At 39.3% G+C, this 288,358-nt stretch overlaps 4 protein-coding genes across 15 annotated transcripts in view; 3 read left to right on the top strand and 1 right to left on the bottom strand.

Annotated features, from left to right (window-relative positions):
- CCDC6 (coiled-coil domain containing 6) overlaps positions 1 to 42,125 on the top strand; it is a 53,022-nt gene extending 10,897 nt beyond the window's left edge. Inside the window, exons 2-10 of one of the 2 annotated variants that reach the window (XR_012836392.1) lie at positions 13,274 to 13,423; positions 21,877 to 22,005; positions 27,066 to 27,169; positions 28,100 to 28,260; positions 30,305 to 30,461; positions 33,755 to 33,855; positions 36,956 to 37,080; positions 37,432 to 37,526; positions 39,418 to 39,554. Coding sequence is in view for 1 of the 2 variants with exons in the window: in XM_075758803.1 (XP_075614918.1) it covers positions 13,274 to 13,423; positions 21,877 to 22,005; positions 27,066 to 27,169; positions 28,100 to 28,260; positions 30,305 to 30,461; positions 33,755 to 33,855; positions 36,956 to 37,080; positions 39,418 to 39,609 (1,119 nt within the window). In the remaining variant the exon portion in view is untranslated. Of the gene's footprint in view, positions 1 to 13,273; positions 13,424 to 21,876; positions 22,006 to 27,065; positions 27,170 to 28,099; positions 28,261 to 30,304; positions 30,462 to 33,754; positions 33,856 to 36,955; positions 37,081 to 37,431; positions 37,527 to 39,417 lie in introns of both variants that reach the window. The other variant, XM_075758803.1, reaches the window with a different exon arrangement.
- Positions 42,126 to 60,151: 18,026 nt separating this feature from the next.
- Positions 60,152 to 82,533, top strand: SLC16A9 (solute carrier family 16 member 9). Of its 6 annotated transcripts, none has more exons than XM_075758801.1 (7): positions 60,152 to 60,260; positions 67,476 to 67,535; positions 69,157 to 69,385; positions 77,579 to 77,722; positions 78,656 to 78,751; positions 80,395 to 81,303; positions 81,620 to 82,533. In XM_075758801.1, exons 3-7 carry the CDS (start codon positions 69,190 to 69,192, stop codon positions 81,796 to 81,798), a joined length of 1,524 nt encoding a protein of 507 aa, XP_075614916.1. In that variant the 5' UTR covers positions 60,152 to 60,260; positions 67,476 to 67,535; positions 69,157 to 69,189; the 3' UTR covers positions 81,799 to 82,533. The 6 variants fall into 6 exon arrangements, with proteins under 6 accessions (XP_075614916.1, XP_075614915.1, XP_075614913.1 ...); XM_075758800.1 differs by lacking the exon at positions 60,152 to 60,260 and adding an exon at positions 63,242 to 63,303; XM_075758798.1 differs by lacking the exon at positions 60,152 to 60,260 and adding an exon at positions 63,781 to 64,112.
- Positions 82,534 to 95,285: 12,752 nt separating this feature from the next.
- On the top strand, positions 95,286 to 222,161 carry FAM13C (family with sequence similarity 13 member C). 4 transcript variants are annotated; one of them, XM_075758789.1, is made up of 21 exons: positions 95,286 to 95,431; positions 97,049 to 97,223; positions 97,399 to 97,608; positions 99,394 to 99,577; positions 104,806 to 104,941; positions 128,459 to 128,505; positions 174,350 to 174,406; positions 176,158 to 176,356; positions 182,504 to 182,625; positions 190,531 to 190,594; positions 197,523 to 197,673; positions 198,052 to 198,117; positions 202,824 to 203,034; positions 203,905 to 204,043; positions 205,417 to 205,498; positions 207,933 to 208,144; positions 213,924 to 214,007; positions 216,186 to 216,281; positions 217,638 to 217,837; positions 219,332 to 219,433; positions 220,205 to 222,161. In XM_075758789.1, exons 1-21 carry the CDS (start codon positions 95,402 to 95,404, stop codon positions 220,326 to 220,328), a joined length of 2,691 nt encoding a protein of 896 aa, XP_075614904.1. In that variant the 5' UTR covers positions 95,286 to 95,401; the 3' UTR covers positions 220,329 to 222,161. The 4 variants fall into 4 exon arrangements, with proteins under 4 accessions (XP_075614904.1, XP_075614906.1, XP_075614908.1 ...); XM_075758791.1 differs by lacking the exons at positions 95,286 to 95,431; positions 97,049 to 97,223; positions 97,399 to 97,608; ... (1 more) ...; positions 104,806 to 104,941; positions 128,459 to 128,505 and adding an exon at positions 169,373 to 169,499; XM_075758793.1 differs by lacking the exons at positions 95,286 to 95,431; positions 97,049 to 97,223; positions 97,399 to 97,608; ... (2 more) ...; positions 128,459 to 128,505; positions 198,052 to 198,117 and adding an exon at positions 169,373 to 169,499 and having other exon boundaries at positions 217,641 to 217,837.
- Positions 222,162 to 222,176: 15 nt separating this feature from the next.
- Positions 222,177 to 283,837, bottom strand: PHYHIPL (phytanoyl-CoA 2-hydroxylase interacting protein like). 3 transcript variants are annotated; one of them, XM_075758796.1, is made up of 6 exons: positions 283,726 to 283,837; positions 283,132 to 283,170; positions 233,017 to 233,213; positions 227,848 to 228,022; positions 226,744 to 226,861; positions 222,177 to 223,239 (listed from the first exon to the last, which is right to left on the bottom strand). In XM_075758796.1, the coding sequence occupies exons 1-6, from the start codon at positions 283,835 to 283,837 to the stop codon at positions 222,705 to 222,707; spliced, it is 1,176 nt and encodes a 391-aa protein (XP_075614911.1). In that variant the 3' UTR covers positions 222,177 to 222,704. The 3 variants fall into 3 exon arrangements, with proteins under 3 accessions (XP_075614911.1, XP_075614910.1, XP_075614909.1); XM_075758795.1 differs by lacking the exon at positions 283,132 to 283,170 and having other exon boundaries at positions 283,686 to 283,808; XM_075758794.1 differs by lacking the exons at positions 283,132 to 283,170; positions 283,726 to 283,837 and adding an exon at positions 261,559 to 261,948.
- Between the last annotated feature and the right edge of the window lie 4,521 nt (positions 283,838 to 288,358).

The raw sequence follows: 288,358 nt of genomic DNA, 5'->3' as shown, positions 1-288,358 counted from the left end.
CTTCATTTTAGTTGTGGTTTCGACTGTAATGGAGTTTGAATGTTATTGCTGATTTCAAAGGCTGAAGTGATTTTTTTTTAAATTATTTTTTTATTTTCTTCCCAGAGTAGGTGCATGCTCTGGTTTTCTTGCACTTGTTAATTCCATTTACTTGGCCTCCTTGCTTGTTTTCTCCTACTGCTGATACTGACTTCGCTTAATATTGAAGTTGTTGTTTTCAAAGTCTGTAGTTTTAAGTGTTATACACGGGCTGTATCTTCATGTAATAGACTGTCAGTCCTAAAGCTCCTTGTAGTAAATGAGGAAATAATACTGGCCTGTGGCACTCAGCTGTGTTGAGCAAGCTTGCACATCTGCTAGAGACTTCAACAAAAGTGTTTATTTTCATGCTGCACCTCATAACATGTGCTTGGGTGGGATTGCAGGTGGGGGCTGGAAGAGCAGAAAGCGCTTGGCACAGTGACTCCATGGTGACTGCAGACCGAGTCTGGTCAGGCAGCTGGATCTATGGGGTGCTGCAGAAAGATGGAGTGCTAGTTTCTGACAAATAGATCTTTAAATGTGAATGGAACAAAGAAACAAGACAGTGCTCCGCCAAAGGAGTGAAAATTGTCAGCAGTAGACATCTGATGTATTTCAGTATAGCCTGGTAAAAGCAGTGAGAAAAACAGTTGCTTTGCTGCTCTTTTTTGGACAGGGCGGGGGGGTATGTAGGAAGAAGTTGCTGAATTTAGCAAACAGAGCAAGAGGTGAATCCTTTCTGCCTTTCTTGTAAAGGAAAAAAAAAAAGCTGAAGGAGGACAATAATAGGGACAAAATCTACTAATTGAATTATGCACAGGGTTTGGGATCTAAACAGAATGAAGGCAAAAGAGACAAAGACATATTCTAGAAGAGAGGCAAAAAACCCAATATAAAGCAAATTCCCATGGATCTGTAACAGAAAACATTCCTGTGACGCCTTGCTGCCAGCGCAGCAGCCTGGGGACATCCAGAAGGGAACATCTCAAGTAACACTTCTTCAGTCAAGTCTTTCTGTCTGACTGAAGAGGTGTCTTAGTTTTAATTAGGTGGACCGTTATCATCCCACTTCAATGTATGGGATGAGAGAATGAAGTAAAAATGAAGGCAAGACATTTGAGGTGAACTATTCCACAGTAAAAAGGAAAGTGTCCAAGTAGGAAACTCCAAAGCACAAATTACAGATGTGCAGGTTTTACATCTCTCTCTCTGTGGGGTGCAAGGACTCCTCGATGAAAGCTAAAGCCAATTGTGTACAGAAACATTGAAGCAATTTTTAATCCTGACACTTGAGTGTGTAATTTTTCAAACTTTTCAGTTAAAATACAGACATTGTAGGCTAATTGTTGTTTATAGGAACAGTCGTTTCAGCTTCTGAGTCCTCTACCCCTTCATTTCTTCCGTTGCAGCAGTTTTGTTCCTGGACAAGAAGTTATTCCCTCAGCTCATCGACTGGTACTCTAATTGATGGAGAAACTTTTAGGATAAGGCCTTTTCTTGCCATCTCAGCTCTGAATTGGACTTTGTTGGAAAATTCATCTTCTGTGCATTAATATTACACACAATCTGTTTTTCAGTTTGGGCTAGACTTAGTGAGGTAGATGAGTATCTCTTCAGCTGTGCTGTAAATTGACACAGCCTAGCAGTGTCTCAGCTATCTGTAAACTTCTTCTTCAGATGTTTTAATTATTTAAACTGCCTAAAAATGTTTCTGCTTACTACTGTAAAGCTAAGCTCTTTTTAGTTCCTTTATTGGTGTTGATGCTAGTCATAATTAAAACTCCTACCACATATATAAATAGTTCCCACGATGATACACTTCAGTCCTGAATAAAAGTATAGATGTTTCTTAACGAGTCAGACATGATAAACTCAACCATATTAATGGGCTGTAGTATGAAGTTATGCCTTACAGTTTAATTTCTACTTTCAAGAGAGGATGTTGGAAGGTTTTTGTTGTTTTTGTTGTTTTTTTCTAGTGGTGGGATTTCCACTTTGTTTCCCTTCACTTTCAAATAAACAGCAAACGCAGTTACTATGAATTTTGCAAAATGTAGCATTTTTTAATCACCATTTTTCCAAGAGCTTTAAACAGTATGGGTTTTTTACATCTATTAAAAATGAAGAGTAGAAATTTTGTCCTGGCTAGTGTTGCCAGGAATTCATTCATTAGGCAAAAGCTCTGTCCTCACAGACCTTGGAATCCTGGTTGGGTCATGAGGAGGGACACCTCCAGAGTCCTTTTGTGAGAGTAAATTTCACCTGAGGTGTAGATCTGCAAAACCCTCCCTTTTCTCTGAAAACTGAGCTGTGTAACTGGAAGTCCTTGCTCCGTGGGTGGAAAGATGAGTAGGCATTTCCTAAAAATCTCTCTGTGTTAGACCTACTTCTCCATTTCTGTATGGGGTAAATATTCAGTGATGATTTTATTCCCTCCACATCCTGCAAACCTCTGTAGAGATCAGAGACAGCAGGTACAGAGCAAGTGAAGTGTTTTTTCATATTCCTTGTCATATTTTCAGACATTAAATTGATAGACTTGTCTCTTGTCTTGAAAGTCTGAAAAGAGATTGTTCTTCAGAGTACTGTGGTATGTACTGTAAGATGACCAAATGGTGGAGAAGGAAGAAACAAAATATTACTTCACTCACTGAGTCCTAGGAAGGATAACTAGAAACACTTGTTTGCTGTGATGGAGTTAGAGCTAATGTGTCTTGGCGGTGCGCTTCACACCCACCCACACGCACCCCATCAGCCATAACCAACAGTGGAGGTTATGATGGCTGCATCCGGCTTCCGCTGGACTTTGGGGGATGGATGGCAACATGGTAGCCAAGGGCTGCTTGGAACAGTGACCTAGGCATCTTGCTGGTATGCAAATATGACTGTAAGTTCAATCATTTTACTCTATAAATAGTGCACAGCCCAGCGCCCTCTGAGCTCCCCTGCGCGGCAGTGGGCTGCAGTCCAGGATCTCCCCTTGAGTAGGGATGCCTCTCAAGGTTACTGCTTGAGGTTGAGAGATTCCTTGCTGCAACAGATTCTTGGCAAGTGACTAATGGCATGCTAAACTTTGAAGTCTTAGCTAAATGATATAAAGGGTTGATTGTGCAAATGTAATCCTTTAGACGTAAACTGTTGATCAAGTCTGGGAGTAAGATTGGATCCAGCTGCACCTAGACTCGTCTCTGAGAAGGAGTTTTAGAAAGCAAGGGCGTCCTTTCTGAACCTCATGACTCAATGGGAGGGTCTCCCTGGCAGTTTTGTCTGATGCTGTCCTCTGTGCAGTAAATAATCAAGTGTACCTTACCATCTAATCTTGTTAAACCACTGTTGCATTTACTATCAAACTTTGTCAAATAGCTGTTTTATAGCAATAAACATATTGTTACTTTTTTCTTGCGAGTGAAGCGTGTGACTCCATCCATGACAGCAGTGCTGTGTCTACTTTGTGAATGTGTTGGTTTGGAACAAGGTATGATTATAATCAATAATAAGCTTTGTCTGCAGCACTTGTGGATCACTGAGAAAGTGTTTCTCTAGAAAGCCAATGTATGTAAGAGGAAATTAGGGGAGATTTTCAAAGGAGTGCTCTTAAAAGGATAGTTACATTGTGTGACTCAGGGCACCTTGCTAGTGTGGCGAAAAACACTGCCATCCCTAATGATTATTTAAGGTGTATTTAAACTAGTCATTTAAAACAAACAAACAAAACCCAACAACAACAAAAAGATTTTTAAGAAAGTGAATCAACAAATTACATGGTGAGCATCTCGTGCTATAGTCTGGAAACCCCAGAACTGGATTTTTATATAGTGGTCCGACCTAGTTTTAATAAATTTAAAGGCAGGCTGGTTGATCGATGTAGACATACCACAGGTTATGCACACCTGAAAGGAGAATCTACAAGTCCTGAAGGCCACTTGGATCTAGAAGAGAAGGATGATGATTACACAGGGTATTTGAGCTCAGGACGCAGTGTAGAAGTGAGGAAACTTGGAGTCTTCTGCCAGGGAACAGGGAGGGTTGCTGATACCTGTGGCATGCCAGTGGCACCGTGTGCAGGATGCCATGCAGCAGTGGTCTGACCTTCTACCTGGAAAAGCTGGGTGTAACAGAGTTATACTTTGACTCTTATTATATATTCTGATGAAGGAAAAAACAAGTGTTTTGTATTTGCATACTTGCAATGATTTACCTGAGCTACATAAAGCCAAGCAGGATTTTCATGAAGATTATTTGAGGGGGTGACTATTAAATCTCTGCTCCCTGCTTTTGTTTGTGCTCTTTTGCCTTTGAATAGGGAAACAATTGTGACAGCAAAGCTGCTTTTAACAATACTTTGCTGTGGTTGCGTTTTTAGCAGAAGTTTGTTATTTTAAAACACAGCTCAGTGCCTGTTAGCACCAACAAATGTACCACTGGGAACAGAAGCTGTGTAGTAAATTAGTCACCTAATAGCCTATTCTTCTACTGAATCCTTTGCTTTTCCTGCTCTGAAACTTTGGAAGTGTGCAATATTGAGTTTGCTAATTGGTCAGTCCAGCAAAGTGTATTTTATAGTTAATGAAACAGGCTAAAAAGTGTTTAAAATATGTTAGTTTAAGAAGCGTATATGCATTAGAATATGATATTACGGAATAATTTGAACTGATTTGCTGCAGTACTACATTTCTTGTAAGCTCTAGTATTGAGTGGTGGTGTTGCTGAGATTTAAGCTGTTGTTGATTACTGGTTTCTAAATAGCACGACACAACCAGATTACATTAAACTTGAGTATTTTAGATGCAATTCAAACAAAACCACAGCATTTTAAAGGGATGGTAATTCTAATGATCATGCAGGGCGTGGAAAATAAATTTAAAACAAAACAGTATATGCCACAATAGTAGCTATAAGCAATTTGATATCTTTTTTCTATCTTTATGTTCAGAAACATGCACATTCAAAAATTCAGGCAAACTAAACATAAAACTACAAACTTGGTTATGTGTATATGTGCATCCTTTTTATGTTTTTCAGTAACTTTTATGCTGAGGTTGAACAAAAGCAAAACCTGTTCCATGTGCTTCTGTATTCTATTTGTTTTACACTTATTGATTAACTAGCAAACTATTTACAGTACAAAAATTCACCAGTAAACTAGCAGTGTCACTGGCAGTCTGAGCGTAAAGCAGCACCCTCTTTCAAGTAGTCATTGGTGAACCATTAATGCAGGGATGTATTGCAAACTTCAGTTCAGTGTTTGATGTGACAATGTGATTTTATTTTCCATTTTCGCTGTCTTTGTCAAAGTAAAGCTTCAGTTAGTCGGGTACAAACTCACAAAAATGGGGAAGACCCTAGCAAAAAGCAGACGTACCTTCTGCTGGAGCGGTGTTGCCTGACCTTTGTGCTGGGAACGGTCACTTGTCTCTGCTGGGCTGAGAGGGGAGCTGTGTAATATGGCCCCATCCTTACTGCCTTCCTGGCCGTGTTTGCACATGCGGTCATCGTGGTCCTTCTGAGGAACATTCAACATAAGTGTATTTTTAAGAAGTATTTTGTTTGTACGCAGTTAACTTGAGGACGTAGGTGAGTTGGGCTTGTTGCTTGTATATGCTGTACTCATTTTACACAAGCATTGGAAATCTATTGCTACTGAAAACACAAGAAGTGCAGGAAATGTACGCTTCGTGTGCAGTGATGAAATGGAGAAACAGCTTCATGAAATAGAGCGGTTTGGAAAGGTCTGTGAGCTAGATTTAATTTTCCTGCTAGGTCATTCCTGCCTTGGCCTGTAACTTCTGTTGGCTCAGGTTACAGCTCTTGTGCGCTGGAAGCAGAAACTCCAGCCCTGATAACCGTCTGGGAGCTTGTTCTACATGATGATGTTTAAGTGACTGAAAAATAAGCGCTATAAAACATGTGTCTACTGAATAGTCAGTTTGTTAAGGTTCTAACGTTGAGCGCTCAGAATAGGAAATGTTTAAATGTAAGTTTGCCTCTACGTCCTTGCTGTCTTTCCTTTGTGGTGCTTTATTACCGTATACTCTTTAATTACATTGACTTGCATAACAGTGTATGGTCATTGGTTAAACTGCTAAGTAGAAGTTATTTGAGGGTTGATACATTTGTGGGGTTTTTTTTAGACCTGGTCTCAACATTTTCTTTGTCACAGTAGCTTTTTTTTAACGTGCTGCATTTTTGTTAACTATTTAAAGCTAGTGTTTTGATATAATAAAAACTCTTGAAGAGAGCATACTCTAATTTTTCATCTGTTTTGAAGAAAGACATTTAAATCATTTTTAATTATTTTAAATTAATTCAGGAATTGACTGTTAATTATGAATTTCATATAGCTGCTTATACCTTGTTTGTAATGAACCAAATGCATTAATTTTTATAAATATTTATGGTTTTGAAATGAGCGTGTTCTCATAACTTGCTTATTTCGTTTTCACCACTTGTGTGTTGTGCAAGACTCTTGCAGGTCAACATCAAAATGCAGAGAGAGCAGCTATTTTAAGTGTTTACACTTCTGAAGTGGAATGGAATTGCATACCATCAAACAATTTACTGCACTGCTGATGCTAAGAGATTATTTAGCGTGTACGAATACTACTGAACTTTTGTGTTTAGAAAGCTGGTCAATTCTGAGGGTTCTTTTAAAGTGCTATTCTTTGTGTGGCTTTCCAAACCACAAGATGTAGGCACCCATGTCTTGAACATAGCTGAATTTTTGAGAGAAGGTCTCGTAAGGCTGCATGAATGATGTCAAGCTGAAAACATCTGATCATGGTTAAAACTGACTTGGGAGAAAAATGTATGTCTTATGGCATTTGACTCAGGTTATTTCTGTAGTCAGTCTGTGGCCATTGCAGATTCATATGGCAATGTGCTGGATCACTTGGTAGCGTTGAGTGAAAAACTTGCTGTGACTGGAGTTAGAGTACGAATGTTGTGACAGAAGCATTTTGACATGTCCAGCCAAAACCTAATTGACCTTTTAAAAGGGAGGGTATTGGCGGGATGAAAGGGAGAGAATTTCCAACTCTAAATGGACATTAAAAGGAACTCTATTTTAACACATGAAATAATTGCTTATCATACAGATACTCCTTTATTATTGTAAGAAAAACCAGTTATCTTTTTTTTCCTCTTACAGCAGAACTCATCTACTGATTAGCTGAAATGTATAGGAATTGTGTTTTGAGACAGTTCTGCATGTGGTTTTAATGTTAAATGATAGTTAATATTTAGAGTAGTTGAAGTTATCAGGCTGAGGTTCAATACTGATTTTTATTTTTTTTTCTTCTGAGTGTGTTTTGGAAATAACATCTGGTAAGACTGTAAGGTGTGGGTTTTTTTGTTGTTTTGGGCTTGTTTGTTTGTTTTAAACAAACAAAAACCTTTCCTCCTTATCTACCAAGTTTATGTTAAAAAAAAAAAAAAAAGCCCAACAGCTTGAGGTTCTGAAGGAAACATACCAAGGTATTACTGCTTGTTGTTTGCAAACGTATGGGGCTTCTAGGAGATACTGTATATCCAAAGATAAAAATGCACGGTTTTGTTACTTGTGTAACTCTTACTCCTGAAAATGTGTCTTAAAGGAAAATGAAAAAAAAAATTAAAAAGAAAAAAAGTAAAAAAGTACTTTCATGTCAGGACTGAGGAAGTGACCCTGGGGGTTGCTGTAGATTAAACAGGAAATCACACTACAAATTGAACCCAAGACTTGAATTCCAGCTCACCACTTTAACCACAAGTGCATTCACTCTCTTTGCAGATGGGCCACTCACCTGGAAAAAGTATCTTTACTTGGTGGGAAAGCTGTGCCCACGTCATACTGGGACTTCAGTGGAACTTCCTTGTCCTTCAGCCCTTCCAGATAGAAGTGTGCTGCTGGGCAGTCACGATAGTTGGCAGTAGTGTGAGCCTTTAATCTCTGAGTTACTGTTGACTTCTGCTTTTGAGAATTGGTTTTTCCTAGCAAGTTGTTTGTGGTGGTTCATGTTTCTCCTTGTCTGAAACACACATTGCGCGCAGTGTGGCTGTTTCAGGTGCAGCTGGAAGGTTTGTAGGAAAAAATAGCTCCAGCCTGGGAGAGCTGCAGTGTAAAAGTTCCTGCTGTAAGGGAACAGTATCAGCTCAATGGAATATTTATTGAGTTTGTAGACCAGTAATTTTCTGTACCGTTTTAAACTGGTGCCAGAAAGTATGGCCAGAGCAGTAACTTGCGTTAGTACTGCTAGAGGGGGAGTGTGTACTTCAGGAGAATTGGGAAACTTAGATTTTATTTTATGCAAGAACTGCATATGCTAAAATCATGCCATTGTGACTTTCTGCACTTCATGCCCTTTTTACCTCGTCATATTTTCTAGTAGGACTTTGGGAAAGGCTGCTTTCTGAAGTGACAGCTTTAGTTCAGAGTAACATGTGCAGCAACTGAGATCATCTGTTCCTGAAGCTGCCCCAACCTTTCAGTCTATATTCAGTAGCAAAGATTGAGTTTCTTGTGTACAGCAACGAGATTAAACTGCTCTTCAGCTCCATCTACAGGTTTATATTGTCCATAGGGTCCTGTCAACAGAAATTACACCGTGAAAAGATGGATGAATGGTAAAGAGGCCATGGTTGCCTTAAAGATGAAGGACCATCAAGAGTGGATTAGATCAAAACAGTGTGTGGTGGGCTGTTTCCAACAAGATCCCCTGAAGTCTAGCATCACCTCTCTTCTGGATGCTACAGGTGATGCTTTGTCAGCATGCAAGGCAGGCATGCTTGGCATTTGGCTTTCAGGTGTTTGAGTGTAGGTGACTGGACCAGTTTGTGAAACACTTGTTACTGAAACTGTGTCTGAAGTGAGAGCAGAAACTAAAATGCAAGAACTTGGTAATGTACTGGTATTGACTAAGGAGTAGTAGGTATTAATTGTGATTGTCGAACCTGCTTGCTTATTGTGCAGTCTCAGAAAAGGTTTGTGAAGCTTTTAGAAGAACTAACCGTGAGGGGCGGGGAGGGTGGGAGCGTAGAGAGCTGTGACTTTTAAATGTTTTTTATTTTATTTTTTTTTAATTTGACTCTGTTCAAGCCAATGCCTTATCGGAAATACTAGATTTTGCTGCTTCTTAAAATAGTGCCACTAGAGAGGTGTGGTTGAGGTATGGTCCTCAACCCACTGTAAGCAGAAGCTGCTGCATGTACTAGAAGCAAGAGGGCAGAGGGAAATCTAGCAGTGTGAACTTGGTCTGTGAAAGGTATATTTACAAGAAGAACTGAGAGCAGAAAAAGATTTTTAACACTAAACTTTTCACAGTTTATGCTAGTATATGCAGCATGTGGAAAAATAACTTTTAATGAGATTCACTTCCTAATATGATACTCAGTTACTATATAAAGTTTAGGAGAAATATGTTTCTTAATTCTTTTAAAACTGGCCCACTAGATTGTAAGCTCACAAGGACAGGTTTTTACAACACTTCACGCATCAGCTCTACTAGTGATGAGAATTTCATGTGCTACTGCAACAGAAGTGATGGAATTTTTCTTCCTAGAAAACATAAGAAGTTTTATGTGCGCAAGGTGCTTTCCCTCCCCCCTTCATTCTTGATTTCTTGCACAGTAACATGATAGACTTTGCCATTTATGGTCTTGACCACAATAATTACAGATTTTCCATAGTGGATGCGTCCATGAAATGCTCTGAGTTAGCTATACATGGAATTTTGAGACGCAGGAGACAGGGGGACATGACTGTGGTTATGTAGAAAATCTGTGGTGGAAGCAGATTACTTGTTTCAGGTTTCCAGAGATTGACTGATCAGGTGTTATCATTTTATACCCCTCGGTGCCTTAGCAATTTATTTTGTAATATGGTACACAGAACAGAGTGAATTGCTGTTACTGGTTTTGGGTGTTGAATGTGATATGAGTAATAGAGAAAAACCAAGGACTCTGTACCCTCATAGTAGATCTACTGTCTCTGATTTACATGCTCTGTTTCTCTTCTTTTTTTTTTTTTTCCCCCTGATGACATCAGAGCCTCTTTTCAAATGCAGATACTTAATAAAAAGGCAAATTATCCATATGGACACAGAATATATATGTGTCCAGAAAAATATTGCAGTAATAGAGTCTCTGTAGGAAATAGTATTAAAACCTGATTTTTTTAACGACTGTTTTACAACATCAGATTGATTATGGGCTAAATGAGTAACACATTTCAAGCTCTGAGGCATTATTAAGGTAAACACAAATGTTTTTTTTACTTAAGATAATTTAACTATCTCCAAGTAATGAGTAACAAGATGAAAGAAAAGTTTCAGAATGAAATTATGTGGACTTAGAAGAAATATTTTAAAGCATAATGTGCTTTTGTACCCAGTCTTAATAACTGTATGATCTTTTTTGACTAAAAAGTTTGTGTTGAAATTGTTGACTCTTGGGTAATTGAAGTGGACATTCGTTGTAATAAGATGTGTGGATATCTGGAACTTAGAGTTCATACTTAGATTTATAGGGTTCCTGTTGTTTGTTCTGTTGAGAAATACATTCTTTGTATCATGGAGGCAGATGTAATCATACTCAGCTTTTCCCTTTGAGCCAGTTGAATGCAGGCCGGTGTCCTGCATGGTGTAGACAGAGGGGGTTGTTGCAGAGCAGTTTAAACAGGTTTAAATTGTGGCTGTTCATTCTTAGTTTCCGCATGCCAGCACTCTGCCTGTGTGGTAAGCCAGTTTAGGAAACAGATCCAGGAAAGAAAAATGGGAGGAGGAAGGGAAAGGATTAGTTTTTTTGGGTGTCTCCTTCTGCCTGTGCTGGCCTGCCGCCTGGCTGCATGAGCACCCGTGCAAGCACAAAGGAGGGGCATTGATGTTTGGCTAGGAGTGGGCCGGGATCTTGGCAGCCTGTGTTCACGTTGGCCTAAGCATCCATCATTAATGTAACACCAGGATCTGGCTATGAAGTGTTGTGCAGCCTTGGTACTGTAATAGTGTGATTTTAGAGCTTTTGATTGGTGCAAAGCCTGAGCAAAACAAAGCTGTGGAAGTTAGAGATGAACAGAAATCAAAGTGGAAATACCCTGATTCTTTTCTTTTTTAGAACCAAGTGCTTTCTAATTTAATTTTAGGTAAGCTTGGTCTGTGTTACTGTCTTTACTGTCTGAACTGTTGAAAAGCATACACCAGTAGAAATCCTGTGTAGTGAAGGCAACGGAGGAGTTGGTTTTGGAACAGCATGCATGAATTTTAACAATTTGAGGACAATGAACCCTTGCAATTAGACTTGTTTACTCTGTTCCAAAATGTCTCTGAAGATGTAAGATTGTTACTAGCTGTAAGTAAAGCCACCTTTAGAATGTGATAGATGGTGTTATTGAGATCAGTTAGATTCCTTGAGGTTTTAAGCCTCTGAGATGTGAGCTGACAATTTAGCATTTCTTCAGAACTCTTGGACAAGTCTACATTGTCTTGATGTGACAAGTCATAATGCCAATGTTGAACGTGCTGGAGTAGCGGTTCTCTGCCATTGAGATGCACAAACATTAGAGAGGAGGTGCTGTGCAAGACCTAAGGTTTGTTTGGGTTTTTTTTCCAGATTGGGTTTGTGCCAGCTTTGCTGGTGACAGGGAGAAGGGGGCTGGTGGCAGATAGATAGTAGGAAGGGGCCAAGAAAAGAAAGCGATAGAGATGGGAGAAGACACAAGAAGGCAGAGATGAAGATGTGAAGAGAAGGACTTGATGGAAGGAGGACTCAACTGAGAAGTTTCCAAACCATCGATTTAGATTTTACGATACTGGTGATGTCACGAGGAAAATTTACAAGTGTCCTATTGTTTCACCAAATATAAATACGTTTATGTTTTTTACCTTCCACGCCTACAAGAAAAGTTACTTCATTTTTTATTGGACTACTAGGGAACATTATCATTCCAGTTAAAAGATCACTGAACGCAATGAAATCTTTTGAGCATTTTCCAGTGTACAGTATGTATAAAGATGCAGTTATTTTGCTGCATTTTGGGGCAGAAGATTATGGAAGCTAAACTTTCAGTAAAACTTTAGTTGTGCTTCTGTTTCAATTCTTAAATTTTCTACTGTCAAATTTTACTGAAATAAAACTTTACATATTGTAAGCTATAAGCTGGTATCATTTTGTTAGAATCGGGACAAATCACAAATCTACAGTTCAAGTGATGTGGATTTTATTACAGGGGATGAAAACACTCCACAGCACTACATTGTCTCATTTGGTAAAGTGGATGGCTTGGAAATTCTGTATTTCTGTCATTCTGTTGTTCTGGGCTCTGTTTGGACTGTGGAGTTAAGAGTTGGCTCTACCAATTTGTGGGTATGACCTTTCACTTGCTCATACGAAATACCCTGTGTGGCTTTTTAGAGCAGACTTCCAAAATGTAACTTCTGTGCTCCATGTATCAAGTTTCTAATACGTACATTAAAATAACATGCAAACATCTGAACTGTTGGGAATGTGAGGACGCAAGGTCTCTGTGGAGCAGTGCCTAGATGCTAGAGGAGATCTGAAACTGAGATTGTCTTCTCTAGTGACTCTTCATGGGGAAGATTTCCAGAGTAGCTCTACTCTTGTGAAATTTGGAAATCCTCAGGGTAAAGCTACCACATGGCATTTTTCAAAGTTGATGCTGTAGGTAGTGAAGTAACAGTTCTGAGAAGTAATGTAAGTATGTTTCCTGGGGTGGTGGTTGGGTAGAAATCCTCATGAGATGAGCCGTGCTGCCCATGGCTCAGAAGCAAAGGCATATCTGGGTGAAAGAATAAACGCATTTTTTGGCTCCTAGAAAGCAGTGCTGCAGTCTAAGGGATCTGGAAAGAAGGCACGGTGCTGAACGCAACAGTCTCAGAGCTGTCCTTCAGCTCGTAATGGACAACGATTAGAGAGGTGTTTGTATTTAGGAATAAAGTAGGTAAAAGGAGGTATCTGTGAATCAGTAATGCTTTTATAGAGTGTAAAAAGTTGGGGAGTTTGTGGGTTTGGCTTGGGGAGGCTACTTTAAAGCACCGATGTAGTTTCCCAAGTTGAAAGATGGGGAACAAAAAAGGAAGAAAGGTGCTATAATGTTAGAAAAGGGGATGGTAACAGGACTTAGATCCAACCTACTAGTCTCCAGGATGATGAACGAGGTTAAAAAAAAAGACATGGGGGACATTCAAAGGGGAATGGAATAATTGCCGCTTTTAACGTGGAAACTTACTCCCTTTTTTCTTAAAACTATGTTTTTACTTCACAGCAAGCAAGGGCAGAGCAGGAAGAGGAATTCATCAGTAATACTCTATTTAAGAAGATTCAAGCTCTGCAGAAAGAGAAAGAAACGCTTGCAGTAAACTATGAAAAGGAAGAGGAATTTCTCACTAATGAGCTCTCAAGAAAACTGATGCAGGTAATTGGTGCCTTTACTGATGTTTTCCCAGGAGCCTCAGGACTATCTGGTGGCTGAATTTTTTTGTTAGAGTGACTACAGTCATAGGGTTGTGGTCAGGTTGTAGCTGTTGTAAAGCTGACACTTGATAAAAGCAAAGTAGAAGTGATGTAGCCAGTTAAGTGTTTTTTTAATATGTTGCTTTAAAGGTTGCATCTGCAAACTCGTGGTGTTGACGACCTGAAAGTTTGCAAAGAAATGGATGTAGCTTAAAGTAAATATTAACTGTCTTACAAAAGAGAGATACTGATTAATTTAAAATGTTACTGAAACAGACACTTTTTTTCTGGAGTATTTGATATTTAACATGAGTCCTGAAATACTAAACTTTGTGTATGAGAATGTGCAGCAATGCTTGAAGGTGACTTCATTTGCGAGCTCATCCATACTTTTAACAAAACAGTTGCTTCTTTTGAATTAAAACATTCATCAGTTGGGTGCTAAAAGTAAAAAGTTGAAGATGCTCGGACAATTTATGGCAGAGAAACTTCTTTTCATTACCTAAGTTGCTAATTTTTTGAAAGTGGGTAAGTATTTGTTGAAGGTGTTGTACATGCTTGCCCTGTTCTGATAGATTTGCCTGAATACCTGCTTTTGGCCTCTGTAGGAGACAGGGTACTAAGTCAAGCGCATGTTTGGTGTGATCCACTATGGCTTTTATCGTGCCATTACTTATAAGTTTCGTCATGAAATACTAGTTGCTTTTAAAGAACCTAATTTGTATGTTGTAAGCATTTCCTATGTTCTGCAGCTGGAGACTTAAGGCGCGTTTAGCCTTGCAGTTAGGAAATGCACAGTTTGGAAACAACACTAGAGCTAACCCTGTCTGATGCTTTTGTTATTGAAAACTGGGACTTATATAACTTTGATGCCTATTACACGTAGTAAAGTATCAAGATAAAATATCCTCGACTTCGTATTACTATTTCCCCTTGCTGTTCTTGAGGACTGACAAGAATGTTTCTGAATAAGATATACATTTGCTTTCAAAGTAATACATTTTTATGAAAAGCAGAGAAGCAGATGGCAGTAAAATAGAGCTATTGAGTGTTCTTTTCTAATTGAAGAAAGATCTAGATATCACTATAGACAAAGCTTTCCACTAAAGTCCGTTCTAATAAAGGGAGAAATGGCATGTTGAGCAATGTTGTTTAATTGAAAAGGGGTATGTAGAAATTGGTTACAGAACCAGGTTACCTGGGACTGTAATACACATTGTGTAGAGCAAAGTAAAACTTACTTTAAAATCAAAAGCATGAATTGCACTTGATTTGGCTGAAGGGTTTTGAACTCATAATGACCTTGCACCCAAATTTGTACTGCAAAGTTCTGCAGCAACTAAATTGCTGTATCTAGTAATAGCTTAAAATATGCTTAGCCTTTTTCCTAGAATTCAGCTGAGATTGCTTTGAAGCTGTATCTTTAACAATTCTGTTAGTAACTGTTATTTGCATAATATTAGTAATATTATGCAAAATAGGTTCACACATTCTCACACAGAGAAATATAAGCTTCTTCTCAACCTAAAGCTACAATTAATTTATTCTTTTCTGCAATGGACTTTCAGAAAGTATCCTTTGACTGTTGCCCCAAATTAAGGAAAAAGGTAGCAATCTACTGTTCTCAAAATGGCCAAGGGGCTGCCGTGTTGTAATGTATGAAATAATGCAAGGGCATTATGCTGTTTATCCTTTGAAAACCCTTAAAGAGTGTAGCTTCATTCTCACTTGTGAAAGATTCAGAGAAGCACGCATATCTGAAACAGAATGCAGGCATAAAACTGGTGAACTTACTCTTGCCTTTTGTACAGCAACTAGAGAAAATCCTCAGTTTTGGATTCGATATCATCCTGTAAATATTATGCAGCTTTCAGTAGGCAAGCTGCAGATTGGTGCTGAAAGAAAGTAATTACATAGCCATAACTACAATAATATGGAGGTAAAATTCTGACCACCACCTGCTTTTATTAAACAATATCTCAGTCTACAGCCTTACACTTCATGTGGCCTTCCTGTAAGCCTCATTTAGCGTTTGATAAACATGGTCATGTCAACCAGAAGATTTTAAAACGTGACAATTATTAAATGCACCTGTGTTCCAAATTGTTAGTCCTAAAACTGTGTGTTTTCTCTCAGCATCATTAGGTAGCCATTTTTGGAAGTAAATTGTGAGTTTCTCCTCTATCTAAATGTTTAAACCCAGTTTACCTGAAAAAGAGAACAGCTGTCAACATCCTGTTGATGTTGGTAGCGGTTGTGCCTGTGAAGGGTGAGTTCTATGGAATGTCTTGCTTACAGGTTCACCTGTTAACTGCAGTGCACAAAGGAGATGGTGATAAGGGATACATCAAAGCTCTAGTGCAAAGCATATTTTAAGGTGTGTCAGAGGAATCTGCCTGGTCAGCAGGTTTTGTACTCCATACATCTGGGTGACTTTTCATACCTCTACAGTGGCTCAAGATTTGCAGTACAGGTGGAGGACTTGTTTGTTTGTTTTAAAGCAAACAGTTCAATATTAAAACTATTACTCTGTGTGTATGCTGAATGCAGATCTCATTTCATGGCTTGATTATGTCTTTGATGTGATAAACTTGCTGTGAAATGCAAAAAATGCATATTAATATATTCTCTTAAACACTAGTAGCATGCTCAGCAGCTTATAAATTATGCAAAGGAAATGGTCCCTTCCCCTAAAGAGCTTACCTGTAGAATTAGGAAACATTTGAATATTACAGTATGTTTCCACAAAAATAATTTTCTATCTCTGTAGTGATGATGGATTTAGTAAGTTGATATTAGAATATTGGTGAGTTGCAGGCAATTTTCTTAAGTAGCAAAGAACTGAAGATAATATTGACATTGATTTTTGTTTTCTGAAAGCTTATCTGCTGTTTGGAAGTTCTGATTCTTCAATCATGAATCCTGGAAATTATACTCATGTAGACTGCTAGATAAAAAATCTGAGAAGAGAAGCTTCTGATATTACAAATAAACTCATTTTGTAGAATAGAAGACATTATTAGCACACATCATGCGGTCAACTTAGTATTTATTACACTGTCTTTCCCAGTTCGGGATACTCTTTCTGTTACACAGGTGTAGTGTTAAATTCCCAACTAATATTTTTCAGACACAGAAAGTTGAGATAATTGCAACTTACTTTTTTGAAATTCCTGAGATGTGTGAATGCCAATACTTTCCATTGCCTACGAGAATGTAGCAATTCTGTCTTTATTAGAGTATGCAAGACTGATGAGGCAGTTATAAGACTAATAATGAACTGATAAATGCCCACTTCCATTTTCGGTATCTTTGCTCTGGAGAGGATTCTGCCTAAGTTAGATGCAGACTTTGGATGATGGTTTAATCAGAAATACAGTAGTTTCCAGTGGAAGTGTGAGCAGTAATTGGTTGCTCTACTGTCCTTTGCTATTTGGGGTTAAAATCTTAATCTCTGTGTTTATCAGGCACCATAGGTCTGACCTGGAACTAGACTTTCAAAATTCATGCTGTCAGACATTGTGCATCAAATGGCTTCCTGCTTTTTGTATGACTAAGTGGAAAAAAAATACATATGAATCTGTTTTGTCTCAGCCTTTGCCTTTTGTAACAGAGGGAGGGGTGTACTTCTGGTAAACTGCATATGATTTGTAGTCTCTTAATTTTTCAACTATTTACTAGTCTGTAGCTGTGTCAAAATTACTGCCATATTATTCAGTTGAAAGCTGCCTAGCAGAGAGACCTTTTTCCGTTGTGCCTGTGTGTTTTTTGCTTTGTCAAACCTTTGTTTGTCACAATTGTAGAGGCTTATGCATCGCATTCAGAGTTGCATCTGGAATGAGCTACCACAATGTTAAAACATTTTAAATGTGAAAGCTGTCTGCCAGAGCACGAGCTGCAGCACTCCTCGCTAACAGCCTAACGAGAATTTCCCAGTTCAGCATGACGTGCATTACTATTGTAAACCACAGAGTTACATCAGGCTTTCAATATTGTAAGAAATTAATTTTGAAACATCTCACTATATGCCAGACTGATTCTAAATATACACAGTAGCGCATAAAAGAAGGTGTTTTCACTGGAATGATCCTGTCTTCTTGATACCAGGCTTTCTGGTGCCATGCCATTGCTTGACAATACCTGTTTATAACTGTGTGGCATTAGCTTTTACTGCCTCTACAAGCCCAATAAATAAGTGTATGCTTTTACTAGATAAATTTCCTTTGTTTAGCATAATTTTTAGTTTTTTAGGCTGAATGTTGCAGGGATGAAGGAGTATATGCATCTCAACAGAGGTTTTGGAGTAAACAAAAGCTTTTCATCACATACGTTCCTGATAAAGTTCTTATAAGCCTTATATACATTCACTGTATTTTTCCATGTACTTACTCTAATTATATTTCTGTCTACCTGACTAAGTCTCTGGAAAGTTTGGAAGAATATTTTTATTGAGTGTTTGATCCCTAGTCATTATAGAATGGTAGTAATATTTTGCAGAGTATCACTAAAAGTGTTTTGATGCAGGATCTGTTCTTGCAGCTGTGGACATGTGAGTTACTGTTTTGAAATTTAAAATAGTAATTTAATAGAAATTTAAAATAGTAATCTTGAAAATTTATCTTTTGTGAAACGAGACTGCTCAAAAGAATAAATAATTTTTAATATCGTTTGAACTTACAAAGTCAATTATTCTTTAAATTGTGCAACAGTCCTTTTCAAAATCAAATACAGATTTTTTTCAATACCCTTATATTTTTGGAAGTGCAAATTGGTCCAAGTATCTGTCCTTGAAAGTAAAATGTTACAACATACCAAGATAATAGCATAACGTATAGTCAGGCGCATTAAGTAATTGGGAGGCTATACAGAACTGTTTCTTATGCAAGTCTGATTCTTGACAATTCTTTCAAAAATTATAAGTCTGTAAACATAAGCTATTACCCTTCCTGCTCTCCAAAATGTGATGTGTCAGCTCAAGGATGCAAATGTGATTCTGCGGAATAAACAGAGTCAGCTCATCTATCATTTATTTGATGAACATCTGGACATAAAGAGGAGGCAAACTGCTGATACAAATTTGTTAGTAAATAGGACTTTCAGGATGCAGCAAAGGAGGAATTGGACAACTTTTGAGGGCTGGAGTACTAAAAAGAGACTGTTCAGTACAATGTACAAGGTCATAGTCTGGGGAATAAATGAAGCTTATTTTTTTTAAGGGGGAACTTCATCCATTAGCTCCATTATTTCTTAAAAACACGTTTCACTGTCCCAGAATAAGCCAGTACAGTAAGGAAGTAAGGTAAATGTAGTTCTACATTGTTTCAGGAAACTTATTTCTGTAGAGAGGGAAGGATATTACTGTAGTTGTACAGGACTTACCTGAACTAATGCATGCGCTCCTGCCGTGAAGCTTTGTATTTGATAACCCAGTTCTCACTTTAGAGTATTAGCTGTCTCTCTTGCACCAAACCCATCTCTGATTTTATGTAGCTGAGAATTCCCCCGGTATCTCTCCTACAGTTTTCATACGCAATTCAAGGTCAATAAGACATTGTCATCAAGGTGACACGTTCTAACACAATTTTTCCTTCTCTTTAGCTGGCAGCCGTAGGTGTATCTGTAAACAGTTGTGACTGTAGTTTTGTATAATTAAAAACAGTTTGAAAATACTGTCTTACTTTACTAAGCAGAATAAACACTATCCACCGGTGTTTTACCAGTGAATATTTTCTCACTGTTAGCAGTTCTGTTTTCAGCGTTAGGGTTTCAGCATTAACTGGTTTTTGTTTGTTTTGGTTTGGTTTTGTGATTAAAGCCAATAAAAGGGAAAAATTATTTTACCCAATTATAAGTGACCGACACCATTAATATGTATTTTGGGGTGTGTTATTAGTATTTTTCCTCTCACTTTGAATAATGAAGCCGAAAGGGTGAAGGGGAGTAGCACAATGAAGTAGATTCATCAGAATGTCCGAGAGGGCTTTCGTGTTATAACCCCTTCTAGCACTCAAGAGGAAAGTGTGGGTTTCTTTTTATTCCCAGTCACTTTGCTTTCTGGTGTGTTTATGTTAAAATCAGAATAGAGGATATTCCTGTAATAGATCTCTCCTGGCTTCACTTAATAGCTTTCTGATCAGCTGGAATGGTCCGTTGGCTGCAGTATGTTCACACTCCCAAGGTAGGGTTTAGTAGATCCTACACACAGCAGCTACAGATCTGATCAGGAAGCCTCATCAGTGCCTGTGTGATGGAAATTCCAGCAAGCTTTAAAAGGAATGGTTTGACAAGCAAGCTTGTGCTGTTGCAGCTCAATTTGTCTTAAATAATACGGTAGCTGCATTTGCGTGAAGCACACAAGAGCGAGAAACAGTATTTGTTGTTAAGTTGGTTTGAGGTGCCTTCATACGACAGTATGATCTGCCTGACTCACTGGCCTGTCTGCAAACGCCAGTGGTCCCCAACCACACGCTTTCTGCTAGCAGCATCTGGCTTCAGGCTGAGTAAGAGATTCTGGCTATGTGCCTTTTTGCACAGTTTAATTTGCTAACTAAATATAAGCTGATTACAGCAACTGGCTTTGGTCTCAATTTTTAGTTAGGTGAAGAAAAAGCATCTAGCCTTTTTAACGAAGCACAATGAAGATTGATGAAAGTGCAGCAAGTACTTTGAGTTAGGTGGTAATCTGCGAGCTGTCTGCTCCTTGGGCTCTTTGGCTGTCTTCAGTTTTAAACTGTAGCTGCTGCGTAGGGGTAGGGAAGGAAAGGAGAGAGGCTTACAGAATTCTAAGACTAAATAATGTCCTTTTCATATTAAACCTGGTTTTTTTCCAACCAAGCTTAACTCCAATACTGAAGTAAGAAACTTCAAATTTTTGATTATCGTACAACACAAGCAGTGTGAATATAAATTTTTCTTCTAACGAAAATCTCACATAGCAGCCCTGTGTACTTCTCACACAAGAAATTAAATGGCTTTATTTCCAACTAGACAGTTTAACAAAATTTCCTAACCATTTGATCAAGAGCTGCCATGATAGTCTCAGTGATTATCATGTTGGAGTCTAAGTGGCTTCCTCAATATTTTTTTAGTTACTATTCTGGTGTTTATTTTAATTTGTGAAAAATAAAGTCTCAAAATTGATAAGCCCTGAAAACACAGTTAAACGGCAAACTTCTCCCGTATTGCTATTGCCAAGTAGTTACTGTCTACCTAGTGTTCTCTCCGCTCGAGCCTTTCTGCTCTGAACTCTGCCAGGCTGCACTTCACAGACCATGTTGTCTCTAAATAGCAGCAAAAGGAACTGAATTAATGAACTAGCAATTCTAGCTTGTTTTAAAATCAAAGTGTATTTCTTCACTGTGGATATCTGGCAACCTCAGCTTGTGTCCACGACTGTGAGGTATGTCTCCATTTCCTCAGATTTTCCTCACACATTTAAACACTATGATCTTATGTATTTTTATGTGATAGTCAGAAGAACTGGCGTAGAAAATAAGCAGGTGGGAAAAGGTGCCTGCAATTTTCCGTGGATGGCCAGAGCATGGTGTAATTACACCATTGTCTATTGGTGACATTTGCGTTTCCCTAAATCAAGTTCATGTGTTCGTACCATGATGCCAGTCACACTGTTTTATCCACAGGAAAACTTGGATCCCTATCTCAGAGGGATTCCATTGTGATTTTGACTTTAATGTTAAAAGTGACTCTACTCCAAGCCATAATTTATGTTAAAATGTGGGTTGGGTTTTTTTTGTTTCAACCTGCTTGAGAGCTTTAAGAGTAAAGTTTTTTTTTCATTGGAAATACTAACTGAAAAAAAAAAATTTCCCCTTGAGTGTTAAGAAAATCTATAACATTGATTTGAAATAACTACTGGTTTTGTGTCATCAAAATCTTTTCATTCTTGATAGCATAGGAATAGAAATTAGATTTATTTTTTTTTACTATCTTGTTGCACAGCAATTTCAGTAGTATGACTTCAGTCATGATTTTAAGCTTTCAGCTGCCTGGAAGAAGTGCTAAGACCTGCATTTTATGCTTTGGGTGCTCTTGAGATGATGCATTTAGATTAAAATTAATGCTTTTGTGAATATTATGATAGATTTTTGACTTTTGAAATGTCTATAATTATTTTATATGCTATATATAATGTATCTATTTTGATTTGACTTTATTAAATATTTGGAAATGTAGTTTACTTCCATCTGCTTTGTAAATGCAACACAGTTTAAAATGTTGCTTTTTGAAGGGCTGTTGGGTGGTTTGTGCATTTTGAAGTCTTTTGAGAAGAATTATCAGAGAATTTAATAATAAATAAAGTAAGAATAAACATGTAAATAAACATATAAAAGGTGCATAATGTTTCATACTTATGTTTGTATGTTTAAAATACTTCCATGTCTCCTAAATTTTTAGCTGCAGCATGAGAAAGCTGAACTGGAGCAGCATTTAGAGCAGGAACAGGAATTTCAAGTGAACAAACTGATGAAGAAGATTAAAAAACTGGAAAATGATACAATTTCGAAGCAGCTCACCCTGGAGCAGGTAACTTCTTACTTTCAGAATTATATGACTGTAAACCAAGGGATTCTGAAAAAAAGATATTGTTTTGTATTAGATTTGACTTAAAAAAAATTAAGTATGTAAGAAACTGGGCAATAGCAAGAATATAGAAAAGTTCATTTGACTTTCAAAGCAATAAAACGTTAATGTGTTGTGAGAAATGATTTTTTTTTCATGGCTGTTTTAACTTACTGCAGGCCTTCATGTCTGCTGGACAGCTGTGAGTTATGCAAACACAATTTTTTTGTAAGTAATGCTTCTTGCTGTTCATCAGCTTCCACTCTCATGCTGCTAGTGAGAAAGACTGTCACTTCTGATAGTGGTTAAGCATGACAGTAAATGATAGGTATGTGGTCTAGTTGTGCTCTAGGTCACCTTTTTGTGGAGCTTGGATAGCATGGGACTCGAACTGAGAGATCTCAGCTGTGTGTATACTTAAAAAGATTTGAGATTCGACTATATCCAACTCCTTTTCTCCCTAAACAGTTACAAAGATTGCAGAGATAAAACATTGCTTGTTTTGGTCATGTTTCCACTGGAAGTTTAGACATTGGAACTGCTCTTATGTCTAATTTTAGGCATGTGCATCAAAGCATCTCAGTGGTGTTAGTAGGAGTCCTTTTGACTTAAAAGGCAAACTGATGAAATATGTGGGCTTGTTAAAGAACTTCAGTTTTTCAGTCTTGTGGAAGTCCATTAATTTGGGTGGTGTAAATGTAGTACATTATTTCTGTGAACGCTTTTGCTGTTCTCATCAGATGCGGAATTTTTTTGTTGCTGGTAGTCTGAATTTCTACCAGTTTTGTATGACTCTCCTATTTCTGTTGACATTGTGGATAAATTAATTAATGGCTATCTTAATGATGAAATAGGTTTTCTTGATATTTATGCTCTATATGGAGAGATCTATGGAACAAATTGAAAAATAGAAAGGTAGGAAGATGTAGTTGCCAGCAAATCCTTAACCAGCATGGAAATTAACATGAGCTTGAAATAACTCTCTTAGCCACAAGGTGGTGGTGGCAGCCACTTAATCAGAATGCAAAGTAAGTTTACATATTAAGCTGTTCTAGTCTTTGAAATGTTAGCATGAACCACAGCTGAAATCATGGCATTTATTTTTGTATCATTGTTCTGGGCAGACAGACTTGTGAAATCATAACATTTGAAACTTGTTTCTACATTTGAATATCAATAATAGATTGTTCAAAAAGTGTGGGTGCTCAAAGGTCTTTCTCTCAAATATCTGACCTTGAAAACTTACTTTGTTTATGAAGATGTTAAATTTGGCTGTCAGTCTTACTTAGAAATTCCATGTATATTTATATGTAATGCAATGTATACCTCTGTTTTCTTTTCCAGTAAGGTATGGTAAATCTCAAGTTGCTTTGAACTTCAGCATGCTTTCTTCTCTTACACAAGTTTTTTTTTTTTTTTTTAAAAAGTTTATTGTGCTAATTAACTAGCTGAAGCAACAGCCTTTGGGGCATGTGCCGTACCTAGCAAGAAGCAACCAAAAGTTGTGAGCAGAGCAGCGTTGCCTTTATTGTACACATAGGGAATTGCGGAAGAGAGATTACTGTAATGCTTCAACATAACCTTTGGGAGACCTATTAAACAGGGCTTGGAAAGAGTACTTCAGCAATACTTTGAACGTAATCTAGGGCTGCATTCCTAGATCTATCACTGTAATCAGTGAGCAGATAGTTACAACATATGGTCTCTAAACTCTTATTTTTGAAATACGGAACATGAATTATCTGTGGTTGTGTTCTTCCGCCTTTGCTTTCTCTCATCTGAGCTGCCGATGCCACAAGTGATCGGTAGGTAGCCTGTTTGTAGCAGTGATGGTTCCGTACAATGTTACCCCTAAATAAAAAAAAGAAGTTGGATCTTAGGGTTCAAATGTGACCTGACCTTATTTTCTTAAGTCACCTTGAAGTGGCAGAACAGTCTTCTCTGAATGCTAATGGTGAAGAAATTTGCAACGTGTGACTATTTTATTAACTGAATGTCTCAGTTAAAATGAGTAATAATGTTCTGTGTTATAGTTCAGTGGTTTGATACGAAATAAATAGCTGTCAGTTTTGTCTTACAGAGGCCAAGTTTGTGTAGTCTTGCTGCTACTCTTTTTAATTCCACATAGTACAGTGAGAAATTAGAATTGATGCAGTTAGGAGATGAGAAATAGGAACTAAACTGCTAATAATAATCTCCTATGTCTGCTTCTTTGAAAGGAGAAGAGCGTGCAATGTATAAAATCTTCTGGAAAGATCAGCAAAGAACTAAAGCTACATTGGGAGGGGCAGATGAGAAGCAGAGGAGTGAAATTTGGGATAGTGGGCTTAGGCAGAGATCATAGTCAACTTTCATTGACTTGAAAGATCTCTGTTTCAGGAGGGAACAGTTGTGCTTGTTAGTAAGTTGGCAAGAAGACTGAAGAAGAGGTAAGCCAGGAATACACAGATAATGGATATTTTAGCTGCATATGAAGTAAAGTATATGTGTGAGAGACAGATGAGAAGAAGCACAATTGGATGGTGAGGAAGTTTAAAAGGCATTTTTCCCTTCCTCTGCAGGGAAGATTAAGGTCCAAAAAAGCAAGCAATATTTGCTCGTTTCCTTGTTGTGATGGTAAAAATTAAATTATGTTTGATTGGAATGTAACTTTGAACCCGTATAGAATGACACTAGTATTGACAGAGCTGCTAGTTTGGTCTTGAGATATAATCCCATCCTGCTTATTTTAGTTGAGAATATTATCACATTCCTAACAAATTAATTGACTAGAGACGGACTACATTTCAAAGTACACCTGAAACTGCCTAGTATAAAACAAATATACCTATTCTCTGAATTCACAGCTTCGGTCAGGATGCTACAGTCACTTCTCCTGTAGGTTCAATTCAAGGTGTTCATCCTCAAAGCTTTAATATCCCGACACTGGGAGGAACTGGGATAACACTCAAGATCAGAAAAGGAAGATAGTTCTTTCCAGTGTGTTTTCATATTGCTGGACATGTGGAGTTTTAGATCTGTTTCACAACCCAGTTTCTTTGGTGTTTCATCAGAGCATGACTGTCAGCCTTCAGGCACAACACAAGGCTCATTTGTATATTGTTGCCTATGATTTGACTTTGTAATTGTGCAGATTTCTAATTAATGGACTCCGCTGCCTTGGTGATGGTTGCTACAATACTAAACGTAATCTTAGGTTTTTCAAATCCAAGGTTATAAATAATTTACTCTGTCTTCAAATTCCAGTGTGCTCTTCTTCCTACTATTAAATGAAATAGATTTATTTTCATCAGTATGTTTTTATGGGTTGGTTTGGTGCTGTATCAATAACATAGTTGTAAAAAGACTATGTCAGCGCAGGTGAGTCTAAACCATGCTGCATTGAAATGATGCAAAAACCATTGCCACAGAAGTAGCGATCTGCAGTCAAACCTCTTTCATCATGTGTTTATATCGATAGCTATGCAGTGTAGTGAAGATCTGCATGTTGGTAACGTAGAAGCACGGTGTGTAGATTCTCAGAATGTTTTGTGTACTTTCTTCCCTCTGAACGCTGTCAGCCCCAAGCATTGGCCAAACTGGCTAATGAGCAGTGCCCTAAGACAAAGTGCCCTGTATCTCCCGGGGCTGAGCCCTTTGCCTTTGCACCACTCCAGCTGATGTGGGGAACCAAGTGTCGGTTGGGATCCAAATTCTCATCCCTCGTGTGAGGGTGAAGCATGTTGCTTCTGACTTGTCTTTTATTGAAATGTAAGTTCCCTCAACTGTTAATGTACATCTGGAAACTCAGACATGGAAAGATTTACTAAACTTTTTCTAATTGTGTTCCCTATTGCTCGTCAATATATGTCTGTTTTTACTTACAGTAACTAATTCCTCTCAGTTTTAAAGAATAAAATTGTACGTTCATTGAACTTGCACTATTACCTGAAGTACATAAGTTTAAATTTTGTTTGGGCACCTCAATGTGGTTAGCACAGAGCCTGTACAGATGTAGATGCTGTAATAGCACTTTTCCCAGTGATGCAGTAAATGTGCAAGGAAATCACTTAACTTGTTTTCAATCTTTCCATTTTGTAATGTAGGATTACTTGCCCATCAGGAAAGTGGTGAGTGTTAACTAAGGCTTGGCTGAAAGAAACACCTCCATGATATTTTCCACACAGAAAGCTGTTGATCTATTCCCATATGTTTCATTATCGCCAATTTCTGGAGTTCAGCCACCAGTGTGACTGAATAAGATCAGCTATGCCTCTTATTCTTCTAGTGTATTCTTATTAATATTTGCATTGTATTTGTACTAAAATACTAATAATAGATTTCATCATGTGTGGTTCTACACTTATATCTGCTTTTATTAGCTTATAGTCAAATTGAGAATGTTTGTTCACACAGTGAGTGAATGGGAATAATGTCAAGTTTAAATGCTTACTTTTATGAAGCCTTTGCTAAGACAGAAATACATTTGTTTCTGCTAGTAAAGGTTGGTACAGTAACAGTTAAGGCAGTGCACATAATTTTTTCTTTACTATTTTTGTTATGTCCCTCCTTTATCTAACACAAGGCAAACATGCCTTCTCTTTAATTTCTGGCTTACTTCACTGTGATTCTTCCACTAAAAAAGCCTAAAATTTTTCAAAAGAATAAATGTTGGTGTAGTGGACAGTAAATTCAGTTTGAACTTGAGACACATGGAATAGGAGATGTCTTTGAATAGGCTTGTCATATCATCAGTGACTGCATGTCCAGGTTTCAAGCTCCTTCTTGGTGGCCAGTGACAATGAGTTCTGTGAGAACTCCGAGTTCTGTGGTTAAGGAGATGACAACTGTGCAACTCCTGAATCTCTTGATTTTTCGCTGGCTCTGTGACTGTTGTGTTGTGCCTGATTTTTGTCTCTTTGCCTTCTCCTTGCTGTCGTAGAGCATCACGTAAAATGGTGGTATTACAGCAATGATCTTTCCTAATGACAGTTCCTTGCAAAAAATATATTTCCATTGTTTTCATTGGTTGTTTTTGTCTCCAGTTAAGACGTGAGAAGATTGACCTTGAAAATACTTTGGAACAAGAACAAGAAGCACTAGTGAACCGCCTCTGGAAGAGGATGGATAAGCTCGAAGCAGAAAAACGGTTTGTCTTGTTGCAGTGCGTTTGTTTCTGTGAGAAAGATATCATTTAAAAGATAATGTTCTGGATTTAATATGTTCATCTCTGTCCCATAAAAGTTGTTTAATCTATGAAAACCTGGAAGTTAAAGTAGTCGTAAAGCTCCTTGTTTATGTGATGTCACATCCTTGATTGCTTAAAGTAGATGAAACTTAATAGCGTAAGAAATGACCTGGGAAAGCTTGAAAGAATTTACTGGATTTTTTTTCAACTGCTGATAGACTCTTTAAAGCTTCTGGTCAGGGGTCAACTTTATATTCATGGCCCAGAGAAAATAACGTTGTATTTTATTATATTTGTTACATGAGAAGCTATTGGGTTTTCACTGTCTGCTCAAATAAGACTTCAGCTTTTTCTCAGTGGTGTGCATTCATGTCATTGAGACTTCCTGCTGCTTCTTCAATAGAATTTAAAGCCTTCTTTAAGCCAAACCATTTCTGGTTTAATTTATCTCTGACTGTGTGCCGCCTTACGAGGAGCTATGGTGGAGTCAGACCATGCTTTAGTACCACTTTGTATGGTACGTGTAAATATGAGGCATGAGTTTGCTTGAAAATGATTTTGTTGAATAAGTAGCGTTTGAGTTTAAAACTGAGGTAACTATATATTGTCCAGAATTAGTTTTTCCTGAACTGTATGCAGAAATATTTGGAAGTGTCAATGTCTTGAGTATTTTACAAAATCTATCTGTGCTTGGACAGCAAATTTTACCTTTTTTTGTTTTGAGTTAAAAAAGAAAGCATTGTAAATCCTCCCAGAATTCTCTCCTCAGAAACAATAGTTGAAATGAATCTTATATACCTGTCAGGATCCCTTGCAGTAGCTTTCTGGGGGATTTAAGGCGGTTTCTTTTCATTAGAATTGAAGTTAAACTTTGAACTATTTTTCATACAGAATTTTGCAGGAGAAATTAGACCAGCCAGTATCTGCTCCACCATCACCCAGAGACATATCAATGGAGATAGATTCTCCAGAAAATATGATGAGACATATCAGATTTTTAAAGAATGAAGTGGAGAGGTTAAAGAAACAACTGAGGGCTGCACAGTTACAGCGTGAGTAAACAACTTGTTTTAAATCTTTTTAAGTTTCTGTAATGTAAGAAGTTTATATATACTTTCATGAGTTTGAATTTAAGGTAGAAGTGGGAAAAAAATAGGGTGGGTTTGGATTAAAAAACTTTCATAATTGCAGTATTATTGCTCATTGATGTATTTTACTGCAGTTTGGGTTTTTTTAGCTTTATTAGAAGGGTGTCTGGAAGATCAACAAATACAAGAATAAATAGTCTTGTAGAAGTCCTTGTGTTTCTGTTGTGAGAAGTGTCACAGACCCTTGCAGGAAGTGGAAAGCCTGCTTTTTGCCCTGCCTTTCAAGACAAGAGGCTACAGCTCTGAGCACATGGTATCAGCTGGCAGGAAGCTGCGCCTTCCTGTGATCTTTGCAATGCCAATCCTTCACTCCTTCATGCTAAATTTAAAATTTCTATCTGAGTTTCATCAGTTCTGCCTAGTTCCTAGTCATCACATTATATTTCAATTGATAGGTAAGTAGCTACCTAACCATAAAGACAGAAAAACTTGGGTGAGTGAGAAACAGGCAATATTCTCCCCCTCTAGTGTCCTGGTCTTGACAGGCTAACTGGAATATTTCAACCCCTATTCCCCTATTTTAGGCAAATAGCTTGCCAGAGGCAATGGCCTTCCTCAGAGGCAGAGATGATGGGAGAATGTTCTTTTGCAGAGGCCTTGTGTGCAAGTTCGTGGTATTAATAATTGGTGTCAGTTAAAAGAAGATAAGGACTGCTAGTCTTTGTACTTGCCAATTCAGCACTGCAGCCTTCACTTACTGAACTTCAGAACGAGAGCAAGGCCTTAGATTTAAAGTACTCTTTGTACAAATCTAGCCTAATTAATTTCATTTCAAGTATTTAGAATTTTTAAGTGGTTTCTTTTTGAATTACTGTGATTTAGAGTAAAAATTTAGAAGCATTTAAAGTCAAATTCTCATTGAAAATGAGATCTAAGTACTTTTTCTTTGTAAACAGAGTTGGAATATGAAATAGCAATATTGATAGAAATGATGGATGTGCTGGCCTGCAGATGACACTGAAATACAGTTTTCAGTTTGATCTTTGCAATATATGGTCATTTGAGAACCTCTAGTATTATTCATAAATACTTAATAAAACCTGCTTACTAAATTCTGATATTGGTATTACATTTTGTATTCCTGAAACACTTACTTCTAGTCTAGGAACTGTTTTGGCATAATAATAGTTTTAAATAAGTGATACTGTTATATTTAGAAGTGATATTTCCACAGAAGAGAGATAAATCACATGTTGTTAATAGTTTGGAAATAGTCTTCTAAAACAAGAATATTCTTTTGATTGAAGGGTGCTGCATAGAGAAGTGATCACAAAGCATCATGAATCATATTTTTTTTTAATGTCAAGGAATTAACTATAAACTTGATCAAACACTAGAAAACCTTGCAAAATACATTATGTGTGTCATAAGTCTTCGTCATGTCTTTCATTTTATTTAAATAATCTGTCAAAATGCTTTGTAGCTTTCCGTAATTTGATTTTATCACTTTAAATAGCCTGTGATCATTTAAGTTATGTTTGCTGAGCTTGTTTAGATTTGCAAGCTCAAATTGCCCTTTGATGTAATGAGTAAACTGCTTGTTGGCTTTTAATAATAGTACGTGTTCTGCTGGTCAAACTCTATGAAAAAAATATGTCATTGAAAGAATGCTATAGAATACGTATAAAGTAGCAATTTTATACAAGTTTTGCTTCATCAATTTTTTCTTTTTTTTAAAAAATTCATTTAAGTAAATACGTAAAAGTTTTTTTGCTTTTTACCTTTTATTTCCAGAATTGCTATCAACCAGTAATTTATTTTAGCAGCTACTGTTCTGAATTAGGCTTTGAACTAATGACTTAGAGATGAAAATTTTGAGTTATCAATCCTGAGCATTTTCTACACCCTCATTCTTGAAGTACTTGAGTAAAATTAGGCACAACCTATTTGCCTGTCTGTGAAATTGAATTGAATTTTAATGAAATTTTAACAAAATTCTGAATTTCAGATTCAGAGAAGATGGCACAATACTTAGAAGAGGAGCGACATATGAGGGAAGAAAACTTGAGACTTCAAAGAAAATTGCAGAGGGAAATGGAACGTAGGGAAGCACTCTGCAGGCAACTGTCAGAAAGTGAATCTAGCTTAGAAATGGACGATGAAAGGTTTGTATTTTCTAGCCATCCAGATATGTTGGCATTGAGCTTATTAATCAATACTCATACTTCTTTTTTAATATTACAGAATAAGTAGTTATAGAAATAACCTGTGTATGCTTTTAATATACATATCAAATTTCAGCATGGTCCAGGAATGTCTTCAGTAGAATTGTATCAAACTTGTGTAGAAATGCATTAGTTTTAATAGTGAGAAAGAAAATATTTGTATCTGAATTTTGCTTAGGGTGTTGATAATGTATACTGAAATAAATACAGCTGCGGAGCTGAGATTCAGGATAATTTGATCATAGTACCTTGGGTTTGCCCCTAACTTGGTAACCGCAAGGAGTTCTGTGAGATAGGAACAATGCCCTTACTTGGGACTGATTTGTCCTTTGCAGAAAGTAAAATGTGTTTGGCCAAATACAAAGGGATACTGTGTAAAGCCTTAGAGAGAGGAAGCATTTCCATAACTGTTGGATTGTTCTTGATGTCCAAAGCATAACATCCTTGGTTTTTTTCTCTCTCCACTGCAAGCTGCATGGCTTGCACTGACCTTACAGATAGTCTTGAGTTTTCCATGGTTTTATATGATGCCTTTTAGTGTTTTCTCACGTCATAGTCATATGACAGTGTTATATCTTCAAAAAGTTAAGTACACTTTGAATAAAACATTCTTATTTCTTATCAAATGCTCATTATTTTGTTGTACCGGTTTACGTTTTTTTGGATTTAAAAAAAATAAATAAAATTACACTGTACTGTGTATTCTTCTGATATCGAGATATTTCTTCTTGGGTCATAAGTATATTTGTTATAAGCCATAATCTACCAGAAACAAAGTACCAGATATTTTGTTTCAAGGAGCACCATTAAAGGTCAAGATGGTGTTTTCATTTTAATGAAATACTAGGCAACTGACATATATTGCGGTAGTATCTGGTATTAAGATGTAGTGAATGCTCTATAAATTATACTATTAGAAACACAGGATTCTCGTGTTTCAATCTGGTTTTATTAGCCTAATCTTTTCTGCCAATATTTACATTGTAATGGAAATACAGTCAAAATCTAAATTTATGTGAATTACCAGTATTAATCAAAAAATGTAGAGTATCCTAATGATTTTTTTTGTCAAGCAGTTGTAGGTAGTGGTAATCAATAAAATGCAGGAAAATGTGATTCACTATTCTGTACTTCTAAGAAATTTCTTTGTAATGTTGATTTTTCTTGGTACTACAAAGCGTGACAGAATTGCTCCAAAACAGATATTTGCTGTGTAAGTAATACAAAGTAAAGGGAAGGAGGAAGCAGGTATTACAGTGGTTAGTCTTAGGAGAACTATGTTGACAAAATAATTGTGGAACTACATGCAGTGATGATTTTATAATGTAAATTTTTGTCAGTTTACATTGTCTTCCAAAATGATGGTGGTGATGGATCAAATATCCATTTTTTTCAGTTGCATTCTGTTGGCTGATGATACTTATTTTTCGTAGATGGGGGTAGATGAAGATGCTTCACTGAATACAAAATACACCGCTCTCCCAAAACTTCTTCCTCCTGACTAGCAATAGCTTTGTCTTCTCAATCCTCCATTCTATTCTCTGGAGTAGTAGGGAAATATCTGAAATCAGGAAGCATACTAACAGTGTGCTGCTATTTTATATCACCTGATCTAGGTCCTAGGATGACTTACAGAAAATTGTCTTTATGTAGAATAAAATACCATTAAATCAAAGACCACCGCCTTGCTGTAATACACGTACTGTCTGCATTGCAAGTTACTGTGTGTTGCAGAGGTAGCCTAGTGAGTTCAATTCACTAACCTTGGCACTGGTAGCTCTTTAGAAAACTTTTATTTAATTAAACTTTAATTTGCCAATTTGTTAATTTTCTGTTGTAAAAGTAGCTGCAATAGAGAACAATCTGATCTACCCATATTTAAACCAATTTTGGTATCACTACAGTGTAGTGTCTGTTTAGGTGTTGTGGCTTAGTAACTGAATATCCTGGTTAAAAATCAATAAGATGCAGTATTAAAACATGTTTCAAATAGTTTATGAGCTGGCTCACAGATCTCAAAGCAGTCATCATTGTGAGTTCCATCAAATAGGAATATTTTTAATGCTGTTCCATGTTGGGTTTTTTTCTGTGACTTGGAAATAAATGTAGCTACTAAGAATTTGAGAACACAGTGATAGAAGGGGAGACAAATAAGAGTCAAAGGGCTGTTTGGTAGCTAATTTTGCCTGCTGCTTTGCTGTGTCCTGTAAAGAAACACAGCTAAATGTAATAGTATAAACCCAGGTGCACTGATTTGCAACCATATGTGCAGGAGAACCTCTAATCTAGACAATGACTAAGAAAATCTAGGTGGAGAGCATATAAGTAAGTCAACCTGAAAGCTGCCAGCCTAGTGCTGTGGAAGAAAGAACATAAAGTTATTTTTGAGATATAAACAGTAAATGGCAAATCGGAGCAATTGGTATGATTTTTATCTCCTTTTATATAGCACTTGATGGCTGTGAAGAAGCTTCACTGTATTCAATGCATGAAGTACAAATAAATATTGCTAAAATTATTACAGGTGGGGAAAAATGCCTTGCTGAGGTTCTAATCTGTTCAGTTTATTGCTGTGAAGTGTGGGAGGTGTCTTGCAACACAACGTAGAAGTATCTTTAGCAGGAGAAAGTCCTGGGTTCAAAATGTCTCTCTGTTCCAGTGGCAAAAGACGCCATGAGCAAATAGCCTACACATTGAGACCAGAGGGATTCAAGTAGGAAACATGGCATGTTTTTTCACTGGGAGGCCCATCAGCTGTTGGAACAAAATATCAATACTTTAATGTGGTGGGGTTCCCCCCCGCTCTTTTTATGATTTCAGATGAGTGCTGAATGCCTTTTTGAAAGATACACTCCAGCCAGATAAGCTATTGAGTTCAATGTAGAAATGCTGTCTAAAGTGCGGGAATGTAGTATAGATTAGATTGGATGACATGATTTATACCTCTGGCCTTAATACGTACTGTTCTAATCATATGCAACTTGTACAGTTTTAACTGCTAATGACTAAGATAAGTCCAGCTATTTCCATTGAAAGTTAAACCAGTATCTGAGACTTCAGCAGTGACAAGAGTTCCTGTCATGACTTCCTAAAGGTAACTGGTCCTTCATTAATCTAATATGATTCTTATGGGAATTGAAAAAAAAAAAAAAACAAACCCCACAGTGAAACATGTAAAACATGGCACATTTTAAAAGCTTTGATCTAATTATTCTTTACCTTTTTTTTGTTAGATATTTTAATGAGATGTCTGCACAAGGATTAAGACCTCGCACTGTGTCCAGTCCTATCCCTTATACACCCTCACCAAGTTCTAGCAGACCTATATCACCTGGTAAATATTTAACCCAGTTTCTAAAATTGTTGTATGCATCACATAGTAATGTGTACTATTAATATATTTAGGTCAGTAGCCTTTCTGGAGAAAAAGCCCTGCATCCTAAATGTAAGAATACTTTTGCCTTAGATGTCTTCTAGTGCAGCATGTTTTTGAATGGTTCTGTTATACACTGTGAACAGATATTAAAGGTCAGATAAGTAGCTATCACTTGAACTTCTATTTCTTTTTTGCTCTCTTTTTCTCTCTTACTGTCTCTTCTTTCTTTTTTTTTTTTCTCTCTCTCTGTAGAAGTTGCCCAACAGGATGCATAGTTGGAACAGATTTCTAGAGTTCAGTGATGAACTAGTAATGAGAATGTATTGTGTTCTGAATCAGAACCTCTTATAGCAGTCAAATCTTGAATGTGTTGAAAAAAGTCAATTTCCATTTCTCCTTAGTGGAGAAATGGCTTTTCTACTTCTGCTATTTTCTATTGTAAAACAATAACTATAAAATTAAGAATTCCTGTCTCTGCTACTTTGTATAACAAAGGCAAACTAACTTTTCTGAGTTTTTAATTACTGAGTATATTTTTTTTAAGTCAAAGGAAAAGTATTTGTGTTACTAATGCATTTATTGACTGAAATTTAAAATCCCTTAAAATTCCACTTGGACATTCATTAAAAGTTGTTGGCCATGGATGTTACATAGCAATCACAAACTCACTTGTACATAATGAAGCGAATCCTGCATGCCCTGCTTTTCCAAGTTCACCTTTAGCAGCTGTCAGACAGAGTCCTACACTAAGGGCAAATGAGATGTGCTTTATATCAACACATTCTGCAAGATGGGATTGAGACATTTTATTACACACGTCTGCTAGAATGTATAAAATGTCTTTAAACTCTTTAATTTTCAAGATTGACTTCCGTTTTTTGGAAGGACTCAAAATGGTTTTCATCTAGGTATTGCAAAAGGAGTAAGCATGTGTGAAAACTAGCTATGGCCGTAAGCCATGTTACAGTGTTAGAGACGAGCATTAGGATAGTTTTTCAAGAGGCTTTTGGGCTTCGGAAATGAGCCAAGTTACCTGATTTTCAATGTTTTGCAAGGTGTGTTACCAAGAAAAGGATACATGTTTTCTTATCCTTTTCCTGTAACTAGGTGTACAGAAATATAGTCAACGCTAACAACTGTTCTGGAGTAACTACTGTGCACATTCATGGTTATACACATGCAGCCTTCATACTAATACAATATTCAACTGCACATTGTATCTGCCGTCCACACAGTGGTTGTAATTAAAAGTATCTGTAGGAAAAATTATCTGGTAACTTACAGGCTTGTGTCCTAGATTACCTGGAAATGCACCCAATTTAGATGCTGATGGGTCAATACAGGAGTACTCTGTGGGTTCCTACGTGGGGACTGAAGCACATTCCTTGTTCCGTTTGGGCTTTACTTCCCAATGGATAGTTGATACAAGAGTGCTGCGTTCTAGTGGGAATTATATCCCACAGCAGGCAGGGGATGTTGACACACAGTCTGAAGCAGAGTTACAAATAGCACAGCTGACACAATTGTTTCTAATAGAGTTCACAATTTTGGTGATGATCGTGCAGTAAATGTTCCAGGCTAGCACTTCTGCACAGGCAGCTACATTACTCTCCTTCACATCTGATAAATTAATATCCACAGTTGGGAAGTTTCAGACTTGAGAAAAATAGAAGCAGCAGTTTGTTAGAGAACTAATGAGATCAATAGGGAATTTTGTACAGCTGTCTGGGATATACAAATGCAGTAATGGATGAAAACAAATAGTTTTTGAGAGCACTTTATATCTAAAATAGTACAGTAAGTGTCAAAACTATCAGTACAGAGTAATACAACAGTTACATTTTGCAATGTTGCAAAGGTGACTTAAAGCGTATTTTTTGCCTTTTATTGTTCTGGGCTCTTGTCTCTGACTTGCAACACATTGTCACCTACCTGAACGTTGACATGTTTCTGTCCTTGTGCTTACAAAAGCACTTAGCTGTAAAACATGCTATACAGACAATTAGATTGTGTAGTCACTCTGGTCTAAAGTAACAGTGATGCCATTGGAGTCACTTGTCATTTGCACCAGACATACATTTGGGATGTAGCAAACTTAGAATTAAAGAAGGCAAGAGGAGTATGTTTTCTTATATTACTTCATTAGTGATCTGAGGATTGAGTTTTGGGGGTTTTGTTTGTTTGTGGGGTTTTTTTTTTTCTTCCACAAGATCTTGTTTCATCAGTTGTAGGCACAAACACAGATGTCTACAGTTAAAGACAAAGCTGGGTATTGGTGCATACTGTAGCTGCAGTGGCACTGTTTTGCACTGATTTAGTGGGGAAGAAGTGTGAAAACTGTTTTGAGAAATACTCAAAATGTTCAGAACACTTTAAGGTCTGAACTTCAAGCACTTAGCAGTTGCTGTTTCTGTTTACCTTGGTTAGTTATACAGGTACTCTGTTATATAGTCCTTACAGAAAGGATATGTTTATATGGAAGAATTAGATATTTGCACTTCTGAATATTAGGCTTTCCTTAATGTGGATAAAACAAGTTGTAATTTTAAATGTTATTGGTAGCCTAGTCCAGCTAGCAGCTAATCCCAGAATGTTTTAACTTCACAACCCCAATGATCTTTGGGTCCCTGCCTATAAATGCTGAAGTCAAACAGGAAGAAGCCTGGATGCGAATCTGGTGTGCCTTGGAGTAGCCACCCACATCCAGTTTCTTTGTGGAAACTCATAGTCGCCCAGTGCTAGATGGCTTCTCCAGGCACAACCTCTCTGCTTCCTCAGACCGGATTTTGTTCAGAGAGTCATTTCCTCCGAGGAGAAAGGGAAGGCTGGGTGGAAATACTTGTGGACTAAAACTAAGCTGCCAGGGGAGCCTTACACCGTTTATGTTAAGTGAAAAGTTATTTTTAACATTGTGTAATGTGTGTTTTGAAACATGGTGACAGTTACCATTTCTTAACCTATCACTGATTCAGAACTAAAAAAAAAAATTTAAACCCTTACACTTTAGTTTGTAATATAAACGAGAATGTTGATGTTACCTTGTTTTAACAATTTTTAGGTCTGTCATATGCAAGTCACACAGTTGGTTTCACACCACCAACTTCACTGACTAGAGCTGGAATGTCTTACTACAATTCCCCAGGCCTTCATGTGCAACATATGGGAGCATCCCATGGTATTACAGTAAGTATTTAATTTAGTAAATACTTGCTACCAAAGTCAGTTTGGTTTTTAAAAGTTATGATTGCTTGTCCTTAAGCTTTTTTACAAAACATTTTTGTAAATGTTTGTTTTTGTCTCCTTACTCCAAGATATCTATTGCTGCTTTCTTCAACCCTGATTTTCCTGTTCACCCCTCAGAAACTGATTCTTTTTGGAGAACCTTATTTTCTGCAAAAGAATAGGATGTATTATCGTCTTAAGGACAGTAATAGGTATCATCTTATGGATCAGCAGGCAGGGTGTGAGAAGTGATGTTCTAAGCTACTAAGCCTATCCTGGGAAGTAAAAACATTGCTTTCATTTTTCTCCTAGTCTCCACCATCTGACGGATGAGTCATCTGAGGTTGCTCCAAGCTCAGGTTTTCTTCAGGATGACACACAATGCTACCATCATGTCACTGTAACAGGCAGTTAACTCTTATTTTCTATTCTCATTGGCAAAGAAGAAGTTAATATAAACATTTGTTAGGGCAATTTCTCATATCTTTCAGCTGGATTTATTTCCTTTTTACCTGCCATGTTTGACGCATTTCTACTTAATTGTGTTTCTTCTAAATATTTGTGGAGTTTAATGAGCAAACAGAGCCTAAATATTGACCATTTGGCAAAATACCCTATAGTCGTTGTATCAAGACCATTTTGCTTTTTCTCAACAGGTGTGGTAGTATGTAAATATCCTGCAAGGTTTTGCATATACTTGTCATTCTCAGATGTGAAAACATGTTTCCATAGAATTCTTAGTAGAATGCTAAAATATGGCTGCTTCTAAAATCGTTTAGGTGAGCGTGCAAAGGTTACTGTTAATTTCACTGAGGGAAGATAGATGGGAACACTACAATAATGGGTAGAACAGGAGGGAAGCTGGAGCTCAGCAGGAAGGTAGAATCCTGGCCCAGGTTCAGCCCACTGCTGTGTCACATGAGTTAGTCACAGGAAGATCTTTATGCTTCTGGAAAACCTGGAACCTAATTTTACAAACAAGTTTTTTCAAGCAACTTCAGTCTCTGTGAAATACTGCTGTTTCTGAAACTGTAAATTAATTGGTGTCACGCTTAGTCACTATGAAAAAGATCATCTTCAGGACAAAATTCTAATTGTGTTGAGAAAGGTGTTGATAAGAAGCTCTTGGCTTTGTCTTGATACTGAAACCAGGTCCCTTCATATTGTTAGATGTACTCAAATGCGATAAATGATTTTAAGTGTTTCAGAGATATCGGTCAGTTGTCAAGAATCCCTTGGCTTTTCACATAGACCATAAGTCTATTGTACATAGTTGTGCAGAAAAATAGATACAATATACATTATTTGACTAAACTGCAGTTTGATTCTTGGCTCTTCATTTTTGATATCCATTACAGAATAAAGTGACTTTACTTGTAGTATGCTTGGTATAGCACTGTAATCATGCTTCTCTCCAGAGATGATCACCTGTGGTTGATTATTAATTGTGGGTGGGTGGTTTGTCATGCCGTGAGGTTATTGATTAATGCTAACTGGATTGGTAAGTACTGAGCATTTTGGTTTCAAAAGTGCAGAAGTTAGTGTTGTGCAGTGTGATTTATGTTTCTAGATTGCTAACATTAGATTCCACCTCCTTACTGGTTTGTAAAGATAAAGTGGGTTTTAAATCTTTGTGTTTACACATGCAGGTTGTTGAAAATATGTGGTTTCTGTTGAGGGGAGGTCTCTAACAACTGTCTCACCCCTGCAGCTCAAAGGATTGTAATCTTTATTTTTGTTCTTCAAAGAATAACTTGTATTATGCTTTGGTCTTGCTCCAGTGTGCAGGCTAAGAGTCTTTCAGAAAGCTAGAGATTCTGGGCAGACTCTCTGGCATTCGAAACATTTCCACCCCCGCTCAGGTGCCACGTAATTGGACTTCAGACACCAGCAGCATAAAGTTAAAGGTTCATCAGTGCAACTGGGAGGTGCTGTCTCTGCTGCATCTCTCATTTCTTTTTAGGTTGCTGGTCATTGTAGGTAAACATATCTTCAGGACGTATGTCTTGTGTTCATTTCCTGCGAGCTGACAGGAAGGAATGCGTGTTCTGTTTGATCTCAAAAGTACTTCCCCTTTCCTTTGCTACTTCATTCAAAGTAACGTTTATTTTATGTAAAAGTTGTATTGTGATTCTTGCAATGTTTTGAAATGGATTCTTCCCACGTAATTGTTCAGATTTTTTTGGTGGTTTTTTTTTTCTTCTTTTTCCTTTGCCAAGCTCAATAAATTGATTAGAGGACTTGCACCTAACATTGTTCAGGAGTGTGTTAAACATAATTTCAATATTTGTTCTGCAGAGGCCTTCACCACGAAGAAGTAACAGCCCCGACAAATTTAAACGTCCCACTCCTCCTCCTTCTCCAAACACGCAGACCCCAGTGCAGCCACCTCCGCCACCACCTCCACCACCAGTGCAACCTACGGTCCAATCCGCAGCATCGCAGTCAGCCACTTTTCAACATTCAGTGCATCCCTCCTCTCAGCCTTAGTGCATGTGCTCAGCAGTCTGTATGTCAGAAGTGGACTCATAACATGGAGCAGTTTACTAAAAGCCAAAGGCTTACTTGGCATATTTGAATTTGACTTATTTGCACTGAGGTTATATAGGCTTCACTGTTAATTGTGTTGTAAACGTTTGTATAAAATGCAGCCAGTGTTGTGGGTCTACAACACTAACTTAACAAAGTTTTCCATCAGTGTTTACTTGAACTACATGTATGTCCATTCTCTGGCTGGAACATTTGCTACTCTGTTTGGTAATACGGCATTATGTCGTTTTGCTTGGCTCCAAAGCTTCATTTTCCTGGCTTTTCGGTTTGTAAAATGAAAGGGATACCTTTTTATATTTTTTCATGACAATTTGCAGAAAATTAAAGGCATGATGGGCTATATGATAAAATCTGAAATATTACAGTGTTTACCAAGCTTAATGGAAAATCAGCACTACGTTTCAGTCATTTGAAATAACAGCTTCTAGTGCAAAAGTGAGTCAGACACCCTAATCAGTGCCCAAGACACATACTCTATTGTATTACGTAGTAAATAAGCTTAATTCAGCACACAGGACACATCCATACTTCTGTTTAAAAGCACCTCAAACGTATGGTACAGTTTGAATTTTACAGTGAGGGAACTGGCTTGTCGGAGACGGTGGAATGTACAATTCACGGACCTTAAGATTTGATGATTTCGCTTGACATTTACGTTAACCTGTAAGCTGCCCATACTGTGTGATCTGTCACAAGTAACTTCGGTAAGTGTGGTCCTGCCCACAGGTTACTGATAGCTGATTAAAGTGTGCTCTTTGGTTTTTTGCTGCAGAAGGCAATGTGATTGTAGAGAACAGCTGATGATAATTTTTTTTCTTGTTAAAATATATTAATTGTTATTCCCCTGAAGCAAAGTTTGAACAGGTATTCTAAATGTTCAAAAGTCTGTTAGAAAATAAGATATAAGATGAGCATATAGGAATATATGGGCGTAACAGCCTCAATGTTGTATTGCTTGGTAGAAACAGAGTACAAGAAAGTAGCACAACGTGGCACTAATGAATGCTTATTTAGCAGCCTAAGCCGGTACAATGTATAAAGAAATGTATTCTGAATACATTCTTTCCATTCATTTAGCACAAATAAATCGGTTTCACTTTGCAGTGGAACAAAGTGTCACTTCTTGATATTGACATCTTAGTTACATTTTTCCTGAGGTTCCTGTTGAGTACTGAGGTTTATATATTATTGATGATTTTAAGTGGTTTACCTCATATATATATGGATATGTGGGCCATGGAAAATGACAAGAGAATGTTTATTTTATGAGAATATGTATCTGGCTATAATCAGAGCAGAACATGAGTAATTTATCTTTTGTTTACAAAAGTTTGTTTGACATGCCTAATGCTTTATTAAGGACATTTTTTAAGAAGGAAGTACAGCATTCTGGTAGTATACTAACACTTGTACATATGGTTTCATGTTTGCCGCTCACCTATTCAGTAAGAATTGCAAACTGAAAATCTTTATAAAATTAGTGCTCTAAATCAAAATAGTAAGTTAAAATAATGTTGTAAAAGGTTCCGCTTAAGACAGAACTAGAATTTCTTCACTGTAGCTATGTAGTGTCAGCTCTGAGAGAATTTAGAGAAAATGCATATATAGTCTATTACACTTCTTAAACCAATACGGGATCAAGTGCATTATCAAATTACATTGGTTATGGTCATGACTCTCCAGTTAAGTGATTCTCAAGATTGTGGCAAACCTAAAATTTGACCAGTGCTTCCATCTGAAAATAATTGACTGTAGCAGATGCTCACCTTGCCGTAGGGGAGACTGAGTTGTGAGCATTGTAATTAAACAGAGCTGCTGAATCAGTGGTAGGATTGCATGTGAGAAAATTACAGGCAGTCAGAGGTGGGACTAAGGTCAAGATAGGATCGGTTTAGTTTGGTGCTTGTCCTTTTGTAAACATAAGACGAAGAAAAAAAAGATATTCTTTTATAAGTAGGATTCCAACTCAAGTATCCCACTATTTGAAAGGGTGCCCTCCTTTCTGAAGTGCTTTGAGTTTCTTGGCCATACAGCTCCACAGAGTGCGAGCTCATAGTGGTGGGTAGTATAAATGCAACGGGGAGAGGGGAGAGCCTTTGACAGTGGTGTGTTAAGATCTTAAAATGGAAAATTGCCTAGAATAATTTACGTTTGAAACATATTCCAAAACTGAATTTGTGTAACCCAAGTTCAGCTGCTATTATGAAGTGTCTTAGTGAACTCTCCTTACTATTCCAGTGGGACTGTTACCAGAGGAAAGTAAAGAACTGACAAATGTATACTAAATCTTGAAAGTGTAACAAGGCACTCAATTGGCCTTACCTAAGAACGTTGAACAAACATTTGCTTGCAATCAGAAGTGTTAAACTCTATTTGTAGACTTTTTGAATAAGATGAGAAATTGTGCACAACCATCTCCTAATAAATGTAAATGGATTTTCAGTTTTCCTTGTGAATTATAGTCATGAATTATGATTCCGCAGCTGTGGTTTTTATCAGATCTCCTATAGACTGGAGAAACTCGCTTGACAGTGAGGTCCACTTACTATGATGGCTTAAGTGCTTGGTTTCTTTATTTCAGAAGCACCTGGGTGGGTTTCTTTTGTCCTTTTCATTACTAATGCCTGTCAGTCGCACACTGCATCATCACTAGTTGCGTAAGGCTGCAGAAGCAATTTTTAGCAGTGATGAACATTTTGTGAGTGTACCCCTTTACAGCTAAAGGTTTAAAAAAACCTAAGAGAATATATCTTTTAGCTGTTTCAGCAGTGCTTTCCTCTCTGACAATCAAGCAGCTTTCTTTTTACTTTTTTTCTCAAGGGATCTGGCTTGGACACTGGAATGCAGCTGATACTCTGTAGAGTGTTAAGAGTTTATTTTATCCACGATTTGTTCCAGAGAAGTTCTTTGGAAGAAGAGGTGGGACTGTTTGGAAATAGTCTTCCAGCTAACAGCCAGATAAGATTGTTTTAATTACATGTACTCCTCTGAGAGCATATTCCCAAAGGCAGAAAGGACTATCAGAGTTTTTCAAGAAAATGCCACTGCTTTTCTATTGGTAGTCGCTGTAGTGGACCTGAACAGAACAGGATTCCTTTCCTGTTAAAATGTTTGCATTCAGGAATTCATCTGCCTGGGCGGAATCCCTGTGCACTGAACGAAAAATGCAGTCTTGGAAGCAAGAAAGCTTTCTGGGATCTGTGCAAGTTGCACTGCAGTCAGGACACAATAGGGTCCATATATTTTGTTAAATAAATGGAAGCTGATCACGGAGACAAATAAAAGAGCCTTGAATACTTTGTCAATCAAAGAATGCAGTCTCTCATCCTCAGTATTGATTATTGCTTGCTAAGAGGATGCATACAGGGACCTTGTTTAAGTCTTGTAGTGCTTTTTCTAATCCTAATGCTTAGTTTTACAAGCAGTACGAGTTCTAATACTCTTCAACTCTATTGATGTTTCCTTTTTGTTTCAGTCATGGCAGTTTATTTCTTTTTGATCCTTGGGAGTCTACAGAGCGTGGACTATGCAGAGCATATTTCTCCAGTTCAAGCCATCTCATAAGAAACCAGAAGGTTTATGAGTGTAAGCTATAAAATTATAATACATGCATATGTTACAACAACCTCGTTGAGGAAGGTCTGTCCTCTTGAAGAGAAAGAAAACAGAGCCCCTAATTACCAAATGGACTGTGTGCATAGAGACAATCTGGTTTCCTCAGATCCCTGAGGAGCTGAATTCCTCTCCCAGCCCTGTTTGGATTCAAAGTAGAGTTCTTAATCTTTTAAATTTTTATAATTTTTATTTTTTTTTTAATTCCACATCTCACTGTAATAAGTACTCACGATATCCTTCATGTTCCTTTTGGGTAATAACCACTAGTCCCAGTACAAACAGAGGTTAAGAGTCATTGCTACTTTGAGGACTGGAGGAAGTCATTGAATATGCCAGACTGTGGCCTTTACAATGCAGTTGTAGTTCAAGTAGGAGTGTGTGCTCATATCATGATTTTTTTTTTAAGCAGCTGCTGCTGTTTTTGCATTAGTAGTGTGTCCTGAAGAGGAGATAAAACTATGGAGTTTGGCACTGCATTAACAGACAGCTGCTACATTAGGGAGAATAATGCTTGTTCCTATTCAACTAGTTAGGCTCCAAAGAAAAGTACTACCTCATCTTTAGGTTGGGATGATGTGGCTGCAGGGTCAGGAGAAATGTCATAGCTGTGCTAGGTTTTGTTCTGCATGTATTACCTGGATAGGAGTCATTCCTCACTGGAACTGGGCTCTGGAGGTTATAAAGCTTTTGTAGAGGAGGAGTGGGGAGTTAGGACAGATGTTTGAAGGTTGAGTTTGAGAAAACTCTGTGTCCCTGTAGTAAATTGCTGCTCAGAGCACTCTTTGGCTAGGCCTGGGAATTGCCTCTACTAAAACTACAGGTTTTTTTCTGTGTGGTTTCCTTTCAAAAAGTGCTGTGTTGCAGTTCTTTAAGTTCCTGACATTGGTATCTAATGAAAAAAAAAAGGCAATTCCCGTTTCCACAGAAATACTGGAAGTAGTCTTCTACGTGCAAAGGCGGGTTTTCTCACCATATGAATTAATACTGTGTCTATAAACGAAGGTGTTTTATTCTAGTGGTAAAACCTAAGCTGTCCAAGGCACTTTAGTTTGTGATTGCTGACTTTTGTTTTGGCAGGTGTTTCAGATGAAATCTAAGCCTCCTGTGGAGGAAGAAAAAAAAATCACCTGACAGATGTAGACTGTTCCTTTCCTGCAGAAATACAGCAATCTCCTCAAATGCAAGTAAAAAATGGAACAAGCATCCTCGAGCTTTTCTGAAGCTTATATTTAATTTCAGTAGTTTGGTGATTGCTCTTGTGTATTTAGAGTATCTATGAAGCCTCATTATAGGTTGGTTGGGTGTCTAGCTGGTTATTCCTATATGTTTTCCTGATCCTACTGAAGGAAGCCTGTTCAAATTCAGATCAGATTTGTAAATCCACTGGTTAACAACAATGGTCGAAGTGCAGATTTGTTGAGCATGAATCCAAGTGATGACTTCAGAAGCATTACATTGTGTTGGTGTGAGTCGGAGCTTATCGTTGAAAGAACCTCAGATACAAAGAAGGTTTTTTTTTTTTTAGCAGGTTTCATTTTATTCCTGTATTAGCTGTATTATTGCTTTGTTGTATATCTCAAGGTGTTTACATATATTTGTAATTGTTACGATGTGTCTGTAATCAAGCTCATCTGTGCCTTCATGCAGACTTCAAATAAACACTTGATTTTTTTTGTATTTACTTGTATGGAAGACTATGAGGTGGATGTATATTTCCTTCTATCTGTCAGCCTGTCATCACTGGGAAAAAGAGGAGGAAAATGACAACTAGGAATCGGAGAAAGATATGCGTTTGTCTTTATTTTTGCTGTCTTTGATTCTAGTTGGGCCTTTTCTGGCATTTTCACTTAAATGGCTGAGTGGGGAATCTGGTGTTATTCAATTTGCATAATAAAGTTTGCATAGGAGATGGTCCTCACTTTGGATTTGGTGAATATTCAAAGTATAATCATGCATGCTTGACTCCATCAGTTTTACTTCTGTGTTGGAAGAATGTAGCTATATTTCTTGAGCTATTATTGTGGGAAAATTCGAGAGTATCTTTCTCCCCCTGAATTAAACATGTATGTTTAACCTTTTACGGATGCCTTCCAGTGAGAGTTTGGGCTTTTTTTTGCCACAGCAAGAATTGCAGTATCTTTTGGTCTTAGGCCTGCTTACCTTGAGGGTACTTTTGGATGACTGAGGGGTAGGAGAAGAAGAGTTTCATCTTTTTTCCAGTTTTTCTAAGCTCATAGGGACAGAGGTGTGTATTTGTACAAAGTTACAGGAAAACTCATCTTACGTGTTTTGAGTCAAAAGCAGTATACAGCAGTACAAGTGCTTTTCTAATCTGACACTAAGTATGAGAGGAAGAAAAGGGAAATAGAATGTTTCCTTGTCTGTATTAAGGGATGTGCTGCATATTTTGTAGTTCAGAAAAGTGTGCTTTTGCTATTTGTAGTAGTAAAGGTTATGATACCTGGTGGTCTGCTTCAGCTTTTCTTGATTTTTCTTGTGGACAAACCCAATTGCAGTTTAGTAGTTCTACTATTGGTGGCTTCAGTCATTTTCTAATGGAGATTTGTCTTAAGAATCCTCCATGACTTCTACTATTTTGTCATCTTATTAAAACAATCCATTATTATATTTAATAATCAGTATTAAAGCACTAACTAATTTGAATTTATTGATATCTTTGTTAGTAGTAGTGAGTGCTTTCTTGGTACTGGGACATCACATTAACTATCTTTGGAGAGAAACAGAGAGGAGAAAAGCATGCATGGTGTACTATAACTGCAGTGTTATAGTTGAATTTGTAAACTTTTTATTTACAATTGAATTGTAAAGTTTGGATGCCTTAAGACAATGGTATGCATTTCTAAAAATTCCAGGTGTACATTTTTGTGTCGTCCCTTGTGAAATCTCTGGTTTTGTCACCTTTTTATTGTATGTATTCATTAGCACAGAACTCACCTGTATGTCATATTCAATAGCTTTTGTAAGTGGTATTTGCTGTACCTGGCTGTATTGCCAAGTTTCTGGCCTTAGATCTTAAAGTCTCAGTAGCTCATACCTATGCTTATCCTGTATTCAGTGTCTGAGTCTTCCTAAACTCACTGGTTGAATCTGCTTGTCTCTGCCTTGTCATTCACCTGCCACTCAGGCATATTTCTGTGACCACGTGCTCTGCTCTAGTCAGCACAGCCCTCTGCATGCAATATAAAGCATGCTGTTCCATTTTGACCAGTAAAATCCCTGTATTACGATGGCTGTGAGTTCTTGGGCACCAGGCCATGGAAGTACTGAAGTGAATGGTAATCTAGCTGATCCATGTTACTCTCTGTTCCTAGAACATGTGCAGTATTTCTTAAAATGCCTTTATTCTCCCCTCTCAACTGCTGCAAATGCTGAGCAATCAGTAGTTCTGCCTGTGTCCTCGTGAGTACCCTGCCTGACACTGACACAGCTGGTGGCTCTGTGAACTGGATGGATGAGCTGTGTTGGTGCTGTCTTCACGCATGTTGTTTGTTTTCTCTCTGGCATTTGTCTGAACAGAAGTGAGTTGCTTGAATACTTTCAGAAGACCAGATGAAAAGAGAAAGATGCACATGACTGGTTTCATTTCAGGTTGCCTTGTCCAGGTGATCTCCCCTTTAGATGGTTCTTCTGTATTTATTCTGGTGCTTGTACCCCTTTGTAAAGGAAAGCAAGTTCCTAGCATTGCAGGAGTTAACTTAGAAATTCTAGTAAACTGCTGAGAGCAGGAGAAAGAATGATGCATTGCAAAGCAAGCAATTTTAATGAGCCTAATCCTTCCTGTATGTAAAGATGCTGGCTTGGATATCAGTCTGTTTCATATGCTTTTGAGGCCATTCCATACCTTTCAAGGTATATGGTATGTCCTTTGGCCCAGAAGCCAGAAGAGGTTGAAGCCTGTCCTGCATTTCCCAGATGGAGACTGAAGGTACATATAAAGACCATTAGTTTGCTTGAATGCAGAAAACAGTAAATACAAGTATTGGGGAATCTGAGATGGGAACCTTGCTTCTGAGCCTCAGAGCTCTTCATGAAAATCAGCTATGGCTTTTCTCTACTCCTGTATGGGGAAAAGTCTCTTCATGCTAACCAATGAACTGGTGGTGATGCCTGCTGTGACAAACTTTTTTTTTCGGGGGTGATATGGAGTAAGAGTTGAAGTACTACAATGAAGAATAAAAAGTGGAAGCTAGATATGACTTGTGTTTGCAGAATAGAACAAGATTAGTTCCAAATTCTTTATATTAGTGAAAATGCTCTATAGTATGCCCTGTATTTTTTCTTCTCTAAGGCTTGAACAAAATTTGGCATGTGAATTTAATGAAACCAGAACAGTGATCTGTGGGAGTTTCAAGTATCTTGTGTGACCATCTCCATCCTTAGTACCAAGGAGGGAAATACTGATATCTAGTGGGACTGATTTAAACTTCACAGCATGAATGCTTTTCTTTGTCATACTAGAGATGAGTTGGAGAAATTACAGGAACCTCATAGAACATCTGGGTGTAGCCAACTGTTCAGTGATTGCAGTATGGTAGAGAGCACTTTCTAAGCTTGAGATCCCCTTTGTAATACGTTATATGGAGGTGTTTTTCACCCAGTCACAGTGTGGAATGTATTTGTGGGGCTGAGCTTCAGAAGTATGCCATTCCTACCTCCTTTCTTCCTCACTCCCTATAGTCACACTCTGGCTTTTCTCCTGTAACTGAAGACCCCTCCGATCCAGTGTGAAAAAGCAGTAGATGTTGCTAACTGGGCTCTTGCCATTCTGGATCTGAGTGCATTTTGACAGTTACTGCAGAATGAAACAGGTTGTAACTCTGTTAAGTGAATGTTAAGTGAATCTTAACACTGTCTTGGCTGTCAACAGCAAAAAATAAATGGGGAAGAGGCCAATAATGAGTCTTTATCTTTCTGCCTGGAGATGGGAACTGAAACTCTGCTGTGACCTGTCTTTTTTTTCATGCTTCCTAAAATTAATCCTGATTTTTCTCTGTCTCTTCAACACGTGCTATCCACTTTTGCTTATTTTCTAGTGAGGGAAAGAAGGAAGGATAATAATGTGAAGTAATTTTGCAGTTCAGCTGAGATTGGTGCCTGACTTTCTTTGGAGTATGCACATTTGCTAATCTGCATCACCAAATAAGGCAAATTGTTTTGGATCACTTGCATGTGAATTTTCACAATCGTGATATGAAAAGTGTGGGATGGTTACTTTTTTATTAAACAACTGCCCTTTAGGTGTTGGTATTCCCCTTTCTGTATACCTGCTTGCACTGGGATAGTTGCACCATGCTTAGCTACCCCAAGGGAGACTGATGTCCTCAGGACCTTCTGAGCTTTCAGGTGTCTTGTGCCCCACGGGGTGGATCCAAAGCTGCAGAGGCTGTTGGGAGAGTGGTGTACGGAGCCTTACTCCCCCCTTGTAGCTAAGTGTGGTGTAAGATGGAAACGAGTGTGCAGGAAGCACAGGCTAAGGTCACATTGCAGCTCTTTGCTCTGCAAACAAGCGTGCTGTTAGCCCACCAGGTTGGGCACTGTGTAAGGGTTGGAGCCCTCCACCCCCCCCGGCTATCAGCAGCTTTCTGTCTCTGCAGAACCTGAAACAGCAGGAATTTGCAGATAAAAGGCCAGCTCAGCAGCCCTTTCCCATGGGTGTGCTTTGCAGCTCTCTGCCACAGCACAGACTTGCCTGATTATCCTAAAATCTCAGAACAAACCAAAATGCTATAAAGGCCAAAGAAAGCTCCTATTGATTTGGAAATGGCACTGGACCCAATTCTAGATCTAAAAGTGTGACTAATACAGATGTGTGACACTGATAAGCGACTGCAGGAGGATGTTAGAATGTGGTGCTGCCACGATGTGCAGAAGGATAAATAGACCTGGTTGAAAGAGAAGAGTGGTATTTGAGGTTAATAAGGGGGCAGAGAAAAAATAGGACAGGTATTCAAATATCTTTTGACTAGCCTTTTCTTCTCTGCCTAGCTAGGACTACAAAAACAACTCTCTGCTGGCGTGAACAGCCCTAAGCTGAATAGCATTAATAGAGTTTGTTTCTCTTAGGCAGCAGTGCTGGCACCAGAAAATATCAAAGCAAACTCCAGTTAGATCTGAGAGCCAAGAGCCGGATGAATTTCGGAGAGATTTGCTTGCTGGAAAGCTAGGAGCAGACAGGAGAGGAGAGGGCAGTGCCAGACGCAGAAGTGTAGAAATACTTACTAGTAGCGAAAGGGAGGGAGGGAGCCCCGTGGGAATTGCTGGGATGGTCGATTACCCCAAAGGACTCAAAGCTCCTGAAAGTGACGGTACGGGAGCCAGGACATCTTTTCTGAGCTGTGAAAGGCTGCATATGACCCTTGGCAATGAAGCACCCTTCTTTATCTGAAATAGGTTATAATTTATGTATCAGCATATACTTGAGCAAACAGGGGAAGGAAAGATTGGCAATGAGTTTTGGCTGTTGTGTGTTTTGTAGGTCTGTATCTACTTCTTGAAGTAATCTGTCAATTATCTAGGCCCCAGTGTAAGTAAAAAATATAGCACAGCCTTGGCAGTAGAGAAATTGAAATTCCTAAATATGATCAAATCCACAGCTGTAGTGTTACATATTGGCAAAATCTTAATTTTCACAGGAACCGTAGTTAGAAATGAGTTTCTGTGGATGGGTGATTGAAATCATGAAGGCTTTTAAACTTAATACACTCTTGTGTTGGTTTTGCTTGTCAGGACATATTTCTGTATAATTTTAAAATCATCTATTCAGTTTTCCTGCACAGAGATTTTTGCAGCAGACTTAGTGAACTGTAACTGTCATAAGTTTTATTTACATTTATTTTCCTGGGTTTTCTTTCCAAAACAAGTGTTAGCCATGACAACATACTAAGGAATTAAACCTGTTAAAGCTTACTGCGTTCCTCATGCTATTAAGGAACTCCAGGATTAGTCTGGCTGTTGTCTTGAGTGTTTAATTAAGGATGATTTTAATACTGTTAGTTCCTGAAGATAATTGAGAGTTTTCAAGTTAACCGTTTCATGTTGTGGAAGGTCATTAAGTTTCTTTAAAAACCTTCTATGTAGACTAAAGCATGTCCTACTCTTAAATGTATATATGTTGTGTCAGTGTAACTGAAATTATTATCTCAATTAAGAAGGGAACCTATCCTTTTAGCTGAAACACCTCAAGAGGTTCCCAGAGATACTCTGGCAATGCCATGCTCTTGTTCCAGCAGTCTCCCTGATTTAAGGGATGATGTATTGCAAGAACAACTTGTGTGAGTCAAGATTGCATGATAAAGCTTTGACTTATATTTTATTATATGTTTTAGGAATCTCCCTAACTGAAATGATCGCACTTTGCACTAAAATTCATGTTAACTGTAATTTCAGCCCAAATCTTACCTAGATTCTTGGGAAAGTACAGTCTCTTGACATCAATAACCCTGCTAAACTTGTCTGGAGCATAATGACTTTTTTTTTTTTTTCTACAGAGAAATGTTACTAGGGAAATCTCCGTGCATGTGCAAACATCGTTAGAAATATCATTAATGTCCTGCCTGTTTTACCACCTATCTTAGCTCTACCCATCTGTGTGATCTGTAAGAGAAAGGCAAAACCAAACCCATTTTGGACTCAATAGTATAGCACATTTTTAGCACTGCCAGTGTGTAAGCTGGAGACTAGTGTGGAGAGACTGCTCACGCTAGGTTCTCGTCTCAGAGTTAAACTGGTTCAGGCTTGTTCCTATCTTTTGTGTGCAAAGGGTCTGAAGGGAGAGGCGTACGGAAGGAAAACAGAAAGAAAAACAGGAAGGAAATAATCAGCTTCTGTAAACGCTTATCTTCCACGTCTCCTGAGAGCAAGAACCCCCAAAGGGTTTTTACACTTTGAACTTTTAACATTCAACATGGACCACTGTTTCTAAGGCAGAACTGTCAGGCAAGGAATGAAAGACTGTTTCTGTTCTGGTGTTTAACAGCTTAACTTAACCACCCTCGATTTTACAGAATGTTGATTTTAATAACGAAAACAAATCATTATGAGCAATACATGAAAACAGTTTGGATGCGCCAGGGGAATAACAAGGGCGAAGAGGGCACGATGTGAACAGAATACTTGCCTTTGCATTGCCTAATAACTGAGGGAGGAGAAAAATCCAGCTTGTTTTCTAACTGGAAATGGACCAGATTTCAGTACTTTTGCTAGAGTTAAATACCTCGGGTTTTCCAAATACTTTCACTTTACTCAGTCTTTACAGAACTCTGTTCTTTGGAAATATTTGGCATATTCTGATTCTGAAACTTTTTCTCTGTTTCAGGGTTTCTGTTAAATGTAAGAAGGTATCTCCGTTTTCCCAGGTTACCTCTTTGAAGAAAACTATAAAAGTAAGCTAGCTTATTTCCCAAAGAGTCCTAATGTTTAATTGATCAAAGTCAGGATGCCTTATGATAGTAACAAAATTTGCTCAAGATTTGCTAAAGATTTACTAGTCAAGCCATTAAATATTGAATAAACTATACACTGTTAGAACTGATAATGACTGAGATAGTCTTTCAGGCTGCAAAATTCACATCTTGAATAGTTTATACTGGCACAAGCAGCCAAAGCTGTAGCCTGGTATTTTTTGTGTGTGTGGTGTAATGAAAATATATTTAAACCTCTTGCCTTCATTGGTCGTTTTGACTGCTTTAGGTTTGGTTTTTTGTTGGGGTTTTTTTCTTGTTGTTTGGTTTGGGTTGTTTTTTGTTAACATGCTGCCAGGTTTATTTGCCTGCTACTTGCTTCTCTTGCAAATCTTGCTCTTTGTTCCATACTGCATTTTAGCAATCTCCTATAATTGCTGGGGCAGCTTTCCTTTACCACTGCAGAACTATATTTTAGAGTTTTTTCTTTAATGATACAAATATCCTGTAATTTATAGATGCTAATGAACCTGCCAAACTTAGCTGTCATGCTATAGTAGTCTCTTCTGCTGACAGTACAACTTCCATATTCTCACATGGTTTTCAGTTATTGTTTGTCTTCCAAATTCCTGTTTTTAAAACTGTTCTGGAAAGAAGAGTTTGTAATGGTTTGCTTTTTTACAGCACTGCCACTTGCATTTATGAATTGCCACCTGATCTTACTTAAAATGTATTCATGCAAGGAAACTTTTAAGATGCAATTCAGCAAACATCAATGAACCTTTGATCAGTTCCCCAGAATACTTGGATTTGTTGAGGGCTGAAGCTAGCACTTACCTAGATATTGTGGGTCAGCTCCTGTTCGTGTTCACACTGATAAAATTACTAAAGTGAGGTTATTTTGGACTTAGACAAGCAGAAATGAGAACTGAGTTTGGCTGCAAATTCCAAAAGGATGAGTGGGCTTTGAAATTAGCTTTGACGTCTTCTGTACCTTCCTGAAAATTTTACGGTGGTTTCTAAACTTGAACACTTCCTCCAAGCCTCAGATCTCAGAGTTCATTGAAAGGCACGGCAAAAGGACCTAGGGCACTTGTTCTCTCAGCATTTATGTCCTGATATTAAAGTTGCCAACATGATGCTCAGGCTTCACTTTCTTCCTCCACAACAAATCCCCCCAAAATGGAGCTGACAATAAAAGCCTGACACTTGCTACAGCTTTCCCATCCAAGTTGGCCTTAGGCTGAGGTGGGGGGGGGAGTCTCAGCAAAGAGCAAGGATTCAGCAAAGACTTTTTTGTTTGCTTTCCCCTCCCAAGTGCTCTGCTCAGAGGCAGGGTTCCTGGCTGTGCCTCTTCTGTTTCCAGAGCAGTTACGTAATTACTGCAGGACTTCAAAGACAGGTTAACGGAAGACATTAAGGATGTTTTCCATCTCTGGACTGGAGAAACTTAAGGTGGTTTGTCCGCCTACCCTAAAGCAGAACACTTCCCTTTAAGGAAAAGAATTATTTTCTGCAAATGCAGCTTTAATTCACTGTTGACCTATTCAAATTTAAAATTCATCTCTTTCTACCTTTTTTGCTTCAACTCTTTTAACTAAGGTAAATCTACTCTAAGAGTATTCTCCTTGGTGATGGATATCTAAAATAATATTTAAAAAAATAATTCTGCAACTTGAAGCCATGTCATATTTTATGAAGACCCTGGCCCTGTATTTAAGATGCTGTCTATTGTATATGAAATCTGTGGCAATTGGCCTCTTAGGCAAATCATAGAGACTTCTTTTAATGACTGTATGGAGGGGCGGAAAAAACAGCGATGAGAAAGAAAATGGAAGAGGAAATTCATGTGTCAGTTCATACACCTATTAACTGTATAGGAATGCTTTGTGTGTTAAAAATAAATTCCAAGCCTGTGTAGAGATATTTAAAATAAACTTTCTCCAGTGTCTCAACTATTTCCAAAATACAAAAATTAGTATAGCCAAATAAGGATAGCTTTTTTTCATGCCAAATTAACTTTTTTTTGGTGTGACTCTGAAATCCTTTTAATATCCTTGCAGATATTATGCCTCTTCTGAGGGACTTCTCATTACCTAAAAGTAAGCTGCATGAATCAAGGGAGAAATAACCTTTCTCTGAGGCAAGACTCATCCCTAACAGTAGTTAAGAATCTGAAGAGCTCACTACAAGCCCAGCCTACGCCTACCTAAATTGCACTTCACTGCAGAACCTTGACTTGGCCCTGCTCAGACTCATGTCGTAATCATGGGTCTCACTTGTGCAGTCCCACAGTTCAAGGTAGGACTGCTTCCTTCTTTCAGGGACCGTTATATATTCCTGCTGAAAGTGATCATTCTTTGTCTTAAATACACATGAATTTGCTTTGGGGGGAAAAAAAAATTTCTCTAAAGCCTTATGAATGCAAGGTAGAGGCTTCACTCTGTATCTTACATGTGAGATGTGGTCTAATTGCTAACTGTTCAGGCAAAAGCTTTTCAGGTTTTTATAGCTATTGTAAGGGGCAAGAGGATCAGAGCAATCTCTAGCCAGAAACTCTCTAAATCAATGTAGACTGGATGTGATCATGTTAGATTTCCAACGTAGACCTGTTTATGCCTACTAGAGTGTACTTCACTTCTGTGTTCTCCAGTGACATTGTCTGACTGCCGTCTAAATCAATCACTTGGAGCTCTATTTATGTATGTAGTAGCATTGGGTTTTCTAAGATTGACAAGGTCAGTGAGCTGGTGGTCTAGTCTCTCTCCTCTATCTCACTGTCAAGGTGGGAAGCTTCTGCTTTGGCACTGCCTAGTCTGAAACACGCTGGTAGGCAATTTGCCATTTGATGCCTTGCTTGTATGCATGGTGCACAGACTGTTTCATCCACTGTTTCTGAGCCCAGAAATTCTGTAGGTTAAAGGAAAACGATTCACAATAGATGCACTTGGCGCTTTATATCCTTAGAGTGGTGTATTCTTGTGCCTCGTTCATATGTATTTTTCTGGCCTTACGAGTGTCCCTGGTGAAATAAGGATAACGCTAACTGTCCAAAACTCAAGTACTATAAAGAAACTTTTTCTGCCTTGTTCGAAAATGAATGAATGTTTCTAAACATTGACAGCAGTTATGGAGAGCTGATCATCTGGATGGTTATGGCACTCCCACATGATTCTAGGTGCTGCTAGCAGCAAGCATCTGATGCCTGATTTGCAGTGGGCAGCAGGTGCTCCATAAGACTGTTGAGATGCCCCAGCCTGGCCATGTGTAAGGAGTGTTACTTGTGACAGGTGTCTGGAGTCTTCCTCAAGTGTGAAAAAGCCACAGACAATGGCAATGGAAAGTAAACAAAATCCCAGTGCTCACAAAATGAAAAAAGTGTACTGTGTGGCTGTGGACAGGACTTGCTCATGTGGATATGTTGCATTGGAAGTGTCATTTTCAGTGCTGAGAAGAAATAACCTTCCTTGGCCTGTTTTCAGGACAGGGATGAATATGTAACATGCATCTATTCTACTGACCATTTGGTCTTCTAATTTTTTTAGTTGTTCCACTACTCGCTGTAATGATTACTGGACAAGTTGGAATACTCCACCTTGACGTAGATTACAAAGGTTTCAAAGACAGATCTCGTTACATAATTTAGTTGGTAGATGATGTACCTCAGAGATAAAAGCCCCTCTAGGTTCAGCTGTTACACTGAGGTTTGGAACCATCCCAAATGCTGACCCTGCACAACTCTGGGTCAGCACAAGAACACAGCACTGGCAGATCTTGGGCTGCTAACCTACTGAAATACAGCATCCCGATCTTTTCATCTGGCAATGTTTGCCATATACTCTTTAAGTAGCAAAGCCCAAAAGCCAAATAATATTTAACACAGGTACAGTTATACATTTATGTCTGCTTTACAGAGGAGTCCCTGAGTTGTTTCAGTGAGGGCATACTTTTTTGTATTTGTACTTTTTTGGTAAGGAAGCTCAAACGATCAGTAAACATACAATGGTTTCCAATTCTCCTCACAGTCACTGGGGGGGATGATTCACATAAACTTGAAGAGAGTATCACATTGCAGTGGTAGAACACACCGGATATGTTTACATTGTAGTTGTCAGAGCAAGTACATTTTAAACTAATTTATTGATGGTAAATTGTCCAAGCTCTTTGCAGATGTGGTGAGATTACCAATACTTGAGATAAATACTGTGCTATACTGAAACAGTCTATGCTGCAGAATACAAGGATTGATGATGCAGAGGCAGAGCAAGCATTAACAAGTGGAGGACAGGAGTTAGCAGGAAACCTTGGTATGGATGTCACGATTTCTGAGTGGCAGAACAATGACCCACACCTGCCCCACGCAGGCTGTTTCCTGCCTTGTCGCTTGTGAGCCGCTACAGAAGCTGAAGGAACATGTCTGTGCAGTCCCTGCTTGCCTGTCCTTTGCAAACCATGGTGAGTTGAAGAGCTGGGCCTGAAAGCTACAGCCCCCTGGTGAGCTTGCATCTCATCTTGAGAGCATTTACAGAGCTTCCGAAAGCTTAGATGACAAAGGCATGATGCCAACATGAGGAGGTAAGGTTTTCTTGGTTAATGTTTCTCTTTGGATGCAAAAACCCCCTTACAAATTATTTTTTCAGCAATCAGTTATGACTGAGAATTATCATGGGCCTGGGTGTGAATGTAAAACCTGCTTGCCATTGCTGAGTAACTCTGCGTGTGGCTGCACTAAATGCAGACTAAAGGTGTTTACAGTGGACAAATCTATATTTAGATGAGCCCTGGCAGCAGCTTAACATAGGCTTAAAATAAACCTCTTCCATTGTGGAATCTTACTTTCTCTTTTGTCCCTCCACTAACTGAGTTTGTCTTGGCAGTACAAAATTAAAATACATAGGCTTTTGGTGGCGCTTTATGGACATTTGGAGATAAATTGTGAACTGCTTTAGCATGTGCGGTATCGCCAACAGATCGATGCATATGCATAACTACAAAAATGCAGTGTAATTTGGAATCGTCTTAGCCTGTGAAGACCCAAGACTAGGCTAAGGGCAGTACTGGAAATAAGGCTACATCTGAACTGACAGAACTGCATTATACAGAAAAAAATGGACAACATTTGCATTGAAATGAGATTGCACTGAGATGAATTTAGGTTGCTGGCTGTTTCATACTGCTACTATTAGCCTCTCCATTTCACTGATAGAAAATAAATGCCTTCCTCAGTATTTTAATGTGGTTAACTAAGTGAGGGAAAAGCTAACTCAACTCTATTAAATGGACTTAAGCAAGATGAAAAGTGTGTGCCTGTACTCTGCAGAGTCTCACAGGAATGCATTATGCTGCTTCCTGCCCTGATAAATGTGTGTCAGTAAACTTCAGTATTCTCTGCTTGTAAGAAGTACATGAATTGTCAGTGGGGAATAAGCAAACACCACTTCTGAGAAGCCATCTCCAGTGGTCATGGTCTACCTGGTGACTACCTCAAGAAAATCACTTGCCTTTGATATGTTGAGATTGTCATCTTTTTGCTCTGAAGCTGAGGTCATCTACTTGGCCCCTGTTTGCAGAGGCTATTTTACGTTGTCTTTACGTATCCGCTGGAGGGTAGCTGAGGATTTCTAGAGCATCCAACTGACAGAGTATTGTACAATCTGAGTCCCACTGGGAAATCAGCAGGCGTGTGATGTGGTTGGTAACAGCCCTCTCTATGTCGTGTGCTCAACAGGCAGAAGCTGGAGATAGTTCTGTGTAACAAATGAGTCATTATTTTCTTAAAGTACGTTCTTTAATGCATTTGTGCCACCTCATCATGCCCTGTGCCACAGCTCTGATTACTGCAGCAGTCATCCGGGAGTTTGTAGCATGGGACTAGAGGGGACATTCTGGTACTTGCTTTGTTCTAGTTCGTGCTGCTTTTCAGCGATATTAAGGATCCAGTTCTTCTCTATTTCTTTCCATCCACTGTTAAAAGAAAAAAGTGTTTAACCAATTTGCATCATATTCTTTAATAAATATAGTTATGCTAGCCTTCTAAGGCATGAAGCTAATACAAAATAAAACTTAGAAAAGAGATCTGATACTCCTGATTAAAAACAAAAAAGCAGAGGTAGCATAAACCAGTCTGCCTCCCTATGGTTAATCAAGCACTTTCTGAGCTATTGTATACAGACCACATAAAGAGGTGTGACATCTAGAAATAGGAAAGATATTTTATGAGGTTATTAAGTCTCTTCTGTAAAAGTGATTTGCTTATTTATATATTGTGATTTTTTTACTATGTTGATATTTTCACTGGCATCTGGTTCTCTAATGTAACCATACATACTCATGTACACAAGATTTGCTCCTATATGGTGTAGCTCTTACCCTTGCCTTTCTTCTCTAAGGAATCTTGTTCCAATCTGTAAAGAAATTTGAATCCTTTCCCTAAAACAATAAGTGCATTCTGAGCTACCCTAGTACAATATGCACCATCCTGACTGGGTTTTAGCATTACTGCGAGGGACGCTTAACGAGATCTGTGCCACATGGGAAGGTGGGGTTGAACAACAGCAAATTTGTATCTCAGTAAAAGTAGCAATTGTGGTCTGTGCTGGCATTGATCTTGGTGAAATTAATGGTAAACCTAGAGGTCATGAGAAATCTATGCCATACTAAAAATGTACTTCATTCACTGAAAGTGGATGCACTAGAAAAGTTAAACTGATGTATTTCTTTGCTTGGAGATGCAGCACTAATTTTATTTCCATTTTACACTCTTAGCAAATGTGCTCCATGCTGCCAGCACTTATTTGTTGTTTCATGTGCACTATTGTATTTTAGTTGAGGTATATGTGATTTTTAAAATAGCCTTAAATTAGTGTCATTCTCCTTAATGTTCTAATACATAAACCATCATTATTTAATGAACCCAAGTATTTCCTTTATCAGTTTAGAGAACGCAAATATATGTGGCAGAATCAGAAGATTACATTATGTAAAAATTGTTGTAATTTGTTACAACAAGCTTTTACTAAGCAAGTTTACTTCTGAAATCTTAAAAAAAACATTCCTTGCAACTACATTAGTTGATGTGTTGCATAGCAAGAGTATTTAAGTGAGCAGCAAGATAAACTTACTTCTTTTAGATAACTTTTTCCTGTAATCTTTCCATGTCTTCATTACCTATCTGGGTAGTGTAAGGAAAAACAAAACAAAAGCAAGAAACAAAAAACCTCCCCACAAAACAACCGTCTTTCAGTCATGTTAAAGTAAAAAAAGAGATCATAGATTACTGCTACATTTCTTCTGCAAAACTTGTAACAAGTTTTGCATGTAATATTTATTGTGCACATATATATAGATTTGAAGACTAACATAGAAAACTGATTTACAAATTGGCATTTGGAAGTACGCACTGAACAGTTTGTCAGACGGTGGTTAGACTGGTGATACAGTTCACGTGAAAACCTACTTCAGGTCTGGCCCATGGTATGGGACCCCTTCAGAAGACGGTGGTGTGGATGCATTGCACTGCCTGTTGGCACTGACAGTCTGGGGGGGAGGCGGTTCTGCCACCAGATCTGCATCTCCCCAAACAACCAATGTAGGCTGTTCCCTGCCAGCATAGCCCTGACGACACCGGAGGGGGGATGTAGCACTTCATTGGCATCTTCGGGGACATCTGCATTCTTTGCAGCTTAAGCAATCTTATTCTCTTTCACACAAATCTGAGAGAAGGTATAATGACCCTGCACGGTGTGGTCAAACAGCACTTGACGAGCCTCACTCTTTCTGCCTCTCACATGAAGGGTTAAATTATAACTACTGAAGTATTGCCTTTTAAGGCTGCTGGAAACAAATGAGTGTCCTTTAGCCCTCTGTAAATGCACAGATTTAATACATCTGCTTAAATTAAACTCTAGTCAGACTACTGATTGCTTTCCTCACCTTTTTTCCCCTTCAATCATTAATGGACATTTTTCACAAGCAAGTTAACAAAACACCTAAGACGACAACGAACTTTAGACATATTAGCTTGGCCCTTTCGTTCCGGAGTCTCTCCTGCTACGCAGATTGTGTAAAGCCTGCAAATGTACAAAAGGATGCTTCTTAATCTGGACCACAGGTTACAGGACAGTAGTTGATCAAATATTTAGAATTGGTTTATATTTTGAGATTTTCCTCCATTGCAGATTATGTACCTTCTGTTTGAAAAAAAAAAAAACAACCTCAAACACCAAAAAACCTCAACCCCCCAACAAAACCAAAACCAAAAAAAACCCCCAACCAAAACCCAAAAAACTCCCAAACATCCCCCTGCCCCCCCTCTTTTACCCAGATAATTCTTTATTGGTCAGTTTTGGGGTGTTCAGCACACCAGCTGTGTTGCGTGCTGGAAAGGACCCCTTCCAGGATGGCCGTTTGAATACCCTCTAAATTTTCTCTCTGTACCCTTAGGAGCTGCTGCTGCTGCACCGTCTGTAGAGAACGTTTCTAGATCATCTGTGCGCCAATATAGCTGCTAGTGACCTAGAATTGCGCATCCTGCAACCATGGCTCACCAAAAATAAGGTAACTTTTTAACTAGGTGCTGCTCTCATCCCTGGCCATGCTACTTCAGTACCTTTATCTTTTGGATTCTTAAATGCCAGAGGCTGGGAGAGGAAGGGGTTTGTAGGCATTATTGAATGTTTCCCTTCATTTTCTATTTTAAAGTGAAGGTTCAAGAAGTCTGGTGATGTGTAGGACAAAAGCGTGGTTATGAAAGGTGTGACTGTGGCACCGTTATTATTCGCTTGCCTTTGAAAGCCCTGTAGGAAGGGTTTCTGAAGTCAAGAAATGAGAAGATTAATCAGTGATTTGAAATCTAAGCCAAAGGGAGGTTGCTAGAATACTGTAGGCTGAGTGAGCAGAAACCCAGAGTTGGAGGGAACTGCGTTGCTTGTTACGAAATCAAGGACAAAGGAGACAGGAAGGAGGGATGCTTTCCCTAGCCTTTTGTTTCTGTGGCTTGTTTTCACATGTCTGTCTCTTGCCAGCGAGGTTGCCCTCTCAAAATTATGGTATGCACTTGATTGGCATGTTCATATGAAAAGCAGAGTTAATTAAAAGCGGAGGACTTGTCATTGGGAGGGCATCCAGAGAAGTTAAAGCAAAGCAATTAGGATCAATATGTATTCATTTAAAGTGCATTTTAATTCTCAAGTGGGGTTTCTCATTCAGGTCCAAAGCTGCCTGTGATCTAAAGTCGGTTTGCATCTGACTAGGACTGCTTCCTCTGCATAAAGATCCAGTGTATTTCAGTGGACGCTGTAATTGATATGCCTTAACTCCTCTGAATGTTCCTGTATAGATAAACTATTATGAACTCCAACATTCTTGTGTGCAGTAGTCTAATGACTCCTTGTGAGTACACGAATATTATTCTTCACCATTTTTTCAGATGCTCATAACCAATTTCGTAGTGAAATGTCCTGTGCTTAATTTTAGCCCACAACATTGGTTTTTAAGCTTCTGTAGAATTCAAAAAGCAAAATGCTTACACCAAGCACCATAATGGGACCGGGAGCTTTATACACACGTGTATGCAAAAAGGTTTTATCATATTTATTGGTTTTGTATTGAAGTGTAGGAAACAGCACGTCTTGAGTGGTTGTTTCAGAATTAGCATTCTCCAGCCATCTCTTGTGTGGCTATGGAAAGCTTTCACTTAGCCTTTCGATTTCAGCCTGTGTCCTGGAGCCCAAGAAATGATCAAAGTAAACAGAGGCTGTTTACTATCGGGGCAGCTGTCTTCAGTCATTTCTTGTTTAAGCAACTCAGTGCACGTGTGTTCCTGAAATGCTATGCTCTCCCAAAGAAATCTCTGCCAGTATCAAGCTAGCCTTGCTTTTCCTAATATCTAAAGCAAAATCTCTTGATGGAGTTTAAGCCCACTCCCCTCTTGTAGTTGTCCACTATGCTGCATGCGGAACAATTCATTCATTTCTCTTTGCAGTACTTCTTATAGTTCTTGAAGGATGTTATGTTTCCTCTCTATCTTCTCTCTAGGTTAAATGCCATTAATTCATTTCTCACTGGACCACTTTTCTAGGGCTCTTGATAGTTCCCGTTCTTTTTCATTTTTTCTTTTTTGTTGGCTGTCCTTTCTGACATGAGATACCCAAAATTGAACCATATGCCAGCAGAGGCCTTCTTACTTCAGGGGTATCTTCGAAGTGAGTCTTGAGTTTCTAGCATTCTTCTGTCAGTCTTCCACTAGCAAGTATTAATTTTAATATTTGCCTGAACACTTTGTGAGGTAGATATAGGCACTTTAAAAGATACTTGAAGTTCATGAACCTTTGTAAATATTGCACAGAGGAGTAAATCTGGACTGCAGGTCTCAAAAGGGAGTTATGTCATACCTGTAGGGACTGCACAGGCTGAAAACATCTGATATTGCTTCAGAATTTCAGCTCTGGGGGAACATTTTGGGTCTCAGAATTTCACTCAACTCTGGGAATGTTTGCATTTCCACCTGCAGGTTTTGTGGGTAGAGATGGCAGCAGAGCAGTCATGCTGAACCACAGAGCCAAGGGTAGAGCCTGTACTTGCTAAGTATTCAACCAGCTTCTGCAACAGATTTTGCAGTCTGGAGGGTGAAAGTTGCAGGCAGCTGAACTTGAGTTGACAGCTACCTGGTCATATGTCTAAGAGCGCTGTACGTGCCGTACACACTGATCTGGGTTACGGCTCTCTCGAGACTGCCTCTAAAGGCAGCGGCTATGCTGATCCAAAAGTGAGTTGTCTCTTACCTGAGGTAGCAGTGCTGTATGTACGCTCTTTGCAGTGCAAGTTTGCGGCCTTCGGGAAACGATGCTGGCGGGGAGCCAGCGCCCAGCCCCGTCCTGCAGCGGTTACGCTGCCTTTGGTACCCGAGCAGGTTCAAAGCCGCTGAGGTATGCCTGGAGGAGCTGCGGTCCTGCTCCTGCCTCCCGGCCTTCAGCGTGGGCGTGCGAATAAAAGGATCAGGGGCTGGTGGTCGGGGGCTTTTATCGTGCCTCGGAGCCAGGCCCTCACCGAGGGCGGTGGGGCTGGCGCTGGGGGACGGGCAGGGGCACCCGGCGGGCGGGGAGGCGGGACGCCACGGTGAGCGCCGCGGCCCCGCCGCTGCGCGGGGAACGAGGGCGGCTCCTGCCCCGGCTCCGCTGCCGCCGCCCGGCTGCAGGCTGGGAGCGACCCTCGGCCGGGTCCGGTGCCCGCCTCTCCCCGGCGAGAGCGGGGCGGAGGGAGGCGGCGAGGCAGGGGTCTCTGCCCGCGGAGCAGGAGGCGGAGCGGCAGGGGCTTCGCGACGGAGGTGAGGCCGAGGGGTGAGCGGCCGCCCAACGCCAGCCCGGAGAGGCGGGGGCAGGGCCGGCGGCCGGGACAGCCCCCTCGCCCCCCCCCCCCGGGGGGGCTGCGGGCGGAGGCGGTGGCGGCCCCCGGCGGCTCCTCCCCCCCGCCCGAGTTACAACCGGTTCGTGCCGGCACCGGCCGCGCCCCGCCCCGCCGCGCCGGGGATGCGGGGCTGCCCCGGCGGCGGCCCCTGCCCCCCGCCCCACGGGCCGCCCGCCGCTGCTGGCGCGGGGCGCAGGTAACGGGGTCGGCGCCGCCTCGGGGGGCTCCGGGCTTCGGCCGGGCCGTGGGGGACCTGGGCTGCCCGCGTGGGGCGCCGCCGGGCTGCGGGTGAGGGGAGCGAGCGAGCGGGCCGGGCCGGGCCGGCGGGGGCCGCCGCCACTCGGGTCGGCCCGGCCCGGCTCTCCGGCGGGAGGCCTCGCGGGGCTGTCCCGGCCCCGGGTGTCGGTGCGGGGGGCGAGCGGGCCAGGCGCCCAGTGGGGGCTCTGCAGGGGCTTTTGTGGGAAAGGAGCTGGCTCAGGACCTGCCGTCACCCCTGGGTGCCCGCCGGAGAGGCCAGGTCCCTTGCAGTGCCCATCGACGTCCATCCCTCGGTGCTCGCTGTGAGGATCCCTTGGTATCGGCTGCAGGTGCCTCCTGGTGTCCCTCGTGGGTGCCTGTGGGCACCCAGCGGCGGCTGTCAGCATCGGTGCGTGCCCGTTGCAGGTGCCCATCAGTGTCCTGGCGGCTGTGGCTGCCTGGGAGCAGGGCAGCGTGATGCGACCCTGTTTCACCGTGTGCTTGGCATCGGGCCGGCGAGGGCGACCTTCAGTCGCCTCTTGTCGCGTGTCGCTGCACGGATGAGCGATTCCTGTCGAAACAGGTCTGGGGGTGGAAGGCATCAATGTGTAACGCAGCCCTCTGGAGCAGGGATGTGGGCTGGCCCCCGAGGGCGTGGGGAGAGGCGAGGCGAACCGGGGGCTATAAGAGCCCATCCATCCCCACAGAGGACCTGGCCAAGGGGTGCGGACTGGTTGAGAGAGCGGACGACAAGGGGAGCCCTCGCAGGTTGTGATGCGTAAGGCGGCGTGCTTCGCGCTCTCGTTTTGCAGACTGGTAAATCAAGTTGACTGGTGGCTTGTAGAAGCGCTGGCTTGCATCTGTATGGATGCGTGCTAGTGTCTGACAGGCAGTTGTACTTGTGTGTGTGGGGGGGGGGGGGGTGTTCCGTCCCCTCTGGGGCAGTGAGGCTCTGGAAACAGGTAGGACTGGTTCTGCTGAGCTGACAGATTTGTACAGAGCTGGGTGGTTTATGTGCTGCCCTAGTTGATGCTTCTTTATGTGAACTTATTTTGCACAATGGAAAAGCATTATGTTGTGGGTAAGTTTTGTACTGGTATTTTGTTTTTAAACTCCATGCTTCTTTCCTCGTCAGGCAGAAATGGAAGGAACTATTTATGTTGATGATCCTCTTGCATAACTTACAAAAGGGAAAGAGAAATCTGTAGGCCTGAATGCTGAGAACTGAGAGGGAAATATATATATTCAGTATGAAAGTGCTTAAGTATTTAAACATAAGGAGCTAGTGTAGTTAGAACATCAGTTAAAGTCTTATGTCATCAAAGTACAGATGCATATTATTAGCGCATTTAGTACAACGCTTATACCCTCATGTTAGTATGTATGCAGGTGTTCGGATATAATGCGTATGTTAGAAATAACTGTAATGTATTGCTGCTGCTCTAATACTCTAGGTGATACTTGAAAGTTAAGTGTAGCACAAACTTCAGATGACGATTGCAAGAACGTTGGTTGAAAAGTAAATAGAAATTTACGTGAATTCAACTTAAAATGAGGGATGTTACCATTCCAGCTGGTACTGTCTTAATTTGTACCAGTGTCTTGTAAAACTGGAATAGCTGAGCGTTAATCACACAGCGATTCTGCTGACATTGGCTTTCTTTGCAGCCATATGCTGCTCACAGAAAGCAGCATACTTAACCAGACTCCAGTTGCACAAATAACAAACTGGAAACAATTATATTGCTACTGTCTTTCTCAAGACTCCCTTTGCCACAGATTAATACAAGTTTCTGTGCTGAGGGCTAACGTGTCGGTCATATTCATGTTCTTTAGACCAATTCTTTTTTTGTGCTCCTATGTCATCTTTAAGCCAAAATTTAAGATTCATAGAAAAAGAGCTCAATATTATGATAAAGCTACATAAAGAAAAAATAAAAGATAAAATAGTTGCAGCCAGACACTTCTCTCTCTCCGCATTAAAACTGTTGTTGTTCAGTTCATTCTCTAGGATTTCTTCTTGTTTTTGGTAAAGGCTTTCATCAAGCAGCTCTCTTCCTGATTCTTATTCACAGTGGGTACAACTCACTGAAAAGCTTTTTCTGACCAAACTTCAAGTTACTGTTTAATTCTTTATGCTTCATTTCTCCATTTCAGTATTTTTGATGTAACTAGGTTTCCTGGGGCCTGAAACAACGTCCTTAGGTTTTGTGAATAGTAAGGTTTGTGAAATTGTTCCCACCTGAATCTTAAGCCCATGGTTGTTCATCTCTTTCCAGGATTACATGTGGGTTCCAGGATTACACGTGGGTTTCAAGAGAAAATAAAACTATTAAGTGCTCTCTTCTGTGTGAGCTTCTGCTTCTTTATTTTTGATGATTGTGTGTATCTGTACAGTCTGTGTCCTTCTTCCACGTAGAAATAATAAAAGGCACTTTGGATCCCTCCCAAGTCGATGCACAGACTTGATGCCCATGCAGGCAGTGTTAGGAGCTGTGAAGGTTTAGTTCCTACTGTCAGCTCTTGTCTGTGCTACTAAGTTTTTGTACTACAACTTGCCGTTTTCAGAGAAGCATTAAATAATGTACCAATAAAAGGTTTATTATATCCATGGTCCCAGCAGCAGCTTGGTTGACTGGGACATCTTTAAGCATGTACTGTAGCAGAGGACTCCGGGGAACAGGCTCTCAGCTTGCGTACTCTCTTCAGGAGGACTTCATGCCTTCATGGAAGTTAGAAAATACTCCTTATTCTAGGTAATAGGGACACAGCGGTGTGAGGTGAAGGAGCAACCTGCAAGAAAGGGAAGGAACAGCCAGGTCATGTTGGCTTTTATAAACAAACTCTGGGACTTCGTAGATCTGTTTTCCCTTTGAGGATGATTTCTGAGGGGGAGAAATGGCAGTGATTTTCACTTTTTGCTTGACAATTACAGACTGTAAGTGGCTTGAAGTGTTTAGAAAATAGAGATGTTTTTGCTACCTAAAATCCTGTTATTTAGCTAAAAAGATGCAAAAGAGATCTGTGGGGCAAAATAGGAGGCGTCAGGATGAAGAAGGTCAGCTCTTTTGCTGCCATAGCTTGAGAGCAGTTGGTTAGCCAATAAAACTGTGCAGACTTGCAGCAGATGAGGAACTGATCCAGAGGGGTTTTTTTAGCCTTTATTAGAAAAGGCTACATGACCTAAGACTATGAAAACTTCTTTCCTCTCTTGCGCTGCCTTCCCTTCCTCCCCATCAAATGTTTAAGAATAGCAGAACTGAACTCAGAGTTGTTTCTGTGCCAAATTTTAGGGCATCAGTATAGTGGAAATCAATATAACAGCTAAAATGTGTTAGTTGTCTAAAGATTGCTTTTTAAACAAATATGAGTTGGGATTATTCACTGTCTATTTCTATTATCATAGTGGTTTTCAAAAAAACTTCCTTGCTTTGTCTCAGTGGAAGTGTCTTTTCTTGAAGCTGTTAACTTATTTCCACCACTTTTACTTGTCAGGGACAAAACCAGCCAAGTGATACTTACTTAATGCACAGAGAGGTGCATATGTAAGCTCTTTTGGTGACTGCATACATATAGTTTAAATATTTTGTGTAGAAATGCAGGGATCCCCTTTTGTATAAAGGTTATCATTGTAGCAGAGTACCTATCAGCAGCTTTTTAATCCTTTGATACCTTACAGTATGATATGATTTCTGTCTATCCCAGCTGTCCCCCTTGCATCTGACGTAAGCAAGGGACACTTACTAGGCATTTGAGGAAATAAATCAGAGCTTACATTTATAACTGAAACACATAACTTTGTAACGTTTGTAACTGGAAACACTGTGTCTTGAAGGACTGTCAGTATGTTAAAACTGTAAATCACTCCTCAAGGACCTAGAACATGAAAGTTTATTTTGCATTAGCCGACAATGTTTCTGTTATTTTGGAGCTCAAGGCTGCCGTCAGCTGTTAATTAATTGAGGGGAGATCAGTGTTTCTCCGCTGAGATAACTTGATTACTTCTGAAATTCCTCTGAAAAGATATTAAAAAGAAGAAATATAATGTGAAGACACCAGTATTTTGGAGTTGCGTTCACTGTTGCAGTGATACTTTGGCTGACAACTTGCTTTGCTGCTCTTTTTCTTCAGGTAGAGTCACCACGTGAAGGTACATTTGTAGGAAGCTGAAGGACATTTTTGTCATCATCTGTAAGTATCTACCCTTAAAGTAAAATTTAAGTGCGTCTGTGAACTGGAACTGGCCTTTTTCATGTCTCTATAGTAATTATTCCTCAAAATTTTATACTGTAGCTTTTTTGTAAGTTTTCCATGCAGATTCTTAAAAACTGCCCGAGCAAAGAATATGGGGGAGCTTGAATGGAAGTTCTGTTATTGTCTACTTGTTTACACCATTGCTTTCATACAGCAGTAATTTTTTTTCCATTTCCTCTGAGTTGTAAGTCAAAAAGGCAGTGTGACATGTTTATTTTTCTGCTTTGCCTCGTGGGGGTCTCCCAGAGCAGAACTGTTACTGCAGCAGTCTTAATGTGCAAGCTGCAGTGTGAAGACAGTCCTTGAGAGTATTGCACAAAGAAAACAGGGTAAGATGATCTCTGTTTCTATCTTACAAGGTAAAGGAAATAAAATTGTTGAGAATTACAGGGCTGGTTAGTGACAGAGCCAGGAGTAGAACATGGGTTTCGTCATCATCGCTTCAGCAGATTTCTCCCTGTAGAGAGGGAGGGCAGGTTAGTCGTGTGCACAGGGGCTCACAGTATCACTGGAGTCATCCAAACTCCAAAGCACTTTAGCCTGGAAACTTCTAAATTCTTTGCTAGATGTTAGAGGCATAAGTTACTACATTCACAGACTAGTCTTGAGAAGGTGTGAGGACAGTCGGTTATTTAAAGCCATAGATGCATAGGTGATGGATCTTGCCATGCAAAGGAGCAAGATGGTACTTATGGAGTCCAGGAAGCGAGTGCCAGTTTGGTGAAGGGTGATGTGTACAAACTGCTCAGAGAGTGGACACTGTAACAGGCTATAGGAGATTTTTGTGTGTGTGGTTAATACTGTCATGACTCAGCATACAAGCCAACACCTGTATACAGTTCTAGAACTCACTTCACTTACTGATATGTACAAAGTGATTTTTGGATGCGTCACTCCTCTACACATCACCTTGTTGACAGAGCAGAGTACTTAGCTGTTACTATTTCCAGAATGTCAGTCTTCCTCTTGGCCAGCCCCTCCCAGAGTACACTATCTGGTGGCAAACACCTTGCTAAAATGCACTCTGCTGACATTACTACTAAGTAGAGATTTTTTATTTTTGGGTTTTTTGGACCTTCAACTAATATTTTATACTTGTGAATTTTTAAATCCTAAATTATTTATTGGGATTGTTTTAATCTTGCAGTTTTTCTTGTCCTTCAAGCCTATACACTTCACTTAGGATATCTGAGAGCTTAACAGCTGGCGGCCATGTGGTTCTCTCGTTGAACTGTGTCAGATATTAATCCCTGAGGTCTTCACAAAACATATTTAACACTCAGAAAATGAAATGTTCCCCCTTTCTGTAATAGAGTGCTGATGTATGTATGACTTACTAATGCTTTGTGTACTGTTCCTGTGTTATGCAGAAGAGGTGGAAGTACCAAATGGTAACTAATTTTCATTGCCTGTATGCTGTGGTACATATATTTTTTGAAGGATGGTTGAAAGAAGCCTCTGTTTGAATGTGTACTTCTCCCTTCAGCTCACTTGTATTAGCAAACCTGGATCAGTCACATTTCTAATGCTCTGTTCTGTTTGTGTTTTGTTTACACAGGTTCTGCCCGTAAATCTGCCCTCATCTGACAAGATGGTATTTCGGAAACCACCAGATGGTGGCTGGGGTTGGGTGATTGTTGTCGTTTCCTTCTTTACTCAGTTCTTGTGTTACGGATCACCACTGGCGGTGGGAGTCTTGTATGTAGAATGGCTGGATGCTTTTGGAGAAGGGAAAGGCAAGACTGCTTGGGTTGGATCACTAGCAAATGGAATCGGATTGCTTGCCAGTAAGTGTAAATGCAGTATCTGTCTTAAATCGAAAGGTTTCTTTCTAATAGATGCTTTCATCTGTGTGTGATTTTTTGAATTATATTAAAGACAGCTGCAAATGATAGAATGAGGGTGTTGCATTTTTGGTTTAGGTTAAGACGGGTAAGAAGATTACTTTTGTAGTTCCACTATACGTAAACCAAAACAATATAATGGTAAAAAAGCAATAAAAATATTACCCGTAGAAAATTCAAAATTTTTGTATTTGAATAAAGTAGAAAAACCAAACTCTGTCTGGGAGACTGAATGGTGATTTTGTTGACGGGATTTAATTTTTTTTTTTTTAATGAGGCTTTAGGACTAACATTTGCATTAGTATTGTTAAAATCAGAGCAAACTGTTAGTCTGAAATGGTTTGAGTGCTTTAAGAAAAAAAAAGGTCAATTAATAAACCGGTTACTCATTTTTCAGCTGTAGAAGTAAACCCACCAGTTAGGGTGGGTGAGGGTTCTTTTCCACTGTTTGTTTGAGAAAAAACTTTCTTTGAAGCCTGGAAAGTTATGCCTAACAGTAGCATTAAATAAAACAAATTTACTGGAAGCTTTTCTTTAGTAAGACATTGTCACTTGGAGAGTAACAGCAGGGGTTTAGGGAAACAAAACACCACTTTGAAAGTCCATAGATCCATTTTGTTGTTGTTGTTTTAATACTGAGCGTGGGTATTGTACTGGGTAATATCACTAACTTCTGCTTTTCAAAGATTCACCATGGGAACTATTACCTTTTTTTGCTGAATCTGGAAAAAATTGCCTGTCAGCAGAGAAATTGCTATGGGCAAAAGCAATTATGTAGCTTAATGGACAAAACGCAGCTCAGGATTCTCAGGAAATCTCTCCTTAAAAGAAAGTTGACGTTCAAATAGTGATACAGACCTGAATAAAGACCGCTGCTTTGTATGACGCTGTAACTGGCCTAATACTGGCGTCACACTTCTGTTAGGGTTTTATGTCACTAGGCAGAACAGAAATGGGCAAAGGCAGGTCTGTCATTAACCACAAGGAGACTATTCAGTCCCAGGGTGTAAGTGGGCAAAGGGCCATAGACTGCTCTTCCATCACACTTTTTTATTTTCCTGTCTTAATAGGCATTAACTCATATTATTCACAGATCAAGATCTAAATAAACTTGAGAGAGAATGAAGTGAGGGGAGAATGCTAAACAAGATAGTTACTGAAGAAAAACCAGGCAGAAGGGGATTGCAAGAAAAGGGGCAAAGAAAAACTCTCTCCCTGGAGACCGGAATTCTCTGGCTCACTCCTCTGACAAGAGCCCTGTTTCTTGAATGTCAGCACCATGCTAGTTTACAGATTTCTTAGTGCCCTCTGTCTTGCCACTGTGAGCAATTGTCAGTAATGTGCTTTATAGCAAATAGAAACTTCTGTGACTGAATAATACAAATAAAAGGTACTGTTGCAATTGATTTTGGTATGGAATGATTAAATTACTTGAAATTTTGACAGATTAGGAGGAACGTTGTCTGACAGTGTACTTTTATTCTTTCAGTTTGGGATTTGGAAGCTTAATAATCATTCCTATTTTGAATGCCTTCAAAGAAAAGTACAGCAAGGGCCTTTTAATTGCATTGATGTTATCAGAGTTGACCGAAAACAAAATATATATTCCCTGCTTTACCTGAAATGGAAGATCCCACTGTCTTATCAAGCTGGGATCTCACCTTAATGGTAACTTGACTTAAAGTAATCTTGCTGGAGGGACACTGTAAGTATCATAACCTCTACCTAAAACTAGAATGCTTTTGACAAGTTACAATTTTTCATGTACTTTTCATAGCAGGCCTTCTTCAGACCTAGTCACTAGTGTAAAGAACATTTGTGTTTTCAGTGCAAAACTGTGTCAAGGTACAAGCTTAAACGAAAATTTCAGGCCCTTTTCATGAATATAGGGAAAGAGAGCTTACTTCTGTTCTTATTTCTGCTATTGCAGGTTCCAGTATTAAAGGCCAGGTGGGACCATTGTGTGTTGTAGCCTATGTTAAGTAGATGATTGGGCTAATTGAATTTTTCCAAATTAGCATATTTTCATGTATGTGAAAAGATATTATCTGTAACTTAATAATTTAATGATCTCTCCAAGCAAGCTGATTTCAGCAGCAATGTTGCATGTGTGAACGCTAGTAACAGGACAGCTTCACCCCAAAGCCTTTCGGTAGTCCCCTTTTACTGTTTCTAACTTGACTCTTCTGGTATTTGTTGTTCTTTCCCTTATCCTTTATTTTCATTTCCATTCTCTTATCTAGTTATCCAAAGATATTTTCAAGTATTGGTACTCTCAAAGCAAGCCATGTTGCATGTAGAAAATACTGTAATTCTCATTTGATTTAGAACATGTTTGTTTAGTGCCTTCTCTGTCTCTTACAACTTTTCTCAGTAGTTAATTTCCTCCTTAAGACTACGTAATCTTATGATACAAGTTGCTTAGTTTTAGTTTTCATCTGATGAATAATGTTATCTTTAAGTGGTATATTTTGAAATGTCTCTGAATAAGTGTGGTTTATGCCTAGAGACTGCAATCAAATTACTTCTAAATTTTCTTTTAAGGCTATACCTTGGTACAGTCTTTTTGCCATTGATACAAGAGACTTCCTCTCTTTTGATTAAGGCTCTTCTTAAGAGCCACTAAGACTCTTCTGTGAACCCTCTCTGACTTAACATCACGTTTCTGAAGCTGTAGATGCCAGACAGGAAAAAGAATGGCAGTTATGGTAGATTTGCAGCCACATACAGGAAATAAGTTCATGTCCATTTTCTTAAGGAAGACTTTTCTCATTGATAGCACTGTAAATTGCATTAGCTAGCTTCTGTACTGCGGAAGGTAGGTCCAGTGACTTTGCTATATTAGTACTGTAATTTCACCAAAAAGAAGAAAATGTCCTTATATGTATGCCAGCTGGCACAGAAGAAGGTTCTGCGTGTCTTCTCCCCTTCCCTCTGTACATGTAGTCTTAAACATTTTTTGAAGTAGCTGATGCTGGTGAGTCCTTTCACATTTGCTGCATTGGTGTCTTTTCTACAATGTTTACTTTTGACTCGTGTGAGAGCTAAACTTAGACTCGAGACATAGAAACCCAGTACAGCACCTTGTTTATTGAGATGAATTTCCTAGCAGCCTGGTGTTCGATTTCTGTGCTCTTGCTCGCAGCGCGGACAGCGTTGCTAAGGCCAGTGTTCAGCCCTGAGCTGGACTGTTCAGCTCATCAGCTGGAAAAGGGAATGGGACAGGGACCTGGGTGATCTCTTCCTCGAAGGATAACTTGAGTTATAACTTTCTGTGATGTGACCTTACAGTGTATTGGAAGAAATGTTCCTAAAACAGTGAAAGAAAAGCATCGGTGTTACTGTACAGGGCAGTGGTGAGACCTCCTCTACAATATTAGGTCTCGTAACGCCAATCAGACTATAGATGATGCAGCACAAAGCTCCATGGATGATGTAGGGCTTGTTGCAAAGGAAGAAATGGAAAGAGCTTAGCATGTTTCCCCTACTACAAAAGACCAGAGAAGGATATTTATTAGGTTGTTGAAGATTGCGTGTTTCTCCTGCACCAAGTGTTCTTAATTTTACATCTCTTTGGAGCCTGAAATTAAATTTGATCCATATTATACTTGCTAAAAGCTAAACAAAGACCTTGGTGCCTGTAATTGGCACCACAGCTGTTTATAGTAAGAGTTGACTTCACGGTATTTGGCATAGCAGGAGACACCAGCAATACATCTCCCATTCACACTCCCTTTATTAATGGAGAAAGAACAAAGGGAAGATTGTCCCTTGAAAGGCATGTCTTGATAAATGAATGGGGCGTTTCTCCTGGTCTGAGGCATTCAGTGTTAAATGTTTAAAAATCTTCATTTTGTGTTTTCAAGCAATATTTTTACAACTCTAAAAAAACCTTTACAACATCTACATATTTTTGGACAAAACCTTGCACATAGATAGCCTCCACTGTAAACTATGGAACATAGTTTGTGAGGAGGGGAGAAGATGTCCCAAAGATTCCTTCAGAGAGGAGCCCAGTTCATTTAATAACTTTATCAGAAATGAGCAGTCTTTTCAATCAGTTGGGAGTGGGTTACTATCCAGTATAAAAAGGCTTTTTCTGATCTATATTCTTATCCAAAGTACAAACACTTGAAGAATATTATATTTATTATGATCAGGTTTTAGCAATGCATTTAATATGCAAAAGTATTCATGTGTTCTGTCCAGTGGATTTTATGTACAGTCCATGAGCATTGCTTCTCCTCTGCAGTTTCAACAGGCTCAGACAGATACCAACAAGTAGGGTGGATCAGATTAATGCAGGCGATAAGAAAAAGAACTCAGTTGTCCAGTATTGTTTGTTTAGCAAAGGTCTTGTGTGTATGAAGTGAAGGAGGGAGGACCCTTGAGGTGGGCGAGTGGAGAAAAGGAGTGTTAGTTTGCAGAATTTTTCTCATCATGTGAGAAGATTGAGGAAGAGAGCGCTAGTTCTTGATGTCTGTTAAACAAAACAACTTTGTACTTGTCAGGAGGTCAGAAGATCACGGTAGTTAGACAGTTCCTGTGTGAGCAGCAGATGGCTTGTTTTCACATCTCAGGAAGGACTCACTGTCACATCCAGTCTCACTGAGGGTGAAGCCTTTTATTTGAAAAAAAAAAAATCTTAATAAAAACATCAATGTACAAATGATTCCTCCTAGGAGTTCTTCCCCTTTGGTCTCTTTGCATGAAGATCTACTGAGAGAGCCCATCTTCTTTCAGCTATTTCTTCCCATTTTGTCTAGGGATCTTCTTGACTCCTCCCCTGCAGAGCCTGATAATTGTATTGCTGGCTGCTGAGCCTTGACAGGTTGCATACGGAAGAGCAGCGGCTGTGCCTGTGCTGGCTTCTAAGTCTTTCAGAACAATACAGTTTTCTTCCTAGAGGTAGCTGTCATTCTTATAAACTGGGCTGGTATCTTTTGTTGATAAAGTTTGGTCTAGTTTTAAGATACATCATTTGGAAGAAAAAAAGCGCCAGGGATTTTATTTGTAAAAGAGGTAAATATTTATCAATATCTTCAAGTATTATTCTAATACCAGTGATAAGTCCTGGAGTTGCTCAGCAAACTGAAGAAAATACTGGCTTAAAAGCCATCTTCCATGTTTCCTATTGAGGATTGTCACTGGGATTTTGTTGTTTACGTTACAGTGAGAAATACATTATCAGTGGAAGGATCTTTCTGAAAGACAGTCAACTAAATGAAAACCCTTATGTTGTCTGAAGAGCTGTTTCTTATGCAGCTCTACATAGACTCTTACATTCCTCAGAATGTCCACTTTAAACAAAATCCACAGGGCGGGAGTTCCAAGAGCAAGTCTCAGTCCCACTCTGGGAAAGTTGGCTGTTTGACCAGAATTAACTGCCTTGAACCCATTGTGCTTGAATTACTTGTAGAGAATAACATGGTTTTGTACAGTGAACTCCTGTGCAAATACCATGGTAATAACCAAAGGTACTGTGCCTGGTGGAAAAAAAAAAAAAAAGCGCCAGCTCTTTGGGAAACACAGAAAGAGAAGGAATGCAGGGAGGCAGGGAAAAGAACAAAGATGCTGGCTGTCATGGAGGTTTTCTTTTGTGACTTTCATTTTCTAGCAGTATGATGAGGGAAGTGTGAAAGTAGGGGACAGTGTGTAGGGGAAGACGGAGCTGTTTTTCTTCTCATCCTGGAGACCTATAATAACTATTTTAATACTTACACTGGCGTTCCTTCTTATAACCAGGGTCATTGCTGAGCTGCCAGATCTCTTGCTGTGCGAGATGACACATTAATACTGAGCTTATTGGAGCAGGTTCTTCAGTTTTGTGCAGGTTGTTTTCCATGTCGGAGCAAAAAGATCTCTTTGTACTTTCCATTCTCCTTCGGGATTTTTTTGTATTGTTTGTTTTGTAGCTGGAAGAGCATCTCCTTGGACTCTGTCAGAGATGCTTTTGATAATGTTCCAGAGGAGAGTGTCCTTGTTAGATTACGAAGACGTGTTTTTCAGCTGTGTCTCTCCCTTGTTCTGGCTTGGGGTCACAGGGTCCAGCTTCACCCTAGATCCTCTAGTGCAGTCTGGTCCAGTACTGCCACCCCGGGCTGGACAGAGACCTTCTGAAAGTAGCTGTGTCCAAATACAGAGAGCAGGTGGAAGGTAAATACTGTTTGTTTTAGCAAAGCAGTGGGTGAGAAATAAAGAATAAAAAGAGTGCAGATTCCTCTGCTTAATTGAATTATGTTATCACTACCTAATGTTCTTTTAGTGTAGAAGAATTTTTTTATGTAATACAGATTAAATCCTTTGTTTATTTTTAAATCCCATGGGTTTAGGAAACATACCAATCTTAATTTGCCAGTTCTAGTAATTAATTCTAAGAATCAGCAACAATCTAACACTCTCAGCTTTTGTTCTCGGCAAGTTGCTCTGCCCAAGTTATTCTGGCTGGCTTTCATTCCCACAGCGTGCTGACTCTTGAGAAGCAGCGAGCGCTTACATCTTCCTTTTTCATCATTTCCAAAATCCAAATAAACCCCATTTGCCCAGAAGTTTTGTCTCAATCCTTCTTTAACTCTGGCTTTTTGCCTGGATAAGCCCCAATTCAGACTCCGCTTTATGTTCCCTAGGCAGATAGGTCTTACGTAGGGAAAAGTTCTGACCTGCCTTGCCTTTGAGGATTGTTTCACCTGCTAACGAATATGTGCTCCTGCCTGCCAGAACTGCTTGTCCCATGGCCGGTAACTACACGAAAACCTTGCCTACATTCCCAGCTGCTAGCTCCTGTCTGCAAACCTAGGCAAGCACCGTCCTCAGCTCCAACTGTTGTTCACCTCATATCGCCTCTCTGGGCTCACCTCCCATCTGCTGGGAATCTCAGTTATGGGTGAGTCAGGGAGGACCGACCTTAACAAACAACAGACTCCAAAGTTACTGGTTTTGCAGATTGTATCAACCATGGAGTGTCTTTGTATCGCTGCGAATGAGATACAAAGGTGGTGAGAGTTTGTGTTATTTGTTGGTTTTTAAATAATGTCATTCATCTGTGTATCCAAGTTCTAATCTCAGAAATGCCAACTTGAGGATCTTGGGGCCAATATATGAATGTTTGGAACTGCGGGGTTTCAGATGAGAGACTGCCTTTTGCAAGCCAAGTCCCTTGCTGGTTGCTTATTTATGCAGGGCACCAAGCTTGCATGCTACTTCAGACTACAAAATGTATTTCAGGTCAGACAACTGAAAATAAAGTGCTGCTTCTACAACTTCTGTGAGAGGAGAACGGGCTGAGTGGAGGCAGAGTACGATGCTGCCTGCACTTTGTTCTTGTTTTGAAAAGCTAGCCAACCAAGAAATATTGTGGAGGGGATAAAGAGAGGGAGAAACCTCTTCCAAACTTCATGAACATTGCTCTGGACCTTCACAATAAATGCCTTTGAGTTTCTATAGTTTTACAGTGGAAAACAAGATAGACAGTAAAAACAGTTATTTGGTAGAATACTAACTAGCAGGTATTTAATTCCCTAGAAAATCAGGGAAGAATACTGTTTGTCTTTATCTGGTATATCCACAGATATTTCCTCTATCTAAGCACCAGGTGGCATTCTTACCATGATTATGGTTACTATTTTCCATTTTAGTTTTATAAATCTCATCTTATATTAAGATGAATACAGATACTGTCTTTTCTGAAACACAGTTTTTGTGCTCTGTCAAAAAATACCCACTTACTTAAAGCCTGGCTGATGGCCTAACTTTTTTTGGTACCTAAAGAGGAAGATTCTTTTTAGAACCTTTGTACAAGTCCTCAGGTGTGCAGTGACAGTGTTACAGTCTAATATATATGTATTATCTTGTGTTTAAAGGATCTTTTGCTTGCTGTCTCCCTCCCAGCCTTGGTACTATTTCATGATCCTGATGTCAGTTTATCCTTGAGCAAAAAGCTTACAAGCCTGATCTTGTACGTTTTTATAGCTGACTGTTTTAAAGAATCCTGTAAAAATGAGTATTCTGAATTGTTGTTTAATATAATTATATATTTAAATAATTATCACAATAACCATTTCCACAGACTGAGATTTTTTAGAAGTCCTTACTGGTTGCTGGTATTTACTAGGAATGTTTTTTCTGTTTTTCCTCTAGGTCCTGTCTGCAGTATATGTGTATCATCTTTTGGAGCAAGACCAGTAGCAATTTTCAGTGGCTTTATGGTGGCCGGAGGCCTCATGATGAGCAGTTTCGCACCTAACATATACTTTCTATATATTTCATACGGGATTGTTGTTGGTAAGAAAAACGTCCCTTTCATATAGAGACTTAATCTTTCTTATTTTGGGTCTTGGTTTATGAATCTGAAATGGGAAACTGATTCACAGAGGCAGCGGTAGTCTGAGACTTGATTTATCATGGAATACTTTACTTTGGGGTAGAGGGGTGTCACGCAGGCAGACTGTTACAATGTAGTGAAAGATAAAGGCAATGTGTATGTTCATCAGGGTTTGAAAAGAGTTTGTCCTCTGCTGATGTGATTGTTAGAGATGGAAAAGCTGAGGTTTTTACCTAAGGGGTGGAACCAAGCAGGTTTCCTGCAGGCATGAAGTGCCAGTCTTAAAGGAATGACATCTCTTCAGGAATTTTGTCGTGTACTCATTCTAATTTGATAAATTAGGGATCATTAGGGAGCATTCTTGTTCTCCACATAACTGGATTGCACCTAAACCGCTGTGCTAAAGGCATGAAAGTCCTGTTCTGCTGGCAGGTGGTGACCTGCCCCTCTGTGCCACAGAGGGCTGCTGTGGGTGGCTTATCAAATCCCCTGTGTCAGGGACCCGGGCACCTTGCTGGCCAGCAGGGACCCAGCAGCGTGCTGGCTCGCTCACAGTGCCACGTGGATGCAGCTCTGCTGTTTTCTGGGGCCAGCCCCTGGACTGAAAGCCACATAACCCATCCACGTAGCACGTAGCCTGAGCTGGTGAACTCCTGAAACCCAGCCTGCTCCACACAAGGTCCTGCAGCCAGGGATGGTCAGGGAAGAGGGAGGTGGGACAGTGCAGGCAGCCTAAAGGCCCTGCCAGTATGACGCTGGTGCGGCTGGTGCTGAGCCAGAGTTGAAAGGTACCTCTGTGCCCAGGGTATGCTGCTGTATTATCTGGGGAATAAATAGGGACATTTGTTTCCCAGAGTGCGTTGCATGCTTTATTTCTAACTCCTTTTCTCAAGGGCTTGGATGTGGCCTTTTGTATACTGCAACAGTTACCATCACTTGCCACTATTTTGACAAACGCAGAGGCCTTGCGCTTGGTCTGATTTCGACAGGTATGACTTTTAATTGTCATTCTCTCTAAATTCTTGACTCTGATATGGCTATCAGTACCCTGGTAATAAAAACCAGGAGATCATATTTTTCTCAGTTACTTCCTGAAGTATTTCTTAAGTCAAAACATCAGTAGTAATGAACAGATAAAATCAGGTTTCAGATAAAATAGTAACTGCACTTGCAGGTGTATGGTATAGGTTATCCATATAGATAAGAAAAGGCTATTCACTAAAATGAAAGCAGACTCATGAGTAGCTTGGGCTGTATGCCATGGGTAATAAAAGTGGAAACTTTCCATAGAGCTCTCTTCTCCTGCCTTTTTCTTACACAAGATCAGAGGTGAGAAAAAGGTTGGATGTGCAGGATATAAATGCTGGATCACCATAACATCCAGTTAGCTCTATCTTTAAAGGAGTAGTTGAAGTTTGGGCTTACATTTTTAATATTTTTTCATTTCTAATCTAAAAGGAGACTAAATTCTGAAATCTTCCAAAAACTGATCCCAAATTTTGTCCATGAATGTTAAAGGGATTCTAGAAAAACGAACCTCTGATAATAAAAGGAAAATTCTCAAGTAGCTTTTATTGAAGAGAGGCCTGGTTAGTACATTCAGTGTTGTGAGATACTGACGCCAGATCCACACTAGTGGATTAAAAGGGAACTTCTGCAGAAACGTTCCTTGGAATCATTTTGAGTGGCGTTTGTTGGGATTCCAGGTAGTTTGCCTTAAGGCCTGATCTTATTGAGCCCTGGTTAATTTTAGTACCTGGAAGACAAAACAAGTCTGAATTTTATAATTATTTTTTCCTGTGTTTAGCACTGAAATATATAAATGACTTTAATAGGACCTAGAGACAGTCTTCAGCAAATCATTATAATTTGAAGTTGATCTTTAAATTGACTTGAAAAAAACAATGCTCTGTATTTGTGAGTGGACATCCATTGATTACAATGGATCTATGCTCACTTCAACAGAAAAGTTTTTCTTTAAATCGGGGTGATTGCATAAAATGCTTGTGATCACAGTAATCGTTTAGTCTTCAGTGTTTTCTTCTGAATAGCCAAATTTCTCAAAGGCGTGTTTGGCCCTGCAGAGCTTCAGAAATGCCTTTGGAGTAAACTCACACCATGTAAGCCCCCCTCCTTAAACACCAAGCAGTCAAGGGCTGTTTCTAGGAGGGCTCTTGGTGAACCCCTGTTCTGTTCCTGCCTTAGAGGAGGAAGGTGGCAGCAAGGAGGAGAAAGGGGAAAACGCTGGGGTGTGAAATTCTAACTGTGCTAACTCTAAATGCTACCTGAAGGGATACATGTATGTGGGTGCATGGCTGAAGGATGATGTAATATCATATGTCATCAGATACAGTATTGATCCTACTTGTTTCTAAAGTGTCTGCTAGCATTAATCATCATAAATTGTTTGGATATTTTTGAAAGCCTTTTTATTTTGTGCATACTCAGTAAAGGAACTGTAACTTCAAGAGGGCTGATAACTTACCAGTTCATTAGACTGGGGAGAGAGGAGCACAAATGACTTACCATTCCTGTGACAGTATATTTGTAGCTGCTGAAATTTAGAAGTTTGTTAGTGTTGAAGAATGTTCTCAGTTCTTCAGTTTAAACTGATCTTGTTTTCCTTTTATAGGCTCAAGTGTTGGACTCTTTATATATGCAGCATTGCAAAGAGAGCTTATTGATCTATATGGACTGGATGGTTGTCTGCTAATAGTTGGCGCACTGTCTCTAAATATATTAGCTTGTGGCAGCCTGATGAGGCCATTGGAGTCACCTGATTCCCCTCCACCAGAAAAAACATGTGTAGACAAAGTCCCGGATCAATATTTTGTTTACCATGAAAAAGAAAAGACTGTTGAAGAAAATATAAGCATCCTTGAAAAGGGCTACATTGACGAAAAATGTGCGAACAATATGCCTGATTACAAACAGGATAGCATTTTAAATAAGAATGTATTAAGCTCAATAAATGTAAATGAGAAAGACAGTTATAAAAAGAAAGTTGTAGAACAGACAAACTTCTGCAAGCAACTCGCCAAAAGGAAGTGGCAGCTCTATTTGAACTACTGGGAGGAAACCATGGTTCTTTTTAAGAACAAAGTATTTTCAGCTCTCTTTGTTGCCATCTTGCTCTTTGATATTGGTGGATTTCCTCCTTCTCTGCTCATGGAAGATGTAGCAAGAAGTGCAAACATTAATGAAGACGACTATCATGTGCCCCTTATTTCCATTATAGGCATTATGACTGCTGTTGGCAAACTTACTTTAGGAATACTGGCAGATTTTAAGTGGGTTAACACTTTATATCTATACGTAACTACCTTACTAATGACAGGAGTGGCCTTGTTTGCAATTCCGTTTGCCAAAAGTTACCTTACATTAGCGATGCTTTCTGGGATTTTGGGTTTTCTCACCGGGAACTGGTCGATATTTCCGTATGTAACAACAAAGACTGTGGGAATTGAGAAACTGACTCACGCGTATGGGATATTGATGTTCTTTGCTGGACTTGGAAATAGCCTCGGACCACCAATTGTTGGTAAGGTCAAGGTGGATATTATAAAATGAACATGAGCTTGTCAGGACCAGACAGAATTAATTTGCATGCAAGTACTTCTAGTTGGTCCTAGTCACAGTGGAAAGATGAAATCAGAATCTTCAACAAAAATGCAAGCCTGTTTTGCTTAAGCTAGCTTTTTTAGCTGTGATGAACAGCTCATTGCATGTCGAAGTGGTCAAGCTGCATTTTAGATCTGGCATTTTTTGGTTTGGTTTGGTTTTTCCCATGATGCTTTACAGTGCTCCATTACATTTAACTCCTCACTGACATGCTTCTCTCTTATTTTCACCCTCAGGTTGGTTTTATGACTGGACGCAGGAGTACGACACTGCATTCTATTTCAGTGGCTTTTGTGTCTTACTGGGAGGATTTCTTCTGCTGTTGGCAGCGTTACCCTGCTGGAATGCCTGTGCCAATCAGAGCTCAAAGCTGCCTCCAAATACTTACTCCTACAAAGTTGCATCTAGCGCTTAGGTGACAACTGGAAAACACTTTGCGCGTTTTTTTATTATATAGCAAAGTATTTTAGTAATTTTCCACTTATTTATGAAGCCCAAAAATCCTCTTCCACTAGAAAAATTCCATTGTTCCTTGTTGTTCAGTTCCTTTTTTCTTTTATTTCTTTTTTATTTTATTTTTAAGAACAGTCTTATTTTGTCTACTATACACTGTGTTTTCAGCCTTTGTCTACTGTAATTTCCTTTTACCCTGTAAGGGGTATATTCTGCTGTATTATCAGCTGTATTTTTTTTTTTTTTTTTTTTAAGGGGGATGTTGTGGAGGGGTGAAAACTTTTAAGCAAAAATGAAGGCCTGTTCCTTATCGGAGAAGGCTGGCATTTCTGTCACCTTTTATAGGTCTCCAAGTTGCACAATCAGACTTTACAAAACAAAAATTTGCCTTATTATAATGTAATACTGTGGCAAGGTGCTTATAACATCATGCTTAGATTAACTTTTTGTCTTTTTAAAGTTTCTCCAATTTACAATGAAGTGCCAATCGTGGGAGGGAGAAGAGGGGGAACAAAACCAACCTTATGTTGCATAACTGAAGTGAACTTTATGATGAAAGTAAAGATTCTTACTACCACTGCGACTAAGAACTATGTTTATAAATATTGCACATTTTGTGAAGTCTGTTTATAAAACTGTTGAACCAAAACTTTTTAAACCAAGGAATAAATATGATTGTTGAAACCATGAAAAGAAATGCTGAATTGGTTATGCAAGTTCATAATCTTTAGATCGGAGTTGGAGATGTGCTCACAGGAACCCACAGGTGAGTGTTTCCGAGCAAGTCATCCGCAGTCTGGCAGTACTGGGGGCATCTCTTGTTGCACAACCGCAGTTTAGTAGGTTGAACCTGCTGTGGCGATCTTAGTAGCAGAGCTTTCAACAAGGGAGACCTGATGAAAAAAGGAAAAATGTGACAGCAATGTCATCTTTGCTCTGTCATTTTTGGCATGGACATAGCAAGGAGAAAGGTTAGTAACAGGGAGTGAGAAAAAGCATGGGGGAGGGATAACAGAAGAGGTACAGGGGAAGCTGAAGTGGAAAGAGTTGCAACACTTGAACACCAAACAGGCCAATGAAGAGAGAGCCGCTGAAACCCACTGCCCGGATACTCTAGCTGCAGGCTAGCTCTGTGTGTGTGCTGGCCTTTTGCTGTCGTTTAACCCCAGGCATGACGGGGGGAACGCTGTGTGAGGTTGAAGTCTTTCCTGAGCCAGACAGGTGCTAGAGTGAGGGCAGGATGACTCAGCTAGCTCTGCACTGCCCTGCCTGCCCTGTGCAATAGCTTCTGCTTCTGTAGTGGCTCCCACGCCAAAGATGTGCCTGGTTGCTCTTGCGTAGTAGTCACAGAAATCTGTTCACTGTGGCATGTGCTGCGAGCTTTGGCTTCTTGCTGTAGGTTTAAAGTTTAGTGGAGCACGTTGGGAAGCCTTGGGTGAAATAGAAGCTCTTAGTCCTGAGTTACATCCTGTGAGGTTGCCTGCAAATGCCCAAGTAGTTCTCAGCAGTACTGTGTGCCTCAAATGTCTGTCTCATAAATAATTCTCAAGATAAAAAACAGGCATGTAATGAGCAACCTTTATTGTCAAAGTGCTATGCACAGAGTTACTGTGTTTGCACACCTCATTAAGCAAGAGCGATGTAACCTCTAAGAGGGACAGACGTAAGTGCAAGTAATGTTCCCTCCTCTGGTCTAAGGTAGGAAAATCCAGCTTGGCAGTTTTTGCTGACTTTCTGAGATTCACTTATGTTTGTATTCAAACCTGACAAAAATAAGGATGTACTTCGTTTGTCTTTTTTCCTCCATTTGTCAGCTGGGTGTAACTACTGTGTGAGTTTTTTTCCTGGATTGCTTATTCAATGCATGTGGAAAAAGTATCAACTATTCGATACAGGCATAAATGCAACACCAGTTCCAAACTGGAGCCGTGGTTATCTGATATCGATTTGCACCCGTTTTATGTGTTGTATGGCAGCTATAGTCAGATTTCACCTCATGCATATAAAAGTAGTAACATGTTTTACACATCTTAAAGAAACTGCGGTGATATAATCAGGGTATGTGTGCCTTCAGATTAAAATCTTTTAAAGACTTCCTGCCAACAATACATTGTGACTACTTTAAATATGAAACTGATGTTAAATTAGTTGTCAGTCGGTTTGAAAAAATTTGGCTGGAATTAATGTTACTGATTGGGCAATATGTAGCACACTTTTGCAATGGAAATATCAGGCTGCCTAATAACAGACTCTATGTTTGGAAATAATGACTAGTGATCTGTGATAGTTTCCTGATGTAACTCTACTGCTCGGTGAGGAAAGAACCCTGGCTGTTGAAGAATTTTATATTGCCACTGCAGGCAATATGTGTTAGGACTCCTAGCCTGAGCCAGTTAGTTGAGCACTGTGACCATATTAATTTTGACTTTAATTGATAAACAAGATCTAAGATATAATGCTTCATTTTTTTTGCTTTTTACTTCTCTAGTTTTGCAGGGTTGCTTTCCAAGAAGAGATTTCCAGAGATGCTGTAACTTGAGTGTTATCTAAGAGCCTTTGCTTCTTCTGCCTGGCATGCTTCGTTCAAATTGGCCCATAGGTTCAAATGTTTTTTGGAAGGTGGCAGGAGAGGTACAATGTGATTATCTGTGCCTCATTTGCTTGAAAAGTGGGTCATCAGCATTAACAGGGTAGTAGAGGTAGGTAGGTACACAGTTCTGCCATGTAGAATTAAATTCTGCATCCTCTTGAGTTTTATAGTCCTTGACAAACAGATCTGGAACAGAAGGAATGAGATGCTTAAATAATTACTCTTTATTGTAGAAAAAAGTTATTGTATAAATTAATTGGTTACTGTGGAGTCAGTCATGAATAGAACATTTATCTTCTTATTTGCAGATCTTAAGAAAATTTATTGTAGTTACCAAAACACAACACAAATGAAACTGCTAAATTTAAATTTAAACTTTAAATTTAAAGTCTATTCTTTGCCTTGCTCAATTGATGGTCTTTATGGTTAGCTGCAAAAGTGGATTACATTCCTTTCGTAGCGGTTAATTTGTCTACATCATGCTGATACTGGATTCCTGCATCATGTACTGACATTGAACAATGTGCTGAGTAAGGGCTACAGATCATATGCAATAAAAATTGAGATGTTTGCATAGCATTAAACTGACACTGAGGTATTTTTTTATTGGAAAGATATTTAACTTAAGGCTTTTCAGGAGGGTCTTTCACATATATATATATATATATGGCAAATATGTTGGGCTGACCATGATACTAGTCAGATTAAAAATAACAAAATGATAAACGATACAGAAATTGGACAGTTATGTCAAAGGAAGTGGCAAAAGCTGCTTTCTCCTATGAAATAGAATTCCTCAGATTCAAAGGACTTATTTCAGTGGTGTTTTGCTGTAGACTCAATTATGCTGAAAAGCCAAGTTAAAGACTTGTCAGTTGTCTTGTGAGAAACAGTCTTTAGAGATGTGTCAGTATGCTGTCTCTTTACCAAAATCCATTTTGCTTTTTAAATTTTTTTTGGAAGAAAGATATTTGCGCTTTTAAATGATGGCTTTTAAACAATTGAAACAGTTCTCAGAAGCCAATACACACATGCTTATCTTGTACTGTGTTATACCATGCAATGGCTTTGTTGCAAGAACTAAATCATAGAAGCACAGAATGATTTGAGTTGGAAGGGACCTTTGAAGATCATCTAGTTTAACCCTGCTGTCATGACATAGTGATTTCAAGTTTCTCTAAATAGCTGGTCTGTTCTTCGTTTGTTGTCACTTTCAGGGCTCTGTGGGGAAGGCTTGACTCCCTTCTTTTATGTCCTCATTTTAAGGCCTCATTTTCTGCAATAGCATCTTATGTTATTTTCTTTAGCATGTCCATAGTTTTTTGCAATGACACTGTCAGTCAGCTTCAGCTATCTTTGCTTGATGTGTGGAGTATTTGCTTGCTTAGGTTTTTCTCATTAGTATTAAATGATCGCAGCAGTCCAAATTGATTTTATTAGCCCTAAAATCATTTCACATTGCCAGAACCTAAAGGCCAAGATGTCTGAAATGAGCAACTTGCTGAAATTCTTGGCCAAAGCTATAGAAAGAGAATAAAATATGACTGATATGAATGCAGATCTCTCAACTTCTCTGCCTGCACATGCTCAAGACTTCATCTAATGAGGAATGGCAGTCTTGTGCACATGTGATAAGGAAGAATGAAGACCAGACAAATCTTTGCCTCTGGGGTCTCACTGCTGTGCTTTCTTCTCTTTGGATCTCCTGTGTCAGGTGCAGCTTTTGTGCTGTGTGTGTTGTGGCTTTGTGAGCTAGCGTTAGGTAAGAGGTAGGAGCATCGCATGCATGGAGCGTGAGATTTAACACTGGCATACCTCCAGTCTCCTCACTTAGCATGCAACAAGGAGTATTGTGTGATGTTCAGTGATCGAATATGTACCATGGTACTCTTCAAGGGAGCATCCCTGCACCCGCTCCTTGCTGAGCCCCAGTGCTGCTGCAGAGGGATTCGGTACAGTGAGTTTTCCAGGCCATAGTTTAAAGTTGTGTTTTCTGCCAGTGGAATTGCTTGCTTAAGGCATCCAACAGTGCATCATTGCGGGTGCTGTGTTGTAAACCCACTCAGGGAACCTCTGGAAATGCTTCGTTTTGTAACTGAGATCAGCTCGTTTTTACAGCGTGGGCTTACACGTAACTGCTAGCACAACACGCTGTAGTGCACTGCAGCGCGCAGGTGAGAAGGAGCTTGAAGCAGTTCCTCTGTAAGCTGCCCTGGCAGTCATCCCCCTGTGCGGCAAGACTGCAGCAAATGTTGTTCCCAGCTGCCTTTGGCTCCAAGCTTCATCTTACTTGGTCATAGTTAAACTTGCAAAAACATTTTCTTTCAGTTCAAATTAATGTTGTTTCCCCCACACCCCCCCCCCATTTCTCTCACTGCAGGCTGAAAGTCATCCAACTAAACTCTTTCCTCCTTTCCGGGTGTCACAGCTCATGTTGAAAAGTAAACGTTTTCAGTGATTAACAGCAAATGACTAGGAGATGTTGCTGTGTAACGAGATTAATGCCTACCTTCTGTTTTGTAAATGGCCAGTGCTCTGATCAACTCTATATTCACAAATCATACCGAATTGGGTGGGGTTTTTGTGGTTATAACTTTAAAAGTTGATATATGGCATGCATATCAAGTTATGTTAGGTCACACCATCTTCTGTTAGAATCAAATTACTTTGCTGTTTAATTAAAATGTCCCTGGGTTACAGTGGCTGTCTCCCTGCTTTGCGTTACTTAGGGGACCATCTTTGCAAATCAGGATAACTGAAATCATCTGGCATGTCTTGAATTACAATAAATATTGTGTATGAGGTTATGCAAGGGTTCATAAAAATGCTTCAATTAATTAATATTTGCTTCAAATAAAACAGGGTTATGTGGAGGTACGATCAGGGAGTAAGAGAGTAAGGGACAAAAAATTGCATTTACAAGGCTGGGCTTGACAATCTGGTATCTCCCCAGGTATCAATTATAGGTAACAATTAAGTAGTCACTGTTATGAGTGTGCGGATGACCATTTTGACTACCAGAAAGATTCCTGGGGGAGAGAGATGCAGAAGAGGGAATTCCCACTGAGCACGCCATTTACCTTGTTGCTTCAGAAACAGGAGACTTGAATTTGCACATGACAGACTGAATTACTGAAAACAAGGTTTCATCATCTCGCCTGGAACTGGAAAGCTTGATGGAGCTGCTGCTGCCGCCATCTCAGTTTCTCTGGAGGGAAGATCTCCCTTTTGCAGGTCTTTCACCTTTTTTGAGTTTTCTCTAATTTTGCTCAAGAAGTAGTATCACAAGACCACAGAAGGCAAAGTTAATTGAATGGAATAGAGAGGAGCAACTCATCTAAAACAAGATTGAATCAGTAAGGACCAAAGATATTGAAATTCTACACCATTGGAGAAATACAAATAAAAACCTGCCTCTGCCTCAATTTTACATGCGTTAGGGCAGTGTCCATGGTGGAAGAGGACGCTGAAGCCTCCATTTAGCATTTTCCTCCTTTTTCTTTTTTTTTTTAACCCCACCTCAGGTGCTGTGCAAGCTAAAGGCAGGACTAATCATATTTTATTTCTTTACAGCTCTTCAAAGATTTCTTCAGAGAGGTAATACTGTGTTGGAACTGTATTATTTGTGCAAAATGGCAGTGTGTGGTGCCAGAGATAATTGTTTCAGCTAGAGATTCACAGGCCATGAGCTGTCTGGAGCTGAAGCTGGAAGCTAAGTTTCCCATCAGTCATGGGAAGCTGTCAGAAACCAGTGACTAGCTCGTGGATGGAGCCTTATGGGAGATCTGTCTTCCTGGGAGGATGACTGGGGCTGCAGAGACTGGCCTGGTACTTGTAGCTTCTGCTAAAACTAGTCTGACAGTTCAAATTCCCTATGAAAATGAGCAAATAGGGAACGAACCATGATTACAAAAATTTTGTGTTGCTTTGTGTTTTTATTTTCAACTTCCTGTTTCTTGGAGAAATAAACCTGGGATCAGACAAACTGAAAGAAAATTCTCCTTAGTAGTTATTTCCTGATTACATTTAAATGCATGTTCAGTAATTGCCAGTCAATCAACTGAGTGGTGTTACTTAACTGTTGTTGTAGTTCCTCAGCAGAAAATCCAGGTGCCTTTAACCGTGTATGAAAGCAAAGGCTGAAGATTTTTTGAGTCCGTCTGCACTCCAGTGCAATTGCAATGTTAGAAATACCAAGTTCTAATGACGTAACCCACTTGGGAGAAAATGCTGCTTAAGAGATGTGACCAGAAGATTTTTCTGATCTTTCTCCTTCAGACAGAAGAAAGTGAGATGAAGCAACCAGCAGCAAATGGCAAGGAAATCTGCATGGAAAGAAGAATAAATTCTCTTCTGTTATAAATACAAGTTTTCAGCCCAAACTGCTATTCCTGTGACTTCCTTTTTTTTGTGCAAACTGCACCAAGAAGCAGGCTGAATATTTGCCTTTCTGGCAGGGATGATAAGACTCGGGGGGGGGGGGGGGGGGGGGGGATAGTTTTTCTTCCCATGATGTATTTCTGTGTTTTTTCCAGTGAGTAATATACACTGTATACACTGGCATATAAACTCAAATAAGTTCTAATGTCTAGTTGCATAATAACCCTTGTGCTTAGTTTTTACCAGACAGGGCCTTTACTGGGTACAACTATAACTCCAGCAACTCTGGATATATTTGTGCTCTCAAATTTACCCTGTGTGTCAAAGTTTGGGATTTGCTTTCACTCAATTCCCTGAATAGAGAGTTCAGTTACCAGCCTTATTCACGTGTGGTTTGAACTTCATGATACAGACTGAAATGGGTTTTAAATAATTTGTAAGGCCTGAGAAAGAGCTTTACTTACTTCATTACAATAGTTTGCAGCCCACAGCTATTTTTGCTGATGTTCTGTTCTTTAGCAGCACCAGCAAGATAGTGCCTTTAGATAACGAAGCAATACTGAATTTTGAATGCCGACTTGTTTTCCTTGGAACAGCATCAAGAAAATTAAAAGGTTTTAGGTGCCACATGGAGATTAGAGAAAGAAAATGAAATTCAACACAGGAAGCAGAGAGAAGCAGGCTCCAATTCAACCTTCATGCCACTTCATTCCAAGAGAAGAGCATCGACAGTTATTGACCTGTCACTTACCAGTTACTTTCAGTTCTGCAAAACTGCCAAGGAAGTATGCAGGTTTCTGCATGCTTTTCTAAAGTCTTTAAAAGAAAAATTATGCTACAGAGTTTAATAGGCTGGAGAGAAAGAAGGAAAAAAAAAAAAAAAGGCAAGGAAGCAGTCTGAACATGTGCCTCCTACTGTTTCATTGGGCAGTTCTCCACATGCCTGTAATTCAGCTGCCTGGAAATAGGCTCTGCTGAGCCACCACAGGGCACCAACACATCCCTTGCCAGAGATGGGTGCAGATAGAGGGAAGCAACTCCAAGCTTGCCAGGTGGGTTAATGTAGTGCTGTGTCTACAGTAACAAAGAGCCTTGCTGTGACTCAGGAGATATTTGCTCAGGCACAGCACCGGACTAAAGTGCGTCTGGCTGATGGAAAAGGAGGCAGTTCCCTTGTGCCTGCCTGGCCATGGAGACATACCTGTCTTTGCTCCTGGGCATCCACATCTCGAGGAGACCACTTGATCAGCTGTGAGCAGAAATAAAGCAAAGTTAGAGGGGACACTGCTGGCAGCCAACAAGAGCTTGCCTGGCAGGAGGGGTTGTGGCCTGTGTACTCTCTCCATAAGCACAGTAAAAAAGCCATGCATGTAGTAAGAGGGGAGGGCTGCTTTCTTGTCAGGACAGCAACTCTTCCTTTCTGATAATTTAACTTGGTCAGGAGAAAGAGTTGGCAGTCACAATATTGTGATGAGGGATATGTGGCAACCATCCTACAAATCTGTACTATGGCTTTTAGCAGCTAAGATGTAGGAAAATGTATATAGATACAGTAGCAATTAATATAGAAATACCATTTTTCATGCTTTATTTCTTGCCAATGAGTACCTAATACTAGATGCATTTTTTTCCCCATCTGTACTTCTGTCTTGGTGGTAGCTCATATTTCCATTTTTTCCTTTTGTTTGAGACTCACTATAGTTTCTCTACTGGCTCCATATAATTTAAAATGTACAATTTTTCAGAACTTACTCATTTTTCAGTTTAAAGTGACTCATGATGAATTGGAATAGAATATACAAATGCTACGTGTCTAGCGTGGCAATGAAAACCTGCTCTGAAAGCCAGTAAGACAGGTTTGGCTGATGGAAACTCATCCATGTATATTGACCTTGACTGTTTTTTGTGATAATTCAGGGATGCTTTTATGGGGTAAGAGCACAAGGATTGTCAAGGCTGACATGGTGCAACCATTGCATCATAGTGTATTTAGAAAATTATCATGCTGTTCCCAAAAGATTACGTAGAGAAAGGAAAAAATATATTCCTGAATGGGGTAGTTCTGAGCATTTAGAGCCAAGGAATAGACAATATAATTTATCTGTTTTCCTTCTGTTCAGACAAATTGCTAGGGCTTTTTGGTGTCAGCTCTGCCGTGTAAGAGCTCAGCACACACTCACTTGGCATGGATTCACGTGGTGAACACATTCTCATGGTGTTTTATCCTATTTTTTAAAAGTCAGATAAATTGCAGTCAGAGCAATAGTGTTCCTACTTATGCCAGTGACTTTTCTCTGAGCTCCCCACCCAAAACAAACCGTGCTTTTCTAAACAGTTCCGAACAGTGCGTTGGTGCCCTATATCCCCTACTACAATATCAGCTGCTTAGGCTCTTATGTCTCACAGTGCCTTCTCCGCCTCCCTCAGCTCCCACAGGGTCTATCTGACCCTTTTTACCCCAGTGCTGGGGGTCTTGCAGCTGGGGGGAAGCTGTTGGCAAGCTGCAAAAAGCAACACCATTAGCTGTGAGGACCTGTGGGATGCTACCCCATGGCCTTCTCCTTTACCAGGCTGGCATTTATTTTGATATATGGGAAGAAAAGGTTTTTAAAGCAGCTGAAATGACCTAGAGATTGATTACATGAACTTGTAATGTCCAGTCTTCTGGATACAACATGATCAGTTCATAATCTTCCTGTATCAACAGCATAATTTAGCAACTCCAGCAGAGCAATCGCAGAGGATCTGGAGTGTTTCCTACAGATGAGACAAATTTAGTGATGTTTTCATGAGCTGATTAATTTGTATTTATGGTGTTCTCTGACCTTCTAACACACTGGAAAGGTTTTTCTTCTCTGCATTTATCTGCTTGAAAAAACAAGAAAAAGAAGGCCTAAACACTCTAAATACATCAAGGCATCAACACAATTAAAATCACGGCATCACAAATTCTGTTTTAGGATAACACTAGGTACCAGAAGACAAGCAGTGTGACTGAAACATAGCATTTATGGGTGGACAATGCTTTAAATAAAAACCATAAAGCATTGATTTTTTAAATTCATGTTGGATGGCCGCATATCCTTGAAAAGTTGCTTTTGAAGTTGTAACTCGATAATGAGGAGGATAATCATGGAGGGCCTGGCTAGCAGTTGCTATTGGATTGAATTTCTTTGCTTCAGGTCAAGCTTTATGTGTTTATTTATGAAACCCATGGTTCTACTCTGATCCTGAGCATCCAATGCTCCAAGCCTGCAGTTCGCAAGCTGCCCTTCAGCTGGGATAAGCGGGGCTGCTTTTCCCCAGTGTTTACTTCTAATCCAGAGCCACCGCAGCCTCTCCAGCTGGATCCAGGCCACGGCAGGGAAAGCAGCACAGCAGGACTGCCCACCCCGCATCCCCGCCATGGCCTCCCTGCGGGGCACGTACTCCGGCTGCTCAGCTCTTGCCCACCAAGAAGGGCTTTCTTTCCTCTTTGGCTGGATGCTTGGAGACTCCTGAAGCCGAGAGACAGATCACTAGGTTAGCAGAACAGCCAGCCTGCAGTTTTGAAGGAAAGCTCTGAAATGAACCGTAAAACCTTGGTTAATTATTTTTCTTGCTGCTATTGTTTTTTACTGCTGCTGGCAGTAGATTTACCTCTGCCCTCTCTCACAGAGATCCTGTTGTTCCTAGTGCTTCTGTAAAAAAACTTGTTTTCTAAGGAAGAAAATGAAACTTTTCTGTTTTCCTTTCATGTTTATTCTTTATCTTTCTGAGACATCAGCAAGCCTCAAAAGCCGCTCTGTCAGTAGCTGGAGGCCATGCCCAGTGAAGGGAGTACAACAGCAACCCCTGAAGCTCCCGCAGCCCCTCACACCGCCCAGACCAGGACTACCTTTCCTCACAACTCTTCCCCTGGGTGGCAGGGTGTTGGGAGACCAAGAGTTTTTGTTTTCATTCAGACGTGGCCCTTGAAGTCGGAGTGGCTGCTCAAAGTACCACACATCCTATTCATATAGCTGAAGTCCTGCAGGGACTGACTTTGATCCAGCGGTTGTGGAGGAAGGACTTGAATCGCAGCTACACAGTACGAGCAGTTATATGTTTAATTTGTGCTGCCTGCGGCCTTCTGCTCTTTGTACAACAGCAACATGAGGAGAAATCATCCCTTTGAACTGCGTTACTTTGTACAAAAGGAAAATCCTGTCCAGGGCTTGGGTCTCCTTGCTATGTCTGAAGTGAGGCACGCAGGACCACCTCTCCGGCAAGCCTCGTGTGCCCTCTAGCTGTTGCAGGCTTTCTGAAATGTCTTCATTTTCTGTGAGCCTTGCTCACTGTCGCTTTTGGACTCAACAGGCAATCTTGAAAACAAATTCTTCAATAATTGCAGTTAGAGGAGCAGTAGTGACCAAGTAGCTGTTTGCAGTCGCTGCTGCCTTGTTCGCTCTGTGATGATTCAATAGAAGAAAATTGTGCTTGCTACTCAGGCTGGGAATTTGTTGCTTTAAAAGGTATTTGCCTAGAGATTACATGTTCAGCTGAAGCAGGGGAGAGTGACATGTCAGCAGGATGATTCCTATGACATCTAGTAAGATGGAGTATGGAAATGTGCTGTGGTGTGGGGAGCAAAGAACTAGAATGTTGATGATTTTTTAAATATTTTTTTTTGCACAGGCCTTTTGTGAGATGTTTCTCCACAGAGAAGACATTGCTGCCAGCCCACAGGCATGGTTAGCTGGGGCACTGGTGGCTCCAAGTGCCTTGTACTTTTGTCTGTCCCAAAGGGACCCAGCAAAGATGGTGGAGACGCTCCTGATCCAGCTGCCTTGCAAACACAGCGATAAAGTATGTGAGGGCATGGAGAGTGGGAAAGCACTGGTTATGGTGGCTGGAGGGCAGCAGTGGGGCAGGAGATTTGAATGCAGCAGGGAGGGGATGTCGCACACCAAAATGCCTCCAGTATCCTCTCATATACAAGCACTGGACACCATACTGCTGTGACAGAGGGTGCTCACACTGTGCGGTATGGGAGGACCAACACATTTTCTTCTCTTCTTTTTTAGTAGTCACTTTTATATGGAGCAGTGTTGGGGCGACAGCACCATTGGCCTTGACACTGCCTGTGGGCCCAACAGCTTTGAACAGGCTTAGCTGCAAGTGGCTAACGTAGAGTGGCAGTGCTGGAGGGGTCAGGGCAGGGACAGGACCCCTCAAGCAGCCACGGCTGTGCTGATGGGTCCAGGTGGAACAGATCTGCAGTGATGAGGCCAGGCTGCCCTGCCCGGGGTGGGGAGGGCTGCTGGGCAGGTACCAGCAGGTAGCCATGGTGGGGGTGTCCCCTCTCTTGCTGGAATGTCCCATGTGCCATGGAGAAAGGGATTAAATGCCCATTGGGTCAGGTGAGTCAGCCAGCTTCTTCTGGTGCACAGCAAGGTAAATGCATAATTTCCTGAGGGCTGGGAAGCCAAGGTATGGAGCAAGCAGAGGTGGTGGTGAGGAATTTTTGTCCAGACATGAACCCTACTCTCTAGGGATTTAGCCATGTCCTGGCTGCACCTGGGTAGTGGGCATGTGTAATGAGAAGGAAATGCCGTCACCTCTGTGAGGTCTCCTCTCATGCTGGGTGAGCAGGAAAGCCTCAAATTGTAGGGCAAGAAAGCCTTAAACTATAGCATTTCCAGACCTCGTTGCAGGGTCTTCTAGAGAGGTAAGTGGGCTAAAAACCTGCACTATTTTTTAAGCAGTGTTCCCTCTACTAAGGAAGAGGGAATCACCTCTCCCATCTGTGCTGAACCAGCAGGCCAATGTGTTGACAGAGTAACTCACTTTTCTAGTACTCTACCAAGGGGGTTTGACTCAGTGCCTGTATTTTTTTGTTGCCTTGTGTATTTTGTTTTTGTTTTGCATGTACTTACCAAATTTGTATAAAGAATCTCCCCCAATTAGATTTAACTGCAATGCTATTTGCTTCGTTGTGGCTTATTTCCTAGGAGAGGCTTTGTATCTGAAAGAATTATAATAGAAGATGTTTGGCTTAACTGCATCTACATAATCTATATTTCAAAGGCTGCATGGATCCTTGCTCGGATGTTTACCAAAATGGTTGTGCAGGTGTTACATAAATGTGTATCTTTAATATGTATACACTGCAGCCCATCTCAAAATATTTTACTTACTGCTGCTAGCAGGCAGAAGGGACAGCAGGAACTATGAATATCTGCAAACCCGCATTGAAAAAACCTCCTCCAAAGTACATATCAAGCACACAATCAGCGTGCTTCAGGAAGCTGTGCCATTGTGTGCATTAGGTGCCATGGAAACATCTCCTGATGGTAACACATCGTCAGCTTGTGCAACGTGACTCCGGAGGCAAGCATTGGCTACAAGGAATCCACTTCTGCTAGCAGTTAATTTCTGCCTTCAACAAAATCTGGAGTGAAACTACTGATTAAGATGATGCCTAGCAATTACGCTACGATAAGTTAATTACAGAGGAACAGCCCAATGGCTGCAGTTAGCTTTGGCCAGGCTGCATGAATTTGTGAGGGGAAGAAAGGTGATGGTGTCTTCTGAGCAGCACAGCTGAAATACTGACGCTCTCCTGCAGTCTAATATGGGAGCAGGTGCCTCCCTTTCAATTTGTGTAAGTGAACTTAAATCTGGCTTCTTGAGTCCTTTCTTAAATCCTTTCTTCTTTTTGAGGTGTTGCTTCTTCCCCCAACCCAGCTGCGGCATTGGAAGAGGGAAAGAGATGGTATTTAGCGTAACAGAGATGGAGACCTTTTCTTTTTTTTTTTTTTTTTTTTTTAACACCTCATAGCTTGCATATAAAAATGCTGTAAAACATGTTTGGTACATGCTGATATTGGTTCCTTTTAGGTAATTATTAATGCTTTAGCATTACCACCCTGTTCTAAGCTTGCTTATGTACCAAAAGAGCGAAATGGGGTCTAGGTGTTTCAGCGTGTTTGTGTGCATTTGCCATGGTAGCGCAGCTGGACGCGGCCTCCTCGAGCTCCGTCTTGCGGCTTTACTGAAGGTGTGTGCTTTATGAGCTGAAAAACAGCTTTTCTATAGTGGGTCTGCTACAAATCTATAGGAAAGTCTTTCCTTTTTCCCTCTGAAAACACAGTAATAAAAACATTTAAGAGGAGGCTGGTTTTAGAAGGTGTCGGGATGCTGCTACAAAAAGTTAAAATCCTCCTTTAAAAAGAAATGCAGATACTGTTTAACTATTCCTGATGCAGAACTGGTAAATCCAAGTGTACCCTTTTTGGACTTTTCTTCCCCTTGCATGGTGTAAAATGTGCAGCTTGGTAGAAATGTGTCCTCTCTTTTGTGACTGTGAGCATAGCCCACCTGATAGGAAAATGTGGACAAGATGCAGCCCAGTGGGTGATGTTGCCTGCTTGTAAGGCAAAGCAGGGGGTGGAAGAGGAGGAAAGGAGGGTAAGGGAGCAGGGACTCCTCGTGGCTGGGTGGCAGTTCCCGCTTTCTTAAAGAGGTCCCCCTGAGGTGCCATTTGTGGGGCTGAGGAGCTGCAGAATGTTCTGGAACCAGCTGGAACAGGCTGACTCTGTGACCCACCCAGGGCAGCCCCGCCCTCTCCTCACAGAGACCCCTCAGCCCTGCTGCCACACCATGCTGTGGGCACCCGATGCAATATCCCACGTACTTTTCAGCGCACATACTGGGCAGCCTCTCCATCCTGACAAGATGAAAAAGCAGCTCCCGAGGGCTGGTTGTTTGTGATTTCTTATGTATGTTTTTGCATCGGTTAATGGGGTAAGAAATTTGGAATAACCGGGCGAGCAGATGTGAACCCTTTAGCAGACTCGTGCCCTGGCTGCTGTTTAAATTCCTCTTATGGCTCCTCCGTGAATCTTGCATTTTTTTATCTTTGTGAATTGGGTAGAAATTCACATATTTCACAGGGCTGGAAGGTTGTGCACCAGCACTCAGTCAGCCTTTTTCCTGACTGTTGGGGCTCTTCTTGAGGAAGGGGTTTAGCTATCCCTCCCTGCCCTAAACAGGGCATCTGCCTTGACCTAGAGCCCCATTTTCTCTGAATGTAGAAGTGAATGGGTTTTATTAGGATTTACTCCCTTGCAGGTCCTGTCCAGCTGTACAGAAGAATACTGATACTAGTATTTTTAAGAAGTAAAAGAAGAACTAAGTAGACCTTAAAGGTCCTTTTACTTGGACCTTAAAATAATAAAACCCAGTTTCTGCTTATCACTTGCCTATTTTTATTCCCCAGAAATCATTATCTTCTATTCAAGTCAGACACACAACAAATAAAGTCTTGCCAGATCTACAAATCAGCAGAGAAAGAAGCACATTTGGTGTTCCTCTGGAAAACCTCATGCAGGATGCGACACAATGTGGTGTTCCCTTTCTTGTGGCACAAATGGTAGAGTACCTAGAAGTGTTTGGTAAGTTTGTGCTTTCTCTGTTTAAGCTGTACTTTTCAGCTGTAACTGCTGAAAAGTCTATTTTTACAATTATTATGCTTTCCTAGAGGGGCTCTTGCTTTCTGAGATCCAGTTCTCATCACACAGGTAGGGTAATGCAACCATTGCTTACTGTTTCATATTTCTTCTTAAACAGGTCTGGAGCGTGTCGGTATATTTCGAATCAGTGGCTCAGTAAATAAAATCAAGGAATTGAAGCAGAAATACAATGAAGGAGAAAAAGTAGACCTTATTAATGATGGAGATGTTGATTCTGTGGCCAGTCTCCTGAAACTCTTTCTGAAAGAACTGCCGGTGGCTGTTTTTCCAGACAACATGTGTTCTGCCTTGCTAAAAACTTTCCAAGGTACAGAATGGGTACCTTCCAAGCTTCTGTCCTTTCTCATAGTGACAACAATGTGTTCCTTGCACCTTCCTATAAGCAAAGATTTAAGTTTCCTTAATCTGAGAGTGATGTTTAATTGCTTTTGATGGACCAGTTTTCCATGAACTTGTGTATAGTCTCTTTTTTTAATTCATTAAGGCTTTTGGACTCCCTAACATCTTATGGCAAGGCATTCAGCAATTCAATCCTGTATTCTCTGAGAAAGTACCTTTTCTGCATGCTTTCTTTTAAATTGGATACCTTACTCGTTACTGAGATAACATTTTTATTTTTAATCTAGTCACCATCATAATGCTGCTTGTGCCATTATGTAACCACTGCCTCACTACTTCTTTTCCAAACTGGAGCCTCTTTTTCTATTTAACCTTCCCTCATAAAAGAAACTTTTTGTACATCCCAGTTCCTATTTAATACTTTCACTAGTTTTCTTATAGTCTTCTTGGACTGCAGTGTGTGGAGCACCATGAAGCATTCAAAATGCAAAGCCGAGTTGAGTACCTACAGCAACACACTGTCTAGTTCCCTGTTCATGTCTATAATGGCTGAGCTAATGCATTCAGATGATTCTGCCCAGTGATTTTGAGTGATAACTAATTCAGGTGTTTACATACAAATAAGTGGGTTTTGTGGGTTAGATTGCAGGTTGCTTTTGTTCAAACTTCATCTGCTAAGTGCCAAGTTAGGTGTTTAGCCCCCCCCCCCCCCCCCCCCCCAAAAAAAAAAAAAGGGAAATAAAAGAGAAAAGGGTCACTTTCATCAACTATGAAAGTCTCTGCTGAAGGATCTACAGTTTTTTGCAAGCACCTTGTTTTGATGAACCTGAACAGTCTTGCTGGTTTTTTGTTGTTGGGTTGTTGTTTTTTTTTTTTTTAATTTTTTCCCCTCTCCATCCCCCTTTCCATATCTTTCATTAATAGGTTGAGCACCATGGGTCTTGGCCTTGCTGAAATGTATTTTTTAGAGCTAAAATTGCCCTTTAGAGTATGATTTGCTGTTCACGATGTCGAAGCTACTCAGATGTGTCCTGGTGATCTAGGGCAAATTTAAGCATCAGCTGCCAATTATTGAGCAGTACTGTCATCTCAGTTCTAATAAACCAGGAGACTTTATCATACTAATTCTGAACTGTTGATCTAATGGAGTTGTTTGGGAACCCATTTTCTGCCTTGTAACTCTTCTTTGAAGAATGAGAACCAAGGAAATGCTAAGTATCCCCAATTTAGATTTTTAAGCATCTCTTGTGTAACTACAGTTGCGTATTTATAGAGCAAAAATGTTTTGAGACTGAGAGCTACCAATTAGTCAGGAAATGATGTGGGGCTGAAAGGGTACAATTTTTTATTCCTCTTAATGAGAATCATACAGCATGTGTAAAATCTCTGGGGACAGTCAAGGCTGACAAACTTATATCATCTTTAAAAGCAGCTTTAAGGATTCAGGTACATGATCACTGTCTGCAATTCCATTAAAAAACCAGCAAGTGTTAGATGATTCTGTCAGAACAGGAAGAATAGCAGAAACAGTGTATATAAAGCTCAATACCTGGAAAATCCATGGTAGTTAAATATTAATGTGTGAAAATTGTCAAAATTTAGTGTACAAATTCTTTATTTAGGACATATTTATTCTTTACTTTGCTCTAATGTATTTTAAAACCTTTGTTCTTTCTCAGATTTGTAATAATGACTATGAAGAAATTGTGTTATCATTAGGATTATTTATGTAATAACTTCCCCCCCTTCCCAGAGCACAAAATCCACACAACAGAATGTATAGAGAACTTGAGACGGTTGCTCAGCTGCCTGCCCAAAGCCCACCAAAACCTTCTTCAGTTCCTGTCTGCTTTCCTGTTAAAGGTAGCAACATACAGTGCTGTGAATTTCATGACTCTGGAAAACCTGGCCGTTGTGTTCGGACCTGCTCTGTTCAAGTGAGTACTCTCTAATTAGCTATCTTAAATACTACTACTAGATCACACTTTACAATGAGGCTTTCTGTCGTAACTGTACGTTCAATAGTAAGTGCAGCATTTTGAAAGTTAAATGTTTACGTAGTATCTTCTGGGCAGATGTGACAGATTCTGAGCTGGCTGACCACCGTCATCCTGTTAGGCACTGACTGTACAGGGCCAGGCTCAAGTAAGAAACAATCTGAAGAGAAGAGGCATGTGGAATGGAGAGCTGTTTAATGAGAACTACTCCTCCTTTCTTAGCCCAACTAAGTGCTGGCTGTGGAGGCTACTTAGTTGTTAGGCTTGATTCTGAAAAGCTAAGGCTGACTTTGACCTTGTAATATCATCTGATATCAGAGAAAGGAATCTCCTGTATTGAGAAAGACAAGTAACTCATTCTGCCCTTGCCACTAAAATGCAAGTTGGCATTCGAGCAGAGGCCAGCTGAGCTTGCAAGCAGTAAGGGCTTGGCTGAAGCTAGGGAAGGTATGTTTGGGATGATGGTGAGCAGACGCATAACTGGATGCTAAAAAAGAAAGGTGGGAGGGTGTATGTCACGCAAGTCAAGGTGGTGAGAAGGAACAGCCTGGAGTCATCTGACAATGGAGGATTTTCCAGTGAAGCTGGAACAATTTATTTTTTTATCATATTCTTCATGTTGACAGTAGAGGATGTTAAAATGTTTATACTTGTCTTACAATTTGTAAACCCTTGTTTGTTTTAGTGGATTGTAGCCATTCCAGCTTAATGTGAAGTATAAGCCAATGCCACTTTGCAAAATGTGTATGTTAACAATTAGTATTTTCTATGCAGTAAAAAAAGCCTTGTTATTTTTCACTTTTTTTTTGTATGGCAAGCCAAATAAGTTATTAAAAAAAGATATATTCAGCAAAATTGGTACCAAGTATATTAGAAATCAATTATAACCTTCATTTGGGGAAGTGTGCTCTTAAACCTTGCTGCTGTTTCCATAGGTCTCTATGTTTGTGTCTGCTTACCTGCTCTGTGGGCTTATCACCAGATGTACCAGCTTATAACCTTTGCAGGTGATATAAGTGAAAGGACCCGTACTTTAGAAAAAGTACAGCTAGGGAGAAGAATCTAACAACATGTAGTGTGGTAAGAGTTATGCCATTCTGTCCTGTGAGAACAGGCTTCACCATGGAGGATATTCAGCGATGGGACAAAGCAATTCTACAACCAAACCCCAAGTTTCTTAATATCTGCATGCTAAAATTAGTAAATGAGTGTAGGCAGATGAGGTTTACTTCCCAGTGTCTGGATTAGTTGTGTGGTGATACTTATACACAGGTAAAAGGCTGATGCCAAAAGGCCTTAACCAAAAATCTATCCCTTGACCCCCACACTCAACAAGGACTGCACTGACTGTCACTTTTCTGCCATCAGGCCCCCTTTGCCATCACATGTGGCTTCTGTGCAGTGCACACACAGCAAGAATACTTTATTTTATTCCTTTATCTCTGTTCCCAAATTCTCTGAACTGATTTCTGTATTTACATATAAGAATCCAGTAGGCTCCCTTATTGATTGATGAGCTGTTTCAGTTTTTAAGCATTCCACTCTGTTTTGGGACATGGTCCAGCTACTTCTGAACATGCCCCTCTGTCTGTTTTTTAAAGTACACTTAGTGCTAAACTAAATGCTTGTGGCAATGACCTGTCAAAGAAGCCTTGAAAACCATCAGCATCAAGTTTCCCTGCCAGAATGACTTGTCAAGACAACACAGCTACCATAAATAGAAGTATATCTGCCCTATGAACATTAACTCTAGCTTTTTACAGTCATTCTGATCTCGCCAGCTCTGGGAGAGAAACCAGTAAGCCTGGAGTTCATTTTTTTGTAAAGTGTATGACTAGTGCTGTCCTTGGAGAGTTACCTCCTAGGCTTATGAAAAAATCACCTTTTTGGTAGTTGGGCAGAGAGGAGAGGCTTGCAATTGGCATTTTCTCTCAGTGAGATTGCTGTACCACTTCCTGCTGAGTGACCTGAGACCTTGAACGATTCAGAATAAACCATTTGTATTGTCCTGTACAGCAGCAATATTCAAGACAGTCTAATGTGGCAAACCATATCTGCTGATACAGGGAAGAAAATCATAAATAATTCTTTCAGAGCAAGAATTAGTGCAATTAGCTGCCACGTTCTGAAACATTTGGCAACCAGGGTGTAGATTCACTGGAAAGTGAGACAGGTTGGGTAGTATTGTTTTCAGTCAGAACGTGAAGGTTATGGAAAAAACAACTCTAGATCTAATCTGCAGAAATGGTGGAAATAACCTTCTGCATGTAATGTCATCTCCACTTATGGCACTAATTCAGTGCAGGTGTTAAAACTGTTCTGCATGTATTCTTGTCAGTCTGTGTTTTTGTGCAATTACTTCTTCCTTCTTTGGCATTAAACAAGTAAACTAGGTTGTTCATAAGTCTTTTTACTTTAAATTTTTGATCTATTTCTATTCAAGTATAAATTCTGTCTATGATTATCACTTGTCTCAATCTGTTGATACTTTTATTGGTGGGGATCTATCATGCTTATAGTTTCACTGAAGTCACTGAGTTGGACTATTCAGTAGTTGGAACACGGAATGCATATGGGCCTTGGGGACACAAAATTAGAATATAAAACTTGCTGCTTATTATACCTTGGAAGCCTAAACTGCATATACTTCGCAATTAGTAACTATGGTAATTGCAACACAAAAAATATAAGCCTTGGCACAGGTATTATATTGGAAGTCTAGTTACAGGGTCACAGAAAACTCCTATTATCATGAACTTTAAATGCTAGGAAAATAGTATCACTGTCTCCATTCTTCTATCTTCTACTGTTGATTTCTTTCTGCTCATGCTCTGAACTATTTATTTCTGTTGCCATTCATCCTTCTTGTGAGCTGTTTCATGTCCTGCTAGTCTCTGTAAAAAATGAGGAGAATGTGTTGCTTTGCTTTTATCAGAGATTCAACTGATGTTACTTAAATTTCTGTGGGTATTTTGTTATGCCTCATCTTGGTAAAGAGATTTCTGCTACTAACCTCAGTAAGTAAATCTTGCATGAGTGCACAAGGATGCTAGCCAACCAGCTGTTTGCTTCTACTCACTTTGACTCATTCTTTCTGTAAATTCGCAGCAAACCTCTGCCAGCAGGGAACCTTGGCAGATCTCCTGAACAAAGCCAAGGCAAGGGACTGTATGGATTTTCTAGCTTGCACTTTGTGGCAAAGCAACTTTGAAAGGCTTAGACTCAAGGAAACCAGTAGTTGATTCCTGATGTTCAAGTTCTAATTGTTTCTTATTTGTAGTAAGTGTTCTCCTGTGTTTGATTTGCACAACTGATTACGAGGCTTTCGTGGTGAAGTATAGAATATACTTCAGGAGCTGTGCTCTTCCTAGAAACTTTTTCCTGGATTTAGCAGTGTGTGAACATGGTTCCCCTATTGTCAGTCTGATAATGTAGTTTCTGCTAGCACCAGAAGTATCTGAAGAGGCAGGAAGTGATTATTTTAAAAAATTAATTGAAAGTAATTGTGGAAGGTGGCTGCAGAGAAAACTAAAAATGTATTTTCTATATTTGGAATAAAAATCTGTTGCCACCCGTGAATATCTGTGGATAAGCAGACATTGATATTTGGAGTCAGCTGTAGGTTGCATCCTATGTAGCTTAGATTTGTCTTAAAATGAAACGAGGACTGGGCACCCAAAATGTAAACTGCTAGTAAGTGAAAGTGGGACCTAATAAGTTGGGCGAGAGTTGTTCATCTTCATGAACAACTTGTGCAGTACTCCTTGCTAGTAAGGAGTTAGCAGCTGGTAGAGATGGATACAACAACATATGTCTCGGTTAAAGAAAGAAGCTGAAGAAGAAGGCAAGAGACTAAAAAGACTGCTTGTATGGCCTGTGAGTTGAGGGTGTTAAAGTTTGGGTAAGCGAAGAATAATCTCTTAGGATTGTTGTATGCAGGAAAGGCTGTTGCTCAGTCAACCAGGTTTTACATGCAGGTTGGCTTTTTGTGGGGAAACTGAGTCTGTCCTAAGAAGAATAGGAATCCAAGAAGGAGAAATGTTAGCCAACCCTAAGGAAAGAAGAAATGACACAGTGGTTTATCCTGTAAAACTGTCTGTGTTGGTCCTGCTATAACTCTGCTTAAACCATCTTCTTTAAAAAGGAGCCCAAACTCAAGTTCTTACAGAAACAACAGTAAGTTTACAAAAGAAGAACACGAATAAAAGCAATTGGATTGGGCCCAGTGTGTGTATTTGTACTGTAAAATCACAAATGAATATTGAATGTACTGATTTGGTAAACAGAAGACTGGTGTGTGTATGTCTCCACATTAGTCTCCAGAGTTTATGAATTTCTTCTTTAAATATTAATATTGTGCTGGGTGGAACTGACTTGGTGCAACATGGCTGGAGAAGCTGGATTAAGGTGACAGCATTGATGTAAATGTCCTCCAAACTTCCAAATAGTTCATGGGGGAATATGCAGTTCCTTCAAGGAATGAGATTAGAATCCCATATGAAGAATCTCTTGACTTTAATGAAATGATTCCAACTTAGCGTACTTGTGTGGATAGTACAAGTTCAACTACTATTTATTAAAAAAAAAAAGAATGAGAAAGAACGCGAAAAAAACAACCAAACAACTTGGTAATGGGACCATCTGGAAGTTCTGCTGCATGATGTACCTGATGTGAATTTATAACAGTTTCTTACCTATGATTTTTCCAGGTATTTCTGGTAATGAGACCTTCTGCCCATCAAAGCTCACTTTTGTAAACTAACCTAGAATAAAATAACTCTCTTCCAGCCCCAATGCCAGTGAGTGGTGGCAGATTTCTGAGGTTTTTTTTGTCCTCTTCATCCTTGATTTTACGAACCTCATGTCTGAGTTACGGTCAGGTTCTAGCTATTTTGCTGTGGTGCCTCAAGGATTCATTGAGTTGTGAACCATTGCAGCAAACTGGGGCTCCATCACTGTGAGGCTCACGGTGTTGTGAACACATCAGAGTAAGTCCGTCCCTGTCCGAACGATTGCTTGTTGGAAATGAAGCTGGGACACTGTTTTATCAAGTTGCCCAACTGGCTGCTTTGTGGAATTATCTTGGGTACTGGAGGACTCCCTGTCTGACTTATCATTAGCCCCTGATCTGAGAGCTCCTAAACTTCATCCATCTCCTCTTCCCTTAGGATCCCCGTCAGTCCCTTGGCTTGTGAAGAACAAAGGCTTTACAATGGCCTCCTGCTGTATTTGCTTCAACACCATGAGATGCTTTTTGTTGACCTGAACCCTTGTTTCTCACAGAGACAAGCAGATGGCCTTCAGGTAAGAAAGTTACATTAATGGATTCAGCAAGCAGTCAAAAGTACTTCTTTAGGTTGGAACCTACTAATGTAAATATTCATCATATGCCTAAGCTAGAGAGGAAACATGAGTGTTTAAAATTCTGATTTTGAAAAAAAATGCAAAAGTAAAAGATCAAGAATAAAATTCCAAGCTGTTCAACTTTAAAAATCTTAATGCTGAGCTTTGTTAGATCAAAGCCACTGGATTTTTCCTTGAGTGAAGCACTTCTTTTGTGTGTGTGTTTGACTATACATTGGTGGTGCAGGAAAGCAAAACCAGAAGAGTGAAACCCCTCTTACCTTGCCAGAACTCACTGTGTATGTTTCAGTCTCTCCTTGGGCATATTCTTTTCTAAACATTTTTAGTACTTTGATTCATTTGTTGCTTTTTTTGTCAAAAATCTCCTGGTGGAAGAAACATGATAGACAAATGCTGATTTAGGGAGAGGGTCAATATAAGTCTTGTTTTCAGTTTGTGATGTGGTATATCATTGCTGCTTAATGTGAAATTGATTTTTAGAAAAAGACATGAAGGAAATGTTATAGCAAAACCTACAGTTTAATACTGCACCACACATCCTTGCAGTTCATGACTAGATTGATATCAGTGTGCCAGATGAGGTGAAGGATTATGAAAGAGATTTGCATTGCATGTAATTGTAGATCATGCTGCTCATGTTTGTGACTCCTTAATTTCCTGGCTTGTTTCTCCAAGTATATCTCTGTTAAGGAAAACCAACAGACTTCTAATACAAAGTCAAATACAGTATTTAGAGCATATTATATATCCCAAACTGAATATTGAGATTGTAATGCTCCTTGGAATCTCTCTTTAAAATAAATCCTGTACAGCCGTAGGTACAGAGAACAGAATACACTGATACAAGGATGTTTCTGAAATATTCCTGCTATGTTAACAAGACATGGCCTCAAATGTAAAACTGGGATTGTTTCACACAAAGATGATGTTGTAGCTCATGTCTCCAGCTCCCCTTACTCTCTGAAGATGTCCCATGTCACTACCATCTTTGAGACTTCCTGCAACCTGTACTCCAATGAGCAGACAAGATCAAAACATTAGCTATCCTATTATATCTGCTTCTGCTTGCAAAACTAGAAGAAGCGTCAGCAACTAAAGGAAATTGGAAAGGTATTAGAGAAGCCAGGAAACCTGGCTTTCTATTGCAGTGCTTTTGTTTTAGATCAACTTCACTCCCTGTAATTCTGCAAAATATCATAGTCTGTCTGGGATTGTGGTGATGTGGGCAAGAATTCTGCTGAAAAGATCCTTTCAAGTTCTTTAATAAAACCTCAGACAAGGCATAGCCATGAGGCACTCTCCTGCTCTGAGGTGAGCTTATGAAAGAAATCCCATCTGTGGGTGAGAAGGGAATTCAGTATTCTGTGGTTGATCTTGGTTTTGTAATTTCTGGCAGGAAACCCAGCATATTGGATAGGTACCCTTCATCTTTCATAATATAACAATTGCTCAAAGTCCACTAAACTGGAAACATCAAAGTTAGGTTTACAAACTAAACATATTAAAAGTGCATGTTCTAGTTCCAGCAAAGCAAGCAAAAAGTGAAATGGCAAACCTGGCTCAGATCCTTTGTTGCTTCCTGGAAATGAAATTTGCTTTTATTGGCTCTTTCTCATCAAGTAACTTAAAGCAGTTACGCAGATACTTGCATTTGGACTACTTAATTCTTGCGAATTTTTTTGTTGTTTGGGAGCCTTTTTTTTTTTTTTTTTTTTTCCATTTCAACAATATGTTACCCTAATTAATTGAGCTTTAACAAATTAAAGCCATATTAACCTGGCAGGCATGCCATACAGCTGACATAGGCTTAACCTTCAGTTGTGTTCTTTGTAGGCTGAGATGGGCAAGATCGATTGCTCCTGAGCAGAGCTCTTGGTGTCTTGAAGTGCCAGGAGTCATCCCATTTACTCTACATTTGCAGGCTGATTCAGACTGGGAGAAGAATTTGCAAGTTTTTAAAAGGCACCAGTCTAATAGTTCAGAACTATTACCCTGGACTGGGTAGTAGTCATTCACAGCCACCAATTCCATCTAAAGATAGTGGTGTAAAAGCTACTATGTATTTTTAGCTTGCCCTTTTTCATGACCATTGTACTTTTTTTCTTAAAATAGAGTTGGAATGCTGTAAAATCCTGCCTGTTTTACTTATTTATTTATTTATTTTTATTTCCCCCCCCTGAGAGTCCATTAGCATTTGAAGCTGTCCTATAAACTTCTGTCCTGGCTCACAAACTGCACTGGTACTAAACCAATTTTCCTGTTTGGCTTAAATCATTCGTTAAAATGAGGTTAGACGTTTTGGTGTTTGTTTTGACCTGAGGCCTCTCTAGATAACTATGTTTAACCTGGAGCATGTCACTAGCTGTGTTGGAGGCATACAAGATTAGTTTAACTTCTGTAGTGTAATTAAATTATGAACCAAACCTTACTAACAGCAATTTGTCATGCTGTTTGCCCTCATCATTTCTGAATCTTACATTCTAGATAAAAGTTGACTGGATTTTTTTTTTGCATTTAGTCCAAGAGTGGTTTTTTTCCATATCTCCTTTTTGTACAGAAGTCATAGAAAAATCCTTCCTGAACTATGCACACTACCTTTGTCTTACAAACAGAAGCATGACTTTGTGGGTGCATACAAGCCATTGCATGTATCTTCATCAAAGCATGGGATTCATTAGAAGAAAAGCCTACACCCTGAGGAAACGAGTCTCATTTCTCATTTTCTTTTCTTCCCTTGTCCTTTTATGCATTCTTCACTATATATATCAGTAAAGCTGCGGGGACTGCCCACTGATTGGGCTACACTGCCCGTGTAGTTACTCCCTACAATTGTGGAACCCCATTATAAAAGGATTGCAGACATACAAGGTGGCTGGGGAAGTGGAGCTGGACAGTGTCCTGGACGTGCAGGTTGACCGCAGACACCTCAGACTGCATTTCTGAAACTGCAGTGTGGTTTGGAGTTGGTCGGAACAGTGCAACTAAATATTTCATGGAGACTTAATCTACTCAAATTATGGTTTTGTTGGGAAGGCTTTTGTGGTCTGGAGAGTTTTGCAATCTCAGGTTTTTAGCATTTTTCAAAGAGGAGATGGACGTTTTGGCATTAACCCTGTTTTGTGAAAAAAATGTGTTGCCTCGCTGTCATCTGAAGTTGCTGTAAAAAAGAATTGCAGTCTCCCAAATGGACTGTCCTCAATTTGGAAGACAGTAATAATTTAACTGATGTTTTCCTTAATACCATGACAATGCTTGTGGAATTAGTTGAAACCATTCAGAATGAACAAACCAATAGACATCATCTCATGATCTAGTAAACTGAAATTTCCAGGTTAGTCTAAATTGTCTTGTCAATTTTTCTTGGGTAGGGGAACATAGTTCAATTCCTATTTGTGGCTCTTAAGACTTTTTCCTACGTTTAAACTGGTACAGGTCGGGATTATTTTCTTTCATTTAAGTTCTTTGCTTAGCAATGATAAATTTTAGTTGGGTTTAGATGTAAACATACCAAATCCTGTGTATACCATGTGGACTGCCAGGTGATTTATCAATGTTTCTGTAGGGATTGTTGTTACATTATAGAAATACTTCTTCACATTATTTCCCATTCCAGAGAAAAAGTATTTTCCCTAACCTTTGTAAATTTAGCAAAAGCATGGACTCATTAAAGATTAAGTTTTAATATTGTATTTGAGTACTGCCCAAACCAGAAGACTGGATAAAAAATGCAGTACATTGAGGATCAAAGTAGGACCTGGATCTCCACAAAAATTGTGGCCAATAGATTGTAAAGATGTATTTTTTTTTTCTTCTCAAAAAACAACGCAGAATATTTTACTGATTGTAGGCATAAGGATTTGATAAAAACCACTGTAGCCTAGACAAGTGTGACTTAAAACAACCAAAGTGGATGTGGCTGGAGTACTCATTACTCCTTCTAGGTCCTCAGTGCCAGAGCCTTTCTGCCATCGGTGGAGCGAATAGGGCATGGAGAGAGTGAGGTGCTATTTCTGTGCTGTGCCTGTGATCTGCAACAGAGTGTCCTTTGTACCGGAGATCTGTAACTTGGAAAAGACAAGCGTGCCTGGTCTCCATTTTTAGCGAACCGCGGGGTGTGAAGGGAATGTCACTGATTTAATGTTTGCTCCAGCATTGCTGGGGTTTCTCTTGATTTGCTGTACAAGTGCTCTGGGACATTGCTGTCACATTTCAACCCCTTTCTGTGACTCAATGGATTTTGCCACTACCCATTTTTCTCTCTCCTCCCTCCAGTATATAGATTTTCATAGTTTAATTTTTTGTCTGGGGAAGGCTGCACTAGGAGAGAATATTGACAGGAGGTGTGTTGTGTATGACATGAAGCACACCATCAGCTGTGCTTTACTCTAACAAGCAGCTTGAGCATAGAAGAGGGAAGCTGGTCAAACTGAAATCCTGTGATTCTTTAATGCAGTCAATAATACAAGAACAGAGCTCAGGCAATCACACTAGCTGATTACACCGATCACTGTCCGTCATTCAATAATGATATAAAGTGTGTGAGAGGGGTAGGCCTTTCCAAAACAGGTCACTGATAGAGGCCTTTCCTGACTTGGAAAATATGTTTTGAAGGCGGTATGCTGTACAGAAAACCACTAAATGGAGACTCATCTTTGTTACTTCTCAGTCTGTGAATGCCTGTTTTCGATTTTGCTCTGAATGGAGCATCTCAAAAGCCTCTCCCATAGTCAGGCTCACAACTTATGTTGACTGGAGATTAAGGAGTTTTATCTGCAATTTGTGAAGAACAGTAATGTATGCAGAGTGGCAGTTTTGCTTACTAAGATCAGCTACAGTACAAGGAAGAGGATTATAATTAATCAGCTAGTGTACACATTAGGATAACATAAATTTCTGCTTTCAGAGGATCTATGTGGTCTTTCTCTGAGGTTTTTAAAGTTTACCACAACACCTAAACCTAAGACTTGTGGCCCTGAGATTTTCAGATGTCTCAAGGTTGCAACAGAGAATGAAGCTGGCAGCATTTTCTTCCACTTGGTGTCAGCATTGTTCTCTCTCACCCCAGAGCTGTTATGTGCTTTGAACATAACCCTTTAATATGATCTGAGTACCTATCTTAAAATTAGGTATTACATTTCTATTTTTGCAACGTATCAGAACATCAGCCTGTTCTTTCCTCTGATAATTACTGATATCAGAGAGGCATGAAGGAAGGGTATGAATGCACCTCCAAACCATTATGAAATGCAAACCTTTTTTATTTTATGCTCATGTCACCTGCCTTACCTCAGCAGGACTACCAATGAAATCTCTTACCAATTTTGTATTCATTTTCTTTGGTGTACACAAGGAATTTGATTTGTTTACTGATGACCAGGGCTTTTTTGGAAAAAACACCATCAGAAGTGAAGTCTTTGATAGGAAAAGCATTCCTTAGGAAATTAAAAGTATTTTTACTGAAAAGCTTGTGATATATAAGCATCAAAATATTTCACCTTTTTACTTGTCATTGGCTGTAATATTAGGGAGAAAAAAAGACATTATTATAAACCTTTAGTGGCTTTTCATTTCATGCCAGGTTAGGGATGTCAGTGGGAAATCTTTTCAGAAAAGCAGGCAATAAATGTAGAATAAAATGCAAACCTGAAAAAAAAATTCTGCTGTCAGAAAAAAATCAAACTGTTTATTCATTTAATTGTAGTTAATTGTAGTTCATATAATTGTAGTTAGTTACAGAGCTGTGCCATAGTGAATTTAAGAGGCATATTCTGAATGCACAGATTCCCCTCCAGCTGTCTACCTGTCCCCCCCAGCAATTCCTAGATTGCTTTGTTCCTCTTTAATTGGTTTATTTCACCTATTCTAGCAAAGATGCAAACATGCTGGAGTACTTAAACAACACCAATTGAGGGAAGAATAAGGCTAGCACTTATTGTAGTTGCACGGAGAAAGGCTTGACTGAATCTTGAAGGCATATTATCATGTTACAGCATAAAGCAGTTTCACCCTCTCCCAGTTTGTTTGGGGTTTTGCTGTAGGACAGAGTCTGCAGTATTTAATTTCTTTGCTTCAAGTAAAAAAAGAAATGCATGTTCATGAGTCAGCATTTCTGCTAAATAGTTTCCAGAACTATGAAACTAAATACTGGGTACCTTTTTATTTTGCTGTGAAAAAGAAAAGGGCTGAAATATGTCTGTAATAAAAATACAAATGCAATTGAGCCAAAAAAAAATGAGAAACAAAAGGAAATGTATGGTGAAGTTGCGTGCTGCACCTGTTCCCCAGTTTGTGGTTAGAAAAGTTTAGTCCAATTTGTCCTGATTTACTGATACATTTTTTTGTTGTTTTTTCAAAAAAAGAAAAAAAAAAAGAAAGAGAGATTTGTGGAAAAATTGGGGAGGAATAAGTGGAAAAAGCCTGTAAGAATATTATGGAAAAAACCATGATACTTCAGAAAGTTTTAATAAGAGCAAATAAACACAATACCTCTGTATGTACTTTTTTTTCCAAATGCATTTCTAGTCAATTCAAAGACCATTTTTAATTTAAACAAACATTTCTGCAGTTTGACTTTGCACGCATGGGTTGGCTTGTGTGGCTGGTAATTTAGATGAAGACTTGAAGCTGAGGTTCTGTCAACAACCTTAATTCTGACCTTTGGATTTTCACTGATCATCTGCTTTAATTAGATGTTGCCCTATCCCCAGAGGACTGTAGATGAGCATATAAGGATTCTGGCTAGTAAAGAAATAATAGCGTGGGCCTTAGGCTATTCTGCCAAATGGTGAGGGAATCAGCTGTGCCTGGAGATGATCATGTTAAGAATGCTGATTTTTTTTCTGTAAGCTGTTAGGAGGACAAGGAAATACTTGAGGGGCTGCTGCTGTTTGATCCAACGTTGCTTCCAGTATGCGACTGGAGCTTTGCCTGGGAGTTGCTGGTATCACTGAGCTGCATGTGAGAGTAGCTGCAAGAACTCAGCTTTCAGTTACTTTGGGAGATTCATCATGTCAGCGTCCATGCATGGGGAGCCATTTGCCAAATCCACAACCTCAGCTCCATCTTGCCCATGGGGTGGCCGAAAGAAGCAGAGGGCTGCTGGGATCTCTGCCTGGCACGGGCAGGAGAGGGACCTGGATCCTGGGGCAGAGAAGGGCTGATCCCTGTGTAAACCCTGCCGGCAGGGGAGTGATAAACTGCACAAGATAAGTATGTAGGGTTAAGTAGAGAAGGACAGGAGTTGACAAGGAGTTCTTTATAGATCCTAAACTCTGTAGCTTTAAGATTTTTGTTTTCTTTATATTCTCCCCCCGCCCCCAACATTAAGCTGAATGGGACTACACTGGAAGAAAAAAATCCCACCAACATTAAAAAAAAAAAGAAAAGAATCTTTTTGGTCTACCAGGATTGTCCACATGATGACTTTAGTATTTCATAGAGTTGTGGTGGCAGATCAAGTGAAGAAATTATGATTTAGAACTCTTTATCTGATATTATTTCAGTTCTTTACTTTCTAATTTTATTTTCATACTCTCTGGGAATTACGTGGATAGCTTTGAGCTTCATAATCTTTTTCCTCAGTCAATACAAGAGGACCATGAAGCAATAATAAACAGTGAGCTGAATTTGGATATATGCAGCACGCTGTAACTCAAAACCATATCGTACTTCTAAAAATCTGTTTGTCTTTTGCATATTTTCACTAGGAAAGTATAGCAAGCAATCTACTGCTTAATTGCAAGGAATGATGGATGAACGGAATATTTCCTTGATTAAATATCTGATCTGCTGCTTTACTTTTCTTCTAACTCTTGCTTTCATGTCCTTAATGTTTAGTCTAACCAAATTCCTATTTTGCTAACCATTTATATTCCATAATGCTTTCCATACTTAACCACAGTGCGGTTGGGGTGGGGGGTGGGAGAAGAGGAAGATAAGCTGTGTTCATAATTAATATTAAATGGGCGGTAGAACAGTACAGAAGAGCTGTATCTGTTTAATTACCCTTTGCAACCACTAAGCACGGTTTATGTAAGAAACTTAAGCAACTTGTGAAAACTGCTGTTGACAGACCAGCAAGCTGCTGTATTCTAGATAAACAATGACCTGTGCATGCGTTTCTTGTCACCTGCCCTCAGTAATTTGTGTGTTCCAAAGAAAATAGTCTTTTCTTCTCGCAAGTTGTAGAATAAGGATGCTTCTAGCAACTTCTAGTTGCAGGCAAACTTGTCAACTCAACCAAAATCTCCTTCTGGACCTGCCTGCAGCCTAAGTTATTTATTAGCAGCAGCAGTGTGTTGACTTCTTTTCCAGTGTTCCTTATCCCCTGTATTCACATGGTAACAACGTCTTTGCGCTTCCTGACCAGAGAGACCATAAGTAGATGAAATTTAAATCCAGATCCATGTAACTGTCATTCCTTATAAAGTCTATTTGTTTCTAATGTCTATAGCAAATCCAGATCCATGTAATTGTCATTCTTTATGAAGTCTGTTTGTTTCTAAAGTCTATAGCAATACAGGCAGGAGATTAATTAATTGTATGCTTAAATTTACAGATATGCTGTTTCTGAAAAGTGTCCTCAGGATCCCCTAAACCATGATTTAAAAACCAAACAACAAATTCGCAAAGCTTTGCTCTGATTTCTGTTTTTAAACCCTTTGCTAATACCTGAGATACATATTTCTAAATGTGGTTGCTGCATTTCTCCAGTGAAGCCTGCTTTAGTTCTTTAAAGGACAGAAGTTCATATTGAGTCAAAATCAAAGAAAAAAAATAAAAGCCTTTATGTGTAGAAGAAGAGGACAGTGGTTTTTATATTCTTATTAAACTGTCTCTCTTGAGAAGCTTGGCACTGCCACAACCACTCTGGAAAAGGAAAAGAAACTCTTCAAAGTGGGATATGGTAACTTAAATTAAAGGACAGGTCAGCTCCTAAGAATACTGAGGGAAGTGATGGATCTCTTCAACTTCTTCCCACTTAATAGATTCCACAATATGTAATGTTCCCTTCTTTGAATTTTTTGTATAGCATGGGATTTCTTTTTTTTATTCAAAATTAACTTCAGAGTTGAGGGCCTGCTGCTGTCCCTGTATGGTCTTCAATTGTGGCTTTTTAATTAGTTGAAAGGGAGAAAAAATTAGTCGTGGATAATAGAAGAATAAATTAATGATTTGATATCAACTTCAGTGAAGTTGTTGAGAGTGATGTCCTTATCTCACCCTGTTGCAGCTCTTCCAATCAGAACAAAGTATTAATTCTGGAAACTGCTGCAAGGTCTTTAGGTATACTCTTTTTCTTTTTTTATCTTTTTCCTTTTTTCACTCTTTTTCACTTTTTCCTCTCTATCAACTTTTTTTCTTGAAAGTGAAAAAATGTTATATACTTCTTTGAAACTGTTGCTGTTACAAAGTAGAACAAACATCTGGCATTAGAGACCATCTATTTTTATTTCTTGTTCTTTATTAAATTAAAACCAATAGGAGGAAATTTTCACTACTCTAACCCACTTCACACCTGTTAAACTATTGGCTCTTTGTCTAATATGATGCTAAAGCAAGGAGAAGTCACCTATCTATAAATTAGTTATACTGATGGTGATGTAAATTACTGCTCATAGAGAGGGATGGCAAGGTTTTTTCCCTACCTCAATGCATCTCAACCTGGTTCTGTAGCTCTTGTCGGAGATGGTTTTTTTCCTAGGAAGGGAAAATGTTGGGGAAAATCCTAGTGTATTTCATGTGCTTCATTGACTGTCAGTTGCTTTGGGTAGAGATTGAAGGCAGTAGTCCGAATGTTAGACTCAATGGATCTGTACCCAGCTATGCCACTTAAATAGGTTATTCCTGTATCACTTCTCTGATTTGTGTAGCTGATGTGGTAGAGCTCCCTGGGTAAAGCCACTTTTGACTCTGGAATGATCTTGTGGAGAACAGAGTACTATTCCTGAACCAGAGTACTTTCAAGGCATTTTACAAGATGAAATATTTTACTTATGGCAGAGATCATAGTACACGCTTGGAAAAAAAAAGAAAAAATCAGCTTCTTGTTTTCTTCTGCTCTGCACACACAGCAGGCCACCTCTCGCTATAACAGAAGCATAGAACGTGTACCATTGTGAGTAATGCTATGCCAGTCTCATTACTCTAGGTGGTGCTTAGATATTATCATGGACAGGTTGGAATATCTTCAGTGAAGTGGAACAAACACTTTGAGTTACATAACAGCAACTTCTTGACATTTTCACAGAGTATCTGCATTTTTTCCTCAAATAGGCAACAAGTGAACAAATTGCAACTAAAAAACTCACTGTGCAAGTAAAACCATATGAGGATTTGAAGGTACAGTTGGGTCAGCCCAAGAGGTTCGTGTTATGAGGCAGGTATTCCACGGTAATCCTTGGAACCCATTGTGAATAACCGTGAACTTGGTTAATTCACCAATTAGTAGTGAAGTAGGGGTAGTGCTATTTTTCTTTCATTAGTCTGATTCTAACAGACACTGTGCAGGACAATCCAGTGCTGTGCAGAGGTGCTAGTGCTAACTCTCTATTACTCGGCAGGCTGGATAGGGTAAATTGGTTTGGACTAGCTATTTAGCTAATGTAACTGCTTTCAGTACCTGTGGTAGTGTTCACAACATGTTTGTTTCCTGGATACATACATAGAATCATAGAATGGTTTGGGTTGGAAGGGACCTTAAAGATCATGTAGTTCCAATCCCCCTGCCAAGGGGCAGGGACACCGTGTTCTTGAATGTCTTATGCATGTATCAATTGTTTCCCTTCATCAGTTAAAAACAAGTTCAGACCAACTGGCTGCACTAGGGATGTGGCAAGGGAATCTCTTTCATGTACATTTTTTTTTATTTGTAAGGAGTTCAAAAGGGTGACTGCAGTCTCAACTGAACCTTTGAATAAAAGCTCTAAAATGCCAGGAAAAATATTGGATGAGGTTTCTTCAATATTGTCTTTCTAATGAAGAGGGTATTACAAAAAAAAAAAAAAAAAAAAAAAAGGAAAGAAAAGAAAAAAGGTCTGTAGTGCTTACAAAAATTCTTCTTTATCTTGCCCTCACTGTTTTGAAGACTTAAAACCTGATCTGAAGCGTAATCCAGAAAAATACGTCAAGAGGATTTGTTCATAAGCATACAGTGCGTTGACATCAGCAAACTCTTATTATGACTGTCATGTTTCCTATCTTGAAGCCTCATTCTAATCTTCTGCCAGCATTCAAGTTCGGTGCTTTCCATTTTGATTGAATTAATTAATGAAGTTTGGCTGATTCTCCAATTCTGAAATTGTCAGAATTTTTTTAACAGGATTTTTTTAAAACGTTATTTTTGCCCTAGTTAATAACAAGTAGGACATCTGACTGCATTTCTGTATTGTTTAAATTGAAAATACATTGCCCATTTGGAAGTAGAGAAAATGGTAAATGAGAGCTATATTTACGTACTTATCTTGTCTTTAAGTTAATCTCCTGTTACTAGTCCTGAGCCTTTCAGGTTGCTATAGAAACTGCCATAGCCTCCAACTGTGCTTCCTCCAAGACTTAATTGCATTGTGAGTTTCATATGCTCTCTATTAACCGCAGCACTGGCATACACAAGCACATTGCAGAATTAGTTGAATTAATGGTTCAGTATGATATATGCATTTTTTTTTAATATTTCCATATCCCTTTTCAAATTTTCCTTTACTAGCTGGTTATTTCTGTAACATGTAGTGATACCACAGGGATGGATTCTCTCTTGTTTGCTGCCACTATATTTGATGTTTTCCAGTCTTTGATGCCATCAGAGTAGCTGCAAGAGTCGTTAGACTTAGGGAAGGGTTTTTTTTTTTTTTTTCCTTAGAGAAGTCAAATTATTTGTGAACTACCTTAGCTCTTGCTGAAGTTTTTCTGAGACTTCTCCTTCACCTCTGTGAAGGCAGACATGGAAGTGCATACCTCCTATCTCAATAGCTCTGCTAAGCTTGGCGGACTCAGTGCTCTTTACCACATTTTTTTGCTTGATCAATGTGGGTCAAAAATTGGCAGTTTTTCAGCCAGGCTTGTTTTTAGGTGGGAAATATCACTTCATCAAAGTAGAAACTGAGTGTGGCTGAATGCAAGGTTCTATAAGGCTTTTCTGGGAAGTATTTATTATATCCCTGATGGAATTTCTCCTCAAAACTGGAGTGAGAACATGTCTCATTCAACTAGTACAACCAAATCTGCTTTCCCATTTGGTTCTCAGCATGATGATGCTCTAAGTGCAAATACACTGTTCTTACTGATGATGTTCTGCTTTCAGTGGGGATGAACATCGGGAACCAACGAGGAATATCACTTTCCTCTGTGTTCAATGGATGTAAGTTCAGAACTTCATAATAAAAAAACACAATCCCCCCTGTTATGTTTTTGAGCAAAAAGGGAGGAGAAAATATATCACAACAGAAGGAAGAGAGCGAGCAGTGTATGTATTTCCATGTCCTGTTAAGCCCTCTGTCTCAGCGCTGCTTTGCTTGTGCTTAGTGGGTAAAAGGTGGGGAATAGGACAGATACCCTCTGTGCACTGTTGCCCTCAGACCTGGGATGTTTCTGTACTTGTGTTAATGCTGGCCCAAAGATGTATTTCTATCCTCATTCGAAGCATTAGAGACACCCCACAACTCGTGGATGGATAAAGTCGGACTGATGCTGAGAAACATGGCAAAGTGAGAATTTCACCAACACGTCACTTTAAAATGTTCATGCACATTATTTCATGCTTTTAGATACTGAATATCTGAAGACAAATATACTCATTACAACTTTAAACTTTTCAAATATCCTTTAAAATGTGGCCCTTTGTGCTAATGTTTTCATATGGTTTACAATTTTTTTCCCTTTTTGTCATTCTCTGTATATGCTTGTTGTTTGAATTATGTGTTGATGGTCCACTATAAAAATCTTTGTAATTAAGTCAACTAAGCCAACATAGCTTTTCTGGCCTCAGTCTTACTGCTAGTATCTCTGTGAATTTGTCAGGAAATTATTTTTTAGCTCTTTCCACACAAAAGATCAATTAGGTAAGGAGGAAATTATGACAATGTTGTTAGGAATAATCTGAAAGAGTGCAGACAGTTTGCAGCATTCATTTTCACTCTCTTTTTTGCTCATATTTTTTTCATTAGCTACCTGTTTTACGCTTCGTGCCACAATGCAGTGCGCTTCCTGTCTCTGAACTTAAATCTCTCCCACAACATCTCAGCTTTCCTTTTTAGCTGCTCTGTAAACTTGCATGTTAGCTGGATTTCCCTGCCAGCTCTGGCTCAAGTTACATTTCCTGGATTGCCCTACAGAATGTCAACGTATATTCTAAAAATCTGTGGAGACCTTCCTCAAACATTCTAAAACCACTTTCTTTGGGATGGGATTAATTTGAATTTGAATATAAAATAAGTATTGTTTGTTGTTTCCTTGTCATTCTTGAGTAGCCAAATAGTTGCCATGTCTCCAAGTTGTCTGTCTGCATGAGGTATTTTCCAGGCAGTGACAGCACTTCATTTACAGAAAGTACTGCTTCCCATGTCTCCATAGGCATTCAGAACAAAGACCTTGCCTATCAACTGGACAGTCCAATGTGTGAGCATGTGGAGGGCTTGACACCAGTTACATACAGTTGCTAGCAATCTTAGTAAAGAGAAATCTTAGCAATCTTAGTAAAGAGAAAAGTCTGAGAAGTGCCAATAGCAGGTTGTTTTACTCTACTGTTGAATGTATTGCAAAAACTGTTTTTCACAATTTCTTATGATTTCTGTAGTTTACAGTATTTTTAGACTGTTCATATAGTTGGTGGTATGTTGACGGTAGGCTGTTCCTATAGGCACATGGCATCTTTAGAGTGTAGGTGGCTGGATGTTTAGGGTGTATCTGGGGCCACGTTAGCTCATGCAGTTGTGGTTAGGGAATGCAGAACTTTGTTGCAGAGAGGCACTTACCACTGTACTTTGCTTGCCATGCCTTGCCAACACCTGTCTTCAGGTACCTGTTGTTCATCCTTCCTTCCCCATCCTGTGGGAGAAAACTGACTCACAGCCAGCTCTTGTACACTACCCAGAGGTGTGTGAAAAGTAGAGCTGTTTCTACTTTATAGCCTTTGCACTCTCCCTCTTGTCGGACCAAATGGAATGCTATTCTGGGATGTTTGTGAGGGAAGCCTTGCTGTTTCTGGGGGCAGGGAAGATAAACCATGCAAGCTGCTGGCAAGTCAGGGAGAGAGATTTGAGCCAGGTTGCTTAGTGGAGAGTGGAAAGATTAAACCTTGTAACTGACTTTAAGCTTTGATTTCTTCTCCCTCTCTTGTTTCTTATTATAAGCAGAGAAATGGAGGTGTGAAACTTGACCATAAAGAGAGTTTTGGATAAGCAGGGGTACAGCTGAAATGGTTCATACATATCTCGGACAAACATCCTCACTGAAATAAGGAGAAGCACTGAGAATGGGGTGCACAGGTAGGAACAGGCCATTCAGCAGATCTGCTCTTGAGTTCTGTATCACTTTTTTGTTTGTTTTGTTTGGTGCACTAAATACAGCTTTCCTATAGCACACACTGAGCAAGATGGAAGATAACACTAATAAAATGTGGGTGGAATGTAGGCTTTTTATGGCAAACCTTTCAAAATTCTTGAAATACAGACCTAAGAATTACTTTCAATGTCATTTCCATCTCTTTACCCCCTACTTGTGCTTCCACAATCAATCCCCAGTGAAATTTCTATTTTCTGCCTTAACCCTGCTCACCTTAGTGACCACTTAGCAGAAGGGTTTCACCCATGTGTTAACTAAAGCGATCATTTTGTATGTCCTTGCATGGTATGCAACACAAGTGAGCATGGACTATATTAATATCTGTTCTTACGTAAACAGAATCCATTTTATTGAGTTCTTCAGCTAACAAAGCACTGTGGGAACAAGACAGTAAGAAGCTTGGGAATTACTCTACAAGGAAGAATCTCTGTGTTTCTTGGCAAAAGCTGCTTTATGCTCTAGGCTTGCTTGGTAAGAGCCAACAGTAACAAGGTCTTATTCTGGACAGGAATTTAAATAAATAGACACTGAATGTTTCTGCCTGTCTTTGAAAGCTGACACACATATATCCCAAAGTTTATTTTAAAGAAGGCTTAATTTTTATTTAGTTGCAGCCAGATACTCAATTTTGGGGAGGGGTTCTAACGAAAGAAAACAGGAGTTGGAGTCCCAAATGGGGACTTATGGAAAATTATCTTTTCTTTGTTTACTTCAAATACTGGAAATATTTTTTTCCTCAATACTTTGTCTGTCAATGTCCTTAAAATAAAAAGACAAAACTGAAAGGCATGAAGTGACTGAAGCAATTTACTCAGCAATAATTGGATATCTAGCATCCATTGCTATCAAATTTTTACAAAAGTAGCCATAGGAGCAGCTGAATTGTCATACATGGTCATATATTGGGGGGGGGGGGGTGTTGTTGAAGGCTGTAATGGAGGCAATAGATGGTTTTAGATTTACATCGGCATAACTTTTACAATGCCCTTTAAAAATTTTCTTGCACACTTATATTGAATGAGTGTATTAAATGAGAACTTGTGTCTGGAAGGTCGGTATCTTCTATGCTCTGTCACGTGCAGGTGAGCCCACACCCTCCTGCATCCATCTATCTAGTACTTCCCTGATATACAGCGATGGAGAAAAGTGGGGAGCTCTCTTCCCAAATGGCTTCTTAGCTGGACTGTGAACACTGATAGCTCTGTGAACGTGATGTTAGCATCTTAGTGTCCATTTGTTAAACTGAAGCCAGCACATTTGATGCCGTTTCTTTGTCTCAGGAAGTGCTTTTCAAAGGTCTCTTTAGTTTCTTAAGGCTGCCTCTGGCTGAATAATATTTCAGTATGAAGATAACATCATCAGAGATAAACATAAGGAAAAGATGAATGATCCTGTGTATTCTTAGGTTATTGTTGTTTGTTTTCCCTAGAGTGGAAGACATAGTTCAGAACAATTTCAGAACCCAATCTTGCATACTAAAAACTGCTGCAGATCTGGCAGGAACTAATGCAAGAGAAGGCAGAACTCTGCTTTAAAGCATTCTCCTTTGTACATTATTATTCTCCTTCCTTCATGAAATCCTATCTTCAGCCCTCTCTATCTTTCCATTTCAATAAAGTGATGAACTATGAATTTCAGACTCACAGGAAAACTGTGACCCAATGTGTCTTTGCAGTGCAGATGAAGCAGGAACCTGTTTTTCTTGGCCTATGTTTCGAATTGACATTTCACGATATGTTTTTATAGTATCAGTGGAAATGTTAATAGGAAACCAAGAAATCACTATTTAGTGCATTGACCTGCACAATTAGTCTTCAAATAAATCAGGATAGCTACTCAATCTTTCGTATTCAGCACACATTGCAACAGTTGATGTTCAGCAGCGTCATCTGCGAAGACCTGTATACAAATGCAACAGTAAAGGAGATACGAATTCTCCAGAACAAATAGAAGGAAATTAGTACCACACACATAGCACTGGTGACAAAAATGAGCCATTTATTGCCAAGTCCAAAAGTAAATTTATAACTCTCTGTAGGAACTGTTTTTTCTTGATCCAAACATAATAAAATGCAACCCATATTTTGTTAACTGCTCAGAATCACACCTGACCACCTGAAAGACATTTCTGAGGTCTTGGAAAAGCCTATAGGAATCTGAAAAGGGCCAAAAAAGCACAGAGAAATTCTCAATAAGACAAACATTAAAAAGCACTAGATTTTGAAATAATTGAGAAAGTATTTAAATTAAGAAATAGTCTCGATTCCCATTTCCTGGGAATGTGCACTGCGCAAGGAAATAGAAGGTAATTATTCTAAGAACACCTGTGGTAAAATCTTTAATTATAATAATTCAGATAGAAGTTAATTAAAAGCATGTCTTCAGTGTAGGAGTATGGTTTTCCCTGTGTGCCACCATCTGGGAGTGACTCTCTTCTGCCCTCTCTGTTATTTAACTTAAACAGTAACAAATAGCTGTGAACATAGTTCTAATGTTCTCTTATCTGCTGAACAATGATATGTATTCTAAGAGGGTGTTGTGCAGGATGTAGTCTTTCATGAAGGATGTAGTCTTTCATATTTGCAGGTAAAGAAATAGTGTCTCTCACTATTGCTGTGGAAAGAAGTTACAAGAGTAACTGCAAAATTTGAATTTATATGCTTCTTGGGAGCTGACTTTAGTCATGCTCCCTTTTTGCTCCTGTTTTCCACCACCAAGCAGGTCAAGTGTGCTGGCAAGTATCAGTATCCCTGTTGACTGTCAACCTGTTGAATCAATTTGCTCTATAAGCTGCTGGTCTGGCACTGCACTCGCAGCGTGAGCTCTGTGGGATGTGATATTTGACCATGGAAATAATGTAAGGAAATAGAAGGTGAGGAGGAAGATGTAAAGGCAACTATGCAATTGAAGTTGTGTGATGAAGGTGGTGTTTAAAATGCCTATCAAGTTAAAACTGCTTTCTTTAAGCAAGGAACTTTGGTAGCATTGCCTACCTGCATGGAGAGCTCTGGCAGGCTCCCATGGCATTTTGGTAATTAACTGTGGCATATGAAGGACAGCAGATGAGGACTTTTCTTGATTTTTTTTCTTTTTTCTAGAAGTAGTTTAATAGTTTCTCAAAGGTGGAAAAGTTGACAGACATTGCAATGCCTTGCAAAATCTGTGGGCTTGAAGCATGCTCCTATCCCTGACACTCTTCTGTATGTGATGTCCACTCCCAAATACTGTGTGATTTTCTTTTTATTTTTTTTTTTAAGCAATTAAATTTGTTTCCAAAGCATTTCTATGTCTCTTTCCCAAACTAGGCTGCACTTGATTATTGCTAACAGGCTTAATGTTTCATTTAGTTACAGGTTTCCCAAATTAGAGTTTTGTTTATGGTGTTCAAAAACATCAGTTGCCCATGGGCAGTTGCCCGTGTTTCTGATTCACAAAAACCAGACTAGTAAGGAAATGCATGCTCTTTCTGCTCCTTGCCCCCCAAAAGTCAGTTACATTGTGTTAATGAGCACAATAAGACAAATCAATTCTGAAGCTGAGATATTAGCAAGAAGTTTTATAATGAGACTAAAAGGAAAGTGTTAGAATTCCTATGCCTTCAAAATACTTGTCTATCTTGTGTGCAGTGTGCCAAGACAATTGTGCCCTGTGAGGCAATGTGTCAGTTGAAATTTGAGGTAGGTAGTAAGGTGATTTCCAGGCCAGCTTGAACAGTAACTGAACAGGACAAACACTTCCTCCCTGTACGGGTTTTATTATAAAGCTATCGTGCAGCAGGCATTTGAAAGCTTCTCATTACAAATCTATGAAGAGCTAGTGGTGCTAGGATGACACAGTCAATGAATCTTATCGGGGAAAATAAACCCTCAAAAGATACTTTCTGCGCACTAAAATGAAGTGGCATTGCAGTGTTTCATATTGCAGGTCTGAGTTTGGATAGAGAGAAAGAAACCAGGCCAAGAGTCGTAAGGTAACATGTATAAACTGAGGTTTTACTATACCTCAAACAGAACAAGAGAAAATGGAAAAAAAGACATTTAATCAGGGTATTTATAAAGCCTTTTTTAGGTGTTTAGTGTATATCACCCTGCTTGCATGCATCAGTGTAGAGAAAAGCTGAAATAAGATCACTTTCAAGAGTTACTTGATAATGGAGTGGATGCTGCCTCATTTTTACCAACTCTGAGTGAGGTTTTTAAAGTTGAAAATGGCTGTTTCTGTTAAAAGAATAAACATTTTAAAATTTTGGCATGTGTGTGTTTTCACAAACCTTCCACCTAATTAAAAATAACAACATGCCGTTAAATTTTTATCAACTGAGATAAACTCAGGCTGCAGCAAATTAGTATTCTATTATGATTCCAGCAAAAAATAGACTTGTTATGGCCTTAGAATGAGGGAGAAAATACAGTAAAAACCCTAAAATCTCTGCTCCTATTAGTTTCTAGTATTCTGTACAGAAGATCCACTAATAAATTTTGAGATTAGAATTCAAGACTTAACTGATTGTGATAGTGAATACTTAAATATCTTCCATGTCAGGAGATATTTGTACTAATTTGTTTCTTTCATAGTTTTATTTTTGTAAAATTCTATTTTTCAAGATTAAGTATATTCTTTAGGATTAAAATCATGGATATCTCTGCTCAAAATCTCCTAGGTTCTGTTAAAAAGATGAATTCTCAATAGGAAATGACACACTAATATTGCATCCTGATTAAAATGCAGATAGAATATGGCAATTGAGTAGTAAAGTACGTAAGCTGTAAGATATACCTCACTTTCTTTCATACTAAAATAATTCTGTTAAAAAAATCTTGTTGGTGAAGCAAGTCTTATTACAATGGCTGATTTTTTTAGTACATTCTTGAGGGTATATGACCTCAGATTATTAAATGGTTATGAAGCATAATAATGAAATAGCTTTGAAAGAGAGTACTAAAACTAAACATCTATAACAGTGTTACTGGGCATTACAGTATAATTTCAAGAAAAGAAAAAGAAAACTGAAGTTTATAGTGATTCTTGTATATTACATACTTGGAGAAGATGCATATATTTAAAAATATGTAAATGAATACATATATTTTTGAGCTCTGTTTACATCTTTAATGCAAATTCTAGCTCTTCTGGAAGTGTCAAGATAGCTGGAGAGTAGCTGAACCAAGCAATGCCAGATACCGATTCGGGTTTACTGTACCTATAAGAAACCTATTTTGTTTTCTCCTTGTAGCAGATGATCTCTTGAAAGTTGTTTTAATAAATTATGACATGGGTTTCCTCACAGCAGCTCATTCTGCTCTGAATTTTGAGATACTGTATTCAGTGGTGTGTGCAACCTTTCTTTGAGACTTTGCCTTATATCTTTTCTCTCAATAGTGCTCTTATGATTACTTTCTTTTAATAGGAAGCCAGAAAAATGTTTGTCTTAGCAAAGTTTAGCAGAACAAATTCAAGGCATTATGTCCAAAACACCGTGGGGAAGATGATGGGTTATAAGGGTGTGTATTTTTGAAAAGTACTTTCTTATCTTTAAATATTCCTGCCACTGGAGAGGATGAGTTTGGGGCTACTTTGGGGGGGGGGGGGTTGTATTAGCAGATTCTGGAGAAATGTGTCCTCAATGGTAACATTCGTAGGAGTGTCATGTTCTCTGCGGGCCTTCTACTGCATTGTCAGAAAAGGGAGATGCTTCTTGGGGAAAGGTGCATGGATGAAGAACATTTTTACATAGGGTCAATGGTGGGAAACATGCAGAACTGCTGAAGACAGACCTTTTAATTTACAGTAGACTCCCCTGAATCTCTCAAAAATTAAAACTCCTAACACCTTTTAATAGCTCGTTCTTTGTGATTGGACAGGGGTAGGTAAAGTCATTAGTATACAACCTTCAGATCAAAAATTACCCTGTGGCGCTTATTCAGTGACTTGCATTTTCAAAGAAGCTTGAAAATTTCACTCTTATTAGAAAATTTGTGGTTATAGAAAGTGTGAAATTTTTATTATGGACTGCCTCAGTGTACTGATTGAAATTAACCTTTTGCATTGCAATTTTTTACTTAAAATAGGCTAAGGTACTGTCAAACAAATGGCTTCTCTTTGGCATATTCTACCCTCCACTCAAATACCAACTTGGTCAAATGCAATATACAATAGCTTTGTGAAACATCCCACAGTGGTTTAGCTATTAGTGGAAGAAGTCCAAAAATCTAGAGCAAAAACCTAGCTTTAAAATGGAAAAAAACCAACCCACCAACAAAACCCCCCCAACAATTTCAATGTTTTTGTGTGCCTTTGTCAGATACTTAACATTATTTATTTTGCAGACCTGTTTTCCTTTTCTGTGGCTCCAGACTCCTTGGCTGCAAGGGATGCATTTTTAAATTGTTGGAAGAGTTGTTAATTACAGTAATTTCTTACATTAACTAACTGCAAATATCCCTGGAGAAATCCTTGTTCTTATGCAGAAATCCATGTGCAATTAAAAAACAGTTATGTATATTTAAGGTATAGTGAAGTAAACAATGAAGCTGTGTGTGCTATCTGTTGTTCATAGCTGCACCACTTCTAAAGAGTTTATTTTCTTTGCTCATATTGTAAAGCTCAGGAAGAAGACACTTAATACCCCTTGTTGAAAAGGTTCCAGTGAAGACCATGCAATAATTAAAAACTGATCATCCTGGAGGGAGTTTGAACAAAAATTATGGTGACTCTTTAACCTAGGGGAACTGTAGTCACTGCAGAGGAAAAGGGAGGCCTAGGTTCAGTCCACAAAAGTTTAACAAAATATTGGAACAAGGCCAGAATAAAATAAGGCAGCTGTTTCAGGTGGGATGAAATGCACTCACCCACTGGAGTTTGCAGTGGTTAGGGTACAGTTCTGGGGAGATGAGGGAATTGAACCTAGCTTTCCCATCCAGGGTGAGTACTGCAGCCATAGAGCTGTGGGAACCAACTTGTTCAGGATTGTAGAATAACTCAGGACAGAAGAGACCTCAGGAGGTCCTAACCATCTGCCCAGCAGTAGTTTCCTTGGCCTAGGGTGTCTGCAATGTTCAGGCAGATATACTGGTTGGTAAATCCGGCACACTGTGCTGCTGAGAAGTGAGAACCAGTACATTTGGGGATTAAGATTAAAAAACTGCATATCCTTATTTATAGTCAGGGAAATTTATAGTGAAACTGGAAACTTATATGCATTTATTAGGGGAGGAAAGCAAATAAAGAAAATGAAAAGTCTTGGGGTTCCAGGTTGGCATTCTCACATACTAGAGAGCTATATCTAAGAGCTGTTGAGCTCATCATCTTCCTTTTCACCTGAGCATTATTAGTATTAGTAATGTAAATGGATGGAAATTGTGTAGTTCAGTGCTATACATGAAATTCCTCTTGGCAGGCACTGACTGCTCTGTGTGTGTGTGTGTAAGATTTAGGTCTTGCTTTATTTAACAAGGCAGTTCAGTGCTTGCCAACCTACTTAGCAAGTGCTTAGCATATTTAAGTTCTTAAAGTTAAGCACATGCGTGTTTGCCTGACTTGGGGCCTAAATCAGGAGTTTTCCATTTTTATGATAATTATTGTAAGGTTGCTTGAGGCTTGAGTTAATAGAAGGTTACCTGATCACTTTTTATGCAAGACAAGTTCTTCCTGAGTAGCTCTGATTAGGTATGTAGTGGCTGTTTTGTTACTACATGATAACTAGATGACAGATACAATTACAATAACACTTTTCTGTCTGTGCTACAAAATGGTGAATATTTGACATGTCCTAATTTTCTAGATTAGGATATAGCACTGAGAGAGGAAAAATTACAAGGGATGAAAGGATAAAAAGTGAAAAGGGTAGCAAAACTAGAATAGTTTTTCCAGCTTCCAATTACATTGCTGACTGTTTGGGGTCCAGATAACACAGGATCTGATTCAAAACTTTATTATCTCTTAAAATAAATTAAAATAGTACCACTGAGGTCTTTCAAAGCTGAAACTTAGTTCAGTCTTAAATGGCAAATGTTCCAGCTGGTTTGGGGAGTTCTAAAAATCCTTCCCACTTGGCTACTTTGGTGTTTCTTACAGATGCCTCCCATATTCAACTAACGGCTCTTATTGTTTTAAATTTATATCTTCCATTTGCTACAATGTTTATCAATTATAGGGTTATCATAGCTCTTAAATTGTGTAAAATTGCAGGTACCCTGAGCAGAAGGGAATTTAACGTATGGAATGCATAACATCAATGTGAAAATCTTGCAGAGCCAGGTTTTCTTGGGGAGGAGAGATGACTGCACTCAGGCAACAGCAATGTCAGAAAGTTTGGGTTTGGAAAAGTATTCTTCTGAATCCAAGCTGAGGTATCCCTGTTATTTTGGATTTATTACCATTGTATAATAGTAAACAGAACATAAAACCCAACACCTTTTATTGCCAAACAGGCTTTCCCTCCACCTTGGTTTTTTTTCCTTTTTATTTTTCCCCTCTTTAATTTTTTTTTTTGTCCCTTCAAAAGAGGTGCCCCGTACAGGTATGCTTTATGGTCTGGGTGTTTTTTTAAATACAGTTTTCCTTTATTTATGTTTCTACTGAGTTATGGCTTTATCACATGTAGAAAGGTACAACTAATTTAGTGGTCATTAAAAATCATATTTTAACATTCTAAAAATGATGTTTTTTCCAGCTGTTTCTATTATGATTGTGTTAATGAGTTTCCTGCTCCCTCACAAGGCTGCGAGCTAGGAAAATGATAGGGTGTGATCTTGACTATGACAAGAAAATTAGAAACACCTAAACGAACAAGAAGTGTTTATCCTCCTGAAAATAGACAAGAACAGCACAACTGAACAGTGGACCAAGCTGGGCTTGAATGGAAATCCAGCCTTGTACATTTTGTTTCTTTTCTCTACACAGGAAAACAACACAGAAGATAAAGAAAGAGACAGACTCATGGCATTAAGGTAGGATGAAAGCACCTGTTATTACTGCTTTATGGAAACTTTTGATATCTCGCTACCAATCCGTATAATATACTTCTATAGTGCAATGATAGTTGGTTTGTTGGAGGAATAACCTAAAAAGTGAAACATCTCAAAGCCTTAATGCTGATGCATATCAGCTGTAGACAGATAAATGGAGGCCTAGAAGGCCAGTGTCACCAGCTGACCCTCAAACAAATGTATTCTTCATTCTTGGGTGGGTTTATTTTTTCAGTATTCCTTTAATTTTTCATTCTGCTTAAACATACCTATTTCATGGGTCTCATGTTGGTATTTCCTAAGCTGCGAGGATGAACTGCCTAGTTTCAGGAAGTGTTTTGTGGGTTTGTACTGGTGTGGTATTGCACCAGTAGACTGAGATACAATCTGAGTAAATATGTCAATAACTGTGTGTGCTTACTCTGGGGAAGGGGGTTGGTAGTGAAGTCAGCATCTTGGAAGCTTCTTTTTGGAGAGGGTTGGGGTGTGCAATGACTGTGCTTTATGCAGGTGGCTAAATTTTCTGGAGAGAGAAAAAGTGATGTGTAAACAAAGCTGAAATCCTTTGCTGTGTTTCTGTCAGAAAGATTTGGCTTTTATGAGACTTGTGCTTATGTAAACAAACAGTGTTATGTTATGCCCCAAGACTAGATTTCTTTGCATCATTTCTCCAACATGTGACTTTTCTGACCACAGGACCATAGCTTAGCCAAAAAAAATTCTTAAGGGAATATTTTTACCCATAAGGCTTAAAAATACAGTAATGCATTCCCACCCCCATTTGCATTTTGGAGTCGAAATACATGGACTAAGCTAATAGCCACTGTAAAATCATAGTACACATTCCAGTCTTTTAGATTTTGTGGGTTTTGTTCTGAGATTCCACTGAAACACCATAATGGAGGCCAAGTTTATTGTGCTCCGAAGTGAAAAAGACAAGGAAAAGATGTTATGGTTCAGAGCAACTTCAAATATTTCCCAGATATTTTGTAATGCCAGATGCTGCTGAAGTATCCTACTTAATATTCTGCTTGCTTTGCCAGAAATGCAGCAGATTAATAAACCACATTAGTTAGGAAATAGCTTTCTGAGAGAACTAGGAAAGATTATTCAAGGTTTTAGACAAAGCTATTGAAACAGAGACAAGCTGGCATTTCCCAAAAGCTAATCAAATACTAGTAGAGCAATAAGGGAGTATAATACATCATTTGGGAGACAGAAGTCAAGGGAGAAGATTTCAAAAGATAGTATCTCTATTTGCCAGTGGATAGTACCTCCCAGTGTTGAACCTTTATCACCATAGAAATTATCAAGCACTGTTGAAATAATTGTCTGTTCTGTGAGAGCGTATCTTCTAAATCATACTGACTGTTTACGTCTGGTGAAGGACTTGCATATAGTCCTAACTCATTTCTGGATCTGAGATACAGTACTGGGTTCAGCAGATAATAGGAATTCTCGGCATTTTTGCTACATTTTTTATTATAATGAACAACTGGCAATTGTTTGGGGTTTTTTTTTTTTTCTGATCACACTGAATTTAAGTCCTTCCTGTCTTACACAATAGGTAAGTAATGGTTTGGATGTTCATCTGGGTTATCAAACAGCTGAATTTCAGTATCTGCAATGAAAAAAAAAAAAAAGAAAGAAGTGTATGTGAACGTATTTTATAAACACTGGAGCATATCAACAGCGAGACTGGAAACGCTCAGCTTCAACTCTACTGGAATTAGGGCATTCTTCTTAGGGATTTAAGTTCAAATCTCTTTGGGCACAGAGTGGAATTAAAGCCAAGTTTTTTATCTTGAGTTTGTGCCGTACATTTTGGATTAAAAAAAAAAAAATTGTCTCATGCCCAAATTTTTTTTTGTGAATCCATCTGCCATAATTTTGTCCTCTTAACTGAAATTTCTGCAGAAAATGGAAACCTAATTTATGTATCCTTGGGACAGCCAGATTCGCATTTGTCAGAGAACTTAGCGTTCACTGGTGTTCATTCTTTTACAACCAAGGTCTGGTGAAGATCAGCAAAAGGCAATTTTTTCAGGAAATGAATTTGAACATGCTTGTCTTGGAAGCACTGCTTTATTCTTTGTTTAATAAGTATTAGCACGTGGGCTGATTGCTGATATGAACTGTCTCAACTGTTTGTTTTCATTTAAATGAAACGAAGCAAATGCTGTTGGTAAATAACCACTTTGCAAACCCTCAGGCCAGTCAAAGGTACCAGTTACAAAGCTGTAACCCCAGCTCTTTGTTAGTGCCACTCTGTTGCAGTGAAAATGCATGCTATTTTGTTTCTGGCAAAATAGGATGAATTAACCATTTGACCATTTAGTTTGAGTTAGCATGGCACATTCTCATCTGGGCAGAGAATGGAGCATCTGAATGAAGTATCCTGACCTCCAGCAAGCAGGGACACTACTTGCATTCAGCGATATTGTTGGTAAAAATTATCCAATGCTACAAGAAGTTTGCTTCTGAAACCAGCTCTTAGATGTGACAGTCTGCCACCAAAAAGATGTGTACTGCACAAATACTAATGAAATAAATACGTAGAACAGAGAGCCATAGCCTCAGTCTGCTGTGATGGGAATAGGTATTGTAATTGAGAAACCTGCTGAAGGTACTGTGAAGCTTACTGATGGAGAACCAAAGTGTTGGTATTCGGTTACCATAAAATCACCTTTATGTTAAGTCTAAGCACAATTAAGTGCTGCCCAGTTTCCCAGTAAATACATCAGTAAAGAAGGGCATTATTAAGAGTACATGACTGGGAAAGAACAGTAAATCTACTTTAGCTTTCCAAAATTCATGGCTAGCTCTGAACTGAGAGCAAGACATTACCATGCACCTGCCTTCACATCACTGATGTAAAATATGTTATTTGTGGTTTAGTGTTGCTAGTTTCTTTTATAATATAAACATTCTCAGATAAAACAGGATGATGGTTCCCTTTTTCAGTTACTTACTGCCTTTTTTCTATCTTGTACTCTTATATTCTGGAACTAAAACCTGTCCCGATAATTTAATTTCTATGAAATTCCTTTTACCATGGAAAAGTGAGGTTGACTCATGATTTTGATTAACAAGTTACAGACTTCTGTTACTTTAATTTTGTGTAACAGGAGTTGTCTTTCATTTAGCTTGTTTAGTGTTACGCCCTTTTAAAGTAAATCAGTACGCTACCACAAGATACCTATTAACTGATTTTCTGTTTTGTTTCATAGAAGCTTAACTTGATTGCATATACAAATCTGTTAGCTTGGGAATCTGATACACAGAAATGTGTTTGATAGACATCTATCAGTATGCTTAGCCAGGCAATTTTAATCCCTTTAAGTTTGCTATTAAGGGCAAATAAAATTGTCTGTCTTGGGACAGACTACTAGCATGTATAGAATTCTAGAAATGCTGCAGGATATTTTTCTTTTGGGAACAATTAATTACGGCAGATTCATCCTGTTGGGCTTTGTTTGTTGTTGCTTCTTTTCATTTAAAAGCTAATTGTTAAATATAATTAGATTTACCAACTCTGCTGGCTAAATTCAAGGATAACTGCAGCTATCCTTGAACCTCATGGCACCACACTATAACCAGGACAGTGTCACTAGTCTCAATGTACATGATGCTAAATATTGTTGAATCTAGTAGGCACAAACAGAACTATTATTGTTATGGGGAATTGGTCTTTTGTCCTGCCTAGCTCCATTTTATACCTCCCAGTGCCACTATAAGAAATGGATGAAGTGTGCTTTGAAGGAAGGGATCACAAGGCTGATGTTTCACTTCCCTCTTTCACTGTCCTAATATGCTTTTCATAAAAAATGCAAATACAATGGCAATTTGTAGTGAAGATCAAAGATGGCAAAATTTGCAACGAAAGGAAAGTGTGTAATAAAACTTTCCAGAGTATTTTTTCTCTGATCAGATTTTTTTCTGATCATACTTTATATTTTAAACTGAATGATTCAGAAAAGTTGACCAGGGTTTGGAAATCTGTAGCTATGCAGTAGGCTTGAGATACCGATGCCTCTTGCAGTACAATGGAATTACTTTTTGGTGGGTTTTTTTGTTGTGTGTTTTTTGTTTTTTTTTTTTTCCTGATCTACAAAATATAGGAAATGAAAAATTTGATTCTGATATTTTCTTGGTAGTGAGGTCAATGATGAAGACATATTAATCAGCAAATGCTCTTGGCTTTGCTTTAGTCTTCCCAAATACCCTTTTTACATCCTGTAGGTGAGAGTTTTAAAGAAATCCACGGTTTTGTGTATCTGTCCACATGCATACTCATGTACACAGGCTTACTTTGGTGTTAGCTAAAGTAATGTAAAATTCTGCACGATGCTTTTTTCCTTTGGTTTTGAGAGTAGGTCTATTTTTTCTTAGACTTTTTTCTGCTTGATATGAATTAAACCAAAATAAACCTCGTTAAGGGGCAATGCATCCACACAGCCTTGTGTACTAGTTCAACTAAATCAGCTTAATATTACTTCCCCATCATATGCATGTGCACCCTTACTCCAGAGTAATGTGTAATGTGGTACGCTACTACTGCTTCAGCTCCCTCACCCACATTTAAAGACCTATTTTCATTGCTGTTACTGCTACTCCACTGTTTACGCTAATTGGTTTTACTTTTTTTTTTTTTTTTTTTTTACAGTAATATTGTTAACACTAATTTTTTCTGTTTACACAGTCAAGCTGGTCAAGAGAAAGCAAGTCCTGTCATTTTGGGCATTGCCTGTAAGCACCTAGGGATAACTCTGGACTAAGCAGATACAGGCACATCTTCTCTAATAGATCATCAATGATTATAGCTAATGTGATCCACAATCCAGTGTCAGCTCAGTTCTGCGATATCTATCCATCCATGTGCACTTTTGAGTCCTGTATATTGATGTAGGGTATGCAGCAAGGAATATTTCAAGTGGTTTTGATGAGAATGTAGACATAAATTATGGAAATACTCTAAGTAGATATTGTGCCAAATGTCAAGCTTTCATTTTTAACTTATACTGTTGAAAAAAAGGAAGGAATTTTTGAGTATTTTCCAAATGAAAGAGAATAGTTCTCATCCAGTCTCTAGTAAAATCAAATCCAATAACAACTGACATGTGTGCAAAATCCTTGGGAAGTGTTGTTGGCAATCATGATAAATTGTAGTTCAGTGGGTTCATTTTCAGCATTGGGGCTTTGACAGTAGAACTGTACAGAAGTTTTAAGTTACCACATTTTAATCTGCAAGTATAATTCTCTGTATTTCCCTCATTTCCCCTTAAAAGCAGTCATTAAAATTTGCTAACATTTCACCCTTTCTTCAGGGAGCATGGCAGACTGAGGAAATAGCAGCTTTCCAGAATTTATGCCAAAGCAAAGTTTTACCTTAATTGCTGTCAAGTAGCTTATTTTTCTCACAGCTGTAAAGCAGGTGTCTGTATCTCAGTATAACTAGTGCTACAGTAAATTGAATGAGGCAAGTCCTAATATCCCTGAAAGCTGAAACAACTTTGAGGATCATGAGTCATATCAGCTGCGTGGGTGGAGCTGAAGAAATAGAATTACATGAATTGTTTCCCTATTGATTTCTTATGAAAATAGAATTTATTTAACTTAAGAGGTTTGGGTAGTCTATGTCAAAAGAGAAGTCAGTCCAGTTTACACTAGGGACAGTATTGAGCTACGAAATTCAGAATTCCTCCCAAGTCTGAGTTTGGGCTTGCTTTACTTCTGACTTACACCATCCATCTCTCACATCAAAAAGCAACATTTCAATGCTGGCATACCTGGGCACCTTTCTAAACTGCGCTGAATAACAGGGCTGCATTTCTGATCCAGCTGGTGATGTGTCTTAACTGGGAACTGAATAGGATCACCTTGGGCAGTAGATACTTTAAGAGTAAAAGGTGCATAAACCACTACAGGAAACCATTTTGTATTATAAAAACAGGGGGTTTTCCTAACTTGAGGTAATTGTAAACTGTCTCTTGTTTGAGTGTTACCTATACTAGTATAACTGCTGGTTGTATTTCTATTCAGAAATGTTTTGTGAGGGTATGTAACTTGCTAAGCTAAAGTTGCATTTGCTCTTAGCTCTTGATAGTTGTTCTTATGGGATAAAATTCTTTTCCAGAGAAATTAGCCAGTTATGTCAATGAGAGAAAAATGCTGGAGAACTGAGTCAAGAAGCAAGTCAGAGCCCTCGTTGAGAAGAACAGATTTCAAACATATGTTAAATATACTTTAAATTACAGACTTAGATTCTTCTGTCTGTAACTTCAAATACCTTTAAGCCTTTTTTTCCTTCTAATTTTTCCTCTCTTCAACTGTTGCTCAATCAAACAAAATCTGCCCGTGGTGTGAGAATTGCTAATTGGGCTTTCTAATTACCATAAAATTTGTCAGTCCTTTATAAAGCATGTTGCTGTTGTGTGCTGTAGTGATAGTATAATTAAAGCATATGCAAAATATATAAATAGCCAACTCTTTTCGCATATACTATTCCTATCTGTGGACCAGCTCTTGGCTTCAGGGGTATGGTCATTCTAGTGTTAATGGGGAGTACAAAGGCATGAGGAGTAGTGGGGAGGGAAGGCTGAATGCCTAGTTTCTTACGCATCTTTCCTGCCAGCGTAAGTAGCTATGATAATACAGCTTGGTACTGGGCTCTGCTTTTGGAGCAGTTCCTTAGCTTTAGAGGGAGTTAATGAGTAAATCTTTCTTCACAGAAGAAGAGTATGAAAGAAAGTGTCTTAAAGCTGATTTTATTTGCTGTTGAAACAAAGTTAAAGAGCAGAACTCTGCAACTAATTAAATTTTACTTAGCTTCCTGCCCTAGCTTCAACATCTTATATTTTTCATGACTCAAACTGCATGGGAAAAGTGGTATGAAAAGATTTTTTCATAAAATGAACAGTATCAATATGGAATATTTTAGGTCTTACTTTTATTTTTGTGGTCAAATATGTTTTACACGTTATATGGTCTGTTATTTTGAGAAATATTGAAGAACTGTATTGTCCATTGAATTTGTTACTGTTCTGTGGATATATCTTTGACAATGGCTGAGCCTGGAAAATAACAGACTATGAATTTTGTGAAGTCCTTTCTCAGAAATGGCACTTAAGATCTGTGGTTTTCTTCTAGTGTGACATTAATGCTGTTTGTGGCACAGCGGGATTGTCAAGAGAATTTGAAAATTAGAGGATGTGAATCATCATAAAAACAGTGGTAATATTATTTTCCATGACTACTGATCCATGATGTAACTATGGATCAGATCTTGCTTTATTACTGAGAACAGAAATTCAGTGGGTTGGGAAAGAAGTTCCCTGATACTCCTTGATGCTTTCTTTGATACCACAAGCCATTTAGCTGTTTAATTCTATTTAATTATTTTGGAGTAATTTAGTAATTGAGAGTAATGGCACAAAACCATGAAAAACCCTCTTTGCACGGGAGAGCAGGAATGGTAGTTCTTTATTGCAACATATTGCAAAACATTTCCAAAGAGGAGGGACATGGCCAGAAAAGATGTTCCTGTTCATTTCTCAGATTGCCAGAGAGGGAGTCATTAGGCCCACTAATTAATTGGCAGGTTTAATGAAGTATTCTGAACCTAGGCACTTCTAAACCACTAGCAATATACAAAGCCTCTGATTTTGCCTTATATTTCATTAAACAATTATTAATTTGCTCTAATATTTAAACTTGCCTGCTTCCCTAGCATATTAGGTTGAAATGCTATCTGTTTTGCTTTGAATTTCTTGGGATCTGAAGATTTAATTATGACTAACTTCAATGAAGTAACTAAAGTCTTTTGGCTCTTTATGAAGTAATGAAATAATTTTCGTGGCTAACAAAAATATTATTTAGTGTTGCTTTTCACTACACAATCCTGAATATGTGATAACATATTTCTGGGGGTAATTAAAAGGATGAAGTCTATAATGTTTTGATATGACCAATGGGAAATGCTGTGGAGGTTTTTTCTTTTACTACTTAGATGGTTTGAAGGCAATGTTTTTATTCGGCTGAGAAGGGGCTGAGAACCTTTGTGACTAAGTGTCCCAGTACCCTCTTGTCACATGCTTTTTGCCTGGAAGGAATAAGGGAAAGCATTAGTAGAAGTTCAGACTCCTGGTGCAAGGAAAAGGGACCTCTTTCAATATGAGTTGTATGCAATGGATGATCCGTACTGTAAGACATCTGTGCAGATGGCACAGCTGTGGGCAATAGAAGAGGGCTTGGGCTGAGATGTGCATTTAAATCTTCTTTTGCTGTTGAGTAGAGAATTAATGCCCCTTGCACTCTTACGTGTAGCACCCATGCTTGACCCGTGGGTCTCCTTGCCCCCTGCCAGGTCCTTGTGTGTGCAGGGGCTTCCAGTTTTGGTCTCTTTGGGTTGTCTGTAATTCATCTGGACTTCCAATGCTCCTCCTTGGTACCCCGGCGGCATTGCTCCTCTGCACTTGTGGTCAGTGCTGCACTTCCAACCTTTCCAGGAGCCCTAGGGGAACTCTGATGTGTGTTCTTTGCTCAGGAATGTGTGGTTCTGAAGGAAACAGCTGAAGAAAGTTGCAAAGCTTTTTTAGGGAATAGTTTTTTCTTTTCGGCAGCTCTAGTGGTAATAAACTTCCTCTATGTCCTATCCCAGTTCTCTGATCATAGAACCATAGAATAACTCATATTGGAAGGGACCCATAAGAATCATCAATTCCAACTCCCTGTTCCTCACAGGACCACCTAAACTAAATCATATGACTAAGAGTGTCATCCGGATGCTTCTTGAACTCTGATAGGCAAAAGGAGCCTAAGACTGTTCCTCTCATCCTGTTTCTCAAAGACACAGCCTCTTATCTGGACCAGAGACTCTTCCATCTGACTTTTGCAGGCCGGTTCCTTCAGCACAACTAGCAGGCCTAGCAGGCGGCAGTCCTCAGCAGATGATGCTTCTTCCTCTTCCCCTCTCCCATTCTGTTCTCCGATTTGAGCTCTGTTTCTGTGCTTATGCTTTAGATTTAAAAAATATAACTATTTATTCCCCTGTTTCAATATTCCTTCTCAAGACAGAAATTCTTTCACTGCCTTGTAGTCAGTTCTTAGTTCTCCCAGAGCTTGACTTATTCATCAGACACTTGTTTTGTACTCTGTCTCATGGCAGAATTTTTTATTTTCAGATCACTCTGGGTCATTCTCTTGCCACATTATACCAGACTTCTTAATTCAAAAAAATTCTTGACAAAAATTTTCTTAAGACCCATATCTCTCTGCAAAGTGTTCCCTTTCCAACGGTATGGGATGTTTTGGTGACACTTCATTGAGTTTAGAATGAAAAAGCTTTTGTCTCTTTACTAGAGGACAAGTGTTTTGCAAGTACTACAACTAATGTTTTAGGTGGTTGAGAATCTTTTCTTGTGTATGGCCAATGTCAAAAATTCATTGGTAACTGTACAGTTAGATACCATCTAACATCTGAGTCATGCCAGTGTTACTCCAATTAGAGTTTGTTATAGAGAGTTATACCAGCATAGACCTTCAGTGATAGACTAATATACGCTTAAATATCCTTTCCATATGAGGCTATTGGCAAATTAAAAAATTTTAGAAGTGCAATTTTGTGCACTGCCTGGATTCTGAAAATGTTTGTACTCATTGGTCTTTTCTTAAGCCATATTTCTACTGAGAAAGGAAAGCCTGACCCTGGTTTGTATGAAGTCTTTTAGAGGAAACTTCCACTGCTGGGGAAAGAAATGAAAATAAAATGTGTTTTCTCTGTTTTTTGGTGCAGTGTTTGTTACTGTTTTATGGAAGGAATGGAAATTCTGGATGTTTCGGTTTTCTTCTTTCATGGACTGCAGACCTCAAAAATGGCACATGTACTGAGCTTTGTCAGTAAGGTCTGACAAATCTCATGCAAACTGTCTGTGGCTAATGAAGATACTGGACATGTGGGTGGTGTGTTCAGGCTTTGTCAGTGCAGGAGATGCACCGAGCTCACGGCTGTGCTCTGACTTATGCTGGAAGCGTGCTCTGTTCTGTAGCACTGTGACGGTCAGCACCAAAAGCCAGCAGTACTCAAGAATACTGCTTTGGGATTTCAAAAACTTTCCCTAATGTCTGAGCTGGGGTTTGGTTTAACACCTAGCAGTGTTTTGGGGCCCTTATTTGGTCTCCGAAGCTTCCAGCTGATTTCTGCCCTGGATGCCCCTGTGCCCATGGGCAGCAGTGCTGCACAGGCAAGGCAACTGTGGGAGTACCATGTAAGTTTTATTAAAGCCCTTTGCAAACTGAAGTAGAGTTTTGACTTTACACCAATGCATATATTGGCTATTGTGTTCTCATCCTTTTAAAGGTAACTGTGTTTTGTTTCTTTCTCAGACCGCGTGTAATGTGTCAATAGTGAATGAAAGTGCCACTTTCATAATTTTTTCCAGATGATATACTGACTTAGTAGAGGATTGCTCACTTTGTGTTAATATTGCGATCTGATGCAGTGGGCAGTAGAACTCATCCAGTTGCTACACCTGGCTCAGACAGGTTTGTGCGTGAATGTGTGGGTAATATATCTTGGTCGATCTCCAATTTAATAGTTAATTTAATAGTTGTTACTTTTTTCAGTGACTGCTTATTATTTTCTCTGATATTGATGATTTTTGTATGAAACACACTCATTTGCCACCTAGTTTTCCAAAGTATTTTCCATTTTCATCAGGGCTTGGCAAAGCTTTGGTATTTTTTGCATCATGTATGTTACATATAAAATGTTTCCAAGTAATACAGGGATATAATGAACCTAGAGTATCTCTTATAAACAATGATTATTTGTTTTCCCTGTCCTATAACCATTGCTTCAAAAGGAATACCATCTTCTTTTAAAAAAAAAAAAAAACAACCCAGTATTCTTCCTACTACTTCACACTATAACCTTCATAAAAGCAAACTCTTTGAATTTCTGTTTTGGTTTCGTTGTAATATGTTGAAACAGATATGTCAGCAGCAGCACTTTTCTTCCTAGATTTGAAGTTTAGTAGTTTTCCATACAAGTAGCATATTCCTGAGTTAATGGAAAATTCATGCTGAGCTACTTCATATTGGCCAGCTTTGCTTGTCACCTCTGATGTTTCTGTTGGCTGGCAAAAATAACCAGTATTTTCTATTTATCAGTTCTTCTGACTCTTTCTTGACAAAGCACTAAAGCTAATAGCCTGCAGGTGGAAGACTTCAAATATTAAAAGGAAAAGAAGCTGATCACATTGAAAGCAGGCAAGCCTCCAATCACACTACTGAAATGTTTTTTTTAAATCAGTTGTGATATCTAATTTATTTGACTTGTTTGATGATTTTGAGAAATATTTTTATAACTTTGAGAAGGCTGATATGTGGTTCAATTACTTTTTTCATGTAAGCACAAATGAACAAATGTGTTAGATATTTTTCATCTTGCCACTTCTATGAAGCAAAAAATACGTGATACAATCCTGTTGGGTTTTAGATTCAGCATGAAAAAAGCTAGCTGTCTTTCAGAGAAAGCTCTGAGAAATTTGCTGCTTACATGTCCAACTTGGTGGGTCTGGAGACTATACAAAACTGGTAACAGGGAAGACAATATCCTGACTGAATTTCAGACCATAGGTTTATATTTGCTGTCTTATGAGTATGTATTCTTCCTTCACCAAAAAAATCTAAGAAAAAGTTTTAGCTAAGCCCTTACAATTGTCAGCTGTGATTCTTTACCATCTGCAGATTAAAAATGTAATTTAATGTCACAGATACAGAATCTCATTAAAACTGCATGCTGCAGATGTTTTCTCATGGACATATATCCTTCCAGTAAAATCCTCAATGTGCCAAAATACTGCATTTTTTCCATGCTCCCTGTCTGCCCCCCCCCCCAAAAAAAAAAAACCAAACCCAAAACCTAAAAAAAATCACTGACTGCTTTGCAATCTGCCCTGAAGAGAAACAAATTGGTAGAGGTTTTCAGGGCAGTAGCTAGAATGCCCTTCTCCCCGGCCCCCCAAGCTGTGTTTTGAATTCTGTATATTGTATTTCTTCTTAATTCTTTGATGCAGAAAGCTTAGTATCTTTTTTTCAAAATCACAATTTTGTGTAAAAAGTACTTCCATTTTCTTACCTGTTCAAACAACTGTATCCCTTCATAGTCCATAGCATCCTGTGGGAATGGTTTACGTCATGGTTTCTTGTTTTTTCTTGTTTGTTTTATTTTTAAGAGATTTGTTCAGAAGAGCAAGGACTGCCCTGAAAGGTGGTAACAGGGTTTTAAATAAACTGTATATAATTAAAATGGTAAATTGGAAAATTTTCTGGAATGTTGTTTTTGGAGAATATTTTAAGCCCTCAGTCTCGTCACATCTGAGCACCTAGAAAGACCATAGAAGATTTTATGAGACTTGTAAAAGTGTAATATGGCCATGCTGGGAAAGCAGATGGTGCGAGTACAGTGTAGGTGGACTCCTGGATAATAACCATCTAAAGCATACATTCTCAGGTGTCATGAAACCCTAGAGAAAATACAGCGTAGTTTTGCAGTGATGCTGATACATATCTTGGGCTGCCAGGTAGGAGGTAAATTGACACCTTACTCCTGCCAAAACTGTGATGTAGTCAAGGAAGGGTTGCATGAGCCAGAGGTGTGGCAAGCATACGGACTGTCTGAGCATACGAGCTTCAGGATGGGAGGAGGCACACTTATCCTGCAATTTAATATGTGATGGACAGCTTGTTTAGTCTCCCTTCAGCAAAGCTGAAAGGTGTGAGGGGGGTTAATGAAAATATATGAAGTGGTCACCAAGAAAATATGGTTTTCTTACAAATGTTACATCAACATCTCACTTCATTCTCTCTCTTTGAAATAACTTCGTCTGTCCATTTCAGTCTTTTTTGAATGCATTTGGTCAGATTGATGCCAAAAAAAGCTTCATTTCCCAATACACTTTAAAAGCAGAAGAACATGTATTTTATTATATATTTATGGAGTGCATCAGTGGCTTGATTTACATGGGATTTTTTTTCTAAAGATTTCCTTTCTATATGTCTACTTCTCTACTGCAGTTCCCAGCGACTGAGCTCCATTTGGTGTGTGAGGAACATAAAGGACAAAAGGAAAAAATTCTGAATATGCCTATTTTTAGGCAACTTATTATCCAGATTGATGTAATATTTTGTCTAGTTTTCTCAAGAACTAAAAATAATCTCACTATGACAGCAAAGAATCTTTCTTTCTGAACTGTTCCAAGCTCAAGGAGTTTATAACCTGCTGAAAGTTTCTAATGTGTTATCTAAAAGGAAGGCAATAAAACAGGTTCTCATTAAAAAAATAGACATGTAATATCACAGTTGGGCAAGAATGTCTGATATAGGTGTCTCCAGACATGCTGCTGTCAATTGTAGACTGTTAAATCACACTTGATACTAAAAGATGTCACATATATCTCCCCAAAGTCACTAAATTAATGAGAATCATCTCAGTATCTGACCACACACTCAGAAAATAAGTGCCCCTCGCTGAGGCAGGCTTATGAGTGGTGATGATTTACCCCTGCTCAGTATTCTCTGAATTTCTGCCAATGCAATTTCAACAAATGTTTAGTATTTGCTATCAATTATTGTTTTCTGTCTTGCTTAGAAAGGAGATATAGATGCAATTTTAATTAGGCCTATGGATTGCCCACAACAAGCAATGAAAATTATATCCTAGCTTGCAAATAAAAAAAAAATAGTGGGAGGCTGATGTCACTGAGGGTGTCAACACTTTCAGATGAGCCTCCATAAAGGGATCGATAAACCCATGGTTAGTCATGGGCTGCTTTGCAGAAGTGTTGAGATGTCACAGCTACACTGTTTGGGTAAGAGCTGCCAGTGCACCGCCACTCCGAACATCTGCCCAGCTGGGTTAAGTGCCTGCATGTACATGTCCTTCTCTGAGTCAGGACCCCTGAAACAGTGATTTTACTTGCAGTCTGCCTGTCTTAAAAGCTTACTTCTTGGTGAATTCAACACAATGAATCTTTTCCAAAATGGAAAGAGAGTTAGAGGGGGAAAAAAAGTTACTTTAGAAGAGCAGTCACAAAAAAAAAAATTAAATCTTAGAGAGTATGCTCATCTAATGCTCTTTTATAAAGAATGCCAGGTGCTTTAGTGAGTTTTGGACTGTTGTTCAAGGGAGGATAACATAGGCTAACACTTGCAATTCTCCAATGGTAAGGCATGACAGAAGAACTTCACCCAATTCCAAAAGGTAGTGTTAAACAGTTGGCAGAAATTTGGTTAGTTCAAAACCATTATGTTCCTAAGATTAATGAATTAAAGGAGAGAAGAAGATTGCAGCCTCAGAAATCTGATCTCTGGGCAAAATGAAATGGCAGTTTGCACAGATTTTTTTTTTTAATATCATTTTTCCTTTTTTCTTTTTTCTTTCATTGTGATATTCTAGATTACTTGCCCTTTCACTTGGAAACTGAATTTTGTTGGACATTATACCTTTATGTATGTGAAAGGCATAATGTTCTTAAATACTTGCAGCCCTTAGCTCCTTTGAACAAATTATGAGAAATAGTTTGATAATAGACAATTGAAAATTTTAAGTTTTTCACAGAAATACAAAATGCAGCATACTTATCATTACATATTCCACAAAAATAGCATGATAAATTTGTGGGATTCCTTTCTTTAAAGATTACTGGGTTAAACATTACCATATGAAGGTATTTGTTTATTTATTTTTCCATAATATTAAATACAGTAATAACTAAAAAGATTCTCAAAAGAAACAAGCATGAGAAGATGCCTTTGTAAACTTTTCAAAAAGCAAAAATCAGAATGCATTAACATATTGTAGTATATTTCAGTATTTTGCGTGGAATGTAATAAGCAGATCAGTAACAAAGCATTTTGCTAAAATAAATTAATGCCTCTAGGTAAAATAAATAAATAAAAAGCCCCCAAACTTACAGACTTGAATTCTGTTGTACCTAGAATTGGCAAAAAATCTGCTACTGTATTTTTGCCTGATCCAGCTTCAGGTGTGCATCAACTGAAAAACTGCTGCTAAGCAAGGACACTAGCCACCTGCTGTTGTTGACAATGATGTGCTTCATCCTGGAAAGAATTCCATAATTCATTAGTTAATTTTCCAACTTTGAGTAACAAACTGGACACCAGCTGAAACCGTAAAGAATTTTTTTTCTCAAGTTTTCTGTGGAAAACGTTTGTTTTTGAAACAACTTGCCTTTCAGGACCAGTCCAATAGTTACTGTTGGCAAGCCCTTTACACAGAGATTCTTATAGTAAGCAAGGTCAGACTTGACTTTTTCATAGAAAGTCCAGATAAAAGTGTTTGCCAAATCATTGAGATGGGAAAAAAAATCCTTGAGATAGTATTGTCTAGTAACTTTAGGGTACAGAACATTGTGTTTGTGCATTAATTTTCTTAGTGGTTGCTCCTCTGATTATTTTCTTCATCTGAAAATGAGGCAAATAGAATTACAGGCTCATGGCATACATTGTTTCTATTCTTTCCTCGACCTGTTTCTTAGTACTACCTTGGGTTATTGGGGTTTTTTTTATATGCTAAGTTTACTGTAAATCTCACTCTTGAGCTGAGACAGATATAAGTTGGCTGAATCACAATTTAATGAGCCATAAAATTAATGAGCTATAAATTGCTTCTTTAATATTTGAGATGTAATAAAGAAAATTATCTGAGGACTTAAAATATATATCTAATAAATATAAGATAAGGAAAAATGTATACCTGTACACATGTTGTTCTGGCTTGTCCTTAGACCATACATGATTTCTATTTTTGGTAAAATTTGTTTCTGAAATAACATCAAGGCATGAGTGGATAATACTGAGAAACACAAGTGCTGGAACTGAACAATAAGCCTTTTGTTCCTTTTCTACTGCTTTTTGAACACTTCAGTGTCTTGCTAGCTGTATTTCTCACGTAAATATAGTAGTCTGTGCAGGGGACTAATGGAAAAATCAAGAGTGGCAGTGATGGGATGGGACAGTCTTTTCCATGGAGACAGTAGGACCTAATCCTTGTCCTGTTTTTGGCTCAGATAGAGGTAATTTTCTTTCTAGTAGCTGGTATAGTGCTGTGTTTTGGATTTAGTATGAGAATAATGTTGATAATACACTGATGTTTTCAGTTGTTGCTAGGTAGCTGTAGTACTTACAGTAAGTCCAGGACTTTTCAGTTTCTCACACCCTGCCAGGTACACCAGAAGCTGGGAGAGCACGGCCAGGACAGCTGACCCAGGCTGGCCAAAGGGATATGCCCTGCCATAGAACATCATGCTCCAGATAGAACTGGGGAAGCTAGCTGGGAGATGGAATCACTGCTAGGAAACAAACTGGGCATTGGGATTTTTTTCCTGCATGTGGTGAGCAATTGCATTTGTTCATCACTTGATTTATTATTGTTGTTGTTGTTGTTTATTATTATTAATAATCTATTATTATTTATTATTGTTAATATCTTCCTTTGTTATCCTGTTGAACTCTCTTTATCTCAAACCATGAGGGTTTTTTTTTTCCATTCTCCTCCCTGTCCCTTTGGAGAAGAGGGGTGAGTGAGCAGCTGTGTGATGTTTAGTTACCGGCTGGGGTTAAACCATGACACTGCTGTAGGAAGTTATATCCGTAGCTGGTACTTTTGCACAAAGAACACGTGGAATACAAACTGTTTACCAAAAGATGCTTCTATAATTGGTATAAACATATTGCATGTGTTCTCCAACATGTCTGTGTTTACATAAAAATGAAATCTATTAAGGCCCAGAATGTGAATATGTATAGGTCAAATTCAGAAAATGTCAGTTTCCAGAAATTGCAAGGAAGACGTTTCTCAAGTAGTTTATTTAGCAAGGTTAGATTTGCTTAGCAGAGAGATTTGGTTTAAAGTGTGTTTATTGTTTTGCCTCTTGTTAGGATTTCAGTGAGTCTGTAATTGTATAACAGTCACCATTCTGGCTTCCACTTAAAACATGAAAAATTCACTTTCTTCAGGTTACTGGTAATGGAGAATGATATACTTTTTGAAATGTTTTCACATTTTAAATACAGTACTGAATTTTCTTCTCTATAAAAGAAAGTGATTTATTTATAGTATTACTTTTCATGGTCTCTGGTACAAATATGCCCATGAACAAGCTCTTGCGTCAGGGGGATGTGCAAGACTATCATCCGATATCAGTGAAAAACAAGTAAAGGCTGATTGTATTAGGACAGACAGAGAGATTAATGACTCCAGGGCGACTGTAAAGGTCTCAAGATGTCAATACTCGTTCTTTTTTAAACAATGAGAATAGGAGAAAGCCCCAACAAATACAACACCATATCATAAAAAACAGTACTGCTGCAGTTCAAATGCTTTTGTTTATCTAAGGAAAGGCATTGTGATAATACATGAAAATGTGGAAAACAACCATTTGCTTAATTCTGGATGTACATTTAGACATTTGTGATACTCTGGGAGTTCCAGTATTAGTTTTGCTTTGTTATTAAGGTTGGCATAAACTTTGGCATCTGAACTGTGTGACAACAGGATGTCCTTCATCCCTTGGTATGTGTGTCTCTTGTTTAGAAAGTCTGAGATTTGTCTGCCACTCATCATCAGTGATGGCATATTATAGAGATGACCCTGCTGTTCCCTCTATATGGTTTATCTATCTCTGCTGATCAGCAGCACAATGTTTTTGCGGGTGTTATTAAGTACAATTAAGTAGAAGAACATTGCCTTGTGCCTGAAGAGCTTTCTAAGCTATGATGTACCAAAAAGGCATTGGTGATCTCTTGAGATTTTTTCTTCAATGTGCACAAAATCCATTAAAATGATCCTTTTTTATTGAGAACATGATGGTCTGCCAGATGCTGTCAATTGTGAGGTATGTTTCCTTTGTGTTGTTATATTTTTGTTTCTGTTTGTCAGAGCTGATTAGTCCCAAATGCTGAAAGGAGAACAGCACATGCTGTGTTAAAGAAAGTTTTGCCATGCTTGAAAGTGGGCACTGAAATGCTTTGAACACTTCCAGAGGCGAGCTGAGCAGTAAGCTGGGCTGGGCAGCGAGACCACGGATACACCAAGCCCTTGACCTTTCCAGTGGGGAATACTGGTGGTACTGCTGATTAATCTGCAACATAGGGTTTTGGTGCTGGTGATGTGTTTGTCTGCTCTCAGGATGAATTAGGGCTCTGGTGTGCACGGTGGCAGATTCTAGTAGGTGATTTGGTGATTTTTTCCCAATGTTTTCCAAAGAACTACTGTAAAAAGTGACATAGGTATTTAGGAGCCAAAATCTCAATAGATCAATATGTATGAACATCTTGCTCACCAGTTACTAAAATTTTATACCAGGCTGCTGTGAAGCTCTTTGATCCTAAAGGTACTCATCACTTGCATCACTTTCTATCCTGAAGTCACTCATTTGCTCCAGAGATGCAAAACTCAACAAGAAATGTGTTTTATTCCAACTGCAATGTTGTAGCACAGGTCCTACTGGTGACCATGATAGCTTTTAATGAAAAGTTAGGAAATAACTAAGCAGAGCAGAACTCTGAACTTCTGCTACATCAGTGGAGTTAAAAATAGAAACATCAAAAAGCAGGGAAAATTATATATAAGAAACATGTAAATGTATCTGTGTATGTGTGTTCGCACATATATAAAGGAATCTTTTTTTTTTTCTTCTTTTTTTTTTTCTCCATTCAATAGGGTGCCAAAGATGCTGTGATGAAGTTCCAGAATAGTAAAGTAATTTTGGTCATTTTCTTGCAGATTCTTAGGAACTTACATTCTGTTCTTCATTTGACATTCTCTTTTAGCTATTTTATTTCATGTTATTGAAAGATTTCCTTATTATAGTGTTTGTTTGAATGTCATCTTTGTCCCTTTTCAAAAGTGTATATTCTACTTTGTACATATTTCTTCAAATGTCAGGTATCTTAAATGTTGCTGAAAACCAACCTATGCACTGTCAACAAAAATATTCCTGAGAGTTTACCGGATTTTGGAATAATAGTAGTTTGACCTCATTCATAAATTATTTGCTACATAATCAAAGATTTTAGTTTTAATTAGTGTCTTTAAAAAACAAGTAGAGGAATTTGATCAGAGTACTTTATAGTAATAAAGTTTTGACTGTAAAAAAGGCAAAAAATACCCCAAAACCATTTTTGCCTTTTATTACATTTATAGTATAGTGCCTGTCCAGATGTGGTACTGATCACAGATCAATCTTGCAACCAAATTTACTGCAAAATGTTTTTTTTTTTTTCCAAGAAGCTTTAGAAAGCTTTGACGTTCTTGGGAATCAATTGACCTGAGTATTGACTGTGTGTAAACTAATGAAACATTTCTAATATTCATGTTAATGAAACACAAATTTCACAATGGACTCTGCATCTGTTACTTTGACAAAGCAGCTGCTGCTTTAACCTCCATTGCCCACTCTGAAGCATGGCAAAACTTTCCTTAATGCATCATGTGCTGTTCTCCTCTTCTTTCAACATTTGGGACTAATCAGCTCTTACAAACAGAAATAAAAACCTAATAATGCAGAGGAAATATATGCTGCTGTTCTATTATGACAGTTAATGTTTCAGGCAGGTGGTCACTTTAAACCCAAAAAGAATAAAATGCAAGTACAATCTTGTTTTCTTCTCTCCGAATTGCTCCCTGTTTACTTCTCTCAATATGTCAGGCTAATTTTCTGTTATATCAGCTGTCATTTACTTTGAGGTATATAGTGAAAAAAAGAAAAACTGAGCTCTGGATATGCTTTCTCCTGCAGTTTGCCTATTAGTTTCAAGCCATAGTTTAGGTAGTTTCAGGGTAAGAAATAATTAGTAAAAAAATTTCTCTTTTTTTTTTTTTCTTTTCCAAAATGCACAAGAGTTACAGTATCAGTTTCTGTCTGCTTGCCCCACTGCCTGTATCTCTGGATTTCTTGCTTGCACAGAACTGTGTGTTCCTGAAACATGTCTGCTGTGGATGCCAACAAAGAAATTGAAAACCTGGCCTGGAGATGTTGGGCAGTGAGGAGGTGATAAAAACGGATGCCTGATTTTCATGCTGTTATTACCATCCTTTAGCTCCTACTAAGGAAATTTTAAAATGGAAAGCATGATTTTAGTTTGTAGTAGCTGTTTTGAATGGTGACAGGCTTTTGAGAAGAAGTGCACCAAAGCAGAACGGAACAGAAAAAACGTTTAATACATTGAATGGATAACGCTCTCCTTCCCACACGTTTTTGCACAGATGGCCTTGAGGCAGTGCCAGGAGCCCACAGGTGCAAAAGGCCTTCCCTTCTTAGTCCTCATTCCCTTCAAGCAGCTCTCAAACTCTTGTCTCCTTGAACCCTGGAACTACATAGCTTTTTGCTTCTTGCTAGATGATTTATAAAGGTTTTGCCAGCCAACTAGAAAGCCTGTTGCTTGAAATCCTTTAAAACGCTTTGTCTTATCTGGTAAGATATAGTCAGCTGAAGAAAAAAATGCACATGTTATAGCAAGTCTCAGAACTATTACTGATTGTCCTTTTCCCCTGTAGAAGAAGGTGAAGTAGCTCTGTGATGTTGCTATAGTAGCTGCAGTTCTTGAATGTCATCCTGAGAATTAAAAGGGCCATGAAGGCTACTCCAAAGACAGACAGCAATTAATGCTGCTATATTCATAGACACACAGATCTGAAAGAAACCTCAGGAGGTCATCTAATCCATACTTCTGCCCAAAGGCAATGTAAACTCCACTTAAAACACTCCTTACAGACATTTGTCTAACCTGATCTCTCCACCAGAGATGGAGATTGAGCAACATCCCTGGACAATTTACTTCAGCACTTAACTAATTTGTCTCTCTTCTTTATCTTCAACTACACAGTGCTTTTTGTCAGCTGTCATAGTTCCTTAGCTTTTGTGATGTGCTTATTTGTGAGGCTTGAACCGAAGGTAAAATAGGGTGAGTCAGACCTCTTAGATTAGTTTAAAATATGAAAGTGAAGTCCAAAAGAAAAGATATATTTCTTTTGCTTAAAGTTAACCAAATGAGCCCTGCTTTACTGGGGAAAGGGTTAAATAGAACCACTTGGTTTCCAACTACATTTCACCTAAAGAAATATGAGCAAATTCTGCTTCTGAAGTACACCATGCTGAATAATTTAGGGACTCTGGGACTGTTTATGGTACATAAAGGTATCACAGGGGATAATATATCATCAGTTTGCACAGAGGCTTTATGTAATTTGGAACAGAATATATACTGTATCCCAGCAGAAAATAATGCATGCTTGATGAAAATTATCTGTCTGAGCATTAGTGGTTTTGTCAAAAGAACAGATCAAAAATCTAATGTGAAATTTGTGTTTTAATAAAATTAATGCAACCCATCACTAGGACTTGAGAAAGTAGTTTATGATGCTCTGATGGTCTAGTGGCCATAAATTAGCTGGATCAGTTTCCCAGAGAACATGTAGACAGGCAAAACAAGTCTGCATTGCAGCATCTGGTAGCCTGGAGTATGCTGGGCACGTTAGAGCTGAGGGGCATAACAGCCATTCTGCTCTAGCTATATGGGATGTAACTGTTGTATGCAAAGACCTGTATAGCTTTGGGTACCTGAACACAGTGTCAGTTGACCTGCAGGTGATTCGAAGCCATGCAGGACTCAGCGATAGATCATATCACCCTTGTCACGTCCCACCAAGGTGGTGTGTTGAGCACAGCTTGCTGTAACATTAAGTGGCTTCAGAGCATGTTGCTTCTGGTTTCACCTTTTTAAACAGATATTCAGTTAAAAATACTTATAACTGTTGATAAGCAAATACTTTTTTATAAGTTTCTCTGTGCTTGTTGCTTATCAGAGTGTTATGCTAAGGTTTTTAGTAGTGACTGGGAAGATGAGTCAAGGTTTTCCATGCAGAAAGATCAAGACACATGTGATTCATCCATCTGATGTGAAATATTAAGTGAAAATGTCTACAGTACACCAGGCAGGAAGAACATCTCATTTATTTACTTCACTGGGAATAATTCATTAACCCACACTTCTGATTTGTGTCAGTCAAAATTAAACTTCCATCTTGAATTGGTTCTCTCTTTATAGCCCTTCTGTTTCATTCGTGACTGTGTGCTGGATTTGACCTTAAAACAGCTTTATGCACACTATTTCTTTGATGAAACTGAGCGCCATTAGTATTCTAATGAATACCATTACTTGTAAAATGATGTTGGTCCTGAAAGTTGTTGCAAGTGGTAAGAACATTAAACTCAGTGCCCCTGAAATATCTGAGTTATGGTGCCAATTTTAAATCTCTGATGCCTTTAGTGGTGAAAATTAGAAACTAGAACTGGATGTATCTATATACATACTTACTTTTGTGACAATTCTTTCTTTGCCCATGCAATGAACTGGCTGGAAGCAATGCAATTGCAGGTTTAAGCTGCACTTATTACTTCTTACTATGTCATACTACTCTAAATAAAAGTCTTTTAGTTAGCTCAGATGACAGAGTATAATCTAGGATTTGTCTGCAAAATAAATGTCTAAATGTCTGTTTAGTAGCCTGCTGAGGGAGGGCATTGACTGCTTTGTAGTATCTCTGTTGAAAGGCACTGGGCTTTTAATTTTATCTGACAAAGTTGCTGTGGATAAAGATTGACACATCTTTGCCTCATACACCAGAAGAGTATCTATTTGTTTTTCACTGGTGTGGTAACACTAGCACAGGAGCTCAGGGTATGACATCCCTCCCCACAAGTGATGAACAGATTTATTGAACGTGGTCGTATGTGAGGATGCATTCAGAAAGCAGGAATGGCACAGGAGCGCCTGAACTACTCTTTCCTGTTGGCTGGCATTATGTCTCAAGTGAGACATACTTAGTGCTAGGATGTTTGAATCAATTTCAGGTCATCTCCAGCCAGAGGCTGACTTGGCTGTGTTTCTGTTCAGCAATGTATATTTTAGTCAGAGCTTTACTTTGCCTTGTAAATAGAATAATATACTGACTAAATGTACAGTGTTATGAAGATCACATTTGATGAAAAGTTTAGTCCCTAACCTCCCAAGTAATTTTTCTTTTCTAAGTTCATTGAAACATTTCCGTAATGTTTAAGTTTGGGGAATGGGATTCATGTGGGCAAGTGGGTGTCACTAAACTAAGAGATGCATCCAGAGTCCTAATCCTCCCTTGTATTGAGGTTATGGTACAATCTAGAACAGTTTAAAAGGAGAGGTCAGGAGCGATTAATTCTCTGTAGCCCACAGTTTGGGGCAAACTGTCTGGAGATGAACAGGCAAAGTTTGTATTCACACTCCGGGACAGACACATTGAGCAGTGATTCCTGGTACCATTTGTGCATGAATTATGGGAACAGTAGGAGGTTGAGAGACTGAGAAAAGAAGGATAGGGAGAGGGTAAGCATCACTTTTCTTACTTTTCCTTTGTAAGTCACTCTATGAAACTATTTCTTTTTTTTTTTTTTCCCTTTAAAATATCTCCAAATGGAAATGTTTTATTTAGGATAAAAATAGTTACTGTCTTGGTACTTTTCACTTCTTTTTTTCATCGGTTTCTCACTGATGACTAACTGATGGAGTTCTGAACAAGTGTGGTTTTAGTTTAGTTCTAGAAATCCATACAAGGGTTGCTCTTAGGCACTGTGTAAATTAGCTGGGCACATTCGCATTTCATGCATTAGCATTTCACAAAAATCAAACATTTTTAAAGAAAAAAACCCAAGCCATTATGAGTATTACTGAAATATTTCAATCCAGCTGGACAGAAGTATTTTAACTAGAGAAAATGACTCCTTTATGCTGCACTGTTGAAAGCATACTAGCTTCCAAATAAATTGGTACTCAGGTAACATCAAGCCCTAATTTACTTCTGTCCCCCAGTCTTATCTGCCCATCTGTCCTATCTGTTTAACCTCTATCCTTGCAGATATGAATGTCTTCCAAGCATGGAACATGCCAGAGTTTCTGCTTCTGTTTTAGAGTGAAAACCTGTGTGCACAACATCTGCAAATCAGAGCTGGCAACAGAAGAGAATGAATTAAAATGTAAATCTGGCTGTGGCTGATATAAATATAAATCAAAGTATAAATCGTATACTCATCTGAGGTAGTTGTATAAGAAAAAAAAGATTCATACAACTCTGTTAATAAACGAAAACTTTTTTTTTTTAAGTCAAACTAGCTTTTATCACATCCAGAAAGGAAAATGGTTACAAAAATATGTCTTTTTAATTTTATGGTAATTCTAATTTTAATTTTCATCCAAGTTCTTATCAGTCAGTTCTGTAATTATTTCTAATTGTTCCAAATTCACAGAGGTTAAGTTATAAACTGTACTCCATAGAATATTCTAAAACCCAGAGTATTAGCAATCTGCCAGAAGATCAAAATAGGGAATATGAAAAAATGTCTGGTTCCCCTATAATTTGCATTTGTTTTATCATGATTTAATGCAAATAAGTATTGCACACATACTTAGGCAACCAACTGATCATTTGCACATGCAGAAATCCAGTTTAATGAATATACAAACAAAGGAGAAATGCAGATTGTGTTTTCCTGTTTGCATATGTTACTGTCTGTGTATCTATTTCATAAATGTTGAATCCTAACTATCTAGGGTGCTAAGGTTAAAGAGCAGTCACTGGGCCTGATTCCCTGGCTAGAATTACCAGATGGCTTTTTATGGTCATGCATATTTCCAAGCATTAATTCAATGAAAAAGATAGTGCAACATCTACAATTTTTTTGGAATGAAATGCAAAATAAACCAAGCATAGTTAGCAACCCAAATGTCTGCCCTGGATTAATCAGATTTGCAAATTTTCAGAGATCCTACAGCCTGTTTTTGGATACAGCTGGAAACGATGTCAGGCATGACAGTGTCTTTACAATGGACAGTAAGAATAGGTCACTCATAAGATAGCTCATCTAAAGAATTTGGTTTGCAGGGTCTTTATTACAGGTTTTTGGGGAAAAAAAAAAGGGATTTATGTCTGTCTATAAATACAGGAATGATAAATTACCTTGCCTCTTATCAGTGCTTTCTCTTCTAGTCTAATATTTCAGTTATAATTAATTCTTTTTGTGCTTATGGAAAACTTATCAAGATTCGGTCCTTTCAATTCTCTGTCTTTTTCAAGTTCAACATGAGATTGATTCCCCCCTCCTCTGTTTCTTTCAGCGCATCTTCCCAACCCACTTGAACAATTCAGGTTTTGTCAGCCTTCTTGACAATCATGAACTGAGATACTTCTACCCTTTTTAATCTTTTAACAGGTGTTATTTGTCCTCACCCCTAACAATTCATTATCTTTTAATTTTTTTCAGGTGTAAGAGCAGTGCCATTTCTCCCTTTTTTTACCCTCCCTGAATCTGGTTTTGGTCCCACAGTCAAAAGGCTTTTTTGCATACTTGGTGGGTGGAACAAGGGGCTGGGTGTACTGACAGTGTCAGTAAACTAAAGAGCATCAGCACAGCCCTGCCAGACGCTAAATTTTTTTTGTCCCTTTCAATTCTCTTAGACTGATTTTTAAGGAAGCAGCAACACTTTTTTCATGTCTTTGTTTATGGCTCCAGACCTTTTCAATTTTGATCTTACTTTGAATAGCAATTGGAAGAGAATATTCAAGCTCATATTCAATATCTAGGGATTTAACAAAGTCATGTTAAAAACAGTTCAAAGTAAGTAATACGAAGCTCCATTCAAATAGAGCTGATATATTTCTAATTGGTATTTGTGTGAGTGGTAGCAGAAAGGTACTTTGTTATGTAGATGTTGCCTGTGTCTATATCTGAAATGGATTTACAGGAATGTTTTGCTAGATTAATGACAGGTTTTCAGATTCTCAAAATTGTGTGGTTGTTTTTAATCTTAGAATTGGGTGACTTCTTCCTGCTAAGGAATATGTCTTGTTGACCTAAGCAATAGCAAAAATTATATTCTGAAAACTGCGCACTGTGGAAACATATATAGAAACACAGATGGCTGGTTGATGGGTTGAGATACGGGAACTATGTGATTCTTAAGATTCTTAGGATGTTTCATGCCTTAGATGACTGCTGTGCACCAAGAAATGGTGCTGTCTACATTGATGGTATAATAACACTTTAAAATGATGGCAATGGTCCTAAGTTGGAAGGAGACATGCTACTTGCCTCCTTCTGACTTGTGGAAGAACCAGGCGGTCTGCTTATATATAAAGAAGTTTTGAGGTTATTTCCTTAAAATCTTTAATTGCCAAAGAGACACCTTAAGTAACAACTTCTAAATTTTGTCCCCCTGAGAGCCTGAGGAGACCAGCAGCTTTGCAAGTGGGAGATGAAGCAGGTGAAGAGAATACAACAAAAATGTAGGAGATAGCAAGGTAATTTTAGGGTATCTGTACAGCAAAACAGAACTTTCTGTTGCATGAGGCTAATCTAGCTACTAATCTCCTAGGAGCTCCACAGTGAGGAATCTCCCATCTAACATACTAACAACTTGGTAGCTTTCCAGGAAACTACATATATGAGGTTGGAGAAGAGGGCCGCTGCATGCTTTGGCTATTGTGTGCATATCTCAGGGCTGTGCTTCTGGAGCAGGGGAACTGCCTGTTACTGATGAAGTCCTATGTAACTCACTATATGAGATGATTGAGAATCAAGCTCAAGGGTAGCTGTTGTGACTTTTCATTTGCAGGTTTTGCAGACTGTTACAATACAGCCAGGTAAAAAAAGCCTGTCCAAATAGCTGACTGAGATCTGCAGGGATTCCTCACTCTCTGAAATTCTTACTAATTCTTTTGTGTGTATGTTAGGTTTTGTATGTAGTTTCACTGCTGTGGGAGGGAGTATGTCCCGCTGTTATTCTAGTTGTGTACTTTGTATTGCTGTGTAAACAGATTGCTACTGATAATAAATATTTCATTTTGCTAAGACTACTATTAAACAATATGGGAAAATGTCACTGTTTTTCGAGACTAAATCGGAGACGTCTTTCCAGTTTTACTGTTTCTCAAAGTTTTCCTGTTAAAGTGGAAAGTTATTTTTTGCACAGATCAGATGACATTGTGAAAAAAGTTGATGATTATTCGTTTCAAGTGGCAGCAGTGTTATGACTCATCCTTTTCATGGGCATCATTCCCTACATCCATAATGGATTTTGAAAATGGGAACAGGCTTTTGCCAACAAACAAAATATTAATGAAATGAAGGGTTGCATAATATAGTTTTTGCATAATGTAATTTTTCCCAGAAAATTAAACGACCACCTCCTAAAAATAAACTGAGGAAATAGTTGTATTTTGCTGTGAGCCAAAAGGTATTTGGGTGAGAGCTTGAATATGTGTGCATTGGCATATTTGTTATTTACAGAGCCTCTGCAGATTTGATGCATCAGATGAAACTCCTGAAGCCCTATTATGTGGTTTATCACAATGACTGCTGCATTAATTGTAATCAGTTTATCATACTTTTGAGTATGAAACAGTTTCAGATTTGTTGAAAAGCGTACAGTGCACAAGCAAGGAAGTGAGGATGCTGAGGATCATGGAAACTCAGGAGTTCATCAGCATACATAAGTAAACATTTTCTGACAAATTACCTGGAAATTTTCTCCCAGATAGTAGAGACAGATGCTTGACTAGTCTACAGCAGTTGTTAATCAATCAAATGCTCCCTACAGTATGTCCATGGTTACTGCATGATCCCTCAAGTGACAGCACAAACCTTTCCCTTTCTTGTGCTTCTCCCACCTAAAGCTGTGAGTAGGGATTCGGATCAAGGCCTTTACCAACTACTTGGGGAAATAAACTGGGTTTTCTACAGTCAAGGGGAGGGTAATAAATAATAACAAAGCCCATTAATCCTCTTTCCCATTAGTGGCAATGTCAGATAAACCTGCTTAGAGACTCTTGACAAATGTTACATGGATGATTTATTGTATGTGTCGTTTTAGATGTAAGTAAGTGTAATTTTGAAACATGGTACCTTTATAGATTCACCAAATGATAGAGTAGAATAGCAGATGAATTACAGCACCATATAATGGGCAATTTCAGTATGTCTCTTCAGGTGATTTCACAGCCTTTTCAGTTAGTGCTGGCTGCCTTGGGTGGATACGAACACCATTTGCTGCAAAGGGTGACAGGACACTTTGTGGAAGCATTGAAATTAAAAAGCTTTCTTTGGTGATGCACTTGAAGAATACGTTTGATTTAGTTCCTTGTCTCCTGCCTACTTGCTGTTTGACTTTGGCATATGACTATTTGTAAAAATGGACCAGTAATAAGTTAATTTGCCTACTCTACATCACAGGTGCAATCAGTATTTATGTGTTTATAAAAGTTTTTAAATAGTGGGATTAATTTTAATGGCATATGCAGAGGAATGTTTACCCTGTATTGAAGAGTGGGCTGACAATGAATGAACTCTAAACTTTCCTCTCTTTTATAGATTTAATATCCCTGTTGATTTAAAAACGCAACATTATTTTTGCCAGAAGATAACTGTTCCTCAAGCTCTCCTTAAAAGCATTGTTATTCCTGACCTTATCTGCATTTGCTTCTGAGAGAGGACTCAGGTACTTTTTTATTCTGCTTGAAATTCACTGTGCAAAACTATAATGCGATTGAGCAATGAGTTGTAGAGCACCTGCAGGCGGGGAGCAGGCACCTGATAGCAGGATGACTCAACCCTTTATCCCTCCAGTCTGGTGTTCAGTTGTATTTGCCTTATGTTTGACTAAGAAATAATGTGCTAGATTCTAGACAAATATGCTTTCCTAACACTTACTTATGTGTTTTATTTAAAGCTTTAAGATACATTTATATATCATTGTGATTTGCTTAGATCTACACTGTGATTGTGCTTTGGTAATCTTTTTAAAATTATGGCAAGGCAATTGGGAAAGAATAGGCAGAAATGATTTAAAGGCTGACTTTTTAAAAGAGAGCTATTAAACAGGTTAGTCACAACCATGAGTCATTCGAATTGAGTCATGCTTACTTTTTGGTAGCTATAGATTATCTGGTTTTCCTGTTTCTCCACGCAGCTATGAGTAATGCTGTATTAAGAACTATTACTGCTTTGGAGAATGGCTTTTCCCTTCTCTGTGTGATGCCCTGTCTGAATGTATTTTTGTACTGGGCAGTTTACAATGTCATTATCTGGCCTGTTCTTTCAAAACTCTTGAGTAGCTGGTTGCACGAAACAAGCAATGAAATATGTGCCAAGTGTTGAGTCAAGGAGATAGACAAGCAAGTAAGGGACCTTACTGTCAATCCATGATTTGCATCATTTCTGGGGGGGTTAGTAGGAGATACTAATAGTCATCAAGGTTTATATTAGCCCTTTTGCCACCAGTAGTGGCTAAGACAGAAGCTTTGGGGTAGTTATAAAGAACGGAGATGATCTGTGAGGAACAGAAAAAAACAAGGGACGATGGGGGCACAAATACATCCTGAGATAGTAACTAAGTTGATGGCTTAATAACTGTTGAAGGTGGGTTTTGTTGTGCTGGGTTTTTCCTTCCATATTTGCAGTGAACGTGTATCAATAGAGCTGTTGTGTTAGGCATAATCCCAGAGCTTTACAACCACCATTCTAGACACAAAATTAGCATAATATGTGTTGGCCAAATATTTTCAGCTTCGTGGCTACCTAAAATTAGTCTGAAACTGTGTAGGTGCTTAAATGTGGGTTTGGAAGCCTAGATTTGGCTTGGAAAATATAGGCTGTAGTTCTTCAAGCATCAGCAAAGAGAGGGAAGTTACTGTAGCTCTGAATATTCCTGAATATGCCTACATTTAGACCACAATATTCATTGCTACTTTTTAATAAGTACTGTCAGCATTTTTATTAATATAAAGGCAAGGCATCATTTCCTTGTAATCTTTATAGAAAAAAAAAGATATTACAGTCACGGTTTCAAGGATTATTTGTTATTTTTCACTGGCTCTGCTTCTGAGAATTTTTCTAGACTCTTATTCTTTCAAAAAATGGATAGCTCACCTAGAAATAAAGCTTTCTTCCATCGCTGGTATCTTGCTGATTGGTGCTGTATGACTGCTAGATGAAAAATATTATTAAAATTAGAATGAAAATGTCTTTCTCATTTTTACTTCTCTGCCAAATAATGTAAAACCCAAAACATTTTTCTCTAGTTTACCAAAGAGGTCAGGGGACAGACAATTTCAGTTAGAAAATGTGATGATGTCATGAAGAGCACTCAATGTGCTTTACAACAAAGGATTTAAATGCCTCAAAAGGGAAAAGTAGTTTTCACTGTCCTTTTGGAACAGAACTATTGCAATAGATAGCGAAGTGGTAAAGCTGCTTCCTGCATAAATGGCTTTCCCATGTGCTTTTGCTTCCTTTCAGCACATCTATGCAGGAAATACTTGAGTCACAAATAGTTTTCGTTGGGACCAAATTTATGTAAGAAGGGGTCATTTGTTCAGTGTCATCAGTTGTTGTAAAGCTGCACAAGGTCATCCCAGAGAAAATTCTTGCTTTCAAATTCTTTTTGAGCCCTAAAAGCTGTTGCTAACCTGGGATGAGAACATATTAAAATGAATAACCGACTTAAAAAGAGAACATGGAATGCATTTTATAACTGAAGGACTGACTGCTGTCCTCTGTGTGTGCTACAGCAGTTTACTGAACTAATTCTGGAGACCTCCGTAAGACATTCTAAGTCAGAGTGAAAAGACAGGTCTTTTGCAAAGTCTCATTAAGTGAGATCTGTCTTGGTCCTTGGAAGGGAACCTCCCCTTAGGAGTTGGAAATTGCTGCAAAGCTTGGCCCCGTGAAAATCATGGGCTGTTGTATTTCTGTGGTGCCATGGATGGTAGATCACCTGTGGTCTGGCTATGTCAGAACTCAGATCTTGGTATTTAGGGGAAGAAACTCCATTACCTAAGCAATGGAGATGCCCCAGTGGCCCTGGTACAGGGCATGTCTGCAAACGTGCTTGAGCTCAGTGCTATCTCAGGGTATTTCTTGTACAGCAAGGGAACCAAGCCACCTCACAATATAAAAGCACACACACTCCTGCAGTGCGGCAGGAGAATAAAAAGCCAAGAGTACAGATGGTGTGTGGTTTTGTGGATATTTCCTCAGCTTTGTAAAGAAATTAGCTCCTGTGTTCCCTATGTTTCAGTGCCTGCCACAGGTTTATCTCTTCCCCAAACAACCATTATACAAAAGAAAATGCTTTTAAGTAATAAGAAGGTAAATTCAAATGTGTATAAGACATCTCTGTGCCATTTACTTATATTTTCTGTAGGGTTCTGGTTTTATGCCACAAAGATGAATATTATGTAACAGGATTGTATTATTTAATTTCTGTGAGTGCTGTGTCCTGTTCTGGCTGTTTTATTGTGTTGAAAGACATAATCTGCTGAGAACGTATGTTTGGGTGAAATAGAATTTCCTCTGTCTTTCCCTCAATCTAAAAGAAAAAAGAAAAATATTTTGCTCACTAGGAAAAACAAAACAAACTAAAATGTGTTGAGAGTTAAACATTTTCTCAAACTTTGGAAGAAAAAACTTATCTGTACTAAGGAGCGCTGCATTGTCCCTCTGGTAAGTTAAAATAGTAGGTGGTAGGACACTAGCACAGATCATAAGCCTGGATAGAAATAAAAGCCAAATAGAGGAGGACTACTTGCTATGAGAAGAAATTAAAACAGCGAGGTACAATCTGAGGAGGAGTTGACCATTGACCGTGACTGCTAATATTGAGTGGCTTATTCATGGAATTTCAGTGAAATACAAGTGCAGGGGAATATGCCATAACTGATGAGATTTTCTGATGTCAAAGATCATGATATTGGAAAAGTTAATGGTCTGAATCAGTGGTTTTCAAGTATCATTGACTATACATTATAGTGAATAGAAATTCAGAAAAAACATTTAAAAAAAAAAAAAAAGGAAGAAAAAGGTGGGATTCATTACCATGCATTTTTCATGGTGGAAATGAGAATAAGCAACTAGAGCTTCATATACCCTCACAAACACACATAAGTTAATGCCCAGAAGTGGAGACACCTCCCCCAGCTGCCCTTTACTGTGTGGTTGTTTGCTTATGTTGTTGGTTGTATTTATTCTGGATTTTGTTCATGCCTTCCTATTATGTCCTCCAATATCAGTTTCATTCCTTTTGCCCACCACATTTTCTGTCTTTTCCCCCCTGTCCAAAATTGTTTGCCATGTGGACAGCTTTTCCTCTCTATGAGATGTAAGATGGTTGGGAAGAAATATTATGCTGAATTGACAGCCAGAGATAAGTTAACTAAATGCAGTTCTTGATAGGCTTTTACCATGGCTCAGAGGGGGCTCCACAGGGGTCTGTGAAAAGTTGAATCTGTCTTGGTCTTATATTCATGTGACTCATGCGGCAAGTTCAGAAAGGACATGTAAATAAACACATTACATCAATTTTGACTTAATGACATCAACTTCTCTTCTGACCCTACTAGCCCCTGAAATTAATAAACACTCAACAAAGGAGTAACAAGATTCATATGTATAAAGATACTGACTGCAGTGAATGGGGTAAAAGCTCTTTGTGGGATCATGTGTCTCGTACAATTGTATCTGGTGTGTGTAAATGGAAATTCCTTGTTTTTTCAGATGTAAGAAGCAATGTTATTTTTAGTTTTTCAGAGATTTCAAATGTGCAGAGTAGTGCAGTGTAAAGCTAAATTCACTCCTAAACATCCATGTGTTACTGCATGTATTTTCTTTCATTTCCAAATGAGAAGCATATTTATTATGCTACAAGAGTCTTAATTTGCAGTTTATACTTTTGTAACTGCATTTATTACTATTCTCTTTCTGTATTTTAGTAATCACTCTTGGTGTCACACAAACAGTAGTGGTTATTCAGAATTCTCTGAGTATGATCTAAATTCATAAATAGAACGTAGTTTGTGTTGAAGCTAAGTGTCACGCAATGGTGTAGTTTTACACTTCCTATCTCTGATTAGCTTATATGTTAATACTTTATAATCTGTCTGTACCAGTTAGATTTTCCTGCAGTGTAACAAGATTAGAAAGTAGGGAGCAAACTATGAAAAAGAAATATTCAAGAACTTGAAGGGTCTGTGTGGCTTTATACCCGAAAAGTATTCAGGCACATCAGATCAAAGGGATCAGCCCTGCTGGGCTATAAATATTGTGGGCAACATACCTGGGTGGTATAAACTAGCATGGCTTTGCACAGACCCCCAGTACAGCTGCCCAGCTCTCTGACAGCAGCCTGTTGGTGTTTTCCGTAGTCAGAGCGTGGAAATACACACACACATGTATTTTATAAACTAGGAAGAGTCTTAGAGGGAGTTCAGTGTGACTTTTTAATGTTACCTGCACTGTCCCTCAGACATCAATAGGACTAATCAGTGGTTGTCATGTGATGCACAGTGCATGCTTGGGGAGAAGGCCAGATGCCCTTTGAAAATACATAGTTGCTGATAATGGAGCTCTTTGATAATGCTAATTAAAGAGGTGTTGCCTATATGTCACTAAGAATAAGCTCTGATATTAGGCAGCAATTGCTGTAAGTTGGTTTTGTTATGTGACTTCTACATTGGTATAGATTTTGTTTTATATCATTCTGGCTTCTGTGCTGCTGGGAAGATAAAGCTATGGGTGAACCAAGGTAGTATGTACTACGCTACTAGTTACCTGGAGGATAGTGAGAAAAATTTGCAAAGTACCTCACAAGTAAGTGCACTATTACAGACAGATGTGGAAAAAGGCAAATACTGAAGTCTTTTAGCTTTATGGTTCTGTGAATAGATGTTTAGAAGAAACATAAACATGTTTATACATGCATGCTTATGTGTGTGTATGTGCACACAGGTTACACAACTGGATTCCCAGGTGGTGAGGAAGACCTCTGCAAAGGGAAATCTGAGGAAAAAAGCATGTGCTTTCTTGTTTATTTTTTACTTTCAGAAAACAAATAGATTACCCAACATAATCAGCATTGCTGTAGATGGCAATGGTCATCTCCCCAAGAAACAAACAAGAATCATGAGGGCACCTTCTTACATAAGTTGCATATGTCTTTCTCGTATCTGGGCTTAACAAGAACCAAATTGTGTGGCTTCACTCATCTACAGACCCAACAGAAAAAGGCATTAATGTTTTTGGAATGTATGAGCAATTATTTGTTTGGTTTTCCCTTTACCTTAAAATATTCAACTTTTTGAGAATGTGGTTTAGCTCAAGTTTACCTTTCCATTTAATTTTGTATTGGAAAATGCTGGGAAACCTATGCATTTAAACCTTAATTTGGCATTCTTGCTCATAAATTACAGTCTGGCCTCTACCTATATGATCACATTCAAATTGTTCAGCAAGGTCTGCACACTTAGAAAGAAAAGGAAATTCTTGAACATGTGAGATTTGAAATCTCTTCGTGGCTAAGCTGTCTAGTTCTCTGCGGTTCTCTTCAGATGAAGGAACACAAAGTATAGAATTTCCTAATTCTGGCTTTCCTTAAATTTGACATTCACAAGATGCTAATTCCTTTTAATAACTTTACTATATATAATATTAATTAATACTGGTAATGTTTTCTGTTGGGTTTTAGTAGGCCTTTAAAATAATCAGACCGTGAGTGTAAAGGAGGAACATGACCCGGCAGCATTCCTGCACTACGAGATAGCTCGAACAAAACAGAGGGAACAGTGTTTTAAAAAGCCAACACCACCACCAAAACCTCACCAAAACAAACCAAAACCCCACCATTGCTGCCGTTATCTAAACACATTCCCCATGCATGCTCTGCTCCAGGGAAGAAGTTTTATTTTGTACCATGTCTTTGCCTTTATTTGCCTCTCTTCTCTTCCTACAATCACAAGCAAAGGGAACATGGTGAGCTTGCAGACACACTAGATTAATTCAGAGAGGTCATTCTTGCAACTCTGATATTTTCTTAAGTAGTGGTAACGATCAAGGCTTCTTAAATAAGAATGTTTACTTTTAGGTGTGGTGATCTTTTGAAGCATTCTGGGCACCTCAGTAGATTTGGGAGGGGGTGTGTGTGTGTGTATTTTTCCCCATCTTGCAATGCTCAGAGGAAAAACTGAATTTGAATTAGTGCTGTATTGAGTCTAGCCTGACTTTGGTGTAAACCTGCTGGAAATAGTTTTGTCATCTGTGGACAGTATTACATTATCTGCCGTGGATGACTGCACTCAAGCAAGTTTTAGTGCCTGTAGTGGCTCAGTCACTAGCACCAGTTTTACTGGTACAGTCGGATTTATCATGCAGCCTAGTGCATGCTGGATAATGATTCTTGGGCATCTCTACAGAGATTTTCAAGAGAGGTGATGGGATTTCATAAAGCAGCTTGTTCTTTAATAACAAAATTAGAGGCACAGTTCTATACTTCCAGCTCAGCACACTTACTCAAGTCAGCAGACCTATATGAAGTAGGCTTATGCTAATTAACCAGGGCACCAGTAGTAGTGTAGCCTTCCGGCAGGGAGCTTAGTGTTCTTGGGAGGTTTCCCCGTTGGCAGGGTTAGTGCTTGCTCAGGTGTGTGCACCTGAGCTGCAGAAATGTAACCCAAGTGATGGGACTGAAGTGGTTCACAAATCAGAATTTCCAATCTGCACAAAATTGTGCATTTCCATGATATTTTTTCCTTTAAAAGAGCAGGGATCTGACTGATATATGGCTGTATCTTTTGAACTACAGGGTAGATGTACCTCTCCCAGTGCAAGCTTGGGTGTACTATGGGAATGTGGATGGGTTTCATGGGCCCACAGCTTAGAAGGCCTGCATAGCGAAGTATGTGCAGTTTGATTGCTCACTAAAATATCTTCAGAAAAGCTAACCCTGAAGGTCTCTGAAGTTGCACAAAGCTTTATACAACTCAATATATAGATACGCTTTATGGAATTGCCCTTGATTGGATTATGACAACTGTGTCTGCACCTATGCTCAGCTCGAGTCTCTTCCTGCACGAGCTTGTCTGTGCATTTTAAGACATACAGCAAGATCAGCTGAATGCTTCCCCCCCCCACCCCACCCCCCAGGTCCATTCACTCAGATGATGTGCTAATTAGGTCACTGAGAAAATGAAAGATACAGAAACCGGACTGAGTGCTCACCAACTGGCTCCTATATGTAATTGCTGTATTTTAGTTTAATTTGTCTGAAGATGTTTTCTGATGTCTCTGAGAATTACCCATAAAAAGGCAGACTGCACATCAAGAAAGCGAGTCAGTGAACACATGAATATTTTGAGCTACAGAGTGTAGCATTCAGCATTTATCACTACAGGAAAGAGGCATGTGACTTCTGTCTCACATGGCAGCTCCTTGGTTTATGCCTTACTCATTGGAAAATAGCAAAAGTATGCTGCAGAGTCACTTTTGAAGAAAGGGCAAGGCACTGAAATGATCCACAGTGCTAACGTTTTGCTGCAGAATGACCCCTGCTTTTATCCCATAAGAAAGTCCTATTTGTTGGAAGAGAATGGACTTGCTGAAGGCAGAGATTAGTTACTAGGAGTCCCTCAGTTTGTTTTCTGTTCTGTCTTAAGCGTGACCTCAGAAGTAGCAGTATGACCTGGCAAGCAAACATATTTAATCTGTTCCTTGGCAGAGTTGAATATATTTTGTCCATGAAAGCACATGCTGTGTATACATACAGGTAGGAGTGAATGTGTCTCCTTGTTGGTACAATTTGAGAGGGAGATGAAGGACTGTTGGAGCACTTCAGGGTATTGCTACTTGGCAGGAGCACACATACTCCAAGGCAAACAAATTTGCTCAATATTTTTATGAGTCTCTGAGCTCAGCTGGTTCTGGCAGGGATGACTTGACTTCGTACAGAGAGACAGTAGGGGGGAGATCATTCCAACTTCCCCCTTATCTGGGTAGTGGAACATGAGTAACTTCTCTCCAGAGCTGGAGGGAGTCGCCTTGGGCTCCTTGTCACACACAGCGTGCCATACTGTCTCCCATGTTCCTCCAGAGCGTCTAGTGCAGGTGCCTTGTATGGCCTAACCATAGTGCAAAATGTAATTGCCTCTGATGCAGCAATTTCAGCACAAGCACTTTGGACTCTGTGGAATAACAAATAATAATAAAGAAAATAGTTTTGCAATAAATGCTAATCATACCCTATAGGTTTGCACTGAATTTGTCATTGGATAGTAGATATTAACAGCAGAAATACTAACTTTTCCAGAACCTTGGAGAGTTTAGAGTTCTTTGAAAACATGTAATTCTTCCTCTAAACATACAGTTTATTTCCCAATACAAATTCTTCATCATTCTGTAGTTGAGGCTGAAAGGCCTCATCATTTACATGAGTCAGAAATGCCCTTAAGAGAACACAGTCATTTACCGAGATGAGCAAATTCTGGAAATTGAGGCAAAGATTCTGTTCTGCAGGTGAAACCAAGCTGCCACAAAGTCTGCAGCGGGGTGTGTGTGTGTTTGTGGCCATCTAGACAAGTGTAGTTTGGCAAGCTTCACCATCCCTCCTTTTCTTTTGGCCTTTTGATCTTGATTGTTGCACTCTCTTCTGTTCTTCTGAAGCCAGAACTAGTACTGCCCACTTTTGTATCACTACCTCTCTCTTTTGCAGTCTTCTGCACCTAGACCATTCTGTCTTTGTAAAGCATTCACTGCCTGATACATGTTTATAGTGCCAACTAATGCTGTTCTGAGCTTATGAATCTATCATTTATATTGAGCATGTGTCTACTACATGCAAAACTGAGCTGGAGGCTAAGTGATTCCTGTTTCAATCCTGACCTAGCAGTAATTGTCTTGGTGTTACAAACCAAATAAAGAATGGAATTCCTATGCCAATCTGTTTGTCAGCCATAAATAGGCAGTATGTTAGTCAAATTTTCAGAAGTGAAGAGCCTCGTATTTCTGAATCCTGGTATCTCCAAAATATATGTAGGTGTTTGCTTTGGAGGTCTCTGACATTTTTGTTGTCAGCTGAGAGCTGACGTGATACTTGATCAATATTTAGCAAAAGAGGGTAAGAACAAATCTGGGTATAAAATGGGAAGTTTTTTAACAGAGAAAGTGCCTCTCCGTAGATAGGATATTGCAAAAATATGAATCACTTCAGCATAAATGAGAAAAAAACTGGTTTTTGATTTAAAGCTTTTATTTTCAGAATTTCAGAAAGATGTTTTAATGACTTCAAAATACAAAGTCCTTAAAAGTATATCTGCTACTCAGTGGTGAACTCCAAAGCTTACTTCACATACAGGTGTAGCATTATTTTCATCAGGACTTCAGGATGATGGGAGACCTGACACGCCATCTGGCTGTGGTGATGAAATATATCTGGCAGTGAGAATTGCAATATGTTGAAGAGTGGTGTTTTACAGCATTACAGACCTAATTGGCTTTAATGTCATTATTGAAAATGGGAGGTAACAGCAGTATTGTGTTTCCCCTGTGCCTGGAACTTGGAAACAGGGATGCAGGTTCAAGCATCTTTGGCTGTTCCTTGTAAGGTGGGGTAAGGCCAGGGGCTCTTTGCCTGCTCTAGTCTCACCCAGACCACATTGACAGGAAACAAGTAAAAGGAAGTGGGGTCAGCCAATAGGCTCAAGCCAGTGTTGTTGGTGAAATGATCTTTTGCTGCTAAAAAGAAATTACTTCCTTCTGTGAGGAAAAGAAGTTATTGTGTGTCTATGGTAGTTGGTCCCTCAGGTTCTCCCAGGAGCAGGATGGCTTCATCTGTATGACTGGGAGATGAGCTCTGAAACAGGATTCTGGGTTTAACTGGCCTTTACTTTCATGTATTTATTAATACTATTCTGTTTTACATGAAGTTTGTTTTGTGTTGAATGATTTCACAACCTTACAAGAAGAGACTATCCACTAACGCTGGTCAAGCATCATCTTTAAAACAAATGGAAGTTTGTGAGTGACCTGCAATAAATGTGAAGTGTTTGCCTAGAAAAGATTTAGCAACAGCTGTATATCACTGAAGTTCAGACTAAACAATGGAAAAGTGATGACATTTTAAACTTGGTCTCAGTCCAAAGCATCCCCGTTTTCCAAACTGATCTTCAATCATATTCTATTACTAGTAATAACAACAAAGCCCTGCATTAAGTTTGCACAGCATGTGAATTAGCAGAGAACTTGACCTTAACTTTTGCATGTAGAAATGGAGAAGTTATATTTACAAGAGCATTCTGTGTTCACTCCCCTTCTTGTGTGGGTGTATGCAGGGAGTGGGGTTAAATACCCAGTCTCTCTTTAAGCTTTACTCTAACCAGGCTGTGATGCTTATCAATGTGATTTTCTGAAAAAAAGTTGTGATTCTTCCATTACACACTTGAAATGCTAGTTGTAAACCTAGCCTAACCATTAAAAAATCAAGAGTCAAGCAGTTAAGCATTTTGAAATCTGTTTATTAAAAGTAATATCAGATTTTTTTAATGACCCTCTACTTCTTGAGCATGTAAATTGAGTTTTTGATTGTCACAACAGCTAGAAGTGTACCTTTTGTTCAGGTGCTCTCCTGCAAATAGAAAAACAATAAAGAAATTCATATTTGTATGGTCAGACCTAAGAAACTGGAAACAAGAAGAGAAAAATTTTGAAATTTTAGGTCTAAGGCAAGACTCTAAATGCTACCCTTTAAATTTAGCTTTTCTGTTCAGCCTTCTCTCATAAAACCTTCTACTCTGTAGGGCGGAATTCCCTATAGACTGGCTGTGATATTCTGATCCCCAGGTAATCTGTGCCATTATATAAATTGACATATGTATACAAATATGGGAAAGAAAAGAGCAAAACTATGTACAAGCAGGTGAGGAAGGCTGGGAAGAGGTGAAGATACATTTTTAGCGCTGCTGGTGAGAGAAGGGAAGTTGTCATGGCTGTGGCTGCTGCTACTGCTGCCTGGGAAATGTGTGTCAACACCACGCAGTGGCACAAGCTGCTGCGGGGAGGCAGACACGGCGCCTCTCTGTATCCCTGCTCTGCTTGGTGCTGTTGTCTACGAGGTGCCATTGTCACAAACAGGAGTGCTCATAAGATGCTGTTGTCTGCATTGCCTTCTCCTCCCCCACCCAAACAAACAAAAAAATCCTAGCTCTGTTATGTTGCAGTGAGATTTTTTTTTTTTTTTTTCTGCTGCTGTAAGATTTCAGTATGATCCAACAGTGTATTTACTGGATTTGAGAGGTGGTGTTTGAGGGGGAATTCCACCACTGCCTCAAAACTGGCAGTGTACCGTATCCTGAGCTGACCCTTACTGAATGTATTACATCAGGTCTGAAACATTTTGTTGCAGGAGCACAGCAGCCTCTTCCTTTCATAGGAATGGTTTCATCTATTGCTTGCTGTTAGCTTAATAACCTTTTGCTACTTGAACTGTCCTTTCTGCTAGATTATTTTTTCATAGCTTCCCCTGGGGTTTGACTGTGAGCTGAGTGTGTAAGAGACCACTAAACAAGAAGAAAAAACCTCCAGAGATCTTAGCAGAGCAACCCTATTTAAGTAATAAAAACAACTGTGTTTGATGAGCCAGTTACATAGAGCAAATGTTTAAAGGACAGAATGCCAAATACTTGTTTGTAAACCGCAGCCTTTATTAGCAGCACTACTGCAGTTATAAAAGAATATGATCCCTTTCTGAGACTCACAGACTACCTGCATCCCTGTCTTAATTCAAAGCGCTGCTGGATGGGCTTTGGGAGTGTTGTAGGACTAATCCCTATGGTTCCTTGATTATGAGCATGTGCAGAGCAGCTGAAGGTACGGTCGTGCATGTAGAGCTAACACACAGAGACTTGCCTTGCAATGCCATGTTTGTGCATGTGTTCCTACAACTGAGAAGGATACAGGGAGCCTGCCTGCCTTGCTGAATTAGCTGATGTTTTCTTGTTTTTGTTTCAGCATTCAGGATAATTCCTTCAACACAACAGCTTTAGCAGAGTAAGTGAACACTTTAAAGATGTCCTTATTTGAGTTTAGTTACTGTAGAGAATAATTGTAAGTAGATGTGAGAAGTCCCAAGTTATCTGTCATGTATTTTGATTCAGTTTTCTGTAATCTATTATTGACTGTTTGAGAAGGACTGGATGCAAAAACTGCCTTTACATGTATGCTCTGTGACCATTTACAGTGAGATACCTTTCTGAGAGAATATATGTTTGATGCATATCACACATGTTTAAATGCATGATTTTCATGTTTGCATGATAAATCTCTTGTGAAAATATTGCTCATTTCTGGTACTGATGATCTTGACAGACACAAGTATGTCAGTTTTCTAAGAACACATGGTCTGTACTTCCTGCAAGCATTATTAGAAAAAAGAATTATTTGCAAATATTTTGAAAAAAATAACTGTACATTATTTAGACAGGCCAAGTACCAAATACATCATTTCTTTGTAATCAATTCCATAAACTCTTTAGAAAACCTTTCATATATATCACAATCATAGGGATATATATGTTGATTTTTTTTGTTGTTGTTTTACAGAGACAACAGACAAGGGTGAACATGAGAAAGTTAGAAGGCAAAGACTTTAGGAACTATTACAAAAGCAATGATCTTTGTTTTATTTCAGTCTAAACCACTTCAATTTTGGTGTTCTCTACATTTTTATTTTACATGCTTTTGATTGTTTCCAAAGCTTTTAGGGAAGATTCTTCAGCAGTAATGTGCCAAGCAGTTTCTCAGGAAGGAAATGATTTATAGATTTGTTTGTGTGTTAGGTGAGCTTTACACTGCTAAAATGCTCATAATTTAAAAAACTCTAGCTGGACAGTGAGCTGTTTGCCTAAGTGTTGTGGGGACAGGATATATTCTGAAAGAAGGCCAGGTTGCAATCATCTGAACCATCCCTAAGTATTGTCAAAATCACTACAGGAAAAGTAACATTTCATAGGAATCCAAATAATTTCCCTCTCATACACTGCTTCACTTTATTTGTTTACACTGTCCTGCTTTATTTAATATTTTAACATAGTCACTCTTTTTGTGTGATTTTGGCAGATATAGAAAGATGTAACAGGAGCTAATAAATCATTAAATCATTTTTTATGGTTTTCCTGTGTCCCTGTTAGTTAAGCAGTGAATTGTGGTCTGTAAAATTTGGGGATGCTCCCCCTTCACAGAAGAATAACCAGATTACAGGTAGTATATTTTTCGTATTTTTTCCCTCCTTCCCTTTTCTCTGCCCCTGACTACATCCATTGTTTCCCATAGAGATTGCCCTGGAGCAGCCCCTGTGTCTGCCTCACCCTTGAGGTTTCTGGGACTTGAAGGTGATGGCCTTTCTCTGTGGTGCTTCATGAGACCATTAAGACAAGGGGCAGGATGGCATAAAAGCTGACTGCGTCGTGCCAGCACTGTCCCTGGGGAAAGGGAGAGGAGTGCAGACGGTGCTGTGCTGTGCTGAGCCAAGAGGTAGCAGCATGGCAGAGCTGGGGCTGGGCCAGGCATTGCCTGGCAGGTGACTCCCCCTCATTTAAGCTGTTGTTGGTTGTGTTTCAGGGGCTTTAAATTTTAATCTTATCTTCCCAAACATAGAAGTAGAAAAATGCTTTCAAAAAACAAAGCAAGGGAACAATGATATCTGAAAATCATTGTCCGAATGAACAAATTTGGTTTCCAGAGTTGATTTCCCTAAATCCTGTTTAGATCCTCCCCCCAAAGCCTGTTTTTGAGAACTGCTGAGGATACATAATTTTTCCTGATTTCAGCACTAGTTGTTTGTGCTGGCCATATCTGAAAATAGGTTACTTTTATTTAGCAGAATAAAGAGAGAGCTTGCCATGCAACTTTAGACATCCCCATTTGACAATTTCTGTCTTTCCTTGTGGCAAAGGCAAAATCAGGGCTTCCTGAATAATATAAAATCAGTGATACAATACTTTCAGGAACATTTCTCCAGACAAGGCAAGTGGTTGGGGCTGCTAAGCTTCCAGCAAGCCATGCGTGCAGCCTGGTTTTGAAGTTGTTCATGTGAACATCTTAAAGGTCAAGTCAGCAAAAGGGAGCAGTTTTCAAGTTGTACTGAAATGGCTCCTATGGAAAGGTGAAAATGGAAGAAAGTTAAAAAAGCTTATCCCATTAAACCAGAATGCTATAAAGAGTCAGAGCAGCAGTCCATCTAGACTGGGATCCCATCTCTGCCCTGTCTCTGGCCAGTGCCATAAGATCAGTAATGGATGTACTTACTTTTAAGAGATAAATCCATCAGTCAGTGGTTAGATTGGGCACTGAAGGAAAAGGATTCACATCACTGGTTTTGTCAAAAGACATACTTCCTGCCCAGTGCAAGCTTCACCCCATATGGATTTATGACTTGAAGCTGCCTTGGCGTATTCTCTGATGTTTTAGGAATAAGTGAGATGCTGCTCACTTTGGGTTGGTGGGAACACTACTATGTGGCCACAAGCTTTCACAAAACTTACCAAAGTCTTGAATATTCCTCTATCTGTTAAATATAGCTAAAGTTGGACAACAAAATTTACAAGTTACTGGTGAGAGGAGAGAGGAGTGTATGCATGTCTGTGTTGATATGTGGAGACAAGTGACATGAACACATAAGCTACATTTCTTAAAGAAGCCAAGGTAAAAACACTCTCTGCTTTAATGATGGATATTTACATTGTATCATGGATTCATATTTTTAAAGGTCCTGCTATGGTCTTAGCCTTAAGCACTGTCTTGTGTGAGTGAACTTTCTTGGTTAATATTTGTTCTTACAAAGAGAAAAATTTCTATTAACAATGTCAGAGTGTGTTGCTTCTGAACTTCCTCATAATTTTTTTTTATTACATGATGGACATGGTCTTCTCTGACTCATTATTGCTTATCTTTCCTATCTACTGCTCTCCAGTTATTCAAATACATGTTGCCATCCTCACTTATGTTGTTTATAAGTTCTGTCTTGTTTTATGACTTTTATCAGTTGCTGGATGCTAAGTAAGGATCTCTACCTCTCAGGGTCACCTTATTACAGCCAACTCAGGGAAAGCAACCCCCAGGGCACTTCCCCAAGTTAAGGAGTATACACACAAGTATGCATACATACATTTGGCTGATGGACCTGTGCTCAGTCATCTGTCTTCCCAGTCACCAAAATGGTCTTTCAGGACTGAAGACTGCCAAGTGTGACAACTGGTGAGAGGAGGGGGTGAGTGAAGCTGGTAGCAGAGCTACTTCCTCCCACCTTCTCTTCCTGTGGCACGTGCAGGAGGGGGAGATTTGTCCCTTTAGAGGGTCCCCATACATTGGTGACTGTGGCTTGGCCTATGGTGCACAACACGCCTGGTGGCATCTTACCCTACTCTCATGTCTGTGCTGGGAGCTCTGTCCATCCAGCTCTGACCTTGGCACTGTCTCCTCACAGTGTATTTCCTTGCTACGTTTTTCTCCCTGTGAAATTTTCCATCGTGTTTTCTATCCAGGTTCCAGATTCCTTTTGTACTGGGCTTCTTTCTTCATACCCCCAGTACGTCCTATCCTCACACCTTTCTGCTGATGTCAGATACCCATAAGGTAATCAGTATCGACCAGAAGGGAAGGTGTGGCTGGCATCCAGAGGCAAAGGCAACCAGATTTCCTCAGTTAATTTATCCATTTCATACATCAGCCCCTGTCTTCCCTGCACCCACTGCAGGAATATTGTGTGATTAGGGGGGATCTGCAACTGTACTAATTTGTTCCAGTTGCAAGCAGCAAATGCTTTCATCCATACGCTAATGTATTCAGGAAGTGTAAACACTTGAGTGTCCCTTTAAATATTTTCTGCTGCAGTCTGGCTTTTGATAAAAATACTAGCAGAAGACTGGTGGGAAAGAGGAATATATTACAAACCTTGCCATCAAATTGCAACGCAGAGCTATGAATTTGTCACTTAATGTGCTCTGTCCAAAGTGGGGCAGCTCTTCTGAAAATTTTACAAGTCAGTGAAGTACAGGCTGCTTCCCCCATAATGAAGAGATTCCTCTGCCAGCAAACTTCAAGTGATCCAGGCCTGCTCAGTGTCTGTGCCCTGTGAGTATGAACAGAGGGTGACGAGAGGGCCCCAACTTTTCCCCAGAAATAATGCCTAAAAAGAGTGTATGCGTATTTGTTAGGAGTGTATGCGTATATATCTATGTTTATTTGAAGAAAGACTGCTCATAGGCATTGCAGTTCTATCATTCTGCAAAGTTCAGCCATGCTGCACAATACAGCGTTCAATGCCGAGTGGTTAGCATATTTATCCAGACTTATCTTTTGATTAGGCAGCCTTATGACAATTCTGTTGTCTGTAACTTAAGGGGATGTAATTGACTATGATTCTTCAGGCATCTTAAAAATTCTGCTAGTTCACTTTTTAAGACTAATGATCACTTTTATTTGGGCATTCTTTTTCCTGCTGCACAAAGAATGACTGCTCTACTGTAGTTAATATTTTTGTGAGTCTAGGAGAAAAACACCATTAGCTAAGTGTTTCTAATTACTTTTTTTTTTTTTTAACAGGAAGTATACTATAAGCAATTAAAATACAGAGTTTGCTGTAATTTTCCTGTAATTTTTATGATAACATCTTAGTTCTATGTCATCATTATTTCCATCTGGCTGAAAATGGTATACCAAATTGTGTACACTTAACATCTCAAATGCTCTTCTTCCCTTGAGCAGCTATGGCATTAAATGACCCCAGCTAAGGTGTGAGGAGGAGAAATGTGTTTATACTTTGAGCTGCACTGTCATGTTGTTAAAAGCTATATCTCTGCATCTGGCAGAAAATCAGCAATTATTTTGTATCTATTTTCAAGGTGTGATGGGGATTCAGACTCTGCACATGAAGATCAAGCAGCCAGTTCCAGCCCCAGGTATTCTACTGCAAATTTTGTCTGAAATTTGTTGGCAACAAATAAAGCTGTCAGAGTGATTCTGTTAAACCATTAGAAAGAAATGTTTATTCTCAAGAGAATGTAGAATTTCTGGGGTATTACCTGCTAAAGCTATTAGTATTTCTGGGAAGTGTATTTTTTTTTCTTGTATACTAATGTGTAAACAATATTAAGATTAATTACTGTTGTTGTTATGTAAGTAAATATATTACGGTCTGTGTTCTGAACTTCACGTCATTACTTTCATTCAGATGCTGCTCTGATGCTAATACATTGAATTTTACTGTACAGCAGCTGGTTCAAAGTAGTAGTAAGTGGAGTTTTGCAACTGTGAAAGGATATGCTCGTTGCTGAGTGTCTCTGTGAAAAAAAAATCCTTCAAATTGTAATTTAACTGAAGTATTCTTGAGGCATGTATGTCTCATGGCTATGTTACTATATGTTGATTGCTAGAGAATACGACTTAACCTTTCAGAAAGATTTTAAATCAGATGATACCTTAAAATTAGCAACACTTCTGCACATTCTTGAAATGCCCATAGGATATAAAGCACCCTACCCTGTAACTATAACAACTGCCTTGGAGCGCATTTGCAGAAGGCATGGGCAGCAATGGTGTTTAACTCCACAGGCACCCTGTGAGCATCCATCTGGATGCTGATGGGCCACAGATGGAAAGTGAGTTTGGCAGCTCAGAATCCTTAGGAGAAAACATTGAATTAGCAAGTTATGCTTTCTAAAAAAAATCTTGGGGGTGGGGGGTGGGTGGTAATTCAATAGTCCTTGACTCCCTCAGTTGTGGAATTTTCACACCAGGAGAGAGGTCACCTCTCAGCTAACCATTAGGATTTTACCAGCCGAAGCTAACATTTGAAATTTCACCTGCAGCCAGGGATTTCAGAGCAGTAATGCCTATCTGCTCATCCTGCCAGCTAAGCGGGCAGCCTCGCATTCTGCATTGCAGTAGCTTTCTTAATGGTGCCAGGGAGATGATCCCAGTGGAAGGCACTAGACCAGTCTAAGGTTGGATTGATTGGGTGTGGAAAAGACTAGCAAGGTCATCTTAGGAGAGGTTACATTCTGTAGGCTAGGTGGAGATTGAAAATATCTGTCCCAGATTCAGTGGTTCACTGAGCATCTGTGAGCGACAGTGTCTGTTTAAAGCACCAGAAGTGCTGTTATACAGGAGGAGCTTTTCTCCAAACTGGGAGCACATACTTGTCCCTTTCACCCAAACACATCTCTGGCTGTTTAAACCCTACTTTGTATGCCTACCTCCCTCACTTTGTCCAAAAGCCCTCTAAACCAGAGACTGTCAGAAGGGAGGTGCTATATGGAGAAATTATTGTATATAATGACATTTTTGTGAGATTATAACCTAGTGTGACTCATTGAACAGGGCAAGGTCTTCTGCGTGAAAAAGGCAGTTTCAGATTTTATTTGGGGAATATGTACCATAGGGCTATGAACCATAAAACTAGTCTTATTTAAATGGCTCAACAGTTGAATGTGCAATAATACCAACAGTTGTTTAGCTTGTGATTCCATGATAAACGGTAGCCTCTCAGATTCATTTTACTAACATATGTAGCACTTGGTGTGTAGACTACTCAACTTGGTAAAATTAAAACGCCATAAATAGCCAAGAGCTTGTTGCTGTTCTTCCTTCATAATGTTTTGACAGGTGTCTGAAGTCCTGCCTGATGCATTTCAATTTTATTTTCTTACAGAGATGATGATAACAAAGAAAATTATCCGGACAACACTGCTGTCGTAGAGGAAAGGCAGCTGCCTTTGCAAGATACTCAGCAGCACAAGCAGCAGGCCGTAATTGACTACGCTGTAAAGCCTGAAATGGGCAACTTAAAGCTAAGAAAACCTAAGCCCATTGCAAAGCTAGAAAATGGGAAAAGCCATGAGGAAAGTCAGGTAAAGAACTAAATTTACCAAGGGTAGGTTTCTGGCACAGCGTGTGAGCACACATACCTTTTGAAATGCAAAAGGGAGCTCGCTGGTAATCCATGATGTGACTAAGACCCCAGAATAATCTACCCTGATTTTCAGGGACCTGGCGTCCTGGAACCCTCCTGTAATGACAATTTCTTTTAGCCAGGGAATTGCAGAAAGAGGTGTTGCAACTGCTACCAGAAGTGAGTGGAGAGCATAACTGAAGATGTGTATATATCTGTCTTTAGATTTCCTGTGGCTGCTTGCACCATAAATGAAAATCTTGGTAGCTGCAGCACTTGATTAAACATTTTTTGCTTTGTTTATTAGACTGAGGATCTCTTGCACTGGTATTTTGGCTGCCAATGGAGATTTCATACTTTCCCCTTACCTTACTTTCTGGTTTTTTTCTCATCTTTAAATAATAAATCTATTCCAATGCAGATTCTGGTACCGGTGCTCTTGCCCACAGGCTTCCTCAGGTTGAGCTGAGCAGAGCAGAACTTTAATTTTTCCAAACGCTATAAAAGAAGACTAGAAATTAAGAAGCTTCTACTGCTGTCTGTGGAGGTACATTGCTATGTAGACTCCAGACTTGTCACTTCCCAGCAGCTGTTGGAAGTGCCTCTGTTCTCCCCCAGTGCTTCCCAAGTCATGTTTCATGTGCAGCGTAAAGGATAGAGCTCTGGTCCAGGTTTAACCCCTCAGCTAGAAATATTCTCATAACCAAGATAGTTGATGTTAACATTGGTAGCTTGTTGGCCTGTAGTAGGCACAAGGTGTGAGAGATGTCTGTATTTACATCTCTTCTTTGATGTATAATGTATTTGGCTATTTTCTGTCTCTCGTCTCTTCTTGCTTGTGGATAGAAATTTGCAGAACGCTTTCTGAAGTGAACCCATTGTAGACCAGGAATTATTTTGGTTCATTTTTTCAAATTTATATTGGGAATTAATCATTTTGGATGGCATGTCTTACCTTCTAAGTGAGGAATGTCCTTCTAAATCGCAGAAGAAAAATTAAAAGCAAGTGGCATCCCAATGGTATTACCACAGTCTCTTTCAGAAGATCAATGTCAAATCTTGGCCTAATCTTCTTGCATGTTTTTGCCGGAGTTCATCCCTGAGATGAAGTAATAATTGCTGATTTTTTTGTAACTGTATTGTGTTACTAGGAAATGTTATTTAGGTTGCAGGGAGATGCACGTTTATCAGCAGATAAGAAAAATGATAGGAAATTTTGCCCTCTGAAGGGCAAGTGGAGGCATATTAGAAAGAGGAGTCATGAAGAAGTCATAAACAGGGCAAGATCTGTCTCATATTAATCTGTTGCTCTTTCACCTACTTCCTAGTCTCCTGTCTGCCTGCTCTCTGTGTATGTCATGCCTTTATCTCTCACCCAATGAAAGCTAACACAGCACAGATTTGCTGCTCTATGGTATTTTACATGCCCTGAAGTAGTTAACTGAAAATGTTGATATTATTTCGTGGGAAACTTTTTGAGTATATAATTAGACTGCCATAAAATACCAGTGCAACTTAGATATGCAGCCTCTGGAAGGAAAAACAATGTCAGGCAGCTAACTGTCAGTGACTCAAGGGTTTGAATTAGGAAAGACAAAAGTGGTCCTGGGCCCCCACACTACCCTTTGCTCCATCTCTGACATACTGAAAGAGGTAAGATAATGTAGCCACTATTTTATCTCACCTTTGATTTGATGGGAGTACTTGAGGGATGAGAGTCAGTGTAGAGATTTGAGTGTAATATAAAACCCCAACACAAAGCAAAAATCCCTGCATAACAGGAGTTCCATTCATTCATAGAGGGAATTGTATTCTAGTACTGTGGAACACTTTTCAATGGATATCGTTTATCTACACTGTGAGTTCAGTGGTGCTTGCTGTAGAGGAAAGAGTTTCCCTCTTGCAATGGTTTCCAGAAGGAAGCCATTTTGGAGAAAGCATCTACCAAGCCCTTTATTTTGCATAGCTTTCACTCTCATTAGCGAGGATATGCATGCTCCTTGGCCCAGAGTGCTTGCTAGCTGCATCTTCAGCTATGTCAAGGGCTTTTGTTCTAAAAGAAAAAAGCATCTAGCTCCTGGCTTTGCTAAAGTGCCTATGAAAAACAAGGCTCTGCTTGCAGAAGAGTTCTGTGAAGAGTTTGTTTCTGTGTGTAGTTTCTCATTGAGGTCCTTGATGACCTCCCAAACCCTGTTGCAGCTGTGTTAGCAGCCCTAGTTGTGAACTGGGAGCAACTGCTTCTCTCCATTTTGAAGCTGAAAGCAAAGTGCTGCTGTGTTGTTTCTAGTAGCTGTTGTTTATATGTATACAACAGGTTGTTATTATTGGGAAAAGTGGTCCAGACTGATGCTTTGAAACACAGCGCAACTGCGTAATGCCTGCCTTTTGGTGAAACACCTCGTCACCAAGCCCACTCAAGGAGATAAATGATGTGCTTAAAAGCAGCTGATGTTGAGCTGACAAACATCAGTATCTGAGTATATGCATTTATGAAAGAAAAGGATGATGTCCTGCACATGGTGATTAAACTGTTCATCCTCATTTTCCTGAGTTTGACAGAGTGCTTTTTCAACAGTCTCCTCACTTCCCCAACCTGACTTCTCTGTGGCATCAGAAAGAAACAGTGACCACATTGCAGTGACAGTATCTCTTTTAAAGGTGTTGCTCTGATAAGCCAAGGAAATGTTTGCTACTCACTCCTGTGTGTTATAAACCCATGAGTTGCTTTTTTAGAAAATTGTCCCTTTAAAATCAGAATAGACTATTGGGAGATAAAGAAGTTTGCTGCATGTGTTGGAAGGATTAAAGTCTGTTTGGATGGGAACCAAGTTTGTGTGCCTTTCTACTAGTGAGAATCCAGGGGATTTCCATTGTAGAAAGGTCACTGAGAGGGAACAGATCTCTGTGTTCAAGTAGAGGAGAGATGGCCAACTCAGGGATTTTGAGCTTCACAAGGCTCTCAGTCTGCTGGAGTGTGACTCCTGTTCCTCTGACTTTTTTGAAACAAGTGTAGTACTGTTGGTTATGTACCCTAGGTCTTGATGAAGAAAAGGTTATTAAATTTACAGTGATGATTAACAGAACCAAGTCTAATAAAAGTGTAGTACCAAGTGACTTCACTTGACCACTTACCAGCTGATAAAGTGTCACTACAGTAGAGCTGTACCTTGGATATTGCATGCAGTTATTGCTTTGGGGGCAGGAGCTGGGTATGGGGGCAGCTGTAACCTTTCCAAAGTATGGGAGGAGAGGCAGGCTGCTGGAAGGTAATTACACTGCTGTACTCCAGCTACTTGATTTCCTCTTTCCTATGGTTTCATGAGCTTCTTTAGCAATTCTGCAATGTTAATCTATAGAAAATCAAATTAATTAGGATTTATATGACTTCAAGAGGTGAGGAAGCATATGCTCAGAACATACTCTGGGGAGTCAGTGTGAGAACAGATGTTGAGGAATGGAAAGTCTGCTTTCCTTCCCTAATCCTTTCTCCTGTCACTCACCTTTGATGCACAGGCATGAATATGGATTATTAAATGAACCATCCTCAAATTCTTTACTGATACTGAGACATACTTATAAAATGAGACTAAACATGTTAACTAATAGGTAGAGACAGTAAAAGTTCAGTTTTAAAGTCATATTATCAAGGTAAATGACTATAAAAATGAAATGGTGGCTTGACAATCAATGCCCAGATGTAAGAATGCTGAAAACTGCTGTGTGAAATTTTGTATTTTGAGTATAAATTAAGTGGGCAAATTGCATTGGTTTCAAAGAACTTCCAGTAATTTGGCATTAAAATTGTGGTTTTAAATGCACTGGAATCAAAAAACCAGAGCCAAAGTTAACACGAGCTACACAAACACATGAATGTGTCAGGCAGTCTGCAAGTTGCACTTCATTTTTTAGGTATGCTTTCTTTATGTTTAAACCATACCTCCCATTGTGGATTAAATCTGTTCAATTCAGTGTCCATTAAATGTACCTGCTTATTTTCTTGTATGGACTGGCATTTTCAGGAGAAGTAGGAGGCAATTCTGCTCAGGACTTCAGCCTACTTTTCTGTATGACACAGCACCATGAGGTATGCCAGGGCTGTGATCCCAAATGCTGGTACAATATCTGCATGGTGCTTGCATTTGAAGAGAGACAGAAGTGTTTGTGTGTTGGATAAAGCATATGAAGGGTGCAAGGCACTTTCTGGTGTTCGAGAGGAGATTAAGCTGCTGCGTAAACACAGCAAAGGTTTATATGTCTGTACTGTAATTCAGATGTTCTGACTGAGATGGGTTATGACATGCTGTGATTTTTTTTAAAAGAAAATAGATTTTTTTAAAAAAATTTAGCTTGTGAAACAGAAGCTGATTTATCTCAACATGTGTTTCCATGCTGGTAATTTTTGACTGGTCCCAAACCCATGTAGTATTTTGTGTACAAAGCAAACATCATGGTAGTGATTATGCAGCACTGAGGCTTCTCAGCAATGCCTGAAGATTTCCCTCTTCACAGACTGCTTACCAGATGCAGCCTTGTTGTAGAAGCTTCACTCTATAGTGAAGAAGAAACAAAAATACAATGAAGACAGGACTATACTGTTGGATGCCTTTGACACATCAGGAATGAACTTCATTGCTCTTAAATAGAGATTCCATCAAGGGTGTTTCCCTGTTACTCTTTAACATCCTAATGACATAACTTATGAACAACAACGAAAAATAAAATAAAATAAAGTAAAATAAAATAAAATAAAATAAAATACAACCAAACCCCACCCAAATCTCAAACATCAAGCCTGCAAGTGAGTACCAGCATATATTCTTGTCCTCAGCTTTCCCTTTATTTTTACCAGGTGTGTGGTTTTTTTACAAGATCCCTTAGTCCTTCATCATTAATTTTGAGAAGTGGGCACTGCATATTTCTCATGAGAGAAGACCATTTGGGTAACTTTCTTAAATTTAAAACTTTTTTATAAAAGTGTAATTTAATTTGGTTTAAGTACAATGTGTCTCTAAACAAGCTTTATTCATAATCTGTAAAGATGGAACAGACTAGGAAGGAAGTAAAAGCAGTCACTGTTTTTGTAAATGTAGAATGCCTTCAGCCCTTCAAGTTTCCATCTGAACAGTCCTATCCAAACTTCCAACTTCCATGCTTCCAGCTAAGCTTTGGACCAAAATCAGATACATTGCTTTACTAAGGGAAGTGAACACTACTGTTTTGCAAAGCACATTGTATTTTAATTTTGTAAACTATTAGAATAAAATATTGGATGATAAAAGCCAATAAAGAAGTAGGAAAAGGTCCCACTTTATCGCAATTTCAAAGAACTTCATTAGCTTACCCCTTTGCAATGCAAGGGAAATATTATAACCCATTTTATAGGTAAGAAAATTAAGATCTGCTGAACACGTCTTGTCACAGCTCTACAAGTGGTTTTCAGAAGCTTGGAGTAAAATGCATACCTTTCTAATTCCTACTCCCTTCTTCAATTCGTTGGACTAAATTGGCTTTTTTTATTTTCTGTGTGGCAGGTTGGCTGGTGTAACTTTTTTTTTTTCCCTCACTGCTCTTCACTCCTCCTGCGGCAATACTCTCTTCATAAAGATACACAAATGCTAGGGAAGGGAAAAAACTGGTTAAACCTTGCAAATCTTATTTAAGTGAACTGCATTTGCTTTTGTCAAATTTTGACAAAAATTTTTCTGATGATACCCAGGTACTAAAATATTACTGATATGTGAGTAAATAATTTCAAAGGAAATCTGAATGTGTATATAAGCAAAAAAAAAACCCCAACCCCCAAACCCCTGTGTGTTTAGCACCTCTTAGCTCAGAAGCTGACATGGGTTATCTAGCTAATAAATAGAAGATGGGTTAGTCTGCTTTGGTTTCAAAGAATGTTTTACAGTGAAAGAAGATAGTACTTTGTTTAGAACCTTTTCTAGTCTGTATTTTCCAGTTGTTTCCAGATTATTACTAAAAATTAACAAAGAACCACAATCAGCATCCGGTCTCATGGAGCTCTTTTTTTCTTAAAGCAAAATATTCAGCTAAGCCTAATTGGTACTGACAGGGCATTCAACATTTTTTTTTTTCCTTTGTGCAGGAGCTGGAAAGTGCATTGCCAGGCCTTCCAGAGTGGCAGGGGAAGGCTGGATCCTCAGCTAATGACTATGCACAGAACGAGGCTTTCAGATGCCAGGAAGCAGTCGTGAGATTTCAACCAAGGTATGTCTTGGGATAAGACAGTGCATTTCACTTCTGATTAACTGTAGGAAAGGCTAATTCATTTGCTGCCTCTTGTATAAAATATTCAGACTCCTGCCTCTCATTGGCAGTTGTATTCTGTATTTATGTGCCTAGAACTGTTTGGAGAAAGTGAAAGGGATGAAGATAAGAATGCAAATTTCATCATTCTTTAAACCCATGCATTTCAAGCAGGAAGAACATCCTCAGTTCGGCAACTTCAATTCCTCTGTGCCAAGTTTCAAAAATATCTTGGCACTTCTTTTCTTTTTCCCCCAATGCTGACTTGCCTCACTCTTTCTCAGAGGTGTATTTTCACCGAGAAATGGGAATGGGAAGTTGCACACCTGATTTTAGCATGAGTATGCATTTATGTACAGTTTAGACCCTGGGTGCTGCGGTAACTGCTTGTTCCAATGCTGTGAAGGTTACAGGGTGTTCAGGTCAGGCATAAGCCAAGTCTTGATTTCAGGTAACTCAGCTGATCATGAAGTAACTCAGCTCTGGTAACTATTGGAAGTCACAGTTCCTCCTCTGATCCTTCATGGCTGTGCAAAAGGCCAGTGAGGGTGTCTCCTAAGGATAATATTTAGCTCTTACTGACAGGCTTGGACTGTGTAAATAAGATCATGGTCTTCATGGCTGTCAGGTTTTGGGGCACTACTTTACAAATTTCCCATGCTCAGGTGCTGATTTGGCCCTGCTTTGCTGTGCACAAAGTTTCCGGGAAGTGAGCCAGGTCTCTGCTCTTTGTTCTTTGACAGCCTTGGTGCTGTGTGGCAGAAGCTCTGTCTCTCTTTGGAGGGACCAGAGCAGCAGCTGGAATGCTCAGTGGGTCAGGGCACAGCTAGTGGGCATACAGAGCTAATTGCCTCCAAGGTCTGTTTCAGGTCAGGACTAGGTTAGTAGTGACAGTTGCCATCCAATGGCAGTTTGGTGCTTTGTGTGAAATGAACTGGTTGCCTTCACCACAGCTTTTAGTAGGCAACATTGTAAATGATATTAATTTGTGCTCTCAAAGGAAGCTTTAGCAGAATGACCAAGCATTTAATTAGCTTTCACAAAGAACTGCTTTCACCTTCCAATGCCTGTATCTGTATCCAATCCAATGAGATACTGCAAAGTCCTGCATCACAGTGTGTTTCTAATTAGCCACAGCCTAGGAGGCTTGCCTTCTCTTTTTCTGGCACTCTTTATGCTAGGAAAAAATCACATGGATTTCTTGTACTAATAGGCACGTAGTGAGTTTGGTATCACAGAGTTAGACCTGCCCAGTGGCTTGGCTGGTAGGAGGTCTGCGTATGGGTAGATAATGAAATAACATTGGTTAATTTTGATTGGTGAAAGGAATATGATGAAAGAAACATGGAATTTAAAGATAAGAACCAGAGTAGAGTGTGCATGAAAAACCAGCAACCACAGCAAAGTTCCTCTGCCCACTTCAACAGTTTGGCCTTTTTAGTTGGCCTGGTATTAAACCGTTGTTCACTATGCTATTTATTCCTATTTAACACCAGGCTAGCTCCTTAGGAAGCCTGCTATCCACAAGTGCTAAATCTGTTAAATAATGGTACCTGGATTTCCCATGCTAAGAGTTGTGAAAGCATAGTGATCAAATCTCAACTTTGGCCGTGTCTTAGTTTGATTATATTACAGCAAAATGGAGGCGACTTTACTCTCAAATAAGGAACTTGAAACATGGAGTAAGCAAGCATTAACACGTGGTCCCTGGCCTCACACACACACTTATTTAACTGTCTTAACTGTCCTTGGAAAAAGCATTCCCACCACCCAGCTGGGGCAGGGGACTTTGAATTACATATGTTGAAGTTACCACTTTCAGTTTGAGGGTCACTGTGTCTGGTGACTCCTCTTAAGGGTCACCAGCAGCTTTCCCCATCCCTCCGTCGTCAATCAGCTTTGATGGGGCCAGAGCAATTACGTGCCTATGTCACTGCTCATGCAGGTCGCTGGCTGCTGCATCAGGATCACAGAACTGGCTCGTGCAACAGGCTGTGAAACATAGCTGCCAGGGTACGACATCTTGCCTTGTTTTCTGTCTTCTCTGCTCTGGGACATGTCAAAGGTTAAGTATTCAGTCTTGGCAGCAGGCAGCAACCATAGCTAGATTTTGACAGAACGCATCTGCTAGCCCCACAAAACTTGAGTTTCACTGTCTTCCATCCTGGTTTTGCTAGGTTACTGCTAAAATTAGCAATGCTTTGGAACACTACATCTACCTAGGATCCTGAACTTGTAGACCAAAAGCTTTCTGGTCCTTTGGAGAAGATGGCCACACTGTGGCAGGGGTGCCACTGGCAGGCTCCTCTGTCTATCAGATGTGTGTATGGAGGATAGGAGAAGAAGGATTTATTTTTGTCTCATACTAAGAAGCAAGTTTGATTATTTCTAGTGCAGCTTGTTGTTACTTCTGCTTTAATTTAGTTTCTGCAGGCTGCTGTCGCTCTGTCATTAGTCTTATTGGAGTTTAAAGTTCTAGATGGCTCTCAACTGTACAGTTTTTTAAAGAATCTGTTGGTGAAGAGATTTACAGTCAGAAGAATGAGAGAATACTGTCTTGTTCTTAGCTAAGCTATACCTGACCTGTGAATCAAGGATTTTAATTTCAAGAGGTGTTTATCATGCATGATTTATGAATATCAGCATCAATTTAGAATATGAAATTCCATTTGCATGGAAGGAAATCTTTACATTTTATTACAAGAACATGGATTTCTAATACTATTGCTACTGATTACGTTGAATACTGCTCCAATCATCGTGTGTAGTTGGGTTTGGATAAGAGTGTAATATAATCTGCAGTTTTGGGAGATAAAAGTTATATGCAGGCCCCAGGAACAAATGTTACAATAAAGAGAATTGCCTTTTTTAACAGAGAATAGAAAAGCCAGTATGGAACAATACATATGATTACAAAAAGCTGCTCTTACCGATTGCCTTCTCAAAGGCAATCAGCAAAACTGATGTGGATTGCATAGATGTATACACTGTTACCTGAATAGAGGATGATGTTTTCTTCAGATGCCTGTTACACAGAGAGGGGGCTGAAATATGGGACTCCTGGGCAGTAGAAACACCAGTGTATCAGAGAAGGTTGCATTCCAAGAACTACATTTTGGGGTTAAGTTTTCTGTCAGACAAAAATTCCTGAAAGTTTCCGCTCTACCCCATTCCCCAAATAAAATGGGAGTGGAGTGGTTTTGTTCAGTAGGACTCAGCTGGTCCCTGGGTTGGTCCCTAATTTCTGCAGAGGCTGTAGGGTGGCAGTTGCTGTCAGATCTACGACTGTTCTTCAAGAAAACTGGAAATACCGGGAACCCTGGGCTGCCCTGGATTATAGGCTCAGCCAGAATCTCCCAGGGCTTCTGTGCTCCCCTGAGGGAGACCAAGCTCTAGTGAGGCTTTCAGTATTCAAGTTTTCAAGGGAAGTAGCTTTTGAGAGTGCAGTTCAGGTAGGGACTCTTGTAGTTTCCACACTTTCTGCTGAACAGCTACAACTCAGGGATGTGTGGGAAGGAGCAGGGAAGCTGCAGAAGTGCTGATGTTCCCGCGCCATATGGCAGACCTGCGCGGGTGAGGTAGAGCTTGTGAGGCTGTGTTCCCACACAGGGAGAAAACTTGACCAGATTCCCTCCAAGTCCTGCCTGAGACCTGGTGAAAATTTGTCACAACCAGTATGTGTCTGCGAATAGCCCTCTGTCAGCAAATCAGGATTTGCTGATGAAACATTGCTTTGCTAGGAAATGATTGATCAGTTCCTAAGAACAGTTTCTTCAGGAATCTTGATGTTACACTGTTGGTGTTTATGGTTCCAACGATACTCCTCATAACGCATGGAAAGTCCCTGAGCGAGCTCTTGGGTTGCAATACACTTAAGGAAAAAAAGAAAAAAGAAAAAAGGTGGGGTGGGGAGAGGACAGAGGGGCAAACACAAAATAGCATCTTGCTGTAGCCCAAGTAAGGACTGTGCCTGATGAGTATGAGAGGCGCTTATAATAAGAAAAACAAGTGTGGTCATCCACAGCTAGCCTTTACGTAACTGCTGAGATTGATGAGACAGGCACTGCTACATTGGCTTTCTGTCTGGCTGCTTATTCCAGCATTCAGGGACTGCCCAAGGAGTAGCCTAGGATGTATCCTAACAGCCTAGGGCCCTTAATAGTGTTGTTTCTTGCACTGCAAATGTGCGCTTTATGTTCATCCAAAAGCCTGTTGCAGTTCTGTATTGCTTTGTAAGGATTCATATGCATGCTTTTCGACACATTTGCCTGCAGCCATGTAGTAAGGTGGTGACTACGTTTGAATTTCATAATGCTTTTTGCCATTTGTGGAGGTCTGAGAACCTTTCTGTTTTCCTGGCATTGAGGTGTGTTGGTTGTGGGGTCTGCCTTTCTGTGAACTCGTGTGATGTAACCTCTGGATAGGCTGAATCAGTCTTTTGATGTGGTACTGAGATGACCCTTTCTGAGCTGTTAACCTGGTAGGCCACCCTCACAGTGGGAGGGGTACAACTGGTTGCTAGACTGGAGACAGGGTAGGAGTATTGGGCCAGGATAGACTGAAAGTGAATCTGGAAAGTGGGTTTCATCCCACAGCACAGTGGGTGGTTTGCTTGCCAAGATTTATTCTGGTATCACTAATGCATTAATTGGCCCAAAATACTGAGCACGTGTGGCGTTGTGGTGCATAAGCATGTAAGTCTCCTGAGGATGGAGTAATCCAGGGTTGGTCTGGATTGATACTTGCAAATTATGGAATGTAATGCGCCTTTCTGGATTTAGTCTGGGAAGTAAGCAGTGACTTTGCTTGGGTTATCTTTAAACATTTTTCCTAGTTTTTAAAATTATGTGGTTTTATCTGAACTTTATGCGAGTTTAGAAGTGATATCATGCATAATTCAGTAATTCACATGTTCTGGTCTGTTTTTTAAACAGCTCACTGCTCATGCAAATTGATCTTTCCCTTGAAGTCTGGTAGGAGCTCTGTTATGAAAATTAGTATTTAGAATTTTGTTGTTGTTGTTATGTCCACAAGCTTCAAATGTACATGTTACTAGGTTGCATCTTTGTCATCTGTGCCATGCAGAATAGGATAATTCTGCCAAAGCCAGTTGCCAGTTGCCAGTCTATAGGGAGGGTGAGAGATCAGGCCTTTCATATTTTATAAAGAATGATGTAACATATATTTGAGTAGTAGCCACAGAGAGAATTCCATTTTCATTATTTTAGATAATGTAAATTATACAAAATAAGGGGTGCCTGCAATTACTCAAAATTTCAGATGAGGCTTAAAATAATTTTAACGTGCTCAGCACAGATGGAAAATTAGGGGTTGTTCCTCTGCTTTTGAAGTTAATGGATATTTTGTGATTAACTTTTAATGAGAGTAGGATCCAACCCATAGTTATTAAATTGTATGCCCTTTGTTGCTTGGTGACAATCAGATAACCTGCATTTGCTTAGCAGAGCAGTTAATCTTGGTGAAAACAAAAAACACACCCCAAAATTCTCTATATAGAGTAAGATCAGCTCAGCATACATATATGACTATTAATGTAAATGGTCTTCACACAGAAATGGTTACTCACCTTAATGATTTCAGTATTTCCAGAATCTAAAGAATGCAAAAATAACAGCATCTTCCTCCAGTATTTTTAGTGAAAAAGAAACAGTAAAATGCAAGACTTCTGCATCCCTAAACCAGCAGACAAGAACATCATCCTGAATGAGAGAGAGGTGGTACCTCAGGGATGCTGTAAGCTTTTTTCTCTCCAGGGTGCAAGATTCATGAGCGATACAGCTGTGGATTATGTAGAACTTCTTCGTATAGCACCTGTAAGAACTGCTGGTACTGTTTTTGTTGGGTATTTTTTAAAGAGAGTTCACACTGGCTGTGTGTTATGCACCCTGAAAGGAGTCATCCAGATGAATACCAGAAGTGTACAAATCTTACGCAAGTCCTTTTCTTCCTTTCCTTTATGTCTAGCTCTAGTTCAATGCAATAAATCGCTCTTTTTCTTCATTAGTGAATTAATTCTTCAGCTGTTTGTAGCCTTGCAGGTCCTTCCTTACATATTATTAAACCAAACTATAAATATTTCACTCTTTCCTATTAAATTAGTCCTTTTGCTCTCCCTATGCTTTTTTTTTCAGGTTTCTTTAACTCTTCTGCTGCCTCATACTGTCCTCTCTGCTGCCTAAAAGCTAAACATTAGTTGTTAGGCATTAACCTTTTTGCTTCTGTAATTCCATTTTCCTTTTGTTCTCTTCACATTATGGAGACATTTGCTATTCATTTTCAGGTGAGATGGTGGAAAGAACATGTATGTGGAGAGCTACATAGAGATGTAGATAGGTGCTTGTACAACAGTCAGCCAAGGCACCTTGCTGCTTAAGTATCTCCAGAAATCACTCACTTCTGATTGTATACCTGTGTATCTTGAGGGAGGTGCAGGCTGGCTGACCTGTGAGACCTCTCATTCTGGTGCTTGATGTACCACCACCAAAATGACTCATTTTTGTTCCTATGCAAATTGCACACCTTTGATCCTGTTTGGAGGCAAATGGTTGTTCACCCTGGTGTAGCTATCTAATGTGTCTGTGTTGGTAAGGAAAGCGGCATATCCATCATTTCAGTCTCTAAATGCCTCATAAATCTATGAGGAACGACATCAAAGGTCTGCACCTCTGTCTGTACTGTTTTGGAGGTCTCCAGAGACTTTTAAAACTGTTTGGTTTTGCTGGGATGACTGAACACAATAGGTTGAAAAATATGAATTATTTTGTCCAAAGGAATCTGGGTTTTGTGTTAGTTTTGATTATGCCTGTGAGCGAGTCTTGCAGCGGCCAGCAAACATTGACACCTTTTCAGCAATGAGAATTCTCATGCTCTGAGACAGCAATCGTTTTCTTGCTTCAGCTGAGTTGCAATTTGTGATAGACCCATCAGGCTTTGAAGTGGAGTGTGGAAGGCCTCTGCTTTGAGGAAGGGCAGAGCTGTGGTATGAGGCTATTCAGTTTGCTCATCTAATCTATAGGAGGTTTTTGTTAGGCTTCAGTTTCATTCCTTGGTAGAGCAAGTTTGTAAGCTGGTAGGTATGTGGAGCCCTAGGCCATAACCACATCTGCCTGGATGGGACACAGTTGTCTCATTAGCCATAGTCAGAGGGAAGAGATTTTCCCCTTGCCAGTGCAGGACCTTCCCTTCCCATCTCCATGTGGAGAAGCAGTGATACACTGAAGGATAACCAAAGGTATGGACATCTCTGATGGCTGCAAAGTGACACTCATGAGAAAATGTGGCAATCTCTCTTACTCAAAGGATTTCCAGCTCCTCACGAGAGTCCCTTGGGTCTTTGTGAAATGTGCAAAACAGAACTTAAACAGAAAGTTGAAGATTGGGAGCCTGAAATACCATCAAGTTTAAATATGGAAATATTTATTCTTTATGGCTCTGATACAGAAAAACTCTTGTTCGTGGCCTAAAGCATGTGGGACAAATCGTGCTTAGATTTAAACGTATGTTTTAGCTTTTTCTTGGCTTTAACCCTAGCTCACCAAGATACTGAGAGCTAATCATGCTTCTGTAGGACTTTTTCCTGTGTGACAGAGGGAGCCTGGATTTTAATGTCATAGTTTCCAGGACCTCATTCACAGTTTAAATATATTATTTAGGACTCCAGTAAGATCACTGTTGTTTTGAATGAGGTAAAAAATACAGATGTAACTTTCATAGAAATATTTTTTTTTTAATAAAACGACTTTATCCCATAACTTGTAATTTATGTACAGACATGATGAAAAGTTTGAAATATTTGCTGCACAAGTAAGCAATCTATTGAGTGAAAATTCTTGTTTTGTTTTGTAGAATAGATCAGAATACATGCATTTCACCAAAAGAAGCAACTGAGCCATTTAACAGCTTAAATGAGGTAAGTTTAATCAAAAGTTGAAATATAGTGTTACAAATTTTGAATTAGGTATTTGGTTTTCATTAATTTTACATTTTGGAATAATGTAATCACTTGAGAATCTTCAGTTAGCTTTTTAATGAATCATTCTAGTCATGTTTTTGAAGAAAAGCTTAAAAATGTGATACAAGACTGCTATAACAGTTTAAAAGCCCTAAGCAGGAGATTTTAAAATATTTTAATCCAACTTTATGCTGCTTTCTATTTGTGCTCAGGAAAGAATTAAACATTCAATATTGACTAAGTGAAATGCCATAATTTCAGAACATTTAATTTTTTCCTCATATTACAGCTCAAATGTGTTCGGCTCTCAGTTATGTTTTGTTTAAAAATAAAGAGTTCTCAAGGTTGCTACATCCTGTATAAATAAACTATGAAGAGTACAATGTAGTCTAAAAGGTACTCTTGTAAAATGGGAAGAGAGGAGGGTTGGAGTGAAGAGGGGAGGGTTGGAGTGAAGAGGGGAAGCAAGAAAAGCCAAATAACACCTGTGACACTTGAAACAAGAGCTGTTTTCACAGGGATTATGGCAGGAGGATGGCGTGAGAGTAGAGCACAAAGAAGCTGTTTGTGTGATCATGTCAAACAATGAATGAGCCTGGGCTAGATTCTCATGATCAGCAATATACTGGAGGCCAAAAAAAAGCTTTGCAATTATTCAAACTGGAAAACCTTATAAAGCATCTCCTGCAAACGAGGGTATCTGCATACTAGCATGGAGTATGCTTACATACTGCAAGCGCAGTGAACAATACTGAACTTAAACAAAGAGCAGACAATGTTTTTAAGTGTACACCGAGACAACAGAACAACAGAAAATGAAAAAAAACCCCAGCTTTGTTTCTGTAATGAGCTAGAGAACATCTATGTCTATTAATAGATGCCTGACTCTCATTAGGGGAAAACCACAATGTGTCCTTTTAAAGGAATTCAGACTTAGTCTTCTCCTTACAATGAATTATTTCCTGTGCATTTGTGTCGTTGTTGCTATTGAAAAATCTCAATGATAACTAGTTAGGCACATTCCGTGACCAATACAAGGGAATATACTCAGCCTCTCTCTAGCCAGTTAAGACCTTGGGAGAAATCATCAAGTTATTGATTCTTTTGAGAAGCCCCATTGCTAATAATTACCAAAAATTCCACTCAAAACCCTCAATTTAAAATTCTTGCAAAGAATTCTTTAAAGGTTAAGATAAAATATTTTAATAAATAAAATCAGTATAAGATATTAAACCAGATAATTAGATCAGAAATTAAAATAAATTGCTAATAATTTATGGGGAATGAGCAAGGGTTACATTCTTGTCCTTTTTTTTGCAAAATGTTAGATTCTGTTGTGTCTCAGGTCTACTGCAAACCCAAATGGATATGTTTCATAAGAAAATAAATTCCCTTCTTGGATTAGAGAAAGAGGTGTTTCTCCTCACTGCTCACCCACGGCATTACACAGACCCAGGGCATATCTTGTTCTATCTTACTGTGGCTTGCTTGTTCCCCATAAAGGAAGTTCTGAATTGAAAATGTCATATGCCTCAAGACACAAATATTGTCATAACAGATACTGCAGAGATATTTTTGCGTTCACATAAAATACATGTATCTTATTTTAACTTGAACTCTCAGATTAAAAAGCAAGGGAGATGCTTTTATATGTCACTGTTCTAATGTGATGTATAAAAGCATTAATTTCCTTAGAGAGAAGAAATTGAACGGGTTGATATTTGCTCAGTTTCTTTTCTATATGAATCACTTCAAAGGCCATTAAATACTGAAAGCTTGGATTATTCTCCTTCTCTGCCCCATCTGATTTCATAAATCCAGTAAATCCATCAATAAACTGGATGTAATAAATAGCTGCCTTCCTGTCCTGGAGGGGTATAAGCAGGCCCAGAGGCAGGGTGCAGGCATCCTTAATATTCAGAAACACCATGTGCGGGGCAGGATGGTTTCAGTTTATGCAGGAAGCACCAAGTCTGGACTTTGCCTCTCCTCCCTTCTCCCTGTCAGCCTCCAGGCTGAGACCAGGTGGGGTCCATGGGTAGGGCAGACCTTTTCCCTTTCCCTCTTCCCTCAGGTCTTAAATTTACCAGACCTTAGGATGTCCCTAAGGACAAAACAAAGGATACTGATAATAGGCATGCTTTTTCAGGGAAAGAAATTATTTCTAACAGCAGAGGCTCTCTTTCAGCCATTGTTAGCTATCTGCTGTCTGTGTGGATGTGCAGTGGGCACTGATTGATTAGCAGGTTTGGCAGTGCTGTAGCTCTTGGCGCAATAAGGGAGAGTGCGGGGCTGTGAGGCTCCATTTGGCACGTTGTGTCCCATCAGGCTACGACTCCCTGGACGTGCTGACCAAACCATCACATGGCGCTGATCCTGCAGGGCCCCATGCAGGGATCTCCAGCTGGAGAGGGAGTTACTAAGAAAAGAGGGAGGGCACCTACCAAGAAAAAGGTTATAAGCTATTTTAGGGGACTCCCACTCATTGCCACAACATTTTGGTGATAAATTGGGAGTATTTGTTCATTCAGTGTCCCATTCTCCAGAGGGATTTAGCAGTGTGAATGTAGGTGTGGGGTATTTATCTCTAGATGTAAGAGGTTATCTATCATCTCAATAATTCCTTGCCCTAAGGTGTCCGCTCTTGATTTTCAGTAATCATTGGGTGGAAAGAGAGATTGTCAGTGGGGTACAGTCTACAAGCTTACTTGTTAGTCAAGATGGCTTCTTTACTACAGGCTGAGCTTGCTCTGCAAACAACAATCCTTTTGTACGGTGTTTTCTCCAGCAGGCAAGAGTGATACTTTAAAGACTCCGGTTTCTTAAAGCATTAGCAGAAATTCCAAATAGGAGAGAAATACCACACTGTCTCTCTTTCTCTTTTCTTCCTGTAAATGTCTTTATTTTTCCATTGTCTTTGATCTGGAATAATGTGGGATATTTTTTCTTCTTTCAGTGGAATTGGCATAGCTCAAGTTCTTTGAATTGTCAGTTACTTAAGGCAGACAGAAAAAGAGATAACAAACCTTTGTCCAAGACAATTATAGTTGCTTCTTTTTCAAACTTGCAAAATACTATTCTTAAGAGGCAACAATATTAGATGTATTGCTGAGTGTGAGCAGCGCAGAAGAGTACACATCCCACCACTGTAGCAGGACACCTGCAGTCACATCAGTACAGGAAACTGGTATTAGAAAGTATTGAAGAATTAGGGGGAAGTTGGAAGTGGTCAGTAAGATTTCAGATGAACTTAGGAGGTTTAAGAAGATAAAAACAAGGCTCAGACTTTATTATTTTCTCTTCTTGCCTTCCTTTTGCCAGCAGTTGGTAGCATGTTGGCCACCTCCAGCGAGCCCAAGGATAGAGGACCCACTGGCAGTTGCTGATAGTATGTCCGTGTCCCCTCCCAGAGCAACTCTGCTTGGGCTGTAGTTGCAGAAACAGGGGACTGCACTGCTCCTGCCACAAAGCAGGAGGTCTGAGGCTGGCAGGATCCAGCCTGGCTGTTCTGGCATTGCTGGTACTTCAAGCAGCCCTCTGAGAGGGGCAGGACAGGACATGCAGCAGGGCAGGCAGCAACGTCATCCCTACCATTTACTAAGACGCTCCTGTTACCCATGATTTGGTGACCCTGGGCAGCTTTGTGCTTGGCCTTTGCTTAAAGCTATGTCTCCTTACATGTGTTCCCATAAATATGTGGTGGCTTTTCTCATATAGTGTGCTGTGGCAGCACCATAGTACTCAGCTGTGTTTCAGGAGTAAGATGAGGTTGATGGCATACTCCAGATTCATCATCTCCCTGGTAACATCAAAATGACCAAAGCTACTTAGTCTTTTTCTCCCTACATCAAATCTCTGTCAAGGACACATTCATGAAATCATAGAAGGTATTTCTACTATTATTATTATATGAATTTTTTTAGTATTTGGCAGTGACTGGAAATTTGCCATCCACCCACCTTCCACAGATGGGTGAAAAATATCATTTAGAGCAACTGAATATAAACCAGCTGGTGAATTATAGCATAAGCATTGCCAAAATACAATATTTAACAATGTAGTCTGTGTGAATACTTTTATACTGAACTTGCCATAAATATTAATGTATCATAAGAAATAGTGATGCAAAGTCAATGTATTTTCTTGATATGGGAATATTTTTCTCAAATGCTTGAAGTAACAGTCTGAAGGTTAGGTATATTTGTCAATTATTTGCCTATGTTCACCTTGTTGGTATGTTCTTCTGGTATGTTTGCCTATGTTTTCCTTACTAGGTAGCCATCAGCAGTTCTCTTGATAGGGCTGGGATCAGAGTCCTCACTGGTTTGTAATTGGCACAGTCATCTTTTCCGAGATGACATTAATGACTATAAAATTCTGCCCCTCTGTTGTGATTTGGGTCTAGCTGGGGTGAGAGGCAGTGGAAAACGAGGCCTGCCATGCCATGAAAACTATTCCCAAAACAGTACCATGGGTACCATTCAAGTCGGCACCCTTCTCTTAACAAGGAAAATTCACTGCCGCTTGAAAGCTGTTGAAGGTGAGATGTTTTCCATCATTCTGTCTCTAATTCAAGAAAGCACTGTAGAGGATTAGAGAAGACTTTGAAAGTGGCTTATAAAAGATGCTCAAATTGATGAAGAAGTCTACTAAAAACACCAAAAGCAGGAAGCCAGGTAGGGTATCACTGGGACTGCTGGCTGGCTGACATGTAAAACAGGCACTAAGGTGATATGGCCGTGAACAGAGAGGCTGAGTGAATTCGCTATATTGGTCTTCACTGATAAAGCCCATGGTGGGGACATTGGCACACGTGGTATACTCTTTCTAGGAGACAAGTCAAAGGAACCAGCTCAGTTTGAAGTAATACATGTAAAATATTGGACCAAACAGTGTCAGTAAGTGACAAGGAAAGGATGCCAGTCCTTCAAGAGTCCTGGAGAGGCTGAGGTGTGAAGATGAGGCACTGCTGGTCGAGATGGGTAAATTACCCTTACAAATGGCAGCTGGGCCAGAGGATGGTAGGTAGTTAATGTAACCTGTACCTGGGAATAGTAGAAGTATCTTCTGCCTCAGATCATAGAAACTAGCTCTGTATCATGCCATATTTTTAAAAAATAGTATTACATTTAAGCATTTCATTATGAATTAGTGCCTGATCTTGCTGTCACTTCTTTTCTGGAATTATAGGATGAGATGTCAAAATGTATCTTGACAACAGATGAGAGTGACTTAATTCTAAAATAAATGTATAACACAAGCCATTTCTTTGCTCACACATCTCTGATATCAAGCTGCTTCTGATAGGAATGGCCAGAGCTCCTGTTCGCCCTGGGACCAGGAGAAAGGAGGTGTTCCTGTATTTCCTTTTTGACCTAGGCTGAGGCCAAAGTCCAAGTGTTTGATTGTAACCTAATCTGTTTTGTGGAATGGGATGTGGATTTTGAAGCACTCCTGACAGCACATACAGGATCGCAGGATTTAGTTATAGTGATCTTGTGCTTTTTTGAAACTTCCCTTTTTTGAGGTATTTCTTAGAAAGAGCTACTTTGTTGTCCCTTTTCACTGCCTGAATTCTATAAAAGAAATGAAAGGTTTAAGGCTGAAATCTTCCCTGCTATTCTCAGCCAAATTAGTTTGGGGTTTTTGGTTGGTTGGTTGGTTTGGTTTTTTTTTTTAATCTAAAACCCCTGGCATCCTTGGGTTTATAAAAGGGCTGTATTACAATAAAATTAATGCAAAGACATATTAAACTACACACTACATAAGTGACATATTGTTACATAAAGGAAATTATTCTAATAAATATTCATTATTTCATTAAATGAATCAATAAATTGGTTTCAGGTCTTTGACAGAGTGGGAAAGGAGCTTTTTGGGGTATAAACTTGAGGATTTTTCTTTCTGTTGCAACTCAGAAATTTTTTTCACAAATACGTACCATTTGAGTGACTTAACATTTTATGTATAATTCTGTGCGTGCTAGCTGTGTGATTATTAAGACAGCCTTGTGTGGTTTTGTTTTATGTTGCAAGCTATATTTCCCCTGTGAGAGGGGAACTGAATACTAGGGTATTGGTAGTGACTCATTTTGCCCAGTCAGATGGTGATTAGGGCTTTTCACAGCATTTACATCACAGCAAGATGCTTCTGTCAGATTGTACAGCTGAATATTGCATGCAGCATTAAAGATTTAAATAAGAAATGGACCAAGCATGACACAGTAGCTGGAAGTGATGTTATAGATAACTAGCTTTGTCCTCATTGATTTATCTGCAGCAAGTGACAATGATCTGTTAATTTTACCTTTGCAACAGCTAGGAAATGATCTGGTTGCCCTGCAGAAGCAGCAGCAGCCTACATAAAAGCTATGTCTACATAAAGAAGTTGCTCTAAAACAGCCAATTAAAAAATATCTCTTCCAAGAATCCCATGAGGGAGTGTGTTCTCAGTAACTCTTTGTTCACTGCTGTATACTGCACAATCGGCTGGAGAGGGAGATTTGTTTTTTTATGAATGGTAAATGGGGAGGGACATAATGTCATCAGATCGTGATGTCAGCCCAATGAATGAAATACTTGCTTAGTGTATTGCTTCAAGACCAAGAAAAGGGACACCATCTCAGTTTGGCTTCCTAGAATAAATCGTCTTTTGCTGACGCAGTCATCTTTCCCACGTGTCATGAATAATCCATGTAAATTGGGACTTAAATAATCAGAAGTCAAGAAACTGGTGGAATAGTGCACGTTTGTTCTCTTGCATATCCCCACAGAGCTGCTAGTGGAACACCCCTTTGCAGGCGCTGCTAATGGGCTCAGTGAGTTGAAGAGCTATCGCTGTATTCTGTTGTTCTCTATCTAGCCCAATGTTCTGCTTTTGTCTGCAGAATTCTTTGTTGAAGCTACAAGCCCTTGAAACTGATCTGTGCTCAGCATTTCTGCCAACCCAGGAAGAAACTCCTCAGCTGCCGGCACCCAAGGATCCAGCCCCTTCATCAGTCCAAACCAGTGTGCAAGCTGATGGGGCCAGTTATGGAGGTAAGCAATCATGTCATGATGTGTTCTCATTTGCAATTATAAAAAAGCCCTGTGACTTGCAGTTTAATATCAGATTTGCAGTCCTTTGGGAAATAGTGCAGAGCTGATGCAAAGCACCATTTCCTGATGCAAATGCTCTGTAATGTAAAAAGGGGTGATACCTGTTAAAAGAACAGAAATTAATGGCTACAACATTCTGTTTTTCTGAGAGAGAGTCTTGCTTTTCAGACAGGTTTTAAGAATCCTGATTCTTTTCTTTTCAGTTTTAATCTGTTTTTTCTTGTTCAAGTAAATTTAGGCTCTTTACTTCCTATGTCTGTATTGTGTGAGATCACCTGCCACAGCATGTAATTCTATTTTTGTCATTCCTTTTGTCAGAGCAATATCACTTCATTTCTCCTATTATTGATTTTAATTTAATGCATCAGCAGAGAGATAGCGAAGGTGAGTTTTACAGCATGTGGATTTTAATCATTTATGAACCCATATTATTACCCATCTGGGCAAACTGTGGTGTATTATCTCTCCCTCTTTCCTCAATATGGAAACCAGTCCTTGCAAATAAATAGCCCTAAGGCTCGGCATTATTTTTGTCAGTTCATAGCTTGTAGTCACAGGGCTGGCAGAGTCGTGATGCTCTGTAGAAGAGGAATCACTGTTCGTGAAAAATAGGTCAAAGGCACTATGACTAATACGTCTCACAGACAAGTGACATGAATACACAAATACATAAATCATTTGCCATGTATGGTCAAAATTAAGGCAGACAGGTCAGTAACTCCTTTGCAATTGATGTTTCATGTCAGAATAAAGGTTGGGCTCAGAAGAACTTATTTCAGAGACTGTTTGCTCAGAATTTTCAGTAAGAAATAACAGTATGTTATTTACCTAAAAAAAATCACAAATGACAGTGTTCTACTTAATTCTAAAGTTTGAGATTTGCATTGCACAGTTAAGGAAAATGATATGTAGAATCCAAATTATTATTAAGATGAAGGAGTGCAAAAAATACTGAATATCCTGAGTTTTAGTTTAAAAAAAGAAAAAGGGATGCTTTATCCCAGCTAGGCAAATACCTTAATAGCTCTTGGATACAAGTATGGAACTTGCACTGCTGCTAGTCCCTTCGCGTGGATCTGAGGCAGAGACAGATCTCATAGCCGTGCTGCACAGGCAGAGACATTTTGCAGCCCATACAAAATCTGCACTGACTCTTTTCCTCTATGGCAGGGTGGGGTTTTCCTCCTATTCCAACAGTTTACTGAATTATTTTGTTCTGGTAGTTTCATAATTCTTTGTTAGAATGGTTCATAATTTTTTCCTTTGCTTATGTTTGCTGTTTTGATTGGATTTTGCCTTAATTCATACCGTTAGTGACCCCTAGCCCTCTCTAGTTCCTGTTTGCCTATCTGCAGCTACACAGACAAATACTGGATGATGTAGCATTTCTCTCACGCAGTTCAGAGCATGCTCTGTCACTCTAGGTGTTCAAACTTGTGCTTTAATTAGAGCTTACCTATTTAGAGGAGTTTAATGTACGCTCATTCCTGCTAACATCTGCTTTGTGGTTTGTGGCGTGTTTTTTTTTTTAATAAGTTGCCATTTTGCGTAGATAGAACTAGTCATAATTCTGCCTCTTAAATTACTACTGAAATCATCTGATACATTCAGTTAAAGTACCGTTTTCACATGGGACTATTTGCTATTTCAGCTTGAACTTGGATGGAAGTCCAGAGATTTGTACCAGGCTAGGAACAGTGTTTTTAGATGATGTGCCATATATACTATGTCTCTAGTTACTAGCCGTGGCTCAGTGAATCAGACAATAAAAATTTTAATATTAACAATGTACGAATGTATTATTTTTAAAATAAACATGATTGTGTAGTCTATTTAACTTCTTTCATCAACAAAAATTAGAAAAAAAACCCTATTATATGTATGGTGAATGAAACTAGAACAGTTTAGTGAAATGACAGGGTATTTCAGGATGCAAATTTTAAAGTGAACAGTAATTCTTATCTCTGAGCAAAGTCAACAATTTCCAGTTTACTTTTGAATATGAAAAAACTTCAATTAGAGCTGTCAAAATGAGACCATAAAGAATTGCAAGGGGGTATTAAGCTAGGTTTTAAGGGGAAAAGAAGAAAAGCAGAGTGTGAGTTATTCTTATAGCTTTGGGATATGGTATACATCAAATATGTGACTTGAGCAGTGAGCAGCTGAACTTTACTACAAGATGTTCTAAATGTCTTTTAAATTAAAAATTATGATACTGACATTCACAGACATAACATGTTGAGGAATGAACACATTACATCTGCATATTCTTTTTTATATACGATGGATTTAAGCGTATTATTCTTTTACTTAAAGAATATCACATACAGACTTGTAACATATGACTTCTTGTCATATGACTGAAGTCCACATTTTGAAGCATACTGTATATTATAAGATACTAGATCTTGGCTTTAAGTCCTGTGGTAAGCTCTTGTCAGTACTAAGCTGGAGTGAGTAGACGAGATGGAGGAAATGCAGATAAGGGGCAACTTACTGGCTTGGCTAGAGGTAGTTTTAGTTCCCAGTTTTTGCAAAAATAGAGGCTAAAATTAGATGAGATACATGAACACGGTAGATGTTTGGTCAGTTCATGGGCTGCTCTCAGGATAATGCTTAGTGTCTTTAGGATCTGCACAGAGCTGGAATCAGGATGATGGCCCTAAGTTGCAATTAAAAATGGAGCTCGTTATAACTTGTCATCATCCTGACATGTTCTGATATTTTAGTAACTGGGTCATCTAAATGGATCAGTTTGACTTGCTGACCACTTCTGGACAGCAAGTAGTCATTTAATGCATCTGTCGTAGAGTTGGGAATAAAACCTTTCTTAGGGCCCTAACAAAGTTGCAGCAGTCCATGAGCTTTAGTGGAGCAATGCTTTCAGGAAGCCCTGGTGCCAAGGAAATGGAAGAGCCCTGGCCTTTGGGAAATACTCCCAAATTCACCTGGCATGCAGATTGTCTCCCTTTCAGTTGCTAGCCGAATAAAAAAAACCTCCTTGAACTCTCGCAGCTCTGTGTGTTTGGTTTTACGCTGGGACTGCTCCAGCCACTACTTGTCCTTTCCATTTATCTTCCAGGAGTGTCTAGTCTTGAATGTGTACTTGTCTTCCATTTCTGAGACTGGGTTGGGCCTAGTAGAATTGCCTGGTTGTAAACGTAACAAGGAGCAAATGTCTGTGACCACATAGTTTATCAGCAGTACAGATGGCCTCCTGCAAGAGGAGTACTTCTAGGTCCACAGAAAATCAGAGTTCAAAGGTTGGAAACTTTTTCCCTGCCCCTATCATACACAGACTGGCTGATTTTTTTATAACATCATTTACATTTTACAGTTAAGAGACTGCTACTTAATATGACTATAAAAAATTATTCATTTTAATAACAGAGCATGAGAAATAGTGGAACTATTCTTAGTCAACCTATTTCACAGTGATTATTTGTTTCTTGAAGTTCAAAGATGGTGAAACAAAGATAAGCAAGCCAGTTGCTTCTCATTGACAACATTGTGTCAAAAGTTAAAAAAAAAAACCCACAAAAGAAAAACCAGCCAAAACTAGTAATTTTTTTTTAAGTCTTGCAGGGTAAGGAAAAATTACTTGCCAGAAAGAGACACTTTTGTTTGCAGAACAACATTTATTCAAGCCTTTATCACTGTATGTTTTCTGTGTACATAATTTCCCATGACTGTGTATTTGCTTCTCCCAGATGCCTTTCTGGATCGCTCTATGGGAGGATTTGAATCTCATGCATAATTTAAAAATTTTGGGTGTTGCTCTGATATCACAGAGAGTTGAATTTGACCTACAGAGTATGAAGTGCTTAGAGGAAAGATACTAGGTTAGAATTAATAATCAACTACATTGTCTCATTGTGCAAATGCTTAACATAATTACAATTATAATTGATGGTGCTGTTAGACCAGATGAACTTAGAGATACAAAAGGCACATGTAACATTTGCATGACAGATTAAACTGTGATTATACATTATACAATTGAAATTTTTGTTGTCTGTAAAGCAAAAACAGTTGGATAGTGCCTGATAAAATGGTATTTTAGGCCATTGCAACTATTATTTTTTAAATTAGTAGTTGCTTTCTATGAAGGGTGCCATTCAGAGCTGGTTTGTCCCCACTGTCCCAGTGCAGCAATTGGGATTTGTATCTTCAGTATCTGTTGGGCAGAGGTCAAATAAAATGCATTACAAAGGTTCCATTAAAATCCTGAAGGAAATACCCACTCACCATGGGAATGTCATGTCCCATGTACAGAGGAGAAAATGGAAAGAAAGTGAAGGTGAAAGAACTTTTCTAAACCTGCTCTTCTGTGAATAAATCCATGTACCGCTGTTTTTCAAATGTTAGCTCTTGAGGCAGCTGAGGCAGGGTTTCCATTTATAGTAAAGACAATATTAGCATAGTATCATAAGCACGGCTCCTCCAAGTAGCAGTCACTGCACACTACCTTGAATAACTACCTTGAATGTTATTGGTGGTTGTTGTTACTTTCATATCTTGTGTTCTTTAGACCTATGTCTATGTTACTTCAAACTTAACACAATTCTGCGGGATACTGCAAGCAAGACTGGAGGTTCTTAGCATCAGGACACATTATATTTTGATCTGCCTTTCTCTTGCCCAAAGGACTAAGCGCTAAATCACAGAATTAAACTTGTTTTGTACAGTTGTCGTCCTCTTCAGGCACGTGGCTTTTAAAAGCAAACAGATCTATGAAATTATAATTAATAAATAATAATTAAAATATAATTAATAAAATATAATTAATGCTACTATTCTGGGAAGCTCTTGATCTTTGTATTACACTTCATAGTTTACAAACACATGTACCCACCTTCTTCTGCGGAACTCAAAAAATGCTTTATATTTAGCCAGTAACTGTCCTTTCTATTTTCTCATCCTCAGTATTATGCTCATCCTGCATGTGATACTACATGCTGAACTATTTGCTGTTTACTTTGAATACTTATGCTTTGAATACTTCTGTAAGTACAGCTCTGTATTTATCTAGGTAGCTAAATATCTTGTGAGCGACCCTCAGTCCATATTGGTGTATGCTTGCTTTCTAGAGCCTGTGCCAGCCCACAGAGACTGGCAGAATGACATGGACAGCAGCCCACAGGAACATCACTCCCTTGGGACCAGTCGACTGCTGTATCACATTACGGATGGAGACAATCCTCTCTTGTCACCACGCTGCTCTATCTTTAGCCAAAGCCAGAGATTTAATCTAGACACAGAGTCTGCCCCTTCTCCACCAAGTGCTCAACCTTTCATGATGTAAGAAAATATATTTTAATTCTTAGATATTGTAAATAATTTTTGTACAATCCACGATCTTTGACTTCATGTTTTTCAATTACTGTTATGTCATAAACAAGAAATTTTCATATTGTAGCATATTTCAACATGGTTATTTTGCAATACCAGAAATATGATCTAGCATTTTTTTTCAGTAATAACACAGTACAATATTGTTTGAAGTCTTTGTTAATCATAGTTAGCAAGGACAGTTTTAAATGTTAGTTAGTAATTAGTCTGATGAATGAATATAAGATAAAAAGGGCTATCAAGGTATAATACTAAAAATTTCAGCTGCCAAACTTTCTTAAAAGCTTCTATACATAGCTGTCAGCTGCGTATAAATGATAATCAGATCTATTGATTTACAATTGTAAAAATCAGAAACTAAACTGCCTCCAAAATGATAACATTTATTCCCAGTAATAAAAAACTCCCTGAGCTTCCTTTTACAAATCATGTCATAACAGTCTCCTGTTACAGTTGGAAGATTTGTAAAGTAAAGTAATGTGTTAAATGTAAATAATATGTTAAATGTAAATACTGGATCAGGCTGTGACCTACTAGATTAAACTTTTGAGAAATATTCAGAAATCCAACAATTAATTAAAAAAAAAAAAAAAAAGAGAGTGAAAGACAGATGGTGAACTCATTAGTAAACCCTAGGGGTATCTTTAAGCAAAAGCAATTATTTTATGCTTACTTTGTAAAACTAACCTATCTCTGTCCTTTGAAAGAACCTAGCTGCAAATTCTGAAGTGCTAGGAAAATGTTAAGTGTGCCTGAAACAAGGCATGGTCCATTATAGCCAGTTCCCTGATCCAGCTAATATGCTTTTGGCGTTTGCAGGCCAAGAAGTTCTTCTAGATGTAACTGTGAAGAGTGCAAAGAACCACAAACAGTAGCACAACTTACCAAGCATCTTCAGAGTCTCAAGAGAAAAATTAGGAAGTATGAAGAAAAGTTTGAGCAAGAAAAAAAATACCTGGTAAGATAATAATTGAAAAGATAAAGGGAAATACTACAAAAGGCAAGCAAGAATCCCAGTGTATTTAAACTTATGCAAAACAATCGGCAAAAAGGGTATTTTTGGTAAAGTGAAATAGGAAAATCATCAATGAGGGAATATCTTTTTATCATCTTTTAGTGTATGCAGTTGTTCTGAGACTGTAATTTGCATTTTCTTTGGATTACCTTTGTTGCACAATATCCATCTTCTAGATGTGTGAGAAATTTGAATCAGTGAAATATAACTGACAGGCTTGTGAACCAAAATGATTTAAAAGATGAAAAGCTACTTATTTACTTTGTAGAAGTAATTTGCTTGGAAACTGTTGCTCTGCTGTGCAAATTCCTTCGTTCAGGCAGACTCCTATAAACCTCCAAGGTACAGGACTCAATGGAAGCTGATGGCAGAAATTAGAGAAATCAAAATTGTGGTGTGCTGCTGGTGGGGGGGTTGTTTGAGGTCAACGGTGTGCTCTGTGCAGCATATGCAAGATCATCCCTCATATTGACCTAGTTTGTGTAAAATGAATTGTGCAGAATAAACATATCAAAGCATCCGTGTACAACATGAAACAGGGAAGTTTGTGATATTTTATGACTACATTAAAATGAAAATTCAGCAAATTGTATATTACCTTGTAATTTCATCAGTGACTGCAAACGTAAATGTACATTTGTGAATTGTACTGCCTTACGGTCACAACATACTCTTAGGAGTAAAATTTCATACTTAAACAGTCATCGCACTGTGACCAGAAAAGAATTTATTTCAGAGGTTTAATTTTGCAAAACTGTTTTTAAATATCTGAGTTTTGAAGATCCCGTGTGAATTGATTTTAATTTGGAGGCAATTTCTAAATGCAAAGAACGAACTGATATTCACAGCTTTTGCTATTTGTTGCTTTTGAAATTGCTGTTGTGCAGGATTTTTTCATTTGATTAGTTAAACAGTTCAGTTGAAATGTTTAAAGTGCTTTTTCCCAAGAGAATCCCTGTCTTAAAGCAGTAAGAGCTTATCCCTGCAAGGGACAGAGTGCTTTGGTTACCATCCTGGAAATCACTTAGGAACTTGACTAACATTAGGTATTTGATCAGTCCTTTTGAAGTCACTGAGATTACTTATCCAATTAGTCAAGGACTTGTTTTTTTAGGCTCAGAGCCAAAATACTCAGATCCCCATTGTGGCACAAGTACCATGATCAAGCCAAATGCTCTGCATGACACTATGATACAGTGCAGTTGGAACTACAGACAATATTTTAGCACACTGTGTGTGGATAGGTTTTTATCAGTTTGATTGTATAACCATCAATTCCTCTTCTTTTTTATTCTTCCTTTTTTCTTTACATTCAGCCTTCACATGGTGACAAGACTTCCAATCCTGAAGTTCTGAAATGGATGAATGATTTGGCCAAAGGTCGTAAGCAGCTCAAAGGTACATAATAGCATGTCATTTCACTTTATTGCTGAAGCTTTTGGAAGTATGAGTGTACCGGGAATATTTTAGAGTTAGTTTTCTAACCTCAGTGCTCTGCTTATTTTTCACTAGTGCATGACAATAAGATTCCCAGGGACAACAAAGATGTTAGGTGATATGCCTTGCCTTGATTCCTAAAAGCAGGGACTAAAGTAAGCCAGTTCAACCCTCATAACAAGGCTGAAAAGGGGGAAGGGGAAAAAGACATCATCTCTCCCTCATTACTATAAGCATTCATGCAAAAGGCAATGTTAGTCTGAATATTTTTATAAGTGTCTGTAATACAGACCTACAAAGTTAAAAGTGTCCTTGTAATAGTACAAATATAGGTGCAGAATGTTTCTTTAGGACTGAACAACTCTAAAGCTTTTATTTTTTGATCATAAAAACAGATCTTTCCAGATATTAGATTTGGTCTTGAGGGTCATGTTTTGCCCTTGACTGTCTGCATACCACATACCATTAACGTCTGTTGGTCCGTCACATGCTTGCCCGAAGGGAGAATGTAGCCAGGACTGATTTTTTTTTTTTCTTTTAACGTTATTTATATTTTATCTAAATCTTTTTTCCCCATTATAAATAGATTCTCACTAGTAATTAAATTGTAGTATGATGTTTCATCACTTGTTTTGGATATAGTTAAAATTGTAGATATAGAGGGTGTGATTGTGGTAAATAAAGAATTAGAAACTCAGCTTTCAGTGAATTTCTTCTGCAAAGTTTTCCTTTAAATACTAGGCTGTGTAATTACTAGATTTATTTTTTTTCCCTTGAACTTTGTGTTACAAATCCAGGAAGGGCAAATGAGAGGAAATGGCCAAACTACATAGTTAACTTTCTGAAAATTATCTCTGTGACTCAACCATGGCTTCAGCTAGCCAGGGGGTCTAGCTTTCATAGGTCAGTCTCACCTTCATACCCAAAATGCCTTCATCCTGTGAACACCCTTGATTTTATTATCCTGAATAATGACACTGCATTTACATGAAGCAAGATTCATGAGGTTCATGAGACAGGTGCGCTTGAAATGGAAAAGCACTTAAGTGCTTGTAGACCCTTCTTCAAGTTTGTAAGGCTTGTCCATCCTTCCTAGTGTAATAAAAATGACTATTTTTCCCCTGCAAACCTGGCCTGTATCATCAGACTGTCACAGCTAAAAATTATGTTACTGTTTCTGCACAGATTTCAATAAATTTAACACATTTGGAGCCATCAGTCTCCTGCCTTGCCAAGGTCCTTCACCAGCCAGGCATACTCTAGGAACAAAGCCTGGTTTTAAGGGAGCTAATTCAGACCTTAATTCAATTTCCTTGTTGCTCTGTATGGGTCCCTAGAGCTCCAGGGCCTTTGGCTTGATGTCAAGCTAATATACTTACTTACATACTTTATTACATCCAGGCGGGTTGCTGACTGGGAAGCTAGGACACACTGTAACCTATGTCTTCTGCTGGGTCGCTCAGGTGCTCTTCTGCCCAAGGAAGTCATTTAAGCAAAGTGGCTGATCCTCCTAGTGAGGACCAGCTCAGCAGCCTGGCTGGGATGGCAATGCAGCCTCTGGAAGTGGGGGGGTATGGTTGAAATGGCACTAGAGAAGGGGGGGGTTGGTTATGCAGACCTGGCATATACAGACCATGCAGGCCGGCAGCTGGCATGGTGGGGTCCGTAGCACAGCTTAGCCTCCCCAGCCCTTCTTAGGGGAGCGCCCTCGCTCTCCTCCTCACTTGTGCAGCAGCACAGGAGGGCAGGCAAGCACAGCTGGGGGGACAGTGGGGCAGATGACTGCAGAGACATGGCCTCTTGTCCAGGAAGGCGTCTGTGAAGGACTGCATCCTTAGACAACAATTGCCTCAGCAGGCTTGTACATTTTCTTAGTTATCCAGACATCAGACCACTTGAGAGTGCATGTACTTTGTGAGGAGAAGGCGGAGAGAGCGAGCTCTGCTTCCATATCCCACCCACACCAAACCTCCCACAAATACTCTCCAGCGCTGTTTGTCCTTTTAAGTCCCTTTCCTAACCTCACTCCCACTGAAATTCTGCACTGATTCCTACACAGACCCCACTCTTTAACTCCATGCCTCTTCAGTCCTCACTCATGGTAACACCTTTTATGTCAAAGCTGGGCTTGGAGGAAAAAGAGAAATACATATGTGCTATAAGTTTCATTGGCCTGGACACATCTCATCCCTTGACCACTGGATTTCTCTTTAAGCAGGTAAAAGATATTAGATGTTGAAGTGAAGCAGAGTTACTTTCCTACCCAACTGTGGTATGATAATAATTGTATGCAAGAAGTAGGGATATTTTGGGGTTTTTTTTTCTTGTAATGTCAGAGGAAACTTGTTTGCAAATATTTCTAATCTATTTACTTGCCAAGTAATTTGCCTTTCAGAGCTGAAACTCAGAATGTCAGAAGAGCAAAACTGTACCTCTAGAGTACCCCAAAGAAATGATCGTTGTGAAAGCACTGGGACTCCTAAAGAGGCTGGGACACAGGAGGCCACAAGCATGGAACCAGCTCCCTCAGTAGAAGAAACCATGGATAGTGTATTGAGACGATTAAAGGAGAAAAGACAACACTTTAACCTTCCTGAGACTATTAAGGTATTTAACAGCTATCACTGTTTCTTTCAGAACTTTATAATCTGAGGCAGATATTAACCAGTGTGCAGCCGTCTCAGGGTATGCTGGCGGGTGTGCATCCTCTCTCTTCTGGCACTGCAGTGCATTTTCTCTCTAACAAGATGGGAGCTCTAGTGCAGTTTTCTGAAGTGACTTTTCTGTGCGGAGTTGCACAGAAAAAGAGGTGCAGGTGTTTTTTTCAAATAATGCTGAGCGTTTTTTTGCTCAGAGATGCATGTATAAAGCAGTTTGCCAGGCACTTCTGAAACCTGCCTACTTGAGGTTGTGTGTGCAGGGAGCACATGTTCTAGTGTATTGAAGGTGATGACAGCAAAAACATCCCTGTCTTGAGTCCACAGGAGCTGTGTGACCAAAAACGTTCCTGACATTATTTTGACAATAAAGGTCCCCTTTCACCTGAGAAATGCTGAAAGCCTCTGCCCAGTTGATAGCACTGCGCTATGATCACATGGACAGCACAACCATCCAGACTGCTCTGCCCTTCTGACATTGTGTGTTTCCTTGTGCTGATGCTGCCTCTGCTCTTCCATGTTCTCCATTACTCTTCTAAATTTAGGAGCAATATCCCACAAAACATGCTTGCTTGGATGGGCAATTTATTTTTTGTTTTTAAACTAGTACATATTTTAAAATTCTGCTGTACCTTCACATTACTGTGTGTCACCCTACTATATAAGGTCTGTCTGAAGCTGTTCTGCAATACACGCTGTCCATAAAAATACTTTTTTGAGGGCTATTTTTGTTGTCAAATGCTATTGCTATTCCTGATGCTATACAGCCAAGCAAGACAATACATTCTGGCCTCAAAGAGACCTAAAATCTAAATGTTCACGGTAATGTTTAGACTCTTGACTGATGAACAAAAAAAGGTGAGGGGGTGATGAGGGCAAGGAGGAGTGAAGAAGAACTAAATGCCAAACTATGTGAGAACTAAGAAATGATTTTGAGTGGATTTCAGTAGTAGAAAGTACCCAGCAGAGATAAGTTGGTTTGGTTTTTTTTGTTTCGTTTCTTGGTTCTTAAACAGCTAGTTACTGTATAGAAGCTAGAACTGTGCATAATGATGTCGTGCTTCTGAGATCTTGAGATCTGCATACATGACTGACTTTTTAATTGTTTCTTTTTATAAACTGCTTTTTTTAAAACCTGAAATGGAAAAAGTGTTTCATAACCAGAACTCCTGTGTAAGAAAACAAAAGATGACAACAAAACCATGCTGTTCTGTATATAGTCCTAAAATCCCAACAGTGCAGACTGTGTAATAATATTTTCAGTTGTTAATTTTTTTTTTTATTATGCAAGGAGTGAGATCAGACACCAAAACAGATGTCAGTGACAAAATCCTGTCTAGAAAAACTCTCTTCTAAGACTAAGTTGGGTATGGATCTCTGTCCCACTCATTTTTTCAATTAATTGGACTTTTCCTGATTTTCCAAGAGAGAATCTCCTAAATCTGTGCAGTGGCAATGCTGGCGTGAAATATTCTCACAGAGAATTCTGTAATGTAAATTAGATGTTTGCACAAGTTAATGTTGTCAAATATTTTTAAAAGATCTTACTTGTTTTCTTCTTGTATTCTTGTAGAGACAACTTGTGTTGAAAGAACTATGTTAGCAAAGGTGTTTGATAATAGTTGTACAAACCTGCTATGGAACAGAAGCTTGAAAAGGAATAATATGAAGGCAAATTATCCATTTCAAAATTATATATTTTAGTAGATCCTTAAGTATAACATTAAAAATGATAGGTTTTTGATTATGAATCATCCTGGACTGTAGGGGGAAAATGAGGTTTATAGCACTGATGATGTGAAATTAATCAAAGATGTCTGCTGGTTACGGCAAAGATCAAAGGCTTCATTTCAGCTACATGCAACTTTGGTGTTACTGTATATATTTTATTTTGTATATAACATTTAGATCCTGTACTAGGATGTGAGCAAGATTAATCATAAACTAATAGCAGCTAAATGTTTCTTTTTTTCAAGATTTAGTTATTTTGGGCAAGGATAGTGTTTCCATAAAAGCCTGCTGCATTCTCCCCTGAAGTTCAGCTATGGAAAGCCTCTAAGACCCTGCTGAAATACAGCTGAGAGAATGAGCGTCCTTAAAAGACGTGCAGAGTAAAATCCTGAACCACTCGGTATGTCTAAAGAGGACAAACCATCAGATCTGAATATGAAATAGCAGAATGTGGTTTTCAGAACAAAAGCGCCCTGCCCACAAAAAAGCCTTCGAGTAAAGTTATTGAATGAGAAGACCTAGAAAAAATTGGGATTGGCCTGTGAATGATTCAGTAACCCAAAAAAAGGATCACTAGCTCCTTGTGCTGGTAGCTCGTGATTTATTTAACAGTTCACCTCTTTTTTAGGTAGAAGGTTTCAGAAAAGAAAAAAAAAAGATTAAGACCATGAATGGAGGAGTTCAGGAGCCAAAAGGCAGATAGACATCATTTGAATCATTTTACTCAAAACCCCATCAAATACCCAAAAAACAAACTCAAATCCTAACTCCCAAGTGTTTCATGGCTGGGGATGTCATTGCTGCCCCAGTTGCAGTGGGGAGGGGCAGCAGCCCGGCGGTGCTCAGCTGTGGCTCTCCAGCAAACGTGGCTTTTCATTGTGGGGCTACAGTCAGACTTGGCCTGACCCCCAGCAGAAGTAAACTGGCATCGTTCAATGGATATGTCATGCCACTTGTTGTCTTCCTTTAAATTTTTTTGGACTATTTTTGTGTTAAATACTGCTTTGTAATGAGCCACCGCACATCCCCAGGTGGCAGACTTCATAGGCCCTGGGAGCCTGGACTCGCAGCCCACATGGAAACAAAGAGCTGCTTCTGAGAGTGGAAGGGCTCAGCCAGGCCCAGTCCTCACCACCGTATTGTCTGTCCCCAGAGTTTGTGGTTTCTGTCTGGAAAAACAACAGCAAGCTTCAAAGGCACAAGCATTCAGGGAACTTACTAGTGAGGAAGATGACTGTATACAATATTTTATGTGCCTTTTTCCAAAGTTATGAAAACCAAACTACTACCTTGGCTTTACATGAACTCTCCTTCTTCTTTATGTGCAACAAACAACTTTTGCCTTGTATTTAGTTTGAAGATTTGCAGTCTGTCCCGCAAGGCTTTTCTCAGGCTGGTTACCTTTATGTACCTGTCCTCTCGTTATTGACCTGCTTCAGTTCATGCTTTCCTTGGCTATGAAGCAGTGTTTTTATTTAATTAGCATTGAATTTCATGTTGCTGTATGCAGCCTACAGTCCTAAGATGTCTCAGACAGGTCTGTAGTTTGTGAGTCCACCTGCCTTCTCTGATTTTGAAATTATCAGCCATTTCGAACTTAGCTGAATACAAACCCATCTTGAGATTGCTAATAAAATGAGCTAATGAAATAAATAGGCCCAAATGCTAGACCCTCCTGAGATTGTTTCTCATGTGTAAAATCAATATTAATGATCACTCTCTGTTTCCTCCTAACCATTCAGCTGCTCCAGGCTTAATAGTTTTTGCAAGAATTAACCTCATATTAATTGCAGAACTAGTAATAAGTGAACCAATTAGCTACTTTATAATACTCCTACATTCTAGTTAGCAGCTTTTCTCTAAACATGAATGACAGATAATATTGGAGTAATTAATTCATACAGACCTTTAAGGCAAAATGTGATTAGTGGTTCTGCACTGTTTTTGCATTTGGGCACCAAACAAAAAAGCTTTTGCTCCTGCTGAAGTTAATAGCAAGGTACTCCTTTGATATTAGAAGAGCATTGCTTCTTCAGGGCTTCATATATTCTCAAAAAGTAGAGGCTAATTATTAAAAATACTCCTTCAAGTTGTCAATAAAAACCCCTAGTTGTTGGCTTTCTGCAGAAAGGCACCCTGTCCCCCAACTCCACCCTTCTTCGCATTACTTCATTGTGGTGGATGAGCTCTTCGCCACGCCTCCCAACTCTTGGCCCTAATTCATATAGATCTGCTGTGATCTGGCAGAGACTGTGGAAAATTCCATTAGCTTCATGTGCTCCTGGCTGTTCTGACCCAGTGAAAATATGCAAGTGGCAGGAGCAGATCTTCTTGGAAAGCGGGAGTAAAGGATAGGAGGAGAGAAATAACCATTAAATAGTGTGCTCCCTGCAGCAGACACCTATACATACAATGGTATATCACCGACACTGATAAATCGCATTGTTGAAAAATCAACATCCATCTTTCTGCTACCAGTGATTTATATTGTGATTTTTGAACAGAAGTGAGCTGCTAGTGTTCGGTGTTCAGCAGAGCAACACCTGGGGCTGCAGAAGAAAGCCCACCTCTGTTCCCATGGTCGTAAAGGGCTGCACTTTCTGCAGCTCCCCCATAACGGTTCTACAGATGTATACTGTCTGGATGTCATGTCGTGCTGGCTGATCAGATTATTCTTCCATTTCATTTTACAGGTAGCACCTTTTTCTAGTATGCTCAGCACTTATGAGATGTTAGCCATGGTATCACAATGATTGGATATTTAGGCATTTCATTGTGAATCTATCGTTCCACTCCGTAAATGTGTTGTGTTTGCACAGCTGAAGCTTTCTGTTCTTCATCCCTTAACAGCCAGGGCAAATCTGTTTTTCTTGATGAATAATTAAAAAGTTGAGGAATGCCCTCTCTGCGTTTTTGCAGGTTTCTGAGTATTTTGTCTAGCAAGGTGGTTGTTCTCATTTGTTACCACTACATCATTTTTAATATATAATGGGGAATGCTATCCACGATTTATGAACTGATTTGGCAAATAGAAGTTAATAACATACAGATCTCATTAATTGATTTCTCCCTAGAATGGATGAGTAAAATATTTCTTTCATTTTTCAGTTGCAACAACTATTCATAAATGTGACCTAAACATTGAAAAATGTTCTAGGAAAGTGCTGCACTGATATCTGTGGGATCTCAATGCCAACACCTTCTACTCAGATGCTGCAGTCATCATTTCTGAGCCTGCCTTTCCAAAACCTCACCCATGAGAGAGATATACCCCGTGTCCATGCAGTTTGGACATTTGTGATATTCAGGCAAAAACCTCTGCTTGTTTAGATATTCTCTCAACCAGTATTCCCAGAAAAATGTTTCAGATGTGGGCTCTGATACAACAACACACGAAGATTCTTGCTTTGTTGACTAAGACCATAGTTTGTACCCTTGGAAACTTTCCAGATAAGAACGCAGTGTTCTGTCAATAGCCTAATACTGCTTCCTGACTTTGAGCTTGTTAAATTGCTTTCATGGAATAATAATTTTGAAAGAAATCAAGGCGATCAGGTATTAGATCTTTGTGTAATGGCATTGAGAAAAATAAGATTCCAGCCTTTCACTACGTTTTCATTTATGCATCTTTATTCAGAAGAAAGAGCGCAAGTTCAGGCCACAGACTTCACTTTGGCCAGACAAAATAAATACTATTTTACACTGGTAGAGGCCTAACCCAGCACCTCCTCTGACCAGCAGAAGTATCTCCTAGCTCTCATCGCCTTTGCATTAGGCCCTGAGAGGCAACATGTGCTTCGATTCATTTAAAACTTCAGTCATGTAAATTTGGACTCTTCTTGCTAAGTCAATGTCAAGTCCCTATTGCCCTCAGTGTGGGAAGAAACAGAATTCATTATTGGTGTTTATCTGGGAGAACAGATGATTAAACAGATACCTACTTGTACCCTTGTCATGAAATCCTGACTCATAATCTTATACATAACTTTTTTAAATAGGATATGACAAAAAAACAAATGGCTTTGGAAAAAATCAGTCTTCAGAAATGTCTACTATATTTTGAAAGTATTCATGGACAACCTGTAAGTATACCATGGAAACATAGGTAAATTAAAAGCTGTCTAACTTCTCTAACAAATACTTTATTTCAAACTAATCTTCAGGTGTAAATGTTACTGCCTGATACTGATGAATCTTGTTTATATTGTTAAAAATAAAAAGGGAAGTTTCTGGTGGTCCTGCATGTCTCTTCATGATTGGAAGCTGCAGGTTTTGATGATAAAGGTGGAGGATTATATATCCACAGCAGACTTGGCTCGTGCATACTGTAGCTGTGCTATGACATATGAAAGGTTAGAAAGCTTAGCAGCTGAGAAGGGTTTACAGGGCACCATCTGAGACACAAAATACAAAAATGACATGACCTGTCATCTGTGTTTTCCTTTATTTCACAGCAGCACTTAAAACTACTAATTAAAATCCTTTCAAGGGACATCATTGCTGAATGTGGGTACAAAACAAAAAATCGTCACCGTTGGTGAGATGATGGTTTGAAGATTTGTCTATACACAGCAGAGGAATTCCTGTTTAATGTCTATGCCTGTATTTTTATGACTGTCTCTGTTTCTGGCTAGTAATTGTTGTGGTAGAGGAAAAGGGGAGTGGCATCAGTGCATGCCCAAAAATATGCCAGCTCTTAAAATTAAGATCTGAATCTGATCTCCCTGCATCTTGGATAAAATAATTTTTGTCCATCATCTTCTTTGGGCTTGGAATGAGAACTGAGGGATGGAGAGAATATATAGGAAGGATATGAAGAAATTATATTTCCTAAGAAGGAGAACAAAAGAGAAATAGAGTTATTAGTGCTATATGGAGGTAAAAGAGGCTTGAATATTCAAAGATAGAAAAGAGAATAATCGGGCGTGCTTTTTGTAGCACGGGTTCAGAGAGGGTGTTCCTTCTCACAGTTGAAGCAGCGCTACAACCAGCTAAGAAACAGGATGCCAGCTGTGTAAGGAAAGAGGCGATCAGCGATACTGAGCAGCCATGAGGGAATCCTAGGCCTGCCAAGCAGCTCTGACTTCAGGTCATAGAAAGCTCAGGGACAGTCAGGAATTTAAAGTGGGGAAATGGAAGTTAGGCAAGATTTTTACATCTCTTTTTGTTGTTGTTGTTGTTGTTGAAAATAAGCAAGCAATCTGGAGAAGCGCCACAGTTAACAGTTGCATACTTAAATAATCACATATCTTAGAGAAACAAATTTTAATCTTTGTATCTGTATTGATCTATTTTCCTGAGGGAAGGGGGGTGAAGAGTCTGCATGCATCCTGAGTACCAAGAACAGCTGGAGAGTGAGGCCAGCAAGGCCCAAGCTCAGTGGCAAGCAAACACAGGCCCTGTGCCCAGTTCAGAGCTGGAGGAGCCCAGCAAAGAGAGAGCTGGGGAACCTCAGGCAGTTTGCAAAAGCCAGGAGGTGATGACTTGGGGAAGACAAATTGGCGACTGCCCGAGTGGAGCTACTCTGGTGACATTAGCCGACAAAACAGGTGTCCCTCTGCTAGCAAAGACGTGTCCTGGTGCAGAAAATGCATTTTCACAATACTTGAACGTTGACTGCTGAACCCTCAAGATTCCCTACTTTAGATGTTTGAACTAGCAACCCGTGACGTGCTTTGTCATTGAACACATACCACACCATAGCATTATCAAAAGGTTAATTTGAATGGAGTGTACTGGGGTTCTAGGAAAATAATCAGAAATTTAGCCTAGTATGCAAAAAACTTTGGCGGTTTTTCACAGGGCTGTAAAGCTGTATTCTCAGTGCGCTCCGGTCCCACGGGGCCGCTGAGTGTAATTGGCCCAGGCAGACTGTCACGTTACTGTAGCCAGCCTGTTGCTGTTGTTGCAGTTAAGTGCAATATCAATGCAATGCACAGTAGCAGCATATTAACTCTTACAACTCTATTAGCATCTTCAGAAAGTGACAAAGAATAGTTTACTATCTGCATGGGTGGTGTGGCTCAAGGAAGTGAGGCATCCGCATTGGATATTTTCCATTAGCAAATAGATTGTCATTTTCCTTTTTTAGAAGTTGTATGGATTAAACTGGAGTTCCCACAGAATATTTATGGAAGCAAAATACACATCAGGTCATAGTCTTCTAATACCTTTCTCAAATTTACAGGAGCAAATGAGAAATTTATTTATTTATTATTTTTAATTTTGGAGGAGTATATTTTGTTATGATTTCTCTTTAGGTAACTAAGCAAGAAAAGAGTATCATAAAACCCCTTTATGACAGATACAGAATTATCAAGAAACTTCTCGCAACTCCATCTTTGATCACAACAATTGTAAGTTTCAAAGAATTCATATCCATTGTCAAGAAAACATACTAAATGCTGTATTTGACTTGAACCTGTATGTCAGTTTGGCAGCAACAGAACTAGTGTTATTTGAAGAGACTGTGTCCCTGCCCATGGCAGAGGAGTTGGAACTAGATGGTCTTTAAGGTCCCTTCCAACCCAAACCATTCTATGACTCTATGATAATACAGGGTGTTGATATTTCAAATAGAGAAAATGCTTTGTAAAATTGAACTTCTAAGCATGCCAGAGGTTGTGACGTGTGGTGGCAGTTTCTGAGGCAATCACTTCAAATGACTGGGTAAGAGATCAAAGGCTGGCATTAGTTTTCTATTATGGCTAACATATGCAACACAGATTGAAACCTATCATCTCTTTCCATGGAGGCACTATAATGTCACTGTATCGATATTCTATATTTTGTTGGCAATGCTTTTATCAGTCATGTATCACATCCATATCATTTGTAGTACTTTAATTAATAATATATCATCAATGTAATGTAACAGTCCTGGTCTCACTGTGAGTAGAGGAGTGGAATCTGGCTATTTGGAAGTTAATTAGCACGGCTCTGTCAAAAAAATTAACCTAATAGTAATTGGGGCTGGGTTGATTTTACAAATTATGAATTATTGTCGTGTTAGATAACAGTGGAGCTTTAGATTTCTTTGGGGGAAAAAAAAAAAAACAACAGCCCATGTAGATCTTTTTACACATGCACATGGATATTTTATTTAAAAATTTAACCGCAGTTTCCTTGTGCTGCTACTTAGGAGCTTTGCTCCATGGAGTTTCTATGTTTAAGGCTTAGTTTCAAAAGCTCAACTTTTCTTCTGAGGGTGAAGGAACATGAGGAAGACAGCGACATCACTCTATTTTTGTAGTTAACATTTGCAGCTATAGAACTGTGGAATCTCTACCTCCAACTCTTATTACAGTCAGAATTTCTGGACATAATACAAACAGTAGATGGTATATAAGAGGAGTACAAGTTCCTGCAAGACTGCACTGCTTACATAAATACAGTCTTCTTTAAATCTTTGCAACTTACAAAGATTTTTTTGAGTAAACAGAAATAAATTGCTGGCTGGAGATATTCAGAAGCGGGGTCAACTTCTGTCCTGTTTAGTCATGGTGGACAATACATGGTACCTCAGTGGGCCCCACAAGGCCTCTCACAAACAAGATCTCAGATAGACCTGGGTAAAGCTTTCAATACATGTAATCTAGTTCAATGAATACATCCAGGAAGTTAAATCCTAATTCTTTATGTTGTCATCCTATTAATTGTTACTATTGTAATGTAAACAAAAATTGTAATTTAATAATGCTACATTTTACAAGCAGGAGGAGGAAGACTCAGATGAAGACCATCCTCAGAGCAGCCATGAGGTATCATCTGGGCCAATATCCTGCCTCCCTGTGGATGAGCACCTGTGTTACTCTCAGGAGGAGAGTGAGCCTGCATATGTTTCACCGCTGGATGAAAAGAAAGTTTTCAGGCAAACAGCTTTGTCAATGTCCAATTTACATGAGGCAACAATGTAAGTTCTGTCTTTTTTTGTCTTTTTTTTTTTCCCCCCTCCCCTGAATATTTTAAAATATTTCATGTAGATTTTTGTAAATGAACCACGATCCATAATTATTCATGGGCATATTCTGTACCACAGAAGTGAGACAATGTTGTCTTATGGGAGAAAAGAGGCAGAGGATAGTTGTTGTTTGGACAGCATACCTGTGGTCTGAGCTATTTATTCAAACATCTTTATGCCACGTCCCTGAAGAAAAAGGCAAAGGAATGTAGGCAGATAGGAGAAATAACTACATATACAGAGGGGCAGAGATGGCATAATGGCATAGTAAAGATATGCAGCCCTACCTATAATTGCTGCAAAAATTTTTAGATATCTAACTTAGATATCTAACTGCTTAAGAAGTTCTTACAAAGCAGTGATAAAACAAAGTACAGTTTGGCCAAGCAGATAGTTGGCTCCTGTGTGTACATACTGGGATTGGCTGTATGAGTGATGTAAAAACGCCAGAGACATGAGGCATGCAGACAGCGACAGGAGAGCTGAGTGAAGGATCACGCAATACATGGTCACATGGAGGCCACTGAATGCATCTAAAATGAATTTCTTCCTTGTGTAAGAATAGTCATCAGAGTCTGGATGCCCAGGAAACATAACCACCACCCTCCTTCCTAAGAATTTCAGGTTGCATGAGAAAACAAAGCTCAAGATGCACATGGGCTGTTAGCACTCACCCACTTGTTACCCACTTGTTGGGGAATATGCCTCCCAGGAACAGATGTGTTCTCATAGCTTATGGGATGGTATCTTTTTCTTGTGTTTTGATTGGGCACTCTTAGATGTAGAAATGGAGTTGACTAGGCTCTACCAAATTTGAGAGTAAATAAAAATGTCTTGTCTATGTATGCAATAGTTTGCTCATGGATGCTGTGAAGATATTTCTGTGCATTGTGTTACTATGAAGAAAAAAAAAAAAAAAACACCCAAACAAACAACCAACCCAAACAGCTGCACATATCATAACAGAAGTCTTTCTCTACTTAAAAACCTTATTCTCCAAATACCAGCTAAAACATGGCTTCCAAAAATGCTGATTCTGGGTACCACTAGCATTTCCACTGCATCACAGTGATGTTTGCTTTTAGGAGTAGGGTTTGGATACTAACTTTATTCAGTTACAGAAATGCAACGCATTACCTGTGAGATGCTGAGCCTTGTCAACACCATTAATGCCACACAGAATTAAGACCACAACAAGACTCAATCCTTTTCCTCTCATGTTGTCCATAGAGTCTCTGCCTTCACTTAGAAAGGTGAGAATACTAGTAAAAGGGAAGGAGCACAACTGTTTATTGCGTGTGATGATGGTGCAATCAGTTATAGCCATAGCTGGAGGAATGTGGTGGAATGTCTCAAGGCACTGAGTGCCTGCTGTAGCCCACAGCAGCAGGCTGCTTATTACCCAAAGCCACGTGGGGGTTTCATGTTCTTGTCTCTCTTCTACAGGCCTGTTCTGCTTGAACATCTCAGAGAAACAAGAGCAGATAAGAAAAGGCTTCGCAAAGCTCTGAGGGAGTTTGAGGACCAATTCTATAAACAAACAGGAAGGTAAATAACCACCTCAACAAAAAAGCCTTCCTCCTCCCCTTTGGGTTCCTATGCAGATGTGTTTGTTTCTGCTAGGGTGGGTACCTTTAGGTGAGCAGGCCATACAAACTGCAGCTGGGGACTGGAAGATACCATGGAGGTGTCTGGTCTCTGTGGAGATGTCCATCTCCCTGGTTAGTTCCTCCAGGACATGGCATCCCTGAGGACAGTCTGGATTTGGGGATCTTCAGGACATGCCTGCAAGGGGTATAAACCCCTGCTCAGCACAGGATCTTTCCTGCTGAAGAGTCTTTCTGGGGATCTCAGCCTGCAGGGATCACATTTGGCAGTTGGGCCAGATTTAAAGCCAGAAACCACTGTTTCTTTCACCCATAGATAAACAGTGGCTAATTTTCACTCTTCGTTTATCCTTCTCCCTTCATTTAGCAAACTTGTTTGCTGAAAACCACGGAGGATATGGGCATGTAGTATTCTGGTAACAGTTGTCAAAGCACTGCGCAATAACTTCTTCACATATTTGAGAATGTAGTTATGCTTGCATAGCTGACAAGAAAGAAAATTACCTGGTGTATGAAAATTTAGTGTTTTAAATACTGTTGTTTCATTTCTGGCTATTAGAGCTTTTTGGGCCTGCCAAATTATCTTTAGCCACCTACAGTTAGGAAAAAAAAAAATCCAACCCAATCCTCATTAGTTGTTGCAGAATTAATTTTAAAGGCTGTTTCTCCTCTTACTCATAAAAGTGATGGCACTTTTATTTGCTTTTCATAGGAGTCCTCAAAAAGAAGATCGGGTGCCAATGGCCGAGGAATACTCCGAATACAAGCACATGAAAGCCAAAATCAGGCTCTTGGAGGTTCTCATCAGTAAGCATGATATTTCCAAAACGATTTGAAGCAAATGCAATGCCGTGATATTGTTCTCTAGCAAAAAAACCCAAACAAACAAGTAATGAAAAAGAGGAAGTAATTTTACAGGTCTTGGGCTGCTGCACAATTATTTGATACACTGAGATTTTTGATGCACTTTACCAATTATACTAGCTGAGATGAGAGAGGACAGCAATATGCAAGAATATTAAGCACGGGTGAGTGGACTATAGTATATATTTTTTTCCTTTTGAAAAAGCCTTGAAGTGCACTGTGAGAATGTTAGAAATTAAAAGGACAGTGAAGTATTGTAGATCCTCAGTTTGACCTGCTCTTAGTTTTAAAAAGTGTGAGGAAATGCTCTCCAGGTTTTAAGTACATCTTTGTACATGATAATGTACCACATATTTCTTTCCAGAATGAACATGCGCTATAATTAACTATTAATGTTGGTTCTCAGTGTGCTGATTCACTGGAGCAAAAGAAACACGAGCTTAAAACAAATGAAGGAAAAACTCATGAATGTACTCTGTCTTTCAAGACAGTGTTGCCATTCAATTCCAGTAGTTTCAAAGGTGCACGCAAAGAACCAGTGCCAGGATTTGGTCTAAAATTCTGGGAGTAGAGCAAAGGGATGCTGCCTATGCAAAAAAAAAAAAAAAAAAAAAGGACAGAGCATGACTGCCAAATGGAACTATTAGGTTTTTAGAAATAAGAGAAAGTGTTTGGCAAAAATGAAGTAGATAGATACAGTTTACTGGGAAGAGATAAAACAAATGTACTGGCTGCTCTCCTTTTCACTATGGTTCACAGGACCTGGCTCACGGTACTTAAAATTCAGTAAATAGATCAACTACATGCTAATTTTATTTCTGTATTAAACTTTGCACTTTATTTTGCCTGATGCTATAACATTTGCTTTTCTAACTACCAAAGCTCGTTTAGACGCATGCACTTTGTAAAATGTCAAAGTATTTCTTGTGTTATAAATTGCCACATACATATATTAAAACAAGACTAGATTATTACATTATGCTAAGATATTTTGGATAGATAAAGTACATGGTATATAATTGAGTTGTCACAGTTATCTGATGAGGAACGCTAGACTTCTTGTTTACTAAAAATAAGATTATAAAAAAGATATTTTTCCATTGGAATTATGCATCTTTCTTAACTTTCAGAGTATCACACTTTGTAATATTAAGGAGATTTTTTTCACTACTTGTGATAGATCATTTGTGTGAAAAGTGGACTATTAACAGAAGGATTATCAGAGGGTTTTGTACTAGAAATGAAAGGCAGGGATTCTGGGAAATACCTAGCCCAGATATAAAGGAAGGAAGACTAAAATAAAATAAAAAAAATGGGCTTGAATAAGTTGAATCATGTTTAGTGTTTTGCTTTAACTGTCATTTTGTATTGACCACATAGAATAAGCACCCTGTTTTCTATCTTGGTAAGAAGATTTTCATTTTATAAAGCCTATTATGTACCAACCATGTTTGTATTTATATTGTATGTAATGGCTCAGCATGATTTTGAAGATGTACCCATTTTCAAGTAGTTTGGAGGAAAAAGTATGAACACTAAAAAAGGATTTTTTTATTTCTCAGAGGTTTGTTGTTTCAGTGTACTGACTTAATGATTTGTAACTTAACTTTTATGAATCAGAAATGGTCTCCTTCGTAAATCTGTTTTAATTAAAGTCATCTAGAGCAACAGGAACAGATACAGAGCTATTTGAAGTTTACAAACTACATCTTTGATAAGGGAAAATGATTTCATGACATATGTATACAATTGATATTAAAATGTAATCTATATATTCTATATGATTGTATAATATTTTATACAACAGTACAAATAAAATATTTTTCTATTATATTTATTATGTCGAGACACAGTTTCTGTTTTCAGTTAGCTAATATAAATAACATAAATAACACTGTCAAACAACACATTGGAAGTGCTGACATTTCTAGGCTCTGAATTGAAATCATGCTGCAATTACAACCTTTCATGCTGTTTGGAGTTATCTCAGTATTTGTTCAGTAGTTAAAATGAATGCATATTTAAACACCATTTATAAGCCGTTATTTTTATTTTGCTAAAGCAGTTTATATAGGATTTTGTTATGTTTGGCAAGAAACAGAAAACAATTTTTGCAGCATCTAGGTATAAATGGTTGCCAGAAAGAAATCCAGGACTTCTAATCATTTAAAGCATCAGGGGAACAGAAGGGAAAGAGGGAGAGAAGAAATACTAAAAACGCTATTGGAGATTTTGAAGACTCATGTTTGCTTTTGGTGACAGCGGCATGTGCATGCTTCTGACAAAAAATGTCTGACTATGAAAATGGGCAATAGAGGTTTGAAGGCTCCTAAGTAACGAGGGAAGTCTTAACGTCCAACACTGATATTGCAGGTCTTGCAGCTGGGATCCTTCTTTGCATTTGCAGTAGACAAGCTCATTAGTTGGTGACCAGTAATTTCTGCAACTGTGCCAAGGGAGAGATCCACAGGATCAGTGTAAATTACTTCCAAAATAACATCCTGGGCATGATGGTAAACCATGACACCGTCTTCTTCATCACAGGTCAGAAATTTATTATCTTTTATATTTAGTTGAGGAAGGCGCTGCTTGCAGAATTCATCTCCTGGTGATCCAACGGGGGCCATAACGAGAATGACGTAGTGGTAGGCTGTGTACATGCAGTAGAAGTCTCCAAAGTACAAGTTAGTGTTTGGGTTGAAGAGTTTTTCAGCTGCAATCTCAAACCTGTATCTTCCATAAGGTGAATCTTGGGGTGGCTTCCCAGTGTTAAACTCAGTGTTGCAGCTAAAGAAGATGCCTTCCAGCTTCCCGCTGATCGGAGAGCCATGGCTGCCACTGTTATCCTTAACAGAGGGCTGCATAGCATTCCCATGATGCTCTCTACAAATGAACGGTATCGTTTATTTTGCAACACATGCTACAGAAAGAAGTGGAAAGTTAGGACGTCATGCTGTTTGGTAACAGGACTGAAGGGACACAAAGGAAAACCGTTAAACTGAGAACTGTGGTTAGTGTCATGAACTTAGGACCAAGAAAATCAAGCGACGCCACACTCAGAGAGAGCTAGAATAACTCCTGCTCAAGGGTAAAATCTGCTTTTCCTGTCTGGCTTCTCTGTGAGCCCTGTGCTTATTATATGTAGGCAAAGAATAGCACAAACAAAAAAGCCCCCAAATCACCAATATCTGTAATTAGCTGATTTGTTCAGCCTTCCATTACAATTCTAACAATGCTCACACTTCAGTTTAATCACATATTAAAAATTGCAAGTCAGTCTCAATATGCTGGATATACTGTTAATGCGTATTTTTAGCATAGGCAGTATATATTTCATGTAGAAAACTGCCAGTGAAAGTTATTTCTGAATGATGTTTTCCAAAGAGCTTATAGGAAGGAATGTACTGTCTGCCATAGTTATTCCCCCCCCCCCCCCCCCCAAATGATAATTTCAGGTCTAATTTGTCTACTGCTGACTTCAGTCAGAGCAGAGCTGAGCACAGAGCATGAGGGAATTTGGTTAGTTTCCACTTTGGTTGGTATCCAGCTTCTGCAGTCACTAGTCCTAAGGGGAAAAAATGTACAAGACTCACTTTTTTTTTTTTTTTTTTTTTGCAAGCTGAGCTCAATTTGGTTACGGTGAAAAGAAGCGTTCGATGTAACAAGTAAATTTTTAAAACTCTAAATCCCAAATTGCACTCAGCAGCATTAGGCTGCTAAATTTAGGAGAACAGTCAGTCCCAAACACCCCATCTAATCCTCCTTAGCACCTGAGATTTAACGTCCCGCAGGACATTCCCCAGAACTTGTGCCCCACAGCTCCCTGGAAGTGCTGCAGTGACAGCTTTGGCGCTCTCTGCACCTGCAACCATGTGATACCAGAAAGGGAAACATCCCCTTTTGTAAGTCCTGCAAAACACCAGATTTACTAGGCATCCTTAGAAAATGCCTTTATACACATTGACAGATTAAAAACGCATGAGGCTGTGGGGCTGGAGAGTCTTACATCTCCCTCTTTTTTTTTTTTTTTTTTTTTTTTTTTGAGAGGGGAAACTAGCCAAGAAAGTCTGTTCTCTCTCTGCTTTTAACTTGAACAGCTCCAGGTAAAATGGTTCTGCATGAGAGAAGGTTTCCCCTGGTTAAAGTGGGAGGTAGCAGTCAAAGCAAACAAATTCAGTGTAAATGTACAAAACGTATCTAAATCAACTCAGTAATATCTCCAACTGTGATTTTTTTTTTTTTTTTCATTATTTCTAATCTCCTCAGCAGCATGTCTTAATTTGACTCTAAGATAAATTTCAAAAGTTTCCCGGGCCATTAAAATTCTACATAGTTATTTTCTCAACCCCTGTTTCACAAGACATTGATAGGGCTGGGGGGGGTGTGTGTGTACAGACACAACTGGTATTTTATGACTGAAGCCATTACTAGGGAGAAAAAAAATCAGCTTGAATAACCACTGCCTCTGCAACCTAAAAAGTCAGGCTTCTTGCAGTTCCATTTCTGTGGCAAGATACTGACATCCAGTGGCCAATTAGGCTAATTATAGGTCACTCTTCCCAGGGATCTGAGCTGCATTATGGTGCTCCCAGCTGAGGTAAGCAGCAGAGTGACAGGAACGCTACTTACAAGCTCACACTTCAAACGCTACATTTAGGGGTTGCTGCTTTAGCACTGTGATGGTTGCTTGTTTGCCAATGCTACTAAAGCTACTCTATAAGCTTTTCCAAGCTTATCTACTAGTTAGTTACAACACCACAAAAGCCATTGGTAGGCATGGTATGACAAAGAAGATTTCCTAAAAGGAAGCATGCGGTTAGGGATTTTAGCATAACATTCAGAAGGGTGCATTGTGGAAGGACTAGCCCTTGTGACCATATCAGTACATTTCTGATCAGAAAAGGCAACCATCAGACAGTTACAGGTATTCCAGCTTCACACTGACCTGTTAAAACACAGCTTTTTGGCTCTCTAACAAGAGGGAAAACAAACTAGATCCTATTTGTATCAAACCAAGAAAGACCTTAACAGGAGGGAGGGGAAGAGATACAGTGTAATCAATCAGAGTCACATTTGGCAGAACAAGGCCAAACTCACAGCTATAAATACGCCTTCGCGGCAATTTTCAAAGCTCTATGAACACAGAGGCAGGTGCGCTATGATTATTGTAGCTGAAAACAAAACTATATGAGAATCAGAACCACCACAGGCATTTCCCTTCTGTGTTACCTGGCCCAGGATGGCAGCAGAGATTTACAAGGTCCTCAAGGAGCCTCAACAACTGCAATTCATTCTCTACCTCCATTGAGTTTTGCAGCTTTGTCACTATGTGCAATAAAATAATTTTTCCAAAACATGGAAGGGGAAGAGCAAACCCCATGCTCTAGAACATACAAGACACTCCTGCAGTCCAGCAGATACTTCTGACTACAAGGTGAGAACATTTCCAAGGGTGGTGGAGTCTGCTCTTTGGAGTTAGATTCCCTCAAGTATTTTTTTTCTTCACCAGTTTTAAAAACCTCTCAGTTCTAAACAGGTACTAGTGTGACACCCGCATAAAACCTGAATTCTGTGGCACAGCAGCAGCCCCGTCTCTCATTGCATATTAAAGAAGCTCAGTCAGTGCTGTCACTCTTCTGAGACGGTACTGAAAAAAAAGATGTCAACACACTGCTTACCTCTCATCCATGTTCTTCCAACTGTGGAAGGTTACCTCTGCGTGGTGGCTGCTCCTGAGCTTTGACTCCTTCTATTAAAACATCTTTTTTTCTATTGTAATGACGCTTCTGGTTGCACGTGTGAAGGCACACTGGGTCTCCAAAAGGAATAAGGGACCTACCTCCAGCTACCCCATTTATTCATTCCAACTGCAGTGCAGTGTTGTAAAATTGTCTAAACATCATCCCCTCTCTCTCCCCACACAATCTGTCAATTAACATTCGGATTGCAGAACCCCTATTACTGCATTTGGGCATAGAAATGGGGTGGCTGTACGTGGAGAGCAAATACTTGAGATGGAACTCTTATATGCAGGCAAATGCCTATGCATACAGTTGTGCACTCCTACTATTAGACACCTCACTGAATTTCTAGTACAATAGAAGTATTTGGCTACTAAACACTACGTTATGACAACAGACACTTTAATCAGGCTGGAGACCCTGTGAGTGCTTCAGTTTCTGCTTCAAAACACAAACTTTTATTCACTAATGGAAGTGCTGAGTTAAGCAAGGTAGAAGATACTAGTTATATTTTATTTTTTTCTCTTCTTCTGAACTGGCAGTAAAGCATACAGACATTCTGCTCTAGCTTTAGCACAGCTGCCTCCATTTACTTATTTTGATTACTCCCTTAATTTGCCAATTTTGTATATGTTTACTTTCTTACCTGGTATAATCAAAGTATTCTTTGTGCTGATTCCGATAAAAGACAGACAGTTTAAGCATACGGCCTGCAATCACTTCAGCTTTTTCCAATAGCTGTGTTAGGTGAACTTTTGAATAATCTGGAAAGAAAAGACAATCTGCTAGTATGGGGGGCAGGAAAAAACACAATACTCTCCAAAAGCTACACAGATGCACAGACTTAAAATTGGGAACAGAGCCTCGGTAACATACTGCACATCATGCAGCAGCTATACAGAAAATATATATAGCCTAGCACCAGTTTCCAAAGGTGGCAACAGACAAATGGCAGGAACATGCATGTTTGATTCTCCTCATGAATACTCTGTAAGCCTACACCAACTTCGAGCTCAAAATTTCCTGTGTTAGAGCTGGTTTCCTTGTATTTGGGACTGCAGAGGAGCTGAGAACTGCCCCTCTAGCTTATGTCATTTGACAAACTGTTTGCTACTATATACCCGGTTGTGAGCCAATAACAATTCGCATAACTAAAAAAGCTTCCTTAGGACCCAGCCTGAATGGCATCTCAGCCTTCATGGGATTCATAGAGAGCTCGCTTCAGCGCTCAGCTTTCCCACAGGCAGGCACATTGGCACTAGGTAATGAACATCCAAAGGAAGATACTTATAAATCAATGACAGACTAAACTGATCCTTGCGACACAGTGTTGGTGATGCTTGGGTTTTGCAGCATGCAAAGAGAGCAGCAGAGTATCTTAAGCAAGCTGTCTGTTACGGAGCTGCCACTTTGATTGTTCTCTGCAGGTGCTAGTAGCCATCAACAGGCACAAGTGGCCCTGCTCCACTTCGGTTCACCAGTCTCCTTTCTTAGCCTGGGACAAGCAGGGGTGCCAGGCATGGCACTTGGGGGTAGCTGAGTTATTGTGGAACAAAGGGGTAGTCCAGCTGCCCCTCAATGCGCCAAACCCAAGGACATACAAAGCCTAAAGCTAGAATTCCAGTTTCCGGGTGTGACTATTATAAGTCTTCCAGCCTAGTTAGCACTGGTAGATGGCTAACCCACTGAGGCAGCAAAGCTAGCGTTAATTGTATACATTCTGTGATGCCCACTTCCCCGACAATATTACCTGCTGTGCAAAACTCGATGATTTCACTCCACTCAGAAACAACATAATCACCATCAACTTGCTTCGATGCTGTCTGCACTGCTACCGTGTATTCTGTTCTTGGGCTCAGGAACCAGTGCCCGCGAACTGTCATAGGCAAAGGAACAGCTTTGGCCACCAACTTAGTGGGTACATCCTGTTGGAAACAAAAAGACAAAACAACACACAAGTCAGCAGTGCAAACAAACCAATCCACCACCCCCTTCCATTGTTGTTTTTGCAATGTAATCCCCAATCCCTGGCTCTTCTGTGTAAACCGTAGTTACTTCTCACAGCCCATTGGTGCAGCCAAGTTAACAGTGTGGCCAAGGACAATGGTCTAAGGTCTGCTCTAAGACCTACGGGTGATAGTTTGCATGTATGTGTTTACTATTTGTTCCAAGTGACCATAGACTGATACTATTATATATAGCCCAAACATGTAATTCAGACTAGGGCATTTATGCTTAAGTATGTAAACAGAGAAAGACATGCTACTGAGCACCAGGATATCTTAATTTAAGAGCTTGTGCTCTCATTGCCTTTGTTTTCTTTCAGTCAGTGCAACCAAACAAAATTCCTCCTGCCATCAATCAATCCACTTGCATTGCTGTTGATATCTTCCAAATGAAACTTCAACACCTTGCAGAGTAACTGTGTTTTACATCTATCAAAACACTCTTATGTACAGGAAGAGCCAGAACAAGCCAAACATACAGCTGGATAGTTTGTGCCTGTTATTGTACCTCTTGCTTCCAACCCCCCCACCATTTCAGATACTGTTTTGCTCTTCCAGTGTATCACACCACAGCGCAACAAAGAAGAATAGCTGCTTGTTATTGAAATCCCTAATTTCTACAGTACCAAAGGCTACAGCACAGACCGTCAAGAGGAAGAGAAAAAAAAAAAAAGAACTGGACAGTTTATGCTAGAACTGTGAGTGAAAAGACTCACAGTGGAGTTGAATAATTCTCCACATGGTGTACCCAAGGAGCTGTGATAGAGTGAGAGCGGTATTTAATACTGACTATATATATCACTAATCACAGAATAATAAGATGGCTGCCATGTGAAAAGTGGGCATTTTAGATAACATCTATAGCTGTCCACTTATATATACACCAGTCCACAGTCACCCACCTATAAATACTAGCACAGTAGTCCCTTAAGGAAAAAAGAAATAGAAAAGAGACATTTTCTGCTCATGATCTGTAAGCAAGCCCTGAAAGGTGTTTTGGGTTTTTTTTCTTATCTTCTATCATGGAAAAATATCTTTCTTTTATTGTTTTTCTGTCATTCTTCAGTTTCTGCATTAAGAAACTGAAAAATTAGTAGCTTGTAATATTACAAGAACTGAAATGCGATTGACAGATAATCAAGGGTAAGATTTTGTTGTCATGTCTTTTTTGCTAATTCTCATTTAAATCAAATAACAGTTGGGAGAAAACTTCCTCTGTGAAGTATTCAGTCACGTTCTCTGAAATAAATAATATATAATAGATAGAGAAAAATTACAAGGAAAAATAAAAGAAACCCCAAATGCCATTTAAAGCTACCACCCTGGAAATACATTGCAGAGACATCCCACTGGACTGAATTTGCTACTGCTAATGCAGTCAGCAGCTGCTACAGCTACAATCATTAGTCTTCCTGTCGTCTTTTCTTTGGCATGGTAAAAACTGCCTCCACCTGGGTCAGGTCTCTGTGCCCACAACCCAGTGGTGGGTTTTGCCCCATTAATTTTGTCAGTTTTCATGTAACATGAAACAGCCTCGTTGCCCCCCTGCATCAAAGCCTTACCTTCCAGCTGTGTATCAGGAAACTCTTCTAACTGTACTAAAAAGGGGCAGACTACCTAAAACCACATTAAACAGAGGGTTTTATCTCTTGCACAGCTGGGGAGGAGGGGCAGATATGATGTTTTTCATAACTCTAGTCTGTTGTTCTTTTTCTAAGCAAAGACCTTTTTTTTTTTTTTTTAAGGTTGCTATACTGACCTCAGGAAAAAATGCAATTTCTCTGGGGATTCTTCTCTATTTCTTCCTTTTGTCTCTTTTCTGCTCAGCTCTCATTGCTGGCTGAGCCCCCGAAGAAGTGCAAAGGAGGTTACATGCCAGCTCAAGGACAGCCAGGATTCTGGAGTGGCAGATGGCTGCTCCACCACCAGCACCCACCAGACAACTCTAAAGGTACCTAGACAGCAGTAATTTCCAAGAACAACCTGGAAGCACTGAGTAACTAAGCAGCAAGGTATACGAGTCACACTACCTCTCTCCTTTTTGGGAAAAGATCCCTACTTTGCCGTCCCTTTTCATTGCCAAAGCAGCAGCTTTCAATTTGCAGCTTTCTTCCATTTCATCTTATCCTTCCCTTTGCCAGATCTGCTTATAGAACACATTGTGGGAACTCAGCACACCCACGTTCTAGTCCTAGTTTTGCTAAATATCTGAGCCTCATTTCCTATTACATGGTAATATCATACTTCCATATCTTAAAAAAGAGGGGAGGCATGCAAATTGCTTTGAGAAAAAGATAAAGTCTCATTATAATTCTAGTTTTTACATACTACTACCAATACAAACCTCCTCTTTCACAGATATGATGACAATAGTCATAAATAATAAAACTATACGCACCCTAAATATGCTGGATGTACTTTATATATTTGCCAACAGAAAAAGTATTGAGAGGATGAATCATTGATGTATGCTCTCCTGGGTACACAAGGAAACAAACAGCCCCCTTTCCTGAGGTACAGCATCTACCTAACAGGTTTTGTTTATGTGCCGAGTCACTTGCTCACAGCCATGTGAGCAAACTGAGACTTAACACTAACTCTCTACAAGTTAGAAAATAGTTTAAGCTGGTCATCTGGGTTTATCACCTGTGAGAGAGACAGGCATTTGCAGACAGTGATTTACCCTACTCATCCCTAAGGAGGGATGATTTTTTTCCCCTGAAGATGCCCATCTCCTTCCATAGTCTGACTGCTAGATGACTCCTGAGGGTAAGTCCCAATGCTCTTTTTTGTAACGAAGTGGTAGGGCACACTCTGTTCTTTCTAAAAAGCGCTCCTAGAAGTAGCAGTGATATTCTTCGCCTTTATACAACAGCTTTGTTGTATAACAACAAAGCCAATGGATGGGTGAGGGCTGATTCAGTTCCCTCTAGATTCTGGGAGGATTGAGTACCTGATGCTGCAGCTGCCAGGTTATCAGCTCCCTACCCAGCAGGTCTGCTGCTGAGCTCCAGCTGTGAAACTTGTGTAACTTCGTTACAGGGAGGAAGGATGCTTGTCCCTAGCCATACTAGGGTTAGGGCAAATTTTGAATTTGAGCAATTTTTAATTTCTCAACAAAAGCTCATTCTAGAAAGCGTGTTATAATTTACGTAGTACTAAAGGTGCATGAAAGCAAACACGTATGTGCTTTGGCACAAACAGCTGTTAGAGTATTCAGTCTGTGCAGTTCTCTTGCCCACCCTGTCTGTTGTCTGGATTTCCATCATTCTGGCTCGGGAAAAAAACCAAACCAAAACACAACACCCCACAGAAAAAGCTTTACCAGGTCACTAACACAATTAATACCAAGAAATTTTAAATTAATTCTGATAAAACATCCAACTTATTCATCATTTTAATTGACAGACTTTAGTCTCCTGTTCTTACAAAACCAATTACCTCTCTCCTTTGACGAAAAATTTCATCACAGTAAAAAGCTAGGGAATTGCTATGAAAAACAAAATAAATCTAATGTCTTTTCTTTATTACACTACCAATATACTTTTCCCCCCTCTCCATTTTAACACTAGTCTCATCACTGTGATCTAGATTTTGAAGTGTATATAGTGTTTGATCTGCTAGGGTGGCTCTACCTTTTACAAAAATAAATTTTACAACTTTACACCAGTTTGCACATGAATGAGAAAACATGTATATTAAAAAAAATGGAAGAAATTAAAAAAGAATCCATCCCAGTAAGCATTTATATTAGAAGGTATATCTATTCCTGTCATATAAAATGGGAATTCAAATTCAAAAGCTGTCACTCCAAAAGTAATAACAATAAGAAAAAACCAAATATACCCTACTTTATTTGCTATTGCCATTAAAAATGAGTCATAATAAATGCCTGTTATAACATTAAATTTGGTAGTGTTTTGCATGCTGGTAGCAACTGCAGCACCTTGGCCAAACACGTAAAATTCTTGATTTCAAGCAGTAGTAAATGATTTTTCATTACACTTAATACATATGTTACTTCCAACCACATTAAAAAAAAAAGTCAAGCAAGGAAACATTAAAATTATACACCTGCTATTAACAGAAGTCACAGGAAAAATACTCTCACAATAAAAAGACTCAGAAAAATTGGTGGAAATATTTCCTGGTTATCCCACTGGCTTATAAAACAAGAGTAATTTAGGTGTTGATAGAATTAGAGTTCTCATATGTGTCTGGATGGTTATTTGTGCCTTATCTTTTAGAGATATTGCCAACATTTTTTTTTAAATTGCAGATTATTGTGTTTAATCTTCTGTCTCATTCCATGTTTCTCTAGACATCTCAGTATTTCAACTGTTCTGAGTCCAAAGGAAGTTTTGCTGGATTTGATAAGTACAGATTCTGCAATGTATTCAATATGTTCCCGCATCGGTGGCTTGAGGAAAGAGGCCAGATGAATATTCAGGTCACAGTGCTGAACGCTGCAAACTAAAATTGCTGGAAGCCTTCCTAGAAGTGCATTAGAATTTGTGACTCTTCTGTTGAAATTACATGTGTTGCTCTTGTGAGTCTGTCACTGAACAAGGACAGGCACAGAATACATAAATTGTTTAAATAATGATTAAGAACTAGTCAGGAATAAAAATGTCTGTCTCACAATACATTGTTCAGGTTCCAAAATTGTTTTCAAATAAAACAATAAAGGTAATGTTCAGTTTTCTATGAAATGAATGTATTTGTGTGTACACGCACATAGGCTAGAGACAGAGAAGGTATTCAGAGTAAAAAAAAAGGAAAAAAAAATCAGATTAATCAAAACCCACTTTTGCTGGATGTCCAATACCTGTTTCCCATGGTCTGGCATTAAACACTGAGATTCACCTATTTAAAATCAAGTATTTCCACTTTGATTTTAAAATGAAAATTACCTTATGTTTAAATTTGTTGGAATTCTTGTTTTCTTTCTTGTTGAGATCGATGAAGTAATGAGTAATGCGGTCCTTGGATTTAGAATCCATGTCCCAACAAATCTTGAAGGAATCACATGTGATGTTACTTATTTTGATGTTGTGTGGGACTGGAAGTTCCTCCATCTCTGCAATCCCACTATCTTGTGATTTATTCCCTGCATAAAAAAATAAGCATGATTCATTCAGTTGGAATCAGGTCAGAAAGACCTACTAGAAACCTGTTTTCTGTGCTCCAATACAATCACATCTCTGAACAGCCTTTCACAAAGTCTTATAGGTGGTACTCAGAAGCAACTATGAGGTACAATTATGCAAGTCTCAATGTCAGCGAAATATCAGAAAGGGATGAAACTCCTCATGTGAATAAGCATTAATAACATGTAAGTAGGCTGCACAGACTGGCTAATAGTGTGCAGTTCCAGTTCCATCTGAAGCTATCTGCTGCTACAATGTTAAGATGCCAGCAACACCCACAGTTAACATAGTGGCCCTATCCATACCTGTCAGTGAAAGAAATACAAATAGAAATCATATTCATTCTAAACCTATTTTTCAAGCACAAAGTAAAACCAATCTCTTCAAGGTTTATAGATGGTGTATGTATATGCACATATGTATACACATATATAAAATACTGTTTCCTTCGCAATGAAACAAGTAACAGAGATCATTGTGTTGAATCACAGTAAAAGGAACATACAAACCAATTTCATTTTCCAGTATTTATTCTCTCTATTTGCTCAGTTGAGACCCTGCAGTTTTCTTTGGAGGGTTTTTCTAATTTCTCTAAGTGCATATGGTAGAGGAACACATGACCATTGACTCCAAAAAGCATCACAGGTTCTAAAATTAGGTCTTCCCTTAGTTCTCAAGGCAAACTTGTAGAGCATTCCATAAGCATTAAAACTCAGAAACATTAGGGATCTTGCACTACATAAGTCAAAAGTGAATTAAAAAAAAGCAGAAAGATGAGAAAAATGAGTAAAAATAAAAAATAGAGATGATGCAAGAGAAGGAGTAAAGAAACAGCATAAAAAAATCAAATATAGATAAGAATAGAAACAAAGGAGAAAAACAAGGCAAATGTAAAAAAGAGAGGAAAACTCCCAAATTCTGTCCAAATGAAGAAGATAGGAAGCCCGTGCAGAGATGTGAGGCAGCACATTGTCAGAATTAGTTTTATTCACATCTAATTATAGAAGATAGTATTTACACTTCTGTCATAACTGATAAAAAACTGGACACAGAAGGTTAGGCTAGTCAGTAATAATAACAAAAATTTGACTTGGAAAACCTTACGGACATTTCAACCTCTCAACAAACGCTGTCAAAGAATTATACCAACACCTCAATGCAGGAATATTAAGGTTGGCCTGATTGTTCAAAATTCTTCTCATGGATATGTGAAATTCAGTCACAGAGTCTACAAAATCCATAGATACTCAGCTAATAGTCTGAAAAAAGTAATTTTACAGATGATTTCAAGAATCAACAATAAGACTTCTCTATTTTTCTTCCATTTGATGCATTTACATCCAACAGGTTGTCTATTCTTCAAACACCCTATTAGTTGGGGTTTTTTTCATTTTCAACTAATATAAAAGTCAGATGGTGCATCGTCTTGCTCAAAATCCTGCTCTATTTGTGCCATCCACAATGATGGCAGCTGCACTGGCTGCAATAGACTCAGAAATACGAGTCATTACTGAAAGCTTTCTGTTCATGTGAAATACATGGTAAGTTCTTTTTCCAACACGACATTTCAGAAAGCCAGGGAGAAAATGACATTGCTTTCTTTTGTAAGCATTTTGTATTTGAAAAAATGACTGAAAGCTCTACCAGACACACTGAAAAGGCTACATATGATAGCTTTTCCAGGAGCAAGGCTCTGTGTTTAAAGCAGAAGATGGACTGATGCTGCTGAGGTTCTCAGACCACCTGGAGAACTGGATGGACTCAGATCCCAGCACACTAAACAAATGAATAAAGACCTGAAGAGACATGCAGTCAGGAAAACCAAGCCATATATATCCACAATATTTTAATGTGCAACTTCTTTCCTTCAGAAGTGAGCTTCTATACGCTATCCCTATGGGCCTTAGCCATGTTACAAACAGCCAAGCTAGTTTAAGCTTCAGAAGACACGTGTAAAGCAGTAATGACCATTGACAAAAAGTAACAGAGAGGAAAAAAGGTTTTGGAGCACACCAATGACAGTCAAAGAGCAAAAGTGCTTCTGTAAATGGGTATTTTTTTCTGTACAATTCTTGGAATTAATGTCTGGCATATATCTTTAGATGTCTGCACTCCTCACCCTTTTAATTTTTTTGCTTAGGAAGTGAATAAATAGTTTAAGTAAATGTCTAGCAGAAAATCTCCAGGCAATTTTTAGCAACATTTTAATATAAATCTGAGAAAAAGAAACCACTTGCATTACTAAATGCTAAGCTATCCTTCTTTTGTAATGGAACAAAATCCAAAATAAATACTTCTCTGAAATCTTTAAAGCTCTTTGAAAGTGGAAAAAATCATTTTACAGATTTCGAAATACAAACAGAATATGAACAGAATATGAAACAAGTAAAACACCTCACAATCATCACCAGCAAGCACTACTCCAGTTTCCCTTCTATTTAGAATATACAGTATCTATGATATTTGTAATGCACACTTACATTTTGATACATATTTGTGTAGTCCTCAATGTCAAAATCCATTGAGTTGACAGGCAATAACAGGAATTTGATAATGATACATAGTATTAATAAGGATGGTGATGATTGGTATATGGTGACTTTTGAATAGCAATAGGTGTACCATTGCATGGGAACAAGGTAAAAAAGGACAGAGCATGAAAAGCATGTTCTTGGTCTCTTAGATTTGACTGATTTTAGGAACCAAACATGCAGGTGACCAGCTTTGCCCACAGCAGACCCCCTAGCATTCAGGCCACCAAGAAGTTTTGAAGAAACATTCTCTTGTAAAGCACAAGCTCTAAATCAGAATGCAAGTCCTGCAAAAACTAGTGTTTTTCAGTGTTAGGACCGCATTCTGTCCTGAAATGTACTGGAGTATGACATCAAAATGTGAGATACAGAGCTTGACATGACCGTACCATAATTAACTAGAAAGAAAGGAAGATGACAGTATAGAGGAGAGTAAGAATATCCTATCCAGTCTGGTAATGTATGTACATCACTTATAACTACTACATTATGCAGAATATTTCCATTAGAGTTTATCAATATTATAAAAGCATTACAACTACTATAATATACAGTTATATAATTATAAGACAAAATAGTAAGACCGGGCAGAATTTTCAACAGCAGAAGGGTAACTTTGAGCTAAACTTGGAAGTCAAGTTTTTAAGAAAATACTACTATCTGCTGTTAAAGTGGGGGTTCAGCTAGGGTCTGATAATATCATCAGCCACTTAAAAATGCCAGCTGCTACAAAAGACTGCTTAGCAGCCTACCTGCTAGTTAAAACCGGAGATTTCAAGTGTGTGGTAAGTGAAATACAGGTGTCATGGAGATCAAAAACCAACAGATATAACTGACTTAAAAGGTAACACATTTGTACCTTGCCTTTATTCCACTTATGCTTTGGTGAATATTTCGAATTGGTTTTCATACTGGAAAGCATGTCCAGTTAAAGCCACTTCTTCTTTATACCAGGATCAATTTAAAGAATAGATCAATATCAGGAAATAGGATGTCTATTAAAAGCAGAAATAGCAGCTGAACTTACTCAAAACCAGCATATATTTGCCCTAAAGGACTCCAAAACTCCAGCTGAAAGGAAGTTACTACTGTTATGGATGTGAAAATAGGTGGAGAAGGCCTTAGGACTGGCTGCTTTCGTATTAGCTGCTTTGCCACTTCATTGAGGTTAAACTCATCTTTCTTTGATGAAGCATCACAATACAGACAAAAATTGAAAACAAAAGTAGCATAGGAAATGTTGCTCTGAACAGCTTCATACCATATTAAAATAGATCAGCCTCCAATTAAAATGGCTATTTAATTTTGCACATTCATGTTGCTTCAACACTGGAAGCCACTGCGGGACTGGATAGAAACGCTGCTTTCAGGTCTCTTTTGGACAGAAACTTATAGAAGAGCTAGTAGTCAAACAAACCTGGTCTCCCCTGCCAAAAAGCTAGGCATGTCATCCCTGTGTGCTGCAGAAACACCTCTGTTTTAACAAAAAAACAGTTCACTTTTACAACAGGCAAAAGGGCCCAGTGATTCTTGACCCATATAATAAGAAGTCAAAGACCACTCATGTGTGCATAGGTCACACTGGAAGCATAAGACTTTAAATTTCTTCAAAGCCAAAGAATAAATACAACACGCCAGCTTTACTGAGATCAGCTAGAGAACTGCAAGATTAATGGTTTACGCTCCTATTCACAAGCTTATCTCTCTCTGCCATATCCAGAGTTAAATTTCAAGTTAAATTGTCTAATCAATTTTAAAGCAGTTATGATACTCACTGCTGCAGCTGAGTCAAAATGTTGGCAAATGGGTAACAAACCAATTTTATTTATATACACATAGACACACTTAATTTAGTATCCTCATTATATCTTCTACTTACATAAATTATCACTGAATGGGAAAAATAGGCAGAAAATTCCCATTGAACATTCATGGCTTTCATCTGTCACTACTGGAGACAAATTAAAAGACTTGGAAATTGATAAGTCCACACTGAAAAGATTTGGAAAAAGATTTTTTTTTGTTTAATTTGCCTCGTCACTCAAAACAAGCTGAACCATAACATCTGCAGCAGTGGAAGTATGGTGGAAAAGAACCTTAACACAACCTCTGATTGGTAATTACTGAGCGTTCACAATCACTGAATTTTTATAATTTTAGAATACTTGATATTTTTTTTTCCTTAGTTCTAAAAATGCTGAACTTCACAGCAGGGCAAAGGACTATGTGCCTACTGATTTTTCATTTCACAGACAAACTGTTTATGTTATCCATAAAAGAAATCCTGAAGGGGCTAATTTGTAATCCACCCTCTAAGCATACTTACAGCTCACAGAAGTGAGTTTTATGAAACTAGACCAATAACACATTTCTGGGTTCCTGCGACCTTGCTTATAGAAGTTTTGACTCTAATATTACCTTGGCAAATACATTCCTGCTATTAAGCATTAACAATGCAAAAAACCCAACTGAAACAGTATGATATACATTTAATGAAGACATAAAATCCCTATACGTACATGTGTATTGCCCATAGTTTGAATTTAATTAATCATTTGGAAACATTAAAAAGACGGGTTCATGCTCAAAGTTTGTATACCAGACATGCTGCAGTAGAACTTCTAAGTATTCAGAACTCATACGATTTGTATTCAGCAATCAAATCACACTCTCTTTCCTGTAACTCCATCCATAACACTAATATGCCACCTTTCACAGCATTAACTATGTAGCTTGCTGCACTATGCAAGCATGAAAAATTATTCAGCAGTCAAGAAACAAATTCACAAAAACCAGAACCTTCAAATGACTGAATACAGTGACACACTAGCTATCCATCAACAGGGAAAAAACTACAAATATTACAGCCATAATGAGTGTGATTGCTTGTACTCAGTGTGAAGTAAACTCATGAAATACTCATTCAACTGCAATGATGTCAATTAAAAAAAAGAAATTAAAAGAAGGCAGGGCCAGATGAAAACCTTTTCTCTGCTGGAGCCGTGAAAGTATCCCTTCAGTAATCATAGATGACAAAATATAACTGTAAAATATTAATATTTATCTGTAATTTAGACTTGGATACTAGGGGGAATGACCATCAAAGTAATATAAGAAGACTTTTCAGATTGCTATTTCCCCTTCATGGGGTTTAGATTCAACCAATTCAGGTATTTGTCCAACGTCTGGACAAAAAATACTTATTTTATATGTGGAAAAAATCTAAACAGAATGTGGAATTAAGCGGGAGTCTGTCTAAAACATCACTCAAGCAAATTTAGAACTGTTCTAAGTAGTGGTGGAAAGTTACATATCCCTGAAGTGATGTAAATGTGCTTTGTATCACAGAGCCAAAACATGCCAGGAGAACAACCAACAGAAAAGAGAAGAAAGTGATAAAATGGTTTTTCCTTGCATTACTTTAAAATCTCATCAACTCTGTTTCCTACTAAGGCTTTGTCCTTCTGTCCCTCAAGATGCAAATTACATCAGCTTAATGAAGTGTAACTTACATTTTCCTTTAAACCCATTATGAACCTCCCTCAATGTGTATAAACAGATTTGCCTCTTCTGGCATCACACTAGAAAATCTCCAGTTGTATGGACAAAGACAAATCATCTGGTTCCAAGTTTCTTTGTACTCAGGGATAAATCTTCAGTGTCTTTAGAGTCATGTTGTGGGAAACACAGATTTCTGATGCTTTTGGAGGAGGCATTCAAAAATCACTATTATGGCTTTCCTAAGCTGCCAACATCATTGCCATGGAACTTTGAAAACATGTTCCTAAAGGATACATAAAAAACATTAAGGCATTTTAGGCTGTCAGTTTGTACTTTGTAAATCTCATGCCTGTCTTTGCATCTGAAATGGTTGTTATTAAGGAGTTTCTTTTTCTGAGGATGAAACTCTTTGCATTTAGTATAGTCTAGATTTAAAACAGAACACAGCACAACAGAAACAGTGGAATGCTTGTTAGTAATGGCTATTTCCAGTTACAATCCTGTCTTTTCCAGCTGTTAAGTTACACTGAAACATCCTAAGAGCTCACTAGTCTAGCTACCACATTCTCAGCTGAGGAGGTGACAGCTAAATACTTGAGGACAGCAGTTTCTTAAACTTTGATTTCACAACAATTTGCAAAAAACATCTGTTCAAACACTCAATTTAATTTTCCAGAAGACATGCATATATTTAGAGATTTCAAATAAACATAGTGTTAAAAGTCATGGAATCTAATAATTCACAAAGAATTTAATTCAAAATACAGAAATGTCAGTACTTGTTAAAGTCAAGGCACTCATTTAAGGCTCATTTAAAACTTGGTAGATGAACAGCAAAGTAAATAACAGGTCCTACTCAAATTCTATCCGAAGACTGGCTGTTCTCTGAATTTACCTCTACCAGCAAGAAAAAACAATTCAAGACACTTTCCAAAAATGAGATCTTTTGACATTTACATGATGAAAAATGGCTTTGTGATGAGAAAAAAAAAAAAAAAAAAGAAATAAAGAAAAACAAAAAGATGGAAAACTAGGTAATACAAAACACATATTTTAGGGGGACTATACAGACAATAAAGAAAACTAAGCCTACGTAATGTGAGGTTCCTGAAAAACCTCCATCTCTAACACTGACTTGTGGCCCAGGATTGAAAGTTTGCTACAAAAAGGAAAGCCTAGATTCAGTGGTAATTGTTCCATTCATCAAGACTGTGGCTGGCTGTGCTAAAGCAACTCAAAGCAGCCTCTAGGTTGCTGCAATTTTTTATTGCAGGTAAGAAACTTGGAAGCTACTGAACTAACTGGGAATGCCAAAAGCACAAGGAAGCCCTGGTGATATCCTACAACTAGCAACTGGGAGGAAAGCCAGTGGAACAGTCGCCATGCCACTTCTATGTCACCACAATGTTCTCCCCTACCCTGACGTAATTGGTTCACATAGTTTGGGGTTTATCTGGGCTGCTGTCATGCAGAAGATAGTGCACTAAGTGTTGCACTGTCAGCTCCATGAAAACCTAGGGATAAGGGAAATGTGTCAAGGTTTGTGAGCCAGAAAATAAGCAAGGTGAGACTGCACCCACATAGCACAAAATTAAAAGCTGACACTGGATCCTTAATACATTCTGGGAAGATATCTGAAAATCAAAAGATATGTAGATGAGGATGAGAGGCATAGAGGAATAAACAGTAAAGGTAAAGCAATTTTTGGGACCTCAAAAAATGAGGTTTACATTATACACAGTTACCAACAGCACATCTAATAAACATATCAAAAGTCAAACAAAAATCTTATAATACAAATGACATTTTTTTTAAAAATCCCCTTTTTAAGATCTTAAATATATCCATTGGGGAAAACAGAAAGTCTTTTAGTCAAGTTAACATTTTCAATACAATGACAGACATTAGCTATGACCTTTCAAAGCAGAAATATTTGATGAGAGGGGATGGACTTCAAAAAGAGCACCTACGTACCATGATGTAAGAAATCCTCTTACTGGATATTGATAGTAACAACTGAAAACAACTCACTCAGAAACAGTTACTCCCATAAAATGAACAGAGACATCTTTATACCGTCTGAAATGGAAAAATTTCTACCTTTCCTTGTCTTGATATTTCAACTGATTGTTTATATATCAGCTTTATAAATGTAAAATATTAAGGTTTGTAATTCTAGAAAACTGATATGGACTGACAACATTTGAGTACTATAATTCAGACTGAATTCTCCAACTTACTGGGGAGGTATTTTATTTCCTCAAAAATTCAATAGTTTTTGAGGGAGAATTCTTCTTTCTGTACAACCATCAAAAATGACAGGAAAGTGCCATGAAATTATATATTAGCTGCATACTTCAAATTTAACTAAGCAAAAATACAATATCATATTTTTCTCCTGAGCTCTGGAATGAATGGGTCCCTGTTCAACTGCTAGCTATATAAAATTGTTTTCCAGGACCAGGACAATATGTCCTTACCAAGCAAATAATTAACCTGAATATCAAGAATGTCAGTGTTCACTGCAACACCTTGTTCAAGAGACACAATGAAATCACACAGAGGAAATACAAATACAACAACATTTATAAAATTATCAAATCAAGGCTGTTATTTGTTAGGCCATTTATGTGGCACTTCTCCAGGATAGCTATTCTATTTCAAAGTTCAACTTGCTATCCATAAGTAACATTTATACTTTATTTGTGCTTCTTTTCATGTACAAAAAAAGATATGAGTGAATAGTCTCAGACTCTTAGATTTCTCTCTCTCCTCTCCCCCAGAATCCTGGCAAACTAACTCCCAATACAGATTTTTATATTGATATAAGCATATGTAAGAATATTTTCTAAATAAGTATCCTTGTAAAACCAATTCCTACATTAGATAGAGAATGCCTGGATCTGTAAATCCTGTTAGAGGGATAAACCTCTCTAAATCTTCTCATTTCCTCCCCATGTCTGATACTACTGTTCTGCATTTTCTATTAAGATAATGTGCACTCTGACCAAAAATTTAACAAATAGTTTTGAAAATAAAGCATTACTTATTTATTGCTATAATATACATATCTATATTTACTGAGTATATTTTAAATGCTTGTATACATTCAGATTCTCTTGTTACTTGCTTTTAACTCAAGGCTTAATTTAGCTGTTTCCTACTAACCTATACCATTGACTTCAGCAGGAATATTCCACATTGCAAAAGAAAGAGAACACAACTAGACTCTGCAAGCACAATTGTACCTGTAGTAGAGCTGCCTTCTTCAACAGGGAGAGTACCCCAAAATTGTGCCTACATAAAGCACTGAGCAATCTCCAGATTGTCTAGTTTCTGTATTAAAGAATTTCAGCCTCTTACAAAGGACTCAATTCTTGCACCATCTTACATGGAGAACAAATGAACTCTACAAGTGGTCCCATGATTCAAATCAGGAGCAGCCCAATATCTCAATCCTGCCACTGACAGCAACAAATGTGCAGGCTCTTCGTTCCCACCAAGCAGCGCCCCGCGCTCTCCCACGACTCGTTTCTCACTGCCTGCTGTCAGCTACAGGACTGAAACCTTGTTCTGCAAGCAGCCTCTTGTTTTACAAAGATGGCTCAGAGACTCAGTTGCTACCTGACAGGAGATGTAATACAGCAACTGATGGACAGTGCATAATGAAAGAAAAAAATTCAGCACAGTCTTCAAGTTTTGCCATTTACTTGAATACTAACTCAACTGAGATGCTCATTTACCCTCAGCAAAAGCACTTTACTATCACATATTTTGAGATCTTGTGCAGATGGGACTTCAGGGGCTTAGTTTCCTCAGACAGGTTTAAGTGTGTTTTCCACTAACACCAATGGGAATACACAATGCAACTGTGGCAAAGCTGACAGCTAGCAAATAAATTACACTGGTATATTTTGGAATACAATTATGCCATAAGAACTGTAGGGCTGTGGTTTACAGCTCAAGCATTCTCTCAGTGGACACTGAATGCAACGTTAGGTTCAACAGGAAATTAAGTATCTGTACAGAGAAGGTTAGTATAATTATTAAGCAGAAATCAATTAGTCCCATTATAGTATTTGTGTGGAACATAAATTTTGGCTTAAGTACAAAATTCTCAAGAGTGGAATTTTTGGGCCATATGTACTCCTTCGAAGTTAAAGATAATAAAATCCAAACATTTCTTTACTTCTCAAAAATGACAGTAGATACACTAACAAGGGAAAAAGCAGGAACAACATTAGCTCCTGCAATAAGACCATAGATGTCTGAGGAATTACACCTGGAATAAATTTTATACAAAAGATGCATCCTCTAATCAAAAACAAAGGCTACTGTCCAAAAGATTTTATGCATATGACTTGCAACAATGTTCATGTGCAATATTGATATGATGCACTACTGTGGAAACCACTAATAATCTTAGTGTGCTAGGAAAGAAGAAAATACTAACAAAGACCAACATCAGCCTTGGGCGGTGAGTCTCCTCGGGCTCACTTTCCATTCGGTGAAGAAAGGCAGATTCCCAAATTGGATAATCTGAGAACCTACAGTTAGCTCTCACATTTAGCTTTGCCTTGGAGGAGACTAATTTCTTCAGAGACTAGAAGTGGAGGTCACAGAAGCCAAGGGCTAGCTGAAGTTATCCTTTGTAATTATTTCCTAAATTACATTCGCAAATTCTCATTGTTTTCATGATGCAACAGCAACCTCTGATAATTTGCAAGATTCCTGCCTACAGTGGGTTGACCCTGGCTGTACACCAGGTGCCCACCAAAGCTGCTCTATCACTGCCCTTCTCAGCTGGACAGAGGAGAGAAGCCAACATGGCTTCACTAAGGGCAAAACGTGCCTGACATATTTGGTGGCCCTTCCATGATGGAGTTACAATGTTGATGGATAAGGGAAGGGCAACCTGGACTTGTGCAAGGCGTTTGACACTGTCCCACATGACATCCTTGTCTCTAAATTGGAGAGACACAGATTCGATGGATGGACCATTCGGTGGTTAAGGAATTGGCTGGATGGTCACACTCAAAGAGTTGCGGTCAACGGCTCAATGTCCAAGTGGAGAACAGTGACGAGTGGCGTTCGTCAGGGGTCAGTACTGGGATCGGCACTGTTTAATGTCTTTGTCGGCGACATGGACAGCGGGATTGAGCGCACCCACAGCAAGTTTGCCGACGACACCAAGCTGTGTGGTGTGGTTGACACACTGGAGGGAAGGGATACCATCCAGAGGGACCTTGACAGGCTGGAGAGGTTGGCCCATGTGAACCGCATGAAGTTCAACAAGGCCAAGTGCAAGGTCCTGCACATAGGTCGGTGCAATCCCAAGCACAACCATAGGCTGGGTGAGGAATGGATTGAAAGCAGCCCTGAGGAGAAGGACTTGGGGGTATTGATTGATGAGAAGCAGTGATGTGCGCTTGCAGCCCAGAAAGCCAACCGTGTCCTGGGCTGCATCAAAAGAAGCATGACCAGCAGGTCGAGGGAGGTGATCCTGCCCCTCTACTCTGCTCTTGTGAGACCCCACCTGTAGTACTGCATCCAGCTCTGGGGGCCCCAGTACAGGAGAGACATGGAGCTGTTGGAGCGAGTCCAGAGGAGGGCCACGAAGCTGACTGGAGGGATGGAGCACCTCTCCTATGAGGACAGGCTGAGAGAGTTGGGATTGTTCAGCCTGGAGAAGAGAAGGCTCTGGGGAGATCTAATTGCAGCTTACCAGTACCTGAAGGGGCCTACAGGAAAGATGGTGAGGGACTGTTTATCAGGGAGTGTAGTGACAGGACAAGGGGTAATGGGTTTAAGCTGAAGGAGGGTCGATTTAGATCAGATGTTAGAAAGAAATTCTTTACTGTCAGAATGGTGAGGCACTGGAACAGGTTGCCCAGGGAGGTTGTGGAGGCCCCATCCCTGGAAGTGTTCAAGGCCAGGGTGGATGGGGCTTTGGGCAACGTGTTCTGGTGGAGGGTGTCCCTGCCCACAGCAGGGGGGTTGGAACAAGATGGTCTTTAATGTCCCTTCCAACCCAAACCATTCTATGATTCTATGAAAACATAACAAAAGGCTCATGGGTCAAGATAAGGATAGTAACTGGGAGAGGTAACAGGCAAAACACAGAATGAACAAAGCTAGAGAGTGGAATGATTGTGGAGAATTTCTGTTGTTCTAACTGTGATGAAGGGACAAGGGGTGGATTGTGTGTGTAAATTGTCCACTTTCGTTTGGTGTTGTGATGTTATTTTGATTTTGGTGTGGGGAAATTTTTTTGTTGTTGATATGATGGAAGTCTGTGAAGCTTGTGTGATGAATGTGGATTTTAGTAATAATTCTTAAATATGTGATTCACAGAGGTGAGGGGTGGAATGTGTTTGGTTTATGTGGCAAGGTTTTGGTAGGTGGATGACTACAGGGGTGGCTTCTGTGAGAAGCTGCTAGAAGCTTCCTCCATGTTCAACAGAGCCAATGCTAGCCAGTCCCAAAATGGACTCACCACTGGCCAAGGCTGACCCCATCAGCCACGGTGGCAGCACCTCTGGGATAACATAGTTGAGAAGAGGAAAAAAACCCCAGGAGCAACTGTAGCCAGAGAGGAGTGAGAAGATGTGAGAACAACCACCCTGCAGACACCAAGGTCAGGGAGAGGAGGTGCTCCAGGCGCCAGAGCAGAGATTCCCCTGCAGCCCATGGAGAAGACCGTGGTGAGGCAGGCTGTCCCCCTGCAGCACATGGAGGTCTGTGGTGCAGCTGATATCCACCTGCAGCCTGTGAAGGACGCCGCGCCAGAACAGGTGGATGCACCCGAAGGAGGCTGTGTTCCCATGGGAAGCCCATGCTGGAGCAGGCTCCTGGCAGGACTTGTGACCCCTTGGGGGACCCACGCTGGAGCAGTCTGTTCCTGAAGGACTGCACCCCGTGGAAGGAGCTCACACCGGAGCAGTTCATGAAGAACTGCAGCCTCTGGGAAGGACTCGCATTGGAGAAGTTCATGGAGGACTGTCTGCTGTGGGAGGGACCACATGCTGGAGCAGGAGAAGAATGTGAGGAGTCCTCCCCCTGAGGCAGAAGAAGCAGCAGAGACAACGTGTGATGAACTGACCACAACCCTCATTCCCTGTGCCACTGTGCCGCTGAGGGGGAGGAGGGAGAGAAATCAGAGATGAAGTTGAGCCCGGAAAGAAGGGAGGGGTAGGGGGAAGGTGTTTTTAAGAATTGGTTTCATTTCTCATTACTCGACTCTGATTTGATTGGTAATAAATTAAATTAATTTTCCCGAGTCAAGTCTGTTTTGCCCATGACAGTAATTGGTGAGTGATCTCCCTGTCCTTATCTCGACTCATGAGCCTTTCATTGCATTTTCTCTCCCCTGACCAGCTGAAGAGGGCAGTGATAGAGCAGCTTTGGTGGGTACCTGGTGTCCAGCCAGGGTCAACCCACCATATTGCCAAAGAGAAACAAGAAAAAGAATATGGTGGGGAAAAAAGTAAGTATTACACTGCAGCTAATTTCTGAACTCCCATAGCAAAGAACTCTGCATCTCACTGACTCAGAAATATCCTCTGGACTGATACTTTAAAAGGGATAAAGAATAATTTCTCCAAATTTCTGTGTGAAATACTTCAGAGTTTTTCACTTATCCCCACAATATTTTTTCTGAAAGCACTAATAGGATCAAACATCTCAGAACTATTTAAGCTTGAATATGGATTAATTTATATCTTGCTAACTGCAATTATAGTTAAATTATTTAATAATGGTAATTTAATTAATTTTAATGTAAAAATCATGTATTCAATTGCATCATTAAACTAATTTCTCAAAATAATTGTTTCCTCCTTTGTTATTAGCATAAAGAAAAATCAGATCTATCACTGTGAGTTGTCCTCTGTTGTTATCAGCCAATTGTTCCAATTCAGTGTCAATACTTCCTTTGATTTTTAACCAATCCTTACCTGAAGCAAAAAATTAAGTAACATTTGGTAACGTCTTCGAAAGTGCCTAAATGATTTAGAAGAATCTTACTGAAATCAATGGGATTTTAGCTGAGTTACCTGAGAGCTTCTGAAAACTTGACTGCAAATACTTAACAATTCATACCTATGGCTGAAAGTGAATTGTGGAGGCACACATGAGTTTCACAAACCCAAAGCATAAGACAAAACCTGACTGAAAATCTGATCAATGGCCAATATGGCAATGCTGACCTTATTCTTTCAGAAAGATTAAATTCTTACTGACTATCCTGATGTCTTAGAAGTGCTTAGTATTTATACTTTACTCATTCAAAACTAAACCACATTTTCAGAATATCCATAGCAACCAAAACCCTAGACTTTCTAATAGAGAAAATGGAAATAGATGCAAGTCTCTGTTGATACAATGATACCTTTTTGAGTTTCCCTTACTCCTTATGGATATTTTTTGGAAAAATTTTTTTATGAGAACTGGATGCCTCTATGCTTATCTATAAAGTACTTGGTGCTCCACAAGGCTGGGCCACTATTACCCAAATTTTCCTCTTTTTTTTTTTTTTTTTTTTTTCATTTTTATTACAGGTAAGTTGAGGAGTGTTAACTTAGTAAAATGCTAAGCTAAACACACATGTGCACACACAAAATTTAATTTTCATTGTGTTAAAAAATATATGGGCAAATTATGAAAAAGGAGGAATTTCATTATCAGATAAAAATATGCAACTGGAAGGTTGTGAATAATCATGTAGCTACACATTTCTTCACTAAGCACCAGGAAAACTGCAAGACACTAAAAAAAAACCACCTAGCCCAGAAGATTAAATTGACATGCCATCACACCTACTTTTCCCCTTCTCTAAGATACGCAGATGTACTGGTCCTACCACGTTCTAAGCGCTGACCAAATCTTTGTGGTAGAGAGAAGTGGTGAGATCTCCTTTTATGACCCATGAATATCAAAACCAAGTAAACTGAATTGGCCACATAAGCTGAGATTGAGTGCAAATAACACCGCCAAACATCAGCATCTTGCCTATCATCCTGTCTGCTGAGTGACTCGTATATGCAAAAAGACTTATACTGATAAGCAGTTCTCTTACACTGCTTATACTAAAGACGTGGGTTTATTTTTTACTGTACCTTGTCATGTTAAAGTTAAACAAGCTTCTCTGCAACCTTCTATGGAATGAGAATTGCAGTGTGGCAAAAATAGCTACTGCTGCACTACAACTCCTACTGGCAAACCATTGGTTTTTATGCCTCTGACTGTGAGAGCTAGACTAGTGAAATTCTACCTTCTTGAAATCAAACAGGACATTACAGTAGACCACAAACACTAAGCCACCACAGTATTTACTACTAATTAAAGTAATGCTCCCATTTTGCTCAGCACAGCAAGCTTACAGTACATGGGTGGTAAGCAGCTCTTCTCAGCATGTGTTGCCTACAAGATGCATTTTAAAAACAAATTTTAATTAAAATGAATGTTTCTCAGCTGCTGAAAGGGAAATAAAGTAATAAGGGATGTAAAAGGCTCTAAACCATCTTCTAGCTTAATTTAAATGTCATTTAAAAATTAAAATGAACTTTACAGCCACTTACATATACTAGAATTTGCCTATAATGCATACCTTCGATTATATGGAATTCCATATTTTGAAAGCAAGTAACTACACCAGAAAGACTACCATAAAAGCAGATCAATTTATCACATGTACTTTATTCATTTAGCAGAAGTCTGCATGGTCAGGTATCTATGAATCCTTATGAAATTCTGACCATACTTCAGACTGCACTCAGACCCATTTTGTGGTGTATTTTCAGAACGATGCTATCTCAGTACTGTTTTGTTGGAAAACAGGGAGTGACCTTTTTTCAGCAGACCCCCACCCTGTTGATTACTAAAAGGCAGATTCTGGAGCAGGAGAGGATCTGGTGCTTCTTATGGCATGAGGTTTTTCTCTTCTGATGAATAAACAAGTACAGCTGCCTCTGAGACCGTGGAACTGCCTATGTCTCCAAGACTAACAATGAAAGAAAACAGATCTCATAGATGAAGGCACTGACTCTATGACCCTGGACAAGTTGCTTGGGGCCAGATTCCGATCCAAGTTACACTGCTCTGGGTCACTGGCCTAATTGCTCCAATGCTCTTCATCTAACACAGTGTAACTGAGGGCAAAGAATTGGCCTTAATCTTCATTGGTTTTAGTATTAACTCTATATTAGAGAAGTGAGTGGCCTTTCATGATTTGTGCTTTCACATGTCACTCAACAAAAGAGAGAGAGAAACAAACACTTTCATGTCAGTTTATTACCATGAACCTCACGCTCATACTTGTTTACCTCATTCTTATTTGGCTGGCAATAACTTGTGCCATTTATTGCAGCTCTGCCTTAATCAAACCCAAAAATGTGTTCTCTACTTCAAGTTAAGTCATGTGAGTTCAAATCTAGCAAGGAGAGGCAGCCTTGTATTCACAGGAGCTTTAATTTGACCTTCCAGCTTGTCTGAAAACTGCAACTGCCTTGATCACACAAGCATTTTCATTTAAAAACCACTTTTCTTTCAAGCAAAGTGAAGCCCAGAGAGAAAGGCAAAACTCATCACTTGAAGGGCAGGAGAGAGAACTCAAGGCTGGGGAACACAATTTTACTAAGCATTTTTCTTGAGAAATTAGGGTGCTCAGCATGAGTGGGCTTTTGTAACTCACTGTACAACCTGGCAATCTGCAGCATGAATGAGCATTTCTTTACTTCAGCACACTGGTAATTGCTGTGTGCTTTTCACGCAGATTTCTTGTAAGGGATAGGATTTGGCTCGGGTTTATACCAATTTGTGCTTTTTAACTGTGATTTGAAATGTATTACATATTCACAATAGTTCAGGAAATTCTACTCTGTAACTTATACAATTTTTTAAAATTTATTTTTTATGCAGGTTTCAGACTTTCTCTCAGGCCCTGACAAATAAAGGATATAGGGGTTTTGAGAGCCTTTTCTGGAAGGAGCTGGAGTTGTTTTGTTTCATTTTTAGCTGGTTTCCTAGGGCAACCAAACATAGTGAAGGTCTTTGGATGTGGGTCTGTCACTGGTTGACTGTTACCAACTTTTGAACCTCTGACAAGAGTAGAGAGATCATAGAGAACTTAGGTTGCTGCCAGTTTCATTAAGGTAGGCAAGCATGCAGAAATGGGAGAGGACCCTGTTACATACTCACTTATCAAGGGGAAAGCTACAATGAATTCAAGCTTGTCACAGATACTAGAATATACAAATGACACAGCTATGAATACTATAGTCAAAAGAAATCTAAATTGATGTTAGAGTTCACCCCTCTCTAAGACACAGTATGGCGCATAGACTGTGTGGCTTTACTAAAAGTCTCTAATGAAGATTGTCTAATGAAGAGGAGAAAACTCAAACTGAAGTTTTGATGTAATTAAAAGAAACATATAACAATTCTGAACCATCAGATTCAAAACCATTGGAACGCCAAGGTCCTCAATAGTTCCGGAATTAATTTTTTTTAAAAGTACAGCTGAGTTGGATACTTTAAATATTTTCCATTATGGAGTCTTCTGTAGTCTTATCATTCAGGCTATCAAACAGTCATTAGATTGTAACAAGTGATCAATTATGATCATGGTAAGACAAAATTGAATTATTACCTATAGAGGAGTAGCTGCACAACCTACTATAAAATCACTAAGCCATCCAAGTCCCCTTGGGTATGCTACTTTAAAAGAATTCATATTTAGCTTTGGTTTTCATCTTTTGGATTTACAGCATTTAAAAGCATCTCAGGTAATGCTTTCCAACTCAGACTCCCTACTATATGAGCTAAATATAACAAGCATACTAAGATATACTGAAGAATTTAGTTTCACTGTATGTCTTCCGTCTCAAGAACTGCACACTTGCATTAGGGCTGACAGCCTCACCAGGCAGTCTAGGTGGTTTGTTGATGGTTTGCTCAAGGAAGCAACCCAGAAACCAGCTGAGCATTACAGAATATATAAAAATAGAAGGAGGAGAATCAGTATGTTATTTTTCACATATGGAATCCGATTCTGTCTTCCCTGTACTTGTACGGTTACGAGAAAGCACAGAGTACCAGACATGTTCCTACTACACAGGTCATGCTGGGGCATCTGGCTACCTGATGTGTCACAAAATATGAAATTAAACTCTCATATTTGAGAAAGGCTGCTATACTCAGATCTCTGTAAATCATGTATGACTTAAGAACTCTATGCTACTTAAAGAGTGACAAAGTGAAGTACAGAAGCAACATATTCAATGAGTCAAGGTTCCGAAGCATGGTACAAACCAGTTCATAGAGGAAACAAAGAAATGTACCTGGAGTTTCAGGTGCATCCATCTAGGGGGGGAGAGAAAGTAACCTCTACACGCGGGCAGAGGTGAGACAATCCCAATAAACTGCCTGTGAAGTCTTACAGCTCAAATCTGTCCTTTCACAAAGGGTAAGGTTGTAGCTATGTCATCAGAGCACACGTAACACTGACTAAAAATCCAGTATATTCCACGCAAGAGGAACAGAACTCTCTGATGTAATGGATTCAGTGAGCAGATAGGCTGGGGCTTTTTCAGTTCCTATGATTAGAAATATGCTTTGAAATTACATTGAAAGTGTAAAGGCTAGAAATTCGTCAGAAATATTAGTGTTCTGAAAGCCACATGTTTACTACTGAGCATTTATATTAAATTACCAGCATAAAATCTATCATAAAAGTGTAAGTGTACAATATTTACTTTATGTCATCAGATGTACCTTAGAAGCATTGAAATACAATCTACTGCACACTCTGTTCTTAATTTTATCCCTTAGTTTATATAAACTCATGTATAATTTCCCTTTACATAAGCTGGATTGAAGGGACCAACGACACAGCATGAATCACTTCACTGATACTTGTACTTATGGCTGGCCAAGGTTGAGAGTCTTTTAACATCTTTTTATCCTGCTGATTTTGAAGTCCATATGTCTTCAGCTATGAATGCACATAGAAGTGAACTGCAAAAAAACCCCAGAATATTCTTTTAAAAATGTTATCTCTAAGCCAAAACTAAAGACAGGTAAAATTCAGATAAACTGCAATTTAAAGAGAGAAATTCCAAAATGTCTATCTATATGAAATAAAGTAGAATACAAACAACAAAAGTTAGGAAAATACAGTAGTTGTGAGATCTTAATCATGCTGGGTTACGAATGCAAATTTACTTTTACACAAAGTCTTATTGAAGCCAATGGAACAGCTCAGAGAAGAAATTTATGGGATGCTTCTGATAATTGCAAACTGCAGAATTATCCTAATGAGAGTGCATATACAAAGCTCAACATGGGAATTCCTCAAACTATGCTTCTCCTAGAGCTGCCAGCTGTGTCTGACTTAACAGTATCGGAGAAATAAACATCAGATGTCACTCTATACTTGGAACTAAGAGTGCAACTCATAATACTTTCTGTCATTCTGTAGGAATGAAAGAGTAACACCAAACTAGTTTTAAGGTCTTCCTTTTTTGGCAGCAGGTAGAACTGTCAAGGCTCAGAGAAACTGTTGTTAGGTTATAAAAACTAGCTAATCATTGTTTTTGAAAACATCCGTGCAAAACAGCTTGTTCATTCAAGCATAAATAAAACAAGAACACTCTTTGGAAACAATAAAATAAAATTGATTAATGATTCAACTACAAACACCGCTGTGAAAATTGATCCAGCTACAAACACTACAATGAATTCTAACCAAAGCTTCTGTGCTGAAGGAAACATTTTCAAGGTCAAATAAAGGAAGTTCCACTGTATAAAAAAACCTAGTGTGAAAACCACAGCAAATGATCCTGGAGCAGTGCTTTCTTTAGTTCCAACATCATAAACATTGTATTTGTTCATACTTTCCTATAGTAGTGACATATTTTATAAATGTATCATATAGTGGTAATGTTAGTACTATTTTTTCAGACATGTTTATAAATTTTTGAAGAAAGAAATCTGCAAGTAAAATGCTTAAAACGTCTATCAAAAGAGAAAAGACAACCTAGTGGATGATTCTGGGATGTGTTCAGCCAGAATTAAATATAGCCTTCCAGGTCACATAAAGCACAAAAGGCCATGCATGCTGGCAGCACGGCAGATGTACCTACTGTACCAAGTGGACTAAGAAAAACAAACCCAGACTGTAAGGACTTTTAAAGATTACTTCCTCAATTGTGGTTAAAGATGCTGGCACTCCTTCGGCAGCACAAAGGAAACTGAAAATTATCTTATTCAGAAAAGCTGGGGCATCCAGACATCGTATACAGAGGCAATGAATAATAAAAAGTGGAGGAAATTACAAAGGATTAGTAAAGGAGATCTTTCTAGATTTTGGAGGAAAAAATGGAAAATTAATGAAGCAGGGAAGTCCCAGAAGGAAAACCCAAGGTCAGGGAGATAAGCTTTAGCAAGTCTTTGGAGACAAAACAATGCCTGACCAGAATCCATTCAAAAATGAATGACGAAATACTAGAGAACTCTAAATAAGAATGTGACATAGTCTCTCCTCCCCCCACCTTACATGACAAAAGCAATATTCTGTTTGTTCTAGAAACTATGGCTCTGGGACCAGGGACCTCACTGGAAAGCTGCTGTAAAAGCTGAAATGGCAGACTCTGATCTAGATTATACAGGCATAACTGCAGGGTAAATTCAGAGAAGCGAGCTCAGAACACAGCTTGCCAGGGGTGGTAGAGCCATCAGATTAGTAGGCTGAGAAGAAAATTGCTACATCTAGTTTAAAATGGAAGATGAAACAGATTAAGTGGATACTAATGGCTTAACTCTTACTCAAGAAGAACAGGTTTTGTCTTTGAGATTTGTGGAAGATACATGAAATTTTAAGTGAGGGGTTGGCTTGGCATTCCTGCTTCTCAGATGCTGGAGGGAGTAGAATTTTCTTCCCTAAATGATTCCTCCTGCCGTTGTACTTATTAAGAACTCCTGATCTGCAGAGCTGAACATTGGCTGGCGGAGATGAGATTGATAGATGGCAAAACAGTTAAGGAGTTCAGGTGTCTGCTGGGCTACCATAGAGCCTGTGGCTAGTTCCAGGCTAAATAAGCATCTTTATGAATGATCTGAAAAGCAAGATAACATTTCTGTATTGCAGACAACATTAAAATAGAAGGAGCTGCAAGCACAAGATGGCTTAGAAACAGGCAGAAAATGATAAAATGGATTCTGTTACAGAATAAATAAAAGAATGCATCTGGGAACTATAATCTGAAACAAATAAAAAGAAGAAGGGACATACATGGGAGACAGTAATGTTTAAAAAGCCTTAATTATAACAATGAGTAGAAATTCACTACAAAATCCACATTATAGATTTGAGTTTCAACTTAGTAATATCAGTGATAAGCACTGGGAGAGAACAGTGCTTCTGTATGTGAATCTGGCATAATTACACATCAAACATTTCAGTTGTTTTATAAAGGATCTAGAAAAGTTTCAGTGAAGAATAATCAAATCAATAGCGGCACAAACAGAGTGACAGGCAAGATTTAAATAGCTAATAATATATAACTTGGTCATTGCCAGTCAAAATAGTCAATAATCAATTACACAGATTTAAGTGATATAAAGCTCTAAAAGGAGATGAGGAAGGAGGAAGAAGGAAGGAAAATAACTCTGAAAATTAAAGAATATAGAGGAAGAATGGAGACAACTACATTTCTTGGCACAAGGATGTTGAATAGTCAGTTTGTAGTAAAGCCTCACTAGTTATTAGTGGCATCATTGCTTATGATATAAACCAAGTCAGGATAAAATACTTGCAGTGGTGCGCTGAAGTGAAAGACATAAGCAAATAATTGTTTTTCTTCTCTTCCACAATTCTAAAGACCATTTATGAAGACTTTAAAATAGTTGCTTGGCTGCATTTAGTATTTTTCTGTGTCCTAACAGTAAGGAGTATTACATGTGTAAATATTAGCATCTGGCAAGAATATAAAGCTAAAACCATAATAAGTATTTTTCTTTGCAACAAGAGAGGTTTTGAAGCCACTTACTAGATTTTAGCTCCTACCTGAGGCAGCATTATTGCTTGCAACGAAATAAATAATATTTTTTTTTTTTTTTTAAAATCACTATTTTTAAATTCAGCCAGGTTAGACAAAATTTCATGGAAGAAATACATTTCTTAGCTGGCCATTCCATCATTCAAACCCTAGAAAAAGGTCTGCATTTTGAAGCGAGTGAATTTAAATCTCCAAACCTGCAGCTGTAGAGAGGAATAAAAAGAATAAACATGCCTCTGAATTTTGTGTCCTATCAAAATAGCACAATTACAAGCACCTATCTATTATGCTGGATATGAAAATACCAATTGTTTATTCCTGTGCTCAGAATTCTCATAGTTTAAAAAAAACCCAAGCAACAATGCAAGTCCTACCATTTGGGACACTAAGAGTTACCGTGAAATTGGGATCTCTTAAGTTGTCCTTCGTGTGGGAAGGACAACTGAACTTTTCCCCATCTCTGAGACTTAAAGAATAACATTTCAGAAGTAGCAGTGATACTACTCCATAATGCCAAAAAAAAGGGATTTGAAGAATGCATTCAGAGCCTGGATGATGCCACTTTATGCCTTCTGTTTGAAAGGCAAATGTGTACATGATATGGCCAGGAAAATACCCGTTTACAAACTCTAGAAATATCTTTCAGAATGCTCCAATAATTGAAGTTTATTATTATGCTGGATTAAATAAGAAAACATGACACATGCTCAAATAACATGGAAAGCCACAGATGCAAGTTATTTACATAAGACAGAAATGACAGCTTGTGTGATGTAATGCTTTTATACAAGCTTGTTAGACTAAACAATTTCGATGGTGTCAAGTGTTTGGAAGGTGATGAAATTGATTTACGCAACTGAAACTGGCCAAGACATCAATTCTGGTTCTAATCCTGATACCCAAATACTATCTTCAAATATATGAAGTGAACACAGAAAAAAACACCCCAACTTTAAAAGCACTTTACTGAGATTTTATCATTTAAGCCATCAATAGTTAGAAAACATCAGAATTAAGATACTTGAATAACCTTAAATTGGGCCCTTTGTTCAGATTATGATATAGTCTTTAACTGCATGATTACATACTATTTTTTCCACATAAATTCTGACTCATTCAGCATACTTAATGAATAGTGCGTACATAATGAACTATTTTTCTTGTAACAGCTATTCGCTATTGTTCAGTGTGTAGTCCCAGGACTTATTTGCTACACATTATTCATATTCTGCTCTGAAGACAAAATTATGAATTTCATCATGGGTTTTTCCATGCACCTCATGGGTTTTCCAGGCTACTACAGGCTGCTTAACAAACATTCATTAGTTTATTTTGAAAACATCTCTGTAAGGGGAGGCAATAATACTGCTTCCATTGTACACAAGGAAAACTGAGGCACAGCAAAGTTAAAAGATTACTAACTTCCAGGGTCTATTTAAGGTGGTTAACATCTCTTTTCTCAAAGCATTTAGCACTGCGCTTTGTATGTTCAAACTCCTACTCTCTCTTAAGTCAGCTGCAGCTGTTGACTCTCAGTACCCCTGAAGCCCTGACACTATGGAACAGGATCAAGCACTCAGAAAAGGAGAAACACAACAAGGAACAAAACCCTTTGAAAAGCAGGTAGTTCTTGCTCAGTTCCATGCACAAAGTCTGGAACAGACTCCAGGTTAGAATTAAATTTCTCTCTCCTTTATTTCTTCCCCTTCCTTGTTTGCAACCCACTATTCAACATCCCCAGTATTCACTGCACAACATAAGCATCCCAACAGCATGCCGGTTCTGCACAGAGGACCAAACTTTCACCATTTTCTAGCTTTGCCTGCTCAACTTGGTACCCTTAGTAACCCATTATATGCCTACTATTTCTTAGGTTTTACAAAATGGCATCTAAAAAAAAGATTAAAATTCTACCTGTGGGTCATGTCAATTCTCATATGGGTAACGTGCAGTGCTGGAACACGTAGGGGCATAGCGACAGGCACAGATGCTACCATTTGAGCTAATGGGCCAACCATCAGCCATACCAGACTGCCATCCTTCACGCAGCTAAGCACTGAAAATGGATGTCATGCTTCGCCAGTGGATTTTAGACCTCTCTGCTGGCAAACAAACAAGGAGAATTTGTTATCCTGCGGTCGTGTGTGGCTTTGGAAGATGGCACGTGCTGATACACACTGACCTTTCTCTGGCTGTCCCACCAAAACATGGCCACTTCTGCCCTGTTCCTTGAACTTGTTCCTGTCCCACCCCTTCTTCTACTTCCCAGTCACACATTAAAAGTCCTGTTCTTCATTCTTAAGGCAGTCTTTCTAGTCCCAGTATCTTTGCTCAGCAAGTCCTAGTCCCATTCCTTTACTCCTAACCTCTGTAGTCCAAACTGCCCAGTTCCTCCCCCCACATTCTTGTATTTTCTCTTCTTTGCAGTCACCTCTCCAGGTTTACTCTTCACGGGGTCCCAGTTCTCATTCTATTCTCATTCGCCCAATTCATCTAATCTGGGTGAACACCCCCTCATCTTTTTTCCCCAGTTTTACTTTTCTGGACACCCTGCCTGAACTTGAATTACCTCCCTTGCTCCTTCATCTTCTTTTCCTGTTCTCATCCCCACCTTCTAAGTCTTTCCTGTTCTTCTACCCTTGACCAGCCACTGCCTCAGTCTCTATTAGTGCCTTCTGGGCCAGTTTTCTTGCTCTTCTCCTCAGTCTGTCCCCACCAAGTTCCAACATCATCGTTGAAGTTTTGTTGCTCTGTTTTTCGATAGGTCTCTTTTGCATCCCAGCTGTCTATGTCAACTGTCAGAGGACAGAAAGCAAATGACAGCATCACTGCTCTCACTCTGGCAGGACCCTGGCAGCCAAAGTGCAGTATCTGTAGGGGGAGCGCTGTGCAGCCACAATGTGGAGCTTCAGGAAATTCAGCCGCTAAGATCTAAGACTGTTCTACCAAGTCTGTGAAAAGCACAGTTTATTCAAAGGCTTATGATTTCCTGAAGTTAGATAAATTTTCATAGAATTGGCCTGCTCATGACACAAAGGGCATCCATCTAATAAAGGTTTAATCCCTAGGTAGGGCTAATACAAATTTTATAAAAAGGTCATCAGTTTTTAGCACAGATTAAACTTTCTTTCCTGGCCTAAGTTTACAGAAATATGGCTGCAATGTTCAAATACAGCAAAGGAAAATAATAAATCATACACTTTTTCCTATACACAAAATGAGTTCAGCAGAGTTCTAAGGAAACTACATGTTAGACTGTGCAATAGACTAATACTATGCTGTGCTAGCAGATCCACCTAAAATAATAAGAAAAAATAATGCAAGATGCATTTGTAAATAACAGAATGCTGAAAATAAGAGCTGATAATTGGCTTTGTAGTGTTGTATTCACTTTAAACCAAATCTTACTAGCTGATTTTATTTTTTTTAAATAATCTCCAAAATGCATACATTTTTTTTCTTTTATTTAACATTTGTAAGCTTTCTAAACAGTCTTGATTCATTAAGAGAGATGACAATGCTTGCAAAAAAAAAAAAAAAAAACCCAACACTGAAAAAACCAGAAAAAAAATCTAAAAATATATTAATTGTTGTGATATTATTAACGGGTCACCCCAGTTCCTGGATTTCTGGCTTCTGCATGTACCTCCATAGGAGGTATAACCCAGTTTTCTGAATATAAAATGTTTCAATATTAATTCCCTCATCTTAGAAAACAATAAAAATACTTTATTATCTGCATAAATATTCCATTATTACTTATGTTTATACTGCAGCACTGCTTGTAATTTCAAACTAAGTGTGCTGCACAATTTATCATAGTTGGACATGTAATGTTATCATTTCATTGGTTGCCTTTACAGTTACTGCACCTTAGAGATCAAGGACATTTTCAGAATATGAAAATCTAGCATATTTCTAATTCACTACAGGTAATATATTATTTATCACAAAACTTTGATTAACATCAGTGATGCCAACATATCACCTAAAGAACTACATCTTTTACAACAAAGATACCCTAAAATAAATCATAATTTTTTATAATACAAATGCACTCACTAAACCCATGTACAGAATTAGGAATCTAAACGTGTTGCATATACGTTTGCACACTTACCTAGAAAGATTAATGCCTTAACCTTTGCTTACTTGTTTTTGTGTTCCCATTAAACCAAGCTTTTTGATACATAAGTGCCACCTGTAGGAAATACCGAAGTATGTTCTTGTGCCAAATTAGGCATCGAGTTGCATATTTTACATACCCAATATAGGTGCTTCCCTCAGAAATTCAATCATGTATTGTAGGAAGCAATGACTCTGTACGATAGTGGCTTACTTGATGAAGATTAGTTTGCAACGCCAGATCTACAAGAAAGTTGTTGTTTTTCAGTGAAGCCTATCTAAAAGGGAATTAAAATGGAAAAGACTGCATTTTTCCATTTATTTGTTTGCATGACACTATTCCATATAAATAGAGCAGTCCTTAACTACGGTATGTTGAACCAAATAGAGTCTGCAATGATTAACACTGAGTACTTCACTACAATCACTTGGGTTAGACAAGTATAAAGTATTGCATAATTTATCTATTTTAATTTCTCTCTAGTATTAATTAAAAGAAATATACATCAAAAGATGTTTTAACTAAAGAACTGTCTAGCCTCTCCTACTGTAAACATAGCTCAGTTTCTCTAGGCAGTGAGTTGGGCATGAGTGGATGGAAGTGCATATTGTATCTTAATTCAAACATCAAAAAAATTCAAAGAATTTCCAATCCAATGATAAAAATAATTACTGAAAAGACTTTTCAATGCCTTATCAATTTCTTGAATATGTCAAGACAAATAAAGAGCTTACAAAAATCCAGCATTTCAAATATTGAGTCTGTCTAGGTCAAAAAAGTGAAATATTTCATCGCAACTAATTTGTAAAAAAATAACTGAGAAAGGTGGACTCTCTCTGTATAATCATCACCTATAACAGTTATGCTCCAAAAATACACCCACAACAAGGACATAGTTTCATGAATTCAACTGTACCGTTCACTGACACAGTATCTCCATTCCTTGGTATGTTTACCAGGTAACATATATTCCATACCCAAAGCACATTTTGCATCAATAAATGAGAATTCATTTTTGATAATTCGATGTCAAATGAGAAGATAAGAATAATCTGGTATACAAACACAACTTATATGCCACTCTACAAGAAAATACTTTTTCATTCCTTGACTATCAGTTTCTCTGTTCAGTTTTGTCATAGTTATGCATAAACAATATTACTCGTCCCATAGTCAGCTTCCAGTGTTGCTTTAAGCACGTCAATTTGTTTTGGCTGTCCCTCATCACCACCTTATGTTTTTCTGGTTGCTTCGACCCAGATAATCTTTCATATCCGCACCTGCAACTCTAAACTCGAACTTCATCTGTTCTGGCTGTGCCTTCTGGGGAAGGACTACCGCTGCCTCCAGGGCACCGTGGTCTCCCTTGGCTCTGCGGCCGCCCGGCACGGCACGGCACGGCACGGCACGGCACGGCACACACGGGTCCGCCGCCGGCGCGGTGCTGTCCGCGGTGCTGAACCGCGGGGCCCGCCGGAGCCGCCGCCTCCCGCTTCGTCTCCCCCTGAGAGCTGCGGCTCTTGCGAGCCCCAATGTCGGTCCACTCCCCGCCGTATCGCTCGCACAAGCGACCGGCAACAAGTCTCGCCGTTAGCCCACGCCAGCCAGAAGATTTGTCTGTGTATTTTAAGGGCAGGATCTGCCCTACAATACAAAGGAGTTTGGAGATCACAGATAATAAAAAAACCACCAGGGCCACTACCCCGTCTCCCGATCCGGACTCTCTGCAGCGCCTGCTCTAGTTTTCCTTATAGCCTCTCCCAGAATAAACCCCAGCGTCCATTCCTGGCAGGGGCAGGGTTGTGCAGCAGGCTCGCCCAGGGGTAAACGCACTGCAACGCGAGAGATGGCTTAGGGAGCGGCGGGTTTCCCTCCCTTCCCTCCAGCAAGGTGCAACCTTCTCTTTTTTTCTTTTGTTCTCAATGGTAGGAGGGTGGCGGCGGCGGGAGGGGTGGGGAACACTAGCACCTACAAATACATGGGGGATAACAAAGGACCATACGCCGCGGGGATTAATTTGCATTAGCATCCATGAGGGCAGCAGCATCTTGCGTCTGCTGGGATTAGCCGTGTCGAGCCCGGCCGGACTTACCGTCCCTATCGCAGAGCTGAATCGCCTCCAAGCTCAGGTTCTTGATCACCTCCTCGCAGGGGCTAGTGGGGCTGCTCATGGCGTGCGCCAGGCGCGGAGCCTCCATCGCGCCCCTCGCCGCTCCCTGCTGTCGCGCCGCCGGGGGCTGGGACTGGGGCTGGCCGGCTCCGCGGCGGGCGGGCGGTGCAGAGCCGCGCGGCAGCGCTTCCCGGCGCCGCTCGGCTCGGCTGGGCTCGGCGGAGGCGGGCGGGGAGCGGATTTGTCACTGCAGAGAGGCGGGGAGGGGGCAGCAGAGAGGCGCGCACTCATCGCACCCCAGGCTCCGCGTTTAAAGGGGCCGCCGCGTCAAAACGGCGGCTCGGCCCGCTCCCCTCCCCCACCCCTCCTTATGTAACGGCGGCGGCAAGGAGCGGCGCCGCCGCCCGCCGAGCTCCCCCTGCCCGCCGCCTCGCCCGGCCCTTCCCCGGCCCCGCCAGCCGCCCGAGCTCTCCTTTCCCCGGCCCCGCCAGCCTCCTTGCGCCCGGCCCTTCTCGGTCCCTAACCCCGCCGCCGCGCTGTCCCTCACAGCCCGCAGCCCCCCGGGCACGCGCCGGCCCCTTCACGCGGCGACCGTTAGTAACGGCCGGCGGGAGGCGCCCCAGAGGGCGCGTGGCGGGCGGGCGCGCGCCCAGGCGGCCGGTCCCTGCGCGGGGGGTTAATGCCCGCCAGCCGCTGCAAAGAGCCGGCCCGGGCTGCACCCGGCCGCCTCCGGGCACAGCTACCCCCACCTGTCCTGCTCGGCCTTTTGTTCCCGGGAGTTCTTTCGACCCGAGGAGAGGCACGTCAAGGCAAAAACTCCAGCAACCCGCGGTTATTGATTCCCCTTCCCTAAGCACACGCTGTCCGTAATTCACGCTAAACTGCAAAGGCAGCATGCTAGCGTTCACTTTGATCCTTCGGTTATGCAAGAATTTGAAGAAAGAAATGTTAGCCGTTGTTAAATTGATAAGAAAAGCTGGCAGAAGGCTGCAGACGGCAGGACAGGGTACAGGAACGCGTTGTTTCTGGCTATCTGCCCTGCACACTTCCCTCCGGCTCTTTTTGTGGGAAGGAGAAATAACCCGCAGTCTACTGGTGCTATTTCTACCAAGCTTCTGTGAAAAGTAAGATTTTTTTTTTTTAAATTGGAGACAAACAATTCCATCTCAGTTAATAGACTGAAGAACAAGATCGGAGCCAGAAAAGGAGAAAAATTAAATAAAGAGCAATAGGAGACACGGCCTCGTGCAGCGCTGCGCCATCAGTGGGTGTGACAGCTCAGCTCCCTCCTCACTGCAGGTCCGCAGGGCACGTGAAGGAGCAGCCTCTGGGCCTGGGGGCTGCGGGAGCACAGCACTTTCTCCACATTACAGACTGACTTTGGGATCAAGCTCATTGTGCTGGGATGGGGTCACCAGTCTCCAGCTAAAGTGGCTTCAGCCCGTTTCTTACCACACATTACAATAAGCATTCCTGGCACCTTCCTGTTGTTTCACTAAACTGACATTGGCACCATTTGGCCGTGGATTTTGAGACACCAGCACCAGCTGCTTTGAGAAACACCCGTTCATTGCACCAAGGCTCCTGACAAGCTTGAGGCCATGATGTTTTTGGGTCAGCACTGCATGCCAACAAGGCCAAAGTACTCCGAAAGCTCCTGTTTCCCATTCTGGAGTCCCAAGAGGCACCCAGTCTCCCGCCAGCCCTCACTCACCCAACGTGGTAGCAAGCTCCATGCACTGCCAGATGTTTGTCACTCAGAGGTGGCTTTCCACCGGACTTTGGGATTATTCTATTACTTATGATGGTTTCTAGGGACACTAATCTGAGGAAATGAGCTCTGGCATTACCTTTCACAAAGCCATTGCCAAGTGCTGCTGCCTGGAAGAAAGGAACAGGTTTTAGGAGCCCTTACTCCTATGACATCTTCAAAAATCCCTAGTGCAGTTTGGGGAAAAAGTGCAATGCTGAGCACCCTTCTTGCACTGTCTTCTCTTCAACCCCTCCCTTCCTCGCTCATCTTCTATTTTTTCCTCCTCTTTGTCTCTCTGCTGTTTTTTCATCATGAAGAAAAATGCATGCAGAGGGGTCAGGCAGAGGAGAAATGGAATGAGTGGGAAGGAAACCTAAAGGAAAAGAAAATGAAAAGGAAGCGATAAACAGGGAGGGAGAGTGTGAGTCAATGGGGAGGTGGGAAGAGAGAGGAATATATGAATGAATGCACAGACAGAATGAGGACAAATGTAGAATCTGAGAGGGAAGACATGAAAGTGGGTGAGACCGCGTTCATCAGGTTTTAATTTTGGCTCTGACAAGCATTCATTCCTTGCACAGAAGCAAAACCTTTCTCCTCGATATTGCAACTGTTCTTAGCACACAGTCATCTCCTACGTAAGGCTGGAAAATTTCTTTCTGTGAAGACAGCGTATTTAGTCTCTCAGCTTTGCGTCCCACATTCATTCCTTTCTATGATGTGGCAGACGCTTCAGCAGCTCACACAATCTTGTTACTTCTTTGCTACATTATATAAAGTCCATTTGAAGCAGACCCTGTTCTTGAATACCAAGAGAATTATCATTTTATTCTCTCTGCCTCTATTTTATACACCTTTTTCTCCTCTACTTTCTATTCTATGCAACTGAAATCAGGTTTTTAAGAACGGATGGATTTTGCATAGCTCTGTGAAAGCATATAGCTTTGGGGGTGTTCCCATGCCTCCAAAGCCTCTCATTTCTCAGCTGCCTGTTAGCAATAACCCCTGGCTAAGCTACATCTATTTATCTCCCTGCACCATTACCCTTTTCTTTGGAAGAAAAGGCTGGTTAGTCTACAAACACTGGCAGACTTCAGTGGAAGAGTACAGCAGAGAAACCTTTTCCACAGCTCCACTTTTCTGAAGCATGAAACAAGCTGGTCCTGCCTGAGACAGCATTTTGCAAAGTCACACTTCAGACTTCATGCTTCCTACAGCAAGTCGCTACTCCCATCACCTGGGCTAGGGCTCAACATTTTTTAAAGCTCAAATTACTCCCAGATGTGATTCTGTGCAATTGTTCTGCAGTGAATTTAGTCCTAGGTATTTCAGTTTCAAAGCACACGATACTCTCTTGGTGTTTTTCTTGCCTGAAAGAATTGTACCCTGCTTGTCTTAACAAGGAATAGCATTGTCTGAAGCACAAGTTACGTTTGTGCTAAAGGATGATAGAGTCTCAGCATGTAATCAGAAAGTTTATTCTGTGACGGATTATCCCTGACAGTGTTTGGAAAAAAAAGTCACATATCACAAATATGGGTCAACATTATGTAATGGGAAGTCTGCCAATGGCAGCACAACATTTGAGACAACAGACTGTCATGCGTTTAGAACTACAGAAGCTTGCAAAGAATTTGCCACAACAGCAGCCTTTAGCACTTTCAACATTAAATAGAGTATCACCAATTTCTGTAGCACAACAAGAGTGGGTCTGTTATTATTGCAACCTCACAAAAGGAGAGAGAAGCAGCATTTGCTAGCATGATACATGTCCCAGGAAACATGAGCTGCGACACACACCTCTAGCCTTGCTAGGTTCAACAATCTCGGCTCTTGTGCCTCAGCCTGGCATTCACAACCCCCCAGGTAGACTCACCAAAGACCTTGCTGCAGGGCTGCCACTCTACAGCAGACAGGCGGAGAGGCAGGCAGGCAGCCAGCCAGAGCGGTCTGTGGCTTCTTTCCTAAAAGCCACAACCTCATTCAAGCCGTAAAAGCGAGAGGAAAAGGTGCTGTGTGCTCCTCTCCTCCCCACAAACCAACCCACGCACCATTACAAAGGTCTGTCCCACCACTGCTGCACTCCATTTTGGGAAAACTGTTCCGCAGCGGAGTACAGCGCAGAGCTGTAAGGCAACTCAGCTCTTCCTATTTGAAAACACTTTTGTATTTCACACTAGCAGGTTTTTATTTGCAAGTTATAAAAGGAACCTCCTTTCTCAGACTTTAGCAAGACTCAGAGTTCCAGCTTTTCCTTCCCATTTGGGAATAAAAAAAGGCTTGTGTTATTGCTCAGTGGACTGTGCAAGCAGAAGGCAGAAAGGCTACAGACGTAGTTTTCAGGGAAGAAAAACAAGGGAGGAAATAAAGACAGTCTTTTTTTTTCTTCTTTTTTTTTTCTTTTTCTATTAATATGTCACTTTTCAGGAGAAAAGCAAAATATTAAAGGACAGAGAAACGGAGAGGTCAAAACCAGTATCCAGCATTTTAGATCAGTCCTAAAAGGAGCATTGACTGAGCTTAGCAACTAACTCCTGAAGTTTCATGGGAAAAATGCTTTGCAATTTCACAGTTATTCTTTGTCTTTAGTGGACACATCAGTGTTTCAGCATGCAAAGGCACATACTTGCAAAGAATTGTGTGCAAGATATTCTTGAAATACCATATGATTGAAGTAAAATCCACATACTGGTGACAGAAAGACAAAAAAAAAAAAAAAAAGATTTAAGACCCTAAGTGAAAGCCCTGACTATGTACAGTTAATGTGCAGTACAACACAGCTTCCTTCCCTACACGGAGACAGGCATCGATGTATGACAATTTAGAGCACTAGGCACAGTATCTCACTGGGAACCTCTTTGTTTTTTCTCAGATAGCAAAGCAAGAGCCTCCTCAAATGCTCAAACAAGAAGGAGGATGGCACAGGTCCCCCTTTTTTCTCTAGGAAAATCCAAGGCAGAGCAGCAGTGCTTAATCTTAGCTCTGGAGTGAGTCTGTCTCCCTCTTTCTCCCACTCTCTGCAAAGGTAACAACTGCAGCCAGGCCCCCTGACACTACATCTAGTGGTGAGGCTGCAGCTCTCTTGGAAAGGGGTCTGTCTACTGTTTTCTGCTTTGGTGTTACTTGTGATGCTGGGAAGCCCTCACTATTTCTAGGAACTCTCCAGTGAGATGTATGCAGCAGCTCATACATCTCAAAATGTCTCTTCTTCCCTGTTAGGAAGACTTCATTTCAACAATTGCATTCAGTTCATGCATTCAGGCTTTTCTTGCAAGGCCATAAAGCATACTTTAAAATGTCAAACACACAATTCTGAGGTAATCTTGTGACTTCCGGTGCCAGGGGACCTACTCATGAATCTGTAGTTTTTTGTATGGTATGATGTGAAAATGGCTTCTGTATGGGGGAAAATCTAGTCATCCTATGATAAAAAGACAATCAGTCCACGAAAAAAGGCAACCAAGGGGATACGTGATAGAGATTCACTAAAGCATGAGTAGCACAAACACGGTAGCCAAAGTCTGACTGTTTGCCAGGCCTCCCAGTACAAGAGTTAGAGGGTGTCAAATGCAGTTAATAGTAACCAGCTTCAAAACAAACAGAAGGAGGTGGTAATTCATGCAAATGATGTTAGACTTGTAAGGTCAAAGGATAATGTCGATGCTAAAAGTTTACATTTGTTCAAGGAGAAGCTGGAAAAGTTCATGGAAAAGAAATCCTTTAGACTTACTAAACCCACAAGTGATTCAATCCCTAATCTGAAAATTATTTGAGTCTGAGGAAGAATTACTGAAGACTGTTGCATGTGCTTGCCCTGCTCATCTTCTGTGAACATCCATTTTCAGCCACTGCTAAGGAGACTATGCTGGGCTGACCCAGCACAATGAAGGAAATATCCTGGTATCTAACTTTCACTCCTTTCCACCCACCACCACCACACGGTCCTCGTTCATAGTGAACACTTCAGAGTGTGGAGCCCTCCAACGTCTGGTTGTGCAACTCCCAACCTACTCTGAGCAATGTAAACAATTAAAAGTGTTCCTCTCAGATAAACAGAAAGATACCAAGCAAATTATCATTTTATTAATGCTATTTATGCTGCTGCTTTCTAAATTTCAGTTTTCTGATGAGCTTTATAAAGCCTGAATAAGATTTTAAGAAAGACAAATTATTTCATAGACAAAAATAATGTATTTGTAGCTTCATAAAATTTATTTGTTGCCTAATAGACACAAAGTGCTGTTAATGCATTATAATTTATTAATTTGCTTTTCTTTTAAGTTTAGCCTCACTTTATTAGATCCACAATATCCCTAGAGAACAAATAGAACCTTCTGTATTTCTTCTCTGTGCTGTAGATCATTCTTCCTACTTTAGTATCATTTTCACATTTAATTAGTGCTTTCTCCTCCAGATATTGGACCATATCTTGACCTTTGAAGGATACTACTGGCTGCTTATCCTTGACAATGCTGACTTCTATTCAGATTTACTTTCTGTCTACAGTTCAGTGGCCAGCCTGTGATACCTTTAAGTGATTTTTAGCCCAAGCTGACTTGTTTCGGCAAGTCCCTTAAGATATTATGTGGCAGAAGGTCAAATGCCTTTGTGAAGTCTTGATGCTGTTCTGTACTCTACTAATCTTCTGGCTTCATCTTAAAAAGAAATGGAGGGATAAACATTCTAATTTGTATGCCTTAGATTACTGTAGTACATCTGTGTCATATCTGGCTCTCATTATACTCTTCACCTCCATATGAATACATTTTCCACTTCTGCTTTAATATTTATACTATTTATTTCAACTTGGAGCCATGCCCATTAGACAATAGTTTCCATAGTTACTCTTAATTCAATTTTTAAAGACTTGTGACATGCTGACACTTTATTAGTCTCCTGATGCTTCCTCAATTCTCTGTGGGGTTTTTTAGCAACTAGTTGTTCTATCAGTTCTATAAATACCCAAAGGGACACCTCAGATGCATTTGTTCAAATGACGATATTTCATTATGTATTCTTAGTTACTTTCTCCCAGCAGTTCACAATTACATCAATGATTTCTTAACCAAGATATTATTCAAAATTTAATCCCCTTCCCAATAAACTTCATGGCAAAAGTCCAATTAGTTTTAGTGGGAATAAGAACTGGTCTCAAAATTTATCTTCATGTTACAAATTAATTACAATTAATATTTTCTTGGTCAAGTCATTTTGCATTATTGTGCCTTCAGGACTTATAACAGTCTCTTCATATTATCTTTAACCTCTTGGCAGCTGTTTCAGTGTATCCTCATGCTGTCCCTGTTTTTCTCACATGCACTAAACTTGGAATATAAAAGCCTATTTTGGTCGCCCTCCAGTTTTCTGTTTCCAGTGCAGTTCATATTTTACTTTTACTTGCTTAAGTAGCCCACAGTGATCCATTCTCCCATCAGTGCTTCCCATTTTCACTAGAACAAGACACATTTCTGCAGGCTTTCCATTACAGTATCTTCTAGAGTCTTTCCTACTGCCCTTCCCCTTTCCACAAAGGCTTTTCTTAAACTCTCTCAACTGATCCTGTGCATTAGATTTTCCTCATAATACTACGTCCTTTCATTGGATGACATCAAAACTCTTCAAAAACAGCCAAGAAGGAGGTATAGTTCAGTAATACATGAAGTTAATAAAGAAAGTCTAAGTGGCTAGTTCCTCAATGTCATCTAATGATCTAGTTTTCTTACAACTATAGAGCTTTAAGATTTTTTGGATAAGCACAGAAAACAGTCATTCTAGATTAATGTTGCTACCTGGCACCTTTTGTACCATCAAGATCTGCTATGTATGACTGAGGTGACAAGGCCAGACAGGAAAGACACCATTGTCTTATCCCCCACTGCTACCATGAACACAGCTAATTAACTGCTAAGGAAACAGAAGGGAAATTATGTTAAATGAATGACAGGAGGAACATCCAGACATTCCCTCTCCTTGGCTCAGAGCCTTGATGTGTAGTGAGACTAGTCTTAAATTTCACTCACTTGAATCATAGTCACTTACTACAAGCTCTTATACTGTCTTTCAGATCTATGATCATTTAAATATGTGATCCACTATTAGAATTTCACAAGGAAACACATTAGAAACAGCAATTAAGAGCTGTGTTTTACGTGCGTTTGCTCTGGTAGGAACGTATGCCCACTTAGCACCAATATACAGGCAGATTAGATAGAGAGTGTACATGAATAGACAATAAAATGACTGCTAGTTTATAGCACTGTTTTGTTAATAACATCCACAAGCATTTTAATTAAACCATGTTCTGCTTTGAATTATGTCCCATCACCGTTACTTGTGTTCTGAATATATGGCAGCCCTGCATTATGTTATTTACTGATATTATAGCAGTCATTACAGATTTCCAGTTGCTGTACATATGCAGTGCCCCAGAGTGCTCAAAGTCAGTGAAGGAATTGAGGCATTCTGTGAGCCTTGAAAATCATAGAACTGACTCAAAAATCTGTTAGTGCCTGATTCACTGCTCCTGGATCTTAAACCAGGCTGCACAGGAGGACAGTTGCAAAGGCCACCTTTAGCCTAAGGAGCTTATTTGCCTCAGGATCTTTCCACAGCCCGTGGGGAGTGATAAAATCCTCAGCAGAGTGTCTCAGTTGGAACTCATTGTAGGTCCTCTGGGTTGGCCCAGAGGAAATGATTTCTCTTGATGCTACAGGAAGCTGGGGGAGAAAAGCATCCCAAGGCTAAATGTAGTCTTTGTGAATGTCCCCTAAATTAGTCTTATATGTGTTTGCAACAGCCGACTCTGATAATCTGCAATATACTCTGGAAGGAGAAATGAGAACAGCAAGCAAATACTGCAAAACTCTCTCTCCTAGGCTAATGCTAGCCCCTCACCTCCTTGTCCAAAGTTCAGGGGGCTTAATGTACACACGCTCAGAGGGCCAGTGCTGGCTGTGAAGCAGAACAATCAGTCATTTATCCAGTCACAGCTGTTGCCTAATGACAAGGTCTGACAGTCGCTCCTGTGTGAAGGAACACGGGTCTGTTTTCAGACTTCTTTGATCACTGCTTATCTGTGACCTGCTGAACTCGTGTCAGAAGACCATCACCTATAAATTCTTTTTCTCTAATTTCTTTTTCTTCCATGTTAACTGTGAACCTGATGTCTTACGTGACTTTTACCAAATTTACTAGTTATTTCTCTTTTTTCCTTTTGATATCAGTATTTTTTTTTCTTCTTCTTAATTCTCTCTGTTCTTATTTTTCTCCATTTTTAGTCTGACCTCATCTACTGCAATCTGTCTCTATGTCAGCTTCTGATGAATATAGCTCCACATGAATTCAATTTAGCCACTGACAGTACTTTTTTAGGTTTGCCTACATGACATTCACCTGGTCATTTCTGGGGCAGGAAGGGGAAATGAGGTAGAGAATAGCAAAAGGGCAAAAAATTGCTTTCTATGTTTCAGTAGTTGTTTTTATTTAATGAAATTAGATTTTCTGGTGTCTTGTCCTTAGCATAACTATTTACAGTAGCTGCCACTAGACAAGAAAGCTGTCTTCATGGATTTTATCAGTCTCATAACATACTCCTTGTCATGCTGTGGAAATACGAATTTGTGCATCTAAGTGACAGAAAAGTTTTACAATAGCAGATCCAGCAGATCAACAAAAGTAATGGTGTAAGCAGAGCTATACAGTTTTGTACTTTAAATGCTAGTCATCTAGATTAGCCCTACTATTTTTTGTGGGCAATAGCTGCACTGCTATACAGTTTATTTCCGTAAATTTTTAGATCAGTTGCTACTCTTTTACACATATTTTATAGCTGTAGCTCCATCAAATTAATGTAGAGGTTGCACCAGCCTAATTATAAACGTCTACAGTGATACAGCTAATGCCATACAAAAACTGAGCACAAAACCCTCTTAATTTTTGTGTACCACTAAACAGCTCCTGCCAGGAATGAATTAGCCCTGCCTGGTATTACTACAGTACTGAAACCCGTGTGTATTCTTGGAGCAGAACCAAATAGTATTTCATTTATAGTAAAAACTCTAGAAACTTATTATAACATGTGTGTTTACATTCTTAAAATTATTCAGGCAAAGCTATTCAGAAAAGACAGATATGGCACAGAGTCAGCCTAAGGAGAGATGGAAAACTGAAATTCTTTAGCAACAACCAAGGACTATTCACGTTTGCCTAATACTGCAATAGAAATGAGTGCCAGTGGCACTAAATTACATCCACATCCTCCACTCTCTACAGAGTTTGAGGCCTAAGCAACATTGCTCCATGACCACTTTTTTATCATCTACCCTGAGGTTTTGTTCTTTCTTGAGGTTGAGTAATATATCACCATAAAACCAGGGGGAGCAAATGAAGTATAAATCAAGATAAATCCAAGGTTAATGAGATTAGCAGTTATCAGACCCATAGGCTATCTATAGCCTGACCACTAAGTCTTACGCCTTCAGGAGTTAATAACAGGGCTATCACAAACACCAAAAATGCACGTGACTGCCTCTACCTGAATTGCAAGCAAACCTTCTTGCTTCCAGCACAGGAGCAGTGATGTCCGATAAAAACATGACAGCAAATAATTCAGGGAGAAAAACAGAGAAAGGCGCTCCAAGATGTTTTCAGGGCTTATTCCAATGCTTGAGTGGGATAAGGGATACTGACTGACAAATGAGACACACATTGGGAAACCCAGCTGTGAAAGCAGAGATTGGTCCCCCCACTCTTCTCACCGGGTAGTTCAAAACTACCTTCTTAATTAAAACTTGCAAAATATCAATAAAAAAATGCAATGAACTTGATGGCTAACGTGGGTTCTATTTTGGCTTCAGTATTTGAAACCGTGCCGTCTAGAACCGATGAGAACAGTTGTTATCAGCAAGCATTATTAAACAGGAGACAGTTTGGGCAAAGATGCTCACTCCCAATGTACGGCTGTTTGGTTGCAGAAGGCAAATGCCTGGGAGGTGCCAGGAGTGTCAATACAGAAATAGGAGCAGGCAGTGGGATTAGACTACAGTTGGTTTGGGGTTTTCAGCACTCGTTAAAATGACTGCCTGACAGCACTGTCTAAATGGAAATATTATGCAAGCTTTATGCAAACTGTGAATTCATCTTGGAGTAAAAACTCCTTCCTGTTTCTTGCTGGGAAAAACACATTATGGACAAATATATGCAGATTGAAATAGAACATGCAACCACTTTTAGAGAGAACGTATGGTCTAATCCCTATTTTCTCATTTTGGATTTCTCCACCCTCTCTAGGGATGATAGTCTGAACTCTTTATACTGTCAAACTCTTGCTGACCTCAACAGAAAATTGCTCATCTCAAAACACAGCTGAGCAGAGCAGCCAGCTGCCTCTCCTTCAGCCAGTTGTTCCCAAACCGTGGTTGCAATTCTACGTGCAGCTGCAAGGCAGGCAACTGAGAGCGGGGTCAGTTCCCCAACCTATCGTGTGGTGGTTCCACAGGCTGTGGGAGCAAAAGCTTTGCTACAACAATGATCGTGGGTATCTTCTTTCATTGCTTTTAAATTGTTTTCTCCTCTTCCTCCCCCTCAACTAGCCATGGAGTCTTATTACCGCTTGATCCATCTGAACCCTAAGGCAAAGTTTTCAGCACCGGTCACACTCCTGCCGAGAGAGTTTTGTATGAATTATAAAGTCAGGGCATTCAAATAGTACATCAATTCCCTTCCCGCAGGCTGTCTTCATGAACGCTTATTCATCTTGAAATGATGGTACGCTAAGAAGTCACTTAAGCTCTTAAGCTTCCCTGATCTCATGTCACAACTTCAACAACAATCAAAAGGGAGAAGGAGAATGCTTGGAAAAGCACAAAACCAAAAACTGTAGTCAGAAACATTTCTGTTGCTGTAACTGCTGTTAAATAAAGAGATCACTCCCTGCACAGATAAAGCATAACAGTGTGTTCAGGTATATAGCTCATAACAAACTTTGATTCAGTTCAACATTTTTGTCACCAAAAGATTATTGCTGTGATGTTCTTATTTTGGGAAAGTGGACAAACCGAAAGCCCCTCTGCATGCACCCTTCTAGAGACTGTAAAGGAGCAGAAGCAAATTGCAAAGAGATATCCAGCCCTCTTTCATTGTGGGAGGACTGCTGGATGTTTCTGACAAACAGAATATTGTTTTGGCAGACACCTATTTTAAAAATTACATTTAGCGGTATTGGTAGCCTTTACAAAAGGCTCTCATTTTTCAAAGATAACATTGCCACATGAATGCTAGCTGTGCACTTCCAAAAAGGCTAAGCAACACATTTCTTACAGCCTTAAATCATGTCTTCCAGGCCTGCTGGAGATCAGAGGGGTTTGCACAGGGGAGCAACTAAGTGCAAGTCACTTGTAATGTTCTACCTGCTAACTAAAGAGCAGACAAACACTGGCAGGCTGGGCTGGAGCTGCGGGCACAGGACGCTTGCTATGCCTCATTTCAGAAGTATAGTGTTGCTTCCCTTTCTCTCATGCCCTCTGCCACATGCCAGCAAGCAAACAGGAGCATGGGAGCAGCTGACTGCTTCTGATGCCAAGGCACTGTATGCGGTGGACTGTAACAGCCCATGCTCGCCAGCACTTCTGAAAGAAAAGGAGAAGGCAGTGTTCTTCTCAAGCCTTGTGGGAGGACAGGGGGAAGGAAAGGGAAAGGAAGCCGCTCTCTGTACTCTTTATCCTCTTGCAGGAGCTAAGCAGAGGAAGCCAGATTTGGGAAAACATATGAATCATGGCAGGTTGTCCCCATCCACACAACACAGCAATTGTGGGAGTTCTGTCAGAGCCACGATGCCAGCTCTCAATGCAGAGTTCACACGGTCTGGGAAAGTGGGCAAGGCCTGCTCCCTTCCTGGGGCACAGCACAGTGGCAGGGACAGCCAAAGCAGCACGCATACGGCAGAGGAACTCTCAAAACCTCTTTGCCCTTCTCCCCAAAGTGCTTTCTCCTGCTCACTCTCTTTGCTTACCAGTGCTTTGTGGGGGAAAGAGAAAAAGGAAGAGCAATAAGAGGCAAATATAACTTGCCATTTCCAGAGATTACACAGCACTGCTGCAGGGATTAGCAGGCACATGCTGGTCATGCTCCTCTCCATGAAGACAGATCAGGAACACACAGAGACACCGTACTCTTAGGGGTGAGAAGACTTCAGCTTGACATGTACATCCCGAGTACCTGACATGTACACCCCAACAGAGTACCCGCTCCCCACACCACCCTAGCTCTCGGTCTGCAAGATCCCCGAGCAGCAGGAAGCTGGTGGAGAGAATGGACTCCACATATTTCCATCATTCAGAGGCAGTCTATCAATTGTTTGAGGACCTGTCCAGGTCAAATTTGATTCTATTTTCAGAGCTGTGTAATGACTGTTGATGACATCTGCCCACGATTGGCAGCAAGCATTGATGAGTACTGTAAACAACTGGTTTCCAAATGTACAGCCATGTGTCTCCTTTCTGCTTCAGGCAAATGATAAAGATCCATTGATGGTAGTTGTTGTTTAATATGGTAAATGATTTTGAAGATTACAGTCTTCTCTTATGTAATCTCCTTATGTAAGGACTGAGAAAGAAAACACATAAAGAGCAAACTTTCAACGGCAAAACAGCAGAGGATCTGGAGCTCAACACAGGTGTTGTGATCTTGAGAGTAATTTCTGAACATCCAAAGCTAATAAAAAGCCAACAGAAATACAATTCATCCTCTTTTAAATATACACAATAAACTTAAGGAGAGTTTCACCTCATCACAGAATCCTGTGTGATAATCCACTACCTGGTATTTAGCTAATCAGATGTTCAGTGAATGAAATGGGAGGTAACTAAGCAAGGAAGTTTAAATCCTAAGTAAAACCAAACCAAAACTGAACAAAAATCTCCAAACTCTGGAGCCTAGAGATAGCAAATGGGTTGTTCCTAGGGTAGGTTCAGGTTGGAGAAAAACATGTTGTTCTTCCTAACCAGCTACCACGTGGTGACATACAATGTCTGACTTTTTTTTGCATGCTGATTTATGAAACCATGTCATGCTACTCTGTTCAAAGTCTCCCCATGTGCTGCATCAGCAGCTGCTGCTCTAAGTGTATTGCTTGTTGCTCCTAAGGAAAAGCGCATTCATTCATTATTGCTCACTCCTCATAACTCCTGCTCGGAGTAGAGAAAGACAGAGGGAATGACTTAAAATGTTTAAAATCTTGATAGCGGAGAGAGGAGAATGTAAAACAAAAGATAAAGGAAAAGAAGCAAGAGTAGCAGAATGGATGGAAAAAGCAAAGAGGCTCTTTTACTCTGTTCATTCATATTTATTACTGTCTGCTCTGTTCCTTTTTCTTCCTTTGCTATATCACGTGTCATACTGCAAGCTTTAAGAACATTGTGCTCAAATAAAATGGCAAAAAGCCAACACATGCAAGACCTGAACATACCAGAGAGATTAACATTGTTCATGGGTGGAGGCTGTTTGTAGTAATGTGAGAATACCTCAACAAGTTTCGTACCTACAGAAAAAACATCAAAATCAGGACATCTGTCCTGTCTTTACTTTTGAGCATGAGGTATATATAGAAAGCTCAGAGATTTACAAAACTCAGTAAGTGATGGAGGTTTTTCACTGCTTTTAGATGAGATTTGAATGAGTTCTTAAGAGAGCTGAGAAAATAGTGGAAAAAAAATCCACCAGCATTTGTTCAAACTTTTTTATGAATTCAATTCAGCTGTGTTCTGTTCCTTCTATGTTTGTCCTTTATATACATCCTAATGAATGAATTTGCTGGTGATGAGACTCACAGAAATGGAAATTATTATGCAAATTATTCAGTGAAGGATTTGGAATAATGCATTGGTGAAGACTGGATTCTTAAAGATAGAAGCAACTAAGGAAATTTCACCTCTGCCCTGTCGCTACACTATGTATAAACAAAAGGGCTCATATCTGTGTTTTTTTCTGTTCAAAAGCTGTAATTCTGAAATTAGTTAACATTACATGTTTTTCATGCTGGACTTTATCAGCTTCTCAAACAGAAAACACAGCCTAAACATGCGTATTTTATAAAAAAATTGTCTTTTTTTTTTTTTTTGCATTTTTTCCTTAAAATGCAAAACATTGGTTAATATGCATTTCCTTGGCAGTAAGATCAAGGCCAAACTGGAGGGGAAAAAAGGTTAAAGCTCCTACCATTGGCTTCATTTACAATGAAATATCACAGGCAGAAATCCAAACACAGTACTTGCACCTGTCTTTGCGTAAGCCCTGCAGAATAGCTCTGAAATATAAGGTAGAGAGAATGTCCAAAAAGAGGGAAAGTAAGTAGAACACCCCACCCCCAAACTAGGGGAAGATATACTGCATGTTCTTGTTTCATGGGGAAAAACTAGTGATGCCATATTAATCTTCTGACTAGATTCAGTCAATTAAGAAAACGAGACTTTCACATATTTATTGCTGAGTTACTAACTGCGAGTAGACGTGTCACCACAGCGGCTGATGGCATTAGCCCTACTGAGCTCTCTGGTTCTGTTGCTCAGCGTTATTGTGGCACGCGTCAGCACTGTGAGTCTCCTGCTTTGCTGTCCTATGCCCAGCAAGTTATCTGTTTGTGTGTCTCGCTGGTGCTATATATGCAACCCAGTTCATCATATAGACAGACTCCTCGAGACAGTTCTGGAAAGCTGGTAACCCACAGTGTGCAGATACATACTTGATTGAAATTTCTCAAACAATTGTTCTTTGTGGGGCAAACATTGATAGCAAAAATAATTAAAAAAAAAATAATCAATGTATTTAAAGAATTTTGCTACTGTCATATTGAGAAACCCAGAGACATGGGGAATTTCAAGAAGCTAACTTTCTGCTCAAAGATACCTTTTCTATAAACAATTTTCTTTAAACCATCTCTGCAATTTTTATAGTATTCTTACAGTGCTCCTCCTCCCTCCACTTGCTGTGTTGTTTTCCATCACAAGCAGTAAGTTGGCCGTCTGCATCTCTTCATTCACTGTGACATTAGGTACTTAAGCCTAAGGCGCCAATGTCTTTCGAAAGGTTGCACAGGGTGGCAATGCTTTGGTTCTGAAGATGAAATGCATCCAGGCACTGAATTATGAATTTCAATTATTTCTTGACCTATGCTGACAATTTGCACTCTTTTTTTCTCCACTCCTCCTAGGAGGGAGACATTCAGTTATCCAAATATTTCTTTTGGATGCAAATATAGCTTAGCTGCAAAAATAACTGAATGTATATCAACAGCAAACCTTATTTATAACTTCTCTGTTCCATATGTGATTGATTACCTCCAGTAAGGATACTTAAATGTAGCTGAGGTATTTGTGTTGGAGGCAGTGGCTGCAAAGCAGGATCTTTTGGCAGTCACCAGATAGCTGAGCTTTCTTAGTGCTCCTCTGTACGTGCCCCAGCAGACATTATTATTTTAAAAGTCACTAATACTGCTTATTAGAATTCTGAAGTAACAGTATTTCTCTGCTTCTGCAAACTTTTTGCTTTTCCTTCTGCACTGAAGTCATAGTTTTCACCCCCCCCAACCCTTTTTGCCGAGTTGTCTTTTTAATTCATTCACCTAATAACATAATATATGCAGTATAAACACTTATGTATTTATATATAACACCTATTTATTTGCCAAGTAAGGAATAGAGGGTAAGGAAAACTGTAAAGATAAAATATCTGTTATGAAGTCCCCTAAAACAGAGATTAAGTTCTTTCTTCCCAGAGTGATAGCAAGAAGGAAGTTCACTGACTTCGACGCAGGGGTTGAAACAGAAGGATCCAGCGCAATTAGCCTCAGTAGGATTTTTACAGGAAGATATTCTAAAATGACACCTGGAACTTGACGGTACTGTATTTCAACGTTGATTAGAATAATTAGTTTATACCTGTTATGACACTATCTGAAGTAATTTAAACATAATATGCCCTGAAACTATAAACAAATAATTTGGCAATGATCTGGAGGAATGCTTTATGTGCACCAACCCCTGAATAAAGTAAAGGAATGAAGTTACCAGGGAGTCTGAGCAGCAGAAGCCCTGCTGCTTTGAGAGATGTACAAGTGAATATCCATTTCTAGACTTTGCTCCTAAACTATCAAACATGTCTCTAAAATAACATTACACCATAGCACAGACTAGGTCAGAAGGGAATACTGGCGAACACCAGCAACGTAGAGACTCTTCAGGTTTCTACTTAAGAGTAAATAGTTCCACACAGACGGCGAGTACGAAACTAGAACTGCTGAAAGGATTAATTATGGTCTACTCATGTTTCACCTCTCTAATAACTGTCCTACTGAGAATAATAAAACATTGGATAGCAATGGATTACAACATCAGGAGTTTTGAAAGCATTCAAACAGTGACACTCCAGAAGAACCTCTCTTGACTTAGTACACAAACTCCAGACAAGAACTGGTACTGCTGGTATTTTGGAAAGATGTTGGCATGTCATTTAGACATATTTTGGTATTCCGCATTTCTATGTCAAAATATTGAAGTGGCCATTGAGTTATGAAAGGATGTATATCAAAAGTTGCAGGGGTTTTTTCCTCACAATTTGATGATCACCACCACCACAGTATGATCTTTTTATATGCTTCTTGTTCATCACAAGTCTATAGAATATAAAATCCCTCCTGATAATCAAAATAAAGCTTCATGGATGGAGAAAAATGATTACACAACCATAGAGATGACATGCACCAAATCAAGTTGATTTTTTTAAATATGAGAAATATAACTCCATTAGCAAATTGTGTAAACATACTTAAAAAGGGATACAAATGCAAGTCTTTAATATGCCTTGCAGCATATCTTGGAGGTCAGCAGGCAGAGACTATCATAGATCTAAAATAAATACTTCTAGAGATGAAAAGTTACCAGAAATGATTGTCACCTCCACTACTGTGCACTCAAGAGGGGAACGCAGCTCCCATGCTTTGGCTTGATAGTAAACATACCATCATGGGCTGGAGGAGCAGAGTTTATGAGCAGGAGGGTAAAACCCATATGTGCAGTTTAGATACAAATGCTGACTGTGGAAGTCAGCTTATCATGTTACAGAGAAGCACCATGCCATGGGGAGTCATCTGCAGCTGCACGTTTCTATACTGACCTAAACACTGTGTCCTCTAGCAGCCACTGCAGAAACCCACTCTTGGGCAGGATGTGAGGTAGGACCTCGTAACTGCAGGAAAACTTCTGCTCCATTACAGCTCTAAGAATAGTTGTCTGCCATATGTACTGTATACAAGTGCTCATTTTAATTAAGGTTTAATCTCCTCTCTCTCTGCTCTAATCCTTGGTTCTTTTTCAAAATATTCCCATGGACCACTCCAGGGTATTTTCTGGTATTGGAAAAGTCTTAACTTTGCTGGGTTTGGTCTGGTTTCACGGGCTCCTGTGAATCCATTTTCATCTTTTATTTTCTGACAGAAATCTGCTAATATGTGAGGCAGAAAAAACCCACCAGTGTTTGAGCATTAATTGGATGAGAATAGCAATTTGTGGATTTGAGGAATAGCAAAGGTGCCACTAGAGTGTGTAAGTGGGCAGCTGGCACAGTAGCTTTTGCCAACATTTGCGTCAACGTGGGAGTACAGCAATATGGTAGCTGTTAACATTGTACTCAATAAATATCTTATCATATGTGAAGACATGACTAGCCTTTTGGAGGAAGAAGCTGAGTATTCTCTGCATCTGCAGCAGGATTTTATGTGTAATCCCTGCAAATGTCAGCAGGCCTTTTTGGGTGCTTAAATACTGTACACATAAAATTGCTTTCTTGAAATCTAGTATATAAGGAAACAGTTAAATAATAGTGAAATAATTCACACATTGAATATCCAGAGAAAAATGGTGTAATGCTCAACATGGCATTTTTTTTCTCAGCTGACTCAAGCCTTAAGGAAAAACACAAAGGTCTGCTGTTGTCAAGTGCACATGATGATTTTTGTTACAATGACACTTGGTTTCTCTGTGCTATATACAAGTGCATCCATAAAAGGGAAGCACTTAAGTTATTTCCAACATTTTTGTTGTTGTTGTTGCTGTTAGGAAGGATGTTAAAATCATTGTTTTAGGACTAAGGAAATTGTTTCGGTTTCACGTGAATTTGATACATTTCACAACTATTGGAGTTAAACAACAAAGACAATACTGTAGATAAAAATGGCACTAGACCTCAGTGGGATATGTTCCTTGCCATGAGATTTCTTCCTGTGGATCTCTTACAACCCTTACACAAAGATTCACTACATTCTTCTACTAGGAAAAAAATTATCTGGCATTAGGTTTCTGTCTTCTAGTCATGTTCTGCTTTCATTTTGCCATGACATTTCTCTCTGTAAGGAGTGTGCCTACCCTTCTTTCTGCACCTTCTTCTGTGGGCCTTCTTTCTGTGCCCCAGTCCACCACTGCTACTCTTCTGAGTGTCATCCCTACACAGCTACTAATTTTGAATAATTCTCAGAGCCCAATGCTCTGTACTTTATGCCATATACATTCACTTAGAAGAAAGTTCTCTACAATAAAAATTTCTCATGATATCAACAACTGAAACATCATCAGTTTGAACAGCCAAATTAGATTTAGTAAGGTGATATAAAATTGTTATTTATTTTCAGGACCTATGAAAATACCCTATGTTAATAAATTCCATTTTTACTTCTTTCTACATTGTCCACTATTACCTTGCTGCTAGCATGCACATGAATCACAGAGCAAGCATGCTTTTTAAGACTGAGAAATTCCAAAGCAAATGCAACAAAACATCCTATCAAGCCACTAGTAAAACTAGCTGGCTACTTGGTAAAGAAAATTTTCCATTCAGTAGTAATGGTGCTTATCCACTCCAAACCAGCTTCCAAAAATGAGGATTCTACCCACAGAACATCACCCATGTTTTTATTTTTACATTCACAACACTGTCTTTTCAGAAAGAATTTGGGAATGTTAAGGTGGTGGAGGAAAAAACGACAGTACCAATTGACAGCACTATTTCAAACTAACATGACTTATTTAAGTGCTTTGGCTACTATGATGGACAAAAATGCTCTTATATGCATAGGAAATTAAGTTTTATAGTTTCACATGCAAATGTAAGAAGGGCCATTTACACTTCTTACTGAAAAGTTAATGACTTGCACCTTCCCTAATACTTTCAATAAGCCTCATTAATGTAGCTATTTACATTCAGTTATTTTCATAAGCATGAAAAAGGAAGATACTTTCTCCACCCGATCCCTTAAACCTAAAAACGTGAAACTTACATCTGCAGAGAAATATCAGACCACAACATTCCCTCACACCAAAAACCAAAACACAATATTGCACTTTCTGAATGAAAATGAAGATCCTGAAATGTTGCTCTGGAAAGTGAGATATCAGCAGACTGATTTTAGCAGCAGGCAGCCAAGAAAGACCATGGCAGATAATTTCTTACAGCCCACTGCCTGAGAGGAGTGTGGAGCTCATGGGGACAGGCCAGCCCCAGGCAGGACGGAGGAGTGGAGAGCACGACCTCCCAGCAAAGTCACCACTTCTCTTCCAGCTGGACACTAAGGCTGTGTTTTAAGCTGCCTCATTTGTATTTACCAAAGAGGTGAAAGAAGAGCCTCATGCAGCCATCACCAGTCTGGCTGGACAGCAAAGAATTTGAGGGATGAATCTACTACTTGTTCTCTCCCAGGGTGTTTCCAGTGTCCCAAGGACACGGGAGACCCCCATCAGCCTGAATGCATACGCTCACACATTGCTCAGAGATGGCTGAGATGCATCACTATATCTGCTGTTCCCAGCTCTGCTTTCTCTTATTGAGCAGATACTACCCAGTGAGTTAAGTCTGGCTTGAAGCCATTCCACGGATAGACATCCTATCCTGTATATGGTGTTGTATGTTTTGTGCATTTGATGATGATAGGATAAGGCTTAAGCAATGGCTGTACTGGCCAGCTGTCTCCAGCATGCCTTCCAAGTACCAAGCAAGTCTTACGAGAACTGTGAATAGGGAATACTGCAAAATAACATTTTGTACGGAAAGTACTCTGCCATGACATATACAGTGTTGTTTTGGACAAGTTTTCCTAATCAAGTGGTAAACAATCTTGTATCAAAATAAAGACATCTGGAACTTAATACCCTTCATAACTAGCTTTCCAATAAGAATGTAAATGAAAAAAAAAAAAAGGTCAGTAAATCCAAGCATGCTGACCCATGTGAGATTCATGAAAATGGAAGGTTATATGCACAAATTTGACAGAGTGTGGAAAGTGTTGAGAAATTCATAAAGCCAAGTACTATTCATTCTTTGTTTTGCGGTGAACCACTACTCTGGTGGGTTTTACAATCCTAAGGGGACTTGAAGCAAAACCACTTCAGCTGCACAGTAAATGCACCTATTTGTCAAACTAGGTGCCAAAATAAACAGTCTGACATCCCACACAGTAGAATAGATCATTCTGCTCGTATATAAATAAATAAGACTCCACTCAGAAAACAAGCAACAAACAAACAAGAAAACCTTTATCTTTGAGCATCCAGGATCCAAAGGCATTCAAGTCCAAGAGAAAAATCATAATTGAGCTTTGTCACATGCGAGCAGGTCTAACCATCCCTTCAGAAAAGGACACCATCTCTTACACCTTATTCCGGAATCACGTACTCCCCCCTCCTCTTATTCCCAAATCATGTACTCCTCTCCTCCAAAAATATATAAATAAAAAAATGTATTCCTTTCATGGAAGCAGCCATAACCTTTTGAACAGATGGGAAACTTAATGGACTGACAAGTAGTGAATCCCTTACTTGCTGATTTCAGGAAGGGAAACTTTTGGTTTTGAAAGTTGTTTTTAGACAGTTTTCCAACTTTACGGCTTAGGAGAAGATCAGCAATGTAGAAGAAAATACAATTTTATGTTGTTAAACTCTGGAGACATGTGGAAACCAGACAAAAATACCTAACGTCAGCAGAGTAAAAATTTTTTTAAAATGCACATTATACCTGCCTGTATAACATGGATATTCCCACTCAAATCCCTCAGTCATTGCATACTCAGAATTGCGTCAAGCCATTAATTCTACAATAAATTCTCCTTTGGCTCCCCATAACATCACTATTCCTTACTTTCCACATATCTGAACTTCTCATTGAATCTCATTTTCCCTGCAGGCAGTGGGTCATGTTTTTCCAAGCCCCTTCATCCTGGTTTCTCTGCTGTCTTCATTACCTTCCTCTCCTAGTTGCTCTCTTTTTTCTAGTTCCCTTTCTTCCCTCTTTCCAGTATCCCTCTGCCCCAGGACTGCTGTACCTCGTGCACAGGGTGATCGGCTGGGATCCTTGCTTGAGGAGCCGCCCTTGCTCATGCTGGAGATGGCAACTTCTCCGTGGGCCCTTCCCCTCGCAGAAGGCTCCGCACTGCCCTCCTGGGGCTCCTCCCCCAGCTCCTACCAGTCCCCTCATCTGGGCACAGAGAAGAGAGGTTTTGTTGAAAGTTGTGTTGGGGCCTCATGCTGGGAACAGTCCTGCCCACTCTGGCCACTAGCCAAACACAAAAGACACCCAAAGTGAAGGGTCAATAAGAGACCTGGGATGCTACTAGTCCTATCGCAAAGTCACACAGGTCTGAGCTTTGAGCTCTGAAGGAAGGATGCGTGCCAAAAGCCCTTCGCAGTCAGCATTCCTGGTTGCCTCCCTCTCAGTACGTATACTTTCCCGGTACCAGAGCTAGGGAGGGTGAGGAGGAGTGAGGAGGAGGTGGCTGAGCAACCAGGCTTCCCCTGCTGCCACTGTCATCGTATTTGCATTGCAGGAAGATGATCTGGCTGCCTTTGTGGGGCTCTTTGGCAGGAGCCCAGCAGCCTTTCTGTGCCACTGCTCACATTGTACTGCAGGAGTGTAAACACGGGCTTGTCCACAGCGCTCTTGGCAGCTCTGGAGGAAATCCATGATCGCCCAGTGTCAAATAGGCCAGAGAAGCTGGGCTACTTTCTGTACACCAGCTACTGTCCATATCCTAATTCCTTGTCTCTTGTAGGAACACGGAAGTTTGTTGGTGTCAGAGAAATAGGACAAAGGAATATGATGGGACTGCGATAAATATTCTCACTTAGAGTGTGATGCTACAAAATTGTCTTAAATGCTCCACTGTTTCTAAAGACACAGACTGGACAGTGTTTAACATTTCTCAGGACCATGCCAAGGTGCCACAGAGATACATAAATGAGGCAGAAGATATATAACGTTTGAGAAGAAAAAAAGAGAGTTACTAGTGCGAGGAGAAATATGATTTTAAAACCAGGAAAGACCATCTCAACCAATCCTTTCTCTACCCTACAAATATTCAAAAGCATAAAAGATGTTATCAACTCTTTACTCCCTCCTGTCTAATCTCTCTTTGACAGGGAGGATAACCCTGGAAAGCATAAAGACAAGATCTTTCATTTACCTAGAAGTCTTAATACCCTACTGCTAGGCACTATATATGAGCTACCAAAGCATTACACTGGCTTTGCACAGATTTGAGTGACCGCACAAACTTCAATGCCTGAGAACACAAGGAATAGATCAGAAAAAAAAAAATGAGCAAGCTCTCCAAGCTTTGAGATCTCTAAACTGGAAAAAATTCCCCCCTGCTTCCTGAACTCAATGCACGGACTTGAAACCCTCTGGCCTTCCTTGTTGTACATCCTGCCTCCTACTGCTGTAACACAGGTATTGGTGTAGTCTTCTGCAAATACTACATGTCACACTTCCCTTGGGCTCCACCACATACAGACCAAGAGCTGATATTGCTCCTACAACATACTCTGGGGAAATTCCAGTAGCTTTAACAGAAGCTGGCGTATGTATTATAGCGCCAAATTACATTTTTTTTAAATTTCTTTTGTTATTACTTAGGCAGAGTTGCTTTGCCTACAATGAAACCCCTTCCTGAGTGTAGAACCTGAAATCTAGTGTAGGTGTGCAAGCAGAACCTCTGTCTGTTCTCCTCTGCCCATCTCACAATGGAGCGGGCAGAATGGTGAAGCACACACATGCTAACATACTGTAAGACAGTGCTTTAGTTGTCTGTAAAACATAACACAGTGTTTCATGAATAACCCCTTTTCTGCAAAGATAAAAGGCAGGATTCTCCTGCCAACTTCCCCATTGCTGCAGTGATCAGCTGATCAAACTCTTTGGAAGCTGATGTAAATTCTCTTTATTCCACTTTCGTCAACGAAGCTAGACAAATTTATACCCACTGAGGAACTAATCCTTACATATTACTACAGTAGTGTACTACTGTACGAAGGAATACAGTTACAAAATTGCAATGCAAATATGGATCTGAAAAGAAAAAGAATCTTACTTTTTCCTAAAAGCTGTCACCCCATCAGATTTCTACAGAACCATAAAAGCTCAGGCCACAGACTTTATTCTCTCTACCTTTCCTCTGAAATTAACATTGTTTTAAACAAATCCAACCTTTACAATTTTTTTTCTTATCCCAAATCAGTTACTATTTCCTGCTCTGCATTTAATTTTTAATAAGGAATTAAACATGTACTCTGATCAAAAAATCAATTTCCTTTTGAATTACCCAAATGTTAAAACCGCACTTCTGTGGCAAAGAGATGGCGCTCTGAAGAACAGAGCCATCTACAGAAATCTTTTTGATAATGGTGTCCTTCTTCCAAATCCAAACATTTCCTTGATGTAGAATACAAATTGAGCTCTAGTGTATAAGTCAGCTAGGATTTCAAAGTTGGCCTTTATACTTTGCCATTAATTAATTCCGTCCAAGAAATTCAAACAAAGATACAAACAAAAAAGTTCTCTAAATACGTTACATAAGGCATTCAGAACATTCCGATTCATTCCCCTCCAGGAACACAGCAGAGTCAAAGAATAGTGTACACAGCATGTTTAGACTGTATAAAAAGCACTAGAAACTGTAAGAATAGTTTAAAACCCATTTATTTAAAGCTCTCCATTATAAGAGCTATTGTAGAGTATTTGCTAATCAATCTACACTTCTGAGTTCTAAACAATTGCAGGCTTAATGAAGTGTACTTTTCTTCACTTTCAGATGCAGGAACAAAGAGTTTCCTATTAAAAGGGAGGAAATGAAAGCAGAAGGCAGAAGACCTCTTCCAAAAATTACTGGAGCTTCTAAGTGATTTAAATATTGAAGAGAAAGTCAGAAACTCTCATTTGGGATCTCTTTTTTAGGGGGAAAAAGATCTGAGAAAGAGACTTTCTTTCCCAATACATGCCATGTACAGCTTTAAGTCAGGTAGGATGAGTATTCTCTCTGATATGATGAGGAAAGTGCCCAAAATCTGGCAGGGAAAACTCATACAACTTTTTTTTTTTTTTTTTTTTTAAATCTCATTTTGTTGCAACCATCACAATATAACTAAAACAGAAGTTGAGAATTGGGGTCAGTGGTCAATCAGTACAGAGAGATCTTTCAAGCTGAGTAATCAAAAATGTTTTTTGCTGGGGAGAAAGCAACACAACATGGAATAAGAACATAGCAGATATGTCTATTTGGCCTGAAAGTAAATTAAGAGTTTTCTCTTTCTCAAGATTTACTTAGTCCAACTTATACAGAAACACACGGGAAACTCATCCCCGAACATCTTTGGTGTAAAAATTAGTAGTATTCACTATTCACTCACCTGAAAAACAGATCTAGTAGACGGGGGAAGAGTCAGAATCACAAATGCTACGTCACACCAAAAACCAAAATGAAAAGTAGACTCTGTTGTGTTCCCCACTACCCCACAATGCACAGATGCCATCTCCCTCCCTGTCCCTCCTGTGGTGCTGTGACAATATTTTATAAGAGGCCACAGAGCAAAGTTGATACCACACAGTGCTACAAGCACCATTAACTTCTGTGAGATTTCCCAAGCCCATTATCTCCTACTCTTAGCTCTTTTTCTTTGGAGCCCAACTCAGAGAGAACTAATTTCTGGCAGCTTCTTATTTGTGCTAGGATCTTATTGATTGTTGTTTTTGTGTAGCCCATCTGATTATTTTCTTGTAATTTTATTTACTGTGCATTAAGATCTAGGAAAGTCCTAAACCAAACTGTATAATTTATATGACTTAATTTCTAACACTTGATTGCAAACATGCAGCATGAGAAAGGAGATATTTGACATTCACTTGGCTTTTTATTTAGAGGTAGACCTATAATAATGGACAATCTTAATAAGGTCTTAGGTTAGAATGACTTGTAGCATTTCCTGCAACTGTTTCAGAAGATACAACTCCTGTAAGGGGAACAGAGATTAATTCCAGTGCCTATATTGGCATAGAGGAGAATATACCTATTTTTCTTTTATAATTTTTATGATAACTAAGGCTTACAAATCACTATATTTCCATCAAGTAAATTTTGAGGTTTTTGGTTTGGTTTTTTTTAGCATACATTCTGGTTAGTGCAATCTGTTTAAATACTCATTGATGCCCTTTGGGCACTGAATCACCAGCACTGAAAGGCTTAGAAAAAATTTCACTTACATATTGTAGGAATCAGCTACTGGGAACAATCTAAACCCAAACCAAGAAAAGATCAATGATTTCCCTCTTTCCTCCCTGTAATAACTTCCAAATGCCCTGATTCAGCCTTTCTATTCCACTTGAAAGCTGAAGATGCAACTAAAACCATACTGTGACACATGCCTGAATGTATTGTCCCTTTCACTAAAATATAGCAAGTCCAAAGGAAGCTGACACCTGCATTCTCATAGCTTATCTATCTGAATAGCTTTGTGGTCTCTCATTCATGAATTTGGATATTCTCTGAGGCATGTGGTTTGGAAATGAATCTGACACAATACAAACCCTTTTGTTATGTAATTGTAAAACTTCATCTCATCTTTCATATAAATACAAAAACTCTCTGCAACTTCTGCCTCTTACAGTCAGTCTAAATATCACTGCCATGTTGTATCTCTGTAATGGGTTAATCTTCCTATACTTTGC

The sequence above is a fragment of the Balearica regulorum genome, chromosome 7, assembly GCF_011004875.1.
Source record: "Balearica regulorum gibbericeps isolate bBalReg1 chromosome 7, bBalReg1.pri, whole genome shotgun sequence".
In the NCBI taxonomy this organism is placed as follows: domain Eukaryota; kingdom Metazoa; phylum Chordata; class Aves; order Gruiformes; family Gruidae; genus Balearica; species Balearica regulorum.
This window is presented reverse-complemented; position numbering and strand designations above follow the sequence as displayed.

What these genes read in the sequence shown, in the direction of transcription:
- SLC16A9 (XM_075758801.1), top strand. Translation starts at nt 69,190, where the DNA reads ATGGTATTTCGGAAACCACCAGATGGTGGCTGGGGTTGGGTGATTGTT. An exon ending in GCTTGGTCTGATTTCGACAG is followed by an intron (nt 78,752 to 80,394) that starts GTATGACTTTTA and finishes TTCCTTTTATAG; the next exon opens with GCTCAAGTGTTGGACTCTTT. An exon ending in CCTCGGACCACCAATTGTTG is followed by an intron (nt 81,304 to 81,619) that starts GTAAGGTCAAGG and finishes TTTCACCCTCAG; the next exon opens with GTTGGTTTTATGACTGGACG.
- FAM13C (XM_075758789.1), top strand. Translation starts at nt 95,402, where the DNA reads ATGGGAGCAGGTGCCTCCCTTTCAATTTGT. An exon ending in TCAGCAGAGAGATAGCGAAG is followed by an intron (nt 198,118 to 202,823) that starts GTGAGTTTTACA and finishes CTTGCTTTCTAG; the next exon opens with AGCCTGTGCCAGCCCACAGA. An exon ending in ACCTTCCTGAGACTATTAAG is followed by an intron (nt 208,145 to 213,923) that starts GTATTTAACAGC and finishes TTTTTTAAATAG; the next exon opens with GATATGACAAAAAAACAAAT.
- PHYHIPL (XM_075758796.1), bottom strand. Translation starts at nt 283,837, where the DNA reads ATGAGGGGACTGGTAGGAGCTGGGGGAGGAGCCCCAGGAGGGCAGTGC. An exon ending in GTTTCCCATCTGTTCAAAAG is followed by an intron (nt 233,214 to 283,131) that starts GTTATGGCTGCT and finishes TTTTTTATGCAG; the next exon opens with GGAATAAATCACAAGATAGT. An exon ending in CCAACAAATTTAAACATAAG is followed by an intron (nt 228,023 to 233,016) that starts GTAATTTTCATT and finishes TGTTTCCAACAG; the next exon opens with GATGTACCCACTAAGTTGGT.